General features: G+C 41.5%; 4 protein-coding genes and 1 pseudogene across 12 annotated transcripts; 2 read left to right on the top strand and 3 right to left on the bottom strand.

Moving 5' to 3' along the window:
* Nucleotides 1-45,482: 45,482 nt before the first annotated feature.
* Nucleotides 45,483-50,717, bottom strand: LOC105944168. The gene is given in 2 exon segments (XM_045131317.1): nucleotides 45,483-50,210; nucleotides 50,212-50,717. Coding segments are annotated over 2 exon segments (5,106 nt in total). The 3' UTR covers nucleotides 45,483-45,610.
* A 12,741-nt stretch (nucleotides 50,718-63,458) lies between these two features.
* Nucleotides 63,459-83,483, top strand: Pgrmc2 (progesterone receptor membrane component 2). The gene is made up of 3 exons (XM_004655807.3): nucleotides 63,459-63,876; nucleotides 75,481-75,636; nucleotides 81,306-83,483. The coding sequence occupies exons 1-3, from the start codon at nucleotides 63,459-63,461 to the stop codon at nucleotides 81,401-81,403; spliced, it is 672 nt and encodes a 223-aa protein (XP_004655864.1). The 3' UTR covers nucleotides 81,404-83,483.
* Nucleotides 83,484-98,985: 15,502 nt separating this feature from the next.
* LOC101600222 lies at nucleotides 98,986-99,422 on the bottom strand (annotated as a pseudogene).
* A 6,755-nt stretch (nucleotides 99,423-106,177) lies between these two features.
* LOC101599750 (60S acidic ribosomal protein P1-like) lies at nucleotides 106,178-106,650 on the top strand. Its single transcript, XM_004655805.2, has one exon. The coding sequence runs from the start codon at nucleotides 106,257-106,259 to the stop codon at nucleotides 106,599-106,601; it is 345 nt and encodes a 114-aa protein (XP_004655862.1). The 5' UTR covers nucleotides 106,178-106,256; the 3' UTR covers nucleotides 106,602-106,650.
* A 57,869-nt stretch (nucleotides 106,651-164,519) lies between these two features.
* On the bottom strand, nucleotides 164,520-287,217 carry Larp1b (La ribonucleoprotein 1B). Of its 9 annotated transcripts, XM_045131652.1 has the most exons (20): nucleotides 286,767-287,217; nucleotides 274,933-274,991; nucleotides 272,213-272,272; nucleotides 269,161-269,335; nucleotides 262,395-262,535; nucleotides 259,018-259,161; nucleotides 258,227-258,392; nucleotides 253,681-253,825; nucleotides 251,471-251,645; nucleotides 245,899-246,071; nucleotides 240,947-241,072; nucleotides 237,811-238,164; nucleotides 217,084-217,207; nucleotides 201,046-201,215; nucleotides 200,364-200,470; nucleotides 174,608-174,768; nucleotides 173,373-173,517; nucleotides 166,348-166,457; nucleotides 165,557-165,684; nucleotides 164,520-165,437 (listed from the first exon to the last, which is right to left on the bottom strand). In XM_045131652.1, the coding sequence occupies exons 1-20, from the start codon at nucleotides 287,215-287,217 to the stop codon at nucleotides 165,201-165,203; spliced, it is 3,351 nt and encodes a 1,116-aa protein (XP_044987587.1). In that variant the 3' UTR covers nucleotides 164,520-165,200. The 9 variants fall into 9 exon arrangements, 7 of the variants coding, with proteins under 7 accessions (XP_044987587.1, XP_044987588.1, XP_044987589.1 ...); XM_045131653.1 differs by lacking the exon at nucleotides 240,947-241,072 and having other exon boundaries at nucleotides 164,521-165,437; XM_045131654.1 differs by lacking the exons at nucleotides 164,520-165,437; nucleotides 165,557-165,684; nucleotides 173,373-173,517.
* Between the last annotated feature and the right edge of the window lie 1,141 nt (nucleotides 287,218-288,358).

Raw genomic sequence — 288,358 nt, 5'->3', positions numbered from 1 at the left:
TATAAGTAAATAAATAAAAATATTAAAAAATAATAATGGAATAGTAAACAAATTGGAATATAGACTTTCTTAAAATATTGTATCTGAATTAACAGAGTATCTGTGTTAAATTTCCTGAATTTTGGGGCTGGAGAGATGGCTTAGCAGTTAAGTGCTTGCCTGTGAAGCCTAAGGACCCTGGTTCGAGGCTCAATTCCCCAGGACCCATGTTAGCCAGATGCACAAGGGGGCATATGTATCTGGAGTTCATTTGCAATGGCTGGAGGCCCTGGCGCGCCCATTCTCTCCCCCCCACCCTCTCTCTCTCTCTCTCTCCCTCTTTCTGTCTGTCTGTCATTCTCAAATAAATAAATAAAAATAAACAAAAAATATTTTATTTAATTTCCTGAATTTAATCATTGTGCTATGGTTACATGAGAGAATACACTCTGATATTTTTCCTTTTGTTGGTGGTGGTGGTGTTGTTGTTGTTTGAGGTAGGGACTCACTCTGGCCCAGGCTGACCTGGAATGCACTAAGTAGTCTCAGGGTATCCTCAAACTCACAGTGATCCTCCTACCTCTGCCTCCCTAGTGCTGGGATTAAAGGCGTGCGCCACCACACCTGGCCACCCTGGGGTTTTTTGTTGTTATTGTTTGTTTTCAAAAAAACACTAAAGTGTTACAGGATATGAAACACACAACCTACTCACAAATTATTCATAAAAATAATAACAATAAGTATATATGGAAAGAGAGAAAGCAAATAATAAAGCAAATGTGATAAAATGTTTAAAACCATTGAATATAAGTAAAGGGCAAAGGGGGTGAAGAAGAGTACTTCCTAGCTTACATTTTCATAGCTTGAAATTAGTTCAAAGGAAAGCTTTTTCAGGGTAAAAGAAAACCAGGGCTGGGGAGATTGCCCAGTAATTAAAAATGATTACCGCTTAGGCTTGAGGACCCTTCAGGCTGGAGACCACAGAGTTCCACTCACCAAACCCACATAAAAAGCCGGTGTGGCCATGTCTGTAACCCAGGGGAGTGGGGGCCAGAGATTGAGAAGTGCTGACTCTGGCAGCTCGAGTTGAGGGAGAGACTGCATCCCAAGGAAATACTTGGCTGAGCAAAAGAAAAAGTCACCCTAAGTTCTCCTATGGCCTCCCCACGTTCATGCATCTGCCCACATACAACAATATCATGCACATGCAAAAAAAAAGTTCATAACCAAGTTCTGTTAAAGTATAAACTTTGTTTTATTAATTTGAGAGAGAGAGAATGGGCATGCCAGGGCCTCTGGCCACTGTAAACGAACTCCAGACATATGCGCCACCTTGTGTATTTGGCTTACATGGGTACTGGTTAATTGAACCTGTGTCCTTAGACTTTGCAAAGAAGCGCCTCAACTGCTAAGCCAACTCTCTAGCCTGAGGTATAAACCTTTTTTTTTAATTTTTAATTTTTATTTGAGAGCGACAGACACAGAGAGAAAGACAGATAGAGGGAGAGAGAGCGAATGGGCGCGCCAGGGCTTCCAGCCTCTGCAAACGAACTCCAGATGCATGGGCCCCCTTGTGCATCTGGCTAACGTGGGACCTGGGGAACCGAGCCTCGAACCGGGGTCCTTAGGCTTCACAGGCAAGCACTTAACCGCTAAGCCATCTCTCCAGCCCGGTATAAACTTTTTATGTAACTATAAATTACTGCTTACATAGTTGGTACAATGTGAGACAGTTTTGCATGTGTGTGTGCATGTGTGTAGGGTGGGTGGGTAGGTGGGTGTGCACAAGCACTTAACACATGACCCTTTGAGGGACACTTCAGACTCAAACAAGTGCATGCACAGGAGGCCAGAGCTAAAGCTGCTTTTCACTTTTTCTTTCGTTTTGCTTTGTTTTGTTTTGTTTTGTTTTGTTTTGTTTTGTTTTGTTTTGTTTTGTTTTGTTTTTCAAGGTAGGGTCTTACTCCAGCCCAGGCTGACCTGGAATTCACTATGGAGTCTCAGGGTGGCCTCGAACTCATGGCAATCCTCCTACCTCTGCCTCCTGAGTGCTGGGATTAAAGGCATGCGCCACCACGCCCGGCTTCACTTTCTTTTCTGACAGGATCTCATCCTGAACCTAGAACGCACCAATTGGATAGAGTAGCTAGCCAGCAAACCTAAGGATCCAACTATCTCTGCCTCCAAAACACTGGCATTACAATTCCATGCCACCACAGCTGGCTTTTTTGTGGGTACATCCTTTACCCACTGATCACCAACCCCACAGCCCCAGGATCTCCTTTTTCTCTTAATCTTCTTACTTAACAATTTCCAGGCATCTCTTTGTTTAGCTACCTTAAAATCTCTGGGATAATTAAAAGAGGTAAGGCTGGTTTTATTTAGATTTAGAGATTTCAGTTGTTTTGAGCACTGTAGCTGCTTCATGGTGGGGTGCTGGAAGACTGTTGCTCACCATGTTCCAGGACCAAACCAAATAGGGAAAGAGAAGGGCTCAAAGGAACCCACAAGTTAACTATTCCTGAAGACTATTGATAAGAAAGCTTGATTCAGATAAAGTAAAGCATGGTAGATCAAACCTGCCCAGGGTTTAATAACTATCTTCTTCTTATTGAACTTCTAGAATTTTAATACTGAATTTGCTTTGTGACAAAGAATTGGACTTTCACCTGCCTTCTTCTGGGCAGGAGCTCTCTATACTCTCCTCTTTCCTTCTTTTAAGTGTTTTATGTTCTATTTATAGTCTTTAAAAATCTCTCTAGAAGAGGGGCTGGAAAGATGGTTTAGTGGTTAAAGCATTTGCCTATGAAGCCTAAGGACCTTAGTTTGAGGCTCGATTCCCCAGGACCCACATAAGCCAGATGCACAAGGGGGCACACACATCTGGAGCTCGTTTACAGTAGCTGGAGGCCCTGGCTCGCCCATTCTCTATCTGCCTCTTTCTCTCCTGTCACTCTCAAATAAATAATTTAAAAAAATATCTTTCTAAAAGAAAAAAAAAGAAAAGATGTGCTTTTGGATACAGATGTGTCTGGGGAGTTTGAGCATCAAATGACTGAAGAATAATTTGCGTGTAATGAAGATATGTTAGGCTAAAGAACAACTAGGGGCTGGAGAGATGGCTTAGCGGTTAAGCACTTGCCTGTGAAGCCTAAGGACGCAAGTTAGAGACTCCGTTCCTAAGAACCCACGTTAGCCAGATGCACAAGGCCCTGGCGTGCCCATTCTCTCCCTCTCTCTCTCTCCCTCTCTCCCTCCCTCCCTCTTTCTCTCTGTCTGTTACTCTCAAATAAATAAATAAAAATAAACAAACAAACAAAAAAAAACTGGGTTAATGTTCACAAACGAAGACCAGTGACATGATGTCTCAGCGATCAGGAATTAGCTTGCAAAGAGTAAGAAGACCACAGGACACTATGAAAATTCTATTTCTGTTATTAAGGAAATACACAGATACACTTAAGGTAAGTCTGTTCTGAGAACAATAAAACACACGAGGGTAGGGCTGGGGGGATGGGCCTGTGGCTATGGGGAGATGAATCACTTGCCATGCAACTCCGAGTACCTGAACTCAGACCCCTGAGTACCCAGAGGTCATGTAAAACCCAGATGCTGTGGTTGGCTTAGTAGTCTCAGTGAACCTAGAGTGAAAGGGAAGACAGAGACAGGAAAATTTCTGAGAATCACAAATGGAACAGTGGTGAACAACAAGGAGAGACCCTCCCTCAAAAGATGTGGAAGATGGGGCTGGGGAGATTGCTCAGCATCTAAAGGCACTACCTTGCAAATTCTGGCAACCTGAGTTCAAATTCCCAGTACCTATGCAAAGCCAGAAGCATAAAGTAATGCATGCATCTGGAGTTTCTTTGCAATAGCAGGAGGCTCTGGTGCACTCATTCTGTCTCTCGTACCCTCTTTCTCTCCCTCTCTCTCTCTCTCTCTCTCTCTCTCTCTCTCTCTGCTTGCAAATAAGTAAACAAATAATATTTTTAAAAAGTTGTTATGAATAAGCCTACTTCTTCATTAGCTAATTAAAATATATATAATTTATAAAAGGTAGAATTTGGGCAGCAGTACCCTGTTGGGTTGGATAGTGCTGCACCCACAAGACATAGGTTGTTATAGGAAAATCTCAATGCCATGCATGGGATGCCTCTCAGTGAGTTGTTAGGCAGGTAGGTCCCTGGGGCCCCCAAAACAGTATAGGCTAGTGCCAAGACCCTTGGTTGCCCACTAGAACTAGATGTTAAGACCCAGTTACATGCTTTAGTTGTAGGAGACTGAGAAAGCAAGCTAGAACCGAGCTGGAAATATCCTTCCTGCAGACTAACTGTGAGAGTACTGCACAGTGCTATGTAACCTGCTTGGGGAGAAAAGTTATAAACAAGCTTAACCAGCAGTAGGCTCATAAAGTTACACAACTGGCCAGCCAGACAAGATGTGACTAATGCAATAGTGGCATGTATGAGATTTGGAGTCGGTCATGTGGGTACATGCCTATGTGAAATTTGGAGTCGATCATGTGGGTACGTGCCTATGTGACATTTGTGAACTGTTCTCTTAGGATTGTCTGCTTCACTTCATCTCAGGAAGTGCAGTAGAAAGCTCAAAAGTTGAACATCTACACATCTGTCCCATCACCAGCTAGTTCACTGGGATTTTAAGCAAGTCATGTCGCCTTAGGCTCTTCATTGAAAAAATAAGAGAATTATAATTAGTAATTTCTAAATTCCATCTAAAGGGTCTAGTTGACAGGTTTTCAATTTTATTTTATGTTTTGTTTACAATTTCACACATCTATATAATGTATTTTGATCATATTCCCCAGTACACTCTCTTATCCCACCCCCACTAAACCCCTTCTTCTTCCCAACTAGTCCTCCTCCTACTTTTCATGTGATGTTATAACCCACTGAACTTGAGAAGGGTTGCTTACATGAGCATGAGTGAGGGGTTATTTACTTGGAAGGATAGAAAGTAGAATGCTATCTTCTCACCATAACAAATGTCTAAGCTACAATGAAGTGATAGAAATGAATAACCTGACAAGACTTTTTAAAAATTTTTTATTTTTTATTAATTAGTTTTGTACTCAGCGAATACAGTCAGTTTGGTACCATTATTAGGCTCATCTGTGACCTACTCCCTCCCCTTGGTCCCTCCTTGTTGAGGTTTATGGGTCATGCATTCTGGAGTTAGCCCACAGTTATGGGTAGGATAAATGTCTCTGCATATCATGACCCAACATGTGACTCTGACATTCTTTCCACCCCCACTTCTGAAAAATTTCCCTGAACCATGTTGGGTTCATTTTTGGTCTGCTTCAGTGATGAGGTGTTGGGGGCCTCTGGGTCTCTAGATCTCTGATCTGGTAGGAGTTGATTTTTCTCTGTGTTGATCTCCTTCACCCTTGTGCTGGTACCCGGTTCACCAAGGAAACAGCACCCTTGCTTGTTTCACCAATTATTCTTAGTTTCAGCCAGGGCCCTTTTGAGATATGATGGGGTGGCTCTCTCCTTAGGATCTACATCTATCTGAAAAAGAGAAGCAGATTCTCCAACAGAGAGTAAGTTAGCATCAGACAAATGAGATAACCCTTACTTTTTTTATAGAGAATTTAATAGGTGTAGGCCCTCTTGTAGCCCACAATTGATGGTAGCTTGATAATGGAGAGCGGGTTTATGTTTGAATATGGTTCTGACTGGTTTCCCAGCTCCAGCTATGGATCCTGTACCACTGAGGGTTAGTTAGGCGAATGGAGAGGAGTTGGTTTCTCACCATGGCTGTGTGCCACTATTGCACTTGTGTGGGCATCACAACAGGTTATTTGCTGCTAAGTAGGTTAGACCATGAGTTGCTTGGACAGATATTGGTCATTATCCCCCAGTCACCCATGTAGCACCTTCTGGCACTAGACCCACTGACTGGGGACTGACTCACTTCCAGCTTCCAGCCATGCCATTCCATTTTATGTGTCAACCACATAGGGTGTCTTCAGCACTAGGGTCTTATCACTAACCTTTGGTGGGTAATCAAGTACTCTGTCAGAAATCTGTCTTTCTTTTAGGAAACCTTGTAGGTCTCTCTGATCAAAACCTCATTGTGGATGATATCCACATGCTGGTACTGGGAGTTACAGGTCAGTGCCCACTAAGAAAAGGAAGAAAAAGATAACTAATATAAAAGAGTTAGAGAGAAGAGAGAGGGGGGGAGAAGTTGTAGAAGATTAAGGTCAGTCTTTGTCATACCCTCTCCAGTGTCTTGTGGCTCTATTCCCTCTAAGGGCTTGGCGAAGGTTCAGCCATTTGGTCTGCCTTTTAGGATGTAGAATTTTATGGTACCATTGCTGGTTGGGTCTAGATTTGTGTTTCCCACCCTCTCCATTGCCCTCCCCTCCCTCCCCACCTATCCTATTGACTAGTCCACAAGATGCTTGCTGGATATGTAAGGCTTCTTGGTAGATTCAGGTTAGGTGCTATAGATGAGTGAGACTATGTGGCGATGTTTTTTCTGTGATTGGGTGAGTTCATTTTTCCCCAAATTTCATCGTGTCATTTTTTTCTTACTGCTGTATAGAATTTCATTGTGTAGATATACCACATCTTAGTTAATTCCTTCTTCTAGCAATAGACATCTGGGTTGATTCCAGCTCTTAGCTATTACGAATTGAGCCACTACAAACATGGTTCAGCAAATCTCTCAGGCCTGTGGTTTGAAGGTTTTAGGGCAGATGCCCAGTAAGGGAATGCTGGTATATCTATAGTCAGCTTTTTCAGGAGTCTCCATATTGCTTTCCACAGTGGTTGTACCATCTTACATTCCCACGAATAGTGGATGAGTGTTCCTACTTCTCCACATCCTCACCAGCATTTATTTTTATTTGATTTTTTTCATGTTTGCTATCCTTATTGGGGTGAGGTGGAATCTCATAGTTGTTTTAATTTGAATTTACCTGATGATTAGGGATGATGAACATTTTCTTAAGTGTGTGTTTGCCATTTGTGTTTCTTCCTCTGTGAACTGCCTGTTCAGCTCTTTGTCCCATTTAGTGAGTGGGGTGTTTGACTTTTTACTGTTTAGATTTTTGAGTTCTTTGTAGATTCTAGAGATTAGGCCTCTATCAGTTGGATAACCAGCAAATATTTTCTCCCATTCTGTGGATAATCTATTGGCTTTGCTTATTGTATGTTGTCTGTAAATAAACTCTTCAGCTACATGTGATGCTATTGGTTGACTGACTGTTTAAGATCATGAGCTACTGGGGTTTTGTTCAGGAAGTCTTTTTCTATTCCTATATTATGGAAAGTACTTCCTATATTTTCTTCCAGTAGTAGTCGAGTGTCTGGTCTTATATTGAGGTCTTTGATCCATTTGGACTTGAGTGTAGTGCATGGAAAAATGTGTGGATCAAGTTTCAATATAGTTATCTAGTTTGTCCAGCACCATTTGTTGAAGATGCTGTCTTTATTCCAGCCTATATTGTTAGGGCCATGTCAAATACCAAGTAGCTATAGTTGCTTGACCCAAAGTCTGGATCCTCAAGTCTATTCCATTGGTCTATACCCTGTTTTATGCCAGTACCATGCTGTTTTTTTATTACTATGGCTTTATAATATAGCTTTAGATCAGGTATGGTGATACCTCCAGAGGTATTTCTTTTGCTGAGGATATGTTTGGATATGTGAGGCCTTTGCCTTTCCATATGAAATTTGAGATCATTTTTCTCTAGCTCTGTGAAGAACAATATTGGGATTTTAATTGGAATTGCATTAAATCTGTATATTGCCTTTGGTAGGATTGCCATTTTCACAATGTTAATTCTGCCTATCCAGGAGCATGGGAGGTCTTTCCATTTTCTCAAGTCCTCCTCAATTTCTTTTTTGAGTATTTTTATGTTTTTGTTGTATAGATCTTTCACTTCCTTGGTTAACATTATTCCAGGGTATTTTTGTTGTTGTTGCTATTGAAAATGGGACAATGTCCCTTATTACTTTCTCTGTATCTTTTCCATTTGCATATAGAAAGGCTACTGATTTTTGTGCATTGATTTTGTATCCTGTTACTTTGGTATAGGAGTTACTCACCTTCAGGAGTTTTGGGATGGAGTCTCCCAGGTCTCTTACATATACAATCATGTCATCAGTGAATAGAGCTAACTTAACTTCTTCCTTTCCAAATTGTATCCCTTTTATTTCCTTCTCCTGTCTTATTGCTTGAGCTAGGACTTCCAGTACTATATTGAAAAGCAGAGGTGAGAGTGGACAACCCTGTGTTGTTCCTGATCTTAATGGGAATTCCTCCAGACTCTGTCCATTAAGTATTATTTGGGCCTTAGGAGCTTTGTATATTGCCTTTATTATGTTAAGATATGAACCAACCATGCCAATTCTCTCCAGTCATGAAGTGATGTTGCATCTTGTCAAAGGCCTTTTCTGCATCTATAGAGATGATCATGAGGTTTTTGTTTTTAACCTTATTTATGTGGCATATTACATTGACAGATTTCCATATGTTATACCACCCCTGTGTTCCTTGGATGAATCCCACTTGGTCAAGGTGGATAATGCTTTTGATGTGTTGTTGGATTCAGTTTGTGAGGATTTTGTACAGGATCTTTGCATCTAAGTTCATCAGGGAAATAGACTGGTAGTTTTCATTGCTTGTGGCATCTCTGCCTGGTTTTGGAATTAGGGTGATACTAACTTCATAAAAGGAGTTGGGTAGCTTTCCCTGTTCTCCAATTGTGTGGCACAGTTTGAGGAAGATTGATTTGAGTTCTTCCATGAAGGTTTGATAGAATTCAGCTGAGAAGCCATCTGGTCCTGGACTCTTCTCTTTGGGGAGGTTTTTTATTCCTTTTTCAAACTCCATGAGTGTGATAGATTCATTGAGGAGATTAATCTGCTCTGAGTTTAGCTTTGATAGATGGTATGCATCCAGGAATTTATCCATCTCCTCCACATTATCCACTTTTGTGGAGTAGAGGTTCTTGAAATAAGTCCTGATGATTCTCCCAATTTCACTTATGTCTGTTGTGATCTCACCTTTTTCATTTTGAATTTTGTTAATTTGAAGCATCTCTTTTTTTTTGCTTGATCAAATTGGCCAGGGGTTTGTTAATCTTCTTTATTTTTTCAAAGAACCAGCTCTTTGTTTTGTCAATTGTTTTGTTTTCTTAGTTTCCAATTCATTAATTTCTGCTCTGATTTTAATTATTTCTTTCCTTCTGGAGCTCTTTGAGTTGTATTTTTCTTGCCTTTCCAGTGCCTTTCGGTGGATGGTTAGGTTATTGATTTGGGATCTCTCTGTCTTTTTTATCTGCTTCTTGTAGGCATTTGAGTTTGATTATTTGTTTCTTCTCTGTGGAGAATTTCCTGAAATACTCTCTGTACGTTTGGTTTTGTGTTCATATAATTGTAAAGCTGAGTTTTGTCATGGAAAGTTTTTCTTTCACCATCTATTATGAGGGATACTTTTGCTGGGTAGAGTAGTTTGGATTGGAAGCCATAGGTTCTTAAACTTTGCAGTGTTTTATTCCAGGCCCTTCTAGCTTTCAGGGTTTCCATTGAGAAGTCTGGAGTAATTCTGATGGGGTTACCTTTGAAAGTGGTGTGCTGTTTTTCCCTAGCTGCTTTTAGGATTTTCTCTTTGGTGTCAATGTTTAGAGTCTTAATGACAATATGTCTTGGAGAGTTCCTCCTTTGGTCCAGTCTGTTTGGAGTTCTGTTGGCTTCATGTATCTTGATGGGCCTTTCTCTTAAGAGACTGGGGAAGTTTTCTTCAATTATTTTGTTAAATAAGTTCTCCATTCCTTTGGTCTTAATTTCTTCTCCTTCTGGTATTCCAATGATCCTGATATTAGGACGTTTAAGTATATCCCATAATTCCCTCATGTTCTATTCACAGAAAATTTTGAACTTACTGAAATTTTTGAACTCTCAAACTGTTTCTTCCATCTTGTCTTCCAGATCAGAGTTTCTACCCTCCACATGGCTGACTCTATTCTTGAGAGCTTCTAGAGAGTTTTGGACTTGTTCAATTAGGTTTGCATTTTCTATTAATTTTCTATGTATAATTTCCATCCCTCTGTCAAGCTCCCTTTTCACATCGTTTTCTGATTTTCTTGATGCTTCTTGGAATTCATCCTTGCATTTTTTTTTTTTTTTTTTTTGGTTTTTCAAAGTAGGGTCTCACTCTAGCCCAGGCTGACCTATGGAGTCTCAGGGCGGCCTTGAACTCACAGCAATCCTTCTACCTCTGCCTCCCAAGTGGGATTTAAGGCGTGTGCCACCACACCTGCCTTATCCTTGCACTTCTTTATGTCTTCATTTAGCATCACCAGCTGAATTTTGAGGTCTTCTTTTTTTTCACTCTCCCTCAAATCTCTTAACCGTCTTTGAACTCCTTCCATTTTCTTATCTATTAGGTCTAGTCTTGTGATGGCAGTATCCACACGATTATCAGTCCTTTGTTGCTTTTCTGCAAGTTCTACCAGTAGCTTGGTCAGGGTTGCATTGCTCATAGCTTCATTTTGGTGTTCTGATCCTAATGACTCTTCTGTGTTTTGATTAGAGATGTTCATTGTAGGACTGAGTGATCTAACTGGGTTTTCTTGTATTTGATTTTTCATGTTATTTATTTTTCTCTGTGGTCTGTCGGTCATAGCATATGGGTATGTAGGTGGGTGGACCAGCCTGGGCTCAAGCACAATGTGAATCTGAAGCAGCCTGAGGCAGTTGTCAAGCAGCCTGGGCTTTGGCTCTCACTTGCCAAAGCCATCTGAGCTCCTGCCTGGCCTGGGTGCCAAAGTTTCTCAAGCTCTCACATGGTAATTTGCCAAAGCTGCCTGTGTTTGCACTAGGAGGGGCACTGAGGCACCAAGCACTGAAGCAGCCCAAACTCTGGCAGGGAACACTGGGACCCGGAAGCACTCTGCGCTCCCCCACAATAGAACAATGGCGGGCAGCTGGCGGGGCAGACAGGGAGGGGATGGCACCTGAGCTGCCACAAGTGACAGACACACTCTGCACTCACATGGGCCTGGGCTCACGTGAATATGTGTTGGCCAGAGCAGTGCGTGAGTGAGTGGGTGGAGCAGTCTAAGCTTCCACAAGCAGGGACCGATCAGCACCATTTGGTGCACAAATTGATCAAAGGAGCCTGAACTCCAATGGGCCAGCAGGTGTAGCCTGGCCAAGGTCGTGGGCAGTGGTAGCAGGGCAATCGCTCCTGTGCAGTGAGGCAAGTGGAACTATGTTGGCCTGGGACCCTTTCCCTACAGTAAGTGTGGTAGTTTCCTGAAGCTGGGACTGTGGGTATGGTGGCTGCTTGGGTGGAGGGGTGGGCTACCCACCCAAAAGGAATCAGTGATTCCCTGTTTTTCCCCCTCTGTGCCCTCTCACTGGCAATCTACTAGAGATTGCTTGCCCCTAAAAAACCCAGTGAACCCTTAATGTCTTGCCTTTCTTTCCTGGGGATCTGTGGCACAGTTAGGTGGTCGCCATCTTGGCCGGACGCTCCTAACAAGAATTTTAACTTAAAAAACTTATAAACATTTTAACTTAAAAAGTTTCAATTACACTAAGTAATATGTGACTGCATTAACATTATAAAAATATGTTCCAGACTAGAGATATTGTTCCACCATCAAAGGCACTTGCTTGCAAAGCCTGATGGTCCAAGTTCAATCCCCAGTACCCATACAAATCCAGATGCAAAGTGGAGCATATTTCTGAAGTTCACTTTCAGTGGTTAGGGGCCCTGGTGCACACCCAGTCTTTCTCTCTCACTCTGTCTGTCTCTCTTTGCAAATAATAAATAAAAATAAAATTAGGGGCTGGAGAAATGGCTTGGCACTTAAGCACTTGTCTATGAAGCCTAAGGAACCCAGTTTGAGGCTCAATTCCCCAGGACCCACTTTAGCCAGATGCACAAGGGGGCACATGTATCTGGAGTTCATTTGCAGTGGCTGGAAGCCCTGGCGCGCCCATTCTCTCTTTCTCTCTCCCTCCTTCTCTCTGTCGCTTTCAAAGAAATAAATAAAAATAAACAAAAAAAAATAAAAAAAATTAGAACAATCAGTTCAAATGACATAGATAAGGCCAATGTTCTCCCTGGCTCCCTTTCTATAATCCTAGAGGAGGCCTTTCTTACCAAGCTGTGTATATTCTTCTAGATTTTTTTTTGTTCCTGGGAGGCAGTGCATCTGTGGTGAGGCAGAAGTAATGCTGCCAGGAACTACAGCACCACCACTGGAGAGCCTTGAAGTCACCAAATTTCCCAGGTTCAGGTTTCTATTTAAAATAGCAAAAAAAAAATAATTAAATTTTTAAAAGGCAAGCTTTCTTAAGGTGGTTCTGAGAACAGATAGGATACATGTAAAACACACCCAAAGTAACCATTATTACTGATTAACTTCATAATAAAATATCTGCTTACACCTTTTAATTGAGTCAAAGAGTAAGTAATTCACACATGCATCTCAACACACTGTAGGGTGAGTTTTCATGCAAGCAGTTGTGACTCTGAGCACAGCATTAATGCAAATGCACTCAGGCAAACAGAGCTTTACTCTTAGAATATTTCATCATACATCTTAAGCAAACAGGTTCATGAATATCACCTGATATACATTGTAGCTGGGAGAAACCAGGACTACCAAAGTTTTTTACTAGAATTTCAGAGTTACATTTAGTATGAGAGGAATTTCATAGGTTAGGGGGTGAAAAATAAACTTCAAGACAGTAATGCCCACCCTTATCTTTGCAGTCTGTACTACCAGTGAAAATCCCCAGTGCTGACATTGAGAGACCAAAGGACATCTGATCTTTTCTTTTTATTATTATTATTTTTTTGTTTTTATTTTTATTTATTTATTTGAGAGAGAGAGAGAGAGAGAAAATGGGCGCACCAGGGCTTCCAGCCACTGCAAAGGAACTCCAGATGCATATGCCCCCTTGTGCATCTGGCTAAAGTGGGTCCTGGGGAATACAGGCTCGAACCGAGGTCCTTAGACATCACAGGCAAGCGCTTAACCGCTAAGCCACCTCTCCAGCCCAGTTCTTTTCATTTCTTAATGTGAAAGCTCTTAATAAGGAAATAGCCCTGCCTAAATAGATTTACTATTTCAGTGACACAGAAACACATGACTTTCAACTTGCAACTGAGAAAGCATAGAGTACCACATTTTCTTCATGCCCAATCAATTGTTCACCTTTACACAGAGTGATAAAAGCTGTACCAAAGGTTCTTGATTCTGTGTACATGAAAGGACAATAGCTGACAGCCACTTAGTCCACAAGGCAACCATCTGAAACAATGAAAATCTGATTACCCCCACCCTGAGCTGGAAAGTTGCTGCCCTGCCAGGATGGACTCTGCACCAGCAGGTGAGGCAACTGCTTGCATGAGAACTCACCATGCAGAGTGCAATCAGACAGTGCACTGCTGGAGACAAGACAAGGGTCACAGAGAACGACCCAGCCTTGTCTGTTTCCCTGGCTTTCTTGGCTGAGTTCCATATCAATACATTTCCAAGAGCAATGGTTGGCCTCTGGTAGCCTTGTGAACTATGGCCCTAGTAGCATGATTCAAAGAAGCCTCTGCCCAAACTACTCTTCCCTAAAGCTGCCTAGCATCTTGTATTTAAGATTTACTCATTTAGTTTAACAAGCATTGCCTTAAAATATAAATGTCCTGAGGACAGTCAGTTTAACAAAGCAATAAATCTTCAATGGGTCCGTTCTAATCCTGGCATGAATTTGTTTCTTTCACCTGAGTTCCTCTAATCGAGAAGATGAGAGTTGCTGGGTTATGTTCATTATTGTGATGTCATTTTGTCTTCTGACTCCAGAACACTTTAAAAGGAAGAGAGACTTGGAAGCAGGGGCTCTGCTGTAGAAGGATGGGGAGAGGTCTTGACAGGGATGCTTGTCAGAAATCCAGCAGAAAGACCTGGATTACCCAGAGTTGGGGAGAAACCCAGCAAGTGATTGCCAACACCAAATAAGTCTCGTTGTTTCCCAACTTTGGGACCAGCCTACTTCAGGGAATATTGCTCTTATTCTGGGCAGTAATTTGGAGTTGCATAAACTCTGCTTATCTTTCAGATTAATATTGTAGTGAGTAGGGGCAGGGAGGAGTGAAATGATGATACCAATTTATGATGTGTCCCTACAAAGTTTTGGTTTGTTTTGTTTTTTTTTTGGTTTTTGGTTTTCCGAGGTAGGGTCTTACTCTAGCCCCGGCTGACCTGGAATTCACTATGTAGTCTCAGGGTGGCCTCCAACTCATGGTGATCCTCCTACCTCTGCCTCCCAAATACTGGGATTAAAGGTGTGCACTACCATGCCCAGTGAAATTCACTTTCTACAAGGGTCTTTTGGCTTTGCCACCATTTTCATCACCTGAAGCTGGGGTCTGGGCTTCTAGACAAGGGCACCTTCTCCCCAGGATAGCAGGGCTCTGGGGCAGAAAGGTACAGTTGGCACTATCCCAATCTGGGCCTCATGGTCCCTTCACGTTTTGATAAAGGAAGAGAGCAAGTGTTCGACAAAAGGCCTAGAAGAATTATCACAAGGAGGCCATGAGGCTCCTACAAGGGTGCACATGATTATTATCAAAGGGAGGGGCTGGAGTCCAGCCTTGTGGGGACAAATAAGAAACAGAAATGGCAGTGAAAGGAAAAGGCAGAGACCCCGAAGAGAAACCACAAGGCTGTGCAGTGTTACTATTCTGTAGCTGTGTGCAGACAGATATAGCCTGCTGCCTGAGAGCCTTAAGCAGCAATTTCCAGGCAGCCTTGTTTCAGCTCAAGCCCTGCTCTTACACAGCTCAGAAGCTTTTCCTGGCTGACTCCACAGCTGGTTAAAGGACCCATGCTTCCAGAGATGTGTGTGCATGTGCCAAGTCCTCTAGCCATGCTTTACATGGGTACCGGAGAATATAGAACCTGAGCTATTAGGCTTTGCGGACAAGTGCCTTAACCACTGAACCATCTCTCTAGCCCTTTGACTTTCTGGTTGGCTGGTTGGTTTTTTCTCTCAGCTAACTCCACTTACCAACTCCACATTCACAACACTAGGATTGAACTCAGATCCTCATGCTTGCATGACAAACACTTTATGAACTAAACTATCACCCCGCCCCCCAGAGGCACTCCAGAGAAGGGCAGCCAGACAAAGTGAACTTCTACATTCCTCCCAAGGCTTAAAAATGGGAGGTTTGGAATTGGTGGCATAATGTTTATGATGCCTTTTTCTTTTCTTCCTTCTTTCTTCTTCCTCTCCTGTTCTTCCTCTTCCTTCTCCTCCTCCTCCATCTTCTCATTCATTAGCTTAACTTTCCAGAGGATGCCAAAGCCCTCATATAACAACTTCTCAAATTAATATTCCCATTATTTAAAGCTTAGATTATCACTGGCACACCTATAATCACAGCACTTGAGAGGTCGAGGCAGGAACTTTGCTACAAATACCAGGCCAGGCAGAGCTATAGAGTGAGGCAAAAAGAGAAAAAGGAAAAATGAAGAAATGCAGGAGGGAAGGAAAAAAGGAAGAAAGAAAGGAAGAGAAGGCTTTAGGTTAAAAACAAACTTTGATTTTGCTTTGAGATTGGGTATTCTTTTTTATTTATTTTTGTTTTTTAATTTATTTTTGAGAGAGAAAGAGAAAAATGGAGAGAGAGAGAGCAGGAGAGAGAGAATGGGCATACCAGAGCCTCTAGCCACTGCAAACAAACTCCAGACACATGTGCCACCTTCTATATCTGGCTCATGTGGGTCTTGGAGAATCGAGCCTAGGTCCTTTGGCTTTGCAGGCAAGTGCCTTAACCACTAGACCATCTCTCCAGCCTTGACATTCTTTATATTGAAGATAATTACTGGGTTAACCCTTACCTGTAATGAGAAGGGGAGAAAATGAAAAAGGTTTTTATTCTAGAATTTATCATCCCTAGAGTCAGAATTCTCCAAGCTCTCATCCAGAATACATCCTTCTGGGGTTTTTGTTGTTGTTTGCTTGTTTTTAATTTTTTTAATATTTTTATTTTTATTTATTTATTTGAGAAAGCATGAGAGAGAAAGAGGCAGACACAGTGTGAGAGAGAGAGAAAGAGAGAGAATGGGCATGCCAGGGCCTCCAGCTACTGCAAACAAGCTCCAGACGCATGCACCTTGTGCATCTAGCTTACATTGGTCCTGGGGAATCAAACCGAGGTCCTTTGGCTTTTCAGGCAAATGCCATAACTGCTAAGCCATCTCTCCAGCCCCCATCCTTCTGTTTTAAATGACATTGAGAAGTATGTTGGCTCAAATGCTATTTCTCCTAGTTGCCTCTCCTCATCACTGCTTTAATATTGTAAGTATCAATTTAGGAAATCAAAGAAATTTTGGAAACACTTTTGAAACTCAAAAGGCTACACAGGTAGTTAATATTTGAGGAGATAAGCAGAACCTATGGATGTCCTATGGAACCTATGGATGCTTGATAAGGTAGCATTGCTCTAATGTTGTTACCCATTATAAAATAACAGCTTTGTGTATTGGGTGCTTACCTTGGGCTGTCTGTGTAAGTAGTCTACCTGCTGCATGTTTCAATACCCATGACTACTTATGACCTTGACATCACCACTCTATTTTGCACTGATAGAAACCAAGGCCTGGAGAAATCACATTAAGACCCAGGGCCACACAGCCAGTATATTAGTTACCTTCTACAAAATACCTGACAAAAATCAGTTTAAGGGAGGAATGGTTTATTTCAGCTTCCAAGTTCCAAGTTATAGTCCATCATGGCAGGGAAGGCACAATGGCAGCTGGTCAGGCTCAGTCCACAGTGAGGAAGCAGAGAGGAATGTGGAGACAGCTTTCTGCTTTTTATATAGTTCAGGACACTAGTCCATAGAATTAATGGTGCTTCTCCCATTTAAGGTGGATCTTCCCACTTATATTAAGATTAAACTCTCACAGAGGCACACTGAGGTTAATCACACCTACAAACCCCTCATAGGTGATTCTAGATTCTGTCAAGTGGATGATCTATATAAACTATTAAAGCTAGTGAGAAGTAGAGATAGGGTTTGAACTTCTCTGATTCCATTGCCTGTTTTTTCATATGCCATGCCTTTGTGCTACACAGAAAATGCGGGGGGGGGGGGGGCTGGAGAGATGGCTTAGCAGTTAAGTGATTGCTTGTGAAGCCTAAGGACCCTTGTTTGAAGCTCGGTTCCTCACGACCCATGTTAGCTAGATGCACAAGGGGGTGCATGCATCTGGAGTTTATTTGCAGTGACTGGAGGCCCTGGCACACCCATTATTCCCCCCCCTTCTCTCTCCCTCCCTCCCTCTCTCCCTCCCACCCTCCCTCTCTCCTTCTTTCTCTCTCTGTCTGTTGCTCTAAAATAAATAAATAAAAATAAACAAAGAAATTTTTAGGAAAAAAAATGCTCTGGGACTCTCTCCTGCACAAAGCTTTATGACCAGCATCTCCACCTTCTCCATCTGCTCTGAAGGCAGAGTCTTCCCTATAACCTAGCTGGCCTGACTTGCTATGTGGCACAGATTGGCTGTTGCAGTTACCTTCAAAATGCTGGAACAAAGCATCCAACCAAAAGCAGCTTATGGGAGAAAGGGTTTGTTTTGGCTTACAGACTCAATGGGTAGGGGAAACCATGGCATGAGCAGAGGCTGGACATCACCTCCTGGCCAATATCAGGTGGTCAGTAGCAGCAGGAAAGTGTGCCAAACACTGACAAGGGGAACCTAGCTATAACACCCATCCCCCACAACACACCTGCTCCAGAAAGATCCAATTCCCAAATTGTCATCAATGGGGATCAAACATTCAGAACACATGAATTTAGGGGGGGACACCAAATTCAAACCACCACACTGGCTTCAATATCTCCATCCTCCTGCTTCCATCTTTTGAATATTATAACCATGTGCCAACATGCCTCATATCTCTGTCAGTCAGCTCCCAATAAGGACTGCATTTGAAGACAAGGTCTGTGACATGTTTATCTTTATAACCCCAGCACTTAACCATGGTGATTGACAAAGAGTAAGAGCTTATAAGATGTTGAAACAAGAGAAGTTTCTAGAGAAGTTTCCAGAATTAAACATGTATTGGTCTCATGCCAAAATTATTTATACTTTACTCTTATATAATTGGCATTACTTTAATTATGCTATTTTATAATATACTATTGACAGCTCATACAAATGAATCCACTTTATTCCTGCACAACAGCTCTGTGTTGAATGAGAGAAATGACATTTTATGTGATCACTGAGTATATTTTGCTACTGTTTTGAAATAATCTGAGGAATTTTTTTTTGTTTTGGTTTGGTTTTAGTTTTGGCTTTGTTTTTTCATGGTTGGGACTCACTCCGGCCGAGGCTGACCTGGAATTCACTATGTAGTCTCAGGGTGGGTGGCCTTGAACTCTCAGCAATCCTCCTACTTCTGCCTCCTGAGTGCTGGGATTAAATGTGTGTACCATTACACCAGGCTCAGGAATCTTTTACACTCAATATTTCTGTTGGATGAAATTATAGCCCCATGTAAGTCTGATTCCCTCCTCATGAAAATTATCAAAGAGAAGGAAGCAGAAGAAAGAGAGAAAGAAGAAAGTAGTTCAGGAGAGCAATTTCGGAAAGTAAAAAATGGGCCAAAGGTGTTTGTAATTCTCATTTGATGATTCTTGCCATAGGAAAATAGTGAGAATGGTTGTGAGGACTTTAAATAAAAATTTCATTACATGCAAAGGAAATGGTCCAAGTCACACAAAATTATTGCATAGTTTCTAAAACCAAATAAAGTCAAGAAACATTCACGATAAGGCTTAAACCTGAATTTACCACTGGTGATCTACAATAATAATAATAATGAATGTAATGGAAGCCAATCTTGGGAAAGGTAAGGTTCTTGCAGTAGATACCATCTCCATTTCTTCCTATGAATATGCACAGATATTTCTGCCACCTAGTGCTTTCATAATCACCAGGTTTCTCTCTCCCCCCCCTCCCTCTTTCCCTCTCTCCCTCTCTCTCTCTCTCTCTCTCTCTTTCTCTCTCTCTCTCTCTCATGTACATATTAGCAGTCACAGGAAAGAAAAGAATAAAGAGCTTTTCACATACAGGCTCTGATGTAAATAGCCCAGCAACCAACAACAGTCAGCAATCCCTCATCTCTTTCCCAGCATTTGGCAGTGTGTACACATGAAAGAAAAGCCCTCAACAGCCTGTATCCCAGGCAGCCACAATGCCCATCCCTGCATGGTTGGAATTCCTCCAGAGTTCCTGACAGGTTAATTACTTAAGTTGTTCTGGAAGACCATCTTGGTCATTGTAGCATCAGCTAGACAGAATACAGAAGGGTATTGGCCTGCTTCTCCTAGTATGTAATAGTTTGCTCCAAATTTGCCATGTGTCAGAAACCTGCCACTCTGCCAGCAGATGGGCAGCCTGTATAAGATGAGTCTAGGGGGCTGGAGAAATGACTTAGTGGCTAAGACATTTGCCTGTGAAGCCTAGGGGCCCCAGTTCGATTCCCCAGGACCCAAATAAACCAGATGCACAAGGGGGCACATGTGCCTGGAGTTCATTTGCAGTGCGGGAGGCCCTGGCATGCCCATTCTCTTTCTCTCTATCTGCCTCTCTCAATCTCTCTCTCTCTCTCTCTTTCTCTCTCCCCCTCTCTCTTAAATATCTATTTTTTAATGAGCCTAGCCCTGAGTCCAACTCCAGAAGAATCACACCTGGGCCACATACCACCTGTGCATGCAATAGCTCTGGAATCAGGATCCCAGTGAGGCTCTGTGGGTGGTAAGACAGGCCAGAAGAGAGAAAGCAGAGACCCTGTCAGAGCTCAGAAGCAGAGCTGGAGTTGCAAATGTCTTTAAAAAGTAGTGACTAGTGTTGGGGAGCTCACATGAGGTGAAAGGAACATCTGGGGCTTCAGGAAGCAAGCCAAGCCAGAGAAGGGACTGGCCAGTGCTGGGCCATAAAGAACATGGCCAAAAACTACACCAGTCATAGTGACATGAGCCATAGCCAATTGCTGCAAGAATTAGTGGTAGTCTGTTGAACAAATACATATGAATACACATTAAGTATGTACAAGAGAAAAAACTCTGGAAATGTGTGATTCCAGAATTATCTAATCTGTTTCACTACTTCTAAATTAGGTAACTTCACGTGAATCATTTGCCCTCTCTGAGACCATTTCACCAACAGCTCTAAGTGGAGAAAATCACTATCATATTCACCACACAATGTGATGAGGCGAAGAAGGGAACAATGAATGAAAACAGCCCATAACCACAGTGTTCCTGAAGGGAAATCTGAACCTGCAGGAAGCACATGGCTGCTCCTTATCATAGAAGGAAGTGGGAAGCACCTGGCTGAGAAATAATCAGATTCTGTGCAGCTTTTACATGTCCCTTCTTTTTTTTTTCCTAACTTTTTATTGATAGCTTCCATAAATATAGACAATAAAACCATGATAATTCTCTCTCCTCCACTCCCATTCAAATCCACCCTCCATTGAATCTCCTCCTCTTCCAGTTAGTCTTTTTTATTTTGATGTCATCATCTTTTCCTCCTGTTATGAAGGTCTTATGTAGGTTTTGTCAGGCACTGTTAGATCATGGATATCCAAGCCATTTTATGTCTGGAAGATTGAATTGTCAGCAGTACTACCCTTGCTTTGGCTATTACAAACTTTCTGTAATGAACCCTGAGCCTTTGAGGGTGTGATAGAGATACCTCAGTGCTGAACACTCCACTGTCATTTCTTAGCACTATAGTGAGTTTTAAGTCACCCCAGTGGTCACGTCCATCTGAAAAGAGAAGCTTCTCTAGCTAACATCAAGAGTAACATTAATATATGGATAAAAAGATAAAAAAAAAATAAAAACAGGGCTGGAGAGATGACTTAGCAGTTAAGATGCTTGCCTGCTTCTTCTAGTGTAGCTGTAAATATCATATGCTCACTGTTCTCTGCTTGAATACATAGTCATGAAGAAGAGAAGTAGTGTGGAGGTCCCTCAAAAAACTAAAATTAGGGCTAGAGAAATGGCTTAGTTTTTAAGGTACTTGCCTGAAAACCCTAAGGACCCATGTTCCACTCTCCAGATCCCACATAAGTGAACACACAAAGGTGAGGCAAGCACAAGGTTACATATGCCCACTACATGTTATCACCTAGAGTTCAATTGCAGTGACTGAAGCCCTGGCATGCCAATTCCCTCTCTCTCTCTCTCTCTCTCTCTCTCTAAAAATAACATTTTTTAAAAAATTTAAAAAACTGAAACTAGGCTAGTCATGGTGGCACATGCCTTTAATGCCAGCATTCAGAAAGCAGAAGTAGAAGAGTGGCCATGAGTTCTAGGCCAGTTTGAGAACACATAGTGAATTCCAGGTCAGCCTGGGCTAAAGGGAGACTCTACCTTGAAAAAGCAAAAATAAAAGACCATATGACCCAGCAATTCACCTCTAGAAATATGCCCCAAACAACTGAAATGAATACGTTATTTTTCACAATAGCAAAGAAATGGGATGGATAATGAAACTGCACTATGTATGCAACAGAATACTATTTAATTATAAAATAAAAGGAAATTCTGTCATTTTGGACAAAACGAGTGAACCTGGAAGACATTATGTTAGACAAAATTAGCCAACCAGAGAGAGAAACATTACATGATCTTGTTACCAAGGGGCTCTGTCTGAACTGGGTATTTCTAGATTCTTGGCATCTAAATTCAAAGAACTAAAGAAGCACCAGAGCAAGAAGAGCAGCAAGAAGCTTTATTAGGGAACAAACAAAAGAGCAATGTGCTGCAAGGGAACAGGGGCTCCTTGAGTTACAGTACTCATGAGCAGCAGATTATGGCCTGGGCTTTCTTTTATGGAGTCCAGAAGGAGGAGAAATTGGTTGCTAGGAGTGGAGTATGGATGGTCTTTCTGTTTTGATTGACAAGCTTTGGTTATGTACGTCATTTTTAACTGCACATGTCCTTTCTCATGATGCATCTGATTTTTTTAAATTTATTTGAGAGAGAGAAAGAGAGAGAAAATGGCTGTGTCAAGGCCTTCAGCTGCTGCAAACAAACTCCAGATGGATGTGTTACTTTGTGTGCATATGCAACATTACATGCTTATGTCACTGTGCATCTGGCTTACATGGGACCTGAAGATTCAAACATGAGTTATTAGGATTCACAGGCAACCACATTAACTAATAAGCCATCTCTCCAGCCCTGATATTCATCATATGTATACCTAATCATGCATAAGCAAAAGATGGCAAGTAGGGAATTCTTCCTAAAACTTATGAGTTTCACAGCACACAGCTTGCCTTACTGTGCATTATACCCAAAATAGGTTCAGGTTGGATGATCCCCCTTCTCCCAGCTCCTAAACATGTTCTGAGACATGTTTGAAGTAAAACATGCCATTGACATCATTGTCAAAAGGAAACAGCTCACTCCAATGTTTAGAGGAGGTGTAAGTACAACTCAATACAGGTGGAGGTCCCAGGTTACCAAGTGCATTGAAAGGGGTGTGTGTTTTGCTCAAGCAATGTGGAGTCTCAGGTTGCTAAGCTTCAAACTCACTTATCTGTAGCCGGGCATGGTGGCACACACCTTTAATCCCAGCACTCAGGAGGCAGAGGTAGGAGGATCACCATGAGTTTGAGGCCACTGTGAGGCTACATAGTGAGTTCCAGGTCAGCCTGGGCTAGAGTGAGAACCTACTTCAAAAAATAAAAAAAATTAAAGACTTCCGGTTAAGATGGCGGCGTAGGTACCACGCCAAATCAGCCTGGGGGGAAAAAGACCAAAAAAACTCAGAAAATACACACTTTTACTAAAAAGTGAGATGTATAGGAAATTGAAGTGGTAGCGGAGAAATAGAAGAGATCCAGAGCATCCAGACCTGCACAGTCCGGCAAAAGTGGCCCTGGCAGCTCTGCCAACCGCGGCAGCGGTGGCGGCGCACCAGAAAGCGGCCAGGCTTGGCTCCAGCCGCAGGAAAAGCCAGGTGCGGGGATTTTCCACTCACACCGGAGCTCTCTGCAACTCAGGAAATGTGAAGGAAGAGCAGCGGTGAGCAATGGAGGAGCAGACCATGAGGTAGAAGAACACGTGGAATAGCGAGAGAACCTGAGCAGCTGATGCTCCTTCCCCTCCCCCACCGCCCGAGACCAGCTCCAGCGAAGAGAGTGCGGGGCTCCTTCCCGCACAGGTAGTGCTGAGGGAAGGACCAGGCCTGCTGGTTCCTCCCTAGGGGTTGAGGGGATGATGAGCGTTGGACAACCCAGAAACCTCTCCTGGCCACCGGAGAAAAAGCACACTGAGTCGGGAGTCTTTGCAATGCAGGAACAACTCGCTTTATTACTCTGAACAGTTGCCTATATCATGTTGGGGATGAAGGCGGGGATTTTAGGGTGGGAGAAGAGGTAAGGGCCAATAGTAAACTTTAACTATTAAAATGGTAATTACAATTACCACGAGGAAGTAGCAGGCCAGAAGCCCTTAGGCATCCTGCTGAGTCATAGCTGGCCAGAGACAGGTCGCCAAACTTTAGCTAGGCTCAGGAAGTTCCACTAGGCCTCACACCTAGGCCTTTCAGGGCCCAACAACAGAGCAGCGATCCCCGGACCCAGAAACGCCAATTGAGCTGACAGTGGGACCCAGGCAGGAGCAGAGTTCGGCAGTAACATCAGTGGCTCTGGCACCGGCACCAGTAACAGCAGCCACAGCAGTAGCAGATCCAGTAGCGGCAACAGCGGCAGACCCAGCAACAGAAGACCCAGGAGCAGCAGCAGTGGCAGATCCTGTAGCAGCAGCTTCAGTGGCAGCAGCAGCAGTGGACCCAGCAGCAGCAGCTTCAGCAGCAGCGGTGGCTACAGAAGTAGCAGCTACAGCAGCAGCAGCAATGGTGGGCCCAGCAGTAGCTTCAGCAGCAGCAGTTATAGACCCAGCAGCGGTTATAGACCCAGCAGCAGCAGCTTTAGCAACAGCAGTTCCAGCAGCAGGGGTGCTGATCTTCAGGGCCACCCTTGCCAGGCTCGGTTTGCCCTGCAGGAAAAGCCAGTGCCCAGCTCCAGAAATCAGAACAGCAGCCCGAAGACCCAGCCAGCAACTTGACTGAGACCAAAATCATCCAAGGTAACTGGGATTCCACTAGGGAAGGGTCTCACTTGGTCACAAGCTGACTTGGATCCCTCAACAGACCAGACATCTTAACCTCTTTGTTGATAGAGGATCTGGTTGTTATAATAACTACTCTTGCATACATACTCGGGGCTGTATTTGATTGAATGTGTACAGTGTTTAGTTAAATTTTAGAATCTACCTGTATTTTATTCCACTCAGCCTGCTTGAATACTCAGATAGCAGGGAAACTCAACCCCTAGGAGCACATTTGTAGATACTCTGAGAGTCTTAAGGGCCACACCTAACACCTTAAGCTCCTACCCTGAAAATATATAACACCAAATCAATTGATACAGCTAAGAATACCCACCTAGCTAGAAAATCCAAGCATTAACTTAATCCAAGATGCAAAAATATATAATTACAACACTAGAGACACTAAAAAGCAAGATGATATAAATCCACCTAAAAGTATTAATGCATCAGAAATGTCCTTCAGTGAGAACGAGTTAGAGGAAATGCCTGAGAAAGAGTTCAAAAGAATGATTGTAAATATGTTCAAAGAGGTCAAAGAACAAATCAAAAGAATCAAAGAAGAAACCAAAGAGGAAATCAAAGGAATCAAAGAAGATGCAGGACACCAATTTAATGAAATAAAGAAGGCAATACAAGACATAAATAAGGAAATAGAAATAATAAAGAAAAACCAGTCAGAATTACTAGTAATGAAGAACACAGTTAATGAAATAAAAAACTCTGTAGAAAATCTCACCAGTAGGATGGATGAGGGAGAGGACAGAATATCTAAGCTAGAAGACCAGGTGGCAGATCTAATACAGTCCAACAAAGAGAAGGACAAACTTATAGAAGAGTATGAGTGGGAATTTCAAGATATTCGGAACACTATGAAAAGATCAAATATAAGAATTCAGGGCATAGTAGAAGGGGAAGAATTCCATTCCAAAGACATAGTAGGTGTCTTCAACAAAATCATAGAAGAAAATTTCCCCCAAATTGGGAAAGAGATACCAATGCAGATACAGGAAGCCTTTAGAACCCCAGCCAGACAAAACCTGGAAAGAACCTCTTCTAGCCATATTATAATCAAACTTCCAAACACACAAACCAAAGAAAAACTATTGAAAGCAGTTAGAGAGAAAAATAAAGTTACCTACAAAGGCAAGCCCATCAGGATTACAGCAGATTATTCAACACAAATTTAAAAGCCAGAAGGGCTTGGAGTGATATATTCCAAGTTCTGAAAGATAACAACTGTCAACCAAGGTTACTTTATCCTGCAAAGCTATCCATTCAAATAGATGGAGAAATAAGGACATTCCATGACAAAAGCAGGTTAAAGGAGTATTTGAAGACAAAACCAGCTCTACAGAAAATATTTGATAGAATCCTCCATGCTGAAGAAAAGGAAAAGCACACATATAAGGAACCTAGAAAAAACAAGCAATACTCAAATACTAGTTAAAACAAGAGAGCACAGGTAGGACCGGAACCCCCCCCCAAAAAAAAAGGCAAACAAAAAAAATTTTAAAAACTTAGGTGTAGAACCTAAAAAAATGGAACTTACAAAATTCGAGAGTAGCATAGTGGTTACTAGAGGCTGGAGATATAGGGAGATACAGTTTCTGCTAAATAGGAGGAATAAGGTTTTGAAATGTATTGCCTCTGTTGTGTTAACTTTTCCTGGGGAGATTTGAACAAACATCTATGCAGCCCTTATAAAGCATTGGTCATAGACCAAAGTAACCAACCATTCCACCAAATTCCAGTTTGGTGAGCCAATGAGTTTACTGGGCTCACTTAGAAGCATGGATGAGGGGGGTAGGTACAGAAGCATGGGTGACCTCACAACAGCCACATCTCCACAAAGTCCCACCCCATCATGATCGCTAACCTCATGGAAGCTACATCATGCAGTCCCTGCTTCAGGTAACCTTCTACTTCCTATATATTCTATTATCTCCTAAGACCATTCATAGTGGGGGAGGGCAGGAGGGAGTAATGGCTGGACTCCCAAGTAAGTATCCTTTGATCCTCCCCTTCCTAGTTCTGTTGAAAAGTGTTAACAGCTCCATTACCATAGACCTAGTTACCACTACATTATACTCAGATAATTGCCATAGCTACCAGACAAGGTAATCTCTATTCCAAAATGTCAGTGGGATGGATGATCATGTTATGCCCAGAAGGAAAAGCACCCTGCAAGAATATCATATTGTGATGAAGAATGGAATTTCAAAGGGAAAGTGCGGGGGGGGGGGGTGGTATTACCATGGGATTATGGAAAATGTTAAAAAATATTGTGAAAATTTAAAAAAAAATAATACCATATTAGATCAATATATGTATTGCACAATGAATAGCATAATTCATTTTAACCATAGTTAATAATAAATGCATATTTCAAAATTGCTAAAATAAAAGATTTTAAATGTTCTCGCTATTAAATAGTAAAACTCTGCTGGTCATGGTGGCACACACAGACGGGAGGCAGAGGTAGGAGGACTGTTGTGAGTTTAAAGGTGCCTGAAACTACATAATGAATTCCAGGTCAGTCTGGGCTAGAGTGAGACCTTACCTCAGAAAAACAAACAAAAGGGGCTAGAGAGTTGGCTTAGCAGTTAAGGCACTTGCCTGCAAAGCCGAAGGACCTCGGTTCTATTCCCCAAAACCCACATAAGCCAGATGTACAAGGGGGCACATACATCTGGAGTTCATTTGTAGTGGCTGGAGGCCCTGGCGCACCCATTCCCTCCCCTGCCCTTCTCTCAAATAAATAAAAATAAAACTATAAAAAAGTTTAAGGAGACTTCCAGTTAGGTACCACGCCAAAGCAGCCTAGGGGGGAAAAAGACCAAAAAAACTCAGCAAAATACACACTTTTACTAAAAAGTGAGGTGTATAGGAAATTGAAGCGGCAGCGGCAAAGTAGAAGAGTTCCAGAGCATCCAGAGCCTGCATAGGCGCGAAAAGCGGCTCCGGCAGGTCGGCCAACCGCCGCGGCCAGAAAGCCACCAGGCTCGGCTCCAGCCACAGGAAAAGCCAGGTGTGGGAGCTTTCCATCACACCGCACTCTCCGCAACTTGGGAAATGTGAGGGGAGAGCGGCAGCGAGCAACGGAGGAGCAGACCGCGAGGTAGAACAACACATGGAGCAGCGAGAGACCCAAAGCAGCTGCGGCTCCCTCCCCTCCCCCACCGCCTAAGCCCAGCTCAGGCGAACAGAGCAGTGGCCCGGGACCCGGCCACGCCAACTTGGGCTGACAGCGGGACCCAAGCAGAGGCAGACTTCGGCAGCAACATCAGCGGCTCCAGCACCGGTAACAGCGGCCCCAGCAGCAGCAGACCCAGCAATGGCAGCGGCGGCAGACCCGGCAGCAGCAGCATCAGGGGGAGCAGCGGGAGTGGACACAGCAGCAGCAGCTTCAGCAGCAGTGGTGGCTCCAGCAGTGGCAGCTACAGCAGCAGCAGAGGCAGCAGCAGCGGTGGGTCCAGCAGCAACACCTTCAGCAGCAGTGGCTACACTCCCAGCAGGGGCAGCGTGAGCAGCAGCAGTTCCAGCAGCAGGGGTGCTGATCTGCAGGGCCACAATTGCCAGGCTCGGTTTGCCCTGCAGGAAAAGCCAGTGCCCAGCTCCAGAAATCAGAACAGCAGCCCAACGACCCAGGCAGCAACTTGACTGAGACCAAAATCATCCAAGGTAACTGGGATTGCACCAGGGAAGGGTCTCACTTAATCGCAAGCTGACTTGGATCCCTCAACACACCAGAAATCTTAACCTCTATGTTGATAGAGGAGCTGGTTGTTAGAATAACTACTCTGGCATACATACTTGGGGCTGTTTTTGATTGAATGTGTACAGTGTTTAGTTAAATTTTAGAATCTACCTGTATTTTATTCCACTCAGCCTGCTTGAATACTCCTATAGCAGGGAAACTCAACCCCTAAGAACATCTTTGTAGATACTCTGAGAGTCTTAAGAGCCACACCTAACACCTTAAGGTCCTACCCTGAAAATATATTACATCAAATCAATTGATACAGCTAAGAATACACAGGTAGCTAGAGAATCCAAGCATTAACTTAATCCAAGATGCAAAAATATATACATCATAACACAAGAAACACTAAAAAGCAAGACGATATAAATCCACCTAAAAGTACTAATGCATCAGAAATGTCCTCCAGTGAGAAAGTTAGAGGAAATGCCTGAGAAAGATTTCAAAAGAATGATTATAAATATGTTCAAAGAGGTCAAAGAACATATCAAAACAATCAAAGGAGAAATCAAAGAGGAAAACAAAGGAATCAAAGAAGATGCAGGACAAAATAAAGAAGGCAATACAAGACATAAATATGGAAATAGAAATAATAAAGAAAAACCAGTCAAAATTACTAGCAATGAAGAACACAGTTAATGAAATAATAAACTCTGTAGAAAATCTCACCAGTAGGATGGATGAGGGAGAGGACAGAATATCGAAGCTAGAAGACCAGGTGGCAGACCTAATGCAGTCCAACAAAGAGAAAGACAAACTTATACAAAAGTATGAGTGGGAATTTCAAGATATTCGGGACACTATGAAAAGATCCAATATAAGAATTCAGGGCATAGTAGAAGGAGAAGAACTCCACTCCAGAGGCATAGTAGGCGTCTTCAACAAAATCATAGAAGAAAATTTCCCCCAAATTGGGAAAGAGGTGCCAATGCAGATACAGGAAGCCTTTAGAACCCCAGCCAGACAAAACCCAGAAAGAACCTCTCCTTGCCATATTATAATCAAACTTCCAAACACACACACCAAAGAAAAAATATTGAAAGCAGTTAGAGAGAAAAATCAAGTTACCTACAAAGGCAAGCCCATCAGGATTACAGCAGATTATTCAACACAAATTTAAAATCCAGGTAGGCTTGGAGTGATATATTCCAAGTTCTGAAAGATAATAACTGTCAACCAAGGTTACTTTATCCTGCAAAGCTATCCATTCAAATAGATGGAGAAATAAGGACATTCCATGACAAAAGCAGGTTAAAGGAGTATTTGAAGACAAAACCAGCTCCACAGAAAATACTTGATAGAATTCTCCATGCTGAAGAAAAGGAAAAGCACACATATAAGGAACCTAGAAAAAACAAGCAATACTCAAATACTAGTTAACAGAAGAGAGCGCAGGTAGAACCAGAAACACACACACACACAAATAAATGGCAAACATAAATACACACCTTTCAATATTATCTCTTAATATCAACGGCCTCAATGCCCCAATGGAAAGACATAGATTTGCAGACTGGGTTAAAAAGCAGGATCCTACTATTTGTTGTCTCCAAGAAACTCAACTTTCTACAAAGTATAGACATTATCTTAGGGTGAAAGGTTGGAAGACGGTGTTTCAAGCAAATGGGCCTAGGAAACAAGCAGGGGTTGCTATCCTAATATCAGACAGGGTAGATTTAGTCCGACGTTAGTCAAGAAAGATAAGGAAGGTCACTTTATATTGATTAAGGGCACACTCCCAAAGGAGGACATTACAATCCTAAACATATATGCACCTAACATGGGGGCTCCCAAATTCGTCAAACAAACACTATTAGAACTAAGGTCACAGATAACACCAAACACAGAGGTGGTGGGTGACTTTAATACCCCACTCTCATCAATTGACAGGTCATCCCGGGAAAAAATAAACAGAGAGGCATCTGGACTAAATGAGGTCATAGAAGGAATTGACTTAACAGATATATACAGGACATTTCATCCAAAGGCTGCAGAATATACATTCTTTTCAGCAGCACATGGAACATTCTCTAAAATAGACGATATATTGGAACACAAAGAAAATCTTAACAAATTCAGGAAAATTGAATTAATTCCTTGCATTCTATCTGACCACAATGGAATTAAACTACAAATCAGTAGCAAGAAAGGCTATAGAGCATACTCAAAATCATGGAAACTAAACAATACACTACGAAATGATGAATGGGTCAATGAAGAAATCAAAAAGGAAATCAAAAAATTTATAGTCAAATGATAATGAGAACACAACATACCAAAATCGCTGGGACACAATGAAGGCAGTTCTAAGAGGTAAATTCATAGCCTTGAGTGGGTATATTAAGAAATTAGAAAGGTCGCAAGTAAACGACCTAATGCTACGCCTTAAAACCTTGGAGAAAGAAGAACAAGGCAAACCAAAAATCAGTAGACAGGAAGAAATAATGAAGATTAGGGCAGAAATTAATGAAATAGAAACAAAAAGAACAATCCAAAGAATCAATGAAAGAAAGAGTTGGTTCTTTGAAAGGATAAACAAGATTGATAAACCCTTAGCAAATCTGACCAAAAGAAAGAGAGAAGAGACACAAATTAATAAAATCAGAGATGAACAAGGTAACATCACAACAGATTCCAGAGAAATTCAAAAAATCATAGGGACATACTATAAAAGCATATACTCCACAAAATATGAAAATCTGAAAGAAATGGATGATTTCCTTGATCTATATGACCTACCTAAATTAAATCAAAATGAGATTAATCACTTAAATTGACCTATAACAAACATGGAGATCCGAACAGTTATCAATAATCTCCCAATTAAAAAAAGCCCAGGCCCAGACGGATTCACTGCTGAATTTTACCAGACTTTTAAGGAAGAGCTAACACCATTGCTTCTTAACCTTTTCAGGAAATAGAAAAAGAAGGAATTCTACCAAACTCCTTCTACGAGGCCAGCATCACCCTGATACCAAAACCAGGCAAAGATAGAACAAAAAAAGAAAATTACAGACCAATCTCCCTCATGAACATAGATGCAAAAATTCTCAACAAAATATTGGCAAACAGAATACAAGAATATATCAAAAAGATCATTCACCCTGACCAAGTAGGCTGTATCCCAGAGATGCAGGGATGGTTCAACATACGCAAATCTATAAATGTAATACATTACATAAACGGGTTGGAGGAAGAAAATCACATGATCATGTCATTAGACGCAGAGAATGCACTTGACAAAATCCAACATCCCTTCATGATAAAAGTCCTACAGAGACTGGGAATAGAAGGAACATATCTCAATATAATAAAGGCTATTTATGACAAGCCTACAGCCAACATATTACTAAATGGGGAAAAACTGGAAGCTTTTCCACTAAAATCAGGAACAAGACAAGGGTGTCCACTGTCACCACTTTTATTTAATATAGTTTTGGAAGTCTTAGCCATAGCAATAAGGCAAGAGACACACATAAAAGGGATACAAATTGGAAAGGAAGAGATCAAGTTATCAGTATTTGCAGATGACATGATTCTATACATAAAGGACCCTAAAGACTCTACTAGCAAGCTGTTAGAGCTGATCAAAACCTACAGCAATGTAGCAGGATACAAAATAAATACACAGAAATCAGTAGCCTTCATATATGCTAACAACAAACACACAGAGGATGAAATCAGAGAATCACTCCCATTTACAATTGCACCAAAAAAAAATAAAGTACCTTGGAATAAACCTAACCAAGGAAGTAAAGAATCTATACAATGAGAACTTTAAAACACTCAAGCGAGAAATTGCAGAAGACACTAGAAAGTGGAGAAACATCCCTTGTTCCTGGATTGGAAGAATCAATATTGTGAAAATGACAATCTTACCTAAAGCAATCTACACATTTAATGCAATCCCTATCAAAATTCCAAAGGCTTTCTTCATGGAAATAGAAAAAACAATCCAAAAATTCATTTGGAATCACAAAAAACCTCGGATATCTAAAATAATACTGAGCAACAAAAAAGAGGCTGGTGGTATCACCATACCTGATTTTAACCTATACTACAGAGCCATAGTAACAAAAACAGCATGGTACTGGCACAAAAACAGACATGTAGATCAGTGGAACAGAATAGAGGACCCAGATGTAAGCCCAAGTAGCTATAGCCACCTGATATTCGATAAAAATGCCAAAAATACTCATTGGAGAAGAGACAGCCTCTTCAGCAAATGGTGTTTTGAAAACTGGATATATATCTGCAGAAGGATGAAAATAGATTCTTGTCTCTCGCCATGCACAAGAATTAAGTCTAAATGGATTAAAGACCTTAACATCAGACCGGAAACTCTGAAACTGCTAGAGGAAAAAGTAGGGGAAACCCTTCAACATATTGGTCTTGGCAAAGACTTTCTGAATACAACCCCAATTGCTCAGGCAATAAAACCACAGATTAACCACTGGGACCTAATGAAATTAGAAAGATTTTGCACCGCAAAGGACACTGTGAAAAAAGGAAAGTGGCAACCTACAGAATGGGAAAAAATCTTCGCCAGCTATATATCTGATAAAGGATTAATATCTAGGATATACAAAGAACTCAAAAAGTTAAATAATAAGGAATCAAACAAGCCAATCAAAAAATGGGCTATGGAGCTAAATAGAGAGTTCTCAAAGGACGAAATACGAATGGCATATAAGCATCTAAAAAAATGTTCTACATCACTAGTCATCAGGGAAATGCAGATTAAAACTGCATTGAGATTCCATCTCATTCCTGTCAGATTGGCCACCATCATGAAAACAAATGATCATAAATGTTGGTGGGGATGTGTAAAAAAAGGAACCCTTCTGCACTGCTGGTGGGAATTCAATCTGGTCCAGCCATTGTGGAAAACAGTGTGGAGGTTCCTAAAACAGCTAGAGATTGATCTACCATATGACCCAGCTATAGCACTACTAGGCATATATCCAAAGGACTCATCTTATTTCCTTGGAAGTACGTGCTCAACCATGTTTATTGCTGCTCAATTTATAATAGCTGTGAAAGGGAACCAGCCTAGATGTCCCTCAACAGATGAGTGGATAATGAAGATGTGGCACATTTATACAATGGAGTTCTACTCAGCGGTAAAGAAAAATGAAGTTATGAAATTTGCAGAAAAATGGATGGACCTGGAAAGTATTATACTAAGTGACGTAACCCAGACCCAGAAAGGCAAGCACCACATGTTCTCTCTCATATGTGGATCCTAGCTACAGATGACTGGGCTTCTGCATGAGAATGAAAATACTTAGTAGCAGAGGCCAGTAAGTTGAAAAGGAGACATAAAGGGAAGAGAAAGGAAGGGAGGAGGATACTTAATAGGTTGATATTGTATATATGTAATTACAATGATTGTAATGGGGAGGTAATATGATGGAGAATGGAATTTCAAGTGGGAAAGTGTGGGGGTAGGGAGGGAGGGAATTACCATGGGATATATTTTATAATCATGGAAAATGTTAATAAAAATTTTAAAAAAAAGTTTAAACAAAACAAGACAAAAAATAAAAACATGAGGTCATGGATATAGCACTTGGCTTAGTACAATCATTTTATAATGTGTGCATGGATCAAAATATTATATTGTACCCAATAAGTATACACAATTATTTATCAACCAAAAACAGAAATTTATGTTTTAATAAATTCACTAAAATTCAAGCCAGATTCATTCCTCCAATGTCCACCTCCAATCCACACATCATCTATGTTAGTTCCTTGGTCATGAGCTATGGCTAAGGCAAAATAGCCCCAAGTTTAACTTCCAATAATAGTTCAAATGTTTCTCATCTCAATAATGAATTTGGCAGTTCATTCCAGAGACTCTGCAAAGGATGCCAGTCATTAAGTTTTCCTTTTTTTTTTTTTAAGTATTTTTGTCCTTTTATGTGCTGACAGTGAATGAAACAAACATTTGTTTTGCCAAAGGGGATACCAAGGTAATTTGTGAAGACTTGACCCCATTAAAATAGTCTTGAAATATGCCGAAAAAGGAGGAAATATCTACATTAACTGTCACAAGCTTGTCCTGTATTGTCAATAATTGGCCCCAGAGCAGTATTCCTATTTATGGGAAAGGGCACTCAGGCTTCTAACAACCTCACCAGGATTATACTGATATAATCAAAGACAGAGTCAAACCCATTATCAAATTCACAGCCTTGGTATTACTAATTTATCGCCACTATCCACAGGCCTGGTACCCAGGGCAAACCCTCCCTCTAAATTGTCTTTAAAAGGCTATGAATTCAGAGATGGAAGGTGATTAAAAAAATCAATACAAAATACAGGAGCATGATGATAAGTAATCAAGCTGGGAGAGAAAGAAAATTAACCCATAGTAAAACAGAGAAAGTAAAGAAAGCATGCTAATGAATGTTTATAAGTGACAAATGGCCCCAACAGACAAGTTTTGATTTAGACTGTTTGGGTGAGATAACAAATACCATGTAAGAGACCTCCCAAGAGATTAAGAAGTAGGTCCAAAGTCAAAGAGCCTGAGACAAAAGTTAGTAATGTTCCTTAAGCATTACCCAGGAACAGTCTGGACCAGCTGTCTCAATCCTGAAGAGATGCCCAATGTGATGGTTTGAATTAGGTGTTTCACATAACCTCCTGTTCTGAATGCTTGATTCCCAGCTGATGGCATATTGGGAATTGGATATTTCCAGAGGAAGTGTAATGGTTGGGATAGCCTTATGAGAGTTATACCCAAGTTCCCCTTGCCCATGTTTGGCACACTCTCCTGCTGCTGTTGTCCACCTGATGTTGGCCAGAAGATGATGTCCAGCTTCTGCTTATGCCACATTTTTCCCTGCCATCACAAAGCTTCCCCTAGAGTTTTTTGTTTGTTTGCTTGTTTTGTTTTGTTTTTTGTATGACAAAATAAACCCTTTTTCCTCCCACAAGCTGCTTGTGGTCATGCGTAATACAGGCAATGAGAAGTTAACTGCAACAGTAAAATACCCCACTTTTGGTACTAAATTTGATTGTTGTCAGCTCCATGTTGCTGGGACAAATATCCAACCAGACACAGTTTATGGGAATAATGGGTTTAATTCAGGTTACAAATCCAGGGGAAGTTCCATCAGTGGCACAATAAGCTGACTCCCTTACACAAATCCAAACAGAGAAGTCTCCCAACAACCAGAAAACACCAAAAGCAGCAAGCAAACACCAGAGCTCAAAACTGTTCTCTCCACTCCTTTGGACTAGAATCAGATCTACCTCCAAACACACCTTCGGGCTGGACTCCAAGGTCCACCCCTGAGTGACACCTCCTCTAGCCAGGCAGCTAGAGACCCAAGTTGAAGTTTAATTTTAATAAAACACCTGAGTCTGTGGGGCCATACATTTATACTATCACATTCAAACTACCACTCCCAGAAAGATCAGTTTTAGGAAAGCTAACAGCCATGAGGGAAAGGACCAATATATTTAACCTCATAAAAAAATCAAACATCTCTATGAGGTAAAGTTTACAACACAATCAAAGGCCAGACAAGTAGAAAAGGGAGAGTTAATCTTTATGATGGTTAATTCCACATGTCAACTGATAGGATTTAGAATCACCATGGAAGCAAATCTGTGGCCACGTCTGTGAGAGATTTTCAAGGTTAGGTTACATTGAGGAGAAGACCCACCCTAACTGTAGGCAGCACCATTCCATGGGCTGGGATCCTGGACTGCATAAAGAAGAGAGAGATAGCCAGGTGTCATGGCACATGCCTTTGATCCCAATACTTGGAGGCAGAGGTAGGAGGATCAATATGAGTTCAAGGCCAGCCTGAGACTATAGAATAGGATCCAAGTCTTCCTGGGCTACAGTTGAGACCCTATCTAAAAATAAAAATAAAAATAAAAATAAAAATAAAAGTAAAGGAGAAGAGAGCTGAGCATCAGCAATAATCACTCTTTATTTTCTGACTGTAGTTGCAATGTGATCACAGCCTCCAGCTCCTGCTGCAATGCCTTCCCCACCACAATAGACTACACCTTCAAATTGTGAGCCAGAATACTCCCTGCCTTCCTTTAGTTGCTTTTCTCAGGCACTTTGTCACAGTGCCACAACAATAAGACAAGCAATTAATATAATAGTACTTACTAGCACTGTAAACATTCCTAACCCCCACCACCAAAACTTATCAATGACAAACAACACAATAGAAAAAAAAATAAATAGGAAAGAAAATAAGCATAAGTCATGGAACAGTAAATGCAAACACTTCATAAACATATGCAAAAGTATCAATTTCACCTGTAATTAAGAAAGATACAAAATGCTGGGAATGGTCACATATGCCTTTAATCCCAGCACTCAGGAGGCAGAGGTAGGAGGATCACTGTGAGTTGGAGGTCACCCTGAGACTACATAGTGAGTTCCAGGTCAGCCTGAGCTAGGTGAAACCCTACCTTGAAAAACTAAAAAAGAAAGAAAGATGTAAAACAAAACACATGTACTGTGTTAACTTGTCCTATTTCTGAGGTAGAAAATCATCTAAAATATCAGAACCATTGAGAACTGATGAGTGTAGAGGAAACTCTACCCTCTGCCCTGTTGTTTGGTAGTACTGCAAGAATGACAATTTATCCATATCAAATAAATGTAAGTATGTCCTTTGACTTCACATCTTATTTTAAAGAACTGTATATTAGGGCATTTAAGTACTGGTAAAAAAAAAAAAATCAACCTGAACATTATTTTATTGGTGAAATGATTGAGTAAATTCTGAAAATTCAAGTGAATATTGAAAAAAATATATTTTTCAAATGTAGTGTGACAATCTTTATTGTCAAACTTGATGGGATCAAGAACCAAATAAGAGACTTATTTCTTGGGCAGGTCTGTAAGGGTGTTTCCACTGAGAGAGGACGATATCTCCCATTGCCAGCAACACTTCTGGCAGCAGCCTATACATGAAGAAGTTCATAGTTGTGTGTGGAAAGGAGGAACGGGCATCCTTTTGCCTGACTGCTCTTGCTACTTGCTGGTGAGGGCATTTACCCTGATACTTCCATCCTTCACGGATGTTAGAACCAGCTTCATCAGCTTTCCAACATGTCTAAGAGCACCTGCTCTCTCCTCCAAGCCTTCAATGACACATTAGTGCTGTTGAGGCAGCCAGCCTGATAGACTGAGCAGCTACCAGGTTCTCAGCCTCTCCAGAATGCAGACAAGACAGCCATAGTAGGAGTACCCAGTCCCTAACATGTAAAACAATGAAATAAATTCCTTTTGTAGGATTTATTCATTCTAACCATTCTGTTCCTCTAGAGAACTCTCGCTAGCACAAGCATCATTACTTTGGATTCAGAAAAAGCTCTTTGGACTCAGGAGCCAACCTGCCCAAGTTTGAATTGCTGCTCCTACCAACACTCAGTAAATTGATCCCATCTCAGCTCCTTCTCTATCCATTTCAGACAATAGAACTTACTTCCAATGGGAGCTTGGGCTAAGTGAGATAAAGCATAGATAGGACCTGGGTTCCAGAGGTACTGAGACAATGTTCATGATATTCTGTTGTATAACAAAGTTCTATTGTATGAATCTAGCCATCTACATATATACTGTTTTTTGTTTGTTTGTTTGTTTTTTGTTTTGTTTTAAGGTAGGGTCTCGCTTTAGCCTGAGCTCACCTGAAATTCACTATGTAGTCTCAGGCTGGCCTTGACCTCACAGTGATCCTCTTGTCCTCCAAAGTGCTGGAATTTGCACCACCAAGCCCAGTCTCATACATATTTTTTGTTGTTGTTGTTTTCAATAGCATAGGAAGGGGTGGGGGGGGGGGGAATGAGAAGAAAGTAGAAAGTTTGGGGCTGGAGATATGACTCAGTAGTTAAAGGCACTTTCTTGGAAAGCCTGTTGGCCTGGGGTTCAGCTCCCCATTACCTAGATAAAACCAGATTTACAAAGTGGTACATGTGTCTAGGTTTCATACAATGGCAGGAGGCTCTAGAATGCCCACTCATTCTCATTCTCTCACTCACTCACTCTCGGTCTGTATGTGTGTGTGTCTCACAAATAAATAATTAAAAAAAAAAGTAGCCAGGTGTGGTAGCATAAGCCTTTAATCCTAGCACTGATCATAGCGCAGAGATAAGAGGATCCTGTGAGCTCCAGGCCAGCCTGGGACTACAGCGTGAGTGCCAGGTCAGCCTGGGCTAAGGTGAGACCTTACCTCAAAAAAAAAAAAAAAAATTCTAGCATGATGGTGCATGCCTTTAATCCCAGCACTTGGGAGGCCAAGGTAGGATTGCCATGAGTTTAAGGCCAGCCTGAGACAACATAGTGAATTCCAGGTCAGCTTGGGCTGGAGCAAGACCCTACCTCAAAAAACTAAAAAGAAGCCAGGCATGGTGGCACACGCCTTTAATCCCAGCACTCAGGAGGCAGAGGTAGGAGGATCACCATGAGTTCGAGGCCACCCTGAGTCTACATAGTGAATTCCAGGTCAGCCTGAGGTAGAGTAAGACCCTACCTCAAAAAACAAAACAACAAAAAAAAAAAAACCTAAAAATGAGTAGAAATTTTTAACTTTTTCTTTCCACACTCTGTGCAGTATGGCTTGTTACAAATACACACACACACACACACACACACATATATGTATATATATATTTAATCTTTTATCATTAGAAATATATATATATTTAATCTTTTATCATTAGAAATTATATATATATATATATATTTAATCTTTTATCATCAGAAAGATAACCCAAATAGGTATAGTGAAGCATGTTATAATCCCAGCATCTCATGAGGCTGAGGCCAGAAGTTCAAGACCTGCCTGAGTAACAAATCAAACTTGCAATATGCCACCTCAAAATAAATAAATAAATCCACAAATCGTTTTGGAAGTAGGGTGTGGGAATAAAGTTGATGGGGAACTGTGTGTGCAGAGGTTGGTTGGAGACAGGTAAAAGCAGGGTTGTGGATTTATGGAAAAGGAGCATGGTATTACTCAGATGTTTATGGAAACTTTACAGAAGAAAGGAATGTGAAGTATTGGCTGTAATCTGGAAAACTGAACTCTGGATCCTCACCCAAAGAAAAACTGACCATGGTTCCCTCTTACACTTTATGGGAATAAAGTCCAAACCCAAGTCCAGAAGCCTATCTGCAGCCCTCTCACTCCGCCCTGCACCCTCCCAGCTTCACTCCAGCCACACAGAACTCTTACACTTCTAAGACCTGTCTGTCCTCTCTAGCTTCAGGCTGCTCTTCCCCATCTCCATCTCTTTCATTCCTAGCTAACTCCTCAACCTAGCTAAGACACTCCTCCTGGAAGGTTCACCTGAATCCCTCAAGGTTTATTCCCTCCCCACCCCTCATCCCACCTCCTACCTAGTGCCAGAAATTGAACACAGGACTAAAGAATGTAAGGGAAGTGCTCCACCAATGGCCCACACACCACTCCTCAGGTCCACTTCTAAGGCCTCCCATATCAGCCTGGAAAATAATCTGTATGTGCATGTGTGCATATATATACAGGTGCACCATATGTGCATGTGCGTGTTTGTGTAGGCCAGAGAACAACCTTGGGTGTCATTCCTCAGGTGCTATACACCTCTTTTTAGACAGGATCTCACACTGGCCTGAACACTCTAAGTAGGTTAGATTGGCTGGTGAGCCCCAGAGATCCACCTCCCCAGCTGTGGTATTTCAATGTAAAATGCTTCCATACCCTCAAGTGTTTGTGATTAAGTGTCTTATTTAGCCCTCCAGCTGGTGGAAACTTGGGGAAGCAGAACCTTGCTGGAGGATGTATGCTTCTGGGGGCAGGCCTTGGGGTTGATTAGTACAGTCCACAATGTATTCAGCTCCAGCTTTGCTTGATGCTCTGTCTGCCTGAAGTTGTGAGCTGGCTGCCAAGCTTTTCTCCACCATAATGAAGCTTCCCCTTAAAACTGTAAGCCCAAAATAAATCATTTCCTCCCATAAGCTGCTTCCATTTGGGTATTTATCTCAGCAATATGACTCTAATTGCTATACCAGCTCTAGGTTTACAGGTATGTGCCACTACACCTACAGTATTTACATGGGAAAAACTGAGGTCCTCATGCTTGAAAGACAAGCACATTACCACTGTGCTCTCTCCTCAGTCCCCTAAAAAGAACACTTTTATTGGCCTAATGAGTGTCAGTTGATTGCCTCTGCAACTGTTGGGGCTTGAAAATGAAATACCCTGCACAGGTTTGGGTGTTAAAGGAGTGATCCTTTTCTGGTTGTGGGAGGCGGTAGAAACTCCAGAGGTATACTCTAGCTGTAGGAAGTATCTTGCTTCCTGGCTGCCATAAATTGAACAGCTCCAGCCCATCATGCCCTTCTGCCATAATTCCCTGCTTCATCACAAGCCCAGCAACAATGGAGACAGCTGACCATGGACTGAGCTCTTGAAACTACAATTCAAATGAATCATTTCTCCTTAAAACGGTTTCAGATATATGTCACAGTGGGAAAAAATGTCTAATGCACTAAGTAGACTGCAAATCCTTCAAGAATGATACTTGGTATTATTCCTTGCTGACTTCAGTAGACAGTTTCATGTTGCAGGGATTAACATTCAAACCAGACAGTTTATAGGATGAAGGGTTTATTTCATCTTATAGATCTAAGAGGAAGGTCTACCAATGGTGGAAGAAGCTGGCTCCCATTCATAAATTAAAGCACAGAGACACCACCAAATATCCAGCACCATGAGCATGCAGAGCCACAGCTCAAGCACTCTGGGTACCTTTGGCCTGGAATTCAGATCCACCCCCAGTGTCACCTCTTCTAGCCAGACAGTTGGAGACAAGCTTTAAAAAACACCTGAAGCCAGGCTGGTGGTGAGAGACCAGAAAGAAATAACACGTAACTAATTAAACAATGACACTGCCATTGTAGAACAAACCATTGTGAACAAAGGAGGATCCCGGGCTCAGCTCAGATAAGGAACTAACTGATTAAAGTGCCGACCTTTGCTTCTGAAACTCATGCTCGCTTGCTCAACAGGACATTCCAGAAATACTTAGCTCTGGGGGCCTCCGGCCCCTTGCAAAAGATAGGATCTGCAAGCAGTCTGCTGACCAGAGATGAGCAACTAGAAATGTTCCCACACGTGCCTTCTTGGAACCAATCATTTTAAAAGATGCTATGTGATATAACCCTTTTGCCCCCTTTCCACTCTTTTCCTTTATAAACCCCTACTTTTATTTTTTTTATTTATTTTTTTTTTCCTGTTCATTCTTTTTTATTTTATTTATTTTTTTTTTAATTTTTATTAACATTTTCCATGATTATAAAATATATCCCATGGTAATTCCCTCCCTCCCCACCCCCACACTTTCCCGTTTGAAATTCCATTCTCAATCATATTACCTCCCCATTACAATCATTGTAATTACATATATACAATATCAACCTATTAAGTATCCTCCTCCCTTCCTTTCTCCACCCTTTATGTCTCCTTTTCAACTTACTGGCCTCTGCTACTTAGTATTTTCATTCTCACACAGAGGCCCAGTCATCTGTAGCTAGGATCCCCATATGAGGGAGAACATGTGGCGCTTGGCTTTCTGGGCCTGTATAAACCCCTACTTTTAGAAGGTCGAGGCTCTCTCCCACTCCCGCTGCATCGGTCTGTGTGGATTGAGTCCCTGCTTAAGCTTGACATTAAAAGAAACCTGTTGCTTTTACATTCGAGTGTCTCGGCTTCTGTGGCGGTCCTCTAGGTGACTCCTGGGTGACCGGGGGTCTTGGCTCCTGGTCAAGGGTCGTGGCACAACAGTGGCACACGCCTTTAATCCCAGCATTTGGGAGGCAGAGGTAGTAGGACTGCCGTGAGTTCGAGGCCATCTTGAGACTCCATAGTGAATCCCAGGTCAGCCTGGGCTAGAGTGAAACCCTACCTCTAAAAACAACAACAACCAAAAGTAGAAAAAACACTTGAGTATACTGGGGGACATACATTCAAACTACCACAGTCCCTGGACCCCCAGGAGACTCATGACCATCTCCCATAGTAAACTGTATTCAGTCCAACTTCAAAGGTCTCTATAGTTTTAACAACTTTAAGATTGTTCCAAAATCCCAAATCTCATCTGAGATATAAGACTGTCTCCTAACTATGAGTCCTATAAAATCAAACAAATTACATGTTTTCAACATATAATGGTACACAGTAAACATTTCCATTGCTATAAGTTATAACAAGGAGAGACCGGACCAGAGCAAAATCAGTAACCATACTCATCAAATATCTATAGTCACAAGTCCAACATCCTTAATCAGTGACCAATGACAACAGTCTCTGGATTTTCCAATACCACCCTTCCAGCTCGGCTGAGTAGCCAGGGAAATCTTCTATCCAGTATCAGCAGTACTCCATGGTAGCCGTTGCACAGTCCTTATATATGCAAAACATCCTCAGGATTCCATTTCAAACCATGGTCCATTTTCAACTCCCATAAACTGGCCTTTCCAGCCTTTAAATTAGGAATATACTGTTTCCCATGCCTCATCTCAGCAGAGGCTCCTGAAACCATACGCACTTCATGACCCCATTTCTATGCATTTTCATGTTTCAAAAACCAATACCAGGTTATAGGGATGCAGCCATATTGTTAATACATCTTGACCTTGAAGAGCAGGTTTCTTACATTCAGGCATCTCCTTTTTAAGAGTTTGCAATTCAGCCAGGCATGGTGGTGCATACCTTTAATCCCAGTACTTGGGAGGCAGAGGTAAGAGGATCACTGTTAGTTCAAGGCCAGCCTGAGACTACATAGTGAATTTCAGGTTAGCCTGGACCAGAGTGAAACCTTACCTCTTAAAAAAAAAAAAAAAAGAGTTTGCAATTCTACCATTTATTCTTTCCTGGGTGAAATCACCTCAGGCATCCTTTCCATTGTTTCAGTGAAAAATTTTTGGGCCTTCTTCCTTAAGATTGCTAATGTGCTTGAAAACAGCAGCTCTAGTAACCTACCATCTGTAATTTGTCTCTGTGCTTATAATTTTTTTTTAATTTCATTTGTTTATTTACAAGCAGAGAGAGAGAGAGAGAGAGAGAGAGAATGGGTGCACAAGCACCTCTAGCTACTGCAAACTCCAGTTACATGTGCTGTGGGGTTTCCCGGAGGGGTCCCCGCTCAGGGCTGTCTACGGGACCCCAAGAACACTCACGCAGGACGCTCTCAATGCAAATCGCACGAGGTTTATTGAATCCGATGCATCGGGGCTCAACACAGATTCCTCTCGCAGGAGGGGTGAAGAGCCCCTAGCAACGGGTTTGGTCAGCTTATAAAGGCTAAAACCATAGGTATACATATTCATAGGGGCTTTCCAGCCGTGGGTCCCTTTGATTGGGTGGGGCCCACGGGGCGGGCTCGAGTCTGGGGGCTTCAGATATGTGTTGACCGTTGATTGGTTGTGTCCAGGTGGGGAGTTATCTTAGTGAGGAACTAGGAGTTGTTTGTTCAGCTCGAGTCCCTGGAATTTAGGCATTGTGTAAGGCGCACAAAAGGTCAGGTTCCTCATGGTATGCTTTTTACAAAATGGAGGCGGTTGTAAAATGGCAGTTCTGCAGTTCAATGCAGCAGCAAGCAAGCCTTATTACAGAAGCTTAAAAAGGCAGGATAGCGGAGCAACTAGAAAACAGGGCAACTTTTATCCTTTCATTTCCCCCTTTTCTTTGTCATAATTCCAATCATGGAATTTCAGTTTCTGCAAGAGACTGGTACTGTTGTTTAAGTATCATGACTTGGACTGTGCTGATCCTTTCTCTAATAAAGGTAACTAATTTATTTATTATGCACGGACCAAAGGTGAAGAGGAGAATTAAGATGATGAGTGGCCCTAGCAAGGTGGAGATTAAAGTAGTCATCCAGGGGGACCTGGTGAACCAGGATTCATACCAAGACTGGTTCTGTTGTCTCTCTCGTTTACGTTGTTCCAGGCTTTCTCGTACTTTCTGCAAGCTGTTTTCTACTAATCCAGTCTTGTCTGCATAGAAGCAGCACTCTTCTTTTAGGGCTGCACAGAGTCCCCCCTGCTGTAAAAACAATAAATCTAGGCCCCTTCTATTTTGTAATACAACCTTTGAAAGTGAAGAAACCGAGTCCTTTAGGTTCTGCATTCCTGACTGTAACTCTTGTAGATCTTTGTCTATTGCTAAGCTAAGCTGAGCGTATTGTTGGTTAGAGGTGACAAGGGAAGCTATGCCAGTGCCTGCTCCTGCCACACCCAACCCCGTTATTAAGGCTAATGTAAGAGTAGTTATGGGCTCTCTCTTATTCCTAGAGGGGGCAGAGAGGTCAGGATTCCAGATTCTTTGAAAATCATCAGAGTTTCTTATAGTAAGCCTGGGCAGCAAGTTGATAAGCACACAATAGTCCTTTTTGTCTAGGAAGGTTGTTATTTCTATATAGGTAGTTAACCCTGTAGAGCAGGCGAGGTAGGCGTCTGAGGGGGCCGAAGCATATGTGTAACTTTTGGAATCTATGGTGAGAGTCTGATTACAGATCTCTTGGAGGGAGGTAGGGGGCAACATATGAGGGCCTACCAGACAGAGTCCTACTCCAGAGACAAAACTCATAGTGAGTCATTGAGTGCCAGGTGGGGGCCTCCACCGTAGGCCAGAGGTCTCATTGGTAAATGTTACTTTTCCTGAGGCGGCTAGTCCTTCATAGAAGGGGGGGCTGGAAGAATAACAAATCCAACATTCCCCCAGAGCGTGGTTGACAGAATTAAAGACCTGAATAGAGGAATTGATCAGAGTTAGGATGAGATCGGCAGAGGAAGGGGACCTTGGGGGAACTGTGGGTCTGAAAAAGGTGGAGGCAGCTGCAGTTGGGGAAGTAGAGGGGAGTGATTGCTGGGGTGGTTCAGGTTGAGCTGGGGATTGTGGGTTATGGAGTACAGGGTTGGGGCCTATACTGGCTTTTTGGGAATCTGGGAGAGTTTTGGTTAGCTTAATCTTAAAAGTTAGGCCGATGTCCTTCCCTGACACGTACAAGCAAAGGCCCCACTCAAGTCCTCTATTATTTTCCCATTTTGCCCTTTTTCCTTTTTCTGTAAAAGATATCAGGATGGGGTTACACCAGTTATTACATCTCTCCTGGGGAAGTACTATAAGTTGTCCCCCTACGATGTGGTGGGCTAAGTCTTTTTCTTCTATGGGGCTTTTTCTTTTTATTGTAATATAGTCCCATGAAGAGTAGGGGCGCCAGGACCCATCTCCAGTAGTTTCACATCCCCAAGAGGCACAAAAATAGTCGTTATAATAACCGCAGTAATTTGATGTTCTTGGTCTATGGGAGGGTCCGGGGCAGACATAAATTGGGGCCGTATTGAGAAGGGTTCTGTCAACCGTGTTGCCACACCCATACTGGGGAAGGTATTGATTTCCAGTATTTATAGGCTTGTTTTGTGGCCAAAAATGGTCGGGGGTGCCCCACTGTGGGTCGGCTCCTAGTGCAAGGGCACACAGGTCTACCTCGAGAGGGGGCCAGGGAGTAGACGTTGATAGTTAAGATGTGGAATTAGCTACATCTCCTGCTTGGTTAATGATTTGCCAGGTATAATTGTAAAGTTGATAGGGTGAAGAGGATAGAGAACAAGGCAACAATATAATTAACAATGTCCAAACCTTAAGAAACTTCATTGCAGCTGACAGAGACACGGCGAAGACGCAGTTTAAGGGGGTTATCAGTCTTTGTCAGCTGCCAGCGGGGGTCAGGTGATGGAGCTGGTTTCACGTGGGATGCGTGGATCCAGACAGCTATCCCGTCTACCTTCACGGCGGTGGGTGTCGTCAGGAGTACCGTGAAGGGCCCTTTCCAACGAGGTTCGAGGTTTGAGGGTCGGTGTCGCCTCACGTAGACTGAGTCCCCCAGCTGGTATGAATGCGGGGCTGGGTCCTTAGCAGGCAGATAGCTCTCCTTCAGTTTTGGCCATAAGTCCTTTTGGAGGATATATAGCGCCTGGAGCCTGTGGTTCAGATCAGAGGAAGAAATTATATCTGGGGTCTGCATTAACAACTTATTAAGTGGGGTTGGGACACCAAATAAAATCTCAAAAGGAGTTAGGTTAAACTTGTAAGGGGTGTTGCGAACTCGGAAGAGGGCCCACGGAAGGAGCATCACCCAATCTGTACAGCCAGTCTCCAAGGACAATTTAGTTATGGTCTCTTTTAATGTTCTATTCATTCTTTCTACCTGCCCTGAGCTCTGGGGTCTGTAAGCACAATGTAATTTCCAATTAATCCCCAAAGTTTTGGCCACCTCCTGACTTACCTGGGCAACAAAGGCAGGACCGTTGTCTGAGCCTATTACCTGAGGTACCCCATATCTGGGGATGATTTCTTCTAAAAGTTTTTTGGTTACCATTGTGGCAGTCTCTTTCTTAGTGGGATAGGCTTCCACCCATCCAGAGAATGTGTCTATAAAAACTAGAAGATATTTATTCCCGTAGCGAGCAGGTTTCAGCTCAGTGAAATCAGTCTCCCAATATAAGCCTGGTCGATCTCCGCGAAGTCTCTTTCCAGGGTCCGTCTGGGAGGTCTGGGCATTTACTTTTTGACATGGGATGCATTGTTTTACCAGCTTCTCAGCCATTTCTTTGAGTCCTATTATGTGATAGTCAGTCTTTTTGAGGGTTTCTATTAATTTTCTAGCTCCAAAATGAGTTAGCCTATGCAGCTGTTGCAGAGTGGATTCTGTTTGTTGTCTAGGTAGGATATGTTTTCCTTCTTCTGTCTCCCATCTTTGAGTGTCCTTATTAAATTTCTTTTGTATCCTAGTCATATCTTCTAGGTCCTGTTCAGTATATTCTGAAGGCTGTAACTTTGGGAGGCCAGTTTCTTTTTCAACTAAGGAGAGCAGACACGCTCCTTGAGCAGCCTTTTTGGCCTCTACATCAGCCATCCTGTTTCCTCTTGCCACTAGAGAGTTTCCTTTCTGGTGCCCCGGACAATGGACTATGGCCAGCTTGGCCGGCCGATGCAGGGCATCGAGTAAATCTAAAATTTCTTGTTTGTTTTTGATTTCTTTTCCTGCAGAGGTTAATAATCCTCTCTGTTGGTATATGGCACCATGTACATGTGCAGTTGCAAAAGCATACCGGCTGTCTGTATATATGGTAGCTTTTTTTCCCTCTGCCATATTTAGGGCCTGGGTTAATGCAATTAGTTCGGCCTTCTGGGCTGAAGTGCCTTCAGGCAGTTTGATAGCCCAAATCACCCTGTCTCCGTCAACAATTGCCACCCCCGCCATCCACTTACCTTCAAGGAGGTAGCTACTGCCATCAGTGAACCAGGTTACCTTGGCGTCCGGTAGTGGCTGGTCCATCAGATCAGGTCTCGTTCCGGTAACCTCAGCCAAGATGTCCCCACAGCTGTGGATTACTGTGGAGTCGGGGTCTGGCCAGAGGGTAGCCGGGTTTAGTTGAGTAGGGGGTGCAAACTTGACTCTATCCGAGTTAAGAAGGAGACTCTGGTAGTGGGTGACTCGGGCGTTTGAGAGCCATCGGTCTGGAGGCTGGCGGATGACACTCTCCAGTGCATGGGATGCAATGACTGTGACAGTCTGCCCCAGAGTTAATTTATCAGCATCCTTCAAAAGTAAAGCCACGGCGGCAATAATCTTAAGGCAAGGGGGCCACCCAGCGGCCACAGGATCCAACTTTTTTGATAAATAGGCCACTGGCTTTCGCCAGGGCCCTAGTTTCTGGGTCAGTACCCCTTTTGCAATGCCTTTCTGCTCATGTATATACAAGTAGAATGGCTTGGAGGTGTCGGGAAGGGAGAGAGCGGGTGCCTTTAAGAGGGCACGCTTGATGTCGTCAAAAGCCTGTTGTTGTTCCTCTCCCCATTGGAAAACTGCAGATGTCTTGGTCAAGGGGTAAAGGGGGGCCGCCAGGGCAGTGAACCCCGGTATCCACAGTCTACAAAATCCTGCAGATCCCAGGAATTCCCGTACTTGTTTGGCATTTGCAGGCACTGGGATCTGTTCCACAGCCTGTTTACGTGCTTCCGTTAGCCATCTCCGCCCTCCTTTCAGGGAATACCCCAAGTAGGTTACTTGCCTTTTGCAGAGTTGGGCTTTCTTCGCCGAGGCACGGTAACCCAGGCGGGCCAGTTCCTCTAATAGTGCCTTTGTTCCCTGTTCACATTCAGTTTGGGTTCCAGCCGCAAGGAGTAAGTCGTCAACGTATTGGAGGAGAGTTACCTGGGGGTTTGAGGTTCGGAAGGAGGCCAGGTCCTGGTGAAGTGCCTCGTCAAAGATGGTGGGTGAATTTTTGAATCCTTGAGGCAACCTAGTCCAAGTCAGCTGTCCGGAGATTCCGGAGTCTGGGTCCTTCCATTCAAAGGCAAAGATAAGTTGACTTTTTTCATGCAGTGGCAGACAGAAAAAAGCATCTTTTAGGTCCAAGACTGTGTACCAGTCTCGGTCCGGAGGTAGTGAACTCAGGAGGTTATAGGGGTTAGGCACGGTTGGGTGTAGGTCTTCAACCCTCTTATTAACCTCCCTTAAGTCCTGAGCTGGGCGATAGTCATTGGTATTTGGCTTGCGCACTGGTAGCAAAGGGGTATTCCAGGGAGATTGGCACCTTCTTAGGACTCCTAATTCTAAGAGCCTCATTATGTGAGGTTTTATTCCTTCTCTGGCCTCCTGACTCATGGGGTATTGACGTACCGAGACAGGTGTTGCGGAAGCCTTTAGATCAACAATTATTGGTGGTTGATGGGTGGCCAATCCCATCCCGGCAGTCTCGGCCCATGCTCCCGGGACTTTGGTGAGCCATTTGCCAATGTCTGCATTGGTCTGAGGCCTTTCAAATAGCCTATGTTCATCTTCTAGTTTCATGGTTAGAACATGGATAATTTCCCCATGTTGGTCAGTTACTTGGGGGCCCTTCTTTGTGAAGGTAATTTGGGCTCCTATTTTTGTTAATAAGTCCCGTCCCAATAAGGGAGCGGGGCAGCCTGGAATCACGAGGAACGAGTGGGATACCCGGCCCACGCCTAGGTCCACCGTTCTTCGGGTAGTCCATGAAAATTGTTGATTTCCGGTAGCCCCGAGCACCCATGATTTCTTGTTAGAAAGGGGTCCTTCTGGTTTCAGTAGGACCGAGTGTTGGGCGCCAGTGTCCACTAGGAACCGGATGGGTTTCCCCTCCACCTTCAAAGTTACCCTAGGCTCGGGGAGGGGATCCGAGCCCCGTCCCCCTCATTCATCATCTTCTAGGGTCAGAACCTCTTTTGGTTTCTTTTTGGGGCAGTCCTTAATCCAGTGTCCCTTTTCTTTGCAATAGGCACATTGGTCCTTTTCTAATTGGCGCCTGTTGCCCAGGTTTTGTTTCTGTCTAGTATCCCTAGGTCTGCCTGTGTCTTTTCTATTCTGGATTACGGCAGCCAGAATTCGAGTCATGTTTTTCTCATGTCTCTTATCACGTTTATAGTCCCTTTCTTCCTGTTCTTTTGTCCTTCTCTCTTCTCTTTCCTCTTCAGTTTCTCTTTTATTATAAACCTTTTCTGCTTCCTTAACTAAGTCTGACAGAGTATAGCGGCTTAACCCATCTAGTCTTTGCAATTTCCTTCTGATATCTGGCGCTGACTGGTCTACAAAATACATCAGCACTGAAACCCTTTGTTCCTCCGCCATAGGGTCAAAGGGCGTATATCTACGATAGGCCTCCATGAGGCGCTCGAGGAACAAAGAGGGGACCTCATTAGGTCCCTGAATGACTTCCCTTACCTTGGCCAAATTGGTAGGGCGTCTTGCAGCCCCGCGGAGACCAGCCACCAGAGCCTGGCGATAGATTCGGAGATGCTCCCTACTGTCAGGGGTGTTGAAGTCCCAGTTGGGTCTGATCAGGGGGAACCCGTCGTCTATAACGTTCTGGAGTTGGGTTGGGCGCCCGTCGTCACCAGGGACGTTCTTTCTGGCCTCCAACAGGATACGTTCCCTCTCCTCAGTCGTGAAGAGGGTCTGGAGTAACTGCTGGCAATCGTCCCATGTGGGCTGGTGGGAGAAAACTAGGGATTCCATGAGTGCAGTTAATTTTGAGGGGTCCTCCGAGAAGGGAGGGTGGTTGGCCTTCCAATTATAAAGGTCTGCAGAGGAGAAAGGCCAATATTGTAGGGGTGACAGAGGTCTCTGAGTTGGGTCATCTCCTGGTCCTAAAGGGGGTGGGGGTCCTATAGCCCTGAGTGGTAGGGCAAAGGTAGTATCAGGAGACAGAGCTCTGGGTCCCTGTGGCTGGGCCCCCCTGTGTCCCTTCTTGTGAGGGGGCAGGAAGAGGAGCTGTGGGGGTGTGGGTTGGCGGGTAGGGAGGTGGTGAATCCAGGAGGAGCTCCGTCTGAATGTCCGGGTAAATCTTCTTTTCCTTCCGGGGGGGTCCTGCAACGAGAACTTTTGAATCCCCCGAGGGGCTACTGTTAGTGGGTTGGGGAGGAATCCAGGGCTTCAACCAGGAAGGCGGGTTTTGGACAAGATCCTGCCAAGTAAAAATGTAAGGCATTTGGTCGGGGTGGCCTCCGGGCTCCTGCAAAATGATCCGTTTAACAGCCTGAATAAGATCTGGGTTGAAGGTCCCTCCTCGGGGCCATCCAACATTAAACATAGTCCATTCTCCCTCACACAGAGTTTGCCATTTTCCTTTCTTTATTTCAACAGATAAACTATGAGCTCGGCTCTTAACGTCAGTCCAGTGAGCTAATGTCAAGTCCAAAGGGGTTGAGATAGTCTGTCCCATGTTAGAAGAGAAATAAAAGAGATAGGAGAGCAAAAGGATCTGGAGAACGCCGAGAACAAAGAGACTGCTCAAGTAAAAACGAAACTGAAGCAGATGGCGGCGAGTGGGACCCAGATGATGCTTCCCGACAGAGGTGAACTCGATCCGAGTTCTTCAGATAGGAGACAGAAAAACCTGTCTCCTGGGGGCAATCAGGAGCGTCTTCCAGATTGCTGGGTGGTGGTCCTCAGGCCCGTCAGCCCCGACTCAGAGCACCCAAAGGGAAAGCATCCAGATACTGAAACCGGTTGAAATCGAGAATTTTTCCAGAGGACAGATAAAAGTACAGACATACACAGACAAGACGGGAGGCGCCTCTTACCTCTGAGGGGTCCTAGATGAGGTCTGGGGTCCTGTAGAGTCTCCTGCCTGGCTCGCCAAATGTGGGGTTTCCCGGAGGGGTCCCCGCTCAGGGCTGTCTACGGGACCCCAAGAACACTCACACAGGACGCTCTCAATGCAAATCGCACGAGGCTTATTGAATCCGATGCATCGGGGCTCAACACAGATTCCTCTCGCAGGAGGGGTGAAGAGCCCCTAGCAACGGGTTTGGTCAGCTTATAAAGGCTAAAACCATAGGTATACATATTCATAGGGGCTTTCCAGCCGTGGGTCCCTTTGATTGGGTGGGGCCCACGGGGCGGGCTCGAGTCTGGGGGCTTCAGATATGTGTTGACCGTTGATTGGTTGTGTCCAGGTGGGGAGTTATCTTAGTGAGGAACTAGGAGTTGTTTGTTCAGCTCGAGTCCCTGGAATTTAGGCATTGTGTAAGGCGCACAAAAGGTCAGGTTCCTCATGGTATGCTTTTTACAAAATGGAGGCGGTTGTAAAATGGCAGTTCTGCGGTTCAATGCAGCAGCAAGCAAGCCTTATTACAGAAGCTTAAAAAGGCAGGATAGCGGAGCAACTAGAAAACAGGGCAACTTTTATCCTTTCAGTGCCACTTTGTGCATCTGGCTTTGTGTGGGTGATGGGGAATTGAACTCAAGTTGTTAGACTTTGCAGGCAAGTGCCTTAACCACTGGATAATCTCTCTAGCACTGTGCCTGTAATTGTAAACTTGCTTAAAATTTTCCAATTTAAATCTTATATTTTTCAGTTCTATATCTTCCACCAAGCACATCATTACTTTCAAATTCAACCTTGATCAAACTCTCTGGGCACAGGAAGCAGAATGCAGTCAACCCTTATGCAAATAGCCAAGTTCCAACAAAGTTCTCTGAGGTCTTTCCTTCCCCTTTGAAAGTTCATAAGCAAAGCTTCCAGATACAATTCACTCTTCATTTAACATTTTTAAATTCTAATCAGAATAGTCCATAAGACTTGGCTTACGACTCTGAAGGCATCTTCAGTTACAAGTACTAAGTTCTGTCCCATTCTTCTAGCACAAAAGTAACAAAAGACCAAAACCCACATGGTCAGATTCATCACACAGCAACACCACTCTCAGTACCAAATTTCTGTTTTAGACACTTTCACTCTTCTGGGAAGAACATCCAAACTAAATACAATTTATAGAAGGGTGGTATTTATTTCAGATTACAGATCCAAGGAGAAGTTCCATAGAAGAAGCAGGCTGCCATTCATAAATCGAAGCAGAGACACCACTAAACAGCCAGCACAACAAGCAAGCACAGCCAGAGCTCAAAACTTCTCTGAACACCTTTAACCTGGAATTCAGATCTGACCCCAGTGACACTTCCTCCAGCCAGACAAGCTTTAATAAAACATCTCAGCCTATTGTGAGGAGCATACATTTAAACTACCATACAGGGATATACAAGTATTTGTTAAATAAATCAGTGATTTTAAACACACAAGATAATTCCCCTTTCTGTCAGCCCACAGACAGGAAATTCCCACCAAATCGTATCAATGCAAGTCTAAGTTCACATGACAGTTATATGGCTCACTAAAAGTGTATCGATTGTCCTAGGGATTGAATGTCAATCAAGTTGGTTAATGTAAGTTCTACCCTGGAGAAAATCACCTTCCATATGCAAAAGCAGAATTCTGAGTGTGTAGAAAGAACAGGCTATAATTTTAAGCAATATATTCTTTTTTTTTGGTTTTATTTTTGAGGTAGGGTTTCACTGTAGTCTAGGCTGACCAGGAATTTACTATGTAGTCTCAGGGTGGCCTCAAACTCATGGTGATCCTCCTACCTCTGCCTCCCAAGTGCTGGGATTGAAGGAGTGCACCACCACACCCAGCTGATAACTTATTCTGATAAGCTCTCTTGAGAAGCCTTTTGTGGGTACTTCAGAATCTTGATTTATTAACTAATTCAGCAAATATTTAATGACCCCAACAAGTGCCAACTTTTGATGACAGAGAAGGGAGCAAGACAGATAATCATGGACTCACATTCTACAGGGAGTTAAATGGAGGAACAGATAAGAAATGTGAAAAATGACTACCAGTTAGGATGGCAGTGTAGGAACCACGCCAAAGCAGCCTGGGGGGAAAAAGCCAAAAATAAACAAATAAAAAAACCTGGCAAAATACACTCGTCCACTAAAGAGTGAGGTGTATAAAAAACTACCAACTGTAGTAGAGAAGTAGGAGAGATCCAGAGCATCTACAGCCCACACAGGCAGACAGAAGCGGCTCCAGCGGTGGCGGCAGAAGGTCCATGGGGCCACAGCTGCAAGGCTCAGATTAAGCCACACAAAAAGCCAGATGAGGGGATTTTCCACTCACACGGGAGCTCAGCACAAATTCTCTCTCTCCACTTGCCTATTTTATATCTATCTCTCTCTCTCTCAAATAAATAAATTAAAATAAAATATTTTTTAAAAGAAGGCAAAAAGGAAATCAAAGGAATAAAAGGAAATCAAAGGAATAAAGGAGACATGGAAAAACCAATTTAATGAAATAAAGAGGTTAATACAAGACATAAATAAGGAAATAGAAATAATAAAGCAAAACCAGTCAGAATTACTAGCAATGAAGAACACAGTCAGTGAAATAAAAAAATAAATAAATAAATAAAAAACTCTAGAAAATTTCACCAGTAGAATGGATGAAGGAGAGGACAGAATATCTAAACTAGAATACCAGGTGGCAGATCTAATAACAGTCCAATGAAGAGAAAAACAAACTAATAGGAAAATATGAATGAGAATTTCAGGATATTTGGGACACTATGAAAAGATCAAACATAAGAATTCAGGGTATAATAAAAGGAGAAGTATTTCACTTCAAAGGCATAGTAGGTATTTTCAACAAAATCATAGAAGTAAACTTCCCCCAAATTAGGAAAGGGATATCAATGCAGATACAGGAATCCTTTAGAACACCAACTAGACAAAACCTGGAAAGAACCTCTCCTCACAATATTACAATTAAACTACCAAACATGCAAACCAAAGAAAATATATTGAAAGCAGTTAGAGAGAAAAATCAAGTCACTTACAAAGGCAAGCCCATCAGGATCACAGCAGATTACTCAACACAAACTTTAAAAGCCAGAAGGGCTTGGAGTGATGTATTCCAATTCTGAAAAGTAACATATGTCAACCAAGGTTACTTTATTCTTCAAAGCTATCCATTCAAATAGACAGAGAAATAAAGACACATTCCACAACAAAAGCAGGCTAAAGGAATATTTGAAGACAAAACAGACTCTACAGAAAATACTTGAAAGAATCCTCCATGCTGAAGACAAAGAAAAGCACATGTAGAAGAAACCTGGAAAAAACAAACCATACTCAAATAATAGTTAATACAAGAAAGCAAAGGTAAAACCAGAAGAACTACAAAAACATGCCAAAAATAAACACACACCTTTCAATAATCTCTCTTAATATCAATGGCCTCAATGCCCCAAACAAAACATAGGTTTGCAGACTGGGTTAAACAGCAGGATCCTTCATTTTGTTGCCTCCAAGAAACTCGCCTTTCTACAAAGGATAGACACTATCTGAGGGTGAATGGTTACAAAACGGTGTTTCAAGCAAATGGACCTAGAAAAGAAGCAGGGGTTGCTATTCTAATATCTGACAAGGAAGACCTCAGTCCAACATTAGTTAAGAAAGATAAGGAAGGTCACTTTATATTGATTAAAGGCACACTCCAACTGGAGGACATTACAATCCTAAACATATATGCGCCTAACATGGGGGCTCCCAACTTCATCAAACAAATGCTATCAGAACTAAGGTCAAAGATAACACCAAACACAGTTAGAGTGGGTGACTTCAACACCCCACTCTCATCAATTGACAGGTCATCGCTGCAAAAAATAAACATAGAGGCATCTGGATTTAATGAGGCCATAGAACACATGGACCTAACAGATATACACAGGACATTTCATCAAAATGCTGCAAAAGACACATTGTTTTCAGCAGCACATGGAATATTCTCTAAATTAGACCATATATTAAAACACAAAGCAAATCTTAACAAATAAAGTAAAACTGAAATAATTCCTTGCATTCTATCTGATCACAATGGAATCAAACTACAAATCAATAGCAAGAAAATCTATAGAGCATATACAAAATCATGGAAACTAAACAATACACTACTAAATGATGAATGGTTCATTGAAAAAAAATCAAGACGGAAATCAAAAAATTCATGCAAATCAAATAATAATGAGAATACAACATACCAAAACCTTTGGAACACAATGAAGACAATCCTAAGAGGAAAATTTACAGCTTGAAGTGCCCATATTAAGAAATTAGAAAGGTCTCAAGTAAATGACCTAATGCTTCACCTCAAAGCCTTGGAAAATGAAGAACAAGGCAAACCAAAAATCAGTAGATGCTAAGAAATAATAAATATTACAGCATAAATTAATGAAATAGAAACAAAAACAATAATTCAAAGAATCAATGAAACAAAGAGTTGGTTTTTTGAAAGGATAAACTAAGGATAAACCCTTAGCAAATCTGACCAAAAGGAAGAGAGAAGAGATACAAATTAATAAAATTAGAGATGAAAAAGGCAGCATCACAACAGATACCAGATAAATTCAAAAAAATCATAGTGACATATATTAGAACATATATACTCCAGTAAGTTTGAAAATCTGAAAGAAATGGATAATTTCCTTGATTTATATGACCTGCCTAAATTAAATCAAGATGAGATTAATCACTTATATAGACCTATAACAAGTATGGAGATCCAAGCAGTTATCAAAAATCTCCCAACTAAAAATAGCCCAGGCCCTGATGGATTCACTGGTGAATTTTACCAGACCTTCAGGGAAGAACCAACGCCATTGCTTCTTAAACTTTTCCGTAAAACAGAAAAAGAAGGAATCCTACCAAACTCATTCTATGAAGCCAGCATCATTCTGATAACAAAACCAGACAAAAATAGAACAACAAAAAAAGAAAATTACAGACCAATCTCCCTCATGAACATAGATGCAAAAATTCTCAACAAAATATCAGCAAACAGAATATAAGAATATATCAGTATAAGAATATATCAGAAAGATCATTCATGTGACCAAATAGGCTTTATCCCAGAGATGCAGGGATGGTCCAACATATGCAAATCAACAAATGTAATACATTATATAAATGGACTGTAGGACAAAAATCACATGATCATCTCATTAGATGCAGAAAAAGATTTTGACAAAATCCAACCTCTCTTCATGATAAAAGTCCTACAGAGACTGGGAATAGAAGGAACATATCTCAGCATAATAAAGGCTATTTATGACAAGCCTACAGCCAACACATTACTAAATGGGGAAAAACTGGAAGCTTTTCCACTATAATCAGGAACAAGACAAGGGTGTCCACTGTCCCCACTTTTATTTAATATAGTACTGGAAGTCGTAGCCATACTAATAAGGCAAGAGATGCACATAAAAGGGATACAAATTGGAAAGGAAGATCAAGTTACTATTTGCAGATGGCATGATTCTATATATAAAGGACCCTAAAGACTCTACCAGCAAACTGTTCGAGCTGGTAAACACCTATATCCATGTATCAGGATACAAAAATAGAGACACAGACATCAGTAGCCTTCCTATATGGTAACAACAAATACACAGAGAGTGAAATCAGAGAATCACTCTCACTCACAATTACATCAAAAAATAAATAAATAAAGTACTTTGGAATAAACCTAAACAAGGAAGTGAAGGATATCTACAGTGAAAACTTTAAAACACTCAAGTGAGAAATTGCAGAAGACACTAGGAAGTGGAAAGACATCCCTTGTTCTTGGATCAGAAGAATCAATATTGTGAAAATGGCAATACTACTGAAAGCAATCTACACATTTAATGCAATCCCTATCAAAATTCCAATAGCATTCTTCACAGAAATAGAAAAAAAAAAAACAATCCAAAAATCCATTTGGAAGCATAAAAATCTGAAACATCTAAAACAATACTGAGCAACAAAAATAAGGCTGGTGGCATCACCATACCTGATTTTAACCTATACTACAGAGCCATAGTAACAAAAACAGCATGGTACTGACAGACATGTAGATCAATGGAAAAGAATAGAGGGCCTACATGTAACTCCGGGTAGCTATAGCCACCTGATCCTCAACAAAAATATGCCAAAAGTACTCCTTGGAGAAAAGACAGCCTCTTCAGCAAATGGTGCTAGGAAAACTGGATATGTATTTGTAGAAGGATGCAAATAGATTCTTCTCTGTCTCCATGCATAAGAATTAAGTCCAAATGGATTAAAGACCTCAAAATCAGACCTAAAACTCTGAGACTGCTAGAGGAAAAAGAAGGGGATACCCTTCAACATATTGGTCTTGGCAAAGACTTTCTGAATATAACCCCAATTGCTCAGGCAATGGAACCACAGATTAACCGCTGGAACCTCATGAAATTACAAAGATTTTGATTGGCAAAGGACACTGTGAATAAAGCAAAGAGGCAAACTACAGAATGGGATAAAGTCTTCGCCAGCTATACATCTGATAGAGGATTAATATCTAGGATATACAAAGAACTCAAAAAAATAAATAATAAGAAATCAAACAACCCTGTTAAAAAATGGGCTATGGAACTAAATAGAGAGCTCTCAAAAGAAGAAATACAGATGGCATATAAGCATCTAAAAAAATGTTCTACATCCCTAGTCATCAGGGAAATGCAGACTAAAACTACGTTGAGATTCTATCTCACTCCTGTCAGATTAGCTATCACCATGAAAACAAATGACCATAAATGCTGACGAGGATGTGGAAAAGTTCCTTTTACACTGTTGGTGGGAATGCAATCTGGTCCAGCCATTGTGGAAATCAGTGTGGAGGTTCCTAAAACAGCTAAAGATTGATCTACCATATGACCCAGCTATAGCACTCCTAGGCGTATATCCTAAGGACTCATCTCATTTCCTTAGAAGTACATGCTCAACCATGTTTATTGCTGCTAAATTTATAATAGCTGGGAAATGGAACCAGCTTAGATGTCCCTCAACTGATGAGTGGATAATGAAGATGTGGCACATTTATACAATGGAGTTCTACTCAGCGGTAAAGAAAAATGAAGTTATGAAATTTGCAGAAAAATGGATGGATCTGGAAAGGATTATACTAAGTGAGGTAACCCAGGCCCAGAAAGCCAAGCGTCACATGTTCTCCTTCATATGTGGATCCTAGCTACAGATGATTGGGCTTCTGTGTGAGAAGGAAAATACTTAGTAGCAGAGGCCAGGAAGTTAAAAAGGAGATTATAAAGGGAAGAGAAAGGAAGGGAGGAGGGTACTTAATAGGTTGGTATCGTATATATATAAGTAGAATGATTGAGATGGGAATGTAATATGATGGGGAATGGAATTTCAAAAGGGAAAGTGCTGGGGGGGAGGGTATTACCATGGGATATATTTTACAATCATCGAAAATGTTAATAAAAATTGTGAAAAGATAAAAAATTAAATTAAAAAAAAAGAAAATGTGATGTTGGCTGTCCCTCCTGCCATGCTTTTCCCACCATACTAATCTTCCCCTTGAAACAAACTTGAGCCTAAAAACAAACCCTTTTCTTCCTTAAGCAGCTTCTGGTTGGATATTTTGTTTAGCAACAAGAAAATAACTGATATACCTGTTTCACTGCTATCCTTCCTTATGTCCTTCAGCTTGCCCAACATAATCAGTAGTTCTACAAGAAGATGAAAAACTTTATTAACTAAGAGTCAAAATATTTCCCCAACCAAGGTGAGGCATGGTGGCACACACCTTTAATCCCAGCACTTGGGAGGCAGAGGTAGGAGGATCACCGTGAGTTGGACTTTAAATGTAAAGAAATAAAATTGCCTCATTCTTCTAAATTACAGCCCAAAGAAACCACTTCCAACTTTGTGCTAAAGTCAAAAATTATTGTGTCCAACACTGAACTCTCTTACTATCATGAATGAAAGTTCAAACGTCAGGTTTTGTCACTCTGGAAGTGAACTTAGCTCCCAAACCAGAAACTTCCCTTCACCCCAAGGAGCTGATCCTGGTAAGCTGACCCAATCATTCCCTAGTAGGAACAGTCCTCTTGGAAACTTGTGATATAAGGAAACATAAGAGGAACTGCACATTTCTGGCTTCCAAGAAAAAGGAGAAAGCTGGACTTCCCATAGGCCAAACTTATTCACTTGGCAGACCTGAAATAGTGTCAAGTTTCTTCCTCTATATATCAAGAAATATCTGCTATGATAAAGATGTACATCTCCTGAAATACAAAGGAATTTTTAAAACATCGACTCTTGGGGCTGGAGAGATGGCTTAGCAGGTAAGGCACATGCCTGCAAAGCCTAAGGACCCAGGTTCAATTCTCCAGGTCCCTCATAAGCCAGATGCACATGGTGGCACATGTGTCTGGAGTTCATTTGCAGTGGCTAGAGGCCCTTGTGTACCCATTCTCACTCTCTCCCTCCCTATCTCTAATAAATAAATATATATATATTTTTTTTAAATGGACTCTTATTTAAGAAATATTTACTGAACACCATGGTGAAAATTTAAGTGAGCCAGAGCTAGATGCTGCCTACCAACCGGCCAACCACTAGCATTTATAGCATGTCATATATGTCAACACCTCCTACTTTAGATCTTTGTTATAGCAAGGCTTTGTTACCAATTTTTAGTACAGAAAAATTAATACCAAAACCCAAAATATGTGATTCCAGGAACCTGACTGATGGAAGCAGTCATCATTTGAAACCTCATTGGAGTAGCAGTTATAGATGAATGGAAATTTTTTGTCATTTTCCCCCAACCCCTACCATTTATTTCCCCTCACTTTGTTTTTTTTTTTTTTTTTCTTTTTTTCTTTTCCAGGTTTTTTGTTTGCTTGTTTGTTTGTTTTGTGAGGTAGGATCTCACTCTAGACCAGGCTGACCTGGAATTCATTGTTGTCTCAGGGTGGCCTCAAACTCATGGCAATCCTCCTATCTCTGCCTCCCAAGTGCTGGGATTAAAGGCATGTACCACCATGCCCAGCTTATTTCCCCTCACTTTGAAATTGAACTGGACCTAAGATTTTTGAAATATTTTTATTTATCTGCAAGCAGAGAGATATAAAAGAATCAGAGAGAACGGGTGCACCAAGACCTCCAACCACTGCCAATTGACTCAAAATGCATGTGCCATCCTGTGCATCTGGCTTCATGTAAATACTGGGAAAGTGAACTCAGGTTGCTAGGCTTTGAAACAAGTGTCTTAACCACTGAACCCTCTCTCCAGCCCCCATAATTGCTTTTTAAAAAACTTTTTAAAAAATATTTTTATTTATTTACTTGAAAGAGATAGAAACAGAGGCAGATAGAAGACAGAATGGGCACACCTGGGCCTCTAGCCACTACAAACTCCAGATGCATGTGCTACCTTGTACATCTGGCTCTACCTGGGTACTGGGGAAGCAAACCTGGGTTCTCGGGCTTTGCAGGCAAGCACTCCAACCACCTAGTCATCTCTCCAGCCCCTGATTGCTTTTTACCAATAGAATATGTCATTTCCAGGCCTGGAATATTTTTATTTGTGTGTGTGTGTGTACAGAGTGCAAATATCACCCACTTTTTTTTTTTTTTTTGATACAGGGTCTCTCATTAGCCTGGAGCTTACCATTAGACTAGCTACATAGTGAGTCCTAGAGATGTCCCTGCCCCTTTATTGCTGTGATTACATGTGTACTCCACCATGCCTGGCATTTTTACATAGGTACTGAGGGCTGAACTCAGGGCTTCATGCAAGCACTTTACCAACTGAGCTATCTACCCAATCTGACCTGGAAGTTTTTGTCTTTCAGCTTCTGAGTCCTAAGCCAGTAGGAAAGAAGTCTGACCAGACACTGGAGAAACCACGTGAAGAAAGGCTTTGAAATGTATAGGAAAGAAGAAAAGCTGTCAGAAGAGCCAGCTGAGCTTTCCAGTCCCTTCTGCCCCAGATACATGACTGGAACCACGTGAAAGACCACACAGCAAAACTAAACATGCACAAAATAAATAAATAAATAAAGCTGGGCTTTCATCCCAGCACTCGGAGGCAGAGGTGGGAATATCACCGTGAGTTCGAGGCCACCCTGAGACTACATAGTGAATTCCAGGTCAGCCTGGACTAGAGCCAGACCCTACCTCAGAAAACCAAAAAAAAAAAAAAAAACAAAACAAACAAAAAAAACTAGACATGCACCCAGGAAACCAACAAAATCACTAGATAAAATAAAAGGTGACTGTTTTAAACTGCTAAGATAGGGGAGGGGGCTGTAGGACAACAGACTGCTAAAATATTCTGTCACTATAGTGAAAAGGAAATAGAAAAACCATGTACATAGGTTCTTGTTTTTCTTTGGGACTGATACAAGCATATTTCACTGGCCATTGTTCAGGTCAAAGAAGTCAGGAAGCCCAGATCTACAACACATGTGGGCAAAAAACAGAAATAGCATGTAGTTAGTACTAGTGTCTCCTGGACAGAGATGAGGGCTGGAGAGGTACATCTTCCACAGAGACAGCAGGGAAATCTTCAAAGTAGATGCCATGTCATGAAACAAAAGTAATAGCAGGAAAAATGAATGTAGGTGACAGGTGTTTGAAGATGACTTCTATGTAAGGCAGGAAAAAGGCAGACAAAAAGTACCAACAAAAGCACAAGGAGGAATCGGGTTTCAAAGGAAAGTTTCAATACTGTGATAGTCTGTCACAGGCCTGCAACCCCAGCACTGGGGAGGCTAAAAGGAAAAGGATGGGAGTTGTTAGATAGCATGAGCTACATAGTGAATTCGGGGGCAACCTGTACTATAGTTAGATCAGGTCTCAAAGCAACAAAATAATAGTCAAGAACAAAAAACCAAAATGGGTGCTTTGTTTTTTGAGATGGGGGTGAGGGTGAGTCTATGTACTTGGAGAGCACCGTGTTGGGATTAGAGGTGTGCACTGCGCCTGGTTTTATGTGGTGCGGGGGATGGACCCCAAGGGTTTGTGCATGCCACCCTATCAAGTGAGCTACGACGCCAACACTAGTTTGGAATCTTGATGTACAAACGCAGTAGCCTGCTAATTGCTCTCCCACCCCAAAATCAGGCCTTCATACACCTGGTTGCTTAAACTCCCTGGAAACTGTTGACCTGGTCACTTGTCCATCAAAATCTTCAGCGGGTCCTCCAAAGCCTGTCAATACTGTCCCCTCCCCCATTTTTTGACACTAAAGATTATCTAAAAACTAGTCACCTACTTTTCTAGACTATTTGTCTACTACTAGTTACAGCTAAAAAACTCCTTCGTGCCTAACAAGCACTCCGCAGCTCATCTCATAAGCAGCCAAGGCACGCTTAAGCCTCTTCTCCATCCTCAGCTTCCGTCGCAGGGAGAGGGCCCCTCCCGTGCTACTCTTCCATTCCTCACACCAGGAGGAATGAGACAAACACGACAGACTGGGGCAGGAGAGAACGTGTCCAACCAGTTGCGTGCGGGGATGAGGAGTCTTTCACGCTGGCATGTGACGGATCTTACACACAGCAAGCAGTACACTAAGGGACTGGGCAAACGGGCCGCTTCCTGCCATCCCCTCCCTCCCGCCGCGGGGACGGCGAGTCCGAGGAAAAACAAGACCTTTGATGCCAGAACCCAAGAAGATCCTGCAGAAGCTTCCGTGGCCCAGGTCCCAGGGAGTAAGTGGCAGCGCGGCACGCGGGTGGCGGAGCCCACAGGGCGCCGAAACTTCAGGGCGCCGCCTCGTCGCGACACCCACGAGCCCTGGGAGGGGCACCGCGCGCCCATTCAAACCCTGTCACCGCCTCCCACCCGCCCGCCCGCAGCCAACGCCCAGAGACGCCAGTGCACGGCGCTCTCCGGGAGGCGATCCTGGCCAAAGGTTCAGAGAGGCGCTTGGCGCTCCCGATCCGCGCACGCGCCGTAGGCGCCGGTCCGCCCGCCCGCGCGTACGTGCACGCGCCTGCGCGCAGCCAGCGCTGCATCTTTTCTCCGGCCCCGCCCCGTTCTCGTGCTTCACGGGGCCAAGGCGACCAGACGGCAAAGGAGAGTGGGGAAATGTGGGGCGAGGTGGGCGGGGCGTCGCACGCGAGCGCGGCCAGCAAAAAGAAGCCAGAGGCCAAGGGACGGCAGACAACGTTCCCCGTCAACATCCAATCAAGAGCAGGCGCGGCCCCGCCCCCTTCCTTCACATGATTGGCTGGGGGCTCACAGTGGGCGGGCCGAGCCCGGGTTGGGGCGGGCGGGAGGCGGGGAATGAGGAAGGCGCTGGCGGGCAGTGATGGCGGCGGGTGATGGGGACGTAAAGCTAGGCACCCTGGGGAGTGGCAGCGAGAGCAGCAGCGACGGCAGCGGCGGGAGCCCGGGCGGCGCGGGAGCGGCGGCGGAAGGGGGCGGCTGGGCGGCGGCGTCGTTGGCGCTCGTGGCGGGGGGCGGGGAGATGCTCCTGAACGTGGCGCTGGTGGCGCTGGTGCTGCTGGGGGCCTACCGGCTGTGGGTACGCTGGGGGCGGCGCGGTCTGGGCTCGAGCACCGGAGCTGGCGAGGAGAGCCCGGCCGCCACGCTCCCGCGCATGAAGAAGCGGGACTTCAGCTTGGAGCAGCTACGCCAGTACGACGGGGCACGCACGCCTCGCATCCTGCTCGCGGTCAATGGGAAAGTCTTCGACGTGACCAAAGGCAGCAAGTTCTACGGCCCGGGTGAGGACGAGGAGGAGGCCGGGGTTGGGGGGGCGCGGTGCCCCGCTTCGTGTGCCCAGCCCGGGGTCGTCGGCATACCAGCTGCGGGCGCCTCCAGCTCGTCCGTCCCTTCGACGTTGGGGTTACCGGGGTCCCCCAGAAACCCCTTCTTAGCATGCACTTTACCAGCCATCCCAATTCTTGCACCTTTCTCCTGAGCTGAAGTATTCCACATTCTCTGAGGTGTCGCCTGTCCCGCTGGCCCTCATGCCCTTCTCGTGAGCTTTCTGAGCTCTAGGCTGGAGAGGCGAAAGAGCACATTGCTAAAGTGGGGACCTAAAGTTTTAGGCCTCACAAGTTAAGCATTTTCTTGCGCATGTAGGTATTAATGAACGTATGATCTTTCTTGTCACATATCTGTCTCCTCCTCCATAGGGTCAGGTAGGACACGTAGTTTGAAGTCCCAACCCCTCCACTCAGTGTAGTCCGGGTGTACAAGCAGCCGTCGGACTCCTTTTTCAACAGTTTTGGTTCCAAGACGCTTTCCAAGATTAACACTGCAATGTGAGATGAGGACGAACCAGAATTCAGATCTTACAGACTGACACATACTCTACTCGGCCGAATGTGTGTATGTGTGTGTGTAGGGGGTGGAACTCACATACCCAGCAGGCATGTCTGTGCACTTCTGGTTTAGTGTGTGTGTCTCTCTCTCCTGTGTGTGTGTTGTGTGTGTCTGTCTCTGCACTAGTAGCAAAGCAAGTATTCAAATATAAGTTGATAGTGAGTTACTGTATATTCACTTACAAAAACTGAGGCGAGAAAATTTAGAAGAGCCAAAAGACTCTGCTCTCCCCGAATGCACCAGTTCTGCAAGTTAAAGATATTTAGTTAGACCCTAGCTTTCAGAGAACTTTTTGTATGTCGGGTAGTTGCTTTAGAAACCTTTCTTTTACAGTGCAGTTGAAACATCCACATCAGATTATGCAAATAACTTCGGACTCATGGAACCTGTTGGTATCCCATAAAATTGAGCAATATTATGCATGCTGGTTATGCAGTGATTAATGTTAAGCTTGAGAGAGAAAGCAACTCCTAAAAAATAATGACGTTACAGACCAAAGTGATCTGTTATGGGGAAGAGTACCTTAAATGCAGACAAGCTGGTTGCCTTCTTAATTTAATGTTAGAACATGAGATTTGCTTTTGCTGAATATATGCTTCTGATTTCAGTGCTTGGCTGGATGGTAGTTTAGAAGTGCTTTGGCTTGTCGATTGGATCAGAGATTTAAAAAAAAATTGGAGAGTTTTGGTGTTGTATCTGTTTATTAGTTATTTGTATTGTTGACTGTATATCTACAATCTATCGAAATTATACGTAGTATAAACACCAGATGTCGCTTTACTTACATTAACTGAAATGGTTAATACTTTTTGTTTGTTTTCTTAAGACTATGTAGAACACGAGAATAAGACCAAAGTATAATATTTATAAAGCCAAGTCAAATGATTTTATTTTATTTTTCTCCTTTCTTTTTTGAGGCAGGGGCTCACAGTAGCCCAGGCTATGAAAGTCATGTAGGTGGTTTTGCCTTTAATTTTCCTTTGTCCTTAAACAAATGAAATAATTTTGTAGCAGTGCAATTGAACAGCAATAATTCTTTTCTGAGAATCTTGGCAACTATAAAGAATGAGCTAAGAGACCTAGGAGACTTATTTTCTGTGTGTTGCCAATGGTTTCTCCCATTTTGCAGTTGCAGTTTTAGAATTACAAGATGGATGAATGCCGGGCACAGTGGTACTTGGGAGGCAGAGGTAGGAGGACTGCCATGAGTTTGAGGCCACCTTGAGACTACAGAGTGAATTCCAGGTCAGCCTGAAGCTTGAGTAAGACCCTACTTTGAGGGAAAAAAAAAAAAAAAATTGAGCACAGTGTGGTGGCGCTCACCTTTAATCCCAGCACATGGGAGGCAGAGGTAAGAGAACTGCCATGAGTTCGCCACCCTGAGACTACATAGTGAATTCCAGGTCAGCCTGGGCTAGAGCGAGACCCTACCTCAACCCCTGCAAAAATTGATGTGTTTCCCCTCAAAATTATAGCCATATTTTCTTTTATTTGCACATTATTAAAAAATTCAACTTCTTAAAAATTAAATTTAAGAGCTGGAGAGATGGCTTAGTGGTTAAAGCACTTGCCTACAAAGCCAAAAGATGCAGGTTTGATTTCCCAGGACCCATGTAAGCCAGATGCACAAGGTGGTGTACACATCTGGAGTTTGCAGCAACTGGAAGCCATTCCCTCCCTACCTCCTTCCCTCCCTCAAATAAATAATTAAATTTAATACTGACAAATTTAGGTCATGCCAACAGTTAGCATTTGTCAGTATTTAGTAAAAGGTCAGACACTTGGCTAGTGAGAGGAAAGTGTGACCATTTAAGAAACAGTGAATTTGCTAAGCACTCACTATATCATATCCATTCATTTGTCAGCCTCATAATTCTTCGGTGAAGTTGCTTTGTGTTTTCACCCAGCAGATGAGTCTGAGGTTTAAGTAAGTTGTCTTGGGTCACATAGATATACTTGTCAGTTATGTTTGCTCACAAAGCTAATCTATACTATTGGTTAAACACACTTTCATTTTCATAGCTTTATGTATTGCTGTCTAGTATGGTAGCCACAAATGTCTAAACTTAGTATCATTAGAAATTGGTTCCATTTTGTTCAGTGGTGTGGCCACTGGTAAGTTGCATGTGCTCTGGTAAATAAACCCCCACCCATGCTGATACAAGCAGCCCTAATTTACATACTCAATGGGACACAAACACAAGAAAAAGACATAAAAGTAGAAAAGGGATTACTTGAGTTGATGAAAGGGTTCAGTGGGATCAGGGTAATGGGGTGGGGAAGAGAAGATAATAGGAAGGGATTATGATCAAGTTACACTACATCCATAAATGAAAATTGTCAATATATTTTTTAAAAAGGGAGATACTCAGTAACAACATACCAAGCACTCTGCCACACAGCTTACCATATTGGAGAGTGCACTTTATTGAGACTGGATTTCCATCTGCCCAGAGAGTTCTGACAGCACTGAGTCAAGAAATTAGAGTTGAAGGAGAAGGAAATCCCATTTCTTCATCTTGCTATCTCATTTACTTTTCAAATATCCCTGTGAGATAGGTTACATTTTCATTTTACATTGGTGAAAACTGAAACTCAGAGATTTTGCCCAAAAGTATATACCTAGTAAGTAGCCACACTAAAATCAAACCTAGGTCTAACCAGTCTCACAGGCCGTACTTTGTCATCAGTAGATTGTCTGTCAACTCAATCATAATAGATTTTAAATACTCAGTGATATAATCTAGTGATCTTCCTACCTCAGCCTCCTGAGTGCAGGAACTAAAGGCATCTGCCACCATGCCCTAATCTTAAAGTGCTTTTTAGTCTTTGGAATGGCAAAAGCATAGATACTTGGCCTTCTTAATAGTTTATCTCTTATTCTTGTGTATTCAGTGTATACAGGAATGTCCAATCTTGTTTTAATGTTTTACTTATTTATTTATGGGAGAGAGAAGGGGCATACCAGGGCTTCTAGCCACTGAAAATGAACTCTAGACACATGTGCCACTTTGTGCATCTGGCTTACGTGGGTACTGGGGAATTGAACCTGGGGTCCTTAGGCTTTACAGGCAAGTGCCTTAAATGCTACGCCATTTCTCCAGACCTAATTTCTTTTATCCAAAGCCATATCCAACTCGTTGCTTATTTTTGTTTGCTTGTTTTTGAGGTAGGGTTTTACTATTTTAGATTGAACTAGCACTCAGCAATCTTCCTACTTCTGCCTCCCAAATGCTGGTATTAAAGGTGTAAGCCACCACACTAAATACCACTAAAAAAGTACCTTATGAGCTGCCTTTATTATTACGTATTTGGGAGTTGGGGAAAGATGCACTGGGGCCTTTAAGTGGTTTTTTATTTTTTTTCCCCTGTTTATATCTCCCCCACCCCCAGGTCAGGCTGACCAGGAATTCACTGTGTAGTCTCAGGGTGGCCTCAAACTCATGGCTGTCCTCCTATCTCTGCCTGAGTGCTGGGATCAAAGGTGTGCACCACCATGCCCGGCTCCCCCTGTTTATCTTTGATATGTTAAATTTTATTCACCACTTCAGCCTACAAAACTGCAGGTGAAGCAAGACTTGCAGCCAAACAGCTTCATGGATATCCCAGAGTTGTCACAACCCAGTTGTCATCACAGCTTTTTGCTTTGAAGCAAGCTGGGCCTGTTTGAGCTAATGCCATGCATATCTATATGCTAGTAGTAAGATAAAAGGATCAGCAAAAATTACTGAAGAGTTTAGCACAGGGTGTGGTGGTTCACACCTATAACCTTGGCAGAGTTGCCATGAGTTTGAGGACAGCCTAGCCATAAAGTGAGTCCCAGGGCACCCTCAGCTATGCTATAACACTCTGTCTCTACAAAAACAAAACAAAACAAAATCCTGGGCCTGTATTTCTACCATTTGTTTTCTACAGTGTTTATTTGGTTGCCCCTTCTAAATTCATCATCCCATTGACTTAATCCTAGAGGAATTGTGTTAAATATTGGAGCAAGCTAAAATAGATAAACAGAGCTGGAGGGATGGCTTAGCAGTTAAGGCATTTGCCTACAAAGCCAGAAGACCCAGGTTCAATTCCCCAGGACCCACGCTAGCCAGAAGCACAAGGGGGCACCTGTGTCTGGAGTTCATTTGCAATGGCTGGAGGCCCTGGTGCACCCATTGTCTGTCCCTCATTCTCTGTCAAAAAAATAAATTAATTAAAATTTAAAAAATAAAATAAAATGGATAAACAAAGAATACCAAGGCTATAAAAGTAAGAAACGGGCTAGAGTGATGGCTTAGTAGTTAAGGCACTTGCCTGAGAAGCCTAAGGACCCAGGTTCGATTCCCCCAATAACCACATAAGTCATATGCACAAGGTGGCCCATGTGTCTGGATTTCATTTGCAGTGGGCTGGAGGCCCTGGCATGTCTTCTGTCTCTCTCATAAATACACAAATTAATTAAGTAAGTATATTTTTTAAAGTATGAGACAAGAAGATATTAGAAGAAAGAACTAGTGATACCTGGATTTACCCATTTCAGATGCCTTCTGTGTTCTTCCAACAACCTGTGCTATTCCTATGCACCATGACAAGCATCACTATATATCTCTTGTAATATTTTGGAAGCTGTATCCTTTCTCAGGGTGTGTGTGTGTGTGTGTGTGTGTGTGTGTGTTATATGCATGTTTGTCTTAGTGGTTAAGGCATTTGCCTGCAAGCCTAAGGACCCCAGTTCGGTTCCCCAGGACCCGTGTAAGCCAGATACACAAGTTGGCGCAAGCATCTGGGGTTCATTTGCAGTGGCTAGAGACCCTAGTATGCCTATTCTCTTCTATCTGCCTCTTTGTCTCAAATAAATAAATTAAAATTAAATAAAGTTTTTTTAAAAGATGACAAGGGACTTTTTAGATATCTTTTTTTTTAAATTATTTATTTATTTATTTATTTGAGAGTGACAGACAGAGAGAAAGACAGATAGAGGGAGAGAGAGAATGGGCGCGCCAGGGCTTCCTCTGCAAACGAACTCCAGACGCGTGCGCCCCCTTGTGCATCTGGCTAACGTGGGTCCTGGGGAACCGAGCCTCGAACCAGGGTCCTTAGGCTTCACAGGCAAGCGCTTAACCGCTAAGTCATCTCTCCAGCCCACTTTTTAGATATCTTAAAGTACCTTTCTCTCTCTCTCTCTCTCTCTTTTTTTTTTTTTTTTTTTTTTTGATTTTTCGAGGCAGGGTCTCAGTCAAGCTCAGGCTGACTAGGAATTCACTGTGTATTCTGAGGATGGCCTCAAACTCATAGTGATCCTCCTACCTCTGCCTCCTGAGAGCTGGTATTAAAGGCGTGCACCACCATGCCTGCCTGAAAGTACCTTATTTCTGTAACACTGTCAAAAAGAGGCATCTAAAAGTCTGCAGATGCCAGCTGTAAAGAGATTGGATGTGAGAATGTTCCGAGGCCAGGTTACCACTGTAGCAAGCACATGTAGCACCAGTCCCTGTCACTTCCATTGATTTTCAGATTGGCCCCAACCTGTGGTTAGTTGTAGTTAGCTTTGTATTTCTTACAAATAACATATATCTAGATTTTTAAATCTCATAGCAACATTTGGTCTTTGCTCGTTCATGTGTATGAGTGTGGAGGTCAGAGGACAACCTTGGGTGTTAAAATTTGCCTTCAGCCTTTAATCCCATTACTGGGGAGGCAGAGCTAGGAGGCTTACCATGAGTTTGAGGCCACCCTGAGACTACACACAGTTCCCGGTCAGCCTGAGCTAGCGTGAGACCCTACCTCAAAAAATTAAAATATTAAAAAAACTTGCCTTCCATCTTGCTTGAGGCAGGCTCTCTTTTTCACCACAGTGTTTGCCAGGTTAGTTTTCCCCAGCTTCCAGGGAGCCTCCTGCCTCTGCCTCCCATTGCTCCATAGGTACACTCGGATTACAGACATTCGTGCTGTGATGTCCAGCTTTAAGTGGGTGCTGAGGATCTGAACTAAGTTACTCATGTTTGCATGGCAAGCTTTTAATCAACTGAGCATCTCCATGGCCGTAGTATTTTTTCTTAATAGTTTAAATCAGTTTGTGTGTTTTATGAATGCTGATATATTTAACTTTGTTTCTACCATCTGATTTTGTAATTTCCCTTTGATGCATAGGCACTTCATGACTTTGAATAGTTATGGTTACAACTTAAAAAATATTTTGTTCAAGAAAAAATATTTTATTCAAGTCAAGCGTGGTGGTTCATGCCTTTAATCCTAGCTCTTGAGAGGTAGAGGTAGGAGGATTGCTGTGAGTCTGAGGCAACCCTGAGACCCTAGCTCAGGTCAGCCTGAGCTAGAGTGAGACCCTACCTTGAAAAAAAAAAAAAATTACTTGCAAGCAGAGAGAGGGCAAGAGAATGGGTGCACCAGGGCCTCTTGCTGCTGCAAACAAACTCCAGATGCATATGCCACTTTGTGCATCTGGCTTTAGGTGGGTACTAGGGAACCGAACCCAGGTCGGTAGGCTTTGTACGCAAATGCCTTAACCACTGAGCCATCCCTCCAGCCTGGTTACAACTTTCTGAGTTGGCAATGTTAAGAAAACAATGCACTTCAGGAGAAATTAACTTTTCATATTGACTTTGGATCTTTTTCTGGTCGGACTATATAAGGTACTGGACTCTCATCAGTGCTGGGCAAGACGGCTCCCAGTCAGCTAAGCACAAGGGTGGACAGCTGCTGCTCTGCAGTGTACCATGTTGTTAAGATGTGATGTTGGTAAGTTAGATGTATTAAATGGTATGTTGAGGAATACATAATTTGATTCTTTCCTCACCATTTTCCTCAGATTTTATTCCTTCCATCTTCTCTTTTTGGCTGATAGGGATGCATTCTCATTTTCTACTCTGTGGTGGTTTGAATTAGATGTCCCCATAAACTTATTAATGCTGGGTCCCCAGCTGGTGGCAGTTTGGGAATTGGAGCTTCCTGGAAACAGTGTATTGTTGGGGGCAGGCTTATAGATGTTACAGGCAGCTTCCCTTTGCCAGTGTTTGGCACAGTCTCCAGCTGCTGCTGTTTACCTGATGTTGTCCAGGAGGTGATGTCCACCCTCTGTTCATGCCATCATTTTCCCCTGCCATCATGGAGCTTCCCCTCCAGTCTGTAAGCCAAAATAAATCCTTTCCTCCCATAAGCTGCAGTTGGTTGGGTTCTTTGTGCAACAACTTGAAACTGATTGCAACATACTCTTTGGTGATTTCCTTAAGGTCTGGTTATGAACTCTGTCCTAGCCTTCGGCACAGCATAATAATTTTAACCAATCATCAATTTCAGTGTGAATAAAAGCTGTCTGTTAAAACACTTTACTGCCATTTGATAAATTATCTTTCCCTCAGTGCTTAAGATCCACCTCGGGGACTTATGCATACTAGGCAAGTGCTCTGTTTCTGACATAAACCCTCAGCCCTGTATTACTTTTTTTTTTTTTTTTTTTTTTTTTTGAGGTAGGGTTTCACTCTAATCTAGGCTGACCTGGAATTCCCTATGTAGTCTCAGGGTGATCCTCCTACCTCTGCCTCCCAAGTGCTGGGATTAAAGGCGTGCACCACCACGCCCAGCTCTAAACTAGCTTTTGCTTTTTGGATATACCATACCATACCAAAAGATAATACTAGCTCAATACTAGTTCCTCGTGGGCTTTTTAGTTTTATGGGTAGCCAAGTATAGTTACCAAAAATATGAAAATTGATAGCTTTTAAAGTTTGCTATGTGTGTGTTATTGGAATGGGGAGGAATTGATGGCTCCTCAGATGTGCTTCTGGTTGTTTTAAATCTAGAAAAGTATCCTTTTGTCAGACTTCCTAGCTTCCTTTTTGTCAGACATACTCGTCCAATTCCAACTGTATTCTTGGTCTATAACTGCTAAATCATCCTTTCTTTAATTATTTTTTTTTTAATTGTGTGTGTTTGAGAGGTGTGTGGGGGCTAGTTGTCACTGCAAATGAACTCCATATGTATGGGCTATCATTTCATGCATCTGGCTTTAGGTGGGTACTAGGGAATTCTGAGCTGGTAGGTTTTGCAAGCAAGTACCTAGTTCTGTTTTTTGCTAGTTTGGTTTTTTCAAGGTAGGGTCTCACTTTAGCCCAAGCTAACGTGAATTCACTATGTAGTCCCAGGCTGGCCTCAACCCATGGCAATCGTATTGCTGTCTGCCTCTGGAGTGCTGGGATTAAGGTGCATGCCACCATGCCTGGCTATGCGCCTAGTTCTTAGTCTTATTGTTCTTTCATAGCTGTGCAGCAAAGAGCAGAGAAAATGCTTCTGAGAAGACAAGATTCCTCCTAAGGAAGAGGGAGCAGAGGAATATGTTAATCATGGGATCATTCTTTCCATTAAAGAGTTAACAAACCAAAACGTATTTTGTCTAGAATTTGGTTTATTAGCTGTTGATTCAAGTTTGTTACTGAGTCAGCTACCTAACCCCCCCAAAAAAATCTTACCTCCTAACCAAACATGTTAATTCTCCTAAAATTTAATTTAAGAATTATAGAGCCAGACTTGGTAATGTTAGTCTGTAATCCCAGCTATGTAGGAGGCTGAAGTAAGGAAAACAGCAAGTTCAAGGCTTGCCTAAGCTATAGTACAGGTTGAGGCCATCCTGAGCAATTTACTGACACCCTATCTCAGAATAGTATAAAGTAAAAAGAGGGCTGTATATATAGCTCAGTGATATTGCCTAGAAGGAAGGCAATCTCTATTTATTTATTGATTTGCAAGGGAGAGAATGGATGTGCCAGGGCCTCTAGCTGCTACAGATGAGCTTCAGATGTCTATGCCATTTTATGAATCTGGCTTTAAATGGGTACTGAAGAATTGAACTCATATCATTAGGCTTTGCAAACAAGTGCCTTAACTGCTGAGCCACAACTCCCAACCTTCTAATTTTTGGAGGGGGGATTTTTTCAAGGTAGGGTTTCACTCTAGCCCAAGCTGACCTGGAAGTCACTAGGTAATCTCAGAGTGGCCTTGAGTTCATGGCAGTCCTCCTACTCTGCCTCCCAAGTGCTGAGATTAAAGGTGTACACTGCCATGCCCGGCTTCTTCTAATATTTTTTTAAGTCCTAAAATTACATTCTCAAGTTTTATTATTAAAAACATGCTATAATTTTCAAGATTGTCATTCTAGCCCGTGTTTGAGTTTGTGGGTCCTCTGTATTTTCCAAGACTCAGTGTTTAAAGTAGTAAAAAGAGGGGCTGGAGAGATGGCTTAGCTGTTCAGGCATTTGCCTGCAAAGCCAAAGGACCTCTGTTAGATTCTCTAGGACCCACATAAGCCAGATGCACAAGGGGGCGCATGTATCTGGAATTCATTTGCAGTGGCTGGAGGCCCTGGCAAGCCCATTCTCTCCCTCTCAAATAAATAAATAAAATATATATTTTTTAATTTTTATTTATTTGAAAGAGAGGAATTGGGTACACCAGTGCCTTTAGCCACTGCAAATGAATTCCAAGTGTATGCACCACTTTGTGCATCTGGCTTTATGTGGTTATTGGAGAATGAAACCTGGACTGTCATGCTTTGCTAGCAAGTGCCTTTAACTGCCTAGCTATTTCTTCAGCCTTCAGAGTTAACTTTTAAAAGATTTTTGTTTGATTTTAAATAGCTAGACATTACCAATTGTATGAAGTAAAATTTCTCTTTGATTTCCCAGAATATAAAGTACTATTACGTCTGTTTTTGTGCATATACAGACTTTTAAAGTAGGCATATTTTCCCAGTTTTAGATAAATACTCCTATGCTTGCCTTTGTTTTTCTGTTACTCTAACATAGACTTCTTCTGTGTCTGTACAGTTACCTCCTTCTGATAGCTATATAGTATTTTATTAAGTCAATAGACTAATTTATATAACCACATTTCCTGATAGAGAAAATCAGGTTTTAATACTGATACTGTTGTCTGTTTTACATTGATAGGTGTATTTGACAGTGTTGGGCATCAAACCCAAAGCCTCTTGCATGCCAGATAGGTGCCTCTGAGCTCTTTCCCAGGCCCCTATGGTCTCTTTTTGAATCACGTAATTTGGGTACAGATTTGCTTCCATAAATGACTCTGTTCCAAGGTTAGAATCTTACATTTCTTCTTATTTGAAACTACAGGTAATTTATTTGGAAGAATTTATTATGTTACACTTGCCAGCCACTGCTAGATATTGAGCCACAAAGAGGGACCAGATAGTTGCTATTCCCAGGGACAGACTTGGGGAATATTTCACAACAGTCAACAGCAGCCCGGCAGGTGTTCCCCAGAGAGGATGGTGCCATACTCTCTGGACACGATGCTAACTAACCATTACTTAATGTGCTAGCCCAGTTTTAGAGACTTTGGCTGGGTCTACGGGCATGTACCAACAGACCTGACAGTCAATTTAAAATAAGATAAATGAGTTGTTTTCCTTCATGATAATTGTGTATATATGTTATGGTGGTTAAATGATTCTTGTTTTGTTTTCTTTTTTGATTTTTTTTTAAAGGGTGATATTTTTGATCAGATTATTTAGGAAAAGTTTATTGAGAATGCACTGGGCATTGAATGAGGCACAAGGGCTTCAAAGATTCTGTGTACCACTTCTTTCCAAGCACACTGGCCTCTACAGTTACCTTCCTCGGTTTCTTCTTTGCCTAACTGTCTACATCTGAATTCAAGGTTTGGGTATCTGAAGTAATTAAAATTTAGTTTCACCAGGCATGGTGGTATCCCAGCACTGAGGCCGAAGGATCATATTGATAGTGAGTTCTGGGTTAGCCTTGGCTAGACTGAGACCAAAAACAAACAAGAACAAAAAATTCATAAAATTTAATACCAGTGAAAATCTTGGTTTTGATGAAAAGGCAAATTTCTAATGAATTTCTGATCTGCATATTTTGAAATTAAGGCTGTATTCCAAATATGAGTCATAGTGGGGGGCTTTTATTATTTAGACATTTTAAAACACTGTTAGGTAACCTAAGTAATTTCTGGCCTTTTTTCAGCGGGCCCATATGGAATATTTGCTGGCAGAGATGCTTCCAGGGGACTGGCAACATTTTGCCTAGATAAGGATGCACTTAAAGATGAATATGACGATCTCTCAGATTTGAATGCAGTACAGATGGAGAGTGTTCGAGAATGGGAAATGCAATTTAAAGGTATCTTCTTTATTTATTTTTTGTTGAATTTTTAAAAAAATTTTTATTAGTATTTTCCATGATTATAAAAAAAAATCCCATGGTAATTCCCTCCCTCCCCCCCATGCACACTTTCCCCTTTGAAATTCCATTCTCCATCATATTTAAAGGTATCTTCTTAATGGTTTTATTGGATTATTTGGGAAATTATACCCACTCTCTTTCCCTTTCTCTGTTTATAAATAAATAAATCTGTGTGTGTGTCTCTATGCGTCTGTGTCTGTGTGTGTTTTATGTGAGTTCATTATGGCTTTAAAAAAAAATAATGAGGGCTGGAGAGATGGCTTAGTGGTTAAGTGCTTGCCTGAGGACCCTGGTTCGAGGCTCGATTCCTCAGGACCCATGTTAGCCAGATGCACAAGGGGGTGCATGCATCTGGAGTTGGTTTGCAGTGGCTGGAGGCCCTGGCACACCCATTCTGTCTCCCCCTTGTTGCTCTCAAATAAATAAATAAAAATAAAAATATTAATAATAATGATGTTGAAGGCTTTTGGGGGTTGGAGAGATGGCTTAGCAGTTAAGGTGCTTGCCTACAAAGCCTAAGGATCCAGGTTTGATTCTCTGGGTCCCATGTAAGCCAGATGCATGTGGTGGCACATGTGTCTGGAGTTAGTTTTCAGTGGCTAGAGACCCTGGCATGCCCATTCTTTCTCCCCCACCCCTCTCTCTGTCTCTAATAAATAAATAAATAAAAATAAATCTTTAAAAATAAATAAATAAAGGCTTGTATTTAAAACTGATTAGAAGGAAGACCGAATTAGTGATTTGAATGCTAATTATATTCCAAAATGATTTAACTGGTCTTAACTTCGATGAAAAAAGAATACTCTTCCTTCTAGAATGTCTTGGTGACATGTTTTTACATCCTGGGTCACCATCATTGGCACTTGTCCTGGCTCTCCTGTGTGGGGAGTTCTCTCACCTGATCCTCTCCAGTGTGGGGAGTCTGTCATTTAAACCAATGAAAGACTAATCTACTTAGCCTTAGCTTTAATTCTGACCAAAACAAACATACATTGCCTGCATACAAGGGTCCAAATTTAATTTGGTCACACCAAAGCAAGAAAAACAGGTCTAAGGAGAGGTTGATTTGGGAAGGAATGATCATGTCATAAGGTTTATACACTGAAGCATCGTAGAGTGCAGAGTAACAAATTAACTACTCTCTACTCATTCTGTGTTTGTTTTTTGGATTTTTTTTTTAAATTGTACTACAAAGAGGTAGAGAGAGGGGAAGTAGGTATGGATATGCCAACGCCTCTTGCCACTGCAAATGAACTCCAGTACATGTAACACTTTGTGCATCTGGCTTTACATGGGTACAGGGGAAATCAGACTCAGGCCATCAGGCTTTGCAAACCAGTACCTTTAACTGCTGAGCCATCTCCTCAGCCCTGTTTTAGAGAACTCTGTCATCTTTTCACCCAAGAATATTTCTCAGTTAGATGTTTCCCATGTGGTTCTCTAGCTCTTCTAACACTCCCCATTCAGCCTTAGGAAAGTTGCCATTTTCTTCTTGGTCTATTCTGCACAATAGCCCTAGGATTTTTCCATCCACTTCTATGTATGCAAAGCCCAATATACTATCAATTTTTAAAAAGATATTTTTATTGATGTGTGAATAGAGAATAGGTACACCAGGCTCTCTGGCCACTGCAAATGAAGTCCATATACCTGCACCATTTTGTGCATCTGCCTTTACATGTGAACAGGGCAATCGAACCTGAGCCAGCAGACTTTACAAGCAGGTGCCTTTGACTGTTGAGCCATCTCTCCAGCCCATATTTATCAATTTTAAGTAACTTTAAAATTCTCTATATTGCCAGTATGTGTGTATATGTATTTATGTGTGCCAGATTGGCCTCAAATTCATGGTAATTCTTCTGCCTCAGCCTTAGTGCTGGAACTAGAGGTGTGTACACGTGCATGTGTTCATGCACTTTTTGTAAGGTTTAGAGAGACTATTAGTTTAAGAGAAGGAATGAGGAGATAGTATGAAGAGCTCCTGCCCATGAGAAGACAGGAGGGGATAAAGCCTACCTAAAGTCCCAAATTGGGGTCATGTATAGGTTCTGAATGGAGCCTGGGCTAACCAGCATGACACCAGGATTTAGGGCTGATTAGCCAACCACAGGACAGAATCAGGTTTAATCCTTCCAGGAATCTTAATTCTAGGAAAATGGAACTCCTTCCTAGGGAGGAACTCAAGTTGTTTATTAAAAAAAAAAAAAAAAAGATCCCAAGGAACTCCTTCAGGCATGAGATAAGGAGAAGCCAGATCCTTCTCTGATACCTAGCAAAGGACAGGCTCAAAGACACTCCCTTTTGGGCTGGAGAGATGGCTTAGCGGTTAAGCGCTTGCCTATGAAGCCTAAGGACCCCGGTTCGAGGCTCGGTTCCCCAGGTCCCACATTAGCCAGATGCACAAGGGGGCGCACGTGTCTGGAGTTCGTTTCCAGAGGCTGGAAGCCCTGGCACGCCCATTCTCTCTCCCTCTATCTGTTTTTCTCTCTGTGTCTGTCACTCTCAAATAAATAAATAAATAAATGACATCCCCTTTTACTTTTGGAGGCCCAGTCACCCTAAACTGCCTCAGTCCTTCCTCTCAGGAAGCAACCCTAATTAGGGTATTGAGGCAATGACCAATCTGGCTTATTCAAGCTGAGTGGGGTTTTGAGTGTGGCAGTTGGGAATTTTCTCCAGTGGGTCTATGTAAGGGACCCTGTTTTGTTTCTCAATTTGTTTCTTTCTCTCCTTCCTTTTTCTTCCTTCCTTTTCCTTCCTTCCTTCCTTGCACACCAGAGCCTCAGCCACTGAAATCGAACTCCAGGCACTTGTACCACCCTTGTGCACCTAGCTAACATAGGATCTAGAGTTGAACATGGGTCCTCAGGCTTCACAGGCAAGCACCTTAACTGCCAAGCCATCTCTCCATCCCTGTTTCTTTCCTTTTAATTAAATTTTGATTTTGTTTTTAAAAAGATTTTACTCTTTGTTTTTTTCAGGGTAGGATCTCGTTCTAACCCAGGCTGACCTGTAATTCACTATGTAGTATCTGGCTGCCCTCAAACTCACAGTGATCCTCCTCCTTCTGCCTCCCACATGTTGGGATTAAAGGTGTATGCCACCATGCCACTGAGGGCCCTCATCACTGGGGTTATTGGTATTCACTGTGGGTTCTTGAAGGCCTCAGTCTGTCTCTGGGGGTTGCCAGAGGGAACTGTCCCTTAGGCTAAGGATTTCCATTCTCGTAGACCTTCAGGCCTTGGAGGGCAGTTTAGCAAGGGGACCCAGGACCATCTGAGTATGATTAATATTAAGCAAAAGTAGATGAGGTCAAAACAGTAGCTGAGTACACAAACTCCTAAAATTAACATAAATGATGAGCATAGTTCCCTTTCCACCGAGAAATTACCCATGGCTGTTAGAACACATGAAGCTTGGGTAGGATATACCTACATTATCTGTTTAGTCTGATGGAAAGGTGTAGGATAGGATAGGTTGAATCCTTTCAGGACCCAGACTCCTTTTTTCACCCTCTGGTATTCCTAAATAAGTGACGCTAGATTGGTATAACTGAGCTTTTTCTTTTGAGACTTTAATCCTCACTTGGCCAGAAAATCGAGAAGAGTCTCGAGGTCATTTCTTCAGAAGCTCCACAAAGCAAAAGATCATCTAGCAGGGTGGACTCAGGACTCTTCCAGTCTATGAGGTTCTCAGCCAGAGTAAAGCCAAACAAGTGGGGACTATCTATACAGCCTTGGGGTAAAACTGTCCAGGTACCTTGGCCTGTCATCTGGGTTGGGTCTTCGAAGGCTAACTGGTAGGGAAGTAGGAAGAAAGCAGCTGAGTAATCTGCTGGAGATGGCCCTGGAGACGCCCTTTGGGAAGGCTTTTCCTGAGTGACTTTCTTTACTGCTAAAATTTTGTTGGTGTCTGTTCTTTCTTTTCTCTCTCTCAACCTTTTTCTAAGTCCTGATTGTAATAAATACAAGTGTGTATGCACTTTTCTGTATGGATGGTTGTATGGAAGACAGAGAACAGGCTTGGATATCATCCTCAGGAGTGCCATATTTTTAAAACCAGGGTTTTCATAGGCCTGCAGCTCACCAGTTAAGGTAGACTACTGGGCTAGCAAGCCCCAGTGATCTGTCTTCCCAGACTAGAGAATGCCGACACATACCACCTACCTAGCACTTTACATGCGTGCTAGGGGCCCAATTCAGGTCCACACACTTGAGAGGCAAGCGCTTTACTGACTGAGCTATCTCCCCACCCCACCCCCATCAAGTGTATGTTTTGTTTATTCAAGGTAGGGTCTCACTCTCGCCAAGGCTGACCTAGAACTCACTGTTGTCCCAGGCTGGCCTTGCACAACAATCCTCCTGCCTCTGTCTTCTGAGTGCTGGGATTAATGGCATGCACTACCGTGCCCAGCTAATAATTATATTTTGAGCCTTTCGAAGAGGCTGGGTGTGGTGGCACACACCTTAATCCTAGCACTCAGGAAGGAGGCAGAGGTAGGAGGATTGCTGTGAGTTCAAGGCCACCCTGAGACTACATGGTGAATTCCAGGTCAGCCTGAGCTATAGTGAGACCCTACATTGTGGGAAAAAAAATATTCTCAGATGCATAGTAACAATTAGTTGACTCCAGCCTGGTCCAGGTCTCACTCCAAGATCAGTCCTATACATGCATTTTTTTTTTAACTCTCCAAGTGATTCTGATACCATGTTGATTAGGAACCACTGGTACTGGGCTAGGGGTGTAGATCAGTGGGTAGTTTTCTTGCTTGTTAGACTTAAACACTTGTTAGACTTAAACTTATCCCCAGTTCCACATAACTGAGTGTGGTGGCTCACACTTGTAATATCAGTACTCAGGAGGTGGAAGCAGAGGGATCATAAGTTCAATGTTTTCAGTTACATAGCAAGTTCAAGGCTAGCCTGAGGTACATAACACCTTGTCATTGGGCCTATAGAGATGGCTTAGCAGTTAAGGCATTTGCCTGCAAAGCCAAAGGACCCTGGTTCACTTCCCCAGGACCCATATAAGCCAGATGCACAAGGTGGCACATGTGTCTGGAGATTGTAATGGCTAGAAGCCCTGGTACACCCATATTCATTCTCTCTCTCTCTCTCTCTTTCTGTGTGTGTGTGTGTGCGCGCGCGCGTGTGCTTGCATCCTTCTCCCCCCTCCCCAATAAATAAAACTAAGGTTTTTTTGTTTTGTTTTGTTTTGTTTGTTTGTTGAGGTACAGTTTCACTCTAGTCCAAGCTGACCTGGAATTCACTATGTAGCTTCAGGGTGGCCTCAAATTCATGGTGATCCTCTTACCTCTGCCTCCCATGTACTGGGATTAAAGGCATACACTATCACACCCAGCTAAGAAAAATACTTTTTTAAATGAAAATTTAAAAAAAAAAAGAACTACCACTGGTACTATCAAGCATGCCTGCAAAGAATTTTCAAATCTTGTGAATTTCATAATACTCTTCTCTTCAACCCTTACATACATGTAAATGAAACATTAGGGAGAATTTTTTTTTTCTGAAGGCACGTGCTTTTCTTATAATGAAGCATTCAAACAGATCTGACTACTACTGATTTTCTTTTAATCTATCTTTCAGAAAAGTATGATTATGTAGGCAGACTTCTCAAGCCAGGGGAAGAGCCTTCAGAATACACAGATGAAGAGGACACCAAGGATCACAGCAAACAGGACTGAACTTTGTAAACAACCAAAGCCGGGGGCCTTCGGAACTGCAGCTCTTCCTCTCTTCACAGAATGTCAGTGTCTCGGTCTGATTTACCTGCTGCCGAAACATTCAGCGCAGTGAACAAGATCAGTGAGTCTCGTGATGAAGATGAGAGTGCCGGCATTACTCATGCTGCCAACTGAACTTGTGCAGTTACTGTAATGTCTTCTGAGACTTCATCCTGAAAAGGAGATAGGATGGCTTCTTAAATAGCAAGAAAAGTCTCCTGGTTACATTAGCGTCTCTCTTTCTTTCTCTCTCACACACACATCTCTCTCTATCTCCCTTTTACTCCTCCTCTGTCTCCTGCCTTTCTGTCCCTCTCCTCTCTCATTCTCTGTTTCTCTTATTTTTAAAGACGAAAGTGTATCAAAGACAACCAGATATGTATTTTGCTACTCAAGTATACAGATCAGAAGAACCAGAAAGGGATTCCTAATTCACATGCTGTGTTTCCATTTTAGTATTGAGGAGGGAAGAAACCTGAGTAGGGCAAGTGGGAAGTTGCACATTAATTTGGGTAGTTCAGACTACTGAAACATTAAAATGTGAATTCCCAAACTTTTCTTTTGGGGCTTTGTCAGGGAAAAGAAAAAACTTCATAGAAAGCATTGAAAATTAAAAGGGATTTCAAACAGATTAATGTCAAAGCTATTCCCCAACTGAGGTCACTTAAAATCAGTTTTCTTTCCTTCCCCTAGGTCAAATCAATATTAATTGTGCCTTATTTCACTTCCATAAGCTTGAATTATTTTTAGAAAAATCCCCTGTATGAATTCAGAAGTCACTACAAGCAACATTGAGACTGACATGGGATAGTCTCTTGACTGTAAAACATTGATGTCATTCTGTGTATGTAGAATGTTTAAAGGAATATTCAGTGTTAACTGCCATATATTAAATATACAGAAACTTAATTAGCATTATAATGGCCAAATGTATTCTCCCATGCTTTTCTCTTTTTCCAAAAAAAGAAAAAGAAAAACAACAACCCCTCACCCCCCAAACAGCTGCCTAATTTTAAGAATCTGACCCTCTACATGTCACTGGCATGAGTTGTGGGGTCATGGTGTGGATGTCTGTGTGGGTGCGTCAGATGTGTGTGAGAGTGCCTTGGAAGGGACTGTTTCTGCAGACACTGTAAATACACGTACCATTTTAATAAAGCATGTACAATAAGACAGAGACGCTTGACTTGGACTTCATATGCAAAACTGAGCCAGTGCACTGCACATTGTAAGGTTGCATTTGATTCAAGATGAAGAGAAAATCTTGGAAATGAAAAGCAGGCACTGGTAACCAAGCTGTACACATTGTACCACATTCAGTGTAAGTTGAGGAAGAAATTCCACTTTGGTGGAACATTCTCGATCTGAGATCATTCAGGTAAGAATCTAGAGTGTACATATTTGTACTTATATTTTGATGCCCACTGATTATACTAGAAGTGATAGCTCTTCAAGCAATAGTTGTTGAACACACCAACAGTCAAGGATATTGTACTAAGTTCTTCCACTATTAGGTTAAAAAGTCCTCAAAGCCCTATTTATGTCAGTGGTTTGACTTCATCATGACTAGGTTCTTGGTCAGGGACAATTTGTATACACAAAACATTCTATGTAGGTCACCAGTTCAAGATTTCTGCTTAGATGCTGTAAAATATGCAGAGGTCGGCAAAGAAAGGGGAGCTTTCACTGCAGAGTAAGCTGAAGTTGTGCGGAATACTATATTCTATCCAACCCTGGATTGTTCTGTAGAAAATGCCCATCCTCAGCCAAATCTTGGCTAAAGAATGATTGTGAAGACTAAAGACAGTTGGCAAATGCTTTGGGTGTTTTTGTGTAAAATATTTTCTAAACAAAAAAAGTTGTTAAAAGTATGTGTCCTCCATAGTAAACTGATATTTGGGCCTAAAGTTCAATAAATCTGCACGTGTGAATAGAGAAACCTAAAGTATTCGTGCAGTAAAAATAATGCATTCTGTTAAGAAAAAATAAGTAATTTTGTGGTTTGGACTTGAAATAAACTGTGTTCTATAGATAACTTCAATGGAATGTTGTCATTGTCAGTTAGCTTGGCCAGCAGTGTGAAGCGAGTGAACTAACCCTGGTAGTGTGTATTCCCCACTTAGCTTGTAGTTCCCAGGCTTGCCTGATTATTGCCATCATTTACTGAGAAGCTCAAATGTAAATCTTTTTTTCTTCCCTTCAGTGTTGGGATTTGAAACCAGGACTTCACACATGTTAGGCAAGTGTTCTGTCTACCACTGAGCTACATCCCCGGCCTCAAAGTATAGCTCGAGTAGATCTTGAGGTACCTACTGAGCCAGAAAATTTGTATAGGGGACTGTGATAGAGAAACATTGCACACATCTTTGCAAGTTACATGGTCTCTAAGTGTCAGGCAGTTGCAATAGGGCTTGTAGATAATTTTGGTCTAATTCCCTACATTTGATTTTGTATCATTCTCTACATTTAAGAGTTCTGAGTTAAAATTTGTGCAAAATAATATTTGGCCTTAAAAAGAGTAAATTTTAGGGTTGGAGGGATGGCTTCATGATTAAGGCATTTGCCTGCAAAGCCAAAGGACCCAGGTTCGATTCTTCAGGACCCACATTAGCCAGATGCACAAGGGGGTGCATGTGTCTAGAGTTCATTTGTAGTAACTGGAGGCCCTGGTGCACCCATTGGCTCCCCCTTTCTCTGTCAAATAAGTAAAATAAATAAATTTTATATGAATGGCTTATTAAGTAACAAAAGATCTTTCTAAGTGGGGAAACAAACAAGGCCTTAAGACATGTCCCCATATCCAGTAGTTCTAATTCTATAATAAGGAAAAGTAACTATAGATGTCGAAATGGTTATTTTCAAATCTAAAATATATATGAATGATTGACCAAGAATCGCTTAATTCAAAAGACTTCCTTATAATGAGAACAATAGTGAATCTTCTAACTTGTGCCAGGACATCCTTAAGTCCTGTGTCCAAAAATATATTTGTACATCCTTTAATGGCACACATTGGCTCTGCTATCTCTGGGACAAATTTTAAAAGGTACACTCTGGAAGGCTATTATACAAAAATATGATGCATTCACCATTATTAAAGTTAAATGTTGTGTATATGTTCCTGATAACTCTGCTGATATCTTGTCTTATTTTACAAGCCATACAGAAACAGATTTAGGCAATGTCAGACCCTGCTGTGACACTCAGTGAACAGTTCTTGAAGAAAATCTACCAGCTCATGTTCAGATGGTCCTGAAAATCCAGCTCCACCTACCTGGGTTCCCTCCAATGCTCCCCAAGCCCTAGAAGTCCCCAAGAAGGACAACCCTAAAGGCAACAGTTTGCTATATGCTCACTTCTCATTTCCTTTTATTCTTCCCAACATTTTCTTCCAAGACTATCTTCCTGTACTCCATCAATACATTTTTCTCTTAGAATAGTTGCTCTCTCTTGGAAAGACTTTCTAACTGCACTAACTACTTTCTAACTACACTCCTGTTCAGCCAGAAGCAGTTCAAGATCTGATGTCATTGCCCCCTGTCCTCTAACAGCAGTTAGAGTGTCTTCTCATGAGATGGAGAACCACGAAGGGAGTACAGTTGGGGTGACTGGACCCCTGAAGGTAAAAAGGGTAGGAAAGTTTGCACTTGCTAGAAATTAAAGATGATCTGACTTCTTATAGCTTGCCTAGTTCCCTAGACCTGTTTTTCCACAAACAACTAGGACCACTCCTGGGAGGGAGGTCTTTCTTAGGATTTAAACATTGTGGTTGGTCAAGTTCAGCCCCCAGAACTTGGTGCCAGGACTAACCTCTTCCTGAGACAGACCCTAGCCCTAACCAGCTAGCTGTCTCTGGTTCAGTTGAACCAGAAGACTGCCTACCACCACTAAAAGGTTATAAATCTTTGCAAGGAGAGGGCAGGCTGTCTGACCACTTGGGAACTTCCAACTGTGGGTAAGTTTTTCCTTCCATTGAGCCTGGACTGGCTTGGCAGGCCCAGTCTGGAGGACCCCCTAGCCCTTACTCCACATGGGCTCCTTTATTCCTCCCAGCTCCCCACATGGCAGGAGCTCCATGAACTTCCTTTTCTCTCCATGGTTTTTCCAGGCCTTCCACGTGGAATCTCTAGCCACATTGGTGCCTTTCCTTGGCTCTCTACTTCCTTCAATGAATGTAATTTTTAAGTAGATCTTAATATTTTGTATATTTTTATCTTTTCCTAACATCTCCAACCTGATGTGACCTCCAAATAAAAGTTGTATTGTTTGAGTATAGCCAGTTTTCTGCATGTACAGATGAACCTATTCAGACCCTCATTTGTTGCTAAAACTGCTGAGGTTTTCCTAATTCTCCCTACCTTCTTGTGAGTTTCAGACTCAACAGTACAGTGACCTCTAACCACTAGCTAAACAATGTGTTCAGTTAGCTTGGGAGAAATTGTTCTCTACAAACTTGATTTTGCATCAGACTCCTTGTCCAAGAATTCTACTTACCCTGTTGATGAAGAAGTGCCCAGCTTGTAAGAGATCTGTATTGCTGCATGAACGTCACCATATAGAACTTCTGAATTGTTAATTATTTACAAGCAGAGAAAGAGTGAACACTCCAGGGCCTCTTGTCACTGCCAATGAACTCCAGGTGCATATACCATTTTGAACATCTGGCTTTATATAGGAATGGGGGAATCAAACCTGGGCTTGCAGGCTTTGCAAACAAGTACCTCCAACCACTGAGCCATCTCCCCAGCCCCAACCCAAGCATATGGAGAATGGAAGTGAAGGACAAGTGCAGAATAATAGTAAATGAATTTGAATTCTTGAGGAAGCAAATGCAGAAAGGCAGCCTTGCCACTAGTCAGCTATCTATTTGGTAGGCAGTATTCGTCGGATTATGGTCTTACTTGGCTCTGTCCCTCCCCCAAATAAATTAATGGCAGATACATTTGTGTTACTGAATTTATGATAGAATTATCTGTCCTGATGAACCAGGCACCAGATTTGTGCCACTATCTTAAGCCCAGTGTTTTCCTCAACCCTACTGCACTGCTAGTAGTAAAATGCTCTGCAGTACATTTTTGTTGAATGAATTTTTAAACTGAAGAGGCCACCATAGCGTTAAACAGGGCTCCCAGGAAGCACTGAGGCCTCAGAAAGAGCCTAGGAGCTATATTCAACAGAACTTTTCTGATTTTTTTTTTTTTTTTTGAAATGATAGTCTCCAGAGTGGCTTCAAATTTAGTGTATAGGCAAAGTGGTCTTGAACTCCTGATCCTCCTTGTGGTGGCTTGATATAGGTACCTCTCATAAACTCGTGGTTGTTTTTTTTTGTTTTTTTTTTTTTGGTGGGGGTTTCGAGGTAGGGTCTCACTCTGGTCCAGGCTGACCTGGAATTAACTCTGTCATCTCAGGGTGGCCTTGAACTCATGGCAATCCTCCTACCTCTGCCTCCTGAGTGCTGGGATTAAAGGCGTGCGCCACCACGCCCAGCTAAACTCATGTGTTTTTAATGCTTGGTTCTCACCCAATGGCAGTTTGGGAGGTAGAGCCTTACTGGAGGAGATGTGTTGGGGCTGGAGCTTAAGGGTGTTATAGCCAGCTCCCCTTTGCTAGTTTGGCTCACTTTCCTGCGACTGTTGTCCACCTGATGTTGACAGAGGTGATGTCCACCCTCTGTTCATGCCGTGCTTTCCCCTGGCACCATGGAGCTTCCTCTCAAAACTGTAAGCCACAATAAACTCTTCCCTCTCACAAGCTGCTTTTGGTTGGGTGCTTTGTGCCACAATGAGAAGGTAACTGTTGTGCCTTTAATCCCAGCACTTGGAAGGTAGAGATAGGAGGATTCCTGTGAGTTTGAGGCCAACCCGAAACTATATAGTGAATTCCAGGTCAGCCTGGGTTAGAGCAAGAACCTACCTCAAAAAAAAAAAGAAAAAGAAAAGAAGGAAACTGCAGTACTCCTGATCACCTCCCAAATGCTCGGACTCTAGGTGTATTCCACCACACCTGGCCGATTCAGAACTATTTATTAGTTCTATTTGTTCAGCTTGCAACTAAGAATTTTGTGATGCAATAGAAGGAAAGAGGGCATCTTGTGAGGCTAGATGAGCCCTAGGACCCTTTGAGTTTATGAATCAAGACACAACCATGCAAGTTTATGAACATCCAGGAAAGCTGTGGAAGAGTAAGGTACGGATTTGCCTTCCTTCCAGAGGGATAAAGACAGACTCGCCATCGCACCAAAGGGATCAGAATTCCAAATGTGTGGTTGAGGGGAGCACAAGACTGACAATTATGTTGTTTGTAAATAAGCATTCACTAGCCCCTCTGAAGTCCCGTTTCCTATGGGCCTCTTTCTCTTTTCCACTTCAACCCCAGCCCCATCACAGAAGAACTCCCTGCAGATCCCTACCAATACCCATGGGTACTTGGGAAAACACAAAGTGAGAAATATTCAAATTTGGTCTCCCCAAAGAGAAACCTCAATGTAATAAAAGGTTTGATGAGCCAAGTGTGGTGGTGGACACCTTTAATCCCAGCACTTAGGAGGCAGAGGTAGGAGGATTGCTGTGAGTTCAAAGCCAGCCTGAGACTACATAGTGACTTCCAGGACAGACTAGGCTAGAATGAGACCCTATCTTGGAAAAAAAAAAAAAAGTTTAATGAAAATGGTCCAGCCTTATTGGTTTCCATGGAAAAGAGAAAATTCCTTTTTATGGGGAATGACCTTTACCCCTTCCAGCAGGGAGGATGGGGAGAAAGAAAAGACCTAAGGAAGAAGTCACCTTCTGTGAGCAGTGTAGGAGCAAGCACTTTCCTATGTGTGTCCAAGGCTGGGCTTGCGGTGGTGACAGCCTGGGCCAAGTGGGTCTGTTGCTTTGTGGTGCGGATGTTTCTTCACTTCTTTGCCTGACTTCTTTCAAGTATAGGAAGGAAAGTATCTTTAGGTGACATGTAAATTTCTTATATGAAGTAACAATCTGAATGATCTTGTTAATTAAGATAATAGTCCCAAATCTGAAAAGATGCCCACTAGTTTCCCCATAGTTCATCTAACAGTAACAAAAATGACATAGCATCAAATGTTCAAGTGCAGGGTTGAAGAGATGGCTCAGTGGTTGAAGGCACTTGCGTGCAAAGTCTGCTGATCCAGGTTCAATTCCCCAGTACTCACATAAAAGTCAGATGCACAAAGTGGCACATGTATCTGGAATTTGGAGGCTGTGGTGCCCACTCTTGTTCATTTTCTCACATACTCTCAACTATCTACTTGCAAATAAATATTTTTTAAATATTAAAGTGCAGCAATAATACCAAGAGACATAGTTCCAGTAAAATAATTTATTTGAAATCTGGACTCATGAAGTAAATTTTTCCTGTAACTATGTAACACTGAACCTGCAGGGGAGACACCAGAAGCAGAATTGTGCAAGGCCTCATTACAGACCATTTTTATTTCAGAACAGCTCACAGTGTGTGCTAACTGGGTTGGGGGGATAGTTTTGTTAATGGTGGTGTGTGTGAATGTGTGTATAATGTGTATACATATGTCCATGTGTGTGAACATGGCCACACCTGTACATGGTGCACATGTGGAGGTCAGAGGACAATTTTTTTGTGGGGGATGGGGGTTCAAGTTAGGGTCTGGCTCTAGCCCAGGCTGACCTGGAATTGACTATATAATCTCAGGGTAGCAATCCTACCTCTGCCTCCAAAGGGCTGGGGTTAAAGGTGTGCACCACCACGCCCAGCTTTAGAGGACAATTTTTAAATTGATCTCCACTTCATTTGAGACAGTGTCTCTTGTTCAGTGCTCTATTTTGTTTGCCAGTCTAGCTGGTCTGTGAGCTTCTGGGAGTTTCTTCTGTCTCTGCCACCATCTCGCTATAAGTGTTCTGGACTTCTTAAAGTGTGAGTTCTGGAGACCTTAACTCAGGCGTTCATGCTTGCTTGGAAAGCACTGATCCACTGAGCCTTCTCTCCTGCTCCTATGTTAACTATTTTTTAATTATTTTATTTATTTATTTATGAGAGGGGAAGAGAGAGAATGGGTGTGCCTAGCCACTGCAAATAAAGTCCAGATGCATGGCATGCACCATCTTGTGCATCTGGCTTTACATAGGTACTGAGGAATCAAACCTGGGTTCTTAGGCTTCACAGGCAAGCACTTAACATATTCTTGAGCAGCCAGAATTTAAAGTGGAATCTGTTCATGATGGCTAATTTTATATATCAACTTGACTAGGCTATGGTGCCCAGTTTATTTTTTTAATTTTTTGTTGTTTATTTTTATTTGAGAGCCACAGACACAAAGCAAGTGGCAGAGAGAGAGAGAGAAAGAGAATGGGCACACCAGGGCCTCCAGCCACTGCAAACAAACTCCAGATGCATGCACCCCCTTGTGCATCTGGCTAACATGGGTCCTGGGGAATCAAGCCTCGAACTAGGGTCCTTAGGCTTCACAGGCAAATGCTTAACTGCTAAGCCATCTCTCCAGCCCTGGTGCCCAGTTTTTAATTGCACAAATTTTACTGTACAGGTATTTGTAAATGTGATTATATTTACAATCCATACACTTTAAGTAAAACAGAACACCCTACTGAATGTGCACAGGCCACTTGTCTATTGAAGACTTAAAGAGCAGGACAGGCTTCCTTAATAAGAATCAATTATTGCCTCAAGATTTCTACATAGAAACCCAGCCTGCTGGCTCACCTTGTAGATTCAAGACTCAAGACTGCAACATTACCTCTTACCTGAATATCTAGTTAACCAGCACTACAGATTTCAGAGTTCATAACAGTGTGAGCCAAGTCCTTCGAATAAATCTTTGTCTCTGGCTCACTCTTTCTCTTACCCTCCCTATCTCACTGGTTCTGTCTTTGTCATTGTCCTAACAAACTATTTCCTAATTATTAGTACATTAAGAGTGGTAAGTTTATTTTTTTAAGTTTTACTTCATTTTTGTAATTAACAAATTTTTCCTTGGCTTTATTCAGCACTTGGTACTTAATCTGATAGAAGTTCAGCTTTAGTTTCTGAATTCTGAAATGTACTTCCACACAGAAATAATACACTTGCCAGTATGCCTTCCATTGTTCCAAATAAAGTTAGAAATAAATTTTCATCTAATCTGTAAAACAAGATTTCATCAGATGTCATGACTGACCAAGAGGAAAAACGAAATAATCTCTCTGATCCCAATGACATCAAAATCAATGTGACATTTAGGTTGAAGAGAATTATCCAGTAATTTTGTAAAGACACACTTGCATTGGCCCTAACATTAATGTTTAAAATTTTTTTAAATTATTTATAAATACATTTAGCTTCAGAAGTAACATGAACCCATTCTCTTTAGGGACTTAAGCAGCAATGTAAAACAACAACAAAACTTTAAACATTGCCACAACAGCATGCTTGAATTAACTGCCTCAACTCCTAGTTCTTTCCAAAGATGATTACAGTGTTCAGTTTAGTGTATATACTTATGACTATTTTCTCATGGGATTTATATGCACACAGCAGTTCCTGTGGAAATACTGTGGAGGTTAGGGCTCAGAATCCAAAGCCTGGCTCAGGTTTGGGGGATGTCTCAGTAGATGAAAGCACTTACATGGAGCCTGAGTGTGATTCCCTAGCGCCATGTTTAAAAGCTTTACATGGCCACACATGCCTGTCCTCAGTCCTGGGAGGGAGTGGTAGAGACCAGAGAATTACTGGGGTGCACTGGTCAGCCAGTTCAGTGAGACACTTTGTCTCAAGGAAACACTAGGAAAGGACACCTGACATTCGCTGGCCTCCACACATGTGCATACCACACACACACACACACACACACACACACATACACAACACAAACCTGGCTTCACGGCTTATTACTTGTGTGATATTTAACATCTTCATGTCCCATTGCTCTAATCTGTAAGGTGGAGATAATAATCATGCCCAGTTAATTCATAAGGTTGATCTGCGAATGCAGTGAGTCCATTCATGTAAAGCAGCTAAAACGGTGTGGCATGTAACAAGAACTACAAAGCATTGGCTATCACCATTTCCCATCCCTTTTTTTTTCCTAACATAAATGGCATCCTACTAGATATTATCTCGCAAACCTATTAAATTTATTAATGCACTGCGGAAATTGTTCCATGGTATGATGGATAAAATGTGGCTCTCTACTTTCCAATATCAAGTCTTATTTTCTGTACTATTTTTCAAATAGTACCTTGAAGAAATTTCCCCATTTAGTTGGGCAGCTTACATCTTTTTCTATATGAACACAAGCATCTAAGTTTGAAATGTTTGGTAAATGAAAAAGTGTTATGAAAACATGACCTGTCCACAGGACTTCACTGGTACAGGTAAGAAGACCCTGCTGCTACCCGGGATGAGCCTGTCTTTTGGGTGACCTGCATTCATCTTTGAGCTCATGCCTCACCTATGTTGCGGGGGGGGGGGGGGCATTGAACTAGCATCTTGCTGTAGTCCAGGCTGACATAGAATTCATTATGTAATCTCGGGATGGCCTCAAAGCCACGGCAATCCTCCTACCTGTGCTTCCTGAGTGCTGGGATTAAAGGCATGCACCACCATGCCTGGCCTGGCCTCACTTTTAATCTACAAGTGGATTTAAAATCTGAATTGGGGGCTGGAAAGATGGATTAGCAGTTAGAGCACTTGCCTGCAAAACCAAAGGACCCAGGTTTGATGACCCAGGACCTACATAAGCCAGATGCACAAGGTGGTACATGTGTCTAGAGTTTGTTTGCAGCAGCTGGAAGCCCTGAAGTGCCTGTTCTGTATCTGCCTTTCTTTGTCTCTCATAAGTAAATAAATAAATAAAAATAAAATAAAATCTGAATTGGGACATGATAGAAAAATTATGGGGAGATAAGAAAACGGAGAGTCTGACTGAAGTCTCTCACCATCTGAGAAGCAAGAATTCCAGCATAATTAGCTACATTTGCTAAAGGGTAGTCCTGAAATTCTTTTCTGAATCAAAGCCAGGCATCCTAGGTTTGCCTAACTCAAGGTCTATAAAGATCAAGGGCTGTTGAGGGTTGCCAACGTGTATCTGCTTCCTCATTTTCCCCCTGACAGCCTGGAAGGGTCAGGAATTGCAACCACATCTGGCTCAGCCTATTGGTATCCACCTCCAATCTGAGTGGGAAGGGGCAGGAATTTGGGCTAAACTGGTGCTCAAAGGGCAGGTGAAAGGGGCTGAGAGGATGAGAGGGGCTTCTCTCATCTTCCCAACTTTGCCCTTGGGCTGTTCCAGAAGTGGGCACCCATAGCAGCATCTGATACAGGACCTGGCACAAAGCAGGCAAGTGCTTCTTGTTAAAGTAAATAAATGGATTAAACTTTTACTATACTTGGGCTAGAGAGATGGCTTAGCGGTTAAGGTGGTTGCCTGCAAAGCCAAAGTACCCAGGTTTGATTCCCCAGGACCCACATTAACCAGGTGGCACACATGTCTGGAGTTCATTTGCAGTGGCTGGAGGCCCTAATGTGCCCATTCATTCTCTCTCTCTCTCTCCCTCTTCCCCTGTCAAGTAAATAAATAAATAAAATATAAAAAACTTTACTATACTTTATGAGGCATATTTCATATTTTTTAAAAGGTAGGCAGGGAGCCAGGCATTGTGGCACATACCTTTAATCCTAGCACTTGAGAGGCAGAGGTAGGAGGATCACTGTGAGTTCAAAGCCACCTTAAGATTGCATAGTAAATTCCAGCTCATCCTGAGCTAGAGTGAGACCATATCTCAAAAAAAGGAGGGGGGTGTGGATTCTGCTCACAGTACAACAATTGATTTTTTTTAAGTGAAGTGTGTGAGAAAAAAAAAAAGGAACTTAAATCTTTTTAGCCAGGCATGATAGTGCACATCTTTAATCCTAGCACTCAGAAAGCAGAGGCAGAGGCAGAGATGGAGGATCGCCTTGAGTTCAAGGCCACCCTGAGAATTCCAAGTCAGCCTGAGCTAGAGCTAGAGTGAGACCGTACCTCGAATTAAAGAAAAGAAAAAACTCTTTTTAGAAGCAGTGGGAAAGGAATGCACCAGAAGGGAAAATGCTGGAATGGAAGGTGATTTGCTAGTGGGCATTGGAGCAGCTTAAAAAGACAGCACTCACTCCCTGCATATGTTTGATGGTAGTGGTGGCTTGTTTGCTTGCATGCTTCTGTTGTAGTTTTACTTATTTATTTGAGAGACAGTATGAGTGTGCCAAGGCCTCTTGCCACTGCAAATGAACTCCAGATACATGCCATAAAGGCTTTATGTGGGTACTGGAGAATCAATCCCATGCCACCAGGCTTTGTAAGCAAGCTCCTTTAACTGCTATGCCATCCAGACCCTTCCCTGCAACTGTTTGCTTCTGGTGGCCTGGAAGGCTTCTGTCTATGGAAGGCTGGGTTGGGGTAGAAAGCCCTCCTGAGGTCTGGCTGTGAAAGTGAGTGAATGGGGCTCCTGAGGTCCAGCCAGCCCAGGGCCCTGAAAGACTTCCAGGCCCTGTTTCCTACACAGGGTCAACTGAGGCACCTCCCTTTCCACAGTCCATTCCTCCTCAGAAGAACTTTCTTGCCTTCATTTCACACCTACCCACCATTTCTTTTTTTTTTTAAATTTTTTATTTATTTATTTGAGAGCGACAGACACAGAGAGAAAGACAGATAGAGGGAGAGAGAGAGAATGGGCACGCCAGGGCTACCAGCCTCTGCAAATGAACTCCAGACGCGTGCGCCCCCTTGTGCATCTGGCTAACGTGGGACCTGGGGAACCGAGCCTCGAACCGGGGTCCTTAGGCTTCACAGGCAAGCGCTTAACCGCTAAGCCATCTCTCCAGCCCTTACCCACCATTTCTTGATTCTCCTTGACTCTTGACTGTAGCCCTCCAGGTTTCTACCTTAGTCCTCACAGTAGCTGCTTTGCCAAACCCTCAAGCCTGCTCTTATACCTGCTCTTCCCTTGCTGCCACACCCTCCCAAGGGGCCATCATTTAGATGGGAAACATTTCCTGAGCACAGACCTGCAGAGCTCACTGCCCACACAGCTCCTCTTCATGAAGGTCCTACAGGCTCCCTGTGCATTCAGAGAACTCCCTGTTCCTTCATCTGGCCTGCCAAAATACTCCATCCGGGAAGGCTTCCTGGACTAGGGAGATGGCTCAGCAGTTAAGGCACTTTCCTGCAAAGCTAAAGGACCCAGGTCCAACTCCCCAGTACCCACATAAAGCCAGATGCACAAGGTGGCTCACATGTCTGGAGTTTGTTTGCAGTGGCTAGAGGCCCTGGCATGTCCATTCTCTCTCTCTCTCTCTCAAACAAATAAATAACATGTTTTTTAAATGGTCTCCCCAGATCTCATCCTACCCCTCTGAAAGATTTCCCTTCACAGATCTATTAACACATGTTCAAGATCTATCTCCAGAGAGGCCTTTCATCAGTGCCCTTTCCCAGAGATGTGCTGGGTTTTGAGGGGTTGTTTGCTTTGTTGGTTTTTGGTTTTTGTTTGTTTGTTTTTTGGTTTTTCAAGGTAGGGTCTTGCTCTAACCCAGGATGACCTGGAATTCACTATGTAGTCTCAGGGTGACCTTGAACTCACAGCAATCCTCCTACCTCTGCCTCCCAAGTGCTGGCATGTAGCACCACACCGAGCTTCCCAGGGATGTACTATAACCTGTGAGTATAACACACAAGGGTCTTCAGCCTGATCGCCCTCATACTCCAGACAGGACAGAGCCCACCCTCTGTTCCTGCACACAACCCATCCCATCTTCCTATGGCTCTCTTCTCCTTTGCCTAACTAATTCCTTTTTTCTTTTTCTTTTTCTTTTTCTTTGTTTTTTTTTTTTTTTTTTTTTCAAGGCAAGGTCTTACTAGAGCCCAGACTTCAAACTCAGTGATTCTTCTATCTCAGCCTCCCAAGTGCTGGAACTAAAGGCATATGCTCAGCTCCAATTGTTTTCTTCAAGAACAAATTGAAGGATCCTTCCCTCCACAAAGTCTTCACTAATAGATTTCTGGGGAGGGAATTACCATGGGATATTTTTTTATAATCATGGAAAATGTTAATAAAAATTTAAAAATTAAATTAAAAAAAATAGACTTCTGTCAACCCTCTAGAGTGAGACATGCTCTCACTTATCTCTGCCAGAGTGATCACAGGGTATCAGTGGCATAGGTTGGTGGTCCTTCCATCCCTCACTGACACCTACACCCCAATGCTCAAGCTCGTAAGAGTACAAATTACATCTCCCCTATCTTTATATCTATGTTCTGAATGTTTGTGTCCCTTCTGAAATTCATGTTGATACGCACTCCCCACTGTAGTGATACAAGGGGGTGGGCTTTAGGAGGTGCTATGCCAAGGCTTTCCTTGTAAAAGGACTTGAGGGAGCAAGTTCACTTTTCCACCCTTGCACCATGCAAGGACACCTAGACTTGCCATCCATGAGCAACACCTCTTCTCAAAAATGCCAAACCAGCCAACTCCTCAGTCTTGAACTTCTAACCTCCAAGACTGAAAGAAAATACATTGCAGTCATGTGTGAATTATCCAGTCCTGAATATTTTACTAAAATAGCCCCCAAAAGATGAAGATAATTTCTCTAGCCCCTGACTGTATTTCACAAATATCCAATATCCAAGAATGAATAAATGCTTTGCTACACTCACTCTGTCCTAAAGCCATATACACTGCTTAGATTAGCCCCAGAAATATACCAGCCCCAGAAGTTGTTCCTCAACACACAGCCAGAGGCTTAGACCTCTCCAGCTTTGGTCAGGGTAAACCCACCTTTGTGAGGCTGGGTCAGAAAGTCAGCATAAATCTTTTAGGAATTAGCGATAAGGCAGGTCCACCTGGGCAGCTGGGCATTTTGCCATCCACCACACTGAAAAGTCATCCTTCATCAAAAGGTCTTTGAGCTGAAATTTCTTCCAGTCACATGCCTGAGCTGATGCAATTGTGTTCCAGAGGTTATAAGAGAAAAGTTACTGGCATCCGTGTCTGCAAGAGCCCATGCCTTGTTTCTGTTTATATGGCAAAGGTTTTCATAACAGTCAGCCATCTCAAGGGAAGTGTACACACAGCTTGCCTGACCAGAACCCAGTAGGAGGAGAGCACAAGCTATGTCAGGTGGAAAGCAGAGAGCCCTGAGGGAATAACAGCACAGTCAGCACTCTCGCTGGGGCACTCAGGACAGCAGACAGCTTGTGACCCTTCTCAGAAATAAGAGCAGCAGCTTGGGCATGGTGGTGCTCACCTTTAATCCCAGCCCTGGGGGATAGGGGGAGGTGGGCAGAGGTAGGAGGATCACCATGAGTTTGAGGCCACCCTGAAACTACATAGTGAATTCCAGGTCAGCCTGGACTAGAGTGAAACCTACCTCAAAAAAAAAAAAAAAAAAAAAAAAAAAAAGAAAGAAAGAAAGAAAAAGAAATAAGAGCAGGAATCATGTGTTTCTGTATGCATCCCAAGGCCAAAGGAATGGAGTGTTTCTTCATTCAAACACAGTAAAGGAACAAAACACTCCATTGGACCTAGCCAAAGTAACCTTTTCATTGTTAATAGAGGCATATTATGCATGAGGAGTCAGGACTGAAAGAGAAAGTGGTACCATGAAGTGATCCTGTCCCTTGCTTACAGCATGCAGAGCTCATATTCAAATCCATCCCTCACATCGTATCTGAGTCTCTGAGACTGCTGGGGAAGGAAGGGATGATTTCGTTTGCTAGTAGAGTAGAATGTGAGACACCTCCAAGACAGGAAAGAAGCCAAATTTGTTTTTTTGCTTGTATTTAAACTTATTCAATATTTTTAATACTTTATTTTTATTTAGTTAGTTGAGAGAGAATGAGGGAGAGAGAAAAAGAGGGAGAGAGAATGGGTGCACCAGGTTCTCCAGCTGCTGCAAACAAACTGTAGAAACATGCACCACCTTGTGCATCTGGTTTATGTGGGTCCTGGGAAATCCAACTTGGGTCCTTTGGCTTTGCAGGCAAGCACCTTAACCATTAAGCCATCCCTCCAGCCCTAAAAAATATTTTTATTTGTTTTCAAGAAGAGAGAGAGGACACACCAGTGCCTCTAGTGCTGCAAACAAACTGCAGATGCAAGCACCACTTTGTTCATCTGGCTTTACATGGGTAATGGGGAATCAAACCCCGGTGGTTAGGATTCGCAGGCAAGCACCTTAACCACTAAGCCATCTCTCCAGCCTTTATTTAAATTTTGAAACAAGGTTTCAGTTGCCCAGCCTGGCTTTCAGCTATGTGGGTCAGGCTTGCCTTGAACTTTTAGTCCTCAGAGCTCAGCTTCTCCAACAGCTGAGATTATGGTCCTCTACCACCCTGCTTCTAAAAGTGTTTCCAAATTAAGAATTCCTACCCTGTCTTTGTTTTTAAAAATAAACAAGTTTATTTGTAAATTTAGCCAGCATACATAACTGACCTAAAAACTTCAATAGGATAAATTTAAAAACCACTTGGAAGGCCATCTCTATAAAAGGGATTTCCCAAGGACAGTAACCAGATGTAACCCTGACCCCATGCCAACTTAAGTGGCAGAGGCCTAATAACCTGGAGCTATGCTCCTCCCCAACACGTTCACATTAAAACTCCACAAGGAACATAGAATTCCTTAGAAAGGGATAAAAATAAACAAAACCCCTCAAACCTAGCTATGAGACAACACAATGAAAAGCTTCACTAACTAGTTTAGATTAGTAACAGATGCTGGTGTGAATAACTTATTTATTCTAGAGCCCTTATAAATAAAATTCCCCCATTAGTGTATGCATTATCAGCTAGAGGGTTAGTTAACATGTGGTAGAATGAGGACTTATGCAAGGTATACTACGCATAGCATTTTACTACTATGAAAACAAGTGCAGTCTAGTTAGAGGAAAACCAACTGGACTCTATATTACACACACCTTAATGACAAGACTCCCCACCACCTGTGAATGTAAAACATTTAATTTAAAAATGTTGACACTACAATATATAAAATAGCTATTATAAATGCACATAGTGTATTCTATAGCTGCCAGGTTTACTTTCTTTTCTTTTTTCTTTTTGTTTTTTTTTTTAGGAAACTGTAAGTTACACTGTGGTTAAGACTTGTATCTTCAACCCTTGAAAAAGCCCACATTCTATCACAGTGATGTATAGTCAGACTTAACAGCCCCAATTGTTAAACACTTGGATCAAGTCATAACCAGTTTTGTTGCAAAAGGACCCTGTAAACATTTATTTATCAATTCTAGTACTTGAATAGCTACCCAACAAGTCATAAACACACAGAAACATGCATCATGAGAAGCAAGAAATATCACCCACCCCTTCTGCATATTAGCAACTTGTCACTCCTGAGCCAGAGTGCTCACATCACTGAGGTCTGTGAAGTCACTTTTTGCATTCATCCTGAGTGAAAGATGGAATGACTTAAGTGCAAATGCAACATATTATAAACAATTTCTTACAAAAAAGTCACAAATTAAACCAAAGTATTTTACAGAATTTACTACAAAACGCCATAAAACTGCCTTCGCTTAAGCTCTCTCTCCCCGTATCCGGCGAGCCAACGGGATGTCTTTGGGCATGATGGTAACTCTCTTGGCGTGGATGGCACACAGATTAGTGTCTTCAAACAAACCCACCAGGTACGCCTCACTAGCCTCCTGGAGCGCACCAATGGCCGCACTCTGAAACCTCAAGTCGGTTTTGAAGTCCTGGGCGATCTCTCTCACCAACCTCTGGAAGGGCAGCTTTCGGATGAGCAGCTCAGTGGACTTTTGGTAACGCCGGATCTCTCAAAGCGCCACGGTCCAGGGCCTGTTAGCGATGAGGCTTCTTCACCCCGCCGGTAGAGGGAGCGCTTTCCCTGGCCGCTTTGGTGGCCAGCTGTTTGCGGGGGCGGCAGGGGGGTGCTTTTCCACCAGTAGACTTACGAGCAGTCTGCTTGGTTCGGGACATTTTCTTTCACCCAAAGCCGAAGTCTCAGGCCGTCTCTCTGATCGCAGCGACGCGGTGGGAGCCCAGCAAAGTGCCGCAGTCGCCTACCTAAGCGACGATGCTACTGAAAGGAACAACCAAACCGCTCTGCCCCTACCCTGTCTTAATCCGTGTAAACTCCAAGTCTGGAGGCACTGCGTCTCCAGTAGATATTACACATTTTGACTGTCTTGACTCATCTCACCCTGGACACGGGAAATAAGGGTATTCAGGATGTTCAGTCTGAAGCCAGGTGTGGTAGCTCATACTTGGGGAGGCTGAATAGGAGGATCATTGTGAGTTAGAGATGAGCCTCACATAGAGCTAGACCCTGTCTCAAAAAATAAAGAAAAAAAGAAAAGGAAGGGAGGGAGAGGTAAAAGAAACCCAAGCCAGGTGTGGTGGCGCATACCTATAATTTCAATACATAGGTTGAAGCAGGAGGATTACCAATAATTCAAGGCCAGCTTTCCTCCAAACTGCCTTCATTTCTGAGCAGAAATGTGTCAGCAAATTAAGTTCAAGCCAGGCCTGTGTACCTGAACTCTATGTGAAGAAGGGATATTTTCATAAAAGTTTGTCCATAGGGGCTTAAAATAAATTATGAGCCTTTTTGCATGTGTATGGTGTGTATATGCACATCCACGTTTGTATGTATGCGTGCACATGTATGCATGGAAGCCACAGGTGTCTCCCTCTATTTCTCTACCTTACTTAATGAGACAAGGATTCTCCCTGAACCTAGAGCTCACCAATTCAGCAAGCTAGCCAGCTTGCCCAGGGGATCCCACCTCTGCCTCCTGAGTGCCAGGATTGCACGTGTTCACCACCATGCCTTCCATTTATGTGGGTTCTAGGATTCCAAACTCAGATCCTCACACTTCAGTGACAAGCACTTATTCAACTGAGCTATATGTGCAGCCCACAGAACCATCATACTTTTTGTCTTCTCATATAAGGCAAGGCCTATATAAGAGCTTTGAAATGTCTTTCTAGCTAGGTGTCCAGCAGCCTGTTGAAGTGGTGAGGAAACAATTTTCAGAGTCAAACACATGTTCACTGTGGAAGCTCCAAGTTCTCAGGAAGCAAGTCCAACAAGAGCACTGAAAACTGTCCAACACTTATCTTGGCATATGAAGCAGGTTCATATTCAAAGTATGGGGTACAGCACACAGAACTCTGTCCTCTTCCTTAATTCACCTGTTTCTACTTTGAATTCTTATTTCCTTTTGTGAGGGATTGAAGTGGCTCAGCAAGAGGTGAAACCTATTTTCCCAGCCTATGAGTGTGGACTGGTCCTGTGGCCTGCATTGACCTGTGTTATGTGGTGGAAAGACTATGTGTCTTCTGACCTTTACCTCTAAAAGCTGCACAGCCTTTGCACTTAGCGTCTTGGAAAGTGTCTTCCATGCTGTGGAGCAGTTTAGGATGAAAGAATTGTGGGGCGAGATGCTCAGCCACCATGCCATCAGGCATGTGACATTTAGATTATCCAGCGACAGGCAGCATCATGACCACTGACTGCTACATGAGTGACCCTAAGCAGTAGAGCCTCTCCAGGCTAACCTACTCTACCAATGCACACAAAGTATGAGCAAATAAACAGTGATTCTTTGGGCGATTCAGTTTTGGAGGATTTCAGGGTGATTGATTAGGCAATAGAGAATGTACACTCCCAGTGGCTGAAAACACATCCTTAGTCAATTCAGGAAAGTGACTCTTATGTTAACTTTTCCAGGGAAATGCAAACACCCATTTGCCCCAGATAGTGGCACATCAACAATAGACAAGAGAAACAATCCCACCCAAGTTTAGCTGAGGGAACAGCAAGTTCATTGGGGTTACTTCCAGGTATATATGAGTGAGTGGTTACTGACAGAAGCGTGGATGATTCAGAGGCAGCTGCATCACCAAGACCCCACCACAGCACGGCCATGACTCATGGACACTGCATCCCTAGAGCTCACTGCACGACTTGCAGGCAGCTCGGTATGTGGAATTTTTTTCTCTCAATCAGTTCTTACTCTTTTTTATTTATTTGTTTGAAAGGAGACAGAGAGAAAGAGAAAGAAAGAATAGGGCATGCCAGGGCCTCCTGCCACTGCAAGTGAACTCCATGCACATGTTACTTTGTGCATCTGGCCTTACATGGGTATTGGGGACTCAAACCCCCACCGTTAAGACTTTGCAAGCAAGCACCTTTACCTACTGACCATCTATCCAGCCTATACTCTATATAACCGTAAGGAAAGGCTTTGTGGACCTTGCAAGTTTGAGGAACTTCCTGAGTGAGACTTGTGAAGTCTTTACAGCCTGCAACTTGTTTACTAGTTCAAGTAGCCTATGTATAAATTTGGAACTTGCTAAGCAGCCTCACTCCAGGATGAAATGTTTCAATTCTGGGGAGTGAATTTAGTTCAGTTCACTCAAAAGTTGCCCCAAGCCAGGCATGGTGGTGTACGCCTTTAATCCCATCACTCAGGAGGCAGAGGTAGGAGGATTGCTGTGAGTTTGAGGCCACCCTGAGACTACATAGTGAATTCCAAGTCAGCCTGGGCCAGAGTGAAACCCTACCTAGGAAAAAAAAAGTTGCCTTGGGGCTGGAGAGAGAGCTCAGCAGTTAAGATGCTTGCCTGCAAAGCCTAAGGACTCTGGTTTGATTCCCCAGTACTCACATAAGCTAGATGCCCAAAGTGGCACATGCTTCTGGAGTTTGTTTACAGTGCCTAGAGGCCCTGGTACACCCATTAACTTTGTCTGTCTCCCTCTCCTAGCAAATAAATAAATAAAAATATTTTAAAACCTGTCCTAGGGAGATTGTTTTGGTAGTGATCAGTTTTTATATGGCTAGACTTTAGAATGTGATGAACACATTCAAAAGAGAAAATATCAAAATAAATACTTTTTTATAGCTCTCCACATTTTAAAAGAGATAGTCAATGTTTTGTTTATCAGATTGACCCACACTGTACTCCCAGAGGTGGAAGGTAGTTGTAGTTGTGCTATGGAAGTAGCCATGGCATAGGAAACCCATCAAGGTATGATACTGGGGGAAAAAAAAAAAAAAAAAACTACATAAGACAAAAATGAAGGTTCTATAGGATCCCAATAGCACACAGAAAAAGGAAAGCAATTAATACATGGGACCTCATAAAGCTAGGAAGCTATTGTACAGTAAAGGAAACTGTCAACCAAGTCAAGATGCAACCTACAGAACTGGAGAAAATCTACAAGCTATGTATTTGGTTTGGGGGTTTTTTATTCTTTTTTTCTGAGGTAGGGTCTCACTGTGGCCCAGGCTGACCTAGAACTCACTCTGTAGCTTCAGGCTGGCCTCGAACTCAGCCAATCTTCCTACTTCTGCCTTCTGAGCGCTGAAATTAAAGGCATGCAACCCTGCTGTGACAAAGTTTTGTGTCTTTTTTTTCTTCTTTTGGCTTTTTTTCAAAGTAAGATCTTACTTTAGCCCAGGCTGACTAGGAACCCACTCTGTAGTCTTAGATTGTCCTCAAACTCATAGTGATCCTCCTACCTATGCCTCCCCAGTGTTTTGGTTAAAGGTGTGCACCACCACATACAGCTACCAGCTACATATTTTACAGAGGATAAGTATCTATATTATATAAAGAACTCAAAAACTATGCAATAAAAAAACCAAACAATCCAATCAAAACAATGCAAAACTCATGGGCATATGACCAACATTCAATAGGTTCATACAACAAAATTCATAATAAAAAATGGGCCATGGAACTGAACAGTTTTCAAAAGAAGAAATACATATGACCAATACATATCTTTGAAAATCGTCAACATCTTTTGTCAGATATGGTGGCACATATCTTTAATCCTAGCACTTGGAAGGCCTCAAGGTAGGAGGATCACTGTGAGTTCAAGGCCAGCCTGAGACTGTGTCATGAATTCCAGGTCAGCTTGGGCTAGAGCAAAACCCTACCTGGAAATGCCCTCCTGTATTAGTCAGGGTTCTCCAGAGGAACAGAACCAATAGAATGAATTGTATTAAAAGGGTATTTATTGCATTAGCTTATGGCAGTCCAAAAAATCAGTTTGCAGGCCTGAGAGTCAAGGAACCCAGTACCTGCTCAGTCCACAAGGCTGGATGCCTCAGCAGTTCCAATCCAGGCCTGGAGGCTTCCTGGAGAGATGTTGCTCTTCAGTCCATGTTGGAAGGCAACAAGCAGCCAGGTGGGAAGAGAGGATCCTTTCCTTCCAGAGCCTCCTTAGATGAAGTACCTGGCCCCTGACTCTAAGAGGGGCTGCCCACTCTGGGGGAAGGATTCCTCCATTAGTCAATCCTTCCTGGAAGCAACCTCAGAGACCCACTTATGAGGAATGTCTGTGGGTTCCAAAACAGATCAAATTGACACAAAACTTAACCATCACAAGTCCACCCCTTGTCAACTTGACATCAAACCATATCTCCTTACGTCATTCTTAATTTCCAAATGAAGACAGTAACAATCTCATAATTCCACCTAACATGATATAACTATCCCTTGTATAACCAGAAATGCACAATCACCTCCTACATACAAAGCAAGGTTCCATGAGGAATGCTCAGTCTCTAATATAATAAGTCAAATATAAATTCAGTAGTGGCTAAATAGTGATATGATATTAATCAGTATTAATTACCTAATAGAGAAAGGGAGGAAGAATAAAAGCATCTTAACATTGGGGTAGATATGTAGAAACACTCTTATCAAGGTAGGACAGAAACACTCATGGTAATTACAGTCCTTGTTTCTATACCTGGTCATGTGGCCTTAGCTGGTATTTGTAACTACCTTCTTCTGCTACCCATTCTGTATTTCCTCCACCTTCAACAAGCACCTCAGCAGGTCTTGGTTCTTTACCTGGAATGGAGACACATACCTTCATTCCTGAAGGACCTGGGCCACTTATCATACTGCCTTGATTAGGTTGTTGAGTTGTCCATTGACTTTGATAACAGGGCATGGTAACACCAACAGATGCCCTAAAGGATCTCCTGCACTCCAGACATACTCTTCCTTACCTCCATTGTGGAAGAGCAGTCCAATTTCCCTTGGTAGTCTGGATCAATCACCCCTGCTAGCACTGTAACTCCTTTCTCAGCCTGTTCACTCAAGGGCATCAGGATCCCAAAATGGCCATGTGGAAGTCTTAGCTTCCAGTTCAATGTAATTTTCTTTGTGTTTCCTGGCAAAAGCACTCCCCTCTTCGAAACCAAGACCTCTAGGCCAGCAGAGCATAAGATTGTGGGAACAGGAAGAAAAAATTTGGCTAATGGGTCACTTGGTGTGATGGTAAGTAGGACCATTCCCATTTCCACCCATTGGTTCCTGGACTTGTGAATTTGTGCTATGGCAGAAACAGCACCATATACAGGATGCTGATTCAGAGCATATGCAGCCTGCTAGAGGACACGCCCTCAGCCTTCCAAGCTATTGTCACCTAGCGCTGTAGCTCTTTCTTTATTTTTTTTTCTTTTTTCTATTTATTAGTTTTGTGCTCAGTGAATAGAGTCAAGTTGGTACCATTGTTAGCCTCCTCCCTGTCCTGCCCCCTCTGCAGGGACCCCCCCTCATTGGGGAATATGGGTCGTGCATTGTGGGGTTAGCCATCAGTTATGAGTAGGAGGCAATGTCTCTGTGTATCATGACCCAACATGTGGCTCTGACATTCTTTCCAGGCCCTCTTCCACAAATTTCCTTGAGCCATGCTGGGTTCATTTTAGGTCTGCTTCAGTAATGAGGTCTTTGGAGCCTCTGTGTGTCTGCATATCTGATTTGGTAGGAGTTGATTGTTCTCTGTGTCTATCTCCTTCACCCTTGTGCTGATACCAGGTTCACTAAGAAATCAGCACTCTGGCTTATTTCCCCAATTACTCTTAGTTTCATCTGGGGCCCTGTTGGGGTGTGATGGGCTGGTTCTCTCCTTAGTATCTGTGTCTATCTGAGAAAGAGAAGCAAATTCTCCAATGGAGAGTAAAGTTAGCACCAGATAAATGGGATAACCATTGCTTTTTAAGAGAGAATTTAATAGGTGTAGGCCCTCTTGTAGCCACGATTGGTGGGAACTTGATAATAGCTATTTCTTTAAAAGACCATCCCACCATTTTATCAAGCTAGCTGCTTCAGGGTGGTGGGGGCACATGGTAAGACCAGTGAACTCCAGGATCATGAGCCCACTACTGTACTTCCTTGGTGGTGAAGTGAGTTCCTTGGTCAGAAGCAATGCTGTGTGGAATGCCATGATGGTGGATAAGGCATTCTGTAAACCCATGGATGGTAGTTTTTGCAGAAGCACCAAATGCAGAAAAGACAAATGCATACACAGAATAAATGTCTACTCCAGTAGGGGCAAAACGCTGCCCTTTCCATGATAGAAGTGGTCCAATGTAGTCAAACTGCCACCAAGTTGCTGGCTGGTCACCCCAGGTAATGCTATAATATTGGTAACTCAGAGTTAGTCTCTGCTGCTGGCAGATTTGACTCTCAGCAGCAGCCATAGGCCAGGTCAGCCTTAGTTAATGGAAGTCCATTTTGTTGGGCTCATGTATACCCTGCATCCCTGACACCATGGCCACTTTGTTCATGAGTCCATTGGGCAATGACAGGGATGGCTGAAGAAAGAGGTTGACCATTATCCACAGAACAGGTCATCTTATCTACTTGATTATTAAAGTCATCCTCTGCTTCTTTCCTCAGGTGCCGCTAAGGTGCTCGGTTCTTCCGAGGGAAGCTAAGGCTGTGTTTGGGGCGAGGCCCTCAGTTCATCCGGCGACTAGCACCGCGCCCGGCAGTCAGCACCATGGCCTCCATCTCCGAGCTCACCTGCATCTACTCGGCCCTCATCCTGCACGACGACGAAGTGACCATCATGGAGCACAAGATCAATGCCCTCATTAAAGCAGCCAGTGTGAATGTTGAGCCCTTTTGGCCCGGCTTGTTTGCAAAGGCCCTGGCCAATGTTAACATTGGGAGCCTCATCTGCAACGTAGGGGCTGGTGGGCCCACTCCCTTGGCGGGTGCTGCGCCCACAGGAGGCCCTGCCCCCGCTGCCACCACCGCCCCAGCTGAGGAGAAGAAAGTGGAAGCCAGGAAAGAAGATTCAGAGGAGTCCGATGACGACATGGGCTTTGGTCTTTTTGACTAAACCTCTTGTCACACACTCAATAAAAAGTCTGTTGTTGGTCAAAAAAAATTAAAAAACTAAAAAATAAAGTCATCCTCTGATGAGGTCACCTTCTGATGAGCATTAACATGAGACACAAATATCTTTATATCCTTTGCCCATTCCGTGCTCTATCCACATACACCTTCCCCAGATGTCCTTCTCGCCAATTTTCCAATTGTGCTCCTTCCAAGTCCTGGACCATCCAGCCAAACCATTGGCCACAGCCCATGAATCAGTGTAGAACCGCACATCTGGCCATTTTTATGCCCAAGAAAAATGCACAATCATGTGCACTGCTCGAAGTTCTGGCCATTGTGAAGACTTCCTTTCACCTTTCGCACTCTTCTGCCCCAACCAATCAGAGATGTACAACTGTAACTGCTGCTTGCCTAGCCAACCATTTTAAAAGATTATCTAACCTACCTGGAATTCCCCTAATTGTGCTTAAAACCGGCCTTCATGCTCCTCTCAGGATCTCCATTTTGTATGAATGTTTGACCCTCCACATGCTGGCTGATTCTGCAGAATAAACTCTCTTTGTTTTTAGATACTATTTGAGTCTGGGGTCTTTCTTCAGTGACTTTTGGACCCTTACATTTGGGGGCTCATCCAGGATTGCTGCAGGACACCCCTCCTTGCCCCCACCCCAGACTCAATAATGGAGTGTTTTTCAGGGTAACAATTGGTTCTTTGCAGATCGTGAGTTGGGGGGGGGTTCTGTACTGTGTGTCTTTGTTTTGCTCTGTTCTTTATTTTTCAGGTAAATCTGGTTCTGAGGTCCAGACACAATCTGGAGGCCCACAAAGGTCGGCCAGATGCACCAATTAACGCCTCTGGGTCAGGGGGTTCCAAGGATGCTCTGGACACCCTCTGTTGGCACCCAAAAGCTCCAGTCTGACTCTAGTTTTGATAAATATTGACGGGTCATGCCCATCTCATGGGATAGGCCACCATCAGCATCATTTTGGTTTCTTTTTCACTTCCCAGAAAATTTGTTTCTGTGTCTGTGTTTGTGTCTTGTTCATCCTTTTTTACTTTCTTGTGGAACACCATGGGACAGGCAGTGAGTTCCACCCCACTGGACCTAGTCCAGTCACACTTCAAGGATTCCCAACACCTGGCAGACCATCTGGGTTTAACAGTATAGTTGGGAAACCTAACTATCTTTCACAGTATTGAATGGCTGACAATGTGGGATGGCCACAGAGAGGCACCTCCCACCTCCCTCCACCTCCCCGCCATTTACAAAGTTAAATGTATTGTGTATGGGAATCCTGGGCATCCTGACCAGGTCCCATACATCATGGTCTAGCAGAAAGCCCCCTCCTTGGCTGAGCCCCTTTTTACCACCAGCCCCAGCAATCTTGTAAGGCAAGGAGTCAGGACCACTGAAGGACTGCAAGCTGGTGGTCCTGCCCCCTCCAGCCCCTGAGGAGGACCTCTACCGGCCTCCCTATGTACCTGCCCCTGCACCAGAACCCATACTGCAAGGGGTAGCTGCTGATCTGGGCCCAGGGTAATAAGGAGGAAACATTATGCATCCTCCACATACACGGGACTGGACCATGAGGCAGGCAGACTCCACAATAATTGCGCTACCTCTACAGGCAACTGTGCCCCCCCAATCAGGACCCAGCAGTTTGTGACTCATATCCCTTTTTCTACCAGTGGCTGATATAATTGGAAGATGCAGAAACAAAGTTTTCTGAGAAACCCTCAGCCCTACTAGTCTTGTTATATTCCACAATGATAACCCATTAGCCTACTTGGGATGATTGTCAGCAGCTCTTACAGGTTCTTTTACTAGAGGGAAAAGGGAGTGAATTCTAGCCGCTGCCCACAAGCTGGTCCCTGGACCTAATGGTCAGCCCCCCACAACTGTGCAGACTGACATGGATGCAGCCTTTCCCTTAACCCACCCAGATTGGGATCTCAACAACCATGCAGGTAAGGAGAGACTGAGAGTCTACTGCCAGATTCTGATGAGGGGGTCTCCAAGAGGCTGCAAGGAAGCCCACAAGTTTATCTAAGGTAGGACAGGTTATACAAGGTAAGGAGGAAAGCCCAGGGACCTTTTTAGAGAGACTATTAGAAACATACCAGATTAATATGCTCCTGGACCTGGAAGCAAGAGAAAACCACTCTGCCCTGAACATGGCTTTTGTCAAACAGGTGGTGCCAGACATCCGCAGGAAACTCCAATGACTGGACAGTTTTGCAGCACATAGATGACCTCTGTATAGCAGCTCATATGAAGGAGCCTGCTGCTCAGCCACAGAGGCCTTGCTGAGAGAATTGGACCACATGGGATACTGAGTTTCAGCCATAAAAGCACAGCTCTGCTAGAGGGAAGTAACTCTGGGTACATACTCAAGGGGGGCCAACACCTGTTGTCTCAAGCCTGAAAAGAGACAATCTCAACATCCCCCACCTCAAAACCCAGTGACAGGTATGTGAGTTCTTGTGGTTGGAGGGGTTTTGTAGACTCTAGATACCCAGATTCACAGAACTTTCCAAGCCTCTCTATGAGGCCATGAGGGGACAAGAAAGCTCCCTTAAATGGACCCCAGATATGGAGAAAGCCTTCCTCTAATTGAAAGAGGCCCTCTTGAAGCCCCAGCATTGGTTTTGCCAGATATCCACAAACCTTTCCAACTTTATGTTGATGAAAACAAAGGCATAGCCAAAGGGGCATTGACTCAAACTCTCGGCCCTTGGAAGAGGCCAGTTGCTTACCTATCAAAGAAATTAGACCTAGTGCCAACAGGATGGCCCCTGTGCCTCCGAATAATAGCAGCCACTGCTTTATTTGTCAGAGACTCAGATAAACTCACTTTGGGCCAAACCCTGAAAGTAGCTAATTCTCATGCTATTGAATAAGTGTTGAGATAGCCCCCTGACAGGTGACTGACCAATGCCAGACTGACTCATTACCAAGCCCTTCTTCTCAACCCCCCAGTTTGTCACCAGTCAGGTCCTTAATCCTGCAACACTATTACCTGAACCAGACCAGAAAGTCATATACATGACTGCTCAAAGATCTTGAGCAGGGGACCCAATCAGATCTCAAGGACATTCCCCTTAAAGCAGCAGAGCTGACCTGGTACACAGCTTCCTTAAAGATAGTGTCCAGTATGCAGGAGCTGCAGTGACAACTGAAGAGACAACTGTATGGTCAGAAGCCCTCCCTCCAGACACCTTTTCAGGATGGACTGAGGCTTTTCCAACCAAGAATGAGACTGCCACACTGTGGCCAAAAAACGATTGGATGACATCATTTCAAGGTATGGTTTACCTGTTCTTTTGGGGTCAGACAATGGACCAGTCTTCATCTCACAGGCAGCCCAGGTCATAGTTAAAATTGTGAGGACAAATTGGAAACTCCATTGTGTGTATTGTCCCCAGAGTTCAGGACAGGTAGAAATAATGAATCAGACCCTAAAGAAGACCCTAAATTAACCCTTGAAACTGGTGGTGACTGGGTGTCTCTCCTTCCCTTCACCCTTTTCTGAGTTCAAAACTCCACCTATACCATGGGGCTGACTCCATTTGAAATCATGTATGCAAGACCCCCACTCTTGCTGCCTAATATAAAAGCAGAAATGTTAACTGAATTTGATAATAAGAGATTTCTCTCCTCCTTACAAGCTTTATTTCAGGTACAAGAACATCTCCAGCTCCAACTGTGGGCCAACTATGAAAACACACCTCCACCTCCACCCCACGGGTTCAGGCTGGAAGACCTAGTACTTGTCAAAAGACACTGGAAGAAGACTCTTGAACCTGGCTAGAAGGGACTTCACACAGTGATCCTGACTACTCCAATGGCCATCAAGGTAGATAGCATCCCAGCCTGGGTACATGACTCACACATGAAGCCTGTTGACCAACATGAGGGCCCAGATGACTACACGCCTGAAGAGAAGCCAGGACTGTGGCAAGCCATTGCACACCCACAGAACACTCAAACTGAGGATCCATAAGCTAGAGACTCAATGATCAAAAACTCTATCTACCTGAGCCTTGACCTGCTTGGGGTTCAGACCACATCACTAACCTGCACCAAGCTGTTACTACCAAATGGATATTTCAGGGCCCTGAGACTTCCCCACAAGACCAAGGGAGAGTGGTGCAGATTTTGACATTAATTGGTTCAGTGACTGCCACTTTTCCCATCTTCCACCTAGATCTTTGTGCTTTGGCCAGTTCTATATGGCAACATCCAAGCCCAAAGGGCAGAAATTGCCAGTCCTATCAAGACCAACAAAATGCTGTGGCAACCTGCAGAGATGACTGCCAGGAACAAAAACTTGCAACTGTGCAATTTCATGCTTGCCCAGGGACAAATGACTATGGGACTTGTGTGGGAACAGAAAGTTTCTTTTGCTCTAAATCGGGATGTGAGACCAACACCCCCTGGATAAAGAATAATCGGGATCTTATCCAGATCAGTAGAACAAAAAACCAGACATCACAGGGAAAAAGAAACCCCATCTCCATCTCAATGACAGAAAAGGGACAAACAAGTAAAGGATGGAAAGACAGAAAAATCTGGGAATTAAGGTTATAAGCATCAGCATTGGATAGGGGACTCCTCTTTCAGATCCAGAAACGGCTGTCCTGGCAGGGCCTCCCCCCTTGTAGCTACAGGGCCAGCAGCTCCAGCTTTGCCAATTTTAAAACCTGCAGCACTGGTCTTAGCTTCAGGCACCTTCTCCCCCATGGACCCAGTCACCCCCTGGTTAATCATGCTCCCCAGGTCCCTGATTCATCCATTTTATTTGGGTTACTCAATTTCACCTTTAATTCCCTCAATTCCACCACTAACTTCTCCAGAGAGGACTGCTGGCTCTGCTTAGACCCCAGACCTCCATACTATACTGGCTGGGCTACCACAGGAAATCTGTTAACTCCTTCAGAAAGCCCACGGAGATGCACTTGGGGAAAGTCCCTGGTCCTTACCTTTAAAGCTGTAAATGGAAAAGGGCTATGTGTGATAGGAACAGGATAGCTTCCCCCACCTTAAGCATCTCTGTAATCATGCTATCACCACAAATGCTGCTACGTCCTACCTTGTGCCCCCTAATGGAACCTGGTTTGCATGTACCATTGGCTTAACCCCTTGCATCCACCTACTGCTACGTCAGAATTACAATATGTGCATTCTAGTAACACTGTTTCCCCAGGTTTACTACCTTCCCTTCAGCTCCTGTATGGAGACAGTCCCAGACCATCACAGAGAAAAATGAGATTTGGGGGCCTCAGCAACCCTTCTCACAGTGTTGGTTGGGGCTGGCATAGTGGCAGGAATTGACACTGGTACATTGGCATTAATTAGGCTGGATCAGACTTTTCAGGCTCTAATAAATTTATAGATTCAGATCTCACTCAATTAGAGAAGTCTGTCCGACACCTAGAGCGGTCACTGGACTCACTAGCTGAAGTAGTACTGCAAAATAGAAGGGGATTAGACCTGCTTTTTCTACAGCAAGGAGGGATTTGCCAGGCCCTAGGAGTACAACACTGTTCTTTATAAATTTTTTTAATTTTTTTATTAATGACTTCCATGATTATAAAAAATACCCCATGGTGATACCCTGCCCCCCCCCCCGCCACATACCTCTGTGAAACTCCACTCTCCATCATACCCTATCCCCATCTCAATCAGTCTCTCATTTACTTTTGATGTCTTAATCTTTTCCTCCTCTTATGATGGTCTTATGCAGGTAGTATCAGGCACTGTGAGACCATGGATATCCAGGCCATTTTGTGTCTAGAGGGAGCATTAACAATGCTGTTTTTATACCAACAACACAGGTGTTGTCAGGGACAGCCTAGCCATGGTCCACAAGAGACTAGAAGAAAGGGTTAAAATTAGACAGCAAAATCAAAACTAGTATGAATCTATGTTCAATTGTTCCCCTTGGTTAACAACCCTAATTTCTTCCCTGGCAGGTCTCCTTATCCTCTTGTTGCTGGCCCTCACTTGTGGACCCTGCATTATTAATGCCTTGGTCAACTTTGTTAAGGATTGCATAGCCACAGTACAATTAATGGTTGACCCCCTGCATGCTGACTGATTCTGCAAAACAAACAATCTTGCTTTTACATACTCTTTGAGTCTGGAATCTTTCTTCCACGATTTTCGGACCCTTACAAATTCAAAGTGGCCTTTTGTTTCTTTGCTCTAGAACTTTTCTGCTTAAACAGATCAAGCAGGAACTTAGTAGGCTTCTTATCTATTTCACTTCTGGGAAAGCCAGTACCAAAGGTCTACAGGAGTCATACCATTATGAGCATTGTTTTGCCTATGTTGTTCATTATGGTAAACATGCTCACCTCATCTTTGGCAATTCACTGCTGCCACTTGGCCCTTATTACTCTGAGATGCAGTTAGACCCATTGCATCTAAGTCACCTAATGCAGCAACTGCAGCTCCCACTGTGATGTCTTCTTTACATAAAAGACCAATGATTGGGCACTTTATGCTAGTGCTCCCCTCACAAATCTGTTTCTTATAGTCTTGGTGAAGGGCACATCTTCTGGATGCTCCCATTGTGGGGCAAAGATGAGTTTACATGGCAAATCCACCTCAGCATTCCAAGTTCTCTGAGCCTTTTAATCCCTTCATCAACATTAAGCCAAGGGATATCAGACAGCTCGAGCTCATTCACGGTAGGCCATCTTTGGATACATACTTCAGCCAACCAATCAAATAAACTCTTGGCACCCCTTCCAACTATATGAGCTGCAGTGTTAAATCTAAAATCTCTGCTCAATGGGCCCATTTCAATAAATTCAGTCTGATCTAATCTTATATTCCTTCCTCCATCATCCCACACCCTTATAATCCATTCCCACACATATTTCCATGCTTCTGCCTGAACAAATTAGAAAACTCCTGAAGTTCTTTAGAGATGTACCTCCCCTCCTCTTGTGTCACACTTTCTATCTCACCTTTAGGGGCCTGCCTAGCCTTATAGACATAAGGTTATAGGCCTAGAGGAGAAGATGGCTGGGCACTGTGGAGTATCTGCACCTCCTACAGGGAGGGTCATTGCTGTTCCTCAAACAACAAGAATTAATTCCCTCAGGCAAGGGTGGAGAGAGAAATAACTTAGGGTATGGGCATGGGGATGCAACTGCTGCTAAGGGAGGGGAAGTCACATTGTCATGCAAAATAACCTCTTCAGAATTTGACAATTCAATGTCCCTAGTTTCTTTGGGGTCTTCCCACACATCCCCATCCCAAGTCATAGGATCCCACTCTGTTCCAATCAGTGCCCTCACTTTAACTTCTGATAGTCTGTGAGGCTGGAGTTTGAGTTTACATTGCAAGTTAGCCAATCTTACAATGAGAGCTTGGGTTTGTTTTCCTGCAATTTGAGCCCTGTTCTTGCTGGAGTGGAGACTCTCCTCCAGGACACCCTTAGAAACCTTGAGATCATGTATGTGGGTCTTAAACTGGAAATTTCCTTTCTGAGCTTGTGCTGTTCTCTTAATAGTTTATTCAGAGAGGCTAGAAGCAACCAACCAGCATCATCATTTATCTTATTTTTCCACAAAAATTCCAAAGTTTTAGACACAGGAAAATTAAATTCCTTGTTCTTCACAAGATATGACTCAGGACCACCCAATACACTTATCTCATGGAGTTTTTAAATAGTTCACACCATGGATTATTATGAGTAAAAGTGCTCTCCTTATTACCAGTAGAGCCTTTAGTGGCCCTGAAGTTAGAGAGCCAACTCCAGAGAGCACCAAGCCTACTAGAGAAATCCATCCTTACAATTCTGTTTCTCTAGAACCACTCCTGCTACCACAATCTGTATTAGTCAGGGTTCTCTAGAAGAACAGTACTGATAGAATGAATTGATTTAAAAGGAAATTTATTGGATTAGTTTATGGCAGTCTAACAAAATCAGTTTTCAGGCTTGAGAGTCAAGGAATCCAGTAGCTACTCAGTCCATGAGGTTGGATGCCTCAGCAGTCCCAATCTGGGACTGAAGGTCTGGAGGCTGCTCTTCAGTACATGCTGGAAGGCAGCAAGCAGCACCAGCAGCCAGGTGGGAGAAGGGGATCCTTTCCTTCCCTGAGCATTGCACATGGTTCCAGGAGCCACTGCTGATATGTGGCATGAGGCAGGGTATGATGACCCTGATAGGCTGAAAGAGCCTTTGGAAGATAGTTTGGTTTTTATGGAAACCTGAAGACGTTTTTGGATATACCAAAACTGTGCAAGGTCTACCATGGAGGTTGTTGGCTAGGAATGGAAGGTTCCCTAGCTACTCATCCCAGCTGGAATGGCAATATTGGAAAATCTGGAGACTGTCGATCTCTGGTTATATTGGACCTGAACTGCACAAGTTTAATGTTTGTTTAATGGCTGTTGAGTTTGCACTGTTCTAGTCTCTCCTTGCTAGGCCTTATACCTGTTGAAAATGTTTAGTTTGTCTCAGGAGGCATAGATTGTTGCTAGAAAATTTTCAGTGCCAGGGATGAGATAACTTCCAGTGAGTTGTTGGCCAGGGAGGTCCCTGATGCCCCCAAAACATTATAGGCCATTGCCGAGGCCCTTGGTTTCCCACCAGGAATAGATGGTAAGACCCTATTGCTGAAGACTCCACATTCTTGGGCTGCAAGGCCACTGAAAACTCCTGATGGAACTGAGCTGATAACCTCTTCCATATAGACCAGCTGAGAGAAAGCTGGAAGAAACCATTCTGCATGCAGTTCAATGGGACAAAGATAAAATACCAGTGAAGATACTCAACAGTGGACACTACAAGCCTTATATTTGGCCAGCCAGGCCAACTGAGCCAACAGGTGCAATAGTGGCATGTCTGTCATGGTGGAAACCAACTGCCTTCTAATTGAACTGGTGGCCTACTCCATGGAATACATCCCTGATACTGAAAACTAAAAACAGGGGTAGTCATGAGCCCTAGAGGTATAACATCTGCTGCTGCCTGGCTATATGTATATACTATGCTTATCAAACTGCCCAATAAGCACTTATCTTAATGTTCATACCCTTATATTAATGCTACTCTCACTTTTGGTAGAGAATCTTCTCTTTTCAGATGGCAGTGACCTTGGGATGACTCAGAAGGCATCATGGTGCTAGAAAGAGTGACTAGAGTGCTCAGTACTGCAATATCTCTATCACACCTTCCAAGGCTCAGGGTCTATTGTGGAAAAGGTGGAGAAAAGAATGTAAGAGCCAAAGGAAGGGTGAGACTCCTTACAACATGCTTCCCCTAGACACAAAATGTCCTGGATATCCATGACCTCATAGTGCCTGACACTACCTATACAAGACCATCATAAGAGGAAGAAAATATCATGACATCAAAATAAAAGAGACTGATTGGGGGGCTAGAGAGATGGCTTAGCGGTTAAACACTTGCCTGTGAAGCCTAAGGACCCCAGTTTGAGGCTCAATTCCCCAGGACCCATGTTAGCCAGATGCACAAGGGGGCACACGCATCTGGAGTTCCTCTGCAGTGGCTGGAGGCCCTGGTGTGCCTATTCTCTCTCTCTCTCTATCTGCCTGTTTCTCTGTCTGTCACTCTCAAATAAATAAATAAATAAATAATTTTTTAAAAAATTTTTAAAAAAGAGAGACTGATTGGGAGAGGGAGGAGATGTGATGGAGAATGGAGTTTCAAAGGGGAAAGTGGGAGAAGGGAGGGTATTACCATGTGATATTTTTTATAATCATGGAAGTTGCTAATAATAAAAAAATTTGAAGAAAATTTTATTTAGTGCATTTATATGTTGAAAGCATGTAAGTTGTTTGATTTTCCAGGACTCATAGCTAAGAGGCAATCTTAAATCTCAGAGGAGACTTGGGACTTTGTAACTATCTCAACTTGGTCAAGACTATGGGGACCTTTGAAATTGGACCGAATATATTTTACAATGTGTGATGGTTTTGCATCTATTGAGGGTCAGGGGTGGAATATGGTAGTCTGAATAGATGGCTCCAGTATATTCAGTGTTTAATTAATATTCAGTGTTTATAGTTTGGGTCTGCAGCCACCTGGCTAGAGGAGTCACTGGGTGGATCTTAAGGTGTGGTGGTGGGTTTGAAATTCCAATCTAAATGCAAATGTGCCTAGTTCCACCTGAATTTCTTGAAGTGTGCTGCGTGGTTTTTTTTTTTTTTTTTTTTTGCCTTGTGGCTTCTCTCTCTCAGCTTCTCTCTCTCTCTCTGCTTGGACCTGTGAAAGCAGGCCAGCTTCTTCTGCCATTATGGAACTTCCCCTGAATCTGTAAACTTCAATAAATCCCTTTCTCCTTAAGCGTACCTGGTCTGGAAGTTCATCTCAGTGAACCTGAAGCTGTCTGCTACATCACACTAACCCTCCAAAAAAATTAATGTTTAAAATCTTTAGCCATCAGGGAATTGCAAAATTAAAACTATTGAATTCCATCTCAGTCAAAGTGGTTATCATCAAAAAGTTAATGACAACAGAGATGAAGAGATGGCTTAGCAGTTAAGGAACTTGCCCACAAAGCCTAAGGCCCCATGTTCAACTCTCCATATGCACGAAGTGATGCAAGTGTGCAAGGTCACACATGCATAAGGTGGCACATGCATCTGAAGTTTGATTGCAATGGCTGGAGACACTGGCACACCAATTCCCTCTCTCTCTTTTCTCTCCCTCTCCCTCTTGCTCTCTCACATTTTTTAAAAAAAAAAAAAAGAGCCGGGCGTGGTGGCGCACACCTTTAATCCCAGCACTCGGGAGGCAGAGGTAGGAGGATCGCCATGAGTTCAAGGCCACCCTGAGATGACAGAGTTAATTCCAGGTCAGCCTGGACCAGAGTGAGACCCTACCTCGAAAAACCAAAAAAAAAAAAAAAAAAAAAAAAAAAAAAAGGCCAGGGCTGGAGAGATTGCTTAGTGATTAAGGTGCTTGCCTGCAAAGCCAAAGGACCTTGGTTTGATTCTCCAGGACCCACATAAGCCAGATACACAAGGTGGTACAAGCATTTGGAGTTCATTTGCAAAAGTTGGAAGCCCTGGCATATCATTCTCTCTCTCTCTTTCTCTTTCCCTTTCTCTTTCTCTCTCTCTCTTTCCTCTCACAAATAAATAAGTTAAATAAAAGTAAAACTACACAAAAAAAGAGGCCAATCCATTGAGCTTGCCTCAAAACAAAAATTAATGACAACAAATGCTGGCAAGGGAGTGAGAAGAAATTCCACTATCCTGCTGTTGGTGGGAGTGTAAAATGGTGTACCCACTATGGAAATAAATGTGGAAGTTCTTCAAAAGGTTAAAAGTAGACTATCATATGATCCAGTTATACCACTCCTGGGTATGCACCCTAAGGATTCTCACTTTACTATAGAGATACTTGCTCAGCCATGTTTATTGCTGCTTCAGTCACAATAGTTTGGAAATTGAATCAGTCCAGATGCCCATCAACTGATGAATAGATAATGAAAATGTAATACATATACACAATGGAATTTTATCCAGCTGCAAAGTAAATGAAATTATTGCCAGGCATAGTGATGCATGCCTTTGATCCCAGAACTTGGGAGGTAGAGGTAGGAGGATCATCATGAGTTCAAGGCCACCCTGAGACTACAGAGTGAAATCCAGGTCAGCCTGAGCTAGAGTGAGACTTTACCCCCCCCCAAAAAAAATTAGGGGCTGGAGAGATATTTTAGTGGTTAAGGTGCTTGCCTGCTAAGCCAAAAGACCCAGGTTCAATTCTCCAGGTCCCACATAAGTTCGTTTGCAGTGGCTAGAGTCTCTGGCATGCCCATTTTCTCTCCCTCTCTTTTTCGATCCCTCTCTCCGTCTCTAATAAATAAATAAATATAAAACTTTAAAAAAATTTTAAAAGGTTAGAGAGATGGTTTAGCAGTTAAAGCTCATGCCTGCAAAGCCTAAGGACTCATGTTCAACTCTCCAGATCCCATGTAAGCCAGATCCACAAAGGCAAGGCAAATGCAAGGTCATACATGCCCACTGGGTGGCACAGGTGTCTGGAGTTTATTTGCAGTGGCTGAGGCCCTGGTGCACCAATTCTATCTCCCTCTTAAAAAAAAAAAAAAAAACAAGCTGGGCATGGTGGCTCATGCCTTTAATCCCAGCACTCGGGAGGCAGAGGTGGGAGGATTGCCATGAGTTCGAGACCACCCTGAGACTCCATAGTGAATTCCAGGTCAGCCTGGGCTAGAGTGAGACCCTACCTCGACAAACCAAAAAACAAACAAACAAGAAACTGAAATTATTAAATTTTTAGGAAAATGGACTGACCAGGACAGGAAAATATTATGCTATTATACTAAGTGAGGTAACCCCAGTTCAGAAAGACAACTACCACATGTTCTCTCTCACATGAGGATCCTAGCATTGAATTTTTAGATCTGTATGTAAAAGAAAGTAAGTCAGTACTAGAAGCCATGAAGCTAAAAAGGGGCCATGCAGGACAAGAAGGGGAGCCCTTAAAGGGAAGGGATAGCAGATCTGTAAGTATAGGGAAAGAATACTGGGGGTGGAAAGTTCTAAGGGAGATAAATGGAGGGAGATGGTGGTGAGAAGAGGGTGAAGGAGGTTTAACCAGAACTGAAGATAACATGACTAAGCCCTATGGACATACTTCTTTGTTAGATAATTTAAAATAAAATTCAAGCCATAGGTTATTACAGGAAAGCCAGTGCCAGGGGTGGGAAACCTACCAATGAGCTGTTGGTAAGTCCCATAAGGCCCCCAAAATAATACAGACTATTGCCAATGTACCTGATTCCCAACCAGAACCAGAATGGAAGATGATATGGCTGACGACACCACATGTCAGTTCTTAGATACTAAGAAATCAAGCTGGTATTGAATTGGAGCCTTCTCCCTGTTGGCTTAGCTGAAAAGTGCTATACAGGCTGCTGTAGGAAGAAAACTCATCAATAGTCTTAGCCAGCAGCAGGCCGTATGAACTACACAACCAGCTAGCCAAAGAAGATGAACCCATAGGTGCAATAGTTGTATGATGGTTATGGGGATAACCAACTGCTCTCTGCTTGGACTTGAGGCCCACCCACTCCACATGAGGGAAACTTCATGCCTAGTACTGAAAACCTAGTCAAAATCCTATGGCATATAGAATAAAATAAAAAGCCTATGACTAGGAAGGTCATAGACACTAGGGGGAAGCTGCTACTGTTATTTGGCTAAATGGATATGTTGCAACCACCAGATTTCCCTCTAATACTTCATTTATGCTCATATAGTAGTGCTGAAGGTCCTAGCACTCCCATCCTCTCTCTCTCTCTCAAATAAAATAAAAAATTAAAATAAGAATCAAAGGATGGGGAAGAGGGCTTTGGAATGCTGTATTCCAGAGACATTGTGGCATTGCACTCATGAGTTGACAGGGACTGTTACTTGCACAATGTGGGACCCATAAATATGTCATCATGAATGATGAAAGAAGGCAAAAATAAAATACATTAGAATAGTAGAGTGGACTGGAGAGATGGCTTAGTGGTTAAGCGCTTGCCAGTGAAGCCTAAGGACCCTGGTTCAAGGCTCGATTCCCCAGGACCCACGTTAGCCAGATGCACAAGGGGGCACACACATCTGGAGTTCGTTTGCAGTGGCTGGAAGTCCTGGCATGTCCATTCTCAATCTCTCTCTCTCTCTCTTCCTTTCTCTCTATCTCCCCTAAATAAATAAAATATTAAAAACAAAAAAAATTTGGGTTCTAATCCCAACTCTGCACTTACAGGCATGGGGTTTTTACACATCTTTCAGGTTTCTGAGGCTGTTTACTCATTGTCTCATTTTCACTTATTTATAAAATGGGGATCATATTAACTGCTTTGCCTTCCTCACAGGTACACATTGAGGCCCAAGTTACATAAAATATGTGACAACCCCTGTAATATTGCTGTGAAGCACTCCATGTCAAAGCTATTATCATCTGCCTGATTATTGATCTTCTATCTCACTGGAGCAAGAAGCAGACTGGTCAGGTCCTGGATAACAATTAAGTAGGATTTTCTGGTCATAAAAGTTCACAGATGTTTCCCAGTTCATTGCTAAGGGTTTCAGCTACACCTTCTTCCCCATCACCCTTCACAACAACCTAGGAGCAGCACTGTGTAATAAACTGCACGGATCCATCTACATCACACAGCCCAGTGAGAGAACATGTGAGAAGCATAGAAGCCAGAGAGAGAAGAAACTTGGGCATTTGGGAAAACTTACTCTCTATCCAGAACCTGAACTAACACTGATTCACCTTATGAGGCTGTGGGATAGCCAAGGTTCCTCATGACAGAAAGACCTCAGGCCCAGTAAAAGCCCTCCACAGTAGCTGCTAGTGTCACTGAGGAGCAACTGACAGGACTGTAGCAGTGGCTCATTCTGGGGCCCTCCTGATAGGATTCACCTGCCTTCTATGGAAGGTAGAAAGAAATCTCTTCATCTCTGCATGTTAATTAATGAGGACAGATGGCCTCGTGATTATTCAACCATATATAGGTCAAGCCTAAATGAATTAATAAGCAACTTAATTCTCAGCTGCCTCCATGAGCTCATCGGGAAATCTATGAACAAATAATTGCCATGGTACCCTGAGAAACAGGAGGCAGAGCAGGGCAGGGCAGGGAGGGGATTAAATTTCCCTTGTTGCACATCAAGTTTCATAGCCTAAGAAGAGGCATCTTTCCCTCCCCTACCTGCATGTTGTTTGCTGTGTAATACTTGAGATTTTAAAATGTGTCAGAAGTTACACAATTTAGTTGTCCACATGTAAATTGTGTAACTGAGGCTAACAGGGTCTCCCTATCACCTATTTACCCTAAGCCTTTCTTAATCACTTTAGGACACACACAAGAAAAGCCAGGAGACATTTTATTTAAAAAAAAAACTAAACTAAACTAAACTAAACAAAAAGGCAATGCATGCAGGTCAAAGGAGGGTCAAACAAATTCTAAAGTTCAGGGGAGCAGGAAGCTGTCATAGCTGGGACCCCCTTGAAAGCAGAGATTGATGTAGACCTAAAGAATACATTGTGGGAAAGGAAGACCAAGAGAGAGAGAGAGATTGAGAGAGAGAGAGAGAGAGAATGGTGCAGACCAAGGACAACTTCTGCTGTCAATTTTAGGAATATAGTCTACCTCCTCAGATTGTATCTCCCATTGATATGGACCTCACCAAGAGTAGGTGGCTAGAAAGCCCCAGGGATCTTCCTCTCCAGCCCTATGATTACAGACTCATACCACCACATTTAACGTTTTTAAGTGGTTCTAGGGAGACAAACACCTGACCAAATAAGCTATCTCCCTCATGGCCATTTTAATTATTATTATTTTTGTTTGTTAGTTTGAGGTAGGGTCTCACTCTAGCCCAAGCTGGTTTGGAATTCACTATGTAGTCTCAGAGTGGCCTCTAACGCATGACAATCCTCCTATCTCTGCCTCCCAAGTACTGAGATTAAAAGCATGACCCACCATGCCAGCAAAGAGAGGAAGAGAATGGGCACACCATAGCCTCCAGCAGCTTCAAATGTAACTCCAAATGGATGCACCACTTTGTGCATCTGGCTTTACATGGGTACTGGGGAATTGAACTTGGGCCATTAGGCTTTATAGGCCAGTGCCTTAACCACTGAGCAATCTCTCCAGCCCACCATTTTAGTTGTTTTTCTCCAAAGTAGGGTTTCACTAGCCCAGGTTGACCTAGAATTCACTATGCAGTCTCAGGGTGACCTTGAACTTACATTGATCCTCCTACCTCTGCTTCCTGAGTGCTGGGAGCCACACCTGGCTTCACCATTCTAATTTTTGGGACAAGGTCTCACTATTATTATTATTACTCACTATTAGCCCAGTTTAACTTTGACCTGATGACTCTTCTGTTTCTGTATACCATGACAATTATGAATGTAGAAGACAGAAAAGTGCTAGGCATGCCAGGGTCAGGCATGAAAGCTGTGTGAAGGAAGATCTGAGATAGAGGAATTAGGGTGGTATGGAACAGGTGATGAGTTCCACATGGCTGCAAGGTTGGCGCATACTGGAGACTGCAGCTAGGGTCTGCAGGACAGAACAATACTTCTCCTTGAGCAGTATACAGTAGCATAGAAGTGTATAAAGCTGCACAGGGACAGACTATGTAAAACAGGTGCACAAAACAGCAAGACAGGCCCACACTCCAGCAATCTAGGAATAGATTGTGCAAGCAGCCTGGCCCCACATTTATGGTATGTGCCTGTCTTGAGCAGGAGGAATTAGGACCCAACTTTTTAATAAAAATCTAAAGAAAAAAATTTCAGTGTGCTCAAAATAGATCTGACCATATGAAGACAGTCTCCTATCTGCTCAGGAATGGAGGATTCAGGATGAGGCAGAAGGAAGAGTCCCAAGTCATGTGGGAAGCCATTAGGAGTCAAAGTGTGAACTGAACAAATGAGGGCAGTGTTTCAAACTCATGGTTTGGTATCTCCCTCATTAAATCACTGTTGCCAGTTGTTTAAATCAGGCTTTTTTTTAAAAATAGTTTTTGTTTATTTTTATTTATTTCTTTTAGAGAGACAGACAGAGAGAAAAAGATGCAGAGAGAGAGAGAATGGGCACACTAGGGCCTCCAGCCACTGCAAATGTACTCCAGACATGTGTGCCCCCTTGTGCATCTGGCTTACATGGATCCTGGGGAATCAAGCTTCAAACTGGGGTCCTTAGGCTTCACAGGCAAGCGCTTAACTGCTAAGCCATCTCTCCAGCCCAAAATCAGCCTTTTTTTTTTCCAGGTAGGGTCTCACTGTAGCCCAGGATAACCTGGAATTCACTATCATAGTCTCAGAGTGGTCTTGAACTCATGGCAATCCTCCTACCTATGCCTCCTAAGTGCTGGGATTAAAGGTGTGTGCCACCACACCTGACTACATGTATTATTTACAAGCAGAGAGAATGAGAAGAGAGGCAGTGATAGAGACAACAGGTGCACCAGGGCCTCTAGCCACCGCAAACAAACCTCCAGATACATGCGCCATGGTATATTTGGCTTTACGTGGGCACTGGAGAATTGAACTCTGGTCATTAGGCTTTACAGGCAAATGCCTTGGGTGCTGATCCATCTCTCCAACCCAAACCTTCTTTATAGTAGCTATGTGGTCCTTCTGCTGCTGACATGGTGAAAAGGGAACCACCATCAGGCAGAAAAGCAATCCTGACTCATGATGCTTAGACAACAATTACAAACAACCAAAGCTTTAAGTAAGTTACTTTGACAAACTATTAAATTATATTAATGAGTTATTAATAAATTAATAACTAACTAGAGGAAATGCATCTCAGTATGTGGAAATAACTTTTCACTGCTTAGTCCCAGTAGCCAATATTTACTAACTGCTCATTGTACAGCACTGTATTCACAGGCAAATGAAATTTGTACATACAAACTGGAATCCTGGGCTGGAGTGATGGTTTAATGGTTAAGGCACATGCCTGCAAAGCCTAAGGACCCAGGTTTGATTCTCCAGGTCCCACATAAGCCAGCTGCACATGATGTTGCATACATCTGGAGTTCATTTGCAGTAGCTAGAGGCCCTGGTGTACCCATTCTCTCTCTCAAATAAATTAATAAAAATAAACAAAAAATTTTTAAGTGCAATGCATTCATCCAACTTTAAAAGTCCCCATAGTAGGGATGGAGAGATGGCTTAGCTATTTAAGGTGATCACGTGCAAAGACTAAGGATGCAGGTTCAACTTTCCAGGATCCATATAATCCAGATGCACAAGGTGGTATATGTGTCTGGAGTGCATTTGCAGTGACAGGAAGCTCTGTCATACCCATTCCCTCTTCTGCTTCACACTGCCCATGGTCATTTCCAAAACATAAGACCGTGTTGCAAATTCAATGCCCCCCTCTCTTTCCTGTATTTCTTATACTCCATAATACCAGGTAGGGTGCCAATTTGTTAATCCAGGAAGGAATAAAGTCCATTAAAGAACAGGATGCTCCTTGAGCATTCTGGCTCCTTCAAAAGAGTCTACATTCTTTCTGTTGCCCTAATGCAGGACAGCTGACCCAAGATCAATGGTTGTAATCTCTCATATAATTATAATTGCAGCTGAAAGGGCAGACGTTTCAGCCCAAATATTTCATTTCTGTGCCATATCCCTCTGCTCACATGAGTCCATTTATATGCAAAGGAACCCTGCACAAGTTCTCATGACACAGACATAACAGCAAGCCTCTCACACAAATTGCTTCTAGCTCAGTCCAAGAAAAGCTCTTTCTCACACTCAAAAGCCAAACTTCACAGTCCATAGTTATTAATGCATTCAGACTCCTCAACTGTGACCAGAATAGTCCATAAAGCTGCACTTACAGTACTACAAGGTGTCTCTTAGGCCAAGGTTTCAAATCCTCCCACATACCTCTTTGAAATCAGCTCCAAAAGACCAAAGCCACACAGTCAGGTGCCTAGTAGCAATGCTACTCTTTTTTTGTTTGTTTGTTTGTTTGTTTTGTTTTGTTTTTCGAGGTAAGGTCTCACTCTAGCCCAGGCTGACCTGGAATTCACTATGGAGTCTCAGGGTGGCCTCGAATTCATGGCAATCCTCCTACCTCTGCCTCCCGAGTGCTGGGATTAAAGGCGTGCGCCACCATGCCCGGCAACAATGCTACTCTTGATACCCTTACTATTATATCAGGTTTGTATTTCTTGAAGAAATCACCCAACCAAGAGTTGCTTGTAGGGAAAAAAGGATTTACTTTGTCTAACAGACACAACAGGAAGCTCCATGCTGGAAGGGGGAAATGATGGCATAAGCAGAGAGTGGACATCACCTCCTGGCCAACATCAGGTGGACAACAGAAACATGAGAGTGTACCAAACACTGGAAAGGGGAAATGATATAATACCCATAAGCCCACCCCCAACAATTCACTGCCTCCAGGAGGTGTTAATTCTCAAATCTCCATCAGCTGGGAACCTAGCATTCAGAACACCTGAGTTTATGGGGGAACACCTGAATCAAACCACCACCAACTGATTAAGCTTAAGGAAGACATGATCAAGTGCAAGAATGAATTCCAGGAAGCATCAAGAAAGTCAGACCTTGAAGTGAAATTAAACTTCAAAAAACAGATGGACAAGATCAAAAGAGAAAGAAAGAAAGAAGGAACCACCACCACAACAACAAAACAAAAATCAAACAGATGGGTAGGGGATATGATGGAGAATGGAATTTCAAAGGGGAAAGCGGGGGGGGGGAGGGAGAGTATTACCATGGGATTTTTTTTTTCTATTTTGACAGTGACAGAGAGAAAGAGGCAGAGAGAGAGAGAATGGGTGCACCAGGGCCTCCAGCCACTGCAAACGAACTCCAGATGTGTGTACCCCCTTGTGCATCTGTCTAATGTGGGTCCTGGGGAATCGAGCCTCGAACCAGTGTCCTTAGGCTTCACAGGCAAGCGTTTAACTGCTAAGCCATCTCTCCAGCCCCGTGTGATATTTTTTATAATCATGGAAAATATTAATAAAAATTGAGAGAAAAAAATCAAACAGAGATTTTGAAAACCTCTCTAGACCCCCTCACTAACAGAGTTACTCATGTGGAAGACAACCTCTGAGCTGGAAGACAAGACAGAAGAAATTGGGAGTCCAGAAACTTTGTAAACTTCAAATAATGTGTACAGAACATGAGGGAACTGTGTGACATCCTAATACAACCAAATATCTAGATCAGGGGTATACCAGAAGGGGAAGAAATCCAGGCCTGAGACACAGAGAACATATTCAACAAAATTACTGAAGAAAAATTTCCCAGTCTCACAAAAGAGAAGCCCATCCAGATATAAGAAGCTCATAGAACACCAGACAGTGCTATAAGTAGCAAGAGAGAAAACAACTCACTACATACTAAGGCAATGTCATCAGAATTGCCTCAGATTTCTCAATGGAAACCCTGAAAGCCAAAAAGGCCTGGAATGGAACACTTCAAAGTCTAAAAAACTATGGCCTCTAACCCAGACTGCCATACCCAGCAAAAGTATCCATCATCATAGATGGTGAAAGGAAAACTTTAAAAAGGTCAGCTCAATGATTATATGAATACAAACCAAACCTACAGAGAATACTTCAGGGAATACTCTACATGGAAAAGACACACAAACAATATCAAGATGCTACAAGATCACAATAACCAAAACTAGAGAAGGCTCAAAAAAGTACAAAGCCCAAGAAATCACCAAACCCCATGAAGCACCCCATCATGTCAAGAATTAAATCAAACCTCACAGTAAAGACCTTAAATATTAATGGTCTTAATTCACCCATCAAAAGACATAAGTTAACAGTGTAGATTAAAAAAAAAAATGAAACTCTCTATCTGCTGTCTTCAAGATATCCACCTCACAATTAAAGACAAATACCTCCTTAGGGTGAAAGGATGGAAAATAATATACTAAGCAAATGTAAACGAGAAACAAGTGGGTGTTGATATATTAATATCTGATAAAATAGACTTCAAACCAAAGTAATCAGAAAGGACAAAGAAGGCCACTTCTTACACAAGTGCACCACAGTTTATTTAAAAAAAAAAACCTACTTCACAACAAAAAGAAATAAACACTAACAGTATCATACTTGGGGACTTTAATACTCCACTGTCAATACATCATCCAAGCAGAAAATCAACAGGGAAACAATAGCACTCAACACCATAGGCCAACTAGACCTAACAGACATCTATAGAACATCCACTGCAATTCTACACAATATACATTCTTCTCAGCAGCCCAAAATAGATCATATATTAGGCCATATAGCATGCCTCCATAAAGTTAGGAAAACTGAAGTAACTTCCTGCATCATATCAGATCACAATGCTTTAAAGCTAGAAATCAACAAGAGACACATCAAGAACTCCAGCAGCTCCTGAAGACTGAACAACACACTTTTACACAATGAATGGGATGTAGAAGAAATCAAAAAAGAAATTGAAAAATTTCTAGGATTGAATGATAATGAAAACACAACTTACCAAAATTTATGGGACACAAGGAAGGCAGTCCTAAGGGGAAAATTCACAGGGCTAAATACCTTCATAACAAAGATGGAGAGACCCCAAATTAATAACCTAGCCATCCATCTAATGGTCCTGGGAAAACAAGAATAATCCAACCCTAAGAGCTCCAGATGGAAAGAAATAATCAAGTCAGAGCTGAAATTAATTAATTGAAAACTAAGAGAACAATTAAGAAAATTGATGAAATAAAGAGCTGGTTCTTTTAAAAAATAAACAAGTTTGATCAACCCATGGCCAATTTTATCAAATGAAAAAAAGAGAACAAATTAACAAAATCAGAAATGAAAAAGGAATGGTCACTACAGACATCAGCCAAATTGGAAGAATAATCAGTACATACTTCCAAAACCTCAGCTCCACAAAATTGGGTAACCTGGAAGAAATGGATGAATTCCTAGACACATTCCAATTACCAAAATTAAACTCAGAGCAGATTAAACTCCTTAGCAAACCTATCACATTTATTGAGATTGAAAAGGTAATCAAAAACCTCTCCAAAAAAAAGTCAAGGCCTGGATGTCTTCTTAGCCAGATTCTATCAAACTTTCATTGAAGAACTGAAACCAATTTTTTTCAAATGGTTTCACATAATCAGAGAATCAGGAATGCTCCAAAACTCCTTTTGTGAAGCTAGCATTATCTTAATACCAAAATCATATGGAGATGCAAGTAAAGAAAACAGTAGGCCTATACATCTGATGAACTTAGATGCAAAGATTATAAACAAAATCCTTGAAAACCTAATTCAACAACACATAAAAACCTTAGCTACCTTGATCAAGCAGGAATCATCCCAGGGATGCAGGAATGGTTCAACATAAAGAAATAAGTAGGCTGAAGAGATGGTTTAGTGGTTAAGTGCTTGCCTGTGAAGCCTAAGAACCTCAGTTTGAGGCTTGATTCCCCAGGACCCACTTATGCACAAGGTGGAGCTCATTTGTAGTGGCTGGAGGCCAGGGAGCGCCCATGATCTCTCTATCTGCCTCTTTCTTTCTCTGTCTGTCACTCTCAAATAAATAGATAAAAATAAACTTAAAAAAAAAGTCAATGTGATACACCACATATATAAACTTAATTGCAAGAACCATGTGAGCATTTCGATACAGAGAAGGCCTTTGACAAAATACAGCATCACTTTATGACCAAAACAGTGAAGATAATAGGCATGGAAGGATTATATCTCAACACAATAAAAGCTATACATAAAGCACCTGAAGCCCAAATAATATTTAATGAGGAAAGATTGGGACCAAGACAGGGGTGCCCACTCTCAATACTGTTGTTCAACAAGTACTAAAAGTCCTGGCCCAAGCAATAAGACAAGAGGAAGATATAAAAGGGATACAAATTGGAAAGGAAGAAGTCAAGTTAATCCTATATGTAGATGGCATGATTCTATGCATAAGTGACCCCAAAAGTCTCCAAGTTAGCCAGGGCAACAGTGAGATCTACCTAAAAAAAAATTGTAAAGGTGGTTAATTCCTTCAGCAAAGTGGCAGGGCACAAAATCAACACACAAAAATCAGTAGCCTTTTTACATGCAAAGGACAAATATGCAGAGAAAGAAATCAGTGAACCTGATTAGTAGCCACAAAATTAAATACCTTGGGATAACACTAACCAAGGCTATAAAAGACCTATATAATGAAAACATATAAACACTCAGCAAAGAAGTTGAGGAGTATTTGAGCAGATGGAAAGACCTCCCATGCTCCTGAATAATAAAATTAATATTGTGAAAATGGCAATTCCACCCAAAGCAATACACAGATTTAATGCAATACCAATAAAAAAATCCAGTATCATTATTCACACAGATAGAAAAAATGATCTCAAAATTCATATGATATAGCAGCAGGCCTCAAATATCCAAACATACCTTTAGCCAAAGGAACACCTCTGGAGGTATCACCATACCTTATCTAAAGTTATATTACAAAGCCATAGTAACAAAAACAGCATGGTACTGATATTAAAACAAAAATATAGACTAATGGGACAGTATCGAAGACTCAGATCTTAGGTCAAGTAGATACAGCCACTTGATTTTTGACAAAGGTGACAATGACATAGACTGAAGAAAAGACAGCATCTTCAGTGCTAGACAAATTGGATAACCACATGTAGAAAATGAAACTAGACACACTCTTCTCACCATACACAAAAATCAACTCCAAATGAATTAAAGATCTCAATATAAGAACTGAAACTCTTCAACTATAGGAATTAAAAATAAGAGGACTTACAGTTAAGATGGTGGCATAGGTACCATGCCAAAGCAGCCTAGGGGGGAAAAAAGACCAAAAAAACCTCAGCAAAATATACACTTTTACTAAAAAGTGAGGTGTATAGGAAATTGAAGCGGCAGCGGAGAGTAGAAGAGATCAGAGCATCCAGAGCCCGCACAGGCCGGCAAAAGTGGCTCCGTCAGCTCAGCTAACCACGGCGGCGGCGCACCAGAAAGCTTCCAGGCTTGGCTTCAGCTGCAGGAAAAGCCAGGTGTGGGAGGTTCCACTCACACTGGCGCTTTCCGCAACTCAGGAAATGTGAAGGGAGAGCAGCAGTGAGCAACAGAGGAGCAGACCGTGAGGTAGAAGAACACATGGAGCAGCGAGCGAACCAGAGCAGCTGTGGCTCCCTACCCTCCCCCACTGCCTGAGCCCAGCTCCAGTGAACAGAGCAGCGGTCCAGCCCGTCCACGCCAACTTGAGCCAACAGCGGGACACAAGCAGGAGCAGAGTTCGGCAGCAACATCAGTGGCTCCAGCACTGGTAAGAGCAGCCCCAGCAGTAGCAGCTCCAGTTGCAGCAGCAGCAGCGGCAGACCCAGCAGCAGCAGACCCAGGAGCGGCAGCAGACCCAGGAGCTCCAGCAGCGGCAGACCCAGCGGCAGCAGCTTCTGTGGGAGCAGCAGCAGTGGACACAGCAGCAGCAGCAGCAGCAGCAGTGGTGGCTCCAGCAGTGGCAGCTACAGCAGCATCAGAGGCAGCAGCGATGGACCCAGAAGTAGCACCTTCAGCAGCAGCAGCTAGGGACCCAGCAGCGGCAGATAGAGCAGCAGTTCCAGCAGCAGGGGTGCTAATCTGCAGGGCCACACTTGCCAGGCTCAGTTTGCCCTGCAGGAAAAGCCAGTGCCCAGCTCCAGAAATCAGAACAGCAGCCCAACAACCCAGGCAGCAACTTGACTGAGACCAAAATCATCGAAGGTAACTGGGATTGCACCAGGGAAGGATCTCACTTGGTCAGAAGTTGACTTGGACCCCTCAACAGACCAGAAATCTTAACCACTTTGTTGGTAGAGGATCTGGTCGTTATAATAACTACTCTTGCATACATACTCGGAGCTGTTTTTGATTGAATGTGTACAGTGTTTAGTTAAGCTTTAGAATCTACCTGTATTTTATTCTACTCAGCCTGATTGAATACTCCTATAGCAGGGAAACTCAACCCCTAAGAACATCTTTGTAGATACTCTGAGAGTCTTAAGAGCCACACCTAACACCTTAAGCTCCTACCCTGAAAATATATTACATCAAATCAATTGATACAGCCAAGAATACCCAGCTAGCTAGAAAATCCAAGTGTTAACTTAATCCAAGATGCAAAAATATATACATTATAACACAAGAAACACTAAAAAGCAAGACGATATAAATCCACCTAAAAGTATTAATGCATCAGAAATGTCCTCCAGCGAGAACGAGTTAAAGGAAATGCCTGAGAAAGAGTTCAAAAGAATGATTATAAATATGTTCAAAGATGTCAAAGAACAAATCAAAAGAAACAAAGAGGAAATCAAAGAGGAAATCAAAGGAATCAAAGAAGATGCAGGACACCAATTTAATGAAATAAAGAAGGCAATACAAGATATAAATAAGGAAATAGAAATAATAAAGAAAAACCAGTCAGAACTACTAGCAATGAAGAACACAGTTAATGAAACAAAAAACTCTGTAGAAAATCTCACCAGTAGGATGGATGAGGGAGAGGACAGAATATCTAAGCTAGAAGACCAGGTGGCAGACCTAATGCAGTCCAACAAAGAGAAAGACAAACTTATACAAAAGTATGAGTGAGAATTTCAAGATATTCGGGACACTATGAAAAGATCCAATATAAGAATTCAGGGCATAGTAGAAGGAGAAGAACTCCACTCCTGAGGCATAGTAGGCGTCTTCAACAAAATCAAAGAAGAAAATTTCCCCCAAAATGGGAAAGAGGTGCCAATGCAGATACAGGAAGCCTTTAGAACCCCAGCCAGACAAAACCCAGAAAGAACCTCTCCTCACCATATTATAATCAAACTTCCAAACACACACACCAAAGAAAAACTATTGAAAGCAGTTAGAGAGAAAAATCAAGTTACCTACAAAAGCAAGCCCATCAAGATTACAGCAGATTATTCAACACAAACATTTAAAGCCATAAGGGCTTGGAGTGATATATTCCAAGTTCTGAAAGATAACAACTGTCAACCAAGGTTACTTTATCCTGCAAAGTTATCCATTCAAATAGACAGAGAAATAAGGACATTCCATGACAAAAGCAGATTAAAGGAGTATTTGAAGACAAAACCAGCTCCACAGAAAATACTTGATAGAATCCTAGATGCTGAAGAAAAGGAAAAGCATACATATAAGGAACCTAGAAAAAACAAGCAATACTCAAATACTAGTTAACTGAAGAGAGCACAGGTAGAACCGGAACCACAAAAAAAAAAAAAAAGGCAAACATAAATACACACCTTTCAATAATATATATTAATATCAACGGCCTCAATGCCCCAACGAAAAGACATAGGTTTGCAGACTGGGTTAAAAAGCAGGATCCTACAATTTGTTGTCTCCAAGAAACTCACCTTTTGTGGTGGTTTGATTCAGGTGTCCCCCATAAACTTAGGTGTTCTGAATGCTAGGTTCCCAGCTGATGGATATTTGGGAATTAATGCCTCCTGGAGGGAGTGTATTGTTGGGGGTGGGCTTATGGGCTTTATAGCCAGTTTCCCCATCCCAGTGTTTGGCACACCCTCCTGTTGCTGTGTTCCATCTTATGTTGGCCAGGGGGTGATGTCCACCCTCTGCTCATGCCATCGTTTTCCCCTGCCATCATGGAGCTTCCCCTCAAGCCTGTAAGCCAAAATAAACCTCTTTTTCCCAGAAGCTGCTCTTGGTTGGGTGATTTCTACCAGCAATGCGAACTGGACTGCAACACCTTTCTACAAAGGATAGACATTATCTTAGGGTGAAAGGTTGGAAGACGGTGTTTCAAGCAAATGGGCCTAGAAAACAAGCAGGGGTTGCCATCCTAATATCAGAAAAGGTAGACTTTAGTCCAACATTAGTCAAGAAAGATAAGGAAGGTCACTTTATATTGATTAAGGGCACACTCCAACAGGAGGACATTACAATCCTAAACATATATGCACCTAACATGGGGGACTCCCAAATTCATCAAACAAACACTATTAGAACTAAGGTCACAGATAACACCAAACACAGTGGTGGTGGGTGACTTTAACACCCCGACTCTCATCAATTGACAGGTCATCCCGGGAAAAATAAACAGAGAAGCAACTGGACTAAATGAGGTCATAGAAGGAATGGACTTAACAGATATATACAGGACATTTCATCCAAAGGCTGCAGAATATACATGCTTTTAGTAGCACATGGAACATTCTCTAAAATAGACCATATATTAGGACACAAAGAAAATCTTAACAAATTCAGGAAAATCGAAATAATTCCTTACATTCTATCTGTCCACAATGGAATTAAACTACAAATCAGTAGCAAGAAAGGCTATAGAGCATACACAAAATCATGGAAACTAAACAATACACTACTAAATGATGAATAGGGTCAATGAAGAAATCAAGAAGGAATCAAAAACATTTGTAGAGACAAATGGACAATGAGAACACAACATACCAAAATCTCTGGGACACAATGAAGGCAGTTCTAAGACGTAAATTTATAGCCTTAAGTGCCTATATTAAGAAATTAGAAAGGTCGCAAGTAAACGACCTAATGCTTCGCCTTAAAGCCTTGGAAAAAGAAGAACAAGGCAAACCAACAATCAGTAGACGGGAAGAAATAATAAAGGTTAGGGCAGAAATTAATGAAATAGAAACAAAAAGAACAATCCAAAGAATTAATGAAACAAAGAGTTGGTTCTTTGAAAGGATAAACAAGATTGATAAACCCTTAGCAAATCTGCCAAAAGAAAGAGAGAAGAGACACAAATTAATAAAATCAGAGATGAACAAGGTAACATCACAACAGATTCCAGAGAAATTCAAAAAATCATAGGGACATACTATAAAAGCATATACTCCACAAAGTATGAAAATCTGAAAGAAATGAATGATTTCCTTGATCTATATGACACACCTAAATTAAATCAAAATGAGATTAATCACTTAAATAGACCTATAACAAACATGGAGATCCGAACAGTTATCAATAATCTCCCAACTAAAAAAAGCCCAGGCACAGATGGATTCACTGATGAATTTCACAAGACTTTTAAGGAAGAGCTAACACCATTGCTTCTTAAGCTTTTCCAGGAAATAGAAAAAGAAGGAATTCTACCAAACTCCTTCTATGAGGCCAGCATCACCCTGATACCAAAACCAGGCAAAGATAGAACAAAAAAAGAAAATTACAGACCAATCTCCCTCATGAACATAGATGCAAAAATTCTCAACAAAATATTGGCAAACAGAATACAAGAGTATATCAAAAAGATCATTCACCCTGACCAAGTAGGCTTTATCCAAGAGATGCAGGGATGGTTCAACATACGCAAATCTATAAATGTAATACATTACATAAACAGGTTGGAGGACGAAAATCACATGATCATGTCACTAGATGCAGAGAAAGCATTTGACAAAATCCAACATCCCTTCATGATAGAAGTCCTACAGAGACTGGGAAAAGAAGGAACATATCTCAATATAATAAAGGCTATTTATGACAAGCCTACAGCCAACATATTACTAAATGGGGAAAACCTGGAAGCTTTTCCACTAAAATCAGGAAAAAGACAAGGGAGTCCACTGTCCCCACTTTTATTGAATATAGTTTTGGAAGTCTTAGCCATAGCAATAAGGCAAGAGACACACATAAAAGGGATACAAATTGGAAAGGAAGAGATCAAGTTATCATTACTTGCAGATGACATGATTCTATACATAAAGGACCCTAAAGACTCTACTAGCAAACTGTTAGAGCTGATCAAAACCTACAGCAATGTAGCAGGATATAAAATAAATACACAGAAATCAGTAGCCTTCATATATGCTAACAACAAACACACAGAGGATGAAATCAGAGAATCACTCCCATTCAAAATTGCACCAAAAAAAATAAAGCATCTTGGAATATACCTAACCACGGAAGTAAAGAATCTATACAATGAGAACTTTAAAACACTCATGGGAGAAATCACAGAAGACACTAGGAAGTGGAGAAACACCCCTTGTTCCTGGATTGGAAGAATCAATATTGTGAAAATGTCAATCTTACCTAAAGCAATCTACACATTTAATGCAATCCCTATCAAAATTCCAAAGGCTTTCTTCATGGAAATAGAAAAAAACAATCCAAAAATTCATTTGGAATCACAAAAAATCCTCGAATATCTAAAATAATACTGAGCAACAAAAATGAGGCTGGTGGTATCACCATACCTGTTTTTAACCTATACTACAGAGCCATAGTAACAAAAACAGCATGGTACTGGCACAAAAACAGACATGTAGATCAGTGGAACAGAATAGAGGACCCAGATGTAAGCCCAAGTAGCTATAGCCACCTGATATTCTATAAAAATGCCAAAAATACTCATTGGAGAAGAGACAGCCTCTTCAGCAAATGGTGTTTTGAAAACTGGATATATATCTGCAGAAGGATGAAAACAGACTCTTCTCTCTTGCCATGCACAAGAATTAAGTCCAAATGGATTAAAGACCTTCACATCAGACCTGAAACTCTGAAACTGCTAGAGGAAAAAGTAAGGGAAACCCTTCAACATATTGGTGTTGGCAAAGACTTTCTGAGTACAACCCCAATTGCTCAGGCAATAAAGCCACAGTTTAATCAATGGGATCTCATGAAATTACAAAGATTTGGCACTGCAAAGGACACAGTGAAAAAAGCAAAGAGGCAACCTACAGAATGGGAAAAAATCTTCGCCAGCTATATATCTGATAGAGGATTAATATCTAGGATATACAAAGAACTCAAAAAGTTAAATAATAAGGAATCAAACAAGCCAATCAAAAAATGGGCTATGGAGCTAAATAGAGGAGTTCTCAAAGGACGAAATACGAAAGGCATATAAGCATCTAAAATAATGTTCTACATCACTAGTCATCAGGGAAATGCAGATTAAAACTACATTGAGATTCCATCTCACTCCTGTCAGATCGGCCACCATCATGAAAACAAATGATCATAAATGTTGGCAGGGATGTGGAAAAAAAGGAACCCTTGTACACTGCTGGTGGGAATGCAATCTGGTCCAGCCATTGTGTAAAACAGTGTGGAGGTTCTTAAAACAGCTAAAGATTGATCTACCATATGACCCAGCTATAGCACTCCTAGGCATATATCCGAAGGACTCATCTCATTTCCTTAGAAGTACCTGCTCAACCATGTTTATTGCTGCTCAATTTATAATAGCCGGGAAATGGAACCAGCCTAGATGTCCCTCAACTGATGAGTGGATAATGAAGATGTGGCACATTTATACAATGGAGTTCTACTCAGCAGTAAGGAAAAATGAAGTTATGAAATTTGCAGAAAAATGGATGGACCTGGAAAGTATTATACTAAGTGAGGTAACCCAGGCCCAGAAAGCCAAGCGCCACATGTTCTCTCTCATATGTGGATCCTAGCTACAGATGATTGGGCTTCTGCGTGAGAATGAAAATACTTAGTAGCAGAGGCCAGTAAGTTGAAAAGGAGACATAAAGGGAAGAGAAAGGAAGGGAGGAGGATACTTAATAGGTTGATATTGTATATATGTAATTACAATGATTGTGATGGGGAGGCAATATGATGGACAATGGAATTTCAAATGGGAAAGTGTGGGGGTGGGTAGGGAGGGAATTACCATGGGATATATTTTATAATCATGGAAAATGTTAATAAAAATTAAAAAAAAAAGAAAAGAAAAGAGAGACTGACTGAGAGGAGGAGGGGATATGATGGAGGATGGAGTTGCAAAGGGGAAAGTAGGGGGAGGGAGGGAATTACCATAGATGATTGTCTGTAATTATGGAAGTTGTCAATAAAAAATAAATTTAAAGAAGAAAAAAAAATAAAATAAAAATAAGAGGAACTCCATGATATAGAAGTGGTGAAGGACTTCTTGAACAATACCCCAGTAGTTCAGAATATTAAACAATATCTCAACCAATGGGACCTCATGGAGCTAAAAACTTTTACACAGACAAATATAACATAAGCAGAGCCAATAGATTAGCCACAGAATGGGAGAACATTTATGCCAACTATACCACTGACATCTACAAATAACTGAAAAAAATTAAACAATAAAAACATCAAACAGGGCTGGAAAGATAGCTTAGCAGTTAAGGCATTTGCCTGCAAAGGATCCCCATTCAGTTCTCCAGGACCCACATAAGCCATATGCACAAAAGGGCACATGCATCTGGAGTTTGTCTGCAGTAGCTGGAGGTCCTGGCATGCCCATTCTCTCTCTCTCTCAAATAAATAAATAAAAAATTTTAGCCGGGCGTCGTGGTGCACACCTTTAATCCCAGCACTTGGGAGGCAGAGGTAGAAGGATCGCTGTGAGTTCAAGGCCACCCTGAGACTACAAAGTTAATTCCAGGTCAGCCTGGACCAGAGTGAGACCCTACCTCAAAAAACCAAAAAAAAAAAAAAAAAAAAAATTTAAAACGTCAAACAACCCACTCCAAAAATGGGGCAGAGAACTGAATAGGGAGGAAATACAAATGGCTAATACATACTTAACAAAATGTTCAACATCCCTAACTATCAGGGAAATGCAAATTAAAACAGCTTTGAAATTCCACCTTACTCCAATAAGGATGGCAGTCATTAAAAAACATCAAATTGCAAGCTGGGTGTGGTGGTGCATGCCTTTAATCCCAGTGCAGGGAGGCAGAGGTAGGAGGATTGCCATAAATTTGAGGCCAACCCGAGATGACACAGTGAATTCCAGGTCAGCCTGGACTAGAATGAGACCCTACCTCAAAAAAAAAAAAAAAAAAATCAGTGTCCACAAGTGTGTGTCCAGTGTCAGGAGGAATGAGATCAACACAGAGAAAAATCAACTCTTACCAAATCAGAGAGCCAGAGACCCAGAGGCCCCCAACACCTCATCACTGAAGTAGACCAAAAATGAACCCAACATGGCTCAGGGAAATTTTGCAGAAGAAGGGGCGGAAAGAATGTCAGAGCCACATGTTGGATCATGATATGCAGAGACATTTATCTTACCCATAACTGTGTGCTAACTCCACAATGCATGACCCATATACCTCAACAAGAGGGGGCAAGGGGAGGGGGTAGGTCATGGATGAGCCTAATAATGGTAACAAACTGACTGTATTTACTGAATACAAAACTATTTAATTTAAAAACATTTTAAAAAAATAAAATAAAATGACGGAAAAAGATTAAAAGAAAGAAAGAGTGTCATTGAGTTTGCAACATGGTCTTGTGTTTTGGAAATTGCCATGGGCAGTGTGAATCAGGTTGGCTTAATGCCTGCATGGAGACACATGAGGATGAACTGTGGATTGCAGTGGAGACCCAGTGAAGATGCTGGGACCATGATATAGCTGCTAAGAAAAGCTGTCAGCCCTGGGGGAAGTTTTCCAGGACTGTGAGGAGCCTAGCTGGAGAGGTGGAATTGGAATACCAGAGACTTGTTGATGGTGAGAATTACCAGATTGGAGATTTGTCATTGAGTAGAGTTGTTGGACTTGGAGCTACAGAGTTTGATGTTAGCTCTGTTTAAATCTTGTGTTGTATTTCTTTTCTATGCCAAATGCCATCTTTTGCAGTGTAAATGTTTATTTTGTGCCATAGTGGGGTTTTTTTTTTTTCTTTTTGGTGTTATGACTCAGTTAAAAGACCTTGGATTATGGGATGCATGATCATCATTGGAACTGATTAAAAAAAAAAAAAACTATGGGGACTTTTAAAGCTGGATGAATGTATTGCATTTTACATTATGTATGGTTATCAGTTTATGTGGGCCAGGGGTTGAATGTGGTGGTTTGATTCAGGTGTTCCCCATAAAATTAAGTGTTCTGAATGCTAGGTTCCCAGCTGATGGAAATTTGGGAATTAATGCCTTCTGGAGGTAGTGTATTGTTGGGGGCAGGCTTAATGGATTTTATAGCCAGGTTCCCCTTGCTAGTGTTTGGCACATTCTCCTGTTCCTGTTGTTCACCTTATGTGCCTCAGGGGTGATGTCCACCCTCTGCTCATGCCATCATTTCCCCCTGCCATTGCTGAGCTTCCCCTTGAGCCTGTAAGCCAAAATAAACCTCTTTTTCCTACAAAAAAAAAGAAAGAAAAAGAAGTGGTAATTGGAGAGAATAAGTTAAAATATATTAAATATATGAAAATGTAAAAAGTGAGTCAATAAGTATATAAGGAGGAAAGGGGGAGGCAATGATGACCGCAGGAAAGAAGCCAGTTTGAAGGGTGGGATGGAAACCTTTCCCCAACTGAGCTGCATATAGCAAAGACAGCATTATGACAAAAGTGCCCAACACACAGACATGGGAAAAGTGATAACTGAATAATCTATTAAGGGCCATGAGTGCTTACAGCATATGTCTTTTCCAAAGTCACTAGCCCACTCTCATTCTTGGGAGTGCCTTACTCTTTCTTAATAAACTTGCCTTAATTAAAAAAAAAACAAACATTACAACAAATGTTGTTGAGTATGTGGGGAAAGAGGAACCCTCATTCAGTGTTGGTGGGAATGCAAACTTGTACAACCACTATGGAAATCAATATGGAGTTTCCTGCAAAAGATGAATATAGAACTACCAACAGACCCAGATATTCCCTTACTGGGCATTTACCCTAAATGCTCCATGCTTCACTACAGAGATATTTGCTCAGTTATGTTTGTAGCTGCTCAGTTCATAACAGTTAAGATCTGGAATCAACCTAGGTGCCCATAGTTGGATGAATGGGTAACAAAGTTGTGGTACATTTACACAATGGAATTCTACTCAGCAGTAAGAAAAAGTGATACAATGAAATCTGTAGGAAAATGGTTGGACTTAGAATAGATTATACTCAGCAAACCCACACAGTCACAGAAAGAGAAACACCACATGTTTTCACTCAACTGAGGTTCCTATCCTGGATCACCTTGAGTTGCTGGCATACCTGATAGGCAACTTGGGGGGGGGGAATACAAGGGTGGAGGGAAATAAACACAAAATTAAACCCAAAATGAACTGGTACCATAGAAGCCTTTCTCCTTAAAGGTAGACTAAAAGCTATAACCTTCAACAGGAGTATAGGGGGAGCACCTGGAGAGGGTGGGATGAAGCCTAACCTTAAAAATTTTTGGCTCTTGTCAGACGTGGTGGTGCATGCCTTTAATCCCAGCATTTGGGAGGCAGAGATAGGACTGCAGTGAGTTTGAGGCTGCCCTGAGACTACATAGTGTATTCCAGGTCAGCCTGGGCTGCAGCAAGACCTTACCTCAAAAAAAAAAAAAAAATTTTTTTTTTTTGGCTCACAGTTATAACATTCAGTACCAGAAGTGGGTGCTACCCACATTGAGCTGTTGATTGGAGAGACTACAAGGTCTACAAAACAAGACAGTCTTCTGTTAAAGTACTTGATTACCCACCTGAGGTAAAAGGTAAGATTCCATTGCTGAAGACAACATATGCTGCTGACATTGAACAAGGAAAGACCTGGTTGGAATTGGAAGAGAGCCAATCCCCAGAGAGTTGGCCTATCTAGGGCTGGAAAGCAGCATTACATGAGCTATTGGGGGAAAGTGGCCAACAATGGTGTGAGCAAGCAGGGTGTCTAAGCTATTCAAAAGCAACCACCCTGTCAATAAGTACATACCAAAGCAATGGTGGCACACAGCCTTGGTGGGTAACCCATGGCTTTCTGATTGGCTAAGAGATCCATTCAGTGGAAAGGAACCCATATCTGGAACTGGGAACCAGGTCTGAATCCTATGGAGACAAAGATTATGCTCTCCAGTGTGAAGCTCCCACTAGTCTTTGGCTAGAAGGGGGGTTATAACCATTAAACTCTCCCAAAATTAATAATAATTATGCCATTTAAACCTATACTGACTTCACTTTCTGTTGGAGGACCTGTTTTTCCTTTTCAGAAGGTATCAAGACCAGAGGAGATAAAACACTTTGCATGTCAGTCAAAGCGCAGGTGAAAATACAGAGGAATTGAGGACATGAGCAAGAGTGCTGTTTCCATGGTGAACCTGACAATGAGTGCCAGGGTGAAGGAGACAGACAGTATACTCAACACTTACCAAAGCAGAAATCCAGAGGTTCATAAGAGTTCATCACTGAACTAGACTTAAAACACACCCACCAAGGGCTGGAGAAATGGCTTAGCGGTTAAGGCACTTGCCTGCAAAGTCAAATGACCCAGAATTGATTCCCCAGGACCCACATAAGCCAGATGCACAAGGTGGTGCATGCATCTGAGTTTGTTTGCCGTGGCTGGAGGCCCTGGTGCACCCATTCTCTATCTGCCTCTCTCTCTGCTTCTTTCTCTCTCCTCTTTCTCTCTCAAATAAATAAAAATATTAGAAAAAAAAAAACACCAGGACTCAGGGAATTTTGTGGAAGAAGGGGTAGAAAGATTGTAAGAGCCACAGGTTGGGATGTCATGCCCAGAGGCACTGCCTCCCCCCAATAACTGACCTCCTCTCACAGTGCATATATCACAACCCCATGGTGACTACCAGCAACCCCACTGAGGAGGGCCCCCAGCAGAATGGAGGCAGAGGGCAGGGAGAAGGGAAAAGATAGTACCAACACATGATGTATCCATACAAAGTATGTTCTTAAATATATATATCTGTAACTTAAAGGAGACAGGACATAACCTGTATTTAAAAAAATATTTTTTTATTTATTTGCAAGCAGAGCCATAGAAGAGAGACAGAGACAATGAGTGTGCCAGGGCCTCCAGCCACTGCAAATAAACTCCAGATATATGCACAACTTTATTCATCTGGCTTTATGTGGGTACTGAGGAACCAAACTTGGTCATCAGGTTCTGCAGGGAAGCTCTTTAACCAGTGATCCAGCTCTTCAGCCTGTTTGTTTTTGGGTTTTTAATTTGCAAGAAGAGAGAGAATTGGCATGCAGGGTCTCTTGCCACTGCAAACAAACTCAGGACACATGCACCACTTTGTGCATCTTGCTTTATGTGGGTACTGGGGAATCAAACCCAAGCTGGTAAGCTTTGCAAGCAAAAACCTTTAACCACTGAGCAATCTTCCAGTCTGTAACCCATGTTTTATATATAGATATAGATATATAGATATATATTTTGTGAGCAGAGAGAGAACGGGCATGATAGGGCCTCTGGAAAGTACAAATGAACTCCAGACCCATGTGCCAGTTTGTGCATCTGATGTTATATGGATACTGGAGGCTTGAACCCAGCCTAACAGGCTTTGCAAGCAAGCAACTTTAACCACTGAGCCACCTCCCTAGCCCATAACCTGTTTTTAGCAAATGAGCTAAGCAATGTTTCTCTGCCCTCCCTTCAAAAAACCTACAAGCCATCTTCTATCAAACCCCATGCCTTGGATTGTACTTAAGATATCCAACAGGATACCAGTTTTGACATGAAATGTTATAGACCTGTGCTATTTGTGCTGTAACAAAGGTCTCATGCACCACAAAATGCCACAAGTATGGGGCATGGTGGTGCTCACCTATAATCTCAGGACTGAAGAGGCTGAGGCAGGAGAAGCCAGCCTGGGCTATATAGTAAGCTTCTGTCTCAAACACAGAAAAATCAAAATATAAATCTACCTTGATAATGATACTTAATTTCAAAGAAGTGGAATATCACCTAGGGGAAAATAAACAATGCCATATTCTGGTTTTAGAATTTAATGAAACAATATGTATAGTATATTGTTAGAAATCATTTTTGTACTTTTTATTGACTTCTATACTTACAGACACTAAACCAGAATTCCCTCCTCTTCCCCACTTTCCCCTTCACAGCTCCACTCTCCCTTATATCTTCTTCCTCTCTCTTTTATTTTGATGTCATCATCTTCTCTTTTTATGAGGGTCTTGTGAAAGGTATTCCCAGGCAATGCGAAGTCATGGATATCAAGGCCAATTTATGTCTTGACAGTTGCATTGTAAAGAGTAGTACCCTTCCTTTGGCTCTTACATTCTTTCCACCATCTCTTATGCAATGGAACCTGAGCCTTAGAGATGTTTCAGTGCTAGACACTCCTCTATCACTTCTTCTCAGCACTAAACATAGTACTCAGCCTTTTGGGTCATCCCAGTGGTCCCTACCATCTGAAAAGAGAAGCTTCTCTAACCAGAAGTGAGAGTAGCATTAATATGATTATGAACATTAAGTGTAGTGCTTTTAGGGTAGTTTGGTGAGAATAATATATGCATTTAGCCAGACAATAGCCAGCTTTATACCCCTAAGGGTCATGTCTTCCCCTGCCATAGGCTTTTGATTAGGTTTTCAGTACCAGGCATTTATTCTCTCCCATAGAGCAGGCCTCCAGTCTGATTAGAGAGCAGTTGGTTTCCCCTAGAGCAGATATGCCAGTATTGCACCCATTTGGTCATTTGGCCTGTCTGGCCAAACTTGAGGCTTCCAATGTCCATTGTTTTCACCACTGATGACTTCTGTCTCCTATAGGGCTGCATGCACTGCAGATTTTTCCAGCTTTCAGTTGGCTGGTCTACAGGGAGGTTTTCAGCTCAGCCCCAGCCTGATTTCTCAGTGACCTTGCCACCCAGGCATGTGAAGTCTTCAGCAATAGGGTCTTAACATCTGTTTCTCATGGGAAGCCAAGGGCCTTGGCAGTAGCCTGTAATGTTTTGGAAACAACCTCCATGGCCAACAACTCACTGGAAGTTATCCCATCCCTAGCACTGAGTTTTTGAAAATATTTTATTTAGTTATTTATTATTTTGGTTTTGGTTTTCAAGGTATGGTCTTGCTCTAGCCCAGGCTGACCTGGAATTCACTATGTAATCTCAGGGTGACCCCAAACTCACAGTGATCCTCCTACCTCTGCCTCCCAAGTGCTGGCATTAAAGACATGTGCCACCATGCCTGGCTTTATTTTCTTTATTTGTTTATGAGAGAGAGAAGAGATATATATAGAGAGAGAGGGAGGGAAAGGGAGAGAATGGGCATACCAGGGCCTCCAGGTGCTGTAAATGAACTCCAGATACATGCACCACTATGTGCATGTGCCTTAGGTGGGTCCTTTGTCTTTTCAGGAAAGTGCTTTAGCTGCTGAAAAATTTCTCCAGCCAGAAAAATTTCTAGTAGCAATCTATGGCTTCTGGATGTGTCATTATCCAAAAAAGTAGGCTTTCACATGTTTTATTCAGCATATTTACTCAATCTCTTCCCCTGGCCTCACTTAGGCCATTCCATTCCCTGTAATAGGTTCTTCTAATTACTTATATACAATATCAACTCTTAAAGTCCTTCCCTCTTCTCCCTCCCTTATAGCCTTTTTTGAGCTTACTGCCAGATTTTTGGCTCCAGCTCACACACAAGTCTAAACATTTGTGCTAGGATCCACATATGAGAGAGAACATGAGATGTTTGGCTTTCTGGGCCTGGGTTACCTCACTTTGTATAATCAATCCTTTCCAGATCCACCCATTTCCCTGACAATTTCATAATTTCATTTTTTCTTTACTGCTGAATGGAATTCTATTGTGTAAATGTACCATATTTTTATTATCCACTCACCTGTTGAGGGACATCTACACTGATTCCATTTCTTAGCTATTGTGAATAGAGGAGCAATAAACATTGTTGTGCAAGTATCTCTAAGAAGAGTCTTTAGGATATATGCCTAGGCATTCTATAGCTGGATTATATGGTAAATCTATTTTTAGCTTTCTCAAGAACCTCCACATTGAATTCCACAATGGCTGTACCCAAGTAAATTCCCACCAACAGTGTAAAAGGGTTCCCCCTTTTCCACATCCTTGCCAACAGTTATTGTCATTTGTTCTCTTGATAGCCATTCTGACAGGAGTGAGATGGAATCTCAAAGTAGTTTTAATTTGCATTTCCCTGATGGCTAAGGATGTAGAACACCTTCTTAAAAGATGTTTATATGCAACCTGTATTTCTTCCTTTGAGAACTTTCTATTTAGTTCCAGAGCCTATTTTTTTAATTTATTTATTTACTTATTTTTTGGTTTTTCGAGGTAGGGTCTCACTCTAGTCCAGACAGACTACGCTGGAGCTCACTATGTAGTCTCAGGGTGGCCTTAAACTCATGGCAATCCACCTATCTCTGTCTCCCAAGTGCTGGGATTAAAGGCGTGCACTACCACGCCCGGCGTATTTGGGTTTTTTGATTTATCAATGTTTTGTTTTTTGAGTTCTTTGTATATTCTAGATATTAATCCTCTGTCAGATGTATAGCTAGCAAAGATTTTCTCCCATTCTGTAGGTTGTCTCTTTGCTCTATTCATAGTGTCCTTTGCTGTACAAAAGCTTTGTAATTTCATGAGATCCCAGGAGTTGATTAGTGGCTTTATTTCCTGAGCAACTGGGGTTATATTCAGAATGTCACTGCCTATGCCAATGTGTTGAAGGGTTTCCTCTAACTTATCCTCTAGCAGTTTCAGAATTTCAGGTCTGATATTAATGTTCCTGATGCACTTGGACTTCATTCTTGTGCATAAAGAAAGACAAGGATCTACTTTCATCCTTCTACAGACAGAAATCAAGTTATTCCCTCACCAGTTGTTGAAGAGGCTGTCTTTTCTCCATTGAATATTTTTGGTATTTTTGTCAAATATCAGATGGCTGTAGCTGCCTGGATTGACATCTGGGTCCTCTACTCTGTTCCATTGATCTACATGTCTGTCTTTGTGCAAGTACCATGCTGTTTTTGTTACTGCAGATTTCTAATATAGCTTCAGATCAGGTGTGATGATACTACCAGCCTTATTTTTGTTGCTCAAAACTGTTTTGGCTATTTGAGATATTTTGTGCTTCCAAATGTATTTTAGGATTGTTGTTTCTATGTCTGTGAAGAATAGCATTGGAACTTAATGGGGATTCCATTAAATGTGAAGATTACTTTTGGTAAGATTGACATTTTCACAATATTGATTCTTCCAATCCAAGAACATGGGATGTCTTTCCATTTCCTAGTGTCTTTTGCAATTTCTTGCTTGAGTGTTTTAAAGTCCTCATTGTAGAGATCCTTCACTTCCTTGGTTAAGTTTATTCCAAGATACCATATTTATTTATTTTTTGAGGCAATTGTGAATGGGAGAGATTCCTGATTTCATCCTCTGCATGTTTGTTATTAGCATATAGGAAAGCTACTGGTTTTGGTGTGTTTATTTTGTATCCTGCTATGTTGCTAAAAGTGTTTCTCAGCTCTGACAGTTTGTTGGTAGCCTTTAGGGACCTTTTATGTATAGACTCATACCATCTGCAAATAATAATAATTTGATCTCTTCCTTTCCAATTTGTATCCTTTTTATAAGTATCTCTTGCTTTATTGCTATAACTAGGATTTCCAATACTATATTACATAAAAGTGGGGACAGTGGACACCCTTGTCTTGTTCTTAGGCTTAGTGGAAAAGCTTCAAGATTTTCCTCCTTTATGTTGGCTGTAAGTTTGTCATAAATAGCTTTTATTATGGTGAGATATGTTCCTTCTATTCCCAGTTTGTGTAAGACTTTTACCATGAAGGAATGTTGGATTTTGCCAAATGATTTTTCTGCATCTATTGGGATGATCATGTGATTTTGGTCCTTCAGTCCATTTATATACTGTATTATATTTATCGATTCATATATGTTGAACCATCCCTGCATCTCTTGGATAAAGCCTACCTGGCCAGGGTGAATAATCTTTCTGATATACTCTTGTATTCTGTTTGCTGATATTTTGCTGAGAATTTGCATCTATGTTAATGAGGGAGATTGGTCTATAATTTTCTTTTTTTGTTCTGTCTTTGTCTGGTTTTGGTATCAAGGTGATGCTGGCTTTGAAAGAAGAGTTTGGTAGAATGCCTTCCTTTTCTATTTTATGGAAAAGTTTGAGGAGCAGTGGTGTTAGGTCTTCCATGAATATCTGGTAAAATCACCAGTGAATCCATCTAGGCCTGTTCCATTCTATCCTGTTCTATTTTTAGTTGGGAGACTTTTTATAACTGCGTGTATATCCGTACTTGTTATAGGTCTATTTAAATGGTTTATCTATTCTTCATTTAATTTTGGTAGGTCATATGAATCAAGGAAATCAATTTCTTTCAGATTTCAAACTTAGCAGTGTATATATTCTTAAAGTATGTCCTTATAATTTTCTGAATTTCTTTGATGTCTGTTGTAATGGTGCCTTTTTTCCATCTCTAATTTTATTCATTTTTGTCTCTTCTCTCTGTCTTCTGGTCATAATTGCTAAGGACTTAACAATCTTATTTATCCTTTCAAAGAACCAACTCTTTATTTCATTGATTCTTTGGATTGATTTTTGGTTTCTATTTCATTAACTTCTGCTCTAATCTTTGTTATTTCTTCCCATCTACTCATTTTTGGTTTGCCTTGGTCTTCTTTTTCCAAGGCCTTAAGGAGAAGCATTAAGTTGTTTACTTGTGAACTCTCTCGAGTTCTTAATATAAGCACTTAGAGCTATAAATTTACCTCTTAGGACTCCCTTCATTGTGTCCAAAGGTTTTGGGATGTTGTATTCTCATCATCAGTTGAGTCTATGAATTTCTTTTTCTTTTTTGATTTCTCCAATGACCTATTCATCATTCATTAGTGTACTCTTTAGTTTCCATGAATTTCTATATGCTCTGTAGTTTTTCTTGTTGCTGATTTGTAGTTTAATCCCATTGTGGTCAGATAAAGTACATGGGATTATTTCAACTTTCCTGTATTTGTTAAGATTTGCTTTGTACCCTAACATATGGTCTATTTTGGAGAATGTTCTATGTGCTGCTGAGAAAAATGTATATTTTGCAGCATTTAGATGGGATGTTCTGTAGATATCTGTTAGGTCCATTTGTTTCATGACATCATTTAATCCAGATGTCTCTGTTTATTTTTTGCCATGATGACCTACCAATTGATGAGTGGAATATTGAAGTCACCCACTATAATTGTAATCTGCCATGATCCTGATGGCCTTTGCCTTGCTTTTTCTCTCTAACTGCTTTCAATATATTTTCTTTGGTTTGAGTGATTATTAGTTTAATTATAACATGGTGAGGAGAGGTTCTTTCCAGGTTTTGTCTGTTTGGTGTTGTAAACGCTTCCTGCCTCTACATTGGCATTTCGTTCCCAATTTAGGAAAATTTTTCTATGATTTTGTTGAAAATGCCTCTGGATTGAAATTCTTATCCTTCTGCTATGCCCTGAATTCTTATGCTTAGTCTCTTCATAGTGTCCTAAATATCTTGAAATTCCCATTCATACCTTCCTGTTAGCTTGTTTTTCTCTTTGTTGGACTATATTAGATCTGCCACCTGGTCTTCTAGTTTACATGTTCTATTCTCTCCTTCATCCATTCTCCTAGTGAGACTTTCCACAGAGTTTTTTTTTTTATTTTTATTTGACTGTGTTTTTTTCAGTGCTGGAATTTTGGCCTGGTTTTTGTTCAGTATTTCTATTTCCTTACTCATGTCTTATAGTGACCACCTTATTTCATTAAGCTGGTTTTCTGTGTTCTCTTGGAATTCCTTTGGGAATTTGTTTTCTTCTTTGATTCCTTTGATTTCTTTGAATATAGATAAAATCATTTTTTTTAAATCTTTGTCAGGCATTTCATCTAAAACAGTCTCATTGGAGGCCATTTCTGATGGATTTATACATATATCATTTTGTTTTGTTTTCTGAGGTAGGGTCTCACTCTAGCTTAGGCTGACCTGGAATTCACTATGTAGTCTCAGGGCCCATGAACTCATGGTGATCTTCCTACCTCTGCCTCCCAAGTGCTGGGATTAAAGGCATGTGTCACCATGCCTGGCTTGGGTTTATAATTTTTGGTGGGATTGTATTGTCTTGATTCTTTGTGTTTCTTGTATTATACTGTTATGATTTTTGCATCCTGAGTTGATGTGATGTTTGGGTTTTCTAATAATCTTCAGTGCTTTTAGATTTGGAAATACAGTTTTATGTACCTTCAGAGCAGGAGTTGAAGGTACCAAGCATAGCTCTTATACTCTAATCCAATCACAGAAGTAATCCTAGGTATTGAGTTTACCTGCTATTCAAGTATTCTAGTGGGCTGGGTGGAGCATTGTACTGGAAAAGTCTAAAATTTAACTGAGCAATATACACACTCAATAAAAACCAGCACAGAGTATGCAGGTGTGGGGACTCCAAGTCTGACAACTCTAAATGATGACAAGTCTCTGAGTCAGATAATTCTAACCAGTGATGAGTCTCTGGAGTCCTAGAAAACTTCATCCAGTGCCAGCAGCTCTCCTTGCAGCCATCCCATAGTCCTGACATCTCCACTGGGTCTCCAATGCAACCCATATGACCACCAGGCCTCCTTGCAAATAATCCAACAAACCTGCTTCACACTGTCAATGTCCATTTCCAAAATACAAAACCATGTTGCTAATTCAATGACCTTCTCTTTCCTGCATTTGTTATATTCCATACTACCAGGTGGGCTACCAACTTGTGAAAAGGTAATACAGCTTACTTTGAGGAGCAGGATAACTCCTTTAACATTCAGGCCCCTTCAAAAGAGTCTACATTCTTCCTGCTGTCCCAATGCAGATCAGCTGGCCCAATACCAAAGGTTGTAATCTCTCAAACAGCAGTTTCAGCTATAAGATTTCATTTTTTTCTGTGCTATACCCTTCAACTCCCAGCAGTCCATTTCTACATAACATAACTCTATACAAGTTCTCAGAACATGGGCATTACAGCAAGCGTCTCACACAAACTGCCTATAGTCCAGTCCAAGCAAAGTTCTTTCTTCCTCTCATAAGCAAAACTTGACAGTTCATAGTTCTCTGCATTGAGGTCTTTCAAATCTGACCTCTTTTCAACTCTGGCCTGTCCTTACAGCACTGCAAGATGTCTTGTAGGCCAAGGTTTCAAATCTTTCCACAATTCAATTCCAAAAGGTCAAAACCACACAGTCAGGTTTCTAGCAGCACCTACTGCACTTCTGGTACCAATTTTATTGTTGTAGTCATCTTCACATTGCTGGCAGAAAATACTTGACCAAGAACAACTTGTGGGACAAGAATGCTTATTTTGGCTTATAGACTCAGGGGGAAGCTCCATAATGGCAGGGGAAAACAATGGCATGAGCAGAGGGTGGATATCACCTCCTAACTAACATCTGATGGACCACAGCAGCAGGAGAGTGTGCCAAACACTGGCATGGAAAAGCTGGCTATAACACTCATAAGCCTGCCCCCAACAATACACTGAGGAGGCTCCAACTCCCAAATTGTCACCAGCTGGGGACCTAGCATTCAGAACACAGAAGTATATGGGGGACAACTGAATCAGGCCACCACACTAGAAAACCATTATTAACTATTTATTTATTTGAGAGAGAGAAAGAAAGAGAATGGGTATGCCAGGGCATTCAGCTGCTACAGACAAACTTCAGGCACATGAGCCACCTTGTGCATCTGGATTATGTGGGTCCTGGGGAAATGAACCTGGGTCCTTTGGCTTTGTAGGCAAGTACCTTAAAAGCTAGACCAGCTGGGTGTGGTGGCTCACAGCCCTCAGTACTCAGGAGGCAGAGGTAGGAGGGTCACCTTGAGGTCCAGGCCACCCTGAGTCTACATAGTAAATTCCAGGTCAGTCTGACTAGAGTGAAACCCTACCTCAAAAAACAAAACAAAATTAAAAAGCTTGACCATCTCCAGCCCTGAAAACCATTACTTTTGAACAGTCCAATATCTTCAGCCCAAGTGAATACAAAGATCAGTTTAGTTTGTATTTTACCTTATTTAATTATGAGAACATTTGTAAATACATGGATTCTATTGTATTATGTGCAATATATTCACACAAGAGGATTTATTTTAGTCCCAGACAAGTGACTGCTATAGAAGATGGCTGTCATACACAAGTTTAGTCTTGATCAGAAGCTAATTTTAACTTATAGCAGTAAAAGAATCATCATTGTTTAGAGTTGGTGTCATATGCTCCCAATTTCACACTGTTTAAGAACAACCAGAGCCAGGTGTGGTGGCACATGCTTTCAATCCCAGCACTTGGGAGGTAGAGGATCACCATGAGTTCAAGGCCACCCTGCGCGTGCATAATGAATTCCAGGTCAGTCTAGGCTAGAGTGAGACCCTAACAGAGGGCGGGAGGGGGGGACACATTAAAATGGACAAGCATGGGCTTCAGAGCCAGACTAGAGTTCAAATCCAAGATTGGTCACTTGGTGTGAAAACTTGTTGCAGTAAAAGCACTAATAATAAAATAAATAATGGACTTCACAGTAGCAATGTCAAAACAGCCTAAGGAGGGAAATAAGCAGAAAAATAGCATAATATACTCTTCTACCAAAAAGTGAAGGTGTATAAGGAGTTACCAACCACAGCAGAGAAGCAGGAGAAACTCAGAGCTTCTAGCAAGCAGGAAACTGGCCAGAATCCTGCTGAGGCAGCAGCCTCAATTGGCTTGCCCACCTGGCTGGCATACAGCTGCAGGAGCAAAAACCAGGTGAAATGATTTTCTACTCATACCAGCCTCTTCTCCACATCAAGAAACCTGAAGGGACCAGCTGAGCAGCTGCTGAAGGAGAACACAAGTGAGCAGCTCCAGTACAACTCCAGGCATACTGCACAGCCTCCCCTTCCCCCCAACTGCTAGGGCTGAGAACAACCAAAGAACGCATCCACCTCCTGGCCAAGCATCAAGCTGAGCAAATCAGAACACCACATACAGTGACCCATGCAGCCTGAGTCCATGGTGCAACAGAGAGGGAGTGAGGTGGGCATTCAGCATTGGTGGGATCAGAAGCCATCTCAAAAGGTAACGGGGGCTGGAGAGACGGCTTAGCGGTTAAGCGCTTGCCTGTGAAGCCTAAGGACCCGGTTCGAGGCTTGATTCTCCAGGACCCACATTAGCCAGATGCACAAGGGGGCACATATTTCTGAAGTTCATTTGCAGTAGCTGGAGACCCTGGCGTGCCCATTCTCTCTCTCTCTCTCTCTCTCTCTCTGTCACTCTCAAAAAAATAAACAAGCAACAACAACAAAAAAGGTAACAGGGCCTACTTATACAAAGCCAGCTACATAGGCCTGCACTGGAAGTGCAAATCTCACCTTCCATGTCAGAGCAGGTTATGTGCTAGATGAGATTGATATACTCTTGGTCAGGTTTACCATTCTCACATAATCTGTATTTTGCTGTTGACCATAACTGCCTTTAATATTTCCTTATTTATAGGACCTTTGTCTCTTTGGGGATAGGGTTTCAGCCCAGGCTGACCTGGAACCCATTCCAGACCAGAAATTCCAGCCTCCCAGTTGACAGGATCAAGGGTGTGGGGCAACACACACCCTTGGGGACTTTGGCTTCATTATATTATCTGTTTGTTTTAATCCCCACTCTTGCATAAATTCTCTGTGCTGGTTTTGATTAAATGTGTTCATTGATCAGTTGAATTTTAGAATTTGCCAGTAACTTATTCCACCCAGCCTACTAGGATACTTGAATATAAGGCAAACTCAACACCTAGGGCCACTTCTGCTGTTACTCTGGGAGTATAAGAGCTGCAACTAGAAACCTAAATTCCTACCCTGAAGATATATAAAGTCAGATTTACATGGCTAAAAACTTTGCAGATAATTAAAAACTCAAGCATCAAATTAACTTAAGATGTAAAAATCTCTACATTATAATACAATAAACATTTTAAAAAAATAGGACAATGCAGGTCCACCAAAAATAATTCCATCAGAAATAACTTCCAGTGAGGACTGTTTTAGATGAAATGCCTGACAAGGATTTTTTTAAAAAAGTGATTATATGCATGCTCAAAGAACTCAAAGAAGAAAACAAACTCCTGAAAGAATCCCAAGAGAACACAGGAAACCAACTAAATGAAATAAGTCAGGGTCTGAAGAGATGGCTTAGTGGTTAAGAGCTTGCCTGTGAAGCCTAAGGACCCCAGTTCGAGGCTCGATTCTCCAGGACCCACATAAGCCAGATGCACAAGGTGGTGCATGCATCTGGAGTTTGTTTGTAGTGGCTGGAGGCCCTGGCATGCCCATTCTCTCTCTTTCTCTCTGCCTGTTTCTCTCTCTGTCAGTCTGTCACTCTCAAATAAATAAATAAAAATAAACAAAAAAAAATAAGGTCAATACAAGACATGAGTGAGGAGCCAGTCATGGTGGTACATGCCTTTAATCCCAGCACTTGGGGGGCAGAGGTAGGAGGATTGCTGTGAGTTTGAGGTCGGCCTAAGACTACAGAGTGAATTCCAGGTCAGTCTGAGCTAGAACAAGACCCTACCTTGAAAAAAAAAAAAAAAAAAAAGAAGACATTAGTGAGGAAATAGAAATAATAAAAAAATGCCAGTCAGAAATACTAGAAATGAAAAACAGAGTAAATCAAATAGAAAACTCTGTAGAAAGTCTCACCAGTAGACAAGCTAATAGGAAGGCATGAATGGAAAAAGTAGGGGAAACTTCAATATATTGGCATAGGCAACAACTTTCTGAATGTAACCCCAGTTGCTTAGTAAATAAAACCACTAATCAACCACGGGACCTCAATGAAATTACAAAGCATTTTTTACAGCAAAAGACACTGTGAATAGAGCAAAGAGGCAACCTACAGAATGGGAAAATATTTGTCAGCAATACTTCTGACAGATTAATATCCAGGGTATATAAAGAACTCAAAAAACTAATAATAAGTCAAACAACCCAATTTTAAAATGGGCTATAGGGCTGGAGAGATGGTTTAGTGGTTAAGGCATTTGCCTGCAAAGTCGCCAAAGGACCCTGGTTCAATTTCCCAGGACCCACATAAGCCAGATGCGCATGGTGGTGCATGTGTCTGGAGTTTGTTTGCAGTGGCTGAAGGGCCTGGCACGCCCACTTTTTCTCTCTATCTGCTTTTTTCTCTCCCTCTCTCCCTCAAGTAAATAAATAAATAAAAATTTTAAAAATGGGCTATGAAACTAAATAGAGTACTCAAAAGAAGAAATACAGATGGCCTATAAACATCCAGAACTATGTTCTACATCTTTAGCCATCAGGGAAATGCAAGGTAAAACTACTTTGAAATTCCATTTCACTCCTGTCAGAATAACTATCAAGAAAAATGACAATAAATGATGGCAAGGATGCAGAAAAAGAGGAACCCACCTACACTGTTGGTGGGAATATAATCTGGGATACCCCTTGTTGAAATCAGTATGGAGGTTTCTGAGACAGCTAAAAATAGACTTACCATATGAGCCAGCGATATCACTCCTAGACATATATCTTAAGGATTCATCTCATTATCTTAGAGATACTTGCACATCCATGTTTATTGCTGCTTTTTTCACAATAACTAGGAAATGGAACCAGCCTAGATGTTGATGAGTGGATAATGAAGATGTGGTACGTTTATACAATGGAGTTCTATTCAGCTGTAAAAAAAAAAAGAAAGAAAGAAAGAAAGAAAGGAAGGAAGGAAGGAAGGAAGGAAGGAAGGAAGGAAGGAAGGAAGGAAGGAAGGAAGGAAGGAAAAAGAAATTATGAACTTTGCAGGGAAATGTATGAATGAGGAAAGCATTATACTTAGTGAGGTAACCCAGGCCCAGAAAGCCAATTGCCACATGTTCTCTCTCATATGTGGATCCTAGATAAAAATGTTTGGACTTGTGAATTCAGGAGTCAATGGGTGCAATAGTGGCACGCCTGTTATGGGGAAAGCCAACCACTCTCTAATTGGACTAGAAGCCCTCTCCACAGGAAGGAATACATGCCTGATACTGAAAACCTATGATGGAGGAGGTTACATAGGGGTGTAACACCTGCTAGTGTCTGGCTAAATATATATGTTATATTCACCAAACTCCCTGGTAAACACTTCTGTTAATATTCATAACCACATATTAATGCTACTCTCACTTTTGATTAGAGAAACTTCCCTTTTCAGTTGGCAGTGACCTCTGGGATGACTCAAAAGGCACCATGGTGCTGAGAAGAAGTGACAGAAGAGTGCTCAGCACTGAAACATCTTTATCACACCTTCCAAGGCTCAGGGTCCATTGTGGAAGAGGTGGCAGAAAGAATGTAAGAGCCTAAGGAAGGGTAGGACTCCTTACAATGCACTCTTCCAGACACAAAATGGCCTGGATATCCATGACCTCACAATGCCTGGCACTACCAACATAAGACCCTCATGATAGGAGGAAAATATGATGACATGAAAATAAAAGAGAGATTAATGAGAGGGCGGGTGATGTGATGGAGATTAGAATTGCACCAGGAAAAGTGATGTGAGGAGGGAATTATCATGGTTTATTGTCTATAATTATGGAAGTTGTCAGTAAAATTTTTTAAAGAGTAATATCTGCTTTTAAGGAGCCACTTAAACTAGCTTGCTGTGTGATTTAACTGCATTAATTATGTCAGTCCGATATTTGAGAGGTCCACCTACTTGCTTTCTCTTTATCTCAAGAGTTAACGACAAACCTTTAGGTGAAAGGACAAAATACCAAGCAATAGTATTTCATCTTTAACCATACACAAACCTGTATTTATTTATCAAAAATGAAAAGGCTGAGGCTAATTTACTACAAATACAGTGATGCAAATAGTAAAATAATGAGCTGCTGAGACACATGACTATTGGGAAGTTGGTATAATTATATAATATCACCACAAGATGGAGGAAGAGTTCTCTCTCTCTCTCTCTCTCTCTCTCTCTCTCTTCTCTCTCTCTCTCTCTTTGTCTCTCCAGCTCTTGTTCTACTCTGCCATCTAGTGGTAATATAATTAGGTATTGTTCTGTTAAATAAGGCTCCTATATGCAAGAGTAAAATATTTAATAGCTTCACAGGACCTAAGGAATTAGTTGAACAGTGAGAAAACAAGGAAGTGGTAATGCTAAATAGTAGAATGACAAGAAGTATAAGGGAATGACAGAGTGGAGTCCCAACTGGCAAAACAAGTTAAAAAAAAAAAAAAAGAGAGAGAGCTGGAGAGATGATGAAGGCATTTGCCTGCAAAGCCAAAGGTCCCAGGTTCAACTCCCCAGGACCCATGTAAGCCAGATGTACAAGGGGGCACATGTGTCTGGAGTTCATTTGCAGTAGCTGGAGACCCTGATATGCCCATTCTCTATCTGCCTCTTTCTCTCTCTCAAATAAATAAATTTGGAAAAATTTAAAAATACAATAAAATCTACACTAGGTGTGGTGGAGGCAGGAATTCAAGGCCAACCTAGGCTGCATAAGACTCTGTCTCAGAAAAATTAAGAACAAAATTTGTGCTGGAGATAGGGAGGCAATATGGAGAATGGATTTTCAAAAGGGAAAGTGGGGGGGGGAGGGAGGGAATTACCATGGGATTTTTTTTATAATCATAGAAAATGCTAATAAAAATTTAAATAAATAAATAAATAAAAATAAAATTTGTGCTGGGCATGGTGGCACATACCTATGATCTCAGTACTTGGGAGGCTGAGGCAGGATTCTGAGTTTGAGGCTAGCCTGGACTATAATCATAAGACTTTGTCTCACAAACAAAGTAATAAAAATTAAAACTATTTTAAAGTTAGTATGGAGTATTGGTTATCATCATCATCATCATTTTGGGGGGGGTGGTTGAGGTAGGGTGTTGCTCTAGCCCAGGCTGATCTGGAATTCACTATGCAGTCTCAGGATAGCCTCAAACTCACAGTGATCCTCCTACCTCTGCTTCCCAAGTGCTGGGATTAAAGGCATGTGTTTTAAATTTTATTTATGTACTTATTTGCAAGTATTGAGATATAGAGAAGAGAGACAGAAAGAATGGGCATGCCAGGAGCTCTAGCCACTGCAATGAAGTTAATTCTTAGTTTAATGAAGAGAAAAATTTATAATAATCAGTGCTAATGAGGATGTTGAGAAGCATGGGTTGAATAAATCTTCTTATGGGGCTCTAGATGGGGATACGTTTTGACTTAGAATTTCAATTCCTAAGTAATAACTGCAAGTTTATATATATTGATTGATCTGTAAGGTAGTATAAATTTGTCATTTATAGTAACCAAAATCTAGACACAGTTGAAGTTCAACAAGTCAGTTAGCTAATACATATGCTGGAAGACTGTGTTACTAGTAAAAATTATGATGTAAAAATATTGGTAACATCATGAAAATTTTCAACCTAACTCCATGTATATCATGAAATATAAATTATTTTTCTTTTTTATAAAGGTGATTTCTTTCTTTGTATTTTTCTATGTATCTCAATGTTCATGTATTACTTTTATAATGAAAATAATATGGTTAAAACATATTACAAAATTCTTGATTATTGTACTTTCATATAAAATACACAATTTCCCAACCAAATTTACACTTGCAATATTTACTTAAGCAAAAATGCTTTTCAGCTAAGGATGGGATCTACATATATGTGATCAATACAAAAAAGATTTTAGCCAGGCGTGGTGGCACACGCCTTTAATCCCAGCACTCGGGAGGCAGAGGTAGGCGGATCGCCGTGAGTTCGAGGCCACCCTGAAACTCCATAGTGAATTCCAGGTCAGCCTGGGCCAGAAAGAGGCCCTACCTCGAAAAACCAAAAAAAAAAAAAGATTTTAGGGGCTGGAGAGATGGCTTAGCAGATAAGGTGCTTTCCTACAAAGGCAAAGAACCTAGGTTTGATTCCCCGGGACTCACATAAACCAGATGCAGAAGGTGACACATGCATCTGGAGTTTGTTTCCAGCATCTGAAGGTCCTAGCATGCCTGTTTTCTCTATCTGCCTTTCCCTCTATTTATCTCACAAAAAAAAATAAATAATTTTATTTTAAAAAGATATTAAATATTAGGTAATTCCAAGAGAATACTTAAAACTAAGAAACACAGTTCAGAAACTTGAGAACCTAGAAGTACACATCCACTTAAACATACTTAGACAGGAAGATGGCGGTGTAGGAACCACATCAAAGCAGCCTAGGGGAGAAAAAGAAAAAGAAAAAAAAAAAACAACAGCAAAATACACTCTTCTACTAAAAAAAAAGTGAGGTGTATAAGAAATTACCAAGCTGGCCCCTGGGCTTCCTCAAGCTACATACCAGGACAAATTTGCTTGGAACCCAAGGGCCTGCTGATAAAACTGTGTTTGGAGTTCCAGTTAAGATGGTGGTGTAGGAACCATGCCAAAGCAGACTAGGTGAAAAAAAGCCAAAAAAACAAAACAAACAAACAAACAACAACAACAACAAAAACCCAGCAAAATACACTCTTCTACTAAAAAGGGAGGGATATAAGAAATTATCAATTGCAGCAGAAAAGTAGGAGAGATCCAGAGCATCTAGAGCTCACATATGCAGGCAGAAGTGGTTCCAGCAGCTGCGGCAGCAGATTCACAAGGCCACAGCTGCAAGGCTCAGCTTGAGACACAGGAAAAGCCAGGTGAGGGGGTTTTCCACTCACACCAGAGCTCCTCGCAAACTCAAAAAAATATGAAGGAAGGACCACAGAGACCAACAGAGGAGCAGCTTGTGAGAAGAGGCTCACGTGGACCACAGGGAGAACTAGAGCCACCATCCACAGCCACCCCTCACCCACCACCAGCTCAATAGCCAGGAAGCACCAAAGACCTTGGGAAGGGAGCTCACAGCACCTAGCACCGGCAACCAAAGCAGTGATCCAGCGACTCAACAAGCCTACCTGAACCCACAACGCAGCAAAGAGGGACCCAAGCAGGAGCACAGCATAACTGAGACCAAAATCATTCCCAAAGGTAACTGGGATTTCATCAGGTCGGTACCCACCAAATAAGCCTCATGTGTAGGCTTGAATCTGAAGTGCTAATTGCGCTCCATGTGAGGATAAATTATATGCTAAATCTGATGGATGGTTGGATTTGCCCTTCTTAAATAAGTTATATATTATGGGCTTGTCATTTGTTGTTTCCTGATTTATAGTGGCTTTGTTTCCTCTTCTGTTGTTCATTAGGGAAGGGTCTCACTTGGTCACAAGCTGACTTGGAACCCTCAACAGACCAGAAATCTTAACCTCCTAGTTGACAGAATTAAGGGTGTGAGGAAACACACATCCTAAGGGACTGTGACTTTGTTAGAGGATCTGGTTGTCATAATAACAACTCTTGCATAAATACTCTGTGCTATTTTTCATTGAATGTGTACATTGTTTAGTTACATTTTAAAATCTGCCTGTATTTTGTTCCACCCAGCTTACTTCAATACTTTCATAGCAGGCAAACCCTGCACATAGGGTCACTTTTGTAGATACTCTGAGAGTCTTCAGAGCCACACCTAATGCCTTAAGCTCCTATCCTGAAGTTATATAACATCAGATAGATTAACACATCTAATAATACTGCAGCTAATTAGAAAATCCAAGCAGAGGGTACTTAATAGGTTGATAGTGTATATGATTGTGATGGGGAGGTAATATGATGGAGAATGGAATTTCAAAGGGGAAAGTGGGTGGGGAGGGAATTACCATGGGATATTTTTTTATACTCATGGAAAATGCTAATAAAAATTTTAAAAAAGGGAAAAAAAAGAAAAGAAAATCCAAGCATTAAATTAATCCAAGATGCAAAAATATGTACATTATAACACAAGAAATACCAAAAAATCAAGACACTATAAATCCACCTAATGTATCAGAAATGACCTCCAATGAGAATGATGTAGAGGAAATGCCTGAGAACGATTTCAAAAGAATGATTATAAATATGCTCAAAAAGCCAAGCAGGAAATCAAAGTAATGAAAGAGAAAATCAAAGAAGACACAGGATTGTTGAAATTAATTAATTAATAAAGAAATTAATGAAATAAAGAGGTCAATAAAAGACATAAGTAAGGAAATAGAAATAATAAAGAAAAAACATTCAGAATTACTAGCAATGAAGTCAATACAGTCAAATGAAACAAAAAAACTGTAGAAAATCTCACCAGTAGAATGGATGAAGGAGAGGACAGAATGTCTAAACTAGAAGACCAGGTGGCAGAACTAATATAGTCCAACAACAAAAAAGACAAACTAAAAGGAAGGTATAAATGGGAATTTCAAGATATTTGGGGCACTATGAAAAGATCAAACATAAGAATTCAGGACATAGTAGAAGGAGAAGAATTTCACTCCAAAGGCATAGTAGGCATCTTCAACACAATCATAGGAGAAAACTTCCCCCAAATTGGGAAAGAGATACCAATGCAGGTACAGGGATCCTTTAGAACACCAACCAGACAAAACTTGGAAAGAACCTCTCCTAGCCATATTATAATTAAACTACCAAACACACAAACCAAAGAAAAAATATTGAAAGCAGTTAGAGAGAAAAATCAAATTACCTACAAAGGCAAGCCCATCAGGATCACAGCAGATTACTCCACACAAACTTTAAAAGCCAGAAGGGCTTGGAGTGATATATTCCAAGTTCTGAAAGATAACAACTGTCAACCAAGGTTACTTTATCCTGCAAAGCTATCCATTCAAATAGACAGAGAAATAAGGACATTCCACAACAAAAGCAGGCTGAAGAAATATTTGAAGACAAAACAGACTCTACAGAAAATATTTGAAAGAATCCTCCATGCTGAAGAGAAAGAAAAGCACACATATAAGAAACCTGGAAAAAAACAAACCATATTCAAATACTAGCAAGAGAGCAAAGGTAAAACTGGAAGAACTACAAAAATAATGGCAAAAATACATATCTTTCAATAATATTTCTTAATATCAATGGCCTCAATGCTCCAAACAAAAGACATAGGTTTGCAGACTGGGTTAAAAAGCAGGATCCTTCAACTTGTTGCCTCCAAGAAACTCACCTTTCTACAAAGGATGGACAGTATCTTACGGTGTTTCAAGCAAATGGGCCTAGAAAACAGGCAGGGGTTGCTATCCTAGTATCTGACAAGGAAGACTTCAGTCCAACATTAGTTAGGAAAGATAAGGAAGGTCACTTTATATTGATTAAAGGCACACTCCAACAGGAGGACATTACAATCCTAAATATATATGTACCTAACATGGGGGCTCCCAAACAAACACTATTAGAACGAAGGTCACTGATAACACCAAACACAGTTATGGTGGGTGACTTCAACACCCTACTCTCATCAATTGACAGGTCATCCTGGCAAAAAATAAACAGAGGGGCATCTGGATTAAATGAGGTCATAGAACAAATGGATCTAACAGGTATATACAGGACATTTCATCCAAATGCTGCAAAAGACACATTGTTTCCAGCAGCACATAAATTAGACCATATATGAAAACACAAAGCAAATCTTAACAAATACAGGAAAATTGAAATAATCCCTTGTATTCTATCTGATCACAATGGAATCAAACTACAAATCAATAGCAAGAAAAGCTATAGAGCATACACAAAGTCATGGAAACTAAACCATACACTACCAAATGATGAATGGGTCAATGAAGAAATCAAGAAGGAAATCAAAAAATCAAGAGTCAAATGATAATAAGAACACAACATACTAAAACCTTTGGGATACAATGAAGGAAGTCCTAAGAGGGAAATTTATAGCTTTAAGTGCTTATATTAAGAAATTAGAGCAGAAGAGGTGGCAGAAAGAATGTAAAAGCCAAAGGAAGGGTAGGACTCCTTACAACGTGTTCCCTCAATACATAAAATGGCCTTGATATCCATGACTTCACAGTGCCTGACTCTGCCTACACAAGACCATCATAAGAGGAAAAGATCATGACATCAAAATAAAAGAAAGATTGATTGAGATGGGGAGAGGATATGATGGAGAATGGAATTTCAAAGGGGAAAGTAGGGGGAGGGAGGGTATTACCATGGGATATTTTTTTATAATCATGGAAGATGTTAATAAAAATTGAGAAAAAAATAAAATAAAAAGAAATTAGAAAGGAAGGGAGGAGGATACTTAATAGGTTGATATTGTATATATGTAAGTACAATGATTGTAATAGGGAGGTAATATGACGGAGAATGGAATTTCAAAGGGGAAAGTGTGGGGGTGGGGAGGGAGGGAATTACCATGGGATATTTTTTTATAATCATGGAAAATGTTAATAAAAATTTAAAAAAAAAGAAATTAGAAAGGTCTAAAGTAAACAACCTAATGCTTCACCTTAAAGCCTTGGAAAAAGAAGAACAAGGCAAACTGAAAACCAGTAAGCAGGAAGAAATAATAGATTAGGGCAGAAATTAATGAAAGAGCAACAACAACAACAACAAAATCCAAAGAATTAATGAACTAAAGAGTTGGTTGTTTGAAAGGATAAACAAGATTGACAAACCCTTAGCAAATCTAACCAAAAGAAAGAAGAGACACAAACTTATAAAATTATAGATGAAAAAGGCACAATCACAACAAGTACCAGAGAAATTCAAAACATCATAGGGACATACTATAAGAACATATACTCCACAAGTTTGAAAATCTGAAAGAAATGGGTGATTTCCTTGATTTACATGAGCCAAAGGAAAGGTAGGACTCCTTAAAACTTGCTCCTCCAAACACAAAATGGCCTGAATATCCATGGCCTCACAGTACCTGACACTACCTACACAAAACCATCATAATAGGAAATGAAAGTTCATGACATCAAAATAAAAGAGAGAATGACTAAAAGGGAAGGGATATGATGGAGAATGGATTTTCAAAGGGGAAAGTGGGAGGAGGGACAGCATGACCATGGGATATTGTTTACAACCATGGAAGTTATTAATACAAGCTAAATTAATTAAAATTAAAAAAAAAACAAGCTGGGCATGGTGGCACATGCCTTTAATCCCAGGAGGCAGAGGTAGGAGGATTGCCGTGAGTTCGAGGCCACCCTGAGACTCCATAGTGAATTCCAGGTCAGCCTGGGCTAGAGTGAGACCCTACTTCGAAAAACTAAAAAAAAAAAACAAAACAAACAAACAAAAAAACCCATACTTATCCAGGTGTGGTGACTCATGCCTTTAATCCCAGCACTTGGAAGGCAAAGGTAGGAGGATTGCCATGAGTTTGCGTCCACTCTGAGACTACATAAGTGAATTCCAGGTCAGCCTGGCTTAGAATGAGACCCTACCTCAGGGTGGTAGGGGGGAACCTTAAGAATTTATAACTATAACCCACTACTTGTTCTGTATCCTCTTTATGACATTTGCAAATATAATTTATGTTCTGACTTTTCAAATGTTTCCTAAAGTAAAGCTGCAAACTTACCCTTGCAGTAAATACTGTAGAACTACACATTATTATTATTATCATTATTATTATTATTACTACTACTACCACCCACTGCTAGTTCTGTATCCTCTTTATGACATTGGCAAATAAAATTTATGTTCTGACTTTTCAAATGTTTCCTAAAGTAAAGCTGCAAACTTACCCTTGCAGTAAATACTGTAGAACTACACATTATCATGAATGCATTTACTGATGAACAGCCTTTCTCAGGATTGTATGTACTTCTCTTTCTCTCTCTAGGTTTTCAGTGCTGAGGATTAAGACCAGGGCCTCCTGTGCTAGTTAAGCATTCAACTATGAAGCTACATCCCTACTTCTATGTACTGTGACTTGTGGGGAAAGGGAACAAGTAGTAGCCTTGCAAATGCTAGGTAAGTACAGAGAAACTTCTTCAAGAAGTATATTTTTTTCAAAGAGAATGAGAAAGAATTGGAGTGCCAGGGCCTCAGCCATTGAAATCGAACTTCAGATGTTTGTATCACCTAGTATGTATGTGCAACCTTGTATCACCTTGAGCATCTGGCTTACACAGGATCTGGAGAGAGATCAAACATAGGACCTTAAGCTTCACAGGTAAGTGCCTTAACTGCTAAGCAATCTATCCAGCCCACTTCAGGAAATATTTTAATATTGTAATTTGCAAGACTGAAGTATTAGTCTACTCAAAAAGACTATAAATTTAGTGTTTCTGCCAAAACCATAAAATATTTGTGAATCATGTGCTTGGCAAAAATGAGCATAACAGAATTTTATAACTGAGATTTCATTGAAAAAATATAATGGTCATCTATTAAAATTTGAATATTACAAGTTTGCAAATATATCCTAAATAAGAATAATTTTAAATCAATTCAAATAATTCAGAAAAAGTTCTTTATTGTTTAAATCCTATAGAACTGAAGCTATAATTCACATCAGTTGTGGCAGCACTAAGAATTAGAAATAAATGTTAAAACTCTTAAAAACACTTAACGTGCCTAAAACAAGATTAAGGAAAACAGAAAAGGCTAAGTACTCCTTCAGTTAATGATTGACTGCTTATGACATACCCACTTACAGATATACAAACAGCAAATACGTTCAAAAGAGAGATTTAATTTATTTACAGCAATATTTCAGCAGAACTCAATGCAGTTTTCAATTACACATACAATTTATGTAGAATCACAAAAGTAACTCTCTGTGAATATATAACCAACTTATACCAATTCAGAAAGCTCCAGAACAATACAGCAGCTATAAGTCATGAGGTATGACATGGGGTTAGAGGGAAGCAAAATCAGAAGTACACAGGCTTCAATTTAACTACAAATCTTGCTATATATTTCTACTGTTGTTTAAAAAAAGAAAAGAAAAAGAAACTTTTCTTCAAACTATATATCTATAAAAAATGTATCTCTCATACCCATTTTCTTAATTTACAAAATATAAATGTAATCTTTCTTTGTTTTTGGTAAGTTCAAGTATGAATTGATAGTGGATAAATGGATTCTTTAAGAGTGCTCTATAGGAGAGATGAATCCAACATACTCCATCTTCTGCAGTATGAGCTGAAATGTTAGGCATTCCTTTTTTCTTTAAATGTACTTAGGGAATTCTGTTCTTATGAACAATGGCATTTGAGAAATACTAAGCCCAAAATACATCGCTACAGGATTTCAGTAAGGTCACCACAACTACCTTTGTTTTCACAGACAGGGAAAACTGAATTTGTCTTGCAAGAAAAAAGAAATACCACTTTTCTTCCTTTTTATAATTATCATAAACATCAGGTAAACATCACAAGATCTTTCCCACATATATACTGATGTAAATGTTGATTTCAAGGGCACAAAACTTTCATTAGCATCTATTTTTCAGGCATTTCACCCTTGGTGGGAGCAGCACTGTCGTGGTGTGAGCTGTCACTGGGCTCCCAGGGAAAAATCCTCCTGGGTGAGTTTGTTAGGACCTGCAGCTCATTGGCAGAGGCAGGCTTAGCAGCACTTGCTTTAGTAGATGAACTGGATGGAAGTCTATGATGGTTGCTCTCCTCAGTTGATGTAGATGAATGTCTTTTTCTTCCAAATTCCTCACTGATAGGGGGCTGCAGATCATGAAAGACAATTGACAGTTTTACCATTTTCCTTCAGAATCTAAGGCCAGACTTTCTAGTGAGGGAGAACTTTTTTGGTAAAGACAAATAGGAAAGAATTTAAAACTTACATCAACACGGAAGTCTTCTAACTTCTTAAAACTGCAGAGATATTCCCGAAGCTTTGGGTCAACGGACTGTGTCTTAGATTGAGAATATTTCAGATAGGCCCAAAACTTTTCTAGTCCATACAGCTGACCTAATTAACAAAGAACATATACCACAAGTTATATGAGATTAAAAATTATTTTAAACATGAGCCATTTATATTCCAACATACACTTTATCCAGATCTTGAGAATAAGGCATATTCTGAATTATTAATTGTGGCAGTTAACATTACTGACTAAGCATTTATTATACAGCTTGTATTAAGATTTGATCATACATCAAAGTAATTAAAACTATATGCAACTCGGAAGATAGTTACTCTTATAAAGATTACAGATGAGAAAACTCAGACTGGCAAGATTAAGGAGCTGGCTTAAGGTCATACTAGCTACTATGCACTAGAAATAGACTCAGACTACTAGATCTGGCCATAGCCTACTCTTCATCAGGAATAATTCTGCCTTGCCAAGCTTAATTATTGATGTTACATAGAGCTTCCATGAAACAGAACATCAGCCAGTAATCATGTTTGTCAAGGGGACACTTCTATAAAGGAAATACTTAGAATATTGTCACCAATCACCCCTCACCTTACAAGATGGAGAACATAAGGCCCCATCCTTTAACAAGAACTCTTAACTGTGGCCTGAATGTCTTAAATGGCTGTCCTGAAGACAAAAGCTATGAGTTTCTTTCCTATTTCTGACTAATTCAAGTTTACAATTTTCAAAAAGTTAAGTTGTTATTTTACCAGATTCGTAGTCTTTTTTGGTTTCTTCTTGAAAATCCTTAAAAATTTCTTGTCTAAACTTTTTTTCCAGTCCATAACTATAAAACCTGAACAGACATTCTAACCCATACCTATAAAGAAGAAGTAAAAGGCATAAAATAAATTTTTGGTACGATAACGCAAATACCTCAAAGTAACATTTCATGCGAGCAAACATAGTATAATCCTTAAAAAGAAATTATTTTAGCATATTTTTCTTTTGTGTTCTGAGATGGTCTCACTATGCAGCCAAAGCTAACACAGAACTTACTATGCAGCCTGGGTTGGCCCCAAACTTGCCATCCTCTTGCCTGAGCCTCTCAAGAGATGGGAATATATGCATATTCTTAAGTGCTACTCAGTAACACTTAACTGATTCTGCTACTAGTTTTGTTAGCCAAAAAGATATCTGGGAACTTGCAGAATGAGAGGCAGGTTTTTGAAAGACATGGGTACACCAGTGCCCTAGCCACTGCAAACAAACTCCAGATGCATGCACCACTTTGTGCATCTGGCTTTACATGGGTACTGGGGGTAATTGAACCCTGGTTGTTAGGCATTGCAGGCAGAGGCGCAGCTTTTTATGACTGGAGTATGGCCTCTCTGAAGTACAGTCAAAAGATAGACACTAAGAATGCTTTAGATTTTTACTAAACCAAAGTTAGGTGCATCGTTAGTGGTATAGTGATGAACATAGCTGCCTTCCAAACCTAAGTTTATAGTGGTTATGTTTGTCTATAATACTCATGAATATAATCTCCACTCTAGAGAAAGAAGTCCATTATTTTTGTGTCCTTGACTCTTTCATTCAACTATGAGGGTTCAAGACTAATCAGATGGCTCCTAAGAGACCCTCCCTGCTATAATTATAAAGTAGATCAATTGATGAAAGCACCATAAATTTTATATAAATCAGAAATCGAGTTTCTTCACTTCTAGAGAACCCGGGACAAGTTTCAGACAGTGGATCAGCAAACAACACAGACTCATCCTTCAACAATGAAGAGCAGCACCCATGAATGGGCACAGCCATCAGGTCACCAATAAAAGACCACATCTAGTTGACAACTAACCGATGTCTCAGCTAGAACCCTGCAGACCTCTTGGGTGCCTCAGAGTGGCAGCAGGTATGGGCTCCCAATTACTAGTAATGTGAGGTTGGGGGATGACATTCACAAGAATCTGGGTATATGAATGTGTGGCACTTCTAGTTACAAGACAGAGAGTGATGGTCCACCCGCAAGAATAACCCACCAGGAGAGATGGGGACTGTATCTACATATGAACTCTGCTTTGTCAGCCTGAAGTGATGCTATTGCTTGAGCTTGTATGACAAAACTATGGGAACAAGGAGGAAAATATACCAGTTTAGTTAGAGCAACACAGGTACACTATCATCCTCTCATGGGCTTATTGCCATCAGTGAGCATCAATCTTGGCACATGTCAGAATCACCTGGGGAGTTCTTGTGCCCAGTCTGTGTGCCAGATCACTGAAATACAATCTTCCAAGATGAATCTAGTCCTACTTCCTTTTCTCTCTCACCTCCTCTGTCAAGTTTTATTTTAAGCAAAGAAATGATAGTTTAGAAAGAATTCATACATTATTGGTAATGCTCAAAACACTACAGGGCTGGAGAGATGGCTTAACGTACCTGCCTGCAAAGCCTAAGGACCCAGGCTCAATTCTCCAGGTCTCATGTAAGCTACATGCACATGGTGACACATGCAGCTGGATGTATGCAGTGGCTAGAGGCCCTGTCATGCCCATTCTCTCTCCTCCTCCCTCCCTCTGTCTGTCTCTAATAAATAAATTTAAAACACACTATTGATTGAAAGACAACATTTGAATTTTCACTGTTATTTCTTAGCAGACAACTTCTAAGAGCAGCAGTATGCCATTATGGATTCACCACCAATCAGCAGCTTCTCTGCTATAGTACAGGCAGAGGGATGGTGTGTTCTTTCAGCTACCACTCATCACTCACTGAAAATAGAACACATAGAGGCTCAAAAACAGAAACCATCACATATGAATCCCAGGCTTATCCTCAAACACCTGGCAACATGGGTAATAATGTTTTACTTTTTGTGAACAGATGTTTGTAAATCTCCTAGGACAGAGCTGGCAACTGATGAGAAGTAATACATATCAGTTCCCTCCTTCCTCCTAGGGGCCATCCTTCTTGATGCTTTTAGTCAAGGGGTAGATTTTTCCTAGTAACCACTGTCATTTATTGAGCACTTAATACACCCCAATTAATGTGCTAAGTCCTTTACATGTTATATTTGATCTTCAAGATAACTTTATGAAGGCAACTTTATTAGTGCATCTTCTATAATTTACCCCATTTAAAATTTTTTTGTTTTTATTTATTTATTTATTTGAGAGTGACAGGCAGAGAGAGAAAGGCAGATAGAGAATGGGTGTGCCAGGGCCTCCAGCCACTGCAAATGAACTCCAGACGCATGCGCCCCCTTGTGCATCTGGCTAATGTGGGTCCGGGGGAATCGAGCCTCAAACTGGGGTCTTTAGGCTTCACAGGCAAGCACTTAACCGCTAAGCCACCTCTCCAGCCCATTTTTACCCCATTTTATAAAGTACCTAGCACCTAGTGGTCACAGTAAGTGAAAGGACTGGGATTACAAGTAAGGTCTGAAGGTTTGAAAACCTCTTTCAGGGCTGGAGAGATGGCTTAGCAGTTAAGCGCTTGCCTGTGAAGCCTAAGGACCCCGGTTCGAGGCTCGGTTCCCCAGGTCCCACGTTAGCCAGATGCACAAGGGGGCGCATGCGTCTGGAGTTCGTTTGCAGAGGCTGGAAGCCCTGACGCACTCTCTCTCTCCCTTTATCTGTCTTTCTCTGTGTGTCTGTCGCTCTCAAATAAATAAATAAATAAAACTACTTAAAAAAATTTTTTTTAAAAAAAGAAAACCTCTTTCAAAAAAACAGCCAACATAGGCTGATGGTAATATTATAGACCCATAAGTAGGAAATGGTGTTAAAACGCTAAAGTAGAGTTATGTATTGGGAACACAGAAGAGGAATTTTTAACCCAGACACAAGCAGGAGCAGGATTAGAGAAGTTATTAGAAATTTGTCCTAAGTACAAAGAGAAATTGCAAAAATAGAATATACTGAGATCACTTACAGTAATAGCTTTCAAACTTTCCTTTATTTTATTTTTGTTTTGTTTTGTTTTGTTTTTTAAGGAAGGGTCTCACTCTAGCCCAGGCTGACCTAGAACTCACTATGTAGTCTCAGGGTAGCCTTGAACTCATTGTGGTCCTCCTACCTCCGCCTCCCATGTGCTGGAATTAAAGGCGTGAGACACCATGCCTAGCTACTACTTAATTTTAATTGTATAAAAAGCATTTTACCTTAGCCAGGTGTGGTGGCACACACCTTTAATCCTAGCACATAGAAGGTAGAGGCAGGAGGACTGCTGCCCACTCGAAGCCACCTTGACACTACAAAGTGAATTCCAGGTCAGCCTGGGCTAGAGAGAGACCAGTCCCACCTTGAAAAACAACAAAATGTTTTTTTGAGGTGTGGTTTTGCTCCAGGATGACTTGGAATTCACTCTGTAGTCTCAGGGTGGCCTCAAATGCACAGCAATTCTCCTACCTCTGCCTCCTAAGTGCTGGGATGGAAGGCATGTGCCACCATGCCTGGCTAAAAAAAATTTTTTATCTTGGATAAAAGTCAGTACACGGCTGGAGGGATGGCTTAGCAGTTAAGGCATTTGTCTGCAAAGCCAAAGAACCCAGGTTCAATTCCCCAGGACCCATGTTAGCCAGATGCACAAGGGGTGCACGTGTCTGAAGTTCATTTGCAATGGCTGGAGGCCCTGGTGCATCCATATTCTCCCTCCTCCCTCCTCCCTCCCTCCCTCCCTCCCTCCCTCCTTCCCTCCCTCCCTCTCTCTCTCTCTCTCTCTCTCTCTCTCTCTCTCTCTCCCTGCCTCTTTCTCTGTCAAATAAATAAATAATTTTTAAGTCAGTACAAAGACCTCTATATGTGTGGACATAAAATACATTTTACAAAAATAACTCTTAAATTCACACGTATGTATAAGCTGTGAAACTAAATTTAGTACTGTGTTTATTGCACCTTTTTTGTGTGTGTGTGAGACAAGGTCTGACTTTATAGCCCTGGAACTAGCTATTTAGTTCCTTGATCTTGTAGCAATCCTCTTGATTACAAAAATGTTCTACTACCCAACTGGTACTATACATATTTTTTGGTAGATGTGCATATGTGTAGGAATGTTTATATACATGTGAGATGTGTGTATGAGCATGGTTGTGGAGGTTTTCAGTCTTGCTCCACTTTATTTACTGAGGCAGGATCTTCCACTTGAATATATGGTTGACAATTTGGCCAGTCTAGCTAGACAGCTTCTCCAGAGGTTCCCCTTCTGTTTTCTCAGCTCTGGTGTTATAGGTGGATTGCCACACCCACCCTGCATTTACATGGGTGCTGGAATCTCAACTCATACTTGTATTACAAGTATTTTATCCACTAAGTGACCTCCCCAACCCTCTATGTACTTTAAAAACTTATTGCCGGGCGTGGTGGCACCCTGAGACTACATAGTGAATTCCAGGTCAGCCTGAGCCAGAGTGAGACCCTACCTTGAAAAACCAAAAAAAAAAAAAAAAAAAAACCTTTTTTTATTGATGACTTCCATAAATATAGACAATATACCATGATCATAAGCTTCTCACCATCCTTCCTTTTCCCCATCTCAAGTCCCCCCTCCACTGAATCCCTTCTTTCCAACTAGTCTCCCTTCTATTTTGATGTCATCATTTCCATCAATGTACTTTTTAAAGCAAATCAGACTGACCAAATTGATTTTCCAACCCAAAGCACAGCCTGAGTAACAATACTGAGATTAGCAATGGCAACATTTGCCATTTGTGCCAGCTCTGGCAAACTGGATAGAGCTACAGAAGCTATGATGAGACAAATATAAATCTGCAGAGTACAGTAAGAAAGTAGGGTATATATTAACCTAGTCAGTACTGGAAAGAGGAGTGGAAACAGAGGCCAGTGTACTGGTCATTTGCTGGTCATAGTCTATTAAAGATTTCAGATGAAAATCAAACAAACCCTGTTTTGAAGTAGGTACAAATGTAATTTTTTTTTTCAGGTAGGGTCTCACTATAGCCCAGGCTGACCTGGAATTTACTGTGTAGTCTCAGGGTAGCCTTGAACTCATGGGGATCCTCCTACCTCTGCCTCCCAAGTGCTGGGATTAAAGAAGTATGCCAACACGCCCAGCTACAAATGTAATTGTTATCAGAAAAATGTATTTATAGCATCTTATATTCCTCTCAAAGGCACAATATCTGAGGAACAATAAACTCTTGAGATTTAGGAGAGGAATCCATTTTCAAAGCTAGAAGAAGGTAAAGTTAGGCAAGTATTGCTGAGTGGAAAATCAATTTTTAAAATAGTTTTATTTATTTATTTGGGAGATACAGAGAAAGAGGGAGAGAGAATGGGCACTCCAGGGCCTCTTGCCACTGCATCCAAACTCCAGATGCATGTGTCACTGTGCATCTGGCTTTACGAGGGTACTGGGGAGTTGAACCCAGGCCGTCAGTCTTGCAAACAACCTTTAACTTTTAACCTCTTGGCTATCTCTCCAGTGCCTGGAAAAATTTTGTCTTCTTTCAATCTCTTCTTCCTTTCTCCCTGAATAAAAACTTGTATGATTCTTCTTCTTATTTTTTTTTTTTGCTTCGTTTTGTTTTGTTTTTTTGAGGCAGGGTCTCACTGTAGCTCAGGCTGAACTGGAATTCACTGTGTATTCTCAGGATGGCCTCAAACTCATGATGATCCTTCTAACCTCTGCCTCTGAGTGCTGGGATTAAAGGTGCGTGGCACCAAACCCAACAAAACCTGAATGATTCTTAAGTTGTTTTCACCCCCTCTGTCTGGCCTCACACTGTATTACCAGCCCTCTCAAGTTTTACACTGAGCACTGTGGAGAAGCAAGGTCTACGCTGGAGCATAAAGAAGCCATTAGCAAAGCAGAGGGAAGAAGAAGGGAAATTGAGTAGAGGAAGAATGCATGCCAGTGAGCAGAGGTAGAGGGCTTGTGTCACTCGGATGACATGTAGTTCAGTCCCCTGCTGCTTGGAGAATTTGAGAACAAGTAGAAAAGTGAGGCTGAACAGGTAAGTCGGAGGCTTGTTTTTTCATGTGGCATAAACATGTATTGATTTGGGCATGTTCATGCACACACAAGGCCATCTGTAATGGTGAAAAGGGAGACAAATCACATTCAGCCCTTGTGCCAGACACTAAGAATATTCTTGCTGATCTCATCTACTCATCTAGTATTCATGACCCTGGGCTGCGCTCTCCAGGGCTGGATTGTATGAGCAATACAATATAGACAGGATGCTTGGTCACTTCGAAGGACACTGGGGATTCCACTTTGGAAGTTGTCCTTCTTTTAATACAGACTGCCTACTCTGGGTGAAACCATGTTGTAAAATACCATATGGGGCCAAATACCATATGGGGCCAGGAATGGTGATGCACACCTTTAATCCTACCACTCAGGAGGTTGAGGTAGGAGGATTACTGTGAGTTCGAGGCCAGCCAGAGACTACCTACCAGGTCAATCTGGGATAGATTGAGACCCTACCTCAAAAAACAAAAAGTACCATATGGGGAAGCTGCTGTGGACAGGAAATGACACCTAAGACAACAACCAGAGAAAATGTCTAAAAGGATCATACAGCTCAACTACAGTCCTCAGAGATGGCAGCCCCATCAGGTACCTTGATTGCATCCCCATGAGAGGCCTGGTCCAGTGCTACCTGGTTAAATGGGCCCTATGATCTTGCCCATTCCTTTAACCTTCTCAGTTTGGGGTAGTGTGCTATGAAGCCACAGAAAACAAACAGCATGCACCCCAATTCTATTGTGCCATTTTCACATTCAAAATCAGATGACTACAAATGATTTTTTTAGACACTCTCTCTCACCTGTAATTTCCTTTCGCATCTTCCCAAGCAAGCTGTTTAAATTCCTCATACATTTTTCTATTGAAATGATCTCTAAGAAAAAAGGACCAGAAACGAAAGAGGGTATTCATTTCTTGGGACTGTCCAATTCCCAAGCGTTTTCTCTCTAGAAAAAGTAAAATAATAAAGCATTTGAAAATTAAAAACACTTTCTCTTTCTTTCTTTCTTTCTTTCTTTCTTTCTTTCTTTCTTTCTTTCTTTTTCTCTTTCTTTCTTTCTTTCTTCATTTTAGAGAGAGAAAGAGACAGAGAGAGAAAATTGGTGCACCAGGGCCTCAACCACTGTGATGGAACTCCAGACACTTGTGCCACCTAGTGGGCATGTGTGACCTTGTGCTTGCCTCACCTATGTGCGTCTGGTTTATGTGGGATCTGGAGTCAAACGTGAGTCCTTAGGATTTACAGACAAACGCCTTAACCACCAAGCCATCACTCTAGTTCTTAAAGACCCTTTTAAAAGCTAAGATAGTAGACATTCTATATAACTCAAATAAAACTAAAGCATATTAATATTCAAGATGCAATTCTGAATAAGAGTACAAATATTAATTCATTTATGGCATACTGTTCAAATTATAAACATCTGTTAATAATTAAAATATACTAAATTTTATTTTCTCATGTTTAAGCTATGAAATATTTGGAGAATATATATTTATTATTATTTTTAAAATTGTTTATTTGAGAGAGAGAGCAAGGAGAGAAAGATTTAAGAGATAGATAGCAAGAGAATGGGTGTACCAAGACCTCTAGCCTCTGCAAATCAACTTCAGACACATGTGCCACCTTGTGCACCTGGCTTTATGTGGGTACTGGGGAAGTGAACCTGGGTCCTGTGGCTTTGCAGGCAAGTACTTTAACCACTAAGCCATCTCTCCAGCCCATGAAGAATATATAAATAAGCAAAATTACTTAAGGCAATTATTTATAAATGTAACAAAATGAAAGAATAACCAGATTTAAGGAACATAATTTCAATTTGTAAAATTATATCTTAATTAATTTATTTTTTTCTGAGGTAGGATCTCACTCTAGCCCATGCTGACCTAAAATTTACTCTGTAACCCCAGTCTGGCCTTAAACTCACAGAGGTCCTCCTACTTCAGCCTCCCAAGTGCTGGGATTAAAGGTGTATGCCATCACACCAGGCTTATATTTTAATTTAAATATAGCTAGGTAAAGGATAAGCATCTTACCACTTAGACATCTTCGACGATACTTGTGATATACTTGTTGAGTAAAGCCATTTTCCTTCAGCAATTCATGAGATGGGTGCTGGAACTTTGGGAATGAATGAGGAGTGCATCCATAGCTTCCCACTGGTGGAGGACCTTCCGAAGGTGAAGCATTTGAACTGCTGTTCAAGGAGGGAAAAGCTTGAAGGTTGAAACCTTGAAATCAATAACCAAGTGTTCAAACCAAGTTGTCCTATTCTTTTTTGTTATTGATGTCTGTTTGGGCATTTAAAGAAACTAATGTCAAGTGATAATGGTGCACATGCTTACATGTGAAATACTACACCAGGTCCCATACAGGCCAGCTCAGAGGTGACAAAAAGAAAACAAACAAACAAAAAAAAAACAAAACAGGTCAGTCACAAAATACACTAAACCTGTAGAGAGATGATAATAACAGCTCATGACACTTCCAGATTCACTAATTTGGGTGAAATTAAGTTTGTTACTCATCATTATAGTAATGCAAAAATTTTCAACTTAAAAAAGCTAGTCATTTACAGCTGGGCATGGCAGTACACACCCTTAATCCCAGCACTCGGGAGGCAGAGGTAAGAGGATCATAGAGGTAAGAGGATCATAGTCAGTTCAAGACCACCCTGAGAATACACAGAGTGAATTCCAGGTCAATGTGGGAGAAAGACCCTACCTCAAAAAAAAAAAAAAAAAATCCAGACATGGTGGAGCACGCCTTTAATCCCAGCACTTGGGAGGCAGAGGTAGGAGGATTGCCATGAGTTCAAAGCCACCCTGAGACTACATAGTGAATTCCAGTTTGGCTTGGGTTAGAGTGAGACCCTACCTCAAAACACACACACCAAAAAAAAAAAAAAAAAAAAAAGGTGTGGTGACGCACACCTTTAATCCCAGCACTCAGGAGGCAGAGGTAGGAAGATTGCTGTGAGTTCGAGGCCACCCTGAGACTCCATAGTAAATTCAAGATCAGCCTGGGCTAGAGCAAAACCCTACCTTGAAGAAAAAAAAGTTATTTACAAGCTGGGTGGGGAGAGAATGAATGAATACAGGTATGCTAGGGCCCCCTGCCACTGTGAATTTACTCCAGATGCATATACCACTTTGTGTATCTGGCTTTACATAGGTACTGGGGAACTGAGCTCAGGCTATTAAGCTTTGCAAGCAAGCACTTTTAACCCCTAAACTACCTCCCAAGCCCAGAAATTTTCAATGAAATCAGAGAAAATCTGACACAAAGACACAGGTAATAATTTCATCTTAAAACCATGACTGGGCCAGGCGTGATGGCACATGCCTTTAATCCAAGCACTCGGGAGGCAGAGGTAGGAGGATCGCTGTGAATTCAAGGCCACCCTGAGACTATATAGCTAATTCCAGGTCAGCCTGGGCCAGAGTGAGACTCTACCTCAAAAAAACAAAACAAAATAAACAAAACAAAACACAAACACAAAGCACATGACTGCATTTCTCTAAGTCAATCTACTTCCGAAGTATCTACTAACTTTGTTCTCACCTAGACCCTATTTTCTCAAGTTTAGGCTTTCCTTTTATCCCATTTGAATTCTTTCCTCTCCCCTCCTTTATCCCACCAATGTGGTCTTCCTAAGGCAGGGCTAGACATCAGTGGTTCTCAAAACTATAGCCCTTGAAGGGCTTCCAAGAATATTCCCAAGGTCAGAACTGCTTTCATGGTAACACTAAGATGCTGTTTGCCCTTTCTGCTGTTGAAATTTGTGCTGACAGAGAAGCACTGGCAATATAAAACTTCTGACTTAAGTTGAGGCTGTGACACCAAAATTTACTAATGATTTATTCTTCCTGATGTATACTTACAATGAAAAAAATGCAGCTTCACATTCAGATGGCACTGACAAAGCAGAAAAGTTAACTTTCTGATACTGCAACCCTTGAGAACATGCCTTTTGTGTGTGACAAAAATGAGATGGAAGCATCAAGTTTGTGAGATGAAAATGCTCAGGAGATATTTATCACAATGTGAACAGGGTCTGTATGCTTAACAATAGCAGGTGTATATAGAACAGTATACCTAATAGTTAAGTTCTAAGCTCTGTGGGATTTTTTATCCACAATTTTAAAACATGGGACAGAAACATGAAGCACTTTCACAACATACCCATGTGCAACAGCTGTGGCTGCCTTGGGAAATGCTTGCTGGATCAAGTTGTGAGGTTAACTCACAGCTTTCTCCATGGAGCAGCATTTTTGTTGTTGTTGTTTGGTTTTGTTTTTCAAGGTAGGTCCTCACTTTAGCTCAGGTCGACCTGGAATTCACTATGTAGTCTCAGGGTGGCTTTGAACCCACAACGATCCTCCTACCTCTGCCTCCTGAGTGCTGGGATTGCAGAGCACCATTTTAATTAGAATTACCAACAGGCTGGTTCTCCAGGTTTCATTACTGATCACATTTTCCTGAATGGATCTTTAGCTTTGAAAAAAAAAAGAAGAAGAAGAAGAAGAAGAAGAAGAAGAAGAAGAAGAAGAAGAAGAAGCAGCAGCAGCAGCAGCAGCAGCAGCAGCAGCAGCAGCAGCAGCAGCACTGCAATATTTCCAGTGAAAATATTTGAACTTTCAAGCAAAAATGTAATGAATCTAATTACAAAGACTTTGCTAGTGAAAGTAGTGGCAAAATTTTTTGGAGTGTGTGTGATTGTTAAAATATGTATACCATAATACCTACCATGTTAAACATTATCCACAAGGATTTAACTCATTGGCATTAAATATAACAATGTCATTCAACCAACACCACTATCTATCTCAAAACTTCACTACTGTATCCAACAAAAACTACCTCTTAAGTAATACCTATGCTCTTACTCCTCCCGCCAGCCCTTGGAGACTTCAATTCTACTTTTTGTCCCCATGGAGTTGATTTTTTTAGGTAGTTCATACAAGTGAGATGTTGCAGTCAGCTTCTCATTGCTGGGACAAACACCAACCAGATACAGTTAAGGGAGGAAAGGGTTTATTTCAGACTTACAGACCCAGGGGAAGTTCCATCAATGGCAGAAGACGGCCCCCTTTCATAAGTCCAACCAGAGAAACCATCAAGCAGCCAGCAAACACCAAAAGCAGCAAGCACAAACCACCAGAACTCAAATTGCTCCCCATATACCCTGTAGAGCCAGACTGGAAAAGTGCCTCCAAACATACTTTAGGGTTGGCCCTCAGGATCCACCCCTAGTAACATAGCCCCTTGTATCAGCAATCTGCTTCTAGGGGCTCAAGTAAAGTTTAATAAAAAATGACTGAGTCTATGGGGTCATACATTCAAGCTATCACTGCCTCCAGTCCCCATAGGCTTATAACCATCTCACACCACACATTGCCCTACTTCAACTTTAAGACTGTTCCCAAGTCTCATATGAGATCTAAGACTGTCTTTTAACTATGAGTCCTTTAAAATCAAAACAAGTTACATACTTCCAACATATAATGGCACAGAGTAAACATTTCCATTGCAATAAGCAGTAACGAGGAATGACTAGACCAATGCAGAATCAACAAATCAACATTAAACATGTGAAGTTCAAGTCCAACATCCATAACCACTGACAACAGTCTCTGGATTTTTTTATTTTGTCCCTCCAGCTGTGCTGAGTAGTCTGGGAAAAACTTTCATCCAGAGCCAAGAGTGCTCCATGGTAGTCACGGCACAGTCCTGGCATATTCAAAATATCTTTGGGTTGCCAGGCACAGTGGCACATGCCCTTAATCCCAGCACTTGGGAGGCAGAGGTAGAGGGATCACAGTGAGTTCGAGACTACCCTGAAGCTACTACATAGTGAAATCCAGGTCAGCCTGGGCTGCAGCTAGATCCTACCTCAAAAAACCAAAGCAAAAATAAATTTGGGTCTCCACTGCAAACCAAGGTCCATATTCACAGCTCCATACAATGGCCTCTCTGGATTTCAATACAAGGACAGAAACCTGCATCATATGCTGCATCTCAGCAGCAGCTCCTGGAACCATGTGCACTTCATGACCCCACCCCATGTTTCCAAAAATCAGTATCAGGTGTGCAGCAACACAAACAATTTGTTAATCTAGGATGGAAATAAATCTTAACCTTGAGTCTTCAGAATTCTTCTTTATAGTCATTTTCTTTTTCAAGAGTTTGCATTTCTACCATTCAGTTTTTTCTGGGTGGATATCACCCTGAGGCATTCTTTTCATAGTTTCAATGTAAAGCAGTTGGTCTACCCTTAGTAGTGGTAATTTGTTTAACAATAGCAACTTTCATAACCTAAGTCCAGTCTCTATGCCTATAACTTTAAACTTGCTTGAATGTTTCCTGTAATAAACTATACATCTTTCAGGTCTATACCTTCTGCCAAGCATACCAGTGCATTACTTATGAATTCTCTGGACATGAGCAACAGAATGCAGTTAGCCTTTATACCTGTAGCTCAGTTCCAACAACATTCTCTGCAGGGTCTCCTTCCTCTTTCAAAGACCACTAGCAAGTCCTCTAAACACAATTCTCTCTGCATTTAGCTTTTTTTTTTTTTTTTTTTTTTTTAGGTAGCTCAGGCTGATCTGGCATTTACTATGTCGTTTTAGAATGGCCTTTAATTCACAGCAATCCTCCTACCTCTGCCTTCCGAGTTCTAGAATTAAAGGAGTGCACTACCACGCCTGGCTTGCATTTAGCATTTTCAAACTCTCACCAGAATAGCTCAAAAAATCTGGCTTGCTGCTCTGTGAGGCTTCTGCAGTCCCAAGAACTAAGTATAGCCACATTGTTCCAGCACACAGGTTCCAAAAGACCAAAATCCACATGGCCAGATTCATTGCAACAACAACTCCCCAGCTATCTACTGCTCTCCACACACCTTGTAGGGCTGGACTAGAGCTCTGACTCCAAACACACCTTAGGCTGGACCTCAGGATATGTCTCCTCTGCCCCCAGTGATCTGCCTGCTAGGGGCTCAAGTAGGAAGTTGAATCAAAAATGACTGAGTCAGGCTGGAGAGATGGCTTAGAAGTTAAGACACTTGGCCTGTGAAACCTACGGACCCAAGTTCAATTCCCCAGTACCCACATAAGCCAGATGCACAAGGTGGCACATGCATCTGGAGTTCATTTACAGTGTCTGGAAGCCCAGGCACACCAATTCATTTTATCTCTCCCCACCCTCACCCCTCTTTCCTCCCTCCCTCCCTTCCCTTCCTCTCCCTCTCCCTCTCCCCCTCCCCCTCTCTCCCTCTCTCTCTCTCTCTCTCTCTCTCTCTCTCTCTCTCTCTCTCTCTCTCTCTCTCTCACTGTATCTATCTCAATACGTAAAATAAATGTTGCAGTCAGGTTTGCATTACTGGTAAAAATCACCCAACCAAGAGCAGCTTGTGGGGAAAAAAAGAGGTTTATTTTGGCTTACTGGCTTAAAGGGGAAGCCCCACAATGGAAGGGAAAATGACAACATGAGCAGAGAGTGGACATCAACCTCTGGCCAACATAAGGTGGGACAATAGCAACAGGACAGTATGACAAACACTGGCAAGGAGAAACTGGCTATAACACCCACAAGCCCACCCCAACAATACACTCCCTCCAGGAGGCATTAATTCCCAAATCTCCATCAGCTGGGAGCCTAACATTCAGACCACCTAAGTTTATGGGGGACACCTGAATCAAACCACCACATTTTGCCCCTGGCCCCTATAAACTGATATCCATACATGATGTAAAATACAATGCATTCAGTCCAACTTTAAAAGTCCTCATAGTTGTTGTTGGTTTTTTTTTTTTTTTTTTATCAATCCCAATGATGTTCAAACATCCCCATAGTTTAAGGTCTATTAACTGAGCCATTAATACCAAAAAGTCCCCAAAAAACCCATAATGGCGCAGAATAAACATTCATACTGCAAAAGATGGCACTGGACACAGCAAAGAAATACTCAAGCAACACATGACTTAAACAGGGCAAATACCAAACTCTGTATAAGTCCAACAACTCTTAAGTTAGTAACAAATCTCCAAGTCTGATAATTCTAACAAGCAACAAGTCTCTAGAATTCAAATTCTACCCCTCCAGCTAGGCTACTTGCCATCCTGGAAAACTTCATCTGGGGCCAGCGGCTCTCCTTGGCAGCCATTTCCTGGTCCCGGCATCTCTACTAGGTCTCCACTGCAACCCATGGTTTATTCTCATGGCCCCAGGGGTTCTCCATGCAGGCACCCAGCAAACCTGCTTCACACTGCCCATGACCATTTCTAAACCACAAGACCATGTTACAAACTCAATGACCCTCTCTCTCCTGCATTTTTTATACTCCAGAATACCAGGTAGGGTGTCAATTTGTTAATCTGGGGGGGATAAAATAGACTTTGAAAGATAGGACACTCGAGCACTCAGGCCCCTCCAAAAGAGTCTATGTCCTTCCTGTTGTCCCAGTGCAGGTCAGCTAGCCCAATCTCAAAGGCTGTAATCTTTCAATTGCAGCTGAATGAGCAGTAGTTTTGGCCTAAACATTTTCTTCTGTGCCATATCCCTCTGCTCATTCTAGTTCATTTCTATGCAAAGCAACCCTGCACACCTTCTCAGGACATGGGCATAAGAGCAAGCTTCTCACACAAACTGCTAGCCCAGTCCAAGCAAAGCTCTTTCTCACCCTCATAAGCCAAACCTCACAGTCCATAGTTCTTACTGCATTCAGGTCTTACAGTTCAGACCAGAATAGTCCATCAAGCTGTACTTACAGCATTGCAAGGCATCTCTTTAGACCAAGGTTTCAAATTTTTCCATATTCCTCTTGAAAATCAGCTCCAAAAGGCCAAAGCCACACAGTCAGGTGTCTAGCAGCAATCCCACTCTTGGTACCACTTTACTGTTGCATTCTGGTGTGCATTGCTGGTAGAAATCACCTAACCAAGAGCAGCTTGTGGGAAAAAAGAGGTTTATTTTGGTTTACAGGCTTGAGGGGGAAACCCCAGGATGGCAAGGAAAATGATAACATGAGCAGAGGGTGGACAACACTCCATAGCCAACATAAGGTGGACAGTACCAACAGGAAATGTGCCAAACACTGGCAAGGGGAAACTGGCTATAACACCCATAAGCCTGCCCCCAACAATACACTCCCTCTAGGAGGCATTAATTCCCAAATCTCCATCAGCTAGGAGCCTAGCATTTGGAACACATAAGTTTATGGGGGATACCTGAATCAAACCACAATTAAAAAAATATTTTTTTTAAATTACTAAGTCTGCCAGGCATGGTGGCACACACCTTGAATCCCAGCACTCAAGAGGCAGAGGTAGGAGGATCGCCATGAGTTTGAGGCCACCCTGAGACTACATAGTTAATTCCAGGTCAGCCTGGACCAGAGTGAGACCCTACCTCAAAAAAAAAAAAAAAAATTACTGAGTCTATGTGGCCATACACTCAAGCTATCACATTAAAATACCACATGGGATGACACATTTATCTAGATCATTTCATTAAGCACATTTTAGTTTGCATTTCTTCAAGGCCCATTCCTGCAGCATATATCAAAATTCAGAGCAAGGGGACATGATTGAGAGGTAAAATACTTGTCTAACATGCACAAGTCACTGAGTTTGATTCCAGCATTGGGTCATTAAGTAATTCAATATCATAACATTTTGACAAAATGCCAAACTCCCATAGTAACTGAAAGTATTTTATATTTCTATAAAGCAATGCAGGTTGATTCTAATTTCTCTGCATCCTCATATTTATTTTTTAAAATTATACTTCTAGATTAGTCAGCCTGGGCTGCTGTAAGTAGACAGGAAAACTGGGTGGCTTAAACAACATAAAAATTTCCTTATAATTCTGGAGACTAAAAGTCCAATATAAAGATGCCCATAGAGTTCAATGTGGTGGGGTGCAAGCCTGTGATCCCAGCAATGAAGAGGTTGTGGGAAGGAGCATCAAGAGTATGAGGCCAGCATGGAAACTCATCTAATACTCATGTATGTAGCTCCGTGGCAGAATAATTTCCTACCATGCATAATATCCTTCAGTTTCATCCTTAGTACACACATACACTCACATGCAAAAAAAAAGAGAGAGAGAGAGAGAGAGAGGGAAGTAGGAAAGAAGAAAGGGAGGGAGGGAGGAAGGCAACACTATGTCCTCATTTAACTTTATTACTTCTTTTTTTAAAATTATTTATTTATTTATTTATTTATTTGAGAGCGACAGACACACAGAGAGAAAGACAGATAGAGGGAGAGAGAGAGAATGGGCGCGCCAGGGCTTCCAGCCACTGTAAACGAACTCCAGACGCGTGCGCCCCCTTGTGCATCTGGCTAACGTGGGACCTGGGGAACCGAGCCTCGAACCGGGGTCCTTAGGCTTCACAGGCAAGCGTTTAACCACTAAGCCATCTCTCCAGCCCAACTTTATTACTTCTTTAAAGATCTCATTACCTAGCTAAAAGCTGGAACCAACCCAGATGTCCATCATTAGAAGAATGGATAACAAAGATGTGGTATATCTACACAATGGAATTCTATACAGCAGTAAGAAAAAATGACACAAAGAAATTTGAGGAAAAATGGTTGAACCTGGAACAGATCATTCTCAGTGAACTTACCCAATCACAGAAAAAAAAAATCGACACATGCTCTCACTCATCTGCAACACCTAACGTGAATCTGCCCAAGATGCCTTACATACCCAGCAAGCACCTCATGGACTAGACAATAGGATGGATGGGAGGGCGGAGAGGGAATCGAAGGGTGGAAAACAGTAATCTGGACCCAAACGACAATGGTACCATAAAATTGTACTTCCTAAAAGACAGACCAAATGGCTGAACCTTCACTAGACCCTTACAGGAAACACCTGAAACACAAGACACTGGAGAGGGTAGGATCAAGACTAACCTAAATCTTCTACATCTTCCCTCCCTCCCTCTCCCCCTCTCCCCTCTCTCTTTCTCCTCTCTAACTCTTGTATATTAGTTATGTTTTTCCTCAATTTCTTAGTGGGCACTGACCTGTAACCCCCACTTCCAGCTTGGGCCTACCATCCACAATGAGCTTTTGATCAGAGAAACCTACAAGGTTTCCCAAAACAATGACAGACTTCTGTCAGAGTACTTGATGACCCACCAAAGGCCAGTGATAAGACCCTATTGCTGAAGACTCCATACGCAGCTGACACGTAAAATGGAATGGCATGGCTGGAAGTCAGGAGAGTCAGTCCCCAGACAGTCAGCGTGTCTAGTGCCAGAAGGTGCTAGATGGGTGACTGGGGGAAATGACCAATATCTGTCCAAGCAACTCATTGTCTAACCTAATTAGCAACAAATAACCTGATGTGATGCCCACACAAGTGCAATAGTGGCACACAGCCATGGTGGGGAACCAACTGCTCTTGATTTGGCTAACTGATCCCCTCAGTGGTATGAGATCCATAGCTGGAGCTGGGAAACAAGTCAGAACCATACCCAAACATAAGCCCACTCTACAATATCAAGCTACCAGCAATCATGGGGTACAAGAGGGCCTACACCTATCAAACTCTCTATCAAAAAAGTACTTGTTATCTCAATTTTCCAGGTGCTAACTTACTCTCCATTGGAGAATCTGCTTCTCTTTTCAGATAGATGCAGATCCTAAGGAGAGAGCTGCCCCAACATACCTCAAAAGGGGCCTGACTGAAACTAAGGACAACTGGCAAAACAAGCAAGGGTGATGTTTTCCTGATGAACCAGATACCAGCACAAAGGGGAAGGAGACCAAGACAGAGAAAAATCAACTCCTACCAAATCAGAGAACCATAGCCTCAGAGGCCCCCAACACCTCAGCACTGAAGCAGACCAAAAATGAACCCAACATGGCTCAGGGAAATTTTGCGGAAGAGGGGGCGGAAAGAATGTCAGAGTCACATGTTGGGTCATGATATGCAGAGACATTTATCATACCAATAACTGTGGGCTAACTCCACAATGCACGACCCATTTACATCAACAAGGAGGGTCAAATGGGAGGGGGTAGAACATGGATGAGCCTAAACAATGGTACCAAACTGCCTATATTCGCTGAAAAGAAAACTAATAAAGTAAATTAAAAAAAAAATAAAGATCTCATTACCAAATACACTTTTAACAGTTCTTCAATATAAAGACTTGGAAGGAGTACAATTCATTTCACTTTATACCTAGCAGAGTAGGATGGTGTTTCATTGTGGTTTCTCAGGTTTTAAGAACTCAGTGGTAGAGATGCTTGCCTATAAAGCCTAATGACCTGGGTTTGATTCCCCAGTACCCATACAAGGCCAGATGTACCAAGTGCCACATGCATCTAATGTTTACTTGCAGTAGCTGGAGGTACTGATGTACCCATTCTCTCTCTCTCTCTCTCTCTCTCTCTCTCTCTCTATTTTCCTCCCTCCCTCCCTCTCCTTCCTGTCTCTCTCTCCTTTTGAATAAATAAATATCAATCTAAAAATATGTTGGGGACTGGAACGATAGGTTAATGGTTAAGGTGCTTGCTTACAAAGGCTAGCAACCCAAGTTCGATTCTCCAGTACCCAGGTAAAGCCAGATGCTTGTAATGGCACATGCATCTGGAGCTTGTTTGCAGCGGCTGGAGGCCCTGGCATACTCATTCTCTCTCTCTCTCTCTCTCTCTCTTCTACCACTCTCTGCTTGCAAATAAGTAAATAAAATGTTTAGATAAATAAGTAGGGGTTTTTTGTTGTTGCTGCTGTTACTGAGTTGTAAAGAGTCTTGATATATTCTGGATTTCAATTCATTTCAGATTCATGACTTGAAAGTTCTCTATTCAGCAGGCTGGCTTCTCTGTGGACAGATCCTCTGCAGGTTGTGTTCTCTACTGCACAAGTATTTATCATCTTACTATTTTCTTTTGTTGTCTGGGCTTTTAGTGTCATATCCATAAAACTGGTACCAAATCCAGTGTCACTAAGATTTTGTTTGTTTTATTCCCTAAGAATTTTATAGTTTTAGCTCTTTAGGCCAGTTTTTTTTTTTTTTTAAATCTACTTTTGTTTTGTTTTTCAAGGTAGGTTCTTGCTCTAGTCCAGGATGACCTAGAATTCACTATGTAATCTCAGGCTGGCCTCAAACTTACAATGATCCTCCTACCTCTGTCTCCCATGCACTGGGATTAAAGGTGTAGGCCACCATACCTGACAGAGATTAAATCCACTTTTGATTGATTTTTCTATATGGTATATAAGGATCTATCTTCATTCTTTTTCATGTGGATATTCAGCTTTCCCAGCATGACGAGTTGAAAAGATAGTCTTTTCCCCATTAGTGATCTTGATACCAATGTCCCAAATAAACTGACCATATGTGTGAGGGCTTATTTTTGGTCTCTATTTTAGTCCATTGGTTTACATATTTATTATTTTTAAAAATTATCTTTGTATGTTTTTGTTCCTGTACCACAGAGAGCATGTGGAAGTTAGAGGACAACCTTGGGTGTTGGTCCTTTCTTATCTACCTTGAGCCTATGTATGTCCATGAGCTTTGAGAGGTTCTCCTGTCTCCACTTCCTATCTCACTCAGAGGGGCTAGAATTACAGACATGCACTACTGCATCTGGCTTTTACTTGAGTTCTGGGGAACTAATCTCCAGCTGACATACTTATACCCAGTGAGCCACCACCCCAGGGATCAGTAATGTACTATTTCTTTTTAATTTTTTTTTGTTTATTTTCATTTATTTATTTGAGAGTGACAGAGACAGAAAGTGGGGGAGAGAGAGAGAGAGAGAATGGGCGCACCAGGGCCTCTAGCTACTGCAAACTCCAGATGCGTGTGGCCCCTTGTGCATCTGGCTAATGTGGATCCTGGAGAATAGAGCCTCGAACCGTAGTCCTCAGGTTTCATAGGCAAGCGCTTAACCACTAAGCCAGCTCTCCAGCCCTGTAATGTACTATTTTAATTATTGTGGTTTGGGGATGACTTTCAAAGTTAACACGCATTAGTTCCTTAGCTTTATTCTTTTTAAAGATTGTTTTTGCTATCCAGGGCCTTTTACATATAAATTTAAGTAGTGGATCCTCCATTTTGATGAAAAAAAAAGTTGTTGGGGGCTGGAGAGATGGCTTAGCAGTTAAGGAGCTTGCCTGCAAATGGCCTGAGTTCAATTCCCCAGTACCCATGTAAAGCCAGATGCATAATGTGACACATGCATCTGCAACTTTGTTTGCAGCGCTTGGAGGCTCTGGCGTGCCCATTTTCTCTCTCTTCTATCTGCTTGCAAATAAATAAATAAAAATAGTTTTAGCCGGGCGTGGTGGCGCACACTTTTAATCCCAGCACTCGGGAGGCAGAGGTAGGAGGATCACCATGAGTTCAAGGCCACCCTGAGACTACAGAGTTAATTCCAGGTCAACCTGGACCAGAGTGAGACCCTACCTCGAAAAAACAAAAAAAAAAAAAATAGTTTTAACAAACACTGTTGGAATATGGATATAGAAACATTTTTGTTTGTTTGTTTGTTGAGATGCAGTCTTGTTCTAGCCTAGGCTGACCTGGAATTCATTATATAGTCTCAAGCTGGCATTGAACTCACAGTGCCATGCCTGGCTAGAGAAATTTTTTAAATATTTTATTTGAGAGAGGCAGAGAAAAAGAGGCAGACAGAGACAGAGAGTGGGTATGGGTGTGCCAGGGCATCCAGCCATTGCAAACAAACTGACATATGTACCACTTTGTGCATCTGGCTTTACGTGGGCACAGGGGAATCAAACCCAGGCCATCAAGCTTTACAAGCAAGCACCTTTAACCTCTGAGCCATCTCTCCAGACCAAGAATTTTTTTTTTTTCCCCGAGGTAGGGTCTCACTCTAGCCCAGGCTGACCTGGAATTCACTATGTAGTCTCAGGGTGGCCTCAAACTCATGGTGATTCTTCTACCTCTGCCTCTGAGTGCTGGAATTAAAGGCGTGCACCACCACAACCAGCTCCAAGAATGTTTTCAATCTACAGATTATATAGGGCATTACTGGTGTCTTGATAGTGTTACATCTTCTCATTAAAGATTACAGACAACTTTACATTTACTTGGTCTTCCACATTTCATTCACCCATGTTTTATGGTTTTTAACATACAAGTTTTTCATATCCTGCTTAGATTTATCAGTACATTTAATTGTTTTAGGTAGCAATCTAAATTCAATTGCACTGCTAATTTTCTTTTCTTAGTATTCAATATTGTTATATCCTTGCCAGTTTGATATCTTTTGTTTCTTTCTTTTGTCTTCTAACTTTGGTTATAATTTCCAGTAACTGCATCAATCAGGAATGTGGACCTTCTTTCCTTGAGGGAAAGCTTTCAATCTTTCATCACTGGACATAATGCTGTCATTATGTCTTTCCAAAAATACCTTTCATTACATTGAGGACTTTTCCCTTTATTCTGAATTGTCTACATTTATAAATCAGAAAGGATTGTTGGATTTTTTGTCCATCTTTTTCGCTGATTTATTTGTGCACCCACTTGCATATGCATGTGCTGAGCCATCCAGTACATCTTTTTTATTTTTCTTGGTTTGGCATTTTTGGCTTTTATAACTTTTAGAATTTGTATGTATGTATTTATCTCCACATGTGGGAGGGGGCGGTGCATAGGTGTGCCAGGGCCTCTTGCCTCTCAAAGGAATGTCAGCCACTTGCGTTACCTGGCTTATGTGGGTGGCTTGGAAACTTAACACAGGCTAGCAGGTTAAAAGCTAGCAGGTTAAAGGCTAAGCCATCTTATTTGTTTCTGAATCACTGAACCTGGAGCTCAGTGATCTGGCTCTATTAGCTAGCTGGCCAGCAAGTCCACAGTGCTGGGATTGCAGATGCATGCCACCACTCCTGGTGTAGAGTACACTTTTAGTTCCTGATTTTCTCCATGGTTTTTCTGTTCTGTGCTTTGCTATTTATTGTCCTATTCTACTATTTTTTTTCCATGTGCTAGCTGTGGGTTTAGTTTGGTCTTTTGCTAGTTCCTCCAGGGTACAGCTAGGTTACATTATTTGTGATCTTTTTACATAGATGGGATTTAAAAAGCTCCCCTTATACTGCAAAGTGTGTCAGATATTGAGATCCTCCACTGTGGAGCTTGTCTGAAGAATAAAACATTTAAGTAACTGCATGTAGAGCACTGAGCATAGTGCTTAAAACATTTGCTGAAAACTTGAAACAAGTGGCATCTACAATGGTGTAAATTCTCCACAAAGGATGAATATATTTTACTGACACAAAAAACACAAAAAGCCAGAAAAACACATAGGTGGAGCAACATGAAGGTCCTACTAGTACAAATTAGGAGACAGTTTTCAAAAGGAGCATTCAGAGATAATGGAAGCAGAGACAAAGAAGGCTACATTCAGAAAGGAAGAAAAATAATGGAAAATTCATCTTAGATTAGTAAATTTGTTAAAGAACTGCAGATAACACTGCAGCTGTAATTGTAATTAGAGTACATGAATCAACCCATGACTTCCTTTAACATCATTCAGCAAGTATGAGCAAATATAATAGGTAGGGGGAAGAAACTAAATTGGTAGAGTGCTTGCCTAGCATGCAAAAGGCTCTGGGTTTGCTTTCCAACACCTTATAAAACTGGTTGTGGGGAAGCTAAGGAGAGATTGGCCAGTGGTTAGGAGTGCTTGCTGAGCAAGCATTAATGCCTGATACCAGCAGAGACTAATTCTCTAGCACTCATGTAAACAGCAGGTATAAACAGATGGGTGTAGCCATGCATGTCTCTAACCCCACTCTTTTGAGGGGTGAAGACTGGAAAATCAGTGGGGCTCATTGACCAAAATAAAATAAAATAAAAAATGTGAAAACAGCAGCTCTGGGTTTAGTGAGAGACTCAAGAAAACATATAACACACTTGAGGGATGGCTTAGGGGTTGAGGCATTTTTTTTGGCCTGCAAAGTCAAAGGACCCAGGTTCAATTCCCCAGAACCCATATAAGCCAGATGCACAAGACTGCACATGCATCTGGAATTCGTTTGCAGTGGCTGAAGGTCCTGGCATGCCCATTCTCTCTCCCCTCCCTCCCTCCCTCCCTCCCTCTCTCTTATATAAATAAAATAAATCTTAACAAATAAATTAATTTAAAAAAAAAAACAGGAGACCTTGGGCTGGAGAGATGGCTTGGCGGTTAAGCGCTTGCCTGTGAAGCCCAAGGACCCCGGTTCGAGGCTCGGTTCCCCAGGTCCCACGTTAGCCAGATGCACAGGGGGCGCACACGTCTGGAGTTCGTTTGCAGAGGCTGGAAGCCCTGGCGCACCCATTCTCTCTCTCTCTCTCTCTCTCTCTCTCTGTCTTTCTCTCTGTGTCTGTAGCTCTCAAATAAATAAATTAAAAAAATTAAAAAAAAAAAAAACAGGAGACCTTACATTTTCCTCTGGTCTCCCAACCCAGGTGCACAAGGGGTAGGCACACATGTGCATTCCCCCTACACACATCACATATGATACCACATATACTGTGTTACCACGTACACTAACCCCACCACCACCAGCACCAAACAACTGTGCCTGAATCTCAGCCCGTAGGAGATACAAGCAGGAGGATCAGAAGTTAATGGTTATCCTTGGCTATATGACAAGTTGAAAGTTGAAAGCAAACCTGGGTGACCTGAGGGAGGAAGGGAGGAAGGTAGGGAAACAGGCAGGGAAGGAAGGGAGGAAGGGAGGGGAATGGGAAGGGGAAGGAAGATAGGAAGAAAGGAAGGAGGGAAGGAGGGAGGAAAGGAAGGAAGGAGAGAGGGAAGGATGGAGGGAGGAAGGGGAAAAAAAGGAAAGAAAAAAATAAGCAAACAACCAAGCTGAGTTTACATGGATATAAACTACACTTTAAAATAACCATAACTAAAATAAATAAAATAACTATAACTAATATGTTTAATGACCTAGTGAAAAAAGTAAATAACATATAAAAACATATGGAGAACTTGCTGAGGAAAATAGGTCTATCAAAATTATCCAAAGAGGAGCTAGAGAAATGTCTCAGTAGTTAAAGATATTAGCTTGCAGCCACATGTTCTCTCTCATATGTGGATCCTAGCTACAGATGATTGGGCTTCTGCATGAGAAGGAAAATACTTGGTAGCAGAGGCCAGTAAGTTAAAAAAGAGACATAAAGATACTTGCTTGCAAAGGCTGACAGCCCAGGATCGATTGACCAATATCCATGTAAAGCCAGATATACAAAGTGGCACATGTATATGGAGTTGTTTGCAGCAGCAGGAGGCCTCAGCATTCTCATTCTGTCTCCCTTTTCCCCTCTCAAATAAATAATTTTAAAAAAATTATCCAGGGGCTGGAGAGGTGGCTCAGCAGTTAAGGCGCTTGCCTGCAAAGCCTAAACACCAGGGTTCAATTCCCCAGTACCCACATAAAGCCAGATGCACAAGGTGGACCATAAGTCTGGCTTTTATCTGCAGCAGCTGGAGGCCCTGTCCCACCCATTCTCTCTTTCTGATGGGTGCAGAGGTGTACACCTTTGATCCCAGCACTCAGAAGGCAGAGGTAGGATCGCTGTGACCTGGAGGCCAGTCTGGACTAGAGTGAGACTCTACCTCAAAAAAAAAAATTGTCCAAGTGATCTACAGTGGAAAAAGAGTAGAGAAATAAAAGTATACCACAGCATTTTCATTTTTCTAACATTTATGTAATATGAATCTAATAATAAAAAGCAGCATAGCCAGGTGTGTGGCTCATGCCTTTATTCTCAGCACTAGGGAGGCAGAGGTAGGAGGAGCACTGTAAGTTCAAATCAGCCTGACACTACATAGTGATTTCAAAGTCAGCCTGGGCTGGATGTAGACTCTACCTCAAAAAAACAACAAAAGGGCTGGAGAGATGGATAAATGGTTAAGACGCTTGCCTACAAAGGTTAAGAACTCATGTTTGAATCTCCAGGTCCCACATTAGCCAGATGCAGTAGCACAAGCACACAATGTTGCCCATGCACAAAAGGGGCGCACACATCTGGAGTACATCTGCAGCAGCTGAAGGCCACAGTGCACTCATTCACTCCCTCTCCCCACCTCCCCAAATTGGGAAAGAAATGCCAATGAAGATACAGGAAGTTTCAGAATACCAAACAGACATAACCTGAAAAGAACCTCTCCTCATCATGTTATAATTAAACTATCTAAAATGCAAACCAAAGAAAACATATTGAAAGCAGTTAGAGAGAAAAAGAAAGTCACCTATAAAGGCAAGCCCATCAAGATCACAGCAAATTACTCAACACAAACTTTAAAAGGCAGAAAGGCTTGGAATGATGTATTCCAAGTTCTGAAAGATAACAACTGTCAACTAAGATTACTTTATCCTGCAAAAATATCTCTATCCCAATTGAAGGAGAAATAAGGACATTCCACAACAAACACAGGCTAAAGCAATTTATGACAACTGAACCAGCTCTACAGAAAACACTTGAAGGAATCCTTCATGCTGAAGAGAAGCAAAGCAAACACACATGAGGAAACAGGACAAATAAACCACACTGAAATAACAAATAAAATAAGAGAGTAAAGGGAAACAGGAAGCACTACAAAACAAAAATGGTGAGAATAAACACATAACTTTCAATAACAACTCATAATATCAATAGCCTCAATGCCCCAACCAACCTGGCAGACTGGGTTAAAAGGCAGGATTCTGCTGTTTTGTTGCCTCCAGGAAACTCTTCTCTCAATAAAAGATAGACACTATTTTAGGGTGAAAGAATGGAAAATGGTATTTCAAGCAAATGGTCCTAGGAAACAAGCAGGGGTTGTTATCCTAATATCTGACAGGACAGACTTCAAACCAACATTAGTGATGAAAGATAAAAAAGGTCACTTTGTTCTGATTAAAGAAACACTTCAAGCCAGGCATGGTGGCGCACACCTTTAATCCCAACACTCTGGAGGCAGGAGGCGGAGATAGGAGGATCACCGTGAGTTCAATGCCACCCTGAGACTCCATAGGGAATTCCAGGTCAGCCTGGGCTAGAATGAGACCCTACCTCCAAAAAAATTTTAAAAAAAGAAAGAAATACTCCAACTGGGTATGGTGGTGCACGCTGTTAACCCCAGCATTAAGGAAGCAGAGGCAGAGGCAGAGGCAGAGGCAGAGGGGCAGAGGGGCAGAGGCGCAGAGGGGCAGAGGGGCAGAGGGGCAGAGGGGCAGAGGGGCAGAGGGGCAGAGGGGCAGAGGGGCAGAGAGGCAGAGAGGCAGAGAGGCAGAGAGGCAGAGAGGCAGAGAGGCAGAGAGGCAGAGAGGCAGAGAGGCAGAGAGGCAGAGAGGCAGAGAGGCAGAGGCAGAGGCAGAGGCAGAGGCAGAGGCAGAGGCAGGAGGACTGCTGTGAGATCAAGACTACACAGTAAATTCCAGGACAGCCTGGGACAGAGTCAGACCCTACCTCAAAATAAAAAAGGAAAAGGAAAGAAGGGAGGGAGGGAGGGAAGTTAAGAAGGAAGGAAAGCAGGCAGGCAGGCTCGCTCCAGCAGGAGGACATTACAATTCTAAACATATATGCACCTAACAGGGGCACTGCCATTTTCATCAAACAAACACTATTAGCCTTAAGGTCACAGTCAACACAATAGTGGTTGACTTGAATACCCCACTCTCATCAATTGATAGGGCATCCAGGCAAAAAATAAATAGACACATCTGGATTAAATGATGTCATGGAACAAATGGACCTAACAGATATCTATAGGAGATTCCATGCAAATGCTGCAGAATATGCATTTTTCTCAGCAGTACATGGAACAATCTCCAAACTAGACCATATGTTAGGGTATAAAGCAAATCTTAACAAACACAGGAAAATTGAAATAATCCTTTGTACTCTATCTAACAACAATGGGATTAAACTACAAATCAGCAACAAGAAAAACTACAGAGCATATAGAAATTCATGGAGACTAAAGAGTACACTAATGAATGATGAATGGTCATTGAAGAAATCAAAAATGAAATAAAGAAATTCATAGACTCAACTATGATGAGAATACAACATCCCAAAACCTTTGGGACACAATGAAGGGAGTCCAGAGAGGTAAATTTATAGCTCTAAGTGCTTATATAAAGAACTTGAGAGAGTTCACAAGTAAACAGTACTGAAAACTTATAATGGGGATAGTCATGAGCCCTAGAGGTGTAACATCTGCTGTTGTCTGGCCAAATGTATGTACTATGCTTATCAAACTGCCCAGTAAGCACTTCTGTTAATGTTCACACCATTATATTAATGCTACTCTCACTTTTGGTTGAGAATCTTCTCTTTTCAGATGGCAGTGACCATGGGACGACTCAGAAGGTATCATGGTGATGGAAAGAAATGACCGCAGTGCTCAGTACTGCAATAGCTATCACACCTTCCAAGGCTCGGGGTCTAATGCGGAAGAGGTCGCGGAAAGAATGTAAGAGCCAAAGGAAGGACAGGACTCCATACAACATGCTCCCTCCAGACACAAAATGGCCTGGATATCTCTGGCTGCATAGTGCCTGATACTACCTGCATAAGACCATCATAAGAGGAGGAAAAGATCAAGACATCAAAAGTAAAAGAGAGACTGATTGAGATGGGGAAGTGGTATGATGGAGAGTGGAGTTTCAAAGGTAAGTGGGGGGGGGGGAGGGTATCACCATGGGGTATTTTTTATAATCATGTTAGTTGTTAATTAAAAAAACTAAAAAATTTCTAAAAAGTAGAAAAAAGAAAAGGAAGAAATTCTACCAAACTCCTTCAAGAAGACAGCATCACTCTGATCCAAAACCAGACAAAGAACAAAAAAAGAATATTACAGGTCTGGAGGGATTGCTTAGTGGCTAAGGCATTTGCCTACGGACTCAGGTTCAATTCCCCAGAACCCACATAAGCCAGATGCACAAGGTGGGGCATGTGTCTGGAGTTCATTTACAGTGGCTGGAGGCTCTGGCACACCCATTCTCTCTGTCTGTCTGTCTGTCCGTCTCTCTCTCTCCCTCTTCCCGACTCTTACAAATAGATAAACTTAAAAAAATTTAAGAAAAAATTACAGACTAATCTCCCTCATGAACATAGACACAAAAATTCTCAACAAAACACTGGCAAACAGCTGGGCATGGTGGCACACACCTTTAATCCCAGCACTTAGGAGGCAGAGGTAGGTGGATCACCATGAGTTCAAGGCCACCCTGAGACTACATAGTAAGTTCCAGGTCAGCCTGGACTAGAGTAAGACCCTATCTCAAAAAAAAGGGAAAAAAATACGATTATTCAACCCAACCATGTGGGCTTTATACGCAAATCAATAAATGTAAAACAGTATATAAATGAACTGAAGAATAATGATCACATGATCATCTCAATAGATGCAGAAAAGTCATTTGACAAAATCCAACATCGTTTCATGGTAAAAGTCCTACAGAATCTAGGAATAGAAGGAACATATCTCAACATAATAAAAGCTATTTATGACAAACCTACAGCCAACATAATACTAAATGGGGAAAAACTTGAAGCTTCTCCACCAAATTCAGGAACAAGATAAGGGTGCCCACTGTCCTCACTTTTATTTAATATAGTACTGAAAGTCTTAGCTATAGCAATAAGGCAAGAGACACTCATAAAGGGGATACAAATTCGAAGAAAGAGATCAAATTATTTGCAGATGATATGATTCTATACATAAAAGGACCCTAAAGACTCTAACAACAAACTGTTAAGTGCTGAGAAACACTTTTAGCAACATAGCACAAAGATATAAAATAAACACAAAGAAACCAGTAGCTTTTCTATATATAACAACAAACATGCGGAGGATGAAATCAGGGAACCTCTCCCATTCACAATTGTCTCAAAAATTAAATAAAGTATCTTGGAATAAACCTAACCAAGGAAGTGAAGGATCTCTACAATGAGAGCTTTAAAACACTCAAGCAATAAATTGCAAAAGACACTAGGAAATGGAAAGACATTCCGTGTTCTTGGATTGGAAGAATCAATATTGTGAAAATGTCAATCTTACCAAAAGCAATTTTCATATTTAATGCAATCCCCATTAAATTCCAATGGCCTTCTTCACAGAAATAGGAAAAGAAAAACAATCCTAAAATACGTTTGGAAGCACAAAACATCTCGAATAGCGAAACCAGTTTTGAGCAACAAAAATAAGGCTGGTAGTATCAACATACCTTATTTGAAGCTATATTAGAAATCCATAGTAACCAAAACAGCATGGTACTTGCACAAAGACAGACATGTAGATCAACGGAACAGAACAGAGTACCCAGATATTAAACCAGGCAGCTATAGCCATCTGATTTTTTTACAAAAGTGCCAAAAATATTTATTGGAGAAAAGACAGCCTCTTCAACAAGTGGTGCTGAGGAAACTGGATATCTATATGTAGAAGGGTGAAAATAGATCCTTGTCTTTCTCCATGCACAAGAATGAAGTCCAGATGGATCAGGGACCTTAGTATCAGACCTGAAAATCTGAAACTCCTAGAGGAAAAAGTAGGGGAAACCCTTCAACATATTGGCATAGGCAACGACTTTCTGAATATAATTTCAATTGCTCAGGAAATAAAATCACTGATCAACCACAAGGATCTCATGAAATTACAAAGCTTTTGTACAGCAAAGGACACTGTGAATAGAGCAAAGAGACAACCTACAGAATGGGAGAATTTCTTTGCCAGCTACACATCTGACAGTGGCTGGAGGCCCTGACATGCTCATTCTCTCTCTCCCTCTCTCTGCCTCTTTCTTTCTCTCTCTCTCTCTCAAATAAATAAATAAATAGAAATTTAAAAACTAGGGCTGGAGAGATGGCTTAGCAGTTAAGGCGTTTGCCTGTAAAGCCAAAGGGTTCTGTTACATTCCCCAGGACCCACGTAAGCTAGATGATGCACAAGGTAGCACACGCATCTGGAGTTTGTTTACAGTGGCTGTTGGCCATGGCACACCCATTCTCTTTCTCTCTGTGTCTGCCTCTGTCCCTCTCTCAAATAAATATTTTTTTAAGTTAAAAAAAATTAAAATACTAAGAAAGGACTAGGGGGTGGCTTAGCGGTTAAGGCATTTCCCTGCAAAGCCAAAGGACCCAGGTTCAATTCCCCAAGACCCACATTAGGCAGATGCACAAAGGAGTGCACATGTCTGGAGGCCCTGGCGCTCCCATTCTCTCTTTCTCTATCAAATAAATAATAAAAGTAAAATATTTTAAAAAAACTACTTTGAAATTCCATCTCACTCAGGTCATAATGGCTATCATTATGAAAACAAATGACAACAAATGCTGGTGAGGATGTGGAGAAAGGGGAACCCTTCTACACTGTTGGTGGGAATGCAGACTGGCACAGCCATTGTGGACATCAGTATGGAAGTTCTTGAGACAGCTAAAAAGAGATTTACCATATGATCCAGCCATATCACTCCTAGGCATATATCCTAGTGACTCTTCTTACTACCTTAGAGACACTTGCACTGCCATGTTTATTGCTGCTCTATTCACAATAGCTTGGAAATGGAACCATCCTAGATGTCCCTCAGCAGATGAAAGGATTATAAAGATGTGGTACATTTATACAACATCTATTCAGGGGTAAAGAAAAATGAAATTTGCAGGGAAATGGATGGATCTGGAAAAGATTATACTAAGTGAGGTAACCCAGGTGCCAAAAGCTAAGTGTTGCATGTTCTCACTCATATGTGGATCCTAGCTACAAATGACTTGTGTGTGAGCTCGAACCAAAAATCAGTAGCAGAGGCCAGTGAGCTAGGAAAAGGTTTTAAGAGAGGGAGGAGGGGGATTTCATTGTATATATGTAAGTAGAAGAACAGATTATAGGGAATGGAATAGCCTAAACAAGATCAGGGGAAGAGAATGAGTAAAAGAGTGGGAGGAGGGTCAAGCAAAATTCAAGATATTCTGAATAAGACATATGAAAGCCTACTTCTTTGGATAATGGCACCTCCAGAAGCCATAGATTGCTAGTAGAAAATTTTTAATGCCAGGGATGGGATACCTTCCAGTGAATTGTTAGCCAGGAAGGGTCCTGTTGCCTCCAAAACATTACATGCTCTTGCCAAGGCCCTTGTTTTCCCCTTGAGTAACAGATGGTAATTCCCTATTGCTGAAGACTTCACATGCCTGGGTGGCAAGGTCTCTTGAGAAATCAAACTGGGGCTGAGCTGAAAACCTTCTCCCTGTAGCCCAGCCAACTGAAAGTTGGGAAAAGCTGCACTGCATGCAGCCCTATGGGAGATAGAAGTCATCAGGCTGAAAACAATGGACATTGAAAGCCTCAATTTTGGCCAGATAGACCAAATGACTGAATGGGTGCAATACTGGCATATCTGCTCTAGGGAAACCAACTGCTCTCTAATTGGACTGGAGACCCGCTCTATAGGAGAGAATACATGTCTGGTACTGAAAACCTAATCAGAAGCCTATGGCAGGGAAGGTCATGAGCCTTAGTGGTATAAAGCCAGCTCTTGTCTGGTTAAATGCATAAATTATACTCACCATACTGCCCAGTAAGCACTACACTTCATGTTCATATTCATATATTAATGCTACTCTCACTTTTGGTTAGAGAAACTTCTCTTTTCAGATGGTGATGACCACTGGGATGACCAAAAAGGCAACACAGTGCTGAGAAGAAGTAACGGAGGAGTGTCCAGCACTGAAACATATATAACACCCTCCAAGGCTCATGGTCCATTGCAGAATAGGTGGTGGAAAGAATGTGAAAGCCAAAGGAAGGGTGTTACTCCTTACAATGCAACTGTCCACACTGAAATTAGCCTCGATACTCATAATCTCACAGTGCCTAGCAATACCTCCACAAGACCCTCATAGTAGGAGAAAAAGACGAGAACATCCAAATAAAAGAGAGAGTAATGGAGAAAGGGAGGGGATATGATGGAGAGTGGAGTCGTGAAGGGGACAATGGGGGATGGGAGGAAATTACCATGGTTTATGGTCTATAAGTATAGAAGTTGTCAATAATAAAAATGATACATTAAAAAAAACAACAACAAGAAAAACCATAAAAAAGGTTTATAAGGGCTGGAGCTGGTGAGATGGCTTAAGTGGTTAAGGCGCTTACCTGCAAAGCCAAAGGACCCAGGTTCCATTTTTTCAGGACCCATGGAAGCCAGATGCTTGTAGTAGGGCATGCATCTGGAGTTGGTATGTGGTGTCCAAAGGCCCTGGCCTGCTCATTCTCTCTATCTGCCTCTTTCTCTTTCTCTCTCCCTCAAATAAATGAAAGAAATAAAAAAGGATAAAAAAAATTGAAGAAATAAGAGCATAAAAGATTCCTAATGGATGATAGTTGGGTGTGGTGGAACACATGGAAGGCAGAGGGAGAGGGTCACTCTAAATTCAAGGCCACGCTGAGACTACATAGTGAATTCCAGGTCAGCCTAAGCTAGAGTGAGGCTCTACATTGAAAAAAAAAAAAAATCCTAATGGAATAAAATGACCCAGAAATCTAAGAATATCAGAGAACAAAGAAGGATATTTTATGTGTGTGTGATTCTAAATGCTAGTACGAATCCCAAGTTCAAGCTAGGTGTAGTGGCACACAACTTTAGTCCCTGAACTCTGGAGGCAGATATAGGAGAATTGCTATTAGTTTGAGGCCAGCCTGAGACTACAAAGTAAATTCCAAGTTTGAGGCCAGCCTGAGCTACGTAGTGAGACCTTGTCTAAAAAAAAAAAAAAAAACAGGGGCTGGAGAAATAGCTTAGCGGTTAAGGCACTGCCTGCAAAGCATAAGGACCCATATTCAACTCTCCAGATCCCATGTAAGTCAGGCACACAAGTTACATATGTGCACAAGGTGGTGCATGCATTTGGAGTTTCATTTTGATTGTAGTGACTGGTAGTCCCAGCCCGTCAAATCTCTCTCATTTAAAAAAAAGAAAGAAAGAAAGAAAAAAAAAGAGCTCGGTATGGTGGCACATGCCTTTAATCCCAGCACTAAGGAAGCTGAGGTAGGAGGAATGTCCTGATTTAGAAGCCAGCCTGAGACTATACAGTGAACTCTAGGTCTCAGGCTGTCCTCAACTCTCAGCAATCCTCCTACTTCAGCCTCCCAAGTGCTGGAATTAAAGGTGTGCACCAGCATGTCTGGCTTCACTATTCTGTTTTTTATATAGATTGAGTGGGTTGTTTAGTACATTAATTCTCTTATAAATACCTACTAAGAACCTACTAAATGCCATTACGAACTTGGAATCTTTGTAATGATAACTTTCATAAGGGTTACATAGTTTATAAATCTAATAATCTCTCTTTAGGAAAAGTAAATGGAAGCAAGGTGCTCCATTGAACAGCCCCTAAAAGGCTCACTGTAAACTGTCCAAACTGCCTGCTGAACAGCCCCTAAGGAGCTCACTGTAAACTGCCCACTGAATAGCCCCTAACAGGCTCTCTGTAAACTGCCCACTGAATGGCCCCTAAGGAGCTCACTGTAGACTGCTTACTGAATGGCCCCTAACAGCCTCACTGTAAACTACCCACTGAATGGCCCCTAAGAAGCTCACTGTAAACTGCTCACTGAACAGCCCCTAACGGGCTCAATGTAAACTGCCCACTGAATGGCCCCCACTCCTTTCCCTTATGGTGGCTTATTGCTTACATTGTTCTATAACTTGGTAACATATTAATTTTTAAATATTTCCAACTATCAAATTAGTACTATTTTCAACAAACTTCAAATCAGAAAAATTAAAAGCAGTGTCTGATGAATAGGGTACCTGACAGAGGGCGCCCTTGGCCCATGATCTCTGGAATCCATCACCCAACCAACATGACACTCTAGAGGGGGGTTTGTACTATGCCTTGTTTTCCTCTTTCTTGGACTCTGAAGGAAAAAAGTCAAGCATGGCAATTACTTTCGGTAATGTGAACTTCACAAGTGAATTAAAACCCTCTGACTATAAACCAACTCACATACTTTCATACTGTGGATGGCACATTGTGAAATCATATTAAGTCACAAAACCCAAACATATATGTAAGTTAAACAGCTTCACAAACAAGACCCTAGCTTGGTTTGATTACAAGGTTAGAGGAAGGCAAAGTAGAATGATCGCTGCATGTCTGGGTTTTCTTTAATTACGTGAACCAATTGCAAAGAAGTTATTTCTTAACAGAGAAGATAGCATTATGGTAAAATTCTTTTTTGTTTTTGATTTTTTGAGGTAGGGTTTCACTCTAGCCCAGGCTGACCTAGAATTCACTATGCAGTCTTAGGGTGGCCTCGACTCATGATGATCCTCCTACCTCTGCCTCAAAGGTATGTGCCACCACGCCCAGTTTAATGAATCTTATAATTTAAACATATGCATATTTTAAAAGGTGATATATACAAAAAATTATTATTTTATGTTAAAGGATACAAAATGCAGCCTCTATATCACTGGTTGTTTTGTGTACCTTTAGATCAATGGCTTTTGGTTCTTTAACAACAGGATAAAACCTTGGTGCTTTGTTAGGATCTTGTAACCATGGTGTTCGGGGTGTTTTGAGTGTCCTTGCAGGATGAATCCTCGGAGATTCTGGAACTGCGGTGGGCAATGTATGAGCCATTACAGCTGAAGTTATTTCTGAAACATCAAACAGCTTCTGAGTTAATTTTTCAGTCAAATCTGTAAAACAGCTCTTAAAATTATTTAGGTCTTGGGAAAATATTTGACTTTGAGAATAAAATTAATCTTGAATTCTCAATGCATGTACCCCCTTGTGTATCTATCTGGCTTATGTGGGTCCTGGAGAATCAAACCAGGATCCTTTGGCTTTGCAGGCAAATGCCTTAACTGCTAAGCCATCTCTCCAATCCAGAACATAAGATTTTTAACTAGAAATATTTCAAATGTATTAGAAAGAAAAAATGCTTATTAACCATCATTTAGCATTACAAAATATTTTGTCCTGTTTTTGCCTTTTTCTTTTGTTAACAAAAGGCTGAAACTCCATCATCTTCCCTAATCCCATTTTCTTTCTGCCTTTCCTGTTCAGAGATGACCAGGCTCTTAAAGTTAGTATCATTCATGTATACACAAACACACATACACACATATACATACATACATACATATACACACACACATATATATTATTTCAGTTGGTTAACTTTAAGTTTCATGACAGTGTGTGTATTTATTAGTCATTTCCAATGCTGAACAGTATGTTGTGATATAAATATATCAAAATGTATCCATTCTCTGACTGATGGACAGTTGTGTTATTTCCACGTTTTTGGCTTCATTGTGAATACTGCATAAACACTGTTGAATATATTTCCTTGTGCAGGTGTGTGCCTTCCTCTGGGGTTTGTATGTGAGTTAAATGCCACAAAGGACATTGGCACCTCCTAACTGTCTGAATGATACCACACTGCTTTCTATGCAGGCTCAGGAATTCACACTCCCAGTAAGAACATGTTCTGCTGATTTAACAACTTTGTCAAAAAGAGAACTCCTCATACTTAACTATTTTCCTGTCTTGTGGGATTTGAATGATATTTACATTTCCTGAGTAGTTACTAGGGACACTAGGCTTGTTTTCATGAATCTTTGTAACCAGACTTCTGCTTTTTTGAGTTTGGTATGGACTATCTTGACTATTTTTCTATTTCTGTGTGGGTAGTGTCCAAGTGTATGGGTGTAAGTGTGCTATGGTGTGCAGGTGGAGGTCAGAGGACAACCTCAGTATCAGTCCTTGCTTTCCACTTTGTTTGGAACAGGACCTCTTCTGTTTTGCTACTGCGACTGCCATACTAACTGCCTATGAGCTTCGGAATTCTATTGCCATAAGCATGTTGGGATTACAATCACATGTGGTATTTGTGTCTGGCTTTAGTGGGTTCTGGAGATCCAAACTCCAGTCAACAGGCTTGTTGTGCATCAAGTATTTTTAACAACTGAATCCATCTTTTGACTATTTTTCTACTGGGGTGTTGAACTCACTAATTTGTTCATGAAAATCGTATGTTAACCAACTGGGTAAGCCAGAAGATTAATCAAGGAATAGTGACAAAAATATATGCTCTATTTTTTAAAAAAGATTTTATTTATTTATCTATTGAGAGAGAGAGAATAAATGGATATGACAGGGACTGCAGCCACTGCAAACAAACTCCAGACACATATGCCACCTTGTGCACCTGGCTCAAGTGAGAACTGGAGAATCAATCCTGGGTCCTTAGGCTTTGCAGGCAAGTGTCTTAACCACTACAGGCTCTATTTTTGTAAGTTTTTTTTATCATATTAATTTATTTTGATTGTTTTGATTTTCAAGGAAGGGTCTCACTCTAGCCCAAGCTGTTCTGAAATTCACCATGTAATCTCAGGCTGGCTTCAATTCACAGTGATCCTCCTACCTCTGCCTCCCAAGCCAGATGTACATAGTGGCACATATGTCTGGAGTTAGTTTGCAGTGGCAAAGTGACCTGGTGTGCCCATTTTCTCCCCCTCCCCTCAACACAAATTAAACTTTCTGTTTACTTATTTATTGACAAGGGCAGAGATAGATAGTATGGGGGTGACAGGGCCTCTAGCCATTCATTCTACAAATGAATTTCAAATAAATGCACCACTTTGTGTCTCTGACTTTATTTGGGAATCAAACCTGGGTTGTTAGGCTTTGCAAGCAAGTGCCTTAACTGCTGAGTCATCTCTCCAGCCCTAATTGCTTAATTTTAAAAGACATATTCTTTTTCCGCAAGGTAGGGTCTCACTCTGATCCAGGCTGACCTGGAATTAACTATATAGTCTCACAGTGGCCTTGAACTCACAATGAACTGCCTCCCAAGTAGGATTAAAGGTATGCACCACCACAACCAGCTTAAAGACATATTCTAACAGCTTGGATCAAAAAATAGAATCTATCTTTTGGCTCCTTTAAAGACATAGTGAAAGACAGACATAGCATTAGGGTTAAAGAAGAAAAAAAAAATCCAAGCAAATGGAACTAGGAAACAAGCAGCTGTTGCTATTCTAATATGTGGTAAATAGACTTTGAATCAAAATTAATCAGGAGATGAAACAGTCAATTCATACTGATCAAGGGAACAATTAACCAAAAGAACATTACAATTACAAGTATATATGGACCAAACATGGGTGCACCTAATTTTATAAAATAAAATATGCTAGGTGTAAAGTTAGAAAAAAAGTCACAAAACGATAACAGTGACATTAATATGCCACTATTACATTTAAAAAAATAGTTTTATTTATTTATTTAATTATTTAAAAGAATGCACACACCAGGGCCTCTAACCACTGCAAATGAACATGCGTGTTACCTTGTGTGTCTTGCTTTACATGGGTACTGGGAAATCAAACCTGGGTCCTTTAACTTTGCAGGCAAAAACCTTAACCACTAAGTCATCTCTCTAGCCCCTAATACACTAATATATTTAACAGACAGGCAATCTAGAGAGAAAATAAGCAGAGAAATAATGAAATTAAATGACACCATAAATTAAATGGTCCTAGCAGATATTTACAGAATATTCCACTCAACACTACAGAATACATTCTTCTCATGGGACTTTCTCTAAAATAGATCACATATTAAGGCACAAAGCAATCTCAACAAATTTAGGAGAACTAAAATAACTTCTTGTATTTCATCTGACTACAATGCATAAGCTCTGGAAGTCAATAAGACAAACTATAGGAAGGACACAAACTACTGGAGATTCAACAACACATTATTGAACAATGAATGGATTGTTGAAGAAATCAAGAAGATAATGCAAATCTTCCCAGAGCTGAATGAAAAGAAAAACACAACACAGCAAAACCTAAGGGGCATGATGAAGGCAGTCCTAAGAGGAAAGTTTATAACTCTAAATGCCTACATTACAAAAACAGAGAGATCACACCTTAAAGACAAAAACAAAACAAACCCCAAAATACCACATGGAAAGAAACAATATCAGGGTAGAAATCAAGAAAAAAAAATTTATACCCTTATATTAACCCTACTCTAACTTTGGGTAGAGAATCTTCTCTCAATATCCCCCACCCCCTCTCTCTCTCTCTCTCTCTCTCCCTCCCCCCCCCCCCTCTCTCTCTCTCTCTCTCTCTCTCTCTCTCTCTCTCTCTCTTTTGTTGTTGTTTTTTTGAGGTAGGGTTTCACTCTAGCCCAGGCTGACCTGGAATTCACTATGGAGTCTCAAGGTGGCCTTGATCTCACAGCAATCCTCCTACCTCTGCCTCCCAAATGCTGGGATTAAAGGTGTGCACCATCACGCCCGGCTTGAGAATCTTCTCTTTTCAGATGGCAGTAACCTTGGGATGACACAAAAGGTATCATAGTGCTGGAAAGAAGTGACTGGAGTACTGAGTAACATCTCGATCACACCTTCCAAGGCTCAGGGTCTAATGCGGAAGAAGTGGCGGAAAGAATGTAAGAGCCAAAGGAAGGGTAGGACTCCTTACAACATGCTCCTCCAGACACACAATGGCCTGCAAATCCATGACCTCACCATGCCTGACACTATCTGCACAAGACCATCATAAGAGGAAAAGATCATGACATCAAAATAAAAGAGAGACTGATTGAGAGGAGTAGGGGATATGATAGAGAATGGAATTCCAAAGGGGAGGGAATCACCAGGGGATATTTTTAAAAATCATGGAAAGTGTTAATAAAAATTGAGAAAAAGGGCCTGGAGAGATGGCTTAGTGGTTAAGTGCTTGCCTGTTAAGCCTAAGGACCCCGGTTCGAGGCTTGGTTCCCCAGGACCCACGTTAGCCAGATGCACATGGGGGCGCATGCATATGGAGTTCGTTTGCGGTGGCTGGAAGCCCTGGCGCGCCCATTCTCAATCTCTCTCTCTCTCTCTCTCTCTCTCTCTCTCTCTCTGTCACTCTCAAATAAATAAATTTAAAAAAAAATTTTTTTATTTGAGAAAAAAAGAAAAAACATTAAAGAATCTATAAAACAAAGAGCTGGTCCTTCAAAAAGATAAAAAAGAAGCTAGGCGTGGTGGTGCATGCCTTTAATCCCAGCACTTGGGAGGCAGAGGTAGATGGATCACCATGAGTTTGAGGCCACCCTGAGACCACATAGTAAATTCCAGGTCAGCCTGGGCTAGAGTGAGACCCTACCTCAGAAAAAAAAAAAAAAAGACAAACCATTAGCCAAAAGAACAGGGAGACTAATCTAATATTAGAGATAAAAATGGAGATATTATAACAGATATCAATGAAATCGTGAAAATCATAAGGATATATTTCAAAATCTAAATTCCACCAAACTGGAAAATATAAAAGAAATGGATGACTTTCTTGACACATATGATTTACCAAAATTAAAGGAGATTAATTTATCTAGAGCTCTAACAAGTAACAAGATTAAAGACTGAAGCAGTAATAAAAATCTTCCAGCTAGAGATGGTTTAATGGTTAAGGTGCTTGCTTGTGAAGCCTAACAACCCATGTTCAACTCCCCAGATCCCACATAAGCCAGATACACAAAGGTGAAGCAAGCACAATGTCACTGTGATGGTTTGATTCAGGTGGCCCCCATAAACTTAGGCATTCTGAGTGCTAGGTTCCCAGCTGATGGAGATTTGGGAATTAACACGTCTTAGAGGCAGTGTATTATTGGGGGCAGGCTTAAGGGTATTATGGCCATTTTTCCCTGCCAGTGTTTGGCACAATCTCCTGTTCCTGCTAGCCACCTCATGTTGGCCAGGAGGTGATGTTCAACCTCTGCTCATGGCTATCATTTTCCGCTGCCATCATGGAGCTTACCCTCAAGTCTGTAAGCCAAAATAACCCCTGCCCCAAATTGGTCAGGTGATTTCTGCTAGCAATGAAAACTTGACTGCAACAGTTGCACATGCCCACTAGATGGCGAAAGCATCTGGAGTTTGATATCAGTGGCTGAGGCCCTGGCATGCCAATTCTCTCTTTCTCACCCTCTCTAAAATAAAACAAGTAATAATAAAAATAAAAATATTTCCCAACTAAAAATGTCCAGGCCCAGATGGGTTTATTAAGATTTGATCACACCTTTATAGAGGACCTGAAACCACTACCTCTCAAGTTATTTCATAAAATTGAAAAGAAGGGAACAGTCACTGACACCTATGAAGGAAGCATTACAATAACAGCAAAACCAGACAGAACACTTCCAGCGAAGATGGCAACCGCCTAGCTGCGCTGCAAATCCCAGGGAAAGAAAAATAGATGCAGATCCTAAGGAGAGAGCCATCGGCTGAAACTAAGGAAAATTGGCAAAACAAGCAAGGGTGCTGTTTTCCTTATGAACCAGATACCAGCAAAAGGTGGAAGGAAACCAACACAGAGAAAAATCAATGCCTACCAAATAAGAGAGCCAGAGCTCCAGAAACCCTCAATACCTCACCACTGAAGCAGACCAAAAATGAACCCAACATGGCTCAGGGAAATTTTGCAGAAGAGGGGGTGGAAAGAATGTCAGAGCCACATGTTGGATCAGGATATGCAGAGACATTTATTGTACCAATAACTGTGGGCTAACTCCACAATGCACGACCCATATACATCAACAAGGATGGGCCATTGGGGAGGGCTAGGTCATGGATGAGCCTAATAATGGCACCAAACTGCCTGTATTTGCTGAATAGAAAACTAATTTAAAAATAATAAATAAAGAGAACATTAAAAAAAATAAAAGCAAAAGAAAAAGATAATAAAAGAAAACAAAAAATTATAAAGAGAAAAAAAAAGCAGACAGAAAAACAACTATAACAACAAGAAAATATATATAACCAACCCTGTTAAACATAGATGCAAAAAATTTCAATAAGCTGGGCGTTGTGGTGCATGCCTTTAATCCCAGCGCTAGGGAGGCAGAGGTAGGAGAACTGCCACAAGTTTGAGGCTACCCTGTGATTTCCAGGTCAGCCTGAGCTAGAGTGAAACCATACCTCAAAAAAAATTCAATAAAATACTGGTGAATTGGATTCACCAACATATTAAAATTATCCACCTCGATTAGGTAGTTTGTCCCCAGAATGCAGGGATAGTTCAACATGCAGAAATGAATAAACATAAACACATCACATAAATAGACTTAAGGACAAAAATCACATGATCACCAGGTGTGGTGGCACACACCTTTTATCCCAGCACTTGGGAGGCAGAGGTAGGAGGATCGCTGTGAGTTTGAGGCCACCCAGCGACTCCATAGTGAATTCCAGGACAGCCTGGGCTAAATGTGAGACCCAACCTTGAAAAAAAAAATTACATGATCATCTCAATAGATACAGAAAAGGCCTTGAACAAAATACAACATTCCTTCATGATAAAAACTTTGCAGAAATTAGGGATGAAGGGATAATCAATCTCTCAACATAATGAAGGTTATAAATGACAAACCTAAAGGCATTATCATACTAAATGGAGAAAACTTGAAGCATTTTTCCTAAGATCTGGAATAAGACAGGGATAGACCTTCTCCCTGCTAGTACTTAACACAGTTCTTGTGAGTCTTAGCTAAAGCAGTAAGACAAGAAAAAGACATAAAATAGATATAAACTGGAAAGAAATAAATCAAACTGATTCTGCTCCTTTCATTTGTTTATTTTTTGAGGTAGGGTCTCACTCTAGTCTAGGCTCCCCTGCAGTTCACTATATAGTCTTAGGGTAGCCTCAGACTCACAATGATCCTCCTACCTCTGCCTCCCAAGTGCTGGGGATTAAAAGGCCTGTGCCACCATGCCCAGCCTGATTCTGTATTTAAGAGAAACTAAAGATTCCACCAGAAACTGCCTGAAATTAATAAATACTTTTAGAAAAGTGGTAGAATACAAAATTATCATCAGCCATGGTGGAGCACACCTTTAATCCAAGCACTTGGGAGGCAGAGATAGGAGGATCACCATGAGTTCGAGGACACCCTGAAACTACAGAGTGAATTCCAGGTCAGCCTGGGATAGAGCAAGACCCTACCTCAAAACATGGGAAAAAAATGCACAAAAAAAATAGTAACCTGCCTATATACCATAACAAGCATACTGAGAAAGAGATCAGGGGGCTGGAGAGATGGCTGAGGGGTTAAGGTGCTTGTCTATAAAGCCAAAGGACCCAGATTCAATTCCCCAGGACCGACATAAGACAAATACGCAAGGTGGCTCACACATCTGGAGTTCATTTGCAACAGTTGGAGGCCCTGGTGTGTCCGTTGTTTCTAACTGCCTCCCTCTCTCAAATAAGTAAAATATGTAAAATATATATATTAAAATAAATGAAAATCAGGGAAACATCAACATTCACAATAGCCACAAAAACACCCAAATATCTCTGATTATCTGTAACCAAGTGCAGCAGTCAGCTTCATGTTATTGGCAGAAAAGAAAACACCAGATCTAGAGCAGCTCGCGGGAGGAAAGGATTTATTTTGGCTTACTGACAAGTCTCTGGAGTTCCAATTCTGCCCTCCAGCTTGGCTGCTCATAACCCCAGGTATACTTTCTATCCAGTGCTGGCAGCTCTCCCTGGCAGCCATCCCACAGACCTGCATTTGTTATACTCCACAGTACCAAGTGGGCTACCAATTTGTTAATTCAGGGGGGAATAAGTCAGACATTAAAGAACCGTACACTCCTTCAACATTTAAGTTCCTTGAAAAGAGTCTGCATTTTTCCTGTTATTCCAATGCAGATCATCTAGGCCACTCTAAATTGTTGTAAGCTCTCAAACAATTGCAGCTGAATGGGTAAGTTTCAGCCCAAAGATTGTATTTTTTCTGTACCATATCCATCAGCTCTTAGTTCTTCGGGCACGGGCATACAGCAAGCCTCATACAAACTGCCTTTAGCCCAATCCAGACAAAGCTCTTCCTTTCCCTCATAAGCCAAACCTCACAGTTCATAGTTCCTACTGCATTCAGCTCTTTCAATTCTGGCCAGGATGGTCCATCAAGCTGTACATACATCACTACAAGGCATTACTTAGGCCAAGATTCCAAATCCTTCTACTTTCCTGCTGCAAATCAGTTCCAGTTGATCAAAGCCACACAGGTTTCCAGCAGCAACAATCCTACCTGTGGTACCAAGTTTACTGTTGCAGTCAGCTTCACACTGCTGGCGAAAAAAAAAAAAAAAAGAAAAGAAAAAAGGAAAAAAAAAAAACTAACTAAGAGCAGCTTATAAGAGGAAAGGGTTTATTTTGGCTTACAGATTCAAAGGGAAGCTCCATGATGACAGGAGAAAATGATGGCATGAGTCAAGGGTGGACATATCTCCTGGCCAACATCAGGTGGACCACAGCAGCAGGAAGAGTGTACCAAACACTGGCAAGGAGAAGCTGGCTATACAATACCCATAAGCCTGCCTCCTACAATATATAGCTGGGAACCTATCATTCAGAACACATAAGTTTATGGGGGACACCTGAATCAAACCACCGTACCAAAGAAGTAAAAGACCTCTACAATAAAAACTTGAAAACACTAAAGAAAGAAATTTAGGAGGACATCAGAAGATGGAAAAATCTCCCACATTAGAATTAGAAATATTAATATTGTGAAAATTGCCATCCTACTACAAGTAATTTATAGATTCAATATAATTCTCATCAAAATTATAGCTACATTCCCATAGAAATCAAAAAACAATTTTCAGGACTGGAGAGATAGCTTAGTGGTTAGGGAATTTGCCTGCAAAGCCAAAGGTCCTCGGTTCAATTCCCCAGTACTCACAACTCACATAAGCCAGATGTACAAGGAGGCACATGCCTCTGGAGTTCATTTGCAGTGGCTGGAGGCCCTGGTGCGCCCATTGTCTGTCTGTCTGTTTGTCTCTCTCTCTCTCTCTCTCTCTCTCTCTCTCTCTGTGTGTGTGTGTGTGTGTGTGTGTGTGTGTGTGTGTGTGTCTGCCTCTTTCCCTCTCTCTTTCTCAAATAAATAAATAAATTTTAAAAAAGAAAAACAAATTTCAAATCAAATGTAAGCACAAAAGGTCTGAGATAGCCAAAAATGTCCTCATGGGAAAAATATTCTGCCAGGCATGACACACTCCTTTAATCCCAGCACTCATGAGGCAGAGGTAAGAGGACTGCTGTGAGTTTGAGGCCAGCCTGGGATTATAGAGTGAGTGCCAGATCAGCATGGGCTAAGGTGAGACCCTACTAGAAAGAAATAATAATTGTGGGAGATATCAACATGCCCATTTCAAGCCAGTACATCCATACTACAGAGCTGTACTGATAAAAACAGCACTGTACTGGCACGAAACAAAGACATAGACCAATGGAAGAGAATAGATTTAAGTTTATATAACTATAGCCACCTGATTTTTGACAAAGATGGCAAAAATATACACTGGAACAAAGGAAGCATTTTCAACAATTACTACTGGGTAAAGTGGATAGGTACATGTAGAAAAATGAATCTAGACCATTCTCTCTCACCATGCACAAAAATCAGTTGCAAAGATTTTTTAAAATTATTTATGTATTTATTTATTTATTTAAGAGAGAGAAAATGTGTGCACCAGGGCCTCCAGCCATTGCACATGAACTCCAGACATATGTGTCACCCTGTGTATCCAGTTTTACGTAGGTACTAGGGAACTGAACCTGGGTCCTTTGGTTTTGCTGGCAGGCATCTTAGCTACTAATCCATCTCTCCAGCACCAGTTCAAAGATCTTAATATAAATCCTAAAACCATGAAACAACTAGTGGAAAAAGTAGGAAGAACACTTAAAGATATAAACATAGGGAAGGACTTTCTAACTAGCACTCAAGTTGGGCCAGGGAATAAGACAGATACTCAACCAATGGAATATCATGAAACTAAAAAGCTATTGTACATAAGAGATTATCAACTGAGTCATGAGATAATCTACAGAATGGGAGAAAATCTTCACTAGCTATATCTCTGACAGAGGATTAACATCAAGGGAACACAAATGCGACTAGAGAGATGGCTTAGCAGTTAAGGCACTTGCCTGCAAAGCCTAAGGACCGAGATTTGATTCCCCAGTACCTATATAAGCAAGATGCACATGATGACACATGATTTCATTTGCAGTGGCTACAGGGCTTGGTGCTTATTTTGACTCACTTGCTCTCGCTCTGTCTCCCTCATAGATAATTATTTTTAATCTAAAACCAAAATTACTATTTGATCCAGCTGTACCACTCCTGGGCATATGTCCTAAAGACTATACAATTGGCTAAGAGATACTTGCTCAGCCATGTTTGTTCCTTCTCTGTTCATAATAGCTGGGAATGAAACCAGCCCAGATGCCCAACAATTAATAAATGGATTATGAAGATGTGGTATGTATACATAACTTATTCAGTTGTAAAGAAACTTGAGGGACTTCTGCTTAATATGGTGAAATAAGAACCACACCGAAGCAGCCTAGGGGAGTAAAAGCAAAAAAAAAAAAAAAAAAAAAAAAAAAAAACCACAAGCAAAATACACTGTTCTACTAAAAAGTGAAGGTATATAAGAAAGTATCAACCACAGCAGAGACGGAGGAGAGATCCAGAGCATCTAGAGATTACAAAAGCAGGCAGAAACAGCTCCAGTAGCAGCAGCACCAGGTTTGTGCACTCATGGCCTCAAGACTCTTGCCTGAGCTACAGGAAAAGCCAGGTGAGGGGATTTTCCACTCAAACCAGCCTCCTCCAAACTCAAGAAACATGAAGGGAGGACAGCAGGGATCAGTGGAGTGGCTTGTGAGGAAGAGGAACGTGAGGACCAGTGGAGGAACTTCAGCCACAAGCCACAGCCTCCCCTCCCCCACCACCACTGCAAGCGCCAGCAAGCACCAGAGACCTGGGGAATGGAAGTCACCTACACAACACCTGGCACAGGCGATCAGAGCAGAGACCCATTGATCCCAGTCAGCCTACCTGAGCCCACAGCACAGCAAAGAGGGACCCAACTGGACACACAGCATAGTTGAGACCAAAGCCATTCAAAAAGGTAACTGGGATTACACCAGGTCAGTACCTGCCAAATAAGCCTGGTATACAGGCTTGCATAGGAAGTGCTAATTGCACCTTCCATGTCAGGATAAATGTTAATGTTAAGTTAAATCTGGATGATGGTCAAATTGGCTATTCTTAAATAAGTTATATTTTGGTCTTGCCATTTGTTGCTTCCTGATTTATAGTGCCTTTGTCTTGACTTCTGTTGTTCACTGTATTAGATTGATACATCTAATAATATTGCAGATAACAAGAAAACTCAAGCATTACATTAAGATGAAAAAAGATGAAAAAAATCTCTACATTATAATAAAAGAAACACAAAAAAAATCAAGACAATATATATCCATCAAAAAGTATAAATCCATCAGAAATGACCCCCAGTGAGATTGATTTAGAGAAAATAAATGCAAAAGAAAGATTTCAAAAGAATTCTGGGCTAGAGAGATGGCTTAGTGGTTAAGCACTTGCCTGTGAAGCCTAAGGACCCTGGTTGGAGGTTCGATTCTCCAGTACCCATGTAAGCCAGATGCACAAGGTGGCACATGCATCTGGAGTTAGTATGCAGTGGCTGGAGGCCCTGGTGCACCCATTTCTCTCTCTCTCTCTCTCTCTCTCTCTCTTCCTCTTTCTCTTTTTGTCGCTCTCAAATAAATAAATTTTTTAAAAAGAATGATAACAGTCCAACAACAAAAAACACAAACTAATAGGAAGGATAAATGGGAATTTCAAGATATTTGGGACACTATGAAAAGATCAAACATAAGAATTCAGGATATAGTAGTAGGAGAAGAATTTCACTCCAAAGGCATAGTACGCATTTTCAACAAAATCATAGAAGAAAACTTCCCCCAAATTAGGAAAATATGTCAATGCAGGTGCAAGAAGCCTTTAGGACACCAAACAGACAAGACCTGGAAAGAACCTCTCCTCGCCATATTATAATTAAACTACCAAACACACAAACCAAATAAAATATATTGAAAGCAGCTGGAGAGAAAAATTAAGTCATATACAAAAGCAACCCCATCAGGATAACAGCAGATTACTCAACACAAACTTTAAAAGCCAGAATGGCTTGGAATGATGCATTCCAAGTTCTGATATCAACTGTCAATCCAGGTTACTTTATCTTGCAAAGCTATCCATTCAAACAGACAGAGAAATAATAAAAGCAGGCTAAAGGAATATTTGAAGACAAAACCAGCTCTACAATTCAGCACAGGAAGCCTAGGTGAACATACCTTGCCTCATGACATCTACTTTTGCATTGTATCTTATTATATATTGCTGAAGACTATTCAGAAAAATAACTATGGTGGGTTGGAAGTAAAGTGTTATAAAGGAGAGAAAAAGAAAAAAAAAAAACAGTTCTCCAGAAAATACATGAAAGGATCCTCCATGCTGAAGAGAAAGAAAAGCACACATATAAGGAACATGGAAAAATCAAACCATACTCAGGTGCTAGTTCATATAAGATAGCAAAGGTAAAAAACCAGAAAAACTACTAAACAAGAAAAATGACAAAAATAAATACACACCTTTCAATAATAACTCTTAATTTCAACAGCCTCAATGCTCCAACCAAAAGACATAGGTTTGCAGACTGGGTTAAAAAGGAGGATCCTGGGCTGGAGAGATGGCTTAGCAGTTAAGCGCTTGCCTGTGAAGCCTCAGGCCACCACTTCAAGGCCTGATTCCCCAGGACCCATATTAGCCAGATGCACAAGGGGGCGCACGCATCTGGAATTCATCTGCAGGGGCTGGAAGCCCTGGCACGCCCATTCTCTCTCTCTCTCTCTCTCTGCCTCTTTCTCTCTGTCACTCTCAAATAAATAAATAAAAATAAACCAAAAAAAATTTTTTTTAAAAAGGAGGATCCTAGCTACAGATGATTGGGCTTCTGCGTGAGAATGAAAATACTTAGTAGCAGAGGCCAGTAAGTTAAAAAGGAGACATAAAGGGAAGAGAAAGAAAGGGAGGAGGGTACTTAATAGGTTGATATTGTATACATGTAAGTACAATGATTGTGATGGGGAGGTAATATGATAGAGAATGGAATTTCCAAGGGGAAAGTGTGGGGAGGGGAGGGAGGGAATTACCATGGGATATTTTTTTATAATCATGGAAAATGCTAATAAAATTTTTTTTAAAAAAAGGAGGATCCTTAAATTTGATGCCTACAAGAAAGTCACCTTTCTACAAAGGATGGACACTATCTTAGGGTGAAAGGTGGGAAAACAGTGTTTCAAGAAAATAGGCTTAGAAAACAAGCAGGGGTTGCTATCCTAATAGCTGACAGGGTAGACTTCAAACCAATATTAATGAGGAAAGATAAAGAAGGTCACTTTATATTGATTAAAGGAACACTCCAACAGGAGGACATTACAATCCTAAACATATATGCACCGAATATAGGGGCTCCCAATTTTATCAAACAAACACTATTAAAATCAGGGTCACAGATAACACCAAACACGGTTGTAGTGGGTGACTTCAACACTCTTTCTTATCAATTGACACGTCATCCTAGCAAAAATAAACAGAGAGGCATCTGGATAAAATATGGTCATAGAACAAATGGACCTAACACATTTCATCCAAATGCTGCAGAATGCACATTCTTTTCAGCAGAATATGGAACACTCTCTAAAACAGACCACATATTAGGACACAAAGCAAATCTTTTTTTCTTTACTTCTTTTTTTTTAATTTAATTTATTAGTTTTCTTTTCAGTAAATACAGGCAGTTTGGTACCATTGTTTAGGCTCATCTGTGATCTACCCCCTCCCTTTGGACCCTCCTTGTTGATGAAAATGGGTCGTGCATTGTGGAGTTAGTCCACAGTTATTGGTATGATAAATGTCTCTGCAAATCATGACCCAACATGTGACTCTGACATTCTTTCCGCCCCCTCTTCCGCAAAATTTCCGAGCCATGCTGGGTTCATTTTTGGTCTGCTTCAGTGCTAAGGTGTTGGGGGCCTCTGAGGCTCTGGCTCTCTGATTTGGTAGGAGTTGATTTTTCTCTGCGTTGGTCTCCTTCCCCTTTGTGCTGGTATCCAGTTCACAGGAAAACATCACCCTTGCTTGTTTCGCCAGTTGTCCTTAGTTTCAGTTGGGCCCCTTTCGAGGTATGTTGGGCAGCTCTCTTCTTAGGATCTGCATCTTTTTTTTTCCTTGGTATCTGGAGTGCAGCTAGGCGGTCGCCATCTTGGCCCGAAGTCTTTCTTTACTTCTTAAATCAGTTTTTTTATTATTGACAACTTCCAAAATCATAGACAATAAACAATAAGAATTCTCTCCTCCTGGCAAAGCAAATCTTAACAACTACAGGAAAACTGAAATAATTCCTTGCACTCTATCTGATCACAATGGGATCAAACTACAAATCAATAGCAAGAAAAGCTATACAGTCTACACAAAATCATGGAAACTAAACAATACACTATTAAATGATGAATGGGTCAATGAAGAAATCAAAAAATCCTAGATCAATAGAACAGAACAGAGGACCCAGATCTAAGTCTTGGTAGCTATAGCCACCTGATTTTTGACAAAAATGTTCATTGGAGAAAAGACAGCCTCTTCAAAAAATAGTGCTGGGAAAATTGGATATCTATATGTGGAAGGATGACAATAGGTCCTTGTCTTTCTCCATGCACAAGAATGAAGTCCAAATGGATCCGGGACCTTAATATCAGACATGAAACTCTGAAAATGCTAGAGGAAAAGGTAACTAAATCTTTCAACATACTGGTATAGGCAATGACTTTCTAAATATAACCCTAATTGCTCAGGAAATAAAACCACTAATCAACTACTGGGATCTAATGAAATTACAAAGCTTTTATATAGCAAAGGACACTGAGAACAGAGCAAAGAGACAACCTACAGAATGGGAGAAAATCTTCGCCAGCTATATCCTCCTACCTCTGCCTCCCAAGTGCTGGGATTAAAGGCATGCACCACTTTGCCCATGCAATCAATTTTGGACCCTCTTCAAGAAGGACTATAAAAAAAAAAAAAATCACTTGACTTTCCTGAAAACGTCAGATTTAATTTATGACTCTCCAAAATGTATCTGCATTCTCACAGAGCTGAAGCCTTAAAACAGAAGAGTGAAAGTCTCATGGTATGTTCTAAGGTCAATGTTCTACTTTAAGAGAAATACTTCCAACAATATCAAAATTGCATCAGATATACTATGAACCAACCAATCCTGATGCCCAATGAGGAAGTGTATGGGTCTGGGCATAACAAGGACACCCGAATGCCTCTGAAATCACCTCTGAACCATGCAGAGGAAGAGTACAGTGAGATTTAAACTCCTATATTTATTACAAGATTCTCTTGCCAAGTTTACAATTTGTCTTTTTCAGCCTCTAGCATATATAAAAGTTATTCTTACATTCTATTATTTTTGATACCTAATTTTTTTGGAAAATAAAATAAAATGAGCAATCTTTTTAGACAATTTAGAACTGCTTTCTAGTATTCAGACACAAAAGCAGATTTACATACCTTGCCTGGACTTTGAAGGTGCTACAGGGACGTCTTGGTTTGACTCAAAAGGAAGTTCAGGTGTTAGGTTTTCAAACTGCTGTTTACTAATGAGATTTAGCTTCTTAAGGTTCTCAACTTCTTGCTGAAGCAGAATGAAGGAATCTAATTACTAAACTAGCTATTAGAGAACTAACAGACAATAAATGACACCAACCTCAAAAAAAAAATCAGCTTATGGAACAGGGATTAACTGTAGCAGAATTAAAAAAATGTTCTAACAAAGAATGTGGCATTATATTTAACAATAATACACAATGTTTAAAAGGCATAGAGCACCCAAAATATTGAGTATTTTATAACCAAAAACGTATGAACATACATACTAAGTCATCAGTTATTTCTTGGGAGTATATATGTATACACACACACATATACATGCCGTAGGCATTATAAAGTTTATACAGTATAATCTAATGTATGGCCCTACCTACCCTTAAGGAATTTATTTAAGCTTAATGGAAAGAAATGTCCAAATTATAAGGCTACATATGAAGAAGTGATACTAGCTGTATGGATTGAGTTTGTCAGAAAGGTATCACAGAAGATATAGGGCAAAAACAGCCCCTGAAGGATAAGAATTCAGAGAAGGCTGAAGGAATTCTAGATGAGGAAATAAGCATAGAAGAGATACTCAGAAAGAGTAGCATGTTTACTAGAAAATAATTAAGTGAGTGAGAAAGTATGCAGACCAAGGACATTTAAAAGGCCTGCTCAGGAAGTTGGAGAAAGCTATTTTTGAAAGATATTTTTGCTTTATTTTCTAGTAATAGGGTATGTATTGTAAATGATAAATCTAGATGGCCCTAGGTTTGTTTCTACACCTCTTTCAATTATAAGAAAAGGCAGGAGGTTTGACTTGTTAGCTCAAAGAAAGGACTGTCCATTACTATCTCCGGGGTCTGAAGGCTCCAACTAACCATTCTTACACAGTCACTTAGATGTCCCCTATGCTGACCTACGAATGTGCAGAGAATTACTATTAATGGCCTTGGCCATTCCCTACAGAAAGTTGTTTGGCACACAAGCCTGGCCTAAACTGTGGATTAAGAGCAGAGCTTGACAGATTCCTTACAATGTGCTACTTTCCTGAATAAGCCCTATATCACATATATACCATGTGGGCAATATCCAAAGAGGGCTTAAAGTAAAATCAAAAAGTGTTTTTCAGACATGAGCAAATCAAATATTACAAAATACTTGCAAAGCTTGCTGTGAACATAGCTAACCAAATTTTACCATCTTCAGTCAATGCCTGTTAACTCTTAGCATTTATGAGATCCTATTAGCCTTTTAGACTATGACCATCTTGTTTGCATTAAAGTTCATTGGTTCCTGACTTGATGCCAAAATTTCTTCTTCCAAAGTCCTTAATAGGTGTGGGAGTGTTAAACTCGATGACAGAGCACTTACTTAACACGTGGGTTGGGGGCGGGGTTCAATGCTCAAAACTGTAAGTTTCTTTGACTGTAGTTACAGCTCAGTAATAAGAATGTTTGCCTAGCAAATGTAATATTCTGGGATTATTTCTAGTATTGTGAGTGCACACATACATGCACACACACACATACACATGAACATATACTATACTTTCGATCCCTTACCTTGGTACAAAGTTTGTTATTAGCAACACCCAATTCAATTAAAGAAAACTGTAGGTTAACCACATGTCAGAGATAAAATATACAATCACTTGGGAGGCAGAGGTAGAGGGATCACAGTGAGTTTGAGGCCACCCTGAGATTACACAGTGAATTCCAGGTCAACCTGGGCTAGAGTGAGACCCAACCTCAAAAAAAAAAAAAAAAAAAAAAGAGCAGGAGGAGGAAAACCATGAGACATCTTGATCCCAGAGTTTGTGTAGCACAGTGGGATGGAATGAAGATGGCACTCAGGGGAAGAAACATAACAATGACATCACAGGAGGGACAGGAGCATAAGAAACTTCTTAAAAATCTATAATGCAAGCTGGGCGTGGTAGCACATGCCTTTAATTCCAGCATTTGGGAGGCAGAGGCAGTTTAGTTCAAGGCCACCCTGAGACTACATAGTGAATTCCAGGTCAGCCTGGGCTTGAGTGAGAACCTTTTGAAAAATAAAATAAAATAATTTAAAAACCCACAATGCAGAATGCAGTAAACTACTATTTCATTTTGGGTCTGCCCACTCCAATCTCTCTCTTTTTCCTTTGCTAAAACAAATAAACAAATCATTTGAGAAGATAGTAACTGAAGAGAAATCTTAGCTCTATAATGGAAATATACACACATCTGTGATAAGAAATGTCTATTTTCTAGTTTAAATTTTGTGCTATAGTTATCTAATATGCAACTTGAGGTAGGGTCTCGCTGGGATTAAAGGCATGTGCCACCATGCCCAAGTTTCTTTTAAAAAACTATTTTATTTATTTATTTGTCAAAAATTAAAGTAAGTACCAGGCATGGAGGCCAAAGTAGGAGGATCACTGTGAGTTCAAAGCCACCCTGAGACTACATAATGATTTCCAGGTCAGCCTGGGCTAGAGTGAGACCCTACCTCAAAAAAGCAAAAACAAACAAACAAAAACATGGCAGGTGGATGGCTGGAGAGATGGCTTAGCAGTTAAGGCCCTTGCCTGCAAAGCCAAAGGACTGAGGTTGAACTCTCCAGGAGCCACGTAAGCCAGATGCTCAAGGGGGCACATATATCTGGAGTTTGTTTGCAGTGGCTGGAGGTCCTACAGAGTGCTCGCTCTCTCGCTCGCTCTCTCTCTCTCTCTCTACCTATTTCTGTATCTCTCTCTCTCCCTCAAATAAATAAGTTTTGTTTTTTCTTTAAATGGCAGGTGGAGCCAAGCATGGTGATACCTGGGAGGCAGAGGTAGGAAGATCGCCATGAGTTCAAGATCACCCCAAGACCACAGAGTAAATTGCAGGTCAGCCGGAGATAGAGTGAGACCCTACCTTAAAAAACCAAAAGGGAGGTAGAAATACTTTTTAAAAAATACTTTTACTTATTTACTTGCATGCAGAGACAGAGAGGGAAGGTGGGAGGGAAGGGAGGAGAAGGTGGAGAACAGAGACTGGGAATGCCGGGGCTTCTTGCCACTAACTGGAAATTCTATGTTGTGCATCTGGCTTTATGTGGGTAACAGGGAATTCAATCTGGGCCGGCAGGCTTTGCAAGCAAGTGCCTTTAATGACTAAGCCCAGGTGCAATTCTTGAAACATGCATATCATGTCCATTTTGTGGCTAATCACTAAACTCACCACTCCCCATGTGCTGCAAGCAAGTTAAGAAACATAAGTAAGCAGGGTATGGAGGCCTCATATCTTCAATCCCAGCACTTGAGGAGGTTGGAGGAACACTTTCAGGTCAGGCTGAACTAGAGTGAGATTCTACCTCAAAAATCAGAAAAGGAACAAAGCTAAGGAGCAGCAGGTACTGCGTGGCTGTCAGATCTTATTCCCTGTGGCTCTCCTACTTTTGTATGTTACCACATGCTATTTTGTCCTGATATTTTTTTGTGAACTGGATGTTGCTATTGATAGTTTGAGGGCTAGTGAGGTACTTTCATCCAGAAAGGACGTGAATTTATCTCAGAAAGATATGCTGATCAATTAGGAAACTGAAACATTAGCACCTGATTCTGATGAAAGCAGGTGTTCTCCTCACTCTAACTTCCAGGATGTAGCTTTTCAGTGTGTCAAAGCCTGGAAAGCTCACAAGTCCTCCCGTTTCTAAACTCAGTTTTTGCCCCCTAGTCCCAATAGTTTTAAGGAATATTCCTTTAGCTTTCAGTTGCTTTTTGTGGAATGGGCAAGGAAAATGAAGACCTAGTTGTATTACTTGAGGTTTCCTTTTCCTCCCAGATTTTTTTTCCCTTTCATGTAATTTTATTTGCAAGCAAAAAGGGAGAAAGAGAGAGCAAGGGAGGGAGAGAGGGAAGGAGATATGGAGGCAAAAGGAGAGAATGGGCTTGCCAGGGCTTCTAGATATTGCAAACAAACTCTAGACACATGAGCCACTTTGTGTGTCTGGCTTTATGCAGGTATTGGAGAATTGAAATCAGACCATTAGGGTTTGTAGGCAAGTGCCTTAAACACAGAGCAATCTCTCCAGCCCCTCTCTCAGATTTTTGACATGATTCTGTCTTCTTAGCTCTGTTGTGTCTTCGCACAGAATTTTTAAAATAAATATATTTTATTCATATATAAGCAGAAAGATACAAAGAGAGAAACAAAGAGTATGCGTGCACCAGGTCCTCCAGCCACTGCAAACTCCAAATGTATGTACATCTGGCTTACATGGGTACTGGGGAATCGAACCCAGATTGTTAGGCTTTGCAGGCAAGCCCCTTAACTACTCTCCAGCCTGTTTTTTTAAATATAATTTTTCAGTTGTTTTCAGCGCATTTAATTTGAATGACCTAATATATCACAATTACATGTATAATTAAGGTTTAATTTTTTTCTTTATACATTTATACTATAGTTTGAAAAGGAACCAAAGAAGCCAGGCATGGTGGCACAAACTTGTAATCCCAGCTATAAAGAATACTTAAAGTGGAAAGATGGAGAGCAAGGCTAGCTCAGGCTACATAATGAGATCATGCCAGAAGAAAGAAGAGAGGAAGAAAGGGATGTGAGAAAAGAAGAAACATAAAAGAGAAGAAAGAAAAAGGAGGGAAGAGGAAAAGAGGGAGAGGGCTGGAAATACAGCACCACAAGGAAGTAAGGGGACACTAAAAGCATTTTCTGAGCTGGGCGTGGTGGCACACGCCTTTCATCCCAGTATTTGGGAGGCAGAGGTAGGAGTATCGCCGAGAGTTCAAGGCCACCCTCTGACTACATAGTGAATTCCAGGTCAGCCTGGACTACAGTAAGACCCTACCTTGGAAAGCAAAAACAAAAACAAAATTATTTCCTGGTTATGGACAGATGGCTTAGTTGTTAAGGTACTCACCTGTGAAGCCTAAGGACCCTGGTTCAATTCCCCAGTATGCATGTAAGAATAAACGCACAAGGTGGCACATATACCTGGAGTCCCTCTGCAATGACTACAGAACCTGGTATACCCATTGTCTCTTTGTTTTTCCCTTGTTCTCTCTCTTTCTCTTATACATACAATTTTTTTTGTTTTATTTTGTTTTTTTGTTTTTCAAGGTAGCATCTCACTCTAGCCCAGGCTGACCTAGAATTCACTATGTAGTCGCAGTGTGGCCTTGAACTCATGGCAATCCTCCTGCCTCTGCCTCCTGAGTGCTGGGATTAAACGTGTGTGCCACCACACCTGGATAAATAAAATATTTTTAAATATATTTTATTCTTATTTATTTATTTGACAGAGAGAAAGAGACAGAGAGAGCAAGAGAGAGAGAGAATGGGTATGTCAGGGCCTCCAGCCACTGCAAACAATCTCCAGACACATGCACCACCTTGTGCACCAGGTTCACATGGGTTCTGGGAAACCAAATCTGGGTCCTTTGGCTTTTCAGGCAAGCATCTTAACCGCTAAGTCATCCCTCCAGCCCTAAATAAAGTACTTCTAAAAAAGCATTTCCTGGGCTGGAGAGATGGCTTAGCAGTTAAGCGCTTGCCTGTGAAGCCTAAGGACCCCGGTTCGAGGCTTGGTTCCCCAGGTCCCACGTTAGCCAGATGCACAAGTCTGGAGTTCGCTTGCAGTATCTGGAAGCCCTGGCGTGCCCATTCTCTCTCTCTCCCTCTACCTGTCTTTCTCTCTGTGTCTGTCGCTCTCAAATAAATAAATAAATAATTTTAAAAAATATATTAAAAAAGCATTTCCTGGAAGCTTATTTTCTGAGCTGGACTTTCCTATGTAAAGGATGAAAAATGATTTGGTAAGTAAGCAGTATGAACAGATATTACAGCAGAGGAAATAGCATGAGAAAATTGATATTTATAGATAAGAATTATAAAGCTAAGATTATCATGATAAAGTACCAAACCATGAACATTTTTTTTTTTTGAGGTAGCCCAGGCTGACCTAGAACTCACTCTATAGTCCCAAGCTGTCCTCAAACTCACAGGGATCCTCCTACCTGTCTCCCAAAAATGGCAGTCACATTTAGTTGTGATTATGGAAAGAGGTCCTCATGTAGCCCAGGCTGGCCTCAACAGTATAATGTAACAGAGGACAACCTTGAACCTCTGATATCCCTGCTTCCATATCCCAAGAAGTGGGATTGCAGGTATGTACTTTCACACCAGGTTTAATATGGGGTTGGAGATCAAACCTGGAAAGTTCATGGACCAGCTTAGCCTGGAATATATAGCAGTAAACAAGAGACCGTACCTCACACAAGGTAGAAGAACTGACACCTAAGATTGTCCTCTGACTTCAATACGTGCTCCCACACTGCTCTCCACACACCCCTACACACATATACAAATATTTATAAAAATAAGTACATTTAGTGTGATATGGGCTGATTTTTTAGAGAATTCTAGGAGAGCCACCACTGGCAGCCCAGGACAGCAGAGGAACAGCAATCCAAGACAGCTAGCTCTCAAGTGACCCTGAGTGTCCCCGCCTAACCCCGATAGAGGCACGGCCCACACTGCGAGAGGGGTACTGGGAAGTGAATTCGGATCCACCTGGGAGGGGGAGTGGACTGTGTCCACCCCAGGCAGCAGCAAGGCAACAGCCACAGAAAAAAAAATTGAAAGACCTCACTTCTGAAGAAACACGAAGCAGAAAAGGCGACAAAGAAAATCCTGAAGTTTCTGCTGTTACTTCTATATCTCTTCCAATTCCCATCTATCAGACCAGTAGCAGACAGTACATTGCCATTGCCCCACGTGGAGCCTTACAGTTGGCCAGTCCAGGCAGAGACTGAGTACAGGGACTACAACCTTAACCATGACAAATTCAGGCAATCCTCAGCAAGGTACGATTCTCCAGTATGCACAGACCTCTGATAGAGAACAAATACTGTGCCCAGCAACCAGGTGTTTGTGGAAACTGCATCAGAAGATGTGCAGACATACTAGACCCGCACCACACCATTGGCCAATTGCTGCCGCAAGCTGTGGTGATGAAATCGCCTGTCACTCTTGCTCTCAGGCAACTAAGACAGATGACCCCCAATTGGGAAGAGAAAGGAAGGGAGGAAGGTACTTAATAGGTTGATATTGTATATATGTAAGTACAGTGATTGAGATGGGGAGGTAATATGATGGAGAATGGAATTTCAAAGGGAAAAGTGTCAGGGGGGAAGGATGGAATTACCATGAGATTTTTTTTTTTATAATCATGGAAAATGTTAATAAAAATTTAAAAATTAAAAAAAAAGAAAACAGAAATAAGACTGATGAAAAACAGAGAAGCTGCTCTAGAATGTCAAAGAAAGAAGAAAGAGTATGTCAAATGCCTGGAAAATCGAGTTGCAGTCCTGGAAAATCAAAATAACTCTCATAGAAGAGTTAAAAACTTTGAAGGACCCTTATTCTCATAAAAAAGTGATTTATTTAAAAAGGAAGTATTTTGTGGACTGGCCCAAAAATTAGATGGATTTCTTTTTAGTGGAGTTTTATAAAGTTTTATAAAAAGTGAAACTAATTTTTGTTTAGGCTTTGGCAATGCAAAGGTAAATAAATGCCTTTATGCAAGAGGTCACAAGATGAAGTGGTGAATGGCCTTACGAAGCCACTGGCACAACTGGGGGCTTTGTAAACTAGAAACATCCTCAAGAAGCAAGAAGTTAACTTCAGCAATTCAAGTTTTCTATATCAATCCAAAAATGGTATATAAGGTAAAATTTAGTAAATTGAACTTGTAAATTAACTGATCCTGTAAGTTTGCATTTCTTACTGTTTCTTGGGATTGGCCTTTTTCAGTTATATGTGGTTGTATGTGTATTTTATTTCTACCAATAAATTCTAAATTACAAATGTAAAAGAAAACTTGATAGATTACTAAATATATAAATTATGTGGTCTGATTGTGTATACCTGTCATATTGTGTATTTTTGAAAATGTGTTTTTAAAAGTAAGTTTGTTGAACTGGAGAAGATTTTTAAGAATGGGTTAACTTTGCCGGGTGTAGTGGCACACGCCTTTAATCCCAGCAGAGGCTGAGGTAGGAGGATCTCCATGAGTTCAAGGCCACCCTGAGACTACAGAGTTAATTCCAGGTCAGCCTGGACCAGAGTGAGACCCTACCTTGGAAAAAAAAAAAAGAATGGGTTAACTGTTTCTAGGGTCTTTTCCTAAAAGGCTTGCTAGGTACATGAATGAAGTGGGATGATTTTGTAGCATTTGTTTTTTATCAAAAAATGGAAAAAAAACTGTTTTGATGTTTGATACTTTTAAATAGTTGTGGGGTTTTTTTTTTTGATTTTTGTTGTTTTATTTTCACCTACTCTGGTAAATGTGATTTTTACAAATACATACTGATTTGGTTTTTGGATTCTATATCCTATATGTTGTTGACTACCCATTACTCTTGTGCTTTAATAGAATGAAGTGTTTACAACAGCTGTGAAAATATTTTTTATAAAACCTTCTGAAAATGCATATCAAAGCTTTCCAAAAGAATTTTACAATCAACCTCATGTAAGAGTTGTCAGGTTCTGAGATAGAACAGTTAGTTGAGGGAGTTTTACATTAGAGACTATTTTGTAATGTAGCAAATGGTACCTTTATAAAAAAGGTGACTTGCCAATATATTTTTATAGCTAACCTTTATAAATTCTAATGTTAAGTTTTAATGATTATTTTAAATATTTTATGTAGTCTGTTTAGTGAAAATCTGCATCTCATCATTTTTATACTATGAGAAAGTTATCAGATTGGCTAAAATTTGAAATTGTAAGTTTTATATGGAAGTCTAAAGTTCAAAATGCCAGTTACACAAATGTTAAACCCTGTATTCTAATTTGCATACACCTTGAAACTGTACTGCAAAACTGTTGTGCTTGTTTCATATTGTCTGTGAAATTACATATTTGATTTAAAAAAATAATTCTATGCATTGGGTGGTGTGTGTATACTCCTGGTTTCTTGTCTCCCCAAATGCTGCCCCCTCTAATTATGGTAGTTGGTGATGGCTAGGTGGTCTAGTTTGTGTAAATATAATGTGTTGGTCTTAAATAAATAAGTAAATAATTCTAGAAGAAAATGAAATTATATATATGTAAGTACAATGATTGTGATGGGGAGGTAATATGATGGAGAATGGAATTTCAAAGGGGAAGGTGTGGGGGGGAGGGAGGGAATTACCATGGGATTTTTTTTATAATCATGGAAAATGATAATAAAAATTTAAAAAAAAAGAAAGAAAAATGATGAGATACCTCCAGAAAGCAGTAAGAGCTATTCACAGCTAGAGTTCAGAATCAAAATCTGAAAGATATGGGGCTAATCACAGTACCGCAATAAATTAAGCCATGAGAGCTAAGATTTTGTAGGTACAGCGGTAAGGTTACAAAGGCCAAAAATCATAAACCTGAGCTCAAAGTGGTTTACACCTCTTTAACACAGCACTCAGGAGGCAGAGGTAGGAGGACTGCCGAGAGTTATATGCCATCTACATAGTGAATTCCAGATCAACCTGTACTATAGCGAGACCCTACACAGAAAAGCCAACCAAAAAAAAAAAAAAAAAACAAAACAAAAAATGGGCTGGAGAGATGGCTTAGCGGTTAAGCGCTTGCTTGTGAAGCCTAAGGACCCCGGTTCGAGGCTCAGTTCCCCAGGTCCCACGTTAGCCAGATGCACAAGGGGGCGCACGCATCTGGAGTTCGTTTGGAGAGGGTGGAAGCCCTGGCGCGCCCATTCTCTCTCTCTCCCTCTGTCTTTCTCTCTGTGTCTGTTGCTCTCAAATAAATAAATAAATAATTTAAAAAAAAAACCATAAACCTATTTATTGCATTAAGGAACAAAAGAAACATGAGAGTCTACCCAGTCTCAACCACAAAATTTAATATCCCCCATACAATCAATGCCTTATCTATTTCGGATACTGTAATTTTTCCAACACTTCATACTGAGCTTCAGTAACTCTGTTATCTACTCAATCACAGTGTTTTCAGGAAGAATACCAGAAGTTGGGCTCAGGAATTTATTCATACTAGAAAAGTGTTCTTTGGCTGAACTAGAATTCTAAGCCAAGTTGCCCAGGACTTGAATTTGCAATCCTCCTGCCTTAACTCCAGAGTAAATGAGATTAAAAGTGGTTACTACCACACCCATATTGACTTTTCTCAATTGTTGTAACAACAGAAACTACAAAACTTATAGAAACACATGGACTGAACCATGTAACCTTAAATAATCAAATGGTCATTGAGGAAATCTGGAAGAAAAATTTAGAAACTCCAACCAAATTAAAAGGAAAATACAAGTTACCAGCACCTTTGAGACATAACTAAGACAGTTACAGGAGGAAAGTTCATAGGTTTAAGTTTCTGTGAAAGAAAAATAAAAAAATCAGAGAAATCTGAAATAACCTAATCCTAATAATGCGCCTTAAGGTCTTAAAAACAAAAGAAAAAACTACAAAATTAAAAGAAAGAAAAATAATATGGAGTAGAAATGGACAAAACAAAGAATCAATTAAACGACTTTGATATTTTGAAAATATAAGATTGTTGGGTGTGGTGGCACACACCTTTAATCCCAGCACTCAGAAGGCAGAGGTGGGAGCATCACTGAGTTCCAGGGTACCCTGAGACTCCTAGTAAATTCCAGGTTACACATCTTTAACATAGCACTCAGGGCTAGAGCAAGAACCTACGTCAAAAAAAAAAAAAAAAAAAAGATAAGATTGAGGAGCTGGAGAGATGGGTTAGCAATTAAGGCACTTGGCTGTAAAGCCAAAGTACCAAGGTTCAATTCCCCAGGACCCATGTAAGCCAGGTGCACAAGCTGGTGCATGCATCTGGAGATTCTTTGAAGTGACTGAGGCCCTGGCACACCCATTCTTCCTCCCTCTCAAGTAAATAAATATTTTTTTGTGGAAAGAAAAAGATCAACAAACCTTTCTTAGCCAAACAAACAATAAAAGACCCAAATCAATAAAATTACAGATGAAGGGTTGGAGACATGGCTTAGCAGTTAAAGTACTTGCCTGCAAAGCCTAAGGACCCAAGTTCAACTGCCCAGTGCCTAAGTAAACCAGATCCAAAAGGCGACACATGTCTGGAGTTCATTTGAAGTAGCTAGAGGCCCTGGAATGCTTGCTCTATCTCTCTGCTTCTTTCCCTCGCTCTCAAGTAAATAATGAAGAGGGAGAAATTGCAACATATATTAATGAAATTCAGGGGAAAATTATGGAATATTTTTTAAAACATGCCACTATGTAGTCTCAGGCTAGCCTGACAGTGACCATTCTATCTCTACCTCTTGAGTACTGGGATTAAAGGGATGTGCCACAACACCTGGCACAAAACTTATATTCTAATAAGTTGGAAAATAAACACCAAATGACATATTTTTGGATGCATATGATCTGCCTGTAACACTCTCAGGGCTGTTATTGCTTCTCTCACTCCCAACATACTTAGGAGATCTCCAAAGCTGTAATATTTGTCATGCCAGATGTATGAACTGGGGAGTCTCAGGGGATGAAAGCAGCAGCCTGGATCACAGATTGCAAACCTTAAGTGTAGGCAGCTGAGGCCCCTGGAACATGAACAGATGCTACTCAAGTGAAGACAGCTCTGGTGGACATATAACACTTCCAGTCCAGTGCAGACTGAGCATACCATACATGTGGAAAAGAAAAGAATCCTCTGATTCACTGACTCCCACTTCCTAGATTCACCTAGCCGACTCCAGACTCCAAGTGTAAAGAACCCAGAAAGAAGCTGTTCCAAACATTCCCCTCCCCATGTGTCCTTTTATCCTTACTACTGTACTTCAGTAGTATTTTGAAGTTTTTTATTAACAACATATTTTATATGGATATATCATGTGTTGGTACCAACTTTTCCTTGTCCCTGCCCCTGTTCCATTCAGGACCCTCCTCACTGGGGTTTCAGGTATTCCCTATGGGGTGGTGGATTATGTGTGGTGGGAGCAGCAATCAGTTCTGGGGGCGGGGGGCAAGAGAAAGCCTCTGGGTATGATGTCTCAACCTGTAGCTCTTATAGTGGCTCTGCCTCCTCTTCTGCAAAATTCTCTGAGGCATGGTAAATGAGTTTTAATTCTACTTCAGTGATGAGCTCTTAGGAGTCTCTGGATCTTTGCTTTGGCAGGTGTTGAGTACCCTCAGCGTCTGTCTCCTACAACTTGGCACTGATTATCAGGTTCAGGGTGGAAGCACCACTCTTACTCATCTCCCCAATGCCTCTGTGGATTCAGCTGTGGTTTGGCTGAAGTGCAAGGGGTAGTTTATCTCCTCCGGTCTTGCTACCTTCTGAAAAAGAAGAATAGATTCTCCAACAGAGAGTGAAGTCAGCATAGCTTTAATGGGATAAGTATTAATTTCAGGTGAATTTAATGTATGTAGGCCTCTTTTAGCCTCTTTTATTCTAGTGTGAGCTTGACACTAGAGAACATAACCTTTATCTCCACAGGATTCTGATCTGGTTCCCAATTCCAGATATGGGTTCCTTAACACTGAGCGGATCTCATAGTCAATCAATCAGAAAGCTATTGGTTACCCACTGAGGCTGTGTGCCACTACTGCACTGGATGTACATCCTGGCAGGGTGTTTGCTTCTGAGTAGCTTAGACCTCTGGTTACTCACCTTCCCCAGTAGCTCATGCAACACTTTCCAACACTGTTATGTCAGCAGCATATGGTGTCTTCAGAAATAGGGTCCTAACTTTTACCTCAGGCAGTTAATTAAGTGCTTTGACAGAAACCTGTCTTGATGTGGGGACCTCAAGGATCTCTCCAATCAACAGCTCAATGTGGGTAGCAACCAATCTCTGGTACTGGGAGTTCCAGGCCAAAGACAGAAAAAAAACTTTTAAGCTTAGGCTTCATCCCACCCTCTCCAGGGCCCTACTTTTCAGGTACTCCACACTTAACACCTTTTGAGGGTTATATATCTTGTAGGCTATCTTCAACTAAAAAGGTTTCTATGGCACCAGAACATTTAAATTTTAGTTTTGTTTGTTTCTCCCCTTCTCCTCCTTTAAACCCTTCCATCCCTATGGTCTGGACCATGAGTTGTCGTATGTCAGCAACTCAAACAAGTACAAGTTAGGAACCAACGATAAGTGACGCCATGAGGCATTTGTCTTTCTGTGATTGTGTGAGTGTGCCAAGTCATTTCATTTTTCTACAAATTTCATTGTATCACTTTTTCTTACTGCTGAGTACAATTCCACTGTATGAATGTATCACATCTTCAATATCCAGCCACCCAATGATATACATCTGGGTTGATTCTAGTTCTTAGCTATTATAAATTGAGCAGCTATAACTATGACTGAGCATATATCTCTGTATTGTTACATGGAGCACTTAATAAATGCCCAGTAAAGAAATAGCTGATTCTATTGGTAGCTATCTGTCCATCCTGTTCAGGAATCTCCATATTGATTTCCATAGTGGTTGTACAACTTTACATTCCCAACAGTGGATGAGGGTTTCTCTTTCCCCACATCCTCACCAACAGTTGTCATTTACAAATGTTTTTTTAAATTTTGTTTTGTTTTGTTTTTCGAGATGGGGTCTCACTCTAACCCAGGCTAACATGGAATTAACTATGGAGTCTCAGGGTGGCCTCAAACTCACAGCAATCCTCCTACCCCTGCATCGCGAGTGCTGGGATTAAAGGCATGCACCACCACGCCCGGCTATTTACAGACTTTTTTAATGATTGCCATCCTTAGGTGGAATCTCATGGTTGTTTTAATTTGCATGTCCCTAATAGATGTTGAATATTTTCTTAAAAGTGTGTTAGCCATTTGTAATTCCTCCTCTGAAAACTCCCTATTTGGTTCTATCTGCCCCTTTTTGAAGTGGGTTGATATTTTTTATTGTTTAGTTTTTTGAGTTCTTTGTAGATTCTAGATATAAGGCTTCTAACAGAAGAATAGGTGGCAAAGATACTCAACAGTGGACACTGCAAGCCTTATAATTGGCCAGCCAGACCAAATGAGCCAAAGGGTGCAACAGTGACACATCTGTGATGGTGGAAATCAACTCCCCTTCAACTGGACTGGAGGCCCACTCCATGGGGCGAGGGGAGGCATACAACACTGATACTGAAAACTTAAAACAGAGGCAGTCATGAGCCCTAGGGGTATAACATCTGCTGATGTCTGGATAAGTGTATATACTATGCTTATCAAACTGCCCAGTAAGCACTTCTCTTAATATTTATACTCATATTAACACTTCTCTCACTTTGGGCACAGAATCTTCTCTTTTCAGATGGCAGTGACCTTGGGATGGCTCAGAAGGTATCATAGTGCTGGAAAGAATGTAAGAGCCAAATGAAGGGTAGGACTCTTTACAACATGCTCTTCCAGACACAAAATGGCCTGCATATCCATGACCTCACCATGCCTGACACTACCTGCACAAGACCATCATAAGAGGAGGAAAAGATCATGACATCAAAATAAAAGACAGACTGATTGAGATGGGGAGGGGAAATGATGGAGAATGGAAGTTCAAAGGGGAATGTAGGGGGGGTATTGCCATGGTGTGTGTGTGTGTGTGTATGTATATATATATACATATATATATGTATATATATATATATATATATATATATTTTTTTTTTTTTTTTTTTTTTTTTTGGTTTTTCAAGGTAGGGTCTCACTCTGGTCCAGGCTGACCTGGAATTAACTCTGTCATCTCAGGGTGGCCTTGAACTCATGGCGATCCTCCTACCTCTGCCTCCCGAGTGCTGGGATTAAAGGCGTGCGCCACCACGCCCGGCCATGGTATATTTTTTATAATCATGGGAAATGTTAATGAAAATTGAGGGAAAAAGAAAGATCAGGTAGCTATAGTTAATTTTAAGTTGTGAGTCTTTAGTTTTGTTCTGTTGGTTTTTATGCCAATACCATGCTGTTTTTGCTACTATGGCTTTACAATATAGCTTTAGATCAGGTAAGACAGCTCAACAGGTTTTTTGTTTTGTTTCTTGTGTGTGTGTTTTGCTTAAGATATCTTTCAATATCCAAGGCCTGCTGCCATTCCATATGAATTTTGAGAATTATTTCATCTCTCTGAATAATGATATTGGAATTTTTATTGGTATTGCATTATATCTATGTATTACTTTTGGTAGTACTGCCTTTTACACAATGTTGTTTCTACCGATCCAGGTACATGGGAGGTCTTTCCATCTTCTCAAGTCCTTGATTTCTTTCTTGAGTTTATGTTTTCATTACATAAGACATTCACATCCTTGGTTAGTTATTGCAAAGTATGTAATTTTTTTGTTGCTATTGAAAATGGGACAGCCTTGCTGACATATTTTGCTGTATAGTTGTATACTACATATAGAAAGGTTACTGATTTTGTATCATGCCACGTTACTGAAGGAAATAATCACCTTTAGAAGTTTTGAGATGGAGACTTTTGGGTCATTTATATAAGATTATGTCATCTGCAAATAAGACTTAACTAAGCCTGGCGTGGTGGCGCACGCCTTTAATCCCAGCACTTGGGAGGCAGAGGTAGGAGGATCGCAGTGAGTTCGAGGCCACCCTGAGACTACAGAGTTAATTCCAGGTCAGCCAGGAACAGAGTGAGACCCTACCTCGAAAAACCAAAAAGACTTAACTAGACTTCTTCCTTACCAATTTGTATCTAGTGTCTTACTGCCTGGGCTAGGACTTCTAGCACTATGTGGAAAGTAGTGGCAAGAGTGGGCATCTCTGTCTTGTTCCATTTACAATGTGAAGTCCATGAGTTTTTATCATTTCTTTCATCTACTGAAATGCTCGCACGGTTCTTGCAATTAACTTTATGTAATGTATCACATTGACTGATTTATGTATGTTGAAACATCCCTGCATCCCTGGAGTGAATCCTGCTTGATCAAGGTGGTTAATACTTTGTGTGTTTTTAAATTGTTATTGAAGATTGTATTTAGGATCTTTGTATCTAAGTTCATCAGAGATATAGGCCTATGGTTTTCTTTACTTATTCATCTCTGTCTGATTTTGGTATTAGGATGTTAACTTCAAAAAAGGAGTTGTTGAGCATTCCCTGTTTTCCAATTATGAGAAACCACTTGAGAAAGAGGGCTTCAGTTCTTCAAAGAGGTTTTCATAGAATTCGGCCAATAAGCCATCCGGTCCTGGACTTTTCTTTTGGGGGAGGTTTTTAATTATCTTTTCAATCAACATGGATGTGATAGTGTAAGGAGATTAATCTGCACTGAGCTTAGTTTTGGCAGATGCTATTTGTCTAGGAATTCATTGATTTCTTCCAGATTATCAAATTTTATGGAGTAGAGGTTTTGGATGTATATCCATAAGATTCTTCCACTTTCATTGATGTCTGTAGATCTTTTTCATTTCTGATTTTATTAATTTCAGACTTTTTTCTGTTTGATCAAATTGGCCAGGGGTGTATCAATCTTATTTTTACAAAGACCCAGCTCTTCATTTCATTGATTTTTAAAAATTGTTTTCTTAGTTAACATTTCATTAATTTCTGCACAGATCTTGAATACTTCTTTCCATCTGGAGCCCTCTGGGATGGATTCTATTTCTCTTCTATGGTGTTTTCTGCTTGGATGATCTGTCTATTTGTTGATACTGGAGTATTGAATCTCCAACTGTGATGGTGTTGGTGTTTATTTCTGTTTTGTTGTCAGGTAGGTTTTGTTTTATAAACTGTGGTGCACATGTGTTTGGCACATATAGATTTATGATTGTGATGTTCTCATGTTAGATCACTGCCTTGATGAGTAAATGTTTTTTTCTTTTTTTCACTACTTTTGGTTTGAAATCAATTTTATCAGATATTAATATAGCAACATCTGCTTTTTCCTTGTTTCCATTTGCTTGGGATGTCATTTTCCATCTTTTTACCCTGAGGAGTTGTCTGTCTTTACTGATGAGGTGTATTTCTTGAAGACAGCAGATAAAAGGGTCCCTTTTTTTGATCTATCCTGTTACCTTGTCTTTTTATGGGTGAGTTAAGGCCATTAAAATTTAAGATTACAGGGCTGAAGAGATGGCTTAGTGGTAAAGTGCTTGCCTGTGAAGGTTAGGACACTGGTTCAAGGCATGATTTCCTAGGACCCACATAAGCCAGATGCCCAAGGTGGCTCATGCTTCTGGAATTAGTTTGCAGTTGCTGAAGGCCCCTAGCATGCTCTCTCTGCCTCTTTCTCTCTGTCACTCTCAAATAATAAACCAAAAAAAAAAAAAAAAAAAAAAAAAACTAAGATTACAACTGTGAGATTTGATTTAATCCCTGTCATGATGGTATTTTTGTTTTTATAGGGTTTGGTTCTTTCCTGTGTTTGTATTTTTTTGAGCCTAGTCCCATTATGGTTATTATGATCTTCTTGGCTCTTGAGATTTGTTGTTTGACTCTTCTGTATGGAGTACTCCCTGAAATGTTTTGGTTGTGTGGTCATATAACCAAGAATTGACTTTTCTTTTGAGGGGAAAGGTTCAAGGCAGGGTTTCACTCTAGTCCAGGATGAGCTAGAATTCACTAGATAGTCTCAGGGTGGGCTTGAACTCATGGCAATCCTCCTACCTCTGCCTCCCAAATGTTGGGATTAAAGGCCTGCACCACCACACCTAACTCTACCTCCCAAGTGCTTGGATTAATGACGGGTGCCACCACACCCAGCTCAGAGTTGACTTTTTTCATGCAAAGTTTTCTTTTCACTGTCTATTATGAGGGATACTTTTGCTGGGTAGAGTAGCTTAGGTAGGAATCCATTCCAAGCCCTTTTATCTTTTGGGGTTTCCACTGAGAAATCAGAGGTGATGCTAATGGGATTATGCTAATGTCTACCATGACAGACTGTAAACTAGATTATTTGTTCACAGCAATGAGAAAGTAACTGACACTCTGAGCATTAATAAATTTTAGGTGTACTTCTATATCATGTTTCATTCGGTGTTGTTGCTATTACAGCCGTTTATTTTATTTTCTCCAAAAAGAAGAATTTGGTATTGAGCCCTAAACAGAAGACTGCTAAGATCTCCAAATAAAACTAGAAGAACTAGCCAAATCTAGAAATGCACAAATCACAACACAAAAACACAAGAAAACTGAATAATCAAGGCAGTAAGATTCCACAAAAGCTCTAACTCAAACTGCATATGGTGATGGTGCATAACTTTAATCCTAATACTCCAAAGTCATGAGAAGGAGGATTAACATGAGTTGGAGGCCATCCCGGACTAGAGTGAGACCTGGCTTTAAAAAAAAAAAAATTAAAACCAGGCATGGTGGCACATGCCTTCAATCCCAGCACTCAGGAGACAGAGGCAGGAGGATTGCCTTGAGTTGAGATAACCCTGAGACTACATTGTGAATTCCAGGTCAGCCTGAGCTAGAGTGAGACCCTACCTCAAAAACAAAATTTTATTTCCATAATTATGGACAGTAACCCATGATAATTCCCTGCCCTCTCCCCTTTCCCCCTCACAAAGAGCAAGACCCTACAATGAAAAACCACCAAAAAAATCCCAAAATAATATAATCATGATTTATCATCTGTAAGTATGGAATGTGTCAAAAATAAAAAAAATTAATAATACAAGAGGAAGGCAGATATGGTGGCGCATGCTGTTAATCCCAGCACTTGGGAGGCAGAGGTAGGAGGACCACAGGCCACCCTGAGACTACACAGTAAATTCCAGGTCAGCCTGAGCCAGAGTGAAACCCTACCTCGAAAAACCAAAAAAAAAAAAAAAAAGGGTTAAAAGAAAAAAAAAATAATAGGCATGCATTCTTCTCATGAGCTATACCCAGGCCCACCTATTCTGGGTCACTCACATTTTCATACAACTTTTAGATCACTTTGCCTGTCACTGCAAAGCCAGTTGGGCTGCTAGTTGGTTTCTATGCTAATTCTCTGGAGGCTCTTCTCTGCACAGGTTTTATTTCTTTAAACACAATAAAATTAGGAATTCCATGTTTAATTATTACATTCTCTTGATTATTTTAAGGCATGATCTTCATATTATTTTTGCTCATTCTCATGTTTCCTTGTGTGATTAACTTTGTGAGCTGCTGTCGCCCTATAAAATGGTTTTGAGTGACGGATTTTTCAAAATGGTCTGCATTTGCTTATGGGGGTAGGCGGTAATTGTAACTCGTCATTCACTTTGGATGCTGAGTAGTCCTACTGAATCTCTACCTATACCATTATAGTTTAAAGAAATGTATATATGCTCTTTTATTTGACCTTAGTAATTAGGGCAACAGTCAAAATCTGGGGTGAAATGAAATAGATTAAAAAATGACAAAAGGGCCGGGCGTAGTGGCATACAACTTTATTCCCAGCACTCAGGAGGCTGAGGTAGGAGGACTGCCGTGAGTTCAAGGCAACCCTGAGACTACATGGTCAGCCTGGACCAGAGTGAGACACTACCTCAAAAAACAAAAACAAAAAATGACAAAAAGGCTGGATAGATGACTTATCAGTTAAGGCACTTGCCTGCATAGCCTAAGGAACCAGGTTTGATTGCCCACAGGACCCACAGAAGACAGATGCACAAACTGGCACATGTGTCTGGAGTTTGTTTGCAGTGGCTAGAGTACAGGCTCTGAAGCACCCATTATCTTTCTCCATTCTCTCTGTATCTACATATGTCTCTGCTGCTGTCTCACAAAATAAATAAATAACATATTAAAAAACACTATTTCTTTAAAAAAGACACAAGGCTGCCAGGCGTTGTGGCACATGCCTTTAATCCCAGCACCTGGAGGAAGACGTAGGAGGATTACATAAATTCGAGGACACCCTGAGACTCCATAGTGAATTCAAGGTCAGTCTGTACTAGTGAGACCCTACCTCTAAACACAAAAAAAAAAAAAAAAAAAAAGACACAAGGCTCAAGTAGTATCGTTACCACCAAAGACAACCAGCTATCTTAATCTTTTGTGCTTTGCCCATGCCATTTCTATTGTTAGAGAGTGTACTCCAGACTAAGAAAAGACAAAAGAGGCTACTTCAAAGCTAAGAGCCCTTACATCAGGGCTCATCCAGGTAAAGAAAAAGCACATCAAGTAAGCTCACATAGATGGGCGTGGTGGCTCACATCTTTAATCCCAGCAGTTGGGAAGAAGAGGTAGGAAGACCACCGTGAGTTTGAAGCCACCTGAGACTACATAGGCAAAACAAAACAAACAAAAACAAAATTTAAAAAACCACCCAGCCAGACGTGGGGCGAACAACTTTAATCCCATCACTTGGGAGGCAGAGGTAGTAGGATTGCCATGAGTTCGAGGCCAACCTGAGAATATACAGTGAGTTCCAGGTCAGCCTGGGCTAGAGTCAGACCCTACCTCAAAAAATTAAAAGAACTTAAAAAACTCATTCATGTGACAAGAATTATTTCACCTGAAAAAAGCAAAGGATGTAGTCAGTAAGAGCCTAATTTTATCTACTGATACCCACTTAAAATTCCACAGCTCATGACTATCAATCATTCCAGGATTTTTTCAGCTTAGATATAAATTATTTATATTCAAATTTTCTTGAAATAAATTCTCAAGTTTAAGAAAATAGAAATAGTATCATACAATCAAACAAATCACCAGAAAAGATGTTAACCAGAGACTATTACCTTTACAGCTGTTTGTATGTTTTCATCTTCCATCCAAAGATCTTGTTCATAATAATATAAGCCATCATTGATAACCTTAGCAAGTTCTGAGGTAATTGTTGACTGAGATGTAAGGGTGCCTGTTTGATCTCCTCCTGAATGTATTCTCATATAAGGTGGTATCTGAGTTACAATCAAAATCTTGTTTAAATCTTGGTCATCAATTTCATAATCTGAATCATTATCAGACCAATCACTAAATGTGTTTCTCTCCTTTTCTATCAGCTCCATCTCTTCATCAAATAAAAAATAAATTTCTGGTTCTTTTTGAAGATTTAGTTGGTTTGATGCCTCTTCAGGGACAGGAACTGATTCCTAAAGAAAAAAAAAGGCGTATTTATGTAAAACTTCATTTTCTTTGTTTTTACATTTTTTTCTACATAAAGCTTTTCTAAGACTTTTAGGACAAATTTCATATAACAGGGTTATAAAGTAGGTAGTATCAATATTTGTATGTTCAATGACCAGTTATAGCAGTCAAATTCTAAAAGAAAATTAAGCATTAGACTTATGCCCATATAAGTAGAAAGTTATTGATGAAAGAAAACACAATGTAGAGTAAAAGGAGAATTACATAACAGACTTCCTTAAAGTTGGAATGTTTCTTAGATTTTCCATAACCCGGAACTGTTTCATCTAACACTTGAGAAAGCAAAGACCGAGGGTCTTATTGGCCCACAAGACAACCACAATTAGAAGCTTTTCTAGTGTGACCCTTTTATCTTAAAACACCACCATGATACTATAAAGTAAGTTCCAGATCAGCCTGGGCTACAGTAAGACCCTACCTCAAAAAGCAAAATAAATAAATAAACCACAGAGAAGGCACTCCTCACTCAGGTCCTAGAAAGCTCTGAAACAGAAAGGTACAAAGAGCAGGAATGGACTATGGGATATCAATTGAAATAAGTATTTGGAAAACTAACAACAGAGTACAGAATGATCAGTCTGATCCTTTATCTGAGAATAAGAAACTGTAACATCTGTACCCAACTATAATCCCAGGAATTATTTTGTAAAGAAAGTACTCGATTTGTCAAGAAGACTCATGTTTTAGGTGACGAAGCCCTTGGTTTCCTACCAGGAATAGATGGTAAGACCCTATTGCTGAACACTCCACATACTTGGGCTACAAGGTCACTGAGAAACCTTGCTGAAGCGGAGCTGAAAACCTTTTCTATGTAGACCAGCTGACAGAAAGCTGGAAAAAGCCATGCTGCATGCCATTCAATGGGAGAGAGAGAAATCACCAGTGAAGATAGCCATCAGTAGAAATAGTGGCATGTCTATTATGGTGGAAACCAACCACATGTAACATCTGCTGCTCCCTGGTTAAATGTATACTATCCTCAAACTGCCCAGTAAGCACTTCTCTTAATGTTCATAAGTTTATATTGATGCTACTCTCACTTTTAGTAGAGAACCTTCTCTTTTCAGATGGCAGTGCCCTTGGAACAACTCAGAAGGCATTATGGACCCAAGGCTAGGGGTACATTGTGAAGAAGGTGGCAGAAAGAATGTAAGAGCCAAAAGAAGTGTATGATTCCTTACAACATGCTCCTCCAGACACAAAATGGCCTGGATATCCATGACCTCACAGCACCTGACACTCTATGTACACAAGACCATCATACTAGGAGGAAAAGGTCATGACATCAAAATAAAAGACAGACTGATGGAGAGGAAGATGGGATATGATGGTTAAGCAGTTAAGGCACATTCCTGCAAAGCCTACAGACCCAGGCTTGATCCTCCAGGACCCAGGTAAGCCAGATGCACATGTGTCTAAAGTTCATTTGCAGTGGCCAGAGGCCCTGGCACGCCCATTTTTACACTTTCTCTCTCCCCCTCACACCCTCCCCTGTCTCAAATAAATAAAAATAAATCTTTTAAGTTGGGTGTGGGGGCTCATGCCTTTAATCCCAGGACTCAAGAGACAGAGGGAGGAGGTATATGCTTTTGGTCAAGTGTCCGTGTCAGCAATGAGAAATGCATATACTGTAGTCATTTATGTAATACTTCCAATTTCAAAGGTTTAGTCTAAGCAACTTTAAATTCAGTTTTTTAAACTTTGCTTTAAAAACATTCAGTGGGGTTGGAGAGATGCCCGAGCAGTTAAGTTATTTGCCTGCGAAGTCAAAGGGCCCAGGTCCGATTCCCCAGGACCCATGTTAGCCAGATACACAAGGGGCACATGCGTCTGGAGTTTGTCGGCAGTGGCTACAGGTTTTGGTGCACCCATTCTCGCTCTGTCTGTCTTGCTTCTCTCTATCTCTCTTGCTCTCAGCATTGAAGGTAAGCTCTATAACAAAAGGAGTGACAAATGATCTACAGGACAGTATCTCAGAAATGAAAGCATGGAGGAGGAAGACTGAAAGGATGTCAGCACAGTTCCCAATGAAAAAGTGGGAGCTCTTGACATTGCCTCTCTAGTGTACATTTGCCTATGCTAGGAGCCACTGTGTATGGTTTTGACAGCTACTTTAGTGAGTGGGGGCGTGGGTACTGTTAAAGACCCAAGCTGTCAGGAAACAGCTTACGTTCAAGGCATGAATCGTCTGGGTGGCACCTTTTCCATGTTCTAGTAAACTATTTCTTTTAAGATAATTGTACATTCACACACAGTTGTAAGAAAAGCAAATCATGTTGGAGCTGGAGACATGGCTCAGTGGGTAAGAGTACATGCCACATAAGCATGAGGCACTTGGGGGCTCAAGACCTGAGTATGATGTCCAAAACCCACCTAAAACTCGTCATTCTCACACAAATCTATAATCCCAAACTCACACAAAGCAGAGAAAGGAGAATCAATGGGGCTTACTGGTCAGCTAGCCTGACTATAATAAACAGGTCAAACAGGTTCGATTCCCCAGGACCCATGTAAGCTAGATGTACAAGGTGGCACATGCAACTGGAATTCATTTGCAGTGGCTGGAGGCCCTGGTGTGCCCATTCTCTCTCTTTCTGCCTGTTTCCTTCTCTTGCTCTCTCAAATAACAATTTTTTTTTTCAAGAAGGAAGTGAGAGTAAGGTAAACAGGTAAGAGATAGGTAAACAGACAGCACTGCACAGGTACAAAGTCAGAGGCACTACTTACATTCTGGTCACCTGAGAGGATGCTCTTAGCATTGATCACTGAGGTCACTGGACTGAAGTCACTTTGCTCCCAAGACATCTGCTCAGCCTGGTGCACTTCAGCTTTGGCCCCATGTGAGCGAACAGCCTGGGACAGGAGATGAAACAGTGTGCCCATTCTTTCTCTATATGTGCCTCTTTCTCTCTATCTCTAATAAATAAGTTACATATATATATATATATATATATATATATATATATATATATATATATATATATATAAATAAATAAATAAACAGGTCCAGGCCAGGTGTGGGGGCACATGCCTTTAACCCTAGCACTCAGGAGGGAAAAGTAGGATTGCTGTGAGTTTGAGGACACCCTGAGATTACATAATAAATTCCAGGTTAGCCTGCACTAGAGCGAAATCCTACCTAGAAAAACCAAGAGGAAAAAAAAAAAACAGGTCCAGATTCAGTAAGAGACTTGTCTTAAGGAAGTACATGGAAGAGTGATGAAAACATTGATATTCTTCTCTGTAAACATGTGCATGGGGTGCACACATCTGGAAACAAACATGAATATAACACAAACACAGACCATACTGATGCAGGAATTATGTCAGGGAGGCCCTGTGAACACCAACATTTGGGATCTCATTCTATTTAAGCAGAAAACTGAAAACTGGACTCTGAAATGGACTATGAGGTTTATAATAAGGAGAGGATTGCAATGAGTTCAAGGCCAACCTGAGACTACATTGTGAATTCATGGTCAACCTGGGCTACACCATTAAGAGACCACCCTGAGACTACATAGCCTGGGCTGGGGTGAGACCCTACCTCAAAAAACCAAACATAATAATAATAATAAAATTTTTAAAAGATGTAGGGAGGAAGCCAACTAAAATACTTGAGCCAAAGAAGAACTGACTTCCTTTCCCATTTTGAGAAGGAAATCTTCACAGGTAAAAAGGCTTTAGTGAAGGCACATACACTCACAAGAAGAGGCAAAAAAAAAAATCCCCTATGCACAAAAGACCAGAGTGGTGCTGGAGAGGCTGCAGTGGTTAAGGCACTTGTCTGCAAAGCCCAAAGACCCAGGTATGATTTCCCAGTACTCATGTAAAGCCAAATGCACAAGGTGACACATGCAACCGGAATTCATTTGCATTGGTTACAGACCATGGAGTCCCCATTGTCTGTATCTGTTCCTCTCTTTTTCTGTCTGCATCTCTCTCTCAAATAATAAATAAAAAATATTTTTAATGGATGGATCTGGAAAGGATTATACTAAGTGAGGTAACCCAGGCCCAGAAAGCCAAGCGCCACATGTTCTCTCTCATATGTGGATCCTAGCTACGGATGATTAGGCTTTTGTGGGAGAAGGAAAATACTTAGTAGCAGAGGCCAGTAAATTAAAAAGGAGATATAAAGGGAAGAGAAAAGAAGGGAGGAAGGTTGGTATTGTATACATGTAAGGAGAATGATTGAGATGGGGAGGTAATATGATGGAGAATGGAATTTTAAAGGGGAAACTGTGTGGGGGGAGGTATTACCATGGGATATTTTTTATAATTATGGAAAATGTTAATAAAAATTGTGAAAATAATAATATATTTTTTAAAAATAGAAGGAATTAAGGAGGAGAGTTAATCAAAATTTAAAATGTTATGAATAAGCCATATGTAAACCTATTTCTTTGGAAAATGGCACACCCAAAAGCCATAGATTGTTCCTAGCAAAATTTCAGTGTCAGAGATGGGATAGTTTCCAGTGAGTTACTAGCCAGGGAGGATACCCCCAAAGCATAATAGGTCATTGCCAAGGCTCTTGGTTTCTAACCAGCAATAGATGACCCTACTACTGAAGAATAAGCAGTTTTAAGACCCTATTGCTGGAGAGCCTACATGCTTGGGCTACAAGTCACTGAAAAATCAAGCTGAAGCTAAGCTGAAAACCTCCCCCTATGGATCAGCTGACAAAGTTGGGAAAAGCTATGCTGCATGCAGCCCTATGAGAGAAAGAAGTAGTAAACAGTGGTGACATTTCAAGTCTTAAGGGTGGCCAGCCAGGCCAAATGTGCCAACTGCTGTAATAGTGGCATGTCTATTATGGGGGAAATCAGCCACTTTCTCATTTTCTCCTACGGGAGGGAATACATGCCCGGTACTGAAAACCTGTAACAGGGGAGGTAATGAGCCCTAGGGAATTAACCCCTGCTGACTGGCTAAATGTATGCATTATACTCACCAAACTGCCCTATGTGTATACCAATATATTAATGCTACTTTCACTTTTGGTTAGAGAAGTTTCTCTTTTCAGATGGTACTGACCTCTGGGAAGACTCAAAAGGCACCATAGTGCTAAATAGAGGTGACAGTTGAGTGATCAGCTCTGAGACATCTCTATCACACCTTCCAAGGCAGAAGAGGTAGTGGATGAAAGGAAGGGTAAGAATGCTTACAATGCAATCTTCCAGACACAAAATGACCTGGATATCCATGACCGTCCAGTGCCTGGCACTACCAACACAAGACCCTCATAATAGGAGGAAAAGATAATGACATCAAAATAAAAGACACACTAATTGAGAGGGGGTGAGGATATGATGGAGTGTGGACTTATGAAGGGGAAAGTGAGGGTGAAGATGGAATTATATTCGTTTATTGTCTATAATTATGGAAGCTCTCAATAAAACAGTTAAAAAAGAAAAGAAAATGGGAAAGAAGAAATAGTGAATGGCCAGGTGTGGCCGTATGACCTTAAATCACAGCACAGGAAGAGGTAGGAGCAAAGGCCATGAATTCAAACCCAACCTGAAACTATATAATGAAAACCAAGTCAGACTGGGCTAGAGTTAGAACCTAGCTTGAAAATATAAAATATAAAAATATATCTGGAGACAGCTTAGCAGTTAAGTGTTAAGGAGCCAGGTTAGATTCCCCAGTACCCATGTAAGCCAGATGCACAAAGTAGCGCATGCATCTGGAGTTTGTTTGCAGTGATTAGAGGCCCTGTCATGCCCAATCCCCCCCACACACACTTTCTCTGTCAAATTAGTAAATGAATAAACAAATTAAACAAAAATGGAATAATAAATCACATATATTCTTTACAGAAATCTCCCAATGTAAGCACCTCACAGGACTATATAGCACGGTATCAGACAAGTTAGTTACACGTGCATATATCTACCTGTACTATTAAAGTTTCCCTGGTTTAAACAGTACAGATAGATACGTGCATGTGGAACCGGAGAGATGGCTTAGCAGTTAAGTGCTTGCCTGTGAAGCCAAAGGACCCTGGTTTGAAGCTCAAATTCCCCAGGACCCACGTAAGCCAGATGCACAAGGGGGTGCATGCATCTTTAGTTCATTTGCAGTGGCCTTGGCATACCCATTCTCTCTATCTGCCTTTCTCTTTGTCGCTCTCAAATAAATAAACAATTTTTTTAAAGTTTCCCTGGTTTTACTTCTACGCATCCATTTAGTTCAATATGATTATATCTACCAACAGTCCAGCCCAAGATTCTTTCCTATTACCTTTTATAGTCATATCCATCTGACTCACAAGAAAACAATTCTTGGGCTGGAGAGATAGCTTAGCGGTTAAGCGCTTGCCAGTAAAGCCTGAAGACCCCAGTTCGAGGCTCGATTCTCCAGGACCCACGTTAGCCAGATGCACAAAGGGGTGCATGCGTCTGGAGTTCGTTTGCAGTGGCTGGAAGCCCTGGCGCGCCCATTCTCTCCCCCCCCCCATCTGCCTCTTTCTGTCTCTGTCACTCTCAAATAAATAAAAATGAACAAAAAAATATTTTAAAAAAGAGAGAGACAGAGAGTGAGAGAATGTTAGAAAAAAAAAAAGAAAACAATTCTCACATTGGCCACTCAGGAAGCTGAGACAGGAGGATTGCTCTGAGTTGAACTCCACCCTAAACTACAGAGTTAAAGTTCTGGGTTAGTCAGTGCTAAATGAGATTCTGCCTCCTAAAAAAAAAAAAAAAAAAAAAAGAACTTTGGGAGGCTGATGTACGAGGAAGGCTGTGAGTTCAAGGCCAGCCTGGGACTACAGAGGTTCAGGTCAGCCTGAGCTAGAGTGAGACCCAATCTCTGAAATGGACTGGGCATGGTGAAGCATGCCCTTAATCCCAGTACTTGGGAGCCAGAGGTAGGAAGATAACCATGTGTTCCCGGCCACCCTGAGATACATAGTCAATTGTAGATCACCCTGGGCTAGAGTAAAACCCTATCTCAAAAAAAAAAAGACAATAAAAAGAAATGGTGCCAGAGAGATGGCTTAGTGGTTAAGGCACTTGTTTGGGAAGCCTAAGGACCCAGTTCAACTCCCGAGAACCCATGTAAGCCGGAAGCACAAAGTGGCAACATGTCTGGAGTTCAATTGCAGGTGTCAGAGGCCCTCTCTCTCATGAAGAAATTAAAAAAAGAAAATGTAAATCTCAAAAACAGACACAAAACTGTCATTCAATGAAAGTGGTAGCACACACATTAAACACTCAGGAAACAGAGGCAGAAGGATTGCTGTGCGTTTGAGGCTAACCTGGAACTACAAATTCCAAGTCAGCCAGGGTGAGAATTTACCTCAAGAACAATGAAATATTTTTCAAAATTCATTTTCCACATCTATGCTACCAATAAATTTTCAATGTTTAAAACCATCAAAAAGGCTATGCAGATTTCACAGTAGTAAAGGAATTGGTCTGCAAACCCTAACAACCTGGGTTCAATTCCCAGGACCCACATAAAGCCAGGTACACAATGTGGAGCAACTGGAGTTTGTCTGAAGCAGCTGAAGACCCCAGCATATCCATTCTCTTTCTGTCTCTCTACTTGCAAACAAATCAATAACATTTTTTAAAACCTTCTATATTTTTATTATGTATCTGACAAACAGAAAACTCCTCTTGCACTCTAACCAATGTATACACTATTTCACTTGGTTTCTAACAACTTACCCTTAGTTTCATTGGGGATGGACGGTGCCTCTTTTTAACTTCTATCCATGGTTCTGAGTCCAATTCAGGTAAACTGGTTGACAACCCTCTAAACATTGCTTGGAGATTTTTTGTTTCTGTATTCTTCTTTGGACTCAATGTGCTTCCAATTCTTGGAGAATTTGGTGCAGACTCTAAAATTTTAAATCAGGTCTGCAGTTAAAATAATAGTGCTACTTACCTATAAAGCACATTTCAATTTTGACCTTACTATGGATTCACATTTTTTCCACAAAAATAAATTCTAAAACCTTTCCAGTAATTTTTAAATATAAGTAAGAAAGAAGATTCATTCCATTAAATAAATGTCACCAATACTTATAGAGGCTATCACATTCACACCAATTTCTCATGAATGTAAGTGTAAGTCACAAATTTAGATAGTGAATGTAGTTAGGAACCGAGTTATTTGTGAAATTGTAAATCAATATTATAAAACCTTAAATGCTATTAATTAAGCCACAAGTACCTGAGATACACAGTATTGGGCTGGAAAGATAGCTTAGTGGTTAAGGCACATGTCGGCGAAGACGAAGGACCCAGGTTTGATTCTCCAGGTGGCATGTAAGCCAGATGCACATGGTGGCACATGCGACTGGAGTTCATATGCAGTGACTAGAGGTCCTGACATGCCAATTCTCTTTCTCCATGATGCATATATAAATATATAGTACATTCAAGGTAAATGTTCCTGTTTGACTAGGATCTAAACTATCACAGCTGTTACTCCTGCTTTTCTTAATTCCTTTGCTTAACATGGTTATTCACACTAAATGCAGTGTGCCCATTTATATTCGTGACTTATACATGTAATATCAGTTCGAGCAAGAGTGGTGGCACATGCCTTTAATTGCAACACTCAGGAGGCAGAGGTAGGAGGATCACCATGAGTTCAAGGCCACTGTGAGATTACATTATGAATTCCAGGTCAGCTTTAGCTAGAGTGAGACCCTACCACAGGGGGGGAAAAAACTGAAGTTGGGCATGGTAGCACACACCATTAATCCCAACACACAGGAAGCAGAGGTAGGAGGATCACTGTGAGTTCGAGGTTACCCTGAGACTACATGATGAATTCCAGTCAACCTGGACTAGGGTGAGACCCTAATTTGTAAAAAAGAAAAGAAAAAAATTATTTGAATTTAAAAGGTCTTTCCACTTACTTATTTTTAGTTCAGCTCAAAATAATTATATATCCTATTAAGTCCAAATTGTTTCCTCAGTTAAATGTATTAGGGTAAATTTCACGATTGTGTCAAAAGATGCAATATAAACAATATAGACAATTCCTTAAAAAGGACATACTGCAACCTTCTGTAAACCTACGATTACATGTGTGTGTGCACATATATATATGTACACACACACATATATATATGTCTACACACACATATACACATATATAATATAATATTTGCAGGCAAGCGCCTTACCCATTGAGCCATCTCTTCATCTCATATACCACAAATTCTTAACATCATTACTTTAACTCATTGAAAATGTTGCTAAGTGGGGCTAAAGAGATGGCTTAGTGGTGAAGTGCTTGCTTGTGAAGCATAGGACTCCAGTGTGAGGCTTGATTCCCCAGGATGCACATAAACCAGATGCACAAAGGGGTGCATGCATCTGGAGTTCATTTGCAGTAGCTGGATACCCTGGTTCACCCATTCTCTCAGCCTCTTTCTTTGTGTGTCACTTTCAAATAAAGAACAAAGAAAATGTTACTGAGTGAATGTTACATGAAGGAAGCTAAAATACTTGATAAATTAAAGGCATAATGAATGAACAAATGTGAGATTTCACTTCTATGCATATGGTAGAAACAAAGAAAATGATAAATTATGTAAAAATATTAAAAATGAAGTATCACTAGTTCATTCTATGGGCACATTAAGAAAACCTGCTAACAAAATACTTCATTAATTTTAGGACAATAGGTATCCTTAAGAAACAGTGGAATGACAATGTCAGGAATCTAGAAATTCATGGGGAAAGGTATCTTTCATAATTATTTCTATGACTTATTGTGAATCAGCATTCTAAGAACATTCATTTATCTTCTTCATTTATCATGTCCTTTCTCATGAATAATCTAAAAAACCTGACATGTAACTCTCGTGTACATCTACTTGTTTATGCAGACGTGTGCATTAAAAAACACAAATGTACAACTTTCGTACTTTATCTTGTAATTTTATTAATAATGTGCAAATGATTAATGAACAGACAGTATAACTTGACTGGCCAATCATAGCTTTCTCTTTTTCTACATTATCCAACTTACCAAATGACTATTAAGATGGTTAAAAATGTCATTTTGGACCACAAGTTTATACAATAAATAAATCTGACTTATACAATCATTTATTAAATATTTTTTTTAAAAAACTAAAGCTAAAACAGTATCGCTTTTCTTCTATTTTAAAAATATGTGCCCAAGTTGTTAACTGCAGAGGGTTGATGAGAATCAGGAGATAAAACTGATACTGTCCACCATCAAAATCCTAATACTTTGCAAGAATCAACTTAAGGATAAAGGTTTGATTTTTGGCTCACGGTTTGAGGACTACTGTCCATCATGGCAGGGAAGGCATGGTGATGGGAGCATGAGGTGGCTGGTCACACTGGATCTGTGGTCAGGAAACAGAGATGAATGCTGGTACTCAACAGGCTTTCCTGTTTCCTTTATCCCCATTTTTCAGTCTTGGTACCTGCTCACATTTAAATCTCTCTGGAATTGCCCTCTCAGAAGGGGGATTGTGCCCTAGGTGGTTCAAAAATCTAGTAAAGTTGACAATGAAATTTAACTATTACATTTCACATCTTTGTTAAAGTTAAACTGAAATGTATCATTTAAATCCTTATTCTATGAGCTTATGGCCATCTCATAATGCAAATGCAAGACTCCATGGTTTTAGGAGTCCAAACACTGTTCAAAAGTTCAAAGTCTCTTCTGAGATGTAACACAAACTCTTAACTGTGAGCTCCTATAAAATCAAAAAACAAGCTACACACTACCAATATATAGTGGCCCTAAGTAAACATTCCCATTCCAAAAGAGAATAGGAATATAGTGAGGAAAGATCAGAAGACCTAAATCCAACAGTTCAAACACTAAACAATGCAGCTCCATGTCCCATATCTATGGGGCTTGAGGTCTTGTCTGGGCTTCAATGGGCTTGAACAGCCTACCAAATGATTCGGCCACATGCAGCACATACTGCCTGTATTCGGATGGCTCCATTTCCTACAGCTTTCCTTAGCATTTGTTCCAGTCCTGGCATCTTCAAGAGCCTTAGACCTCCAATGCTTTTTAAGTTTCACCTTCAGGTCTTAAAGCATGGCATCTTAGGGCCTTCTTTGCAGGGAATCTGACCATGCCACCATATACCTGGGCTCAGAAGCTTTCTGGATCCTTGGTGCCAGCTTCCATGACCCTGTAACTCTTGTATCTTGCATGACTGCGAAGCAAGTACCACATAGATAATGCTGATAAATACTGCTGCTAACTCAAGATGTAGTCTGGCTCAATCCTACCACAGGTGTAGGTGGCATCTAGGCACCTTGGCTGCAAAATCTATAAAAACACTTTCCGGGGAGGATGTTTTCCAAGGCTGAGAAACCCCTGAGTGACAGTCGCAGTTCCATCTCTTTCTTTTCAAATGGATTAGCATTTTCACAAGCTGCAGCCCTCTACAGGTCTTGACTTCAAAGTAGGTTTTCTATTCACTTAGTGGAAAATGTGAATTTTCTTTTTAATGGTGCTAGCCAATAATTACAGGTGCTTTGTCTACCCCTTCATTATCTGCAACTTTAAATTTGCTAATCATTTTTCAATTGCACATGGTTCTTATCTTTCTGCTCTTACTATGGATCTGAATAAGCACAGTGAGCAATCATCATGACACATCTCAAATGCAATGCTATCTTGAAATTTATTCTGCCAAACAAATCATAAATTACCTCTGAATGTAGCCTAATTCAAATTAGAATGCAGATTCTTTGCCAGAATTACACATGGTCTTTTGACCAGCTCCCAGTAAAGTTCTTGTTCCATTCTTAAACTTTATAAGCAGTTACTGTCTAAGTTTTTATTGGCACATTGGGATTCCACAGTCCAACAAGCATTGTCTATAAGGCACTGCATACAACTCCTAACTCTTCCATATTCCTCCATAAACCATTTCCAAAGGCCTACAAACTATAATGTGCCAGGCCTGACACTCCAAAACCTTAAGCCCTTGTATGTATGAGTTACCTTTCTCATTTCTGAGGCCAAAAAGTACCTGGTAAGCAGCAATTAAAAACGGATTTATTTTGTAGAGCGAGCATTTCTCAAACAAAGTGTCAAAAATACAAAATTTGAAGCATAAGGGAAAATACTTTTATTCATTTCTTAAATGTAGTATCTCTTAGATGTCCACATTAATAAAACCACATAGTCCGTGTGTAGTGTCCTGACAACATTTGAGTTATTCAATGAATACTACTAAATTAAAGAATAAGTCAAATATCAAATGACCTAACATTGTGGAAAATGCTACTCAATTCTCTCTCTTCTACTTTATTGATCTGGGCACATGCACATATGCCAAAATACAGAAGACAGAATGTTGCAGTATTTCCACAATGAAAATAAATAATGTTTGCACCATGAATGACTCATAGCTTCAGCTAATAACACAAAATGGGCAGTCCTGTGGTTTGTCTCACGTCGGAATTATTAAGGTGGTTCTCTCCGTTGTGATGCTGGCCGTCTCTGGGGTTGAGAGCAGACACTCTTGCAGAGACGACAATGTGGTAGATTCACGTCTGCAGCATGGTTTGAGCTCATATATGCACAATGGCATTTCAGTGAGTCACCTACTCCACTTCATAGTCCAATCAAATGACATCCAAGAGCATCAGTAGATCATCACCCTGACTGAAATGTTTAAGCACACATATTTTTCCCAAGAGGGAATCTTAATAATGATTCAAGCAAAAAAAAAGAATCTTAATACTAATTTTGGTCTATGGAAGACTTTAGAAAGTAGAAACAATCACACTTAAGAAACCGACTTTTATGATGGGATATGTTGACCTTCTCTTGTCAAGACTAAGTAACAGAACAGGAAGGTTATGAAACTTCAATCTGACAGGCAAAAGTTGTAAAAAATGTGACACATAATTTAAGAAGAAAAAATGTAAGAAAGCTTTACCACTGAATCATAGCTCAGTGTGGAAGGAATATGAATAGAAATGAGCATCAAATGTATTTTAGGCCGGATGTGGTGGCGCACACCTTTAATTCCAACACTAGGAAGGAAGACAGAGTTAGGAGGATTGCCGTGAGTTCGAGGCCACCTTAAGACTACACAGTAAATTCCAAGTCAGCCTGGGCTAGAGTAAAACCCTTCCTCAAAAAACACGAGGAAAAAAAAAGTCTTTTAGTTACCTTAAATTTACCACAAAAGCTAAATAAACAAAATAAGTAAACTGGATCAAGCAGCACACTGCCAAGTTCTTGAGTCTCTAAAAGAAAAGCAGTTACCTGCATGTGAGCCAAAGGCTTGGCCTGGTATGAACTCTGGACAATCAATCAGTTGAGAGAAGTCTGTTTGTGACACATTCCGTGGTGGAGGGGTAGGTATTGGCCATTTTTCTGGGTCTATCTTTTTTCTCATTTTCTCATCCACAATTTCCACTTCTGTGCTATCCTTCAGTGCCTAACAAGACAAATTTAAGTCAAGTTTAACTGACTCTGAAAAACCTAAAATTTAGAAATCTCAAGTTTGCCAACGTGTTAGAGTTTCTGATTCTAAAAAATACTCAGGAATTCATAAAGAACACAACAAATCTGACAGACATAGTGGTACATGCCACAATCCTTGCACTCACGAGGCAGGTGCAAGAAGACTGCAGCAAGTCTGGGGTCAGCCTAGTTTATATAGTTCCTAACCATCAAGGACAACATTGCAAGACCCTGTCTCAAAAACCAAAATGTCACTCAGGAGGCAGAGGTAGGAGGATCGCCATGAGTTCGAGGCCACCCTGAGATTCCATAGTGAATTCCAGGTCAGCCTGGGCTAGAGTGAAACCCTACCTCGAAAAACAAACAAACAAACAAAAAAAAAAACCCAAATGCATCTATGAATAAAGGCTGTGAATAAACAGTTTTTTTTAAAAAAAAAAAAAGCCAGGCATAGTGGCACATACCTTTAATCCCAGCACTCAGGAGGCAGAGTTAGGAGGATCTCTATGAGTTTAAGGCTACCCTGAGACCACATAGTGAATTCCAAGTAAGAATGGACAAGTAAAGTGAGACCTTATCTTGAAACAATGAAAAAGGAAAATACTGAAAATATTTTTATGTATCTATTTGAGAGAAAGAGAAACTATGGGAATACCAGGGATTTCTGCAACTAAAAATGACCTTCAGATACATGTGCATGTACCACCTTGTGCATCTGTTTTTATGTGGATAGTCAGAAAACAAACATTCGCTGTCAGGCTATATAGGCATTTAACTTTTAACCACTGAGCAAACCAAGAGGAGTTCCAAAACCACACTGCTGGGCTGGAGACATGGCTGAGTGGTTAACACCCTTGCCTGCAAAGCCAAAGGACCCATGTTCAATACCCCCGTATCCATGTAAGTCAGGTGACACATGTATCTGGAGTTCAATTGCAGCAGCTCCAGGGGGGGAGTGCTCAGTACTGTAATATCTCTGTCACACACACCTTCAACTCAGGGTCTAACACAGGAAGAATGTAAGAGCCAAAGGAAGGGTAGGACTCATTACAACGTGCTACCCCCAGACATAAAATGGCCTGGATATCCATGACCTCACAGTGCCTGACACTACTTACACAGGACCATCATAAGAGGAGGAAAAGATCATGACATCAAAATAAAAGAGAGACTGCTTGAGATGGGGCGGGGATATGATGGAGAATGGAGTTACAAAGGGGATGTTAGGGGATGGGAGGGTATTACCATGGCATATTTTTGAAACTTATGGAAGTTGTTAATAAAAAGTTGAAAAAATAAAATAAAAAAATAAATTAACCTTTCCAGACTGCAAAACCTATAAGTTTCTAAAAATAGATTGGTAGTTCATCTTTCTCCTCATTTGTTTTTCGAAGTAAGATCACACTCTAGCCCTGGCTGACCTGGAATTCACTATGCAGTCTCAGGATGGTCTGGAACACAGTGATCCACCTAACTTTGTCTCGCAAGTACTGGGATAAAAGAAGCATGTGCCACCACAACCTACAGTTTTTTCCCATTTATCCATGACCTCACAGTGCCTGACACTACCTATACATGACCATCATAATAGAAGGAAAAGATCATCAAAAAAAAATATAGACTGCTTGAAAGCATATGATAGAGAGTAGAGTTTCAAAGGGGAAAGTAGAGAGATGGCGGGAATTACCATGGGATGCTTACAATTGTGGAAGTTGTCAATAAAAAAAATAGAGATGACAACTGCCCAGGGTGATTTCAGAACTCATATCCTCTACCAATCTCCTAGGTAGGCTGAGCCTCCATGACTGGTTATTTTTTTCCCTCACAGGGCAGGAGGAGGGCGGGAAGTTGATAGAGACAGGAACAGCATAGGCTGTTCTTCAACTTCCTGCCTCTGCTTCATAATAACTACAGGCAAACCATACCATACTTGGCACACTTTCCTTTTTTCTTCACATTTTATTGTTTAGAGCACTTTCAAGTTCACAAGATTATCAAGTAGTACTTACTTCTACGATTAGATTAAGGTTTGTGGTAAGGGCCTGAACACGGTGAAAACCAGCAATCAGGGAAATAGGCAAGAAACCTTGTATATCCATCTTTCTCCGAAGAAAGAAGTCCCGTTCCAAATTTTCTATACTGAAATAATACTCTCTGAAAAAATAAATAACAAAGTAAATATTAATTTTATCCATTATTAATATAACATATGCATCCATTTTTTACATATTAAGCTTACGGATATTGTAGCCAGTGTTTGGTGTACTCTCCTGCTGCTATTGTCAACCTTATGTTGGCCAGGTGGTGATGTCCACCCTATGCTCATGCCATCGTTCTCCCTACCTTCATGGAACTTCCCCCTTGAGCCTAAATGGCAAAATAAACCCTTTTACCACAAACTGCTCTTGGTTGGGTGATTTCTACCAACAATGTGATCCTGACTGCAACAACCATTCATTCTCTCTCTCTCTACCTCTTTCTCTCTCTTAAATAAAAAAATTAAATAATCTTTTTTTCAAAAAGTAAGTAGTAGCTGGGCATAGTGGTGCACACCTTTACACCCAGTACTCCAAAGGCAGAGATAGGAAGATGGCTGTGACTTCAAGGCTACCCTGAGACTATATAGTAAATTCCAGATCAGCCTGTGCTGATGTGTGAGACCATAAAAGGGGGGGGGGGGGGAGTAGCCAGGTGTGGTGGCACACGCCTTTAATCCTAACACTCCAGAGGTCAGCCTGGGTTAGAGTAAAACCCTACCTTGAAAATTTAGGGATAGAGAGATGGCTTAGCAGTTGAGGCACTTGCCTGTTAAGACAAAGAACCCAAGTTAAATTCCCCAGGATTCGCATCAATTAACCCAATGCACAAGAGGCACACACATTTAGAATTGGTTTGCAGTGGCTAGAGGCCCTGGCATGCTCATTCTGTCTGTCAGTCTCCCTTTCTTTTCTCCACCCCCCCCCCACCACTATAGCCTTCAAATAAATAAATAAATAAAAATTTTAAAATATATTCATAAAAGAAATAATGGTGAGTTCGAGGACTAGGGAGATGGTTCAGCAGTCAAAGGTGCTTTGTCTGGAATCAACTTCCCAGTACACATGTAAAGGCAGATGGATGCACAATGGTGTGCATGCATCTGGAATTCATTTTTGTGGCAAGGGGCCATGGCTACCCCATAATTTCTAACTTTCTCTCCCAAATAAATATATTTTTTTAAAAGTGACTTTTCGAGATACAGAGAGGTGGCTTAGTAGTTAAGGTGCTTATCTGCAAAGCCAAAAGACCAAGGTTTGACTCCCCAGGATCCACGTAAGCCAGATGCACAAAGGGGCACTTGCATCTGGAGTTTGTTTGCAGTGGCTGGTGGCCCTGTCATCCTCATTCTCTTCCCCCCCTCTCTCCCTCTGCCTATTTCTGTACCTCTCTCTCAAATAAATTAAAATAAAATAAGCTTTAATAATAGCGACTTCTCAGTGACAAAAAAACAGAGGTCCTTAAACCCTAATCCATCAAACTCTCTACAGTCTACATTGCATACACAAAGAAAATAGTCCAAACTAAGAGTCCTCAAAGCTAATCCTCTACTGATCAAAGAATGCTAATGAGCCCTAATAACTCTACTACCATTTGCCAAAAATTATACTGCTCAAACAGCAGCAGCAGCAACAGGAGTCATTACCAGTGTTGTATCTGACATTGCTCATATCCTAGGGGACATATTATGTCCTACCTTAGAAGCTCTGGATTCTACACTGTATGGCCAGAACTTTGGCCCACATTGTAGTAGCTCTGCTCCTCCCTCACTTGTCTGAACACTTTGAAGGAGCTACATATCCACTGAAGGGACCTGGCAGCAAATTACAAAAAAAGTCAGGAATTAACAATAGGAACTTGTCAGCCACATGTCAGGCACTTTCTGCCCATAAAAAGGCCCTTTTCTTCAGTGTTTGTATCAACTGTAACAAAAGGAGCAAGAACAAAATAAGCAAGTTGCTCTGCACTACAAGCTAATGAAACCCACCATGAAGACATCTCAAAAGTGCCTAGCTGGTGCTAATGAAGAAATTACTTTCTACAACACAGAAGGAGCCACTCTATTTAATAAAAAGATATTTTTCAGCTGGGCATGGTGACAAATACTTTTAATGTGAGCACTCAGGAGGCTGAGATATAAAGATGGTCATTAGTTCAAGGCCAGTCTGAAAATACAGAGTGAATTCCAGGTCAGCCTGGACTAACAGACCTGTGTTGAAAAAGACCAAAAAATTAAATATGCCTATACCATTTAAAATATAGCCACTTCCGTCTTCACCATCTAAGGATTAAAAAAAAAAGCAATTCAAGCTGGGCATGTTAGCACATGCCTTTAAACCCAACACTCCATAGATAGCAAGGTCACCTTGAGTTTGAGGTCTATAGTGAATTCCAGGTCAGCCTGTTCTAGAGCGAGACTCTCGGGGGGGGGGGGGGAGCATTTCACATTTTACAAAGTGGGCTATGCAAATCACAAGGACAGATTTTTCTTTTGCCAACATATAAACATATACTATATATAAAAACACATATATATGAAAACATGCTATAATACTCTCATATGTGGATCCTAGCTAGCTACAAATGTTTGGAATTGTACGTGAGTTGGAATAAGGTAGCAGAGGCAAGTAAGCTATAAGGTGGGGCTGCTTAAGGGGGTGGCATATATGTAAGCAGATGAACAGATTACCATGGGTGAAACAGCCTAAGTAAGATCAGGGGAAGAGATTGAATAAAGGGTAGAGGGAGGTTAATCAAAATGTAAGAGGATATGAATAAGACATATGGAAAACTACTTTTTTTGAATAATGGTGTACCCAGAAACCATAGGTTGTTACTAGAAAAATTTCAGTGCCAGAGGGAATACTTTCCAGTGAGTTGTTGGCCAGGGAGGTCCCTGATGCCCCCAAAACATTACCATGTCCCTTGGTTTCCCAACAGGAATAGATGGTAAGACCCTATTGTTCCACATGGTTGGCCTGCGAGGTCACTGAGAAATCCTACTGGAGCTGAGCCGAAAACCTCATCCCTGTAAACCAGCTGACAGAAAGCTGAAAAAGCTACACACACTGTATGCAGCCTTAGAGGAGAGAGAAGTCATCAGTGGAGATAAAGAATAGTAGATATTGCAAGGTTGAAGTTTGGCCAGCCAAGCCAAGCCAAGTAATATGCAATAGTGGCATGTCTGTTATGGAGGAAACCAACCACACACTACAGAAGGGAAAACATGCTAGTACTTAAAATCTAAGATGTGGTATTGGGAGTGTTATAGCCTTAGGGGTGTAATGCCTGCAGATGTCTGGCTAAATGTATAAATTTCGCTCACCAAGCTGCCCTGTAACTTCTCTTAATATTTATACTCATATATTAATGCTATTCTCACTTTTGTTTGAAAAGCTTCTCTTTTCAGATAGTAAAAACCTCTGGGATGACTAAAAAGGCACCACAGTGCTGAGAAGAAGTGACAGTTGAGTGATCAGCATTGAGACATCTCTAAAACACCTTCAAAGGCTCAGCATCAATTGCAGATGAGGTGGTGGAAAGAATGTTAAGAGCCAAAGGAAGGGTAGGACTCCTTACAAATCATTCTTCCAAATGCCTGAATATCCATGACCTCACTGTGCCTGGCACAACCTACACAAGCCTCTCATTTTTTTATTGATTTTATTGGCTCTTTTCTGCACGTATATATGAACAGTGTTATATGCAAATGTGCACATACTTACATGCACACACCCCATACATGTACATCCAGAAAACACTGGGTGTGCTCTTATCATTAACTGTGAATAGCCCTGAGATGGGGTATCTCTTTCACCCCCAGAGATTTTGGCAAATTGTCCAGTTCTACCCTACTGGACTTGCAGACACGTCTGCCTTTATGTTGGTTCTGGGGAGTCAAACGACTGTCTCTGGTCAAAGAAAACTTCACGCTTAAGGAATGACAGTGCTCTTCACCACTGAACTTTCCCCAAAACTTTTAAATTTTTTATTGATAACTTTTCATGCATGTATAATCCCATCCCAATAAAAACACAGAATGTAAGTGCAGGAGGATGGCTCAGTGGATAAAGGCACTTTCTTGCACCATCTAATGGCCTTGGTTTGATTCCCCAGTGACCACATAAAGCTATCTTCACAAAATAGTGCATGTATGTGGGATTAATTTGCAGTGGCTAGCAACCTTTTTGCCTCAGCCTCTCCAGTACTGGTATTACAGCACAATGGACCACACCCATCATTTCTAAGCATCCTTGCAAATAATGAAGTATGTTTCACTTGTAGTTTTTTGTTCTTACACTTATTTTTTAATTATGCAGTGATTTTCTAACTATATCTTTTAAATATTTTTTAAAATATCTTTTTAACTGATATCCTTTAAACAGAGGAAGTAGATGACACATGAACCGATAGAAATGTCACCAGCCTTTACTAATGGTGTCATGACATTCACTAACAGATACTTTAATATGCTATTACAATAGCATCATCGCATATTTACATCTAACTTCAACTTACATTTGACGCTTTATGTACTCTTTCAGCAAAGCTTCTTCTACAGGATACACCTGTACGCTTGTGCCATCATCATAGTAATACATCATGCTGGTATTGAGTTCTGTTGGAAATGGCTGATCATTACTTTCACCATGTTCTCGATAGCCATATGAATAATCAAAGTTCACTTGGTAGGAACAAGGAAAAGCAAGGTTACCACAGTAAGTAAGTAGTATGTTACTTTAAGGCCAATTCTAAAATGAAGTACTTCAACAAGAAAAACCATTTAAACTGAAAGAAATAGTTAAAAAAAAAAAAACCACTTGGGCTGGAGAGAAGGCTTAGCATTTAAGTCACTTGACTGCAAAGCCAAACGACCTAGGTTCAATTCCCCAGTACCCACATAAGTCAGATGCACAGGGTAGCACACGCATCTTGAGTTTGTTTGCAGTGACTGGAGGCCCTGGTGCACCCATTCTCCCTCTCTCTCTGCCTCCTTCTCTCTGTCACATCTGTCACCTTCAAATAATTAAGTAAAAATAAAATAAAAATATTTAAAAAAAAACCACTGATGCTAGCTTTTTAAAAAGAAAGAGTTAAGGACTCAGGTTGATGGCGCAGTGCTTAAAGGAACTTGCTCACCTGCAAAGTCCCCAGCCAGCAGGAAATTGACACACACATAGATACACACACCAGTAACTTTAAGAATAAGTCAAATTGTAAAAGATACTGTATGAAACTAAGGAATTAAATGTACTTGCTCATTATTTCCACAGTTCACGTAACAGAACAAAAATAAAATCTTGCCATACATCGAGGATTTCCTCTGCCTCGTCCTCTTCCCCGTCCACGTCCTCTTCCTCGGCCTCTGGTGGAACCTCGGGTATTGCCACCCTCACTCCTCACACTGGACACTTCATCTTGATCATCTTTCTTTTCTCTATCTCGTCTCCAACCTTTTGCAAAAGAAATATTTTGATACACTGCAACTTATGATAAAATAAGTTACCTATTTTATTATCTCGAACATAGTAACTGCCATTCCCAACTTTTAAAAAAATATATTACTTATATATTTTATTTGATAAAAAGACAGGCAGATAGAAAACGGTCACACCAGGGCAGCTAGCCACTACAATGAACTCCAGATGCATGCACCACCTTGTACATTGGACTCACATGGGTAATGAGCAATTAAAGCTAGGCCCTTAGGCTTCACAGGCAAGTGCTTAACCGCTAAGCCATCTCTCCAGCAATGTTTCTGTTTTTGATGTAGTGTTCCGCTCTACCTTAAAATACCAAAGAAAGAGCTGGAGAGATGACTTAGCAGTAAAGGCACTTGCCTCTGAAGCCTAAGGACCCTGGTTCGAGACTCAATTCCCCAGAACCCACATAAGCCAGATGCACAAGGGTGCACACATGTCTGGAGTTCGTTCGCATTGGCTGGAGGCCCTGGCGCACCCATTCTCTCTCTCTTCTCTGCCTCTTTCTCTCTGTCGCTCTTAAACAAATAAATAAAAACAAAGAAAAGGGAGGCAGAAGTGGATGGATCACAGTGAGTTCAATGCTACTCAGAGACTACATAGTGTATTCCAGGTCAGAATGAGCTAGAGAGACCCTAACTTGAAGAACAAAAAATAAATAAAGACATGCAAATCCCAGTGACAAGAAGTTCTCAGTCTTACATTTTTACTCTTTGCGGTGGAGTATGGGTACTAAAGTTATCTTGTGTGCTATAGGATGTTTAATGTCACCATGTGACCTCCACCTATTAGATGTCAGTAGCATCCACTCATTCCCTAGTAATGCCACCCATCTATAATATAGGTCATTCCAACTGAAGACCTATGCCCTCTATGAAGGTCCCATCTATCCTCAATACTATGTTAAAGCACTTCTGCACCCACAGGTATACACATCTAGGCTACAGAAAGGCTAAAACAGGTAGATTATAAAATGAAAGTCAGCCGGAAATAGTGGTGCACTCTTTTAACCCCAGCATTCAGGGGCAGGAGGATCACTGTGAGTCAAGCCACCCTGAGACTACATAGTGAATGAATTCCAAGTCAGCCTAAGCTTGTGAGACCCTCAAAAAAAAAAAAAACATAAACAAAGCCACCTGAGTTATTACATGGTGAGACCGTGGCACAATAAAACGGCAGAGGAAGTTGAAAGGCTGCAATTTGAACAATCCAAGCTAGAGGACAGAAAAGTCAGTTTTTGTGGGGTTGGGGTCAAAGTCATGCAATTGTACTACCATAAAGCTACTTATTGCCTGGACATATCTTTAGTAATACCACTTCATACCTGACCAATACATATCTTGGGTTCTGTTTTAGTGTTTGTGTCCTGTTTTGAAAGATAATTTTAGAGGTGGGGAATTTAGTACTATGCAATTCTAGAGTTGTTTTTTTTTTTTTTTTAACTTTATTTGCAAGCAGAAAGAGACAGAGAAAGAATGGGCATACCAGGGCCTCTACCTGGAAGAAAAAAAAAAACAAAACTCCAGACACAGGCACCAATTTCTGCATCTGGTTTGCTGTAGATGCTGTAGAATCAAACCAGGGTCCTTAGGGTTTGCAGGCAACTGCCTTAACTACTGAGCCATCTCTCCTGATCTAATTCTAGAACTTTCATTCTAGTCCAGGCTGACCTGGGATTAACCACGTAGTCTCAAGGTGGCCTAGAACTCAAAAGATCTTTCTACCCCTGCCTCCCGAGTGTTGAGATTAATGGCATGTACAACCACGACCAGCTGTCAATTCTAGAATTTTTGATGTGCAATATTATGAATGACACCATGCCTGAGTTGATAATATTGTCTAAATAGCAAAACAGCCCACTCTTCCAAATATTTCTGCCTTCCTTTTTTTTTAATCAAGACCTAATAAGCTGGTTAAAAAGCAACTTTCTAAGACCAGGTGTGGTGGGGCATGCTTTTCGGCACTTGGGAGGCAGTGGTAGGAGTATTGCTGGGAGTTTGAAGGCCACCATGGGACTACAAAATGAATTCGAGTTCAGCCTGTACTAGAGGAAATCCTATGGCATGGGGGCAGGGTGGGCGGTGGGGGGGGGGAGGCACATTAGACCAGGAGGGATGGCACACACCTTTAATCCCAGCACTCATGTGGACATAGTGGAAGTATTGCTGTAAATTCAAGGCCACTCTGAGATTTCAGAGTGAATTCCAGGTCAGCCTGGGTTTTCGAGCAAAATACTACCTCAAAAAACCAAGACAAAAAAGGAAAAGTAGGAAGGCAGACAAACAACTTGAGCTGGAGAGATAGCTGAATGGTTAAAGGAACTTGCTTGCAAAGACTGACAGCCTAGGTTCATTCCCCATTGCCCAAACCAGGTGCACAAAGTAGTGCAGGCACACAATTGTTTACAATGGCTACAGGCCCTAGGTGCCTATTCTCATTTTCGTTCATATGCATTCTCTCTTTGCTGCTTGCAAATAAATAATTTTTAAAAACAAAAGAAGAAGGGCCTGGAGTGGGGGTGCATACCTTTCCTTTAATCCCAGCACATGGGAGGCAGAGGTAGGAGAACTGCCCTGAGTTTAATGCCACCCTAAGAATACATAATGAATTCCAGATCAGCCTGGGCTAGAGTGAAACCCTACTTCAAAAAACTAAGAAAGGATGAGTTTGATCTCCAGACCCCATGTAAAATGCCAGATGGCATGATGGGCGTCTGTAATCCTACCAGTCTAAAGGCAAAGGAGAATTTCCCAGTAGCTCATGACCAGTGCAGCAGTCAACAGCAAAAACTATAGAGATCTTGCTTCAAATGGAAATGAAAGAGAACATAAACAAAACGCAACGTGCAATCCTGGACTGGATAGGGAAGGAAGACTATAAGTAACATTGGAAAATGAAACAAGATTACAAGCTTGAGGCTAGCCTGGGCTACAAAGACAGTACCTTACCAGGCTCAAGTATTTAGTGAGATCCTATCTAAAGAAAGCTAAATAAGGATAGGGCACCTATAAATGTTAAGTTTTACTGTTGCTGAATATGTCACAAGTTATTAGGTCTTATGAATAATCTCAGAAGGTATGTAGGTTTAATGGATACATATGCATTTTTCTAGAAAAGGCTTATACTATTATACATAGTATAATAAATATTCAAGCTAACTTCAGTTCTACTGTTACCCACTTTTCTCTTAGAATATAGTAACTTACCTCTTGTGTCATTTTTTCTATTATTTTGTGCTGCTTTATTTGCTTCAGGTAGATATCTACAACTATTCCTGGATCCAGGTCTTTCCTGAATATCTGGTCTCACATCATCTAAATGCAGTGGTACCCACTTGTGCTTATTAGCTTGAAGAAAACAAAACAATCATTTAATGACAATGTAGTATCTTCATGAAGGCTTCACAATTCTGAAAGCACTCCAAACTTTAAATAAAAGATCTATCCGGCCTCCTGAGACTACATAGTGAATTCCAGGTCAGCTTGAGCTACAGTGAGACCCTACCTCAAAAATAAATAAATAAATAAATAAAGCTTATTTTTGGAATACTATAGGAATCTGTTTTCCTTCTCAAACAGATCCTTACTAATCTTGTTTGTACAACTATTTGTAAAAAAAAAAAAAAAATTGTTCAAACCTGGGCATGGTGGTGCACACCTTTAATCCAAGCACTCGGGAGACAGAGGTAGGAGGATCACCATGAGTTCAAGTCTACCCTGAGATTACATAGTGAATTCCAGGTCAGCCTGGGCTAGAGTGAGACCCTACCTCAAAAAACAAAACAAACAAAAAAATCAAGTGAGGGCTGGGGCAATGATCCAGCAGCTTCAAAGTCAGCTCAGGTTCATGTCACTAGTACCCACAAAACCATATGCACAGAGTGACATGTATAGAATTCATTTGTAGCAGCAGGAAGCTGACCCACCTCCTTCTCTCCCTATTTCCCCATCTCACACTTTCTGTCTCACCCAAGGAGACTGGAGAGATGGCTCAGCAGTTAAGGCACTTACCTGCAAAGCCTAACAACCTGGGTCTAATTCCCCAGTACCCATGAAAAGCCAGGTACACAACATGGTGCATACATCTGGAGTTTGTATCCATGCCCATACTCATATTCTCCCTCTCTCCTTCCTTGTCTCTTTCTCTGCCTGTTAGTAGATGTTTAAAACAAAAATGACAATAAAAAAAAACAAATTCTTCAGCACTCTGGACACTGAGGTAAGAAGAGGATGCTCATGAGTACTCTCTTCCCAATTTCTATGAGTTCCAAGTCAACCTGGACTAAAGTGAGACCCTAAATCAAAGAAACAAAACAAAATACATTTTTGGTTTCAGAACACTGTCTTAAAGTATCTCTTTATGCAGAATTACCCATGAGTGAGGATCCTTAAAATCTTAGGAGTTAAAAAAATAAAAATAAAAAAAAAATCTTAGGAGTAAGTAAAAAATCTGTACTTTGGCATAACTTTCTTTACAGTTATTACAAACTAAAGAAAAAGGAGTTGGGAGCCAGGCATGGTGGTGCAAGCTTTAAAGCACTTGGAAGGCAGAGGCAGCAGTATCCCTGTGAAGCCACAACATATTCAAGGATGTTGCAAACAGCAGTTCATCCAAGCAGTAAAAATGCTGAAGGAGGAGAAGGATCACAAGTTCAATGCTAGCCAGAGATAAATAGTAAAAAACCAAATTAGCTGGGCATGGTGGCGCACGCCTTTAATCCCAACACTCAGGAGGCAGAGTTAGGAGGAGCACCGTGTGTTGGGAGGCCACCCTGAGACTACACAGTGAATTCCAGGTCAGCCTGAGCTAGTGCAAGACCCTATCTCCCCCCACCAAAAAACAATTTAAAAATACAGACTGAGTTCCAGGACATTCTGGGCTAAAGTAAGATTATAACTTTACAGACAAAGAGAAGCAAATTGTCTTGTCAGAGAGTAACAATGTAATTATGTAATTTTTACATTTACACTAAAGCAGAAATCTGAACATGTAAGAATTCCAGTCAGGCATGGTGGCACATGCCTTTAATCCCAGCACTTGGGAGGCAGAATTAGGAGGATTAGCATGAATTCGATACCACCCTGGGACTACATAGTAAATTCGAGGTCAGCCTGAACAAGAGTAAGACCTTACTTCAAAAAACCAAAAAATAAAATAAAATAAAATAAGTTAGGAGGCTGGAGAGATGGCTTAGCGGTTAAGTGCTTGCCTGTGAAGCCTAAGGACCCTGGTTCAAGGCTCGGTTCCCCAGGTCCCACGTTAGCCAGATGCACAAGGGGGAGCACGCTTCTGGAGTTCGTTTGCAGAGGCTGGAAGCCCTGGCGCACCCATTCTCTCTCTCTCCCTTTATCTGTCTTTCTCTCTATGTCTGTCGCTCTCAAATAAATAAATAAGAACAAAATAAATTAGGGTCAGAGGGATGGCTTAGGGGTTAAGGCATTTGATTGCAAAACCAAAGGACCCAGGTTTGATTCCCCATTAGCCAGATATACAAGGGGGGGGGGGTTCATGCATCTGGAGTTTGTTTGCAGTGGCTGGAGGCCCTGGTGCACCCATTCTCTCTGTCCCCCGTTTCTTCTGTGTCAAATAAATAATTTTTTAAAAACATTATAAAACTTTACAAATCATTGCCAATGCCATTGTTTTCCCACCAGGAACACCATATTGCTGAAGACTCCACATATTTGGGCTGTAAGAACACCAAGAAATCCTCCTGGAACTGAGCTGAAAACCTCCTCCATGTAGACCAGCTGACACAAAGCTGGAAGAAGCCATTCTGCATGCAGTTCAATGGGAGAGTGTGAAATCACCAGTGAAGATATTCAACAGTGGAAACTGCAAGCCTTATATTTGGCCAGCCTGGCCAAATGAACCAATGGGTTCAATAGTGGCACATCTGTCATGGTGGAAACCAACTGCTCCATGGGAAGGAATAGATCCCTACTACAAACAGGGGTAGTCATGAGCCCTAGGGGTGTAATGTCTGCTGCTGTCTGGGCCAAGGAATGCCTATCAGAGTTCTGGAGGGAATAGGAAAATCAGAGTGCAATTACAATAATAATTTCCTTTAATTCTGTAAATCTATGTATGGACCACATGGATATAGAATTTTTTTTTTGAATTTTTTTTTAATTTTTATTTATTTATTTATTTGAGAGCGACAGACACAGAGAGAAAGACAGATAGAGGGAGAGAGAGAGAATGGGCGCACAAGGGCTTCCAGCCTCTGCAAAGGAACTCCAGAAGCGTGCGCCCCCTTGTGCATCTGGCTAACGTGGGACCTGGGGAACCGAGCCTCGAACCGGGGTCCTTAGGCTTCACAGGCAAGCGCTTAACCGCTAAGCCATCTCTCCAGCCCAAGATATAGAATTTTTTAAAATAAAAATCCAGCTACCCTGGGCATGGTGGAGTACACCTTTAATCCCAGAACTTGGGAGGCAGAGGTGGAGGATTGCCAGAGTTCAAGACCACCCCTAAGACTACATAGTGAATTCCAGGTCTGCCTGAGTTAGAGTGTAACCGTACCTGGAAAAAACAAGACAGGAGCCAGGCATGGTGAAACATGCCTTTAATCCCGGCACTCAGGAGGCAGAAATAGGAGGATGGAAATATTTCCAGACTACATAGTAAAGTCCAAATCAGCCTAAACTAGATTGAAACACTACCTTGAAAAACAAATTAGCAAAAGCCAAAAACCCTCCTATTTCCCTTCTTGGATTTTTATGTTATTTTATTTTTATTTATTTATCTGATAGCAAAGAGGATGGGAGAAAGAGAGCGAGAGAATGGGCGTACCAGGGCCTCCAGCCATGGCAAACTACATAGTGAATTCAAGGTCAGCCAAGGATAGAGTTGAAAGGCCAAAAAAAAAAAAAAAAGACAAATAAATAAAGTAAAAAGTCCAGAAGAGAAGGCAGAGAAAACACAGGACAATAATTTTTTTCCCTCAAGATGTAATTTGTATGTGGTCATAGTATTCCACAAGAGAAAAAAATTGACTAATATTGTTTTTGTTTTTGTCTTTTGAGGTAGGGTCTTACTCTAGTCCAAGCTGACCTTGAATTCACTATGTAGTCTCAGGGTGGCCTCAAACTCAGTGATCATCCTACCTCTACCTCCCGAGTGCTGGGATTAAAGGCGTGAGCCACCAAGCCCAGCTAATATTTTTTAGTATTATTAAAAATGAAGTTTTTATATTCTCCTAACAGGAGAAAAACAGTAATCAATTTCAGTATAGACCAAAAGAACAAAAATAGTTATCACATGACTTTCCAAGACTACATGTACCACTACACCTATAAGAACTGCACTCCATTTTGCATTCAGAAGACAGTTTAAATGTCCATTGCATCTCCAAGAAGGAAAGCCTTGAAGGCTAAATCAGTTACTACTGCAGTTTATCCCAAAACAATACATGATGCACATCAGATGACTATTAAAAATCAATTGATTTGTCCTGGAGAGATGGCTTAGAGGTTAAGGCACTTGCCTGCAAAGCCAAAGGATATAGGTTCAACTCCCCAGGACCCACATAAGCCACAGGCACAAGGTGCCCCAAGCTTCTGGAGTTCATTTTCATTGGCTGGAGGACCTGATGTGCCCATTCTCTGTCTCTTGCTCTCTCTCCCTCCCTACAAAAATTGCAGTGCCAGGGATTGGATACCTTCCAGTGAGTTGTTGACCAGAAAGGCCTTTGATGCACCCAAAACATTACAGGTTATTGCCAAGCTCTTAGTTTCCCACCAGGAATAGATAAAAATGCCCTATATTGATGAAGACTCCACATGCCTGGGCTGTAAGATCACTGAGAAATCTAAGTGGGGCTGGGCTAAAAACCTCCTCCCTGTAGACCAGCTGCACTACATGCAGCCAATGGGAGACAAAAGTCATCAGTGGTAAAAACAGTGGACACTGCATGCTTTATGTTTGGCCAGCCAGGCCAAATGGGCCAATGAGTGCAATAGTGGCATGACTGTTATGGGAGAAAACAACTGCTCTCTAATTATACTGGAGAAAATAACTGCCTGGTACTGAAAACCTTACCAAAAGCCAATGGTGAGGAGGTCATAGGCTTCAAGTATAATACCTGCTGTTGTCTGGCTAAATGCATATATCATGCCCCCCAAACTGGCCAGTAAGCACTCTACTTATATGTTCATACCCATATATATTAATGCTACTCTCAGTATTGGTTAGAGAAGCTTCTTTTTCCAGATGGCTGCGGCCACTAGGATGACACAAATGGCAACAAAGTGCTGAGAGTTCGGAAAAGATGATGACAACAACAACAAAAAAAAAAAGAATGGAGGGAGGGTGGGGATATTATGAATTATGGGAATTATCATGGTTTTAAGTATAGAAGTTTTCCAAAAAAAAAAAAAAAAAGGTTTAAAGCCGGGTGTGATGGCGTGCGTCTTTAATCCCAGCACTTGGGAGGCAGAAGTAGAGTTCACAGCCACTCTGAGACTACAGAGTGAATTTCAGGTGAGCCTTGACTAGTGAAGCCCTACCTCGAAAAGCCAAAAAGAAAAAAATTTTTAAGTAATAATGATTTTTAAAAGCTGGGCATGAAGTGGGGGAAGGAAGGAATTACCATGTTGCTTATAATCATGTAATTTGTCAATAATAAATTAAAAAGCTAGGTATGGCGGCACACACCTTTAATCCCAGCATTTAGTAGGCAAAGGTAGTTGGACCATCATGAGTTCGAGACCACCCTGAGACTACCAAGTGAATTCCAGGTCAGGCTGGGCTACAGTGAGACCCTATATCGAAAAATAAAAAAATAAAAAAAAATCAACTGATCAATCCAGTTTCTGAGAAGAAGTGACTCATCTCCATCATGCCTTCCAAGGCTCAGAGTCCATTGTGGAAGAGGTGGTAGAAAGAATATAAGAGTCAAAGATAGGGTAGCACTTCTTACAGAGCAATATCCCAAACACAAAATGGCCTGGATATCCATGACCTTGCAGTGCTTGGCACTACCTAATCAAGACCTTCCCTCATAAATAAGAGGAAAAGATTAGCCGGGCGTGGTGGCGCACGCCTTTAATCCCAGCACTTGGGAGGCAGAGGTAGGAGGATCGCTGTGAGTTCGAGGCCACCCTGAGACTTCATAGTGAATTCCAGGTCAGCCTGGGCTAGAGTGAGACCCTACCTCGAAAAACCAAAAAAAAAAAAAAAAAAAAAGGGGGAAAAGATTGATTGAGAGCTAGGACTATGATGGAGGGTGAATTTTTGAGAGGGGAGGGAATTATCATGGTTTAGTATATAAAATTAGGGAAGGTATTAATTTTTTTTAAAAAAGCCAGGCATGGTGGCACATGCCTTTAATCCCAGCGCTCAGGAGGCAAAGGTAGGAGGATGACTGTGAGTTCGAGGCTACCTGTGGCTACATAATGAATTCTTTGTCAGCCTAGACTAGTGTAAAACCCTACCTTCAAAAAACCAAAAAAACAATAATGTTGGGCCTGGTGTGGTGGCACATGCCTTTAATCTCAGCACTCTGGAGCCAGAGGTAGGTGGATGGATGCGAGTTCCTGGCCACCCTGAGACTACATAGTGAATTCCAGGTCAGCCTGAGCTAGGGTGAGACCCTACCTCGAAAACTCAAGGAAAAAAAAAAAAGATCAAAGCTGGGTATGGAGGCACATGCCTTTAATCCCAGCACTTGGGAGACAGAGGTAGGAGGGTTACCATGAGTTCAAGGCCACCCTGAGACTACACAGTGAATTCCAGGTCAGCCTACACTAGATTGAGAAGGGGAAGAAGGGGAAGGGAAAGGGAGAAAGGAGAGGAGAGGAGAGGGAAAGTGCTTCCCTGTGAAGGACCCAGGTTCAACTCCCCAGAACATATGTAAGCCATATGCACAAGGCAGTATATGTGTCTGGAGTTCATTTATAGTGGCTATCTTTCTATTTCTCTCGCTGTGTCATAAATAATAAATAAATAAAAAGATGGAGACAAACTCACCCCTTCTTCGCTGGTTACTTGACTGAGCCTCATCTTCACTGACATTTTCAGCAAGATCATCTAATTTTGCTTCTCGGTTTTCTTTGCTCTCGCTGTTGCTTCTCTTTTCAATTTTCTCTTCTTTTTCTTTTCTAATTTGTGGCTTTTTATTTCCTTGGATGATGACACTCTGAGACTGAAAAACAAGTATTCTGAATAGACTTTTTTTCTGTTAACATTATCACTAACATCCAAAAACCTAATCTACCACTTCTAAAAATGGCAAAGCAAATGACAAAACGACTTAAAAATAAAAACCAGCAGTTGGGGCTACAGAGATGGCTTGGTGGTTAAGGCATTTGCCTGCAAAGCCAAAAGACCTAGATTCGATTCCCCAGGACCCACTTTAGCCAGATGCACAAGGTGGTGCACGCATCTGGGGTCTTTGCCAGTGGCTAGTAGCCCTAGTGCATTCTCTCCCTCCCTCTCTACCCCCCATCTCAAATAAATAAATAAAAATAAAACTGCAGTTGCTCTATGATCCTCACTGTTGAGCCTTGCTTTCTTTGCAGAGTTCTAATAAAGGAAGTATATTTTTAATTTTTCCCATTTTCTTTTTCATTGTATGCCAATCAAAATCCCATGTAACTTTGCCCTGGAACTTTAACTTTTTTCAATTTTATCTCAAATTCCACAGCTTGGCATGTCTCTAATTGGACTGGAGGCCTGCCCCACATGTACCACAAGCCTGGTACTGAAAACCTAGTCAATAGCATATGGTGGTGGAGGTCATGAGCCCTAAGAGAGTAACATCTGCTGTTGTCTGTCTAAATAAATGCTTATATTATGCTCACCAAACTGGCCTGTAAGCACTTTTCTTAATATTTATACCCATGTTACTGCTACTCATTTTTTGTTAGATAAGCTTCTCTTTTCAGAGGGCAGTGACCACTGGGATGACTCAAAAGTCGGTGCCTAGCATTTTAACTCACACCTTTAATCCCAGGCCAGCACTCAGAAGGCTGAGTAGGAGGATCGCCCTGAGACTAAATAGCGAATTCCAGGTCATCTTGAGCTAGAGGAAGAACCTACCTCCAAAATAAAGTCACCATATTGCTGAAAAGAAATAACAGTGGAGCGTTTAGCAAAGAGACACCTCTATCACATGTTCCAAGACCCAGGGTCTGTCACAGAAGAGGTGGGAGATAGAATGTAGGAGCCAAAAAAAGGGTAGAACTGTTTACAATGCAATCTTGCAGACAGAAAATGCCCAGGATATTCATAACCTCACAGTACCTGGTAATACCTCCACTAGATCTTCGTAACAGTAGGAAAGAAGAGCTGGGCATGGTGGCGCACACCTTTAATCCCAGCACTTGGAAGGCAGAGGTAGGGGGAATTCTGTGAGTTCAAAGCTACCCTGAGATTACATAGTGAATTCCAGATCAACCTGAGCTAGAACGAAACCCTACCTTGAAAAAAAAAAAAAGAGGAAAGAAGGATGACATCAAAATAGAATAGGCCAAGTGTGGCAGCACACACCTTTAATCCCAGCACTGGGGAAGCATAGGTAGGAGAATCACTGTGAGTTCAAAGCCACCCTGTGATTACATAATGAAGTCCAGGTCAGCCTGGGTTAGAGAGAGACCCTACCTCGAAAAACTAAAAAATAAAATACAAATAAGTAAGAGATTAATTGAGAGGGGGGATACAATGAGGGGTAGATTTGAGATAGAAAGTAGGGGTGGGAAGGGAATTATTATTTATTATCTATAATTATGGAAGCTATCAATAAATTAAAAAATAATAAAGGAAGAAAAAAGAAAACAAAACCCAGATAGTTGAGGACATTGTTTACTCATCCCATTCATTGCGCATTTTGTGTGTGGGTCTGCATGGTGTGTATGTTCATAATTGTGTAGGTGAATGTATCCATGTGAGGAGAACAATGTCAGGTGTCATCCTCAGAATCTATCCATCTGTTTTTAACATGGTCTCTGGTTGGCTAGGAGCTCACCAAGTAAACTAAACTGACTGGTCAGCAATCCCAGGGATCTGCCTGTCACCGTCTCCTCCTCAGCAATGGGATTATAAGCACATGGCACCATGCTGAGCATTTATGTAGGTACTGGGCATTAAACTCAGGTTCTTATGCTATGAGACAGTACTTTATTAACTGGGCTGTCATCTTAGCCCTTAGAGTTGGATACTTCTTTATGTATAAATAAACCTATAAATATATAACCATATCTATTAGTGCTTCACATGCTAAAGATTATAAATCAAAGCAAACAGACATATACAGCACAAATTTAGAAACATAAAATCAGCTGCAATCAGACACACTAAAAGGTGCATGCTTTTAAAACCAGGTGGCCCAGGTTTGATTTTCCAGTACACCCAAAAAGCCAGATGCTCAAAGTGATGCTTGTTTTCAGAGGTTGCTTGCAGCAAGAGCCTCTGATGCACTCACACACACACATTCTTTCTCTCTTCTCTCCCACTCAAATGGTAAAAACCCGTATCTCCACCTCACCCCAACTACAAACATACTATTCCTCCTGAAAATATAACCAGAAAAGAAAAATATTAATGAAATTGGGTCTCGGGTAAATGAATAAAATTATAATAAGGATAATTGCAAAGATTTCAGTACCTCTATATCAATGTAAGCAATTTAATTAAAATATAAAATTTGAGGCTGGCCATGGTGGCACACACCTTTAATCCCAGCACTCAGGAGGCCCAGAGTGTGAGGCCACACTGGGCTAGAGCGAGACCCTACCTTGAAAAATAAAAGTGTATGTGTGTATACACACACACACACATATAAACATACATGTGTGTACACATATGTATGTATGTGTATATATGTACATGTATTATTTTTGGTTTATCATAATTTGTAATATATGCTCATTATCTATGGAATGATAGGGAAAGTATACCCTGAGTAAATCTTAAACCACCAGATCCAGTGCAGCATAAAAAGCACAACTCAAACACAGCAGTCATTCTACTATGAGTCAAGTTTCTAATGCAACCATCATAACAGTAATTCCTAAATACTTACTCCAGTGTTCACTAATTCACTTGGTGTTGGCCAATTTGCAGTATCAACGAAATCACTAGCCTAAAAAGAATAAATAAGTTATATGCCTGAAAATTACTTTTAGAATTTTTTGACACATTTTATTTATTTAAGTGAGAAAGATGCAGAGAGAAAGACTGATTGAGACAATGGGTATGCTGGGGCCTATATGTACCACCATGCATGGTTACTGGAGAATTAAACCAGGATCCTTAAGCTTTGCAGGCAAGTGTCTTAACCACTGAACCACTTCAAACCGTTTTTTAAAATATTTTTATTTATTTGCAAGCTGAGAGAGGCAGAGAGAATGATCATACAAGGACTCCAGATGCATGTGCCACTTTGTGCATGTGACATTATGTGGGTACTGGGAAATCAAGCCTAGGCTAAGCTTTCCAGGCCTTAACCACCAAGTCATCTCTCCAGCCAACCCATTTTTGTTTTCTGATGTAGGGTCTAGCTCTAGCTCAGGCTGACCTGTGGTCTCAGAGGGACTTTGAACTCATGGCAATACTCCTCTACTTCAGTCTCCCAAGTGCTGAGATTAAAGGCATGTGCAATCATGGCCAGCCAGACTTTTAGAATTTTTAAACAGAAGTGCATTTGCTAAAAATAACATATATATTGCCAGACATAGTAGGCACTCAAATAATACCAGGATTTAGGGGAGTGAAGCCAGGAGGATCAGGAGTTGAAAGCCAACCACATAGCAAGCTCCAGACCAGCCTGGGCTGGGAGATGGTTCAGCACTCATTTGAAAAGCCTGCCAGAGCCAGGCGTGGAAGCACACCCCTTTAATCCCAGCACTCGGGAGGCAGAGGTAGGAGGATCACCGTGAATTCGAGGCCACCCTGAGACTACACAGAGAATTACAGGTCAGCCTGAGCTGAAGTGAGAACCTACCTCGAAAAAACAAAAACAAAAGAAAAGCCTGCCAGCCCAGCTTCAATTCACAAATACCCCCCAAAAGATGCACAAAGTGATGTATACATCTGGAGTATATTTACAATGGCAAGAGGCCCTAGTACATCCATACTATTTTTCTCTTTCTGTTTTCTTGCACATGTTTATAATTAAAATATATTTTAAAAAACAGAGCTGAAACAAAACATTTTTAAAAGGGGGGGATCTGTGGTTAAGATGCTTGCCTACAAAGCCAAAGGAAGGCCCCAGGTACTTGTTACACCCACAATTGTATATCTGAATGATGATTCAAGCTATCCTAAGCAGGTACTACTTAACCACGAGCTAGAACCCTCAGTCCTCCTCCCTTTATCTAACAGAGACATTAACTATGAGCAAGAGCCAGGCATGATGGAACACACCTTTAATCACAGCACTCAGAAGGCAGAGGGAGAAGAATTGCGAGGAGTTTGAATCCACCAAGACTACACAGTGAATTCCAGGTTATCCTGTGATAGATCAAGACCCTAACTCAAAAGAAATCAGGCCTCGAGAGATGGCTTAGCAGTTAAGGCATTTGACCTGCAAAGCCAAAGGACCTCAGTTGGATTCCCCAGGACCCACATAAGTCAGATGCACAAGGTGGCCCATACATCTGGAGTTCATTTCCATTGTCTTGAGGCCCTGGTGAACCCATTCTCTATTCCTTCCCCCAGTTTATCTCTCAAATAAATACATAAATAAATTATTTTTTTTTAAAAACCAGGTGGGCCTGGTCACCCTGAGCTAGAGAGAGACCCTACCTCAGAAAACCAAAAAAAAGTGGGGGACTGGAGAAATGGCTTAGTGATTAAAGCATTTACCTACAAAGCCAAAGGACCCTGGTATGAATCCCCATGGAACATGGGTCTGGAGTTTGTCTGTAGCAGCTGAAGACCTGGCACAAGCATTCTCTTTTTCTCTGCTTCTCTCTCTCTCTCTCTCACTCACTCACTCACTCACTCTCAAATAAATAAAAATGTAAAGCTAGCCGGGTGTGGTGGCGCACGCCTTTAATCCCAGCACTTGGGAGGCAGAGGTAGGAGGATCGCTGTGAGTTCAAGGCCACCCTGAGACTCCATAGTGAATTCCAGGTCAGCCTGGGCTAGAGTGAAACCCTACCTTGAAAAACCAAAAAAAAAAAAAAAAAAAAAGTAAAGCTAGGTGTGTGGCACACACCTTTAATCCTTCTTCTAGGTAGGCAGAGATAGGATTGCTATAAGTTTGGGCCACCCTGAGATTACATAGTGAATTCCAGGTCAGCCTGGGCTAGAGTGAGACCCTATCTTAAAACACCAAAAAAATAAAAAGCAGTCAAGGCATCTACCTGTAAAGCCTAATGTCCTGGGTTCAATTTCTCAGAACCCACATAAAGCCAGATGCAAAAAAGTGGTGCATCCACCTGGAGTTTGTTAGCATTCAGCAAGTGGCCCTGGCATGCCTATTCTTCCTATTTCTCTTTTTCTCTTTACTTCTTTCTCTCTCCCAAATAAATAAAGTATTTTAAAAACCAAAATGAAAGTAGTTTTTTCAAATCACCTGTATTCAATTACCTTGAAATAAAACGTAGTGGTATTATAATCAAAATTCAATGCAAATTCAATAATACTGATATGCAAATGATAACATCTGAAGCATTTGGGAATTTGGATACTGGCCACAATTCTCTAGAATACTAACTTAACTAACATTGATGATATGATTAGAAGAAAATAAAATACTATCAGCATATTTAAGAGTTGTATCCTATAAAGACATACCTTGCTGGATTTCTTTGTCTTGAGTTTTCCCACTTTTATAATTTTGGGAGAACTGAACTCTAAAGAAAATACACAGAATTTTTTCAATGATTTCATTAATTATATTTAGCAAAAGTATTCCAATTTCAATAAGTGAGTACAGTTATTAGTCCCGACAAAATCCAAGTTCCTGAAACTTAAATTCCCAGCAAAACATCAACTATATTTAATACACACTTAATTCACATATTCAGATTGGCTATCATCCAAATCAAGAAATAGGTAATATTAGCCAGGCGTGGTGGCACACACCTTATATCCCAGTATTTGGAAGGCAGAGGTTGGAGTATCACCATGAGTTGAGGCCACCCTGAAACTACACAGTAAATTCCAGATCAGCCTAGACTAGAGTGAAACCCTACCTCAAAAAAAAAAAAAAAAAGACTATGGCAACGACGAAATGGGAATATTAATAGTCACAAGTTAGCTTATTTACCCTACACTGGCAGGCTAATTTCTTTCTTTCATTAACACAATACCTCATGAGAAAATCTTTTTAAACATCTTTTTAATGTTTTGTTCATTTTTTATTTATTTGTGAGCAACAGACATAGAGAGAAAGACAGATACAGGGAGAGAGAGAGAATGGGCGCGCCAGGGCTTCCAGCCACTTCAAACAAACTCCAGACATGTGTGGCCCCTGTGCATCAGGCTAACATGGGCCCTGGGTAAACGAGCCTCAAACAGGGGTCCTTAGGCTTCACAGGCAAAACTGCTTAACCACTAAGTCATCTCTCCAGCCCAGATATAACATCTTTAAATAAAATTCAACTCATTATTCTATATATGTAATAGATTCACCAAAGTACATTCAGAAAATAGGTCACAAGGCTTCAAACTACTTGTTCTAGGAAACAAACAAGTTTGGCACCCCTATGAGATCATATCCAGATTTGGAAGGCAGAGGTAGGAAGATCGCGGTGAGTTTGAGGATACCCTGAGACTACATAGTGAATTCCAGGTCAGCCTGAGCTACTAAGAGTGAGACCCTATCATGGAAACTGGGGGGGAAAAAAAAAAAAAAAGAAGGTGAAGGGAGGAAGGAAGACCAGTTTAAAAGTATTCATTTGAAGAGATTATATTTAGCTTTTATAGCCAACCACTGTGCTTTCAAGATAAGGAACAGTAGGGTGAACCATTGATGGTATTTTCTGTTTGCTTGGTTTAATGGAGGTCAAATGTCACTGGACTTTGTGCATGTTAGGCAAGTGTTTTACCACTGTGCTGCATCCTCAGATCACAGTGATTTTTTGTTTGTTTGTTTTCTTTGTGGGGGGTTGTAGTAGCTTTTAACTCTAGCCCAGGCTGGCCCTGAACTCGCAGGGATCATCCTACCTCTGCCTCCTGAGTCCTGGGATTAAATCCACACACCACCACCTCTGTCTCTAATATTTAAAAAAAAAAAAAAAAAGCCTACCCATTGAAGGTGGCAACTCAAGAAGGCTATGACTGGAGCTCACTACACAGCTTCTCTTTTTAGATGGCAGTAACCTCTGGGATGGCATCTCTATCACACATTCCAAGGCTTAGGGTCCAATGCAAAAGAGGTGGCTGAAAAGCATGTAAAACCCAAAGGAAGGGTATGACTCCTTACTCTTTCAGACACAAAATGGCCTGGACATCCATGACCTCAGTGTCTGACACTACCTACACAAGACCCTCATAATAGGAGGAAAAGATAACATCAAAATAAAAGAGACTGATTGATGGGTAGGGGACATGACGGAGAGTGGAGTTGTGAAGGGGAAAGTGAGTGGGGAGAGAATCATCGTGCTTTATTGTCTGATTATAGAAGTTGTCATAATAAAAAAAAACTTGCCAGGCATGGTGGGGCACACCTTTAATCCAAGCATTCAGGAGGCAGAGGTAGGACGATAACCATGAGTTCAAGGCCACCCTGAGAATACACAGCAAATTCCAGGTCATCGTTGTCTAGAATGAAACCCTACCTCGAAAAAACTTAAAAAAAAAAAGAAAGAAAAAGAAAACCCTAGAAATGGGCTGGAGAGATGCCTCAGCAGTTTAGGCTCTGGCCTACAAAGTCAAAGGACCCAGGTTTGATTCCTAGTACCCATGTAAAGCCAGATGCAAAAGATGGTACATGCAGTGTTTGCAGTGGCTAGAGACTCTAGCATGTCCATGTTCTCCCTCCCTCCTTCCCTCCCTCTTTCAAATAAATAATATTTTAAAAAATCTACGTGGTGGTGCATGCTTTTAATCCCAGCACTGGGGAGGCAGAGTTCAAGGAGTTCACCGTGAGTTCAAGGTCACTGAGACAACATAGTGAATTCCAGGTCAGCTTGAACTAGAGTGAGAACCTACACCTAGAAAACAAAACAAACAAACAAAAAAAAATCTAGAAGCACGTTGATTGATTATGGTGATGTATACTTTAAATCCCAGAACTCAGGAGAAAGAAGAGGATCACTGTGAGTTTGAGTCCACCCTGAGGCTACATAGTGGCCAGGGTTGAAGAGATGGCTCAGCAGGTAAGGCACCTGCCCATGAAGCATAACGATCAGTTCTGTGCCCTAGTACCCATGTAAAGCTAGATACAGTGGTACAGGCCTCTGGGCTTGTTTCCAGTGGCATGGGTCCATTCTCTCCCCCAACACACACCCTTTGCTGGGCATGGTGGTACATGCCTTTAATCCCAGCACCTAGGAGGCATAGGTAGGAGGGTGGCTAGACTTCTAGGACAACCTGATACTGATTCCAGGTCTGCCTGTGCTACAGCAAGACCCTACCTTGAAAAACAAAACAAAACACACACACACACACACACACACACACACACACACACACACAGGCCAGGTGTGCTGGCAGTAGTGGTGCACGCCTTTAATCCCAGAAGTAGGGGGATCACCATGAGCTGAGCCACCCTCAGACGTAGTGAATTCCAGGTCAGCCTGAGCTAGAGTAAGACCCTACCTCGAAAAACAAACAAAAGATAATTCATTAAGGAAGATACAGTTCAGAAAAACAAAGACAATTTGCTTTAAAAAAAAAAAAAAAAAGACCAAGGGCTGGTGGATGGCAAAAAAACCTACAGACGCGTGCACCCTCCTGTGGGCATGCATGACATTGCGCGCTTGCGACACATTGTCTCGGAGAAGGAAAAAAAAAACGAATTTCTGATAAAAATAAAATATATATATTTATGATTAACCTCCTACTTAGTCCCCAACTAGTGGAATTTTTGGAAGGCAAGCCTTGATGTCGGTATGTTGTTGTGTATAGGTCTTGGGTTTTTATAGTCCAGTCTTGCTTGTTTATTTGTTTTGTTTCCACTGTTATCAAAAGGAAAGGATATTATTGGGAACTGGCTAAAGGTCCTTTGTATGATATTCTGGCGAGGAGGTTGGCTGTACTCTGCCTGAGAAGTTGAACAGGTTGAATTTTACATCAATGGAAAGTTCTGTTTTGTGGAGGAAAGTACAGACCAGAAAAGATGTGAAAAATATAGTTTGGCACATGAGGAAATGTGGCAATGGATCCCAGAGATTTTGGCCACTATAATTGCTTTGAGATGTTAAGAAATAAGAGGGTCATGAAGTGCTGCTGATTCTGGAGATAAGCAGGAGATACATGATATGTGGATATGAAGTCATGTGGGGTTTATGGCATGGAGCTGTGAAAATGAACCACAAATTGCAGGAGACCCCAGGATGCTGCCAAGTGTGGACAGCTGCCAAGGAAAGCTGCTGGCTCAGAGTTAATTTTGCCCTGAAAGCAAGCATCACTGCTGGAGGGGTAGAGTTGCCCAAGCCTTTTGGCGCCCAGAGGATTTCATTATGAACCCTGGGTACCTGACATAGATTTGAATTTCAGGATTTAATGTTTGCCCCTTTTTTCTTTTTGTTTTTTGAGGTAGGGTCTCACTTTAGCCCACGCTGACCTGGAATTCACTATGTAGTCTCAGGGTGGCCTTGAACTCACAATGATCCTTCTACCTCTGCCTCCCCAGTGTTGGGATTATAGGCATGTGCCACCACACCCGACTCTGACTTTTAAAAATGTATTTTTTAAGAAAGACAGAATGAGCACACCAGGGCCTCCAGCCACAGCAAACAAAACGCATGCACCACCTTTTGCCTATGCCTAACTTGGGTCCTGGGGAACCGAACTGGTGTCCTTTGGTAACTGCTAAGCCATCACTCCAGCCCCTGTTCTCACTTTTTCAGGGCTCTTGAATGCCAGATGAGATTGACTTTTGAACAGTGCTGGGATTGGTAAAGACTATGAAAACTTTAAAAACTAGACTAAATGTATAATGAGATGACCACGAGTCTATGGGGGCCAATGCACAATGTGGTGCATGAATTTATGCTATCCCCCATAGCCTCATGTGTTTGTTATTAAGCCTTGTACTTAATCCACAGCTGCTGAAAATTTCAGGAGGTAGACCCTGCTGGAGGAAGTAGGCTGCTGAGGACAGACCTTGAGGTTTGTTGATCAATCCCACTGGGTGTACAGACCTCACTCTTATTGCTTCCTCCCTGCTGAAATGACAAGATTTGACCTTGGCTATTTGCTCCTCGCCATCTTTCCAGCAATGATGAAACTTCCCTTGAAACTGTAAACCAGGAAAAAAAAAAACACCTTTCCTTCAACATGCTGCTTCTGATGATGGGTGTTTTGCCTCAGCAATGAGAAATCAATCACTACATCATCTAAAACTGACTGAAATATACCCTGCAAGTATCATTTATATTTTATAAAAGTTACAAGCCTTTAGGGACTTCCACAACAATGTGAAAAATGTGCTCCAAAATACTAACTAGTTACAAAATGCAGTCATACCCAAACTATTTGTTGTCATAAAGTTCTGTAACAGGGGCTGGAGAAATAGCTTAATGAAGCCAGGTGTGGTGGGGCACATCTTGAATCCCAGCATTTGGGTGGCAGAGGCAGGAGGGTCACCATGAGTTCAAGGCCTGTGCTACATAGTGTGCTACACTATGTGTGATTCTCTCATAAACAGAGCCATATTTATATGTACTGGAAACAGTAATAACTTAGTTCTAGGTTTCAACTGTTTGAACATGAGTATGAGGTTCTTGCAACATGATTAGAGTAAAGGACACAAATTTTGCTTTTTTTTTTTCCGAGGTAGGGTCTTGCTCTAGCCCAGGCTGACCTGAAATTCATTATGTAGTCTCAGGGTGACCTTGAACTCATGGCAATCCTCCTACCTCTGCCTCCCCGAGTGCTGGGGTTAAAGGCGTGTGCCACCTCACTCAGCTACTTATCTATTTGAGAGAGATAGAGGAATGGAGTGGGTATAGGCACACCAGGGCCTCATGCCACTGCAAATAAATTCTATTTTGCAACCCCCACTTTATGTCTGGCTTTACATGGATGTTGGGGATTCAAACACTGGGCCATCAGGCTTTGCACGCAAGGCCTTTAACTTCTAAACCATCTCATCAGCCCCTACTTTCAAAAAATTTTATTAATATTAAATATTAAATATTTCAAAAAATATTGTTCTCTCTCCCCAACCTCTTTCACTGTCAAATATAAACAAATAAATGTTTTTTTTATTTACTTAAGAGGAAAGGGGCACCAGGTGTGGTTGCCCATGCCTTTAATGCCAGCACGCCAGAGGCTACAGTGAGTTCAAGACCACCTTGAGACTACTTAGTTAATTCCAATTCAGTGTGGGCTAGCATGAGACCCTACCTAGAAAAATATATATATATAGTCTTATTTCAGAGAGAAAGAATGGGTGTGTCAGGGCCTCCAACCTCTGCACAGAAACTCCAGATGCATGTGCCACCTTGGGCATCTATCTGGCTTATGTGGGCACTGGGGAATCAAACCTAGGTCCTTTGGCTTTGCAGGCAAGAGCCTTAACCACTAACTAACCCATTTTTCTTTTTCTTTTTCTCTTTTTTTTTTTTTTTCCCAAGGTAGTGGTCTCACTCTAGGTCAGGCTGACCTGGAATTCACTAGTCTCAGGGTGGCCTTAAACTCATGGCAATCCTACTTCTGCCTGCCTAGTGCTGGGATTAAAGGTGTACACCACCACGCCTGGCAGAAAAACTGGTTTTTTGGTGGTGGTATTTTGTTTTAGTGACAAGGTCTACTGCAGTGCACACAGATGTAGAATTCACTAAGTAGCTGTACCTTCAAACTCCTGTTCACCGGGCTTAGTTGCACACAGTTTTAATCCCAGCACTCGGGAGGTAGAGGTCGGAGGATAGCCATGAGTTCGAGGCTACCCTGAGACTACACAGTGAAATTCAGGTCAGCCAGAGACCAGGCCAGCAAGACCCTGCCTTGAAAAATACAACAGTAGATACTAAAAGCCTTAAGTTTGGCCAGCCAAGCCAAATAAGCCAACAAGTGAATAGTGTCATGTCTCATGGGGGAAACCAACTCAGAAGGCACCATGGTGTTGAGAAGTGACAGAGAAATGTACAGCAACGCAATATATACCACACCATCCAAGGCTCAGGATCCATTGTGGAAGAGGTGGCAGTAAGACTGTAGGAACCAAAGGAAGGGTAGGACTCCTTTACGACATGCCCCTCCAGACACCAAATGGCGTGAATATCCATGACCTTGCAGTGCCTGACACTACCTACACAAGACCATCATAAAAGTTAGAAAAGATCAAGACTGATTGGGCGGGGGGTGGGGGAAAGATGATAAAGTGGCGTTTAAAGTGGAAAGTAGGGGGAAGGAGGGAATTACCATGGGGTATTGTTTATAATTATGGAGGTTGTCAATAAAAAATAAATAAAAATTTTTAAAAATTTCTGTTTCTCTGGCCTTTACTTCTAAAGCCCTGGGATTACAGTTATGAGCTACCACATCTGGCCTAGGACAGCTACTTCAAAAGAGCTTGAATAATCTAAGCAAAAACACTGAATAATCTAAACAAAAATTTGATAGCTCACACCTCTTAATCCCAGCACTTGGGAGACTGAGGTGGATTGAGTTTTAGGCCACTTTAAGACTAATGAGTTCTAGGTCAGCCTAGACTACAGCTAGAGCTTACCTCCAAAAATTAAAAAATAAAATAAAATAAAAACAGACTAAAAGCCAAGTGTGGTAGTCCATTCTTATAGTCCTAATACTGGTGGTAAGGCTAAGGTAGGAGACTCAAATTAATAAGGCCAGCCTGTGTTCATTGCCAAAAGAAAAAAAACAAAATCTACCCAAACTTTAAAAACCAAAGACTTAGCAGGGCGTGGAGGTGCACGCCTTTAATCCCAGCACTCGGGAGGCAGAGGTAGGAGGTAGGAGGATCCCTGAGAATTTGAGGCCACCCTGAGACAATATAATGAATTCCAGGTCAACCTGGACCAGAGTGAGACCCTATCTTGAAAAACCAAAAAAAAAAAAAAAAAAAGACTTGAGCCAGGCTGGTGGTGCACACCTTTAATCTCATGGTGGTGTTATTTTACTATAGTGAACATGGATGAATTCACTAGGTACGTTTAAACTCCTATTCGCTATGAATGAAGCCACCCTAAGACTCCATAGTGAATTAAAGGCCAGCCTGGGCTAGAGGGAGACCCTACCTCGAGAAAACAACAACAGGCTTAATTCTCCCCTATTCTTAAAATGGTATTATCAATTTGTAGCCATCTACTCTAGAAAAGGCACACAGCAAGAGGCACCTATAAAATGTTCAGCTTTATCTAGATAAAACAATTGAGGTAAGCTGTGATCTACATTTATGGACTATACAGCAATTTTTTTTTTTTGGTTTTTTGAGGTAGGGTCTCCCTCTAGCCCAGGCTGACCTGGAATTCACTATGGAGTCTCAGGGTGGCCTCGAACGCATGGCAATCCTCCTACCTCTGCCTCCTGAGTGCTGGGATTAAAGGCGTGCACCACCACACCTGGCTTATACAGCAATTTTTAAAGTGAATTTAGATAATGAAAGATTAGCTAGCCAACAATCTGGTGTGGTGGTACACTTTGTCAGATATAAGATTGTAGTTAGTTTGAGGCCGGCCTGGAACTACAGAGTAAAATCCAGTTTACTTTGAGTTATCAAATTGATTTTCTTTGAAGGGGACAACATTACTGTTAGAACTTCATGTGAGGCAAATAATCCACTGAATGAGCTTTATATGTATGAAAATTATGTAAGTTATTCACAATGTTATTTCATGAGGGTATTAATAGTAACCTCACATGAGGTTGCTATAAAACACAAATTGGAAGAAAAGTAGGCAGGTGTTGGGTCAAAAATAAAAAAAAAAAAAAATGGGGGTAATAGGGTAATATCAGTACTTTGTGAAATTATAGCAGACTTTTTTTCTGAGGTAGGGTTTCACTCTAGTCCTGGGAGACATGGAATTCACTATGTAGCTTCAGGGTGGCCTCGAACTCATAGCAATACTCCTACCTCTGCCCTCCCCAAGTGCTGGGATTAAAGGAGTGCACCACTACTTTGGGATCAGTGGCTCATAACTAATATCCTGGCTACTGGCTAGGCTGAGGTGGAGGAATTTGAGTTTATAACTGAACTGGATCATTGATGAAGATAACAAAAACACAGCCAGGCATGGTAGCACACATCTTTAATCCTGCCACTCTGAAGATAAGGTAGGTTTTTCTTGAGTTCAAGGTCACTCTGGACTATAGTGAGAAGTGCTTCAAAAAACAAAAATGAACCCAATATGGCTCAGGGAAATTTTGCGGAAGAGGGGGCGGAAAGAATGTCAGAGTCACATGTTGGGTCATGATTTGCAGAGACATTTATCATACCAATAACTGTGGGCTAACTCCACAATGCACGACCCATTTTTTACATCAACAAGGAGGGTCCAATAGGAGGGGATAGATCATAGATGAGCCTAAACAATGGTACCAAACTGCCTGTATTTGCTGAAAAGAAAACTAATAAATTAAATAAAAAAATAAAATAAAATAAACAGAAAGGAAGAAAAAAAAATCAAAGGCCAGGTGCATATATTTAATCCCAGCATTCAAGAGGCACAGGTAGGAAGATCTATGTGAGTTCACACCTGGGACTACAGAGTACAGTTTTAGCCTAGGCTAGAGTGAAGCCCTACCTCCAAAAAAATAAAATCAACCAAAGAAGTGATGAATATCCATCCATTATATCTACTCTCAAGTCTCAAGAAACTTTGCCACAGGTCAACAGCTACTAATAAGTGCACTAAAACCACTTCCCTCAGCAGTGCATTCTTAACTACCCTCTCTCACTGAAGTTGCATTTTGAATAAGGTAACAAACATGGGGGGGGGGGAGTAGCAGTGCAAAGTCAAACTTGGGAAAAGACAATACTGCTAAGTCTCTTAAGAAAGGTATTGTTTTCCCAAGAAGCAAAAGAAACAGATTATCAGCAAAAGTAATTCTTGCCAGGTGTGGTGGCACAAGACCCAGCACTCAGGAGGCAGAAATAGGAGGATCGCTTAGAGTTCGAGGCCATCCTGAGACTACATAGTGAATTCCAGGTCACTACAGTGAATTCCTAGATTGAGACTCTACCTCAAAAAACAAACGAAAAGACATAAAATACATTATATGCATGTATGAAAATTGTCAACAGAAATTTGAAAAGCTACGAGATCAAGGGAAGATAACTTGACAAGATTATCACGAAAATAATTTATATTCATGAAAAAAAAAACTACTTGATTTTTTTTCCAAGGTAGGGTCTCTCTAGCCAGTATCTGTAACTCACCCTCTAGCTCCATGCTGTCCTCCAACTCCAATGGATAATCCTACCTCAGCCTCCAGATTGCTGGGATTAAAGGTTTGCACCACCACACCCTGTTTGAGTGTTTGGTTTTTGGCTTTGTGTTGAGACTACTAATGCAACAGCCTAGACTAGCCTCAAAACTAAACAATCCTCATGCCTCATCTTCTAGGGTGTTAGGGTGTAGGACACCACTTCCAGCTAAGCACTACTGTATTCTAAGTAGGTTCAACTGTTAAATAATCTTCCAAGTGATTTGCAGTTAAAATTATCCTCAGGGCCAGGTGTTGTGGCACACCTCTTTAATCCTAGCACTTGGAAGCAGAAGATGGAGGATTACAGTGAGTTCAAGGCCATCCTGAGACTACTTCATGAATTCCAGGTCAGCCTGGACTAGAATGAAACCATACCTCAAAAAAAAAAAAAAAAAAAAAACACAAGGCGGGAGAGATTGCTTAGCGGGTAAGCGCTTGCCTGTGAAGCCTAAGGACCCCATTTCAAGGCCTGATTCCCCAAGAACCACGCAAAGTAGATGCACAAAATGGCGCACGCATCTGTAGTTCGTTTGTAGTGGCTAGAGGCCCTGGCGCGTCCATTCTCTATCTGTGTCTTTCTCTGTCTGTCGCTCTCAAATAAAAATTTTAAAAAATTATCCCCAGGACCCCCTCCAAATATTATTCCTGGGTTTTGACATGAAAGACTGTCAAGTTTCAACATCTGAAAACTGTATGGTAAAGTTCACAGCTTGGTAGTACACTATTACACATAGATGTATGTAAATATAGTACCAGAGTGTGACAGCCTTTTTACTTTGCTAATTTTAGGCGGACTTCATAAAGGACCTTTGCCCCAAGGAAGGGAACATGCCAATATTAAATGTACAGAAAAATTTTAAGCTTTTTTTTTTCCCTCAAGTGCCAAATTTTAGTAAGAATAAGGAGCCGGCATGGTAGGCGCAAGCCTTTAATCCCAGCTCTTGAAACGCAGAGATAGGAGGACTGCCTTGAGTTCAAGACCACCCTTGAGACTACATAGTGAATTCCTCAGAAAGCCAAAAAAAAAAAAATTATTAAGGAAAGGTAGGAGTCGTGACACAGGCCTCTAATCCCAGCACTCATGAGGCCCCGGTAGTAGGATCTCTCAGTTCTCAGCCGAGATTACATAGTTAATTCCAAATCAGCCTGGGCTACAGCTAGATCCTACCTCGAACGGCCGCCCGCCCCTGCGCCCAAAAAGGGCGTTTTATTTAGCATTCCCTTTTTTGTTTGTTTTTGTTTTGAGGTAGGGTCTCGTTCTAGTCCGGGCTAACCCGGAACTCACTCTGTAGTCTCAGGGTGGCAGTGGACTCACGATAATCCTCCTACCTCTGCCTCCTTAGTGCTGGGATTAAAGGCGTGCACCACCACGCCTGGCTTTAACATTTTTATTTTCTTTTTGATAATCTAGCTATGTAGCCTAGGCTAACCTCAAGCACTCCTCTTGCCTCCCTTCCTGAATGAATGCTGAGACTACAGGTTCTGGCCACAACCATCCAGCCTCATTTAAACCACGGGTCGTATTTCGTTGGCCAGCACTCAAATACAAAGACATAAACCCCTCTCTAACGAGGAAATTACTATTTTATGTACCCAACAAGCGATCTACTCCTTTAAATCAATGATCCCACCTCACTTATTTTCCAACATAAAGCATTTTGTTGATTATGTCCCAAAAATCACACTCGCGCTTCGACTTGCGCATAAATCCGCGTATTCCGACTTGCTTCGATAGCATTTAAAGCCCACAGAAACTTTCCCATAGGATGCAAAGCAATCTCCGTCCCAAGCCAGTGGACTTCCCAAATCACCAACACGTGGGAACACACGCACACGCTCCCCCGGCCGCCGGCTGAGAACAGCGCTACCAAGCCACCCACTCGGTGCCCCCATCAGTCAAGGAGAACCTGAGGTTCCACCTCTTCCTGTCGCTCCCTTCCCAGATGTCCATGTATGTAAATCGGCGCAGTGAATGACACCTTGGAACACAACACCTCCCGGGGACGGGCAGAGCAGGCCCGCCCCTCCCCCGCCCGGTGCCCCGTGCCCGGTGCCCACCACAGACAGACCTGCGTCCAGGGTCTCCGGCGACGGCGGCCCGGTCCCCACAGGGGACAGGCGCTGCAGAGGCTTCTTGGTCCAGGGGTTTTTTCTGGGCGGCGGTGGCGGCTGCACCTTCTCCTCGGCGCAGGCTGCTGCGCGCTCGTCCTGGGCGTCCCGGGCCGGCGGCTCCCCCGGCGGCGGTGGCGGCTCCCCGCCAAAGGGACCCCCGGGCCCACGCGCCTCGTGCGCCAGCTGCAGTGCCAGGGGCCTCACCGGCACGGCCGCTCGGGGCACGCTGCGTCCCGGCACGAGCGCAGGCGAAGGCTCTCCCCGCGCCCCGGCGCTGCCGGCGGCCACGGCCCGCTCCTCCCGGGCCGCCTGCTGCTCCGCGTCCGGAGGAGACTCCCTCTCGCCGGCAACCCGAGCGGGCGGCTCCTCCCGAGGGAGAGCGGCGGGCACCGGGGCGCGCGCCGACATCGCGCCCTTACCCCAGCTTCCCCAGCCGGGGAGCGTCCGGGTCCGAGGCGCCCGACCGCCCGTCTCGACGACGCCAGGGGACTCCCGTGACGGGCTCGCTCCCGGGATCCAGAATCCGCCCCGCCGAGGCCGTGCCGTGCCCGGCGTGCCGCCCGTCGTCGCTCGCTCGCTGACTCGCAGCGCTAACCGCCCGCCGCTCCGCTCGTCCCGCAGCGCACGGCCGGAGCTCGCCCGCCACGCGCGCCCGACGCGCTCCGGATCCGCGAACCCCCGGCGGGCGCGGCGACCACACGGCGCGCCGAGGCTAGCCGACCGACAGGATCTCCACAGGCGAGCTGAGGAGGCGCGAGCCGCCCGCGCCAGTAACGGCCCCCAGGGGCGGAGGCGGGGCGTGGACGGGGCGGCTCGAGGGGCTGTAGGGGGCGGGGCTCCCGGGAGACGGACGTGGCTGCTCTCCGGGTGAGGACTGTGGCCCCGCCCCGCCTCCGCGGCCTGTGGAGGGAAGGCGGCATGCGCGCGCGCGAAGGGGCGAGGACCCGGCGCGCCTCAGAGGCCCGGCGGCTTGCGAGGGCGCCTTCAGTGACCCAGGGGCCGGCGGGTCACTCTGGCGGGCGCGCTCGGGGCGGCGAAGGGGTGTCGCCTACTCGCGGGGCAACTAGGCACGCAGGGTTACCTTCACCTGGAAGTTTCCCTCCGGCGCGTGGAGACACCGCGGTCTCTGCTGTCGGTCCTCGGCTTGGACCGTATTAGCTGTAGATAACTCTGGGAAAACCTTTGCCAGAGCTTCCTGGAGAATGCACTGGCTGCCATAACTCCCACCCACAAAATGAAAAGCGTGAAGTGCTCTTCAATAAAACAAATATTTAACGTTTTGCCAACTTCTGCTTTAATTTTTGTTGTTGTTTGGTTTGTCAAGGTAGGGTCTCACTCTAGCCCTGACTGATCTGACATGTTGTAGTCCCAGATTGGCCTTAAACAAAAAAGAACTATTTTACACCGGGTGTGGAGGCGCACACCTTTAATCCCAGTACTTGAGAGGCAGAGGTAGGAGTATGGCGGTGAGTTCCAGGCCACCCTGAGACTATATACTGAATTCCAGGTCAGCCTGGGCTAGACTGAGACCTACCTCTAAAAATCAAAA

Source organism: Jaculus jaculus, chromosome 12 (assembly GCF_020740685.1).
Source record: "Jaculus jaculus isolate mJacJac1 chromosome 12, mJacJac1.mat.Y.cur, whole genome shotgun sequence".
NCBI lineage: Eukaryota > Metazoa > Chordata > Mammalia > Rodentia > Dipodidae > Jaculus > Jaculus jaculus.
This window is presented reverse-complemented; position numbering and strand designations above follow the sequence as displayed.

Excerpts from the sequence above, each read along its gene's own strand:
- Pgrmc2 (XM_004655807.3), top strand. The coding sequence starts at position 63,459 with ATGGCGGCGGGTGATGGGGACGTAAAGCTAGGCACCCTGGGGAGTGGC. Across the intron at positions 63,877-75,480 it reads CAGCAAGTTCTACGGCCCGG|CGGGCCCATATGGAATATTT; the intron begins GTGAGGACGAGG and ends GCCTTTTTTCAG. Across the intron at positions 75,637-81,305 it reads ATGGGAAATGCAATTTAAAG|AAAAGTATGATTATGTAGGC; the intron begins GTATCTTCTTTA and ends TCTATCTTTCAG.
- LOC101599750 (XM_004655805.2), top strand. The coding sequence starts at position 106,257 with ATGGCCTCCATCTCCGAGCTCACCTGCATCTACTCGGCCCTCATCCTG.
- Larp1b (XM_045131652.1), bottom strand. The coding sequence starts at position 287,217 with ATGTCGGCGCGCGCCCCGGTGCCCGCCGCTCTCCCTCGGGAGGAGCCG. Across the intron at positions 259,162-262,394 it reads TAGAAAAAATGACACAAGAG|GTTGGAGACGAGATAGAGAA; the intron begins GTAAGTTACTAT and ends CTTTTGCAAAAG. Across the intron at positions 165,438-165,556 it reads TAGAAGACTTCCGTGTTGAT|CCCCCTATCAGTGAGGAATT; the intron begins GTAAGTTTTAAA and ends CATGATCTGCAG.